This window comes from Bos javanicus, chromosome 23, assembly GCF_032452875.1.
Source record: "Bos javanicus breed banteng chromosome 23, ARS-OSU_banteng_1.0, whole genome shotgun sequence".
Lineage (NCBI taxonomy): Eukaryota > Metazoa > Chordata > Mammalia > Artiodactyla > Bovidae > Bos > Bos javanicus.
Window position 1 is genome coordinate 7,761,387 of NC_083890.1, and position 276,264 is coordinate 8,037,650.

General features: G+C 55.3%; 8 protein-coding genes, 2 long non-coding RNA genes and 1 other non-coding gene across 24 annotated transcripts; 4 read left to right on the forward strand and 7 right to left on the reverse strand.

Annotated features, from left to right (window-relative positions):
* Positions 1–13,227: 13,227 nt before the first annotated feature.
* On the reverse strand, positions 13,228–20,452 carry BAK1 (BCL2 antagonist/killer 1). Of its 3 annotated transcripts, none has more exons than XM_061397935.1 (6): positions 20,199–20,452; positions 17,388–17,467; positions 16,385–16,520; positions 15,933–16,076; positions 14,688–14,868; positions 13,228–14,568 (listed from the first exon to the last, which is right to left on the reverse strand). In XM_061397935.1, the coding sequence occupies exons 2-6, from the start codon at positions 17,455–17,457 to the stop codon at positions 14,464–14,466; spliced, it is 636 nt and encodes a 211-aa protein (XP_061253919.1). In that variant the 5' UTR covers positions 17,458–17,467; positions 20,199–20,452; the 3' UTR covers positions 13,228–14,463. The 3 variants fall into 3 exon arrangements, with proteins under 3 accessions (XP_061253919.1, XP_061253918.1, XP_061253920.1); XM_061397934.1 differs by lacking the exon at positions 20,199–20,452 and adding an exon at positions 19,364–19,640; XM_061397936.1 differs by lacking the exon at positions 20,199–20,452 and adding an exon at positions 18,129–19,318.
* A 115-nt stretch (positions 20,453–20,567) lies between these two features.
* LOC133236112 (gametogenetin-binding protein 1-like) lies at positions 20,568–25,776 on the forward strand. 3 transcript variants are annotated; one of them, XM_061397931.1, is made up of 6 exons: positions 20,568–21,146; positions 21,973–22,085; positions 22,480–22,574; positions 22,734–22,890; positions 23,850–23,989; positions 25,526–25,776. In XM_061397931.1, exons 1-6 carry the CDS (start codon positions 20,689–20,691, stop codon positions 25,574–25,576), a joined length of 1,014 nt encoding a protein of 337 aa, XP_061253915.1. In that variant the 5' UTR covers positions 20,568–20,688; the 3' UTR covers positions 25,577–25,776. The 3 variants fall into 3 exon arrangements, with proteins under 3 accessions (XP_061253915.1, XP_061253916.1, XP_061253917.1); XM_061397932.1 differs by having other exon boundaries at positions 22,746–22,890; XM_061397933.1 differs by having other exon boundaries at positions 20,568–20,759.
* A 3,707-nt stretch (positions 25,777–29,483) lies between these two features.
* LOC133236115 (uncharacterized) lies at positions 29,484–38,560 on the forward strand. 8 transcript variants are annotated; one of them, XR_009732738.1, is made up of 7 exons: positions 29,484–29,891; positions 30,102–30,217; positions 30,560–32,110; positions 33,449–33,792; positions 36,842–36,982; positions 37,479–37,654; positions 37,789–38,549. XR_009732738.1 is itself a non-coding variant. In XM_061397937.1 (6 exons), the coding sequence occupies exons 2-6, from the start codon at positions 33,743–33,745 to the stop codon at positions 37,981–37,983; spliced, it is 645 nt and encodes a 214-aa protein (XP_061253921.1). In that variant the 5' UTR covers positions 29,920–32,110; positions 33,449–33,742; the 3' UTR covers positions 37,984–38,531. The 8 variants fall into 8 exon arrangements, 2 of the variants coding, with proteins under 2 accessions (XP_061253921.1, XP_061253922.1); XR_009732741.1 differs by having other exon boundaries at positions 30,102–30,719; positions 31,260–32,110; positions 37,789–38,547; XR_009732740.1 differs by having other exon boundaries at positions 30,102–32,110; positions 33,932–36,982; positions 37,789–38,560.
* Positions 38,561–45,763: 7,203 nt separating this feature from the next.
* On the forward strand, positions 45,764–113,825 carry ITPR3 (inositol 1,4,5-trisphosphate receptor type 3). Its single transcript, XM_061397939.1, has 58 exons — positions 45,764–45,945; positions 60,354–60,424; positions 73,080–73,201; positions 75,023–75,109; positions 75,578–75,736; positions 75,922–76,020; positions 76,830–76,913; positions 77,493–77,639; positions 77,817–77,912; positions 78,480–78,530; positions 78,723–78,865; positions 79,730–79,829; positions 79,908–80,068; positions 80,703–80,844; positions 82,346–82,507; positions 84,571–84,743; positions 85,264–85,383; positions 85,771–85,953; positions 86,631–86,882; positions 86,972–87,116; positions 87,647–87,767; positions 88,424–88,623; positions 90,624–90,753; positions 91,257–91,314; positions 92,468–92,633; positions 94,025–94,189; positions 94,262–94,336; positions 94,725–94,850; positions 95,913–96,035; positions 96,115–96,315; positions 97,244–97,495; positions 97,702–97,827; positions 97,938–98,063; positions 99,333–99,453; positions 99,962–100,152; positions 100,728–100,876; positions 101,015–101,123; positions 101,326–101,416; positions 101,522–101,691; positions 102,756–102,930; positions 103,066–103,250; positions 103,572–103,772; positions 103,918–104,028; positions 104,461–104,556; positions 104,676–104,777; positions 104,855–104,941; positions 105,456–105,566; positions 105,695–105,887; positions 106,110–106,235; positions 106,624–106,796; positions 107,653–107,817; positions 108,458–108,650; positions 109,095–109,199; positions 109,285–109,412; positions 110,111–110,276; positions 110,829–110,989; positions 112,265–112,426; positions 113,052–113,825. Exons 1-58 carry the CDS (start codon positions 45,857–45,859, stop codon positions 113,118–113,120), a joined length of 7,995 nt encoding a protein of 2,664 aa, XP_061253923.1. The 5' UTR covers positions 45,764–45,856; the 3' UTR covers positions 113,121–113,825.
* Positions 113,826–114,737: 912 nt separating this feature from the next.
* LOC133236118 (ubiquinol-cytochrome c reductase complex assembly factor 2) lies at positions 114,738–140,375 on the reverse strand. Its single transcript, XM_061397941.1, has 4 exons — positions 140,195–140,375; positions 119,002–119,076; positions 118,164–118,233; positions 114,738–114,917 (listed from the first exon to the last, which is right to left on the reverse strand). Exons 1-4 carry the CDS (start codon positions 140,330–140,332, stop codon positions 114,790–114,792), a joined length of 411 nt encoding a protein of 136 aa, XP_061253925.1. The 5' UTR covers positions 140,333–140,375; the 3' UTR covers positions 114,738–114,789.
* Positions 140,376–141,765: 1,390 nt separating this feature from the next.
* TRNAC-GCA (transfer RNA cysteine (anticodon GCA)) lies at positions 141,766–141,837 on the reverse strand. Its single transcript has one exon. It is a non-coding gene; the product is annotated as a tRNA-Cys (tRNA).
* A 10,855-nt stretch (positions 141,838–152,692) lies between these two features.
* IP6K3 (inositol hexakisphosphate kinase 3) lies at positions 152,693–177,193 on the reverse strand. The gene is made up of 6 exons (XM_061397940.1): positions 177,034–177,193; positions 166,703–167,067; positions 159,786–159,993; positions 158,603–158,778; positions 157,133–157,308; positions 152,693–154,117 (listed from the first exon to the last, which is right to left on the reverse strand). The coding sequence occupies exons 2-6, from the start codon at positions 166,887–166,889 to the stop codon at positions 153,698–153,700; spliced, it is 1,167 nt and encodes a 388-aa protein (XP_061253924.1). The 5' UTR covers positions 166,890–167,067; positions 177,034–177,193; the 3' UTR covers positions 152,693–153,697.
* Positions 177,194–177,334: 141 nt separating this feature from the next.
* Positions 177,335–191,581, forward strand: LOC133236120 (uncharacterized). Of its 2 annotated transcripts, XR_009732742.1 has the most exons (5): positions 177,335–177,751; positions 183,586–183,759; positions 184,581–184,646; positions 188,588–188,635; positions 189,426–191,581. It is a non-coding gene; the product is annotated as an uncharacterized LOC133236120 (long non-coding RNA). The 2 variants fall into 2 exon arrangements; XR_009732743.1 differs by lacking the exons at positions 188,588–188,635; positions 189,426–191,581 and adding an exon at positions 185,362–186,036.
* Positions 183,652–186,892, reverse strand: LOC133236121 (uncharacterized). Its single transcript, XR_009732744.1, has 2 exons — positions 186,089–186,892; positions 183,652–183,932 (listed from the first exon to the last, which is right to left on the reverse strand). It is a non-coding gene; the product is annotated as an uncharacterized LOC133236121 (long non-coding RNA).
* A 6,805-nt stretch (positions 191,582–198,386) lies between the features above and the next one.
* On the reverse strand, positions 198,387–214,744 carry LEMD2 (LEM domain nuclear envelope protein 2). Its single transcript, XM_061397942.1, has 9 exons — positions 213,998–214,744; positions 212,321–212,361; positions 209,088–209,163; positions 206,054–206,130; positions 205,053–205,132; positions 203,269–203,414; positions 202,202–202,303; positions 202,023–202,125; positions 198,387–199,724 (listed from the first exon to the last, which is right to left on the reverse strand). The coding sequence occupies exons 1-9, from the start codon at positions 214,707–214,709 to the stop codon at positions 199,574–199,576; spliced, it is 1,488 nt and encodes a 495-aa protein (XP_061253926.1). The 5' UTR covers positions 214,710–214,744; the 3' UTR covers positions 198,387–199,573.
* Positions 214,745–220,363: 5,619 nt separating this feature from the next.
* Positions 220,364–228,937, reverse strand: MLN (motilin). Of its 2 annotated transcripts, none has more exons than XM_061397944.1 (5): positions 228,903–228,937; positions 226,352–226,475; positions 223,936–224,049; positions 222,444–222,552; positions 220,364–221,660 (listed from the first exon to the last, which is right to left on the reverse strand). In XM_061397944.1, the coding sequence occupies exons 2-5, from the start codon at positions 226,466–226,468 to the stop codon at positions 221,653–221,655; spliced, it is 348 nt and encodes a 115-aa protein (XP_061253928.1). In that variant the 5' UTR covers positions 226,469–226,475; positions 228,903–228,937; the 3' UTR covers positions 220,364–221,652. The 2 variants fall into 2 exon arrangements, with proteins under 2 accessions (XP_061253928.1, XP_061253927.1); XM_061397943.1 differs by having other exon boundaries at positions 220,364–221,663.
* Positions 228,938–276,264: the final 47,327 nt, after the last annotated feature.

Genomic DNA, 276,264 nt, shown 5'->3' on the forward strand with positions numbered 1-276,264 from the left:
TACATCAAGGCTGTATATTGTCACCCTGCTTATTTAACTTACAGGCAGAATACATCATGAGAAACGCTGGACTAGAAGAAACACAAGCTGGAATCAAGATTGCCAGGAGAAATCTCAATAACCTCAGATATGCAGATGACACCTTCCTTATGGCAGAAAGTGAAAAGGGACTAAAAAGCCTCTTGATGAAAGTGAAAGTGGAGAGTGAAAAAGTTGGCTTAAAGCTCAACATTCAGAAAATTAAGATCATGGCATCCGGTCCCATCACTTCATAGGAAATAGATGGGGAAACAGTGGAAACAGTGTCAGACTTTATTTTTTGGGCTCCAAAATCACTGCAGATGGTGACTGCAGTCATGAAATTAAAAGATGTTTACTCCTTGGAAGGAAAGTTATGACCAACCTAGATAGCATATGCAAAAGCAGAGACATTATTTTGCCAACAAAGGTCTGTCTAGTCAAGGCTATGGTTTTTCCTGTGGTCATGTATGGATGTGAAAGTTGGACTGTGAAGAAGGCTGAGCGCCAAAGAATTGATGCTTTTGGACTGTGGTGTTGGAGAAGACTCAACCAGTCCATTCTGAAGGAGATCAGCCCTAGGATTTCTTTGGAAGGAATGATGCTAAAGCTGAAACTCCAGTACTTTGGCCACGTCATGTGAAGAGTTGACTCATTTGAAAAGACTCTGATGCTGGGAGGGATTGGGGGCAGGAGGAGAAGGGGACGACAGAGGATGAGATGGCTGGATGGCATCACTGACTCGATGGACGTGAGTCTGAGTGAACTCCGGGAGTTGGTGATGGACAGGGAGGCCTGGTGTGCTGCAATTCATGGGGTCGCAAAGAGTCTTACACGACTGAGCAACTGAACTGAACTGAGACAGCATATTAAAAAGCAGAGACGTTACTTTGTCAACAAAGGTCCATCTAGTCAAAGTTATGGTTTTTCCAGTAGTCATGTATGGATGTGAGAGTTGGACCATAATGAAGGCTGAGCACCGAAGAATTGATGCTTTTGAACTGTGGTTTTGGAGAAGACTCTTGAGAACGCCTTGGACTGCAAGATCAAACCAGTCAGTCCTAAAGGAAATCAGTCCTGAATATTCATTGGAAGGACTGATGCTGAAGCTGAAGCTCCAATAATTTGGCCACCTGATGCAAAGAGCTGTCATTTGAAAAGACCCTAATGCTGGGAAGGATTGGAGGAGAAGGGGACGACAGAGGATGAGATGGTTGGATGGCATCACTGACTCAATGGTCATGAGTTTGAGCAGGCTCTGGGACTTGGTGATGGACAAGGAACGCTGCACTCCATGGGGTTGCAAAGAGTTGGACTGAACTGATCTCTTGGAATGTTTAACTTCAAGGAGGGGATGTGTTGCTTTATTCTTGTAGCCATTCACAGGTGGGCACCTGTCAGATCTGCCTCTGAACTGAACAAAGTCACTTTTAGTTTAACAGTCAGGCAGACGGGCAGGATTCCCTGAGGCAGTCCATTATATATGATTGTAATAACAAAAGCACCAAAGTGGGGGGGAGGTTAAAGAAACAGATCCACCCTGGAGTCAGAAATGGCCCTTCCCTGCAACAATTTCAGAAGTGTTCTGGACCAGTGACTTCTGTATGCCAACTATTCTTCCTTATTCTTCTTCAGAGGAGTGTCTATTGTGATTTTTCTGGCCCAGACTCACCATGGTATTTTGGGTGTGTATGAGATAAATAACTTGCCTTTTTAGATCATAGGCATTCCATTCAAGAGCTGCGTTCAGACCTGATGTAGATCACAAGATCCTGGACCTTGGGCTTAATGTCGTGATTGATGCCTCTTTATGGCTTCCTGAAGTGGGGATGAGCATACTTTGCCTGGAGGGAGAACAGAAATAATTGTTGGAGGACAGATTGGTAGGTTGATTTAATTGATGGCTCCAACTCATCACTCTTCCCTATAGCCACTTCCTTTGTCCTGTAAATTTGTGGTTTCTTGTGATAGCTTATGGTGAACGATGTTGGATTCGTAATCTTGGAAGATTTAGCTTCGGTACCAGAGAACAGGCTTGATCACTCAAGAGCTTTTGGGTAACAGAGTTTTATTAAAGTGAAAAAGGACTGAGAAAGCTTCTGACATAGACGTCAGAAGGGGGATGGAGAGTGCCCTCCTTATCAAGGCCTTATATACTTTTACCAGACCCACTCCCACAACATAGGTCTTAGGACAACAAGATTAGTCAGAAGGTTCTTGTTAAGAAGCAGAAATATGTCCTCAAGCAAGATACACTGTTATTGTATAATCATTAGCACAGAACTTAAGGAAAAACATACCCTTGAGAAAGATGAGTTTTGTTGTGTAATCATTAGCTCCGGGCTTAAAGAAAATAATGTCTTAAGTGACTAAGAGAAAGCAATGCAGAAAAGAAAGTTTGTCCTTTTCTCCTCTGAACCCCATTCAGAGGAGCGGAGGACTTCTTATCAACCTAAGAATTAACTCTCTCATTTGCATAACAGAAGCAGAGTCAATTTCCCCACCCTCTTTTTTGAAAAATATTTATTTGACTGCACCTTTATTTAAAATATGTATTTTATATAAAACATATATTGCATATTTATAAAAATATATAAAATAAATGAAAAATATTTATTTATTTGACAGGCCTTATTTGTTGCACTCAGGATCTTTGGTCTTTGCTGTGGCATGGGAGACCTTTAGTTGCAGCATGCAAGATCTAGTTCCCTGATCAGGGATCGAACCCATACCCCCTGCATGGCGAGTATGGAGTCTTAGCCAGTGGACCACGAGGGAAGTCCCTCCCCAACCTCTTGAAGAATTAGAATTTAGCCCTGTGACCTGCTGTGGCCATTGTAGTGATGTTGGCCGACTTGACGAAAGTAGAGGCTAGAACAAGTGTGATTCTGCTACTTGTCTTGGTCCTCTGTGACCGCCATGAGAACACGTGAATGTGAGGTCATGCCAAGCTTAAGCTGCGGAGGGACGACGCGTGACGGAAACTGAGCTGGCCCAGCTGAGGTTATCTTAGACAAGCCAGACGGTAGCAGACCTGCCGGGTGATGACGAAGGCATGAATGTACCCAACTAAGAACAGCTAAGCCTGGCCCAGTCAGCAGAATTGTCCACTTCAACCATAATCTGTGGGAAAAAATAAATATTTCTGTCACGCGAGTATATGTTCCTCGGTTCTTTGTCTCGTCACAACAAAGATTTGGAGTGACGGACATTAAAGTCCTCGGCGCGTCACAGCTCTCGGGTCTTGGACAAACCGTGCTACAGCTCTTAGGCAAATCAGTGTTACAGCTCCATTTTATTTAGAAGATAGCAGGAGAACCCAAGACTCGAAGAGAAGAGAATGGAGGAGTGCGTGGGGGGGGGGGGGCGGGGAGAGAGAGAGAGAGAAAGAGAGAGAGAGCGCGCGAGCGAGCCGGCGCACGCACGTGGGAGAGAGAGTCGGTGAGAGAGCTCTTTGCCTCCTCCTTTTACGTTTTTTCCCTCCACCTGGACCTGCCCTATGCAAATTGGGCTTAGCCAGGAGTGCTGTTTGTTCTGCCTGAAGTCTTCACTCTGGTCCTTGGACCTCCCTTTGACCTTCCTTGTCTTTTAGCCACCGCCATTTTGGACTCCTTTTCCCAATTCTACCTACCTAACATTTCCCACAGAACTAATAGATGATTTTTGTTTTAAGTTGCTAAGCTTTGGGATAGTTTTGTTACATAGCAATAACTACCTGATACATGGTTATTGGTTATGAATGTACATTTTTTAAAGATTAGGAAAGGACTAGATAAATGTTAAGAAAAATGAATTGTGGTGATTTTTAGTTTTTTCTTCTATTATCCCTAATAACTATGTTTCCCAGTTATAATAAAAAGAAAGCAGAATAACATAATGGTAAAGATCATAGACCTCAGAGAAATCTTAGGTTCTAATATGTTAACTAAAAAAGATGCATAACGTGAGAGCTACAAGTTAAGTTTTATTTGGTTCAAAATGAGGACTGCAGCCGACAGCACCTCAGATAGCTCTGAGAAACTGCTCCAAAGAGGTAGTGATGGAAAGGCAATATATATGATTTTGGTGAAGGGGGAGTTCAATACAATCAAGCACTTATTTTATTCATACAAAAAGTTATCTGCTAGTCATGAGGAGCTGATGTCATCATGAAGGGATTTAGTGCTTGTCCAGATACGAGGAATGTAAGAGGGTCATGAAATCAGGGCCTGAAAATGTGGTGGGTTAGTCCCTAAGTCGTGTCCAACTCTTGGACTCTTGCGACCCCACTGACTGTAGCCTGCCTAGCTCCTCTGTCTATGGGATTCTCTAGGGAAGACTACTGGAGTGTGTTGCCATTTCCTTCTTCAGGGGATCTTCCCAACCCAGGGATCAAATCTGGGTCTCCTGTATTGAAGGCAGATTCTTTACCAACTGAGCTATAAGGGAAGCCCAAATGAGGAGATGCAAGGGGAAATCAGTTCCTGAGAATATGTAACTATCTGAAGTCTTGTTTCACCAATTTCTCTGGAGCACAACGTGCCTCACTCTCCACACTGAACTCCCTTCCGAGTGTGTTGAAAGTCAGCAGCCGCAGCAGCACAGGATTCAGTCTCTGCAGAGGCAGCTGACAAATGCCCTTGTTGTTCAGTCACAGGCAAATACCCTTGGCAAGTGCTAGTTTGTAGTATGCTTGTTTTTTTCACTCAGACTCTGGGAGAGTTACTTAGTCATCCTAAACCTCAATTTCTCTATCTTCTAAATGGGTATATTTCATAAAGTTGTGAAAATTAAACAAGATAAACTATATAAAGAATATAGTATGTACATGTACATATAATGTGTATTTTGGCCCCATCACTTCATGGCAAATAGAAAGGGAAAAAGTGGAAGCTGTGACAGATTATATTTTCTTGGGCTCAAAATCACTGTGAACAGTGACTGCAGACATGAAATTAAAAGACATTTGCTCCTTGGAAGGCGCAAACCTAGGTTTGTCTATGGCAAACCTAGACAGTGTATTAAAAAGCAGAGACATCATTTTGCTGACAAGGGTCTGTATAGTCAAAGCTATGGTTTTTCCAGTAGTCATGTATGGATGTGAGAGTTGGACCATAAAGAAGGCTGAATGCCAAAGAATTGATGTTTTTGAACTGTGGTGCTGGAGAATTCTTGAGAGTCCCTTGGACTGCAAGGAAATCCAACCAGTCAATCCTAAAGGAAATCAACCCTGAATAGTCACTGAAAGGGCTGATGCTGAAGCTGAAGCTGAAGCTGAAGCTTTAATAGTCTGGCCACCTGCTGAGAAGAGCTGACTCATTGGAAAAGCCCCTGATGCTGGGAAAGATTGAAGGCAAATGGAGAAGGGGGTGGCAGAGGATAAGATGGTTGGATGGCATCACCAACTCGGTGAACATGAATTTGAGCAAACTCCAGGAGATAGTAGAGGACAGAGAAGCCTGGCATGCTGCAGTCCATGGGGTTACAAAGAGTTGGACATGACTTAGCGACTGAACAACAACAGCAATGTATCAGACACATAATAAAAACTCAGATTTTATCATTAATAATAGAATATTTTTGAAGATTACAATGAGGTCCTATTTTTTTGATTAGCAGTATTGATGAAATTCAGTAGCTTCAACTCAAAGTTTCTACCCTTAAATCATATACATGACAAGACAAATACAAATACTCAAGCTAAATTCCATTCCCTTCTGGTTTATAGAGCCTTCATGGTATTCAGTAAATGTTTGTTGAGTGAGTGAAAGAAAGCATGAATTCTTATTTTGTTTTACATTTAGAGGGACTGGCCCAAAAGCTATGTAAGAGACAGACTGAAGACTTATACCCAGGTCCCAAAACTTAAAATGAAATGCATTTCCTAACTAGTGGTTAAAAACCTAATGGTTAAAACCATTAACCTTACATAAGATCTAAAGAACTGGAGATCTATATATATCCCTTATATATCTGAGAGATACCCAAGGAAAAATGAGACTTCCTGATTTAGCTTACAATTCAGGATTAAATACCATCTTGTAAGTTTATTTAAATTTTTAAAAAATTAATTTATTTCTTTGGCTGTGTCAGGTCTTAGCTTTGGCATGCTGGAATTTCGATCTTGGTTGTGGCATGTAGGCTTTAGTTCTCTGAGCAGGGATCAAACCTGGGCCCTCTGCACTGTGGCTCAGAGTCTTGGCCACTGGATCACCAGGGAAGTCCCTAAATGCCATCTTAAAAGGGAAAGGGGAGGGCTTATATAGGCCTCTCAGGGGAGAGTAAATGACTTTTAAGGAAGATAAATGGGCCCTTAGGAGAAGAGATGGGAGATATGACAGTTTGTGACAAAGTTTGTCTGATACAACGTGGACTTCAAGTCTCCTTTTTGAAGATAAATAAGTCTTCTCTTGTTGATGAAACTCCTGGGAGGGGAATCTATGACAATTCATCTAAAGGAGGATCTGTCTTTAGACAGATGGGGGGATTCAGAGAAACCCTTTCCCTGCATTTGCTGTTTTTCAAATGCCTACAGCTCAAAATATACCGAAGTGTCATATTTTGAAGTCAAAAGTATGTCCTTCTGATGTCAAAGTATGAAGAAGCATGTTGAAACAAAGAAAGGAGGTGGGTGGGGAACAGATCCCGTGAAATGTGGATTGGGGCACAGGGAGGAAGTGGGAGGGGCTTTGAAGACCGCAGCACTGGGACCGTCAGGTAGGAGTCAGAGGAAAGGGAAGGTCTCAAATGCCTGTCTGTTCCCTCCTCTGAGAAGCCTCCTTGGCTCACCCCCAGACCTGGCTTGATGCACCTCCTCCAGGACCCCACGGCCCTGCCCTGACACTTCTCACTTGAGTCATCATCACTGCTCGGCACCTCCTCCTTTGCGTGGAAGCTCCTGAGGATAGAGAGACACTGACTTCCCAGTGCCTCCACCAGGGATCGGCAAAGAGGAGGCCAGCGTGATGAGCAGAGTGGATCCAGTGGATTTGAAGTAGGGATTCAACATGGAGAAGACAGTGTTTTGTGAAGTGTGGTGGTGGGATTGAGTGGAGTAGGACCCAAGGAAGGGCCACTAGCTAAACTTGGAACATGGAGGATACACCCCGGGCCGTGGCAGTGGGACTGGGAAGGCAGAGATGGGGCGGTGAGGAGCAGAGATGCTCCAGGTGCAGTGCTGATTCAGGGCAGCCATGGGTGCAGCGGAGCTCCCACATACGAAGCTGTGTGCCTGGAGGGCCCTGGGCAGCAGGGAAGAGGCGTCTCCCATGGACAAAATCCTTCTGGGTCTCCCCCTGACAGGCACCGAGGCCGAGACAAATCCCATAGCATCACACAGTGTGGAAACTGGCTTTCTGATATTGTGATTTGTAATAAGAAATACATCTTTGTTTTTTGTCCTTATTCCTGGCACTGAACGCCTAAAACCCTTGACATTTCCTAAGTGGTATAAGAGCGATATATTAAGGTGCATTTTTTTAAAGGTGCATTTTGTTATTCATAACAAGGCCCTTTCAGCCACATCTGAGTTTATGTTAATCAGGTGACTTTTGGGAAGCCCCTACAGATGGGGGCAGGTTGCCAGGGGAACCAACTGTGATTGGAGAGTTGGAACTTTCAGCCCCGTCCTCCCATCCTGGAGAAGGGGAGAGGGGTTGGAGGTTAAATTAGTCACTAGTAGTCGTGTAATGAAGCTTCCATAAGAATTTCTGAGCCATGAGGTTTGGGAGAGCTTCCTGGTTGGTGATCACCTGCCAGGAGGGTGGCACACCCCAAACTCCACGGGGACGGAAGCTCTTGTGCCCTGGACTTTTCCAGACCTGGCCCCAAGTATCTCTTCATCTGCTTGTTCATTTGTATCTTTTATTTTTAGATATTTACTTATTTGGCTGAGCCGGGACTTATTTGCAGGAGGCGGGATCTTCTATCTTAGTTGTGGCAAGTTAACCTTTAGTTGCAGCGTGTGGGATCTAGTTCCCTGACCAGGGACTGAAGCCAGACACCCTGCATTAGGAGTGTGGCATCTTAGCCACTGGACCACCAGCTAAGTCCCCACTTGTATCTTTTAATATCCTTTGTAATAAACTAGGAATCCATTTTTTAAAATGAATTCTTTTTTAAAAAAAGCATCATTTATTGGACTGCCCCAGGTCTTAGTTACTGCATATGGGATCTTTAGGTGAGATGTACGAATTCTTAGTTGTGGCACGTGGAATCTAGTTCCCTGACAGGGGATTGAACCTGGGCCGCCTACTTTGGGAGCCTGATGTCTTAGCCACAGGACCACCACAGAAGTCCCTAAACTAATTAATCTAGTAAGCAAGCTCTTTGCTGAACCATTCTAGCAAATGGATCAAACCAGAGAAAGGGGTTGTTGGAACTTCTGATCTATAGCTGGTCTGTCAGAAGCATCCGAACTTCTAATTGGCCTTTCAGGGACTGAGCCCTTAACCTGTGGGATGTGATGCTATCTCCAGGTTGACAAATGCCAGATTTGAGTTAAACTACAGGACACATAGCTTTGCCGGGGAAAGAGAAAACAAGGTCAGTAAGAGAAGCAGCCACGCCCCCCGAGCCTCACCTCATCAGGAGGAGGTGAGCCAGGCTGGTGGCAGCTGGTCCTGCTTTACAGTGTGCCCTCCAGCCAGAGGGCTTCATGCCATCACTCTGCCCTTGTATGGAGCTGGCATGGGAAAGCAGCCTTGTCGGTGAAGGAACACCAGGCTGCTTGGCACCGCACACAGTCTAGATTCAGGGAGCCAGCCCATTACAGGAATTGTCTGAGGATGCTGGTAACTGGATACCTCTGGCCTGTGAATATTACCAGGTTCCTAACCAGCCAAGGAGGGGAGCACAGAATACTCCGATTAGCCCCCAGTCCAGTGGTCAGCTGAACTTGGATGTGGCTCCTGTCACTGGCAGAAGGAAGGAGGGGGTTAATTCAAGCCAGTTCCATTGTTCAGGCCAGCCAAGGTCATGTGAAAATAATCTTGTCTGTTACACTACACATCACAACCAGTGGACTCTGCCACCTCACCAGGACTGGATTTGGATTTAGCCTGCACGCAGCCCTTCTCACAGGAAATGGCAACCCACTCCAGTATTCTTTCCTGGAGAATCCCAGGGACGGGGGAGCCTGGTGGGCTGCCTTCTATGGGGTCGCACAGAGTCGGACACGACTGAAGCAACTTAGCAGCAGCAGCAGCAGCCCTTCTCACACACAGCCTACTAATTGTGTTACTCAGGTTCCTGGAAATCTTCTTTTTCAGTAGACATGGGAACCCACCTCCCAGAGCCCAGCCCAGTGCTGCCTGTGCCTGGATTCACAACATCCACAGTTCAGAGATGCTGGCCATGTCAGATTCAGCTGGTGGGGTCCTCCTGGGGATTAAACAAGAAAATGTTCTCACTCTTGAGGAAGCCTAACCGTCTGCTAGAAATGATTTGGAGAAATTGCTCTCCGTAGGGTCAGAGGTCAGGTCAAACAGGGGTCAAGTCAAAATATGAGCAGGCTGGTGAGCCCAGCTTCCATGCAGCCAATCATCACAAAAGGAAGAGTTGGTTAAGTGGAGCTGAGTGGTATATTCATTTCCATGTTGATTTCAACATGGATGCCCACTCTGGTGTTACCCTGCCCCCCAGCGCAGGAGCACACTCAAATACTCAAAGGCATCCACTGGTGCCTGCTTACATTCGCTGCCAAATCCCACCCTTCCGGTGGAAAGGGATTCTCTGGCTTTCGTCTCTTCAGCTATTGACTTTTTCAGAAAAGTCCAATTTCTGCCCATCACTTGATCTTGGTCTTGTGAGGCTGCTCTTCTTTTGATTCATTTATACACTTTGCCAGGGATCTGCTTCTGGTCAGGGGCTCAACAGCCCAGACTACTTCTTTTTGTTCTTAATACCTAGTAGACTGAATCTCTCATCTTCCCCCATTTTTATACCCCAGAATGGGGGAGCCTGGTGGACTGCCGTCTATGGGGTCGAACAGAGTTGGACACGACTGAAGCGACTTAGCAGCAGCAGCAGCAGTCTGGTGTTCACCTTTCTAATGTGTTTGGCAATTGGTGATCACATCCCATAACCTGGGTTTTGCTAAATTTTTGGTCCTGGACATTTAAAAACCTCTGGCAATCTTGCATAATGCCATTCTCTCTCTCTCTCTCTCTCTTTCACACACACACACACACACACACACACAATCTGTTCCGCTTAGATTGAACTAAACAGATTTACAAGTGTCTTTGATCTGGACCTCTACATCCTTGGTGTGCACAACTGGAGCAGGATATGGTTGTTTTATTTATTTTAATTAATGAATTAATTTTAATTAATTTTAATGCCATTCAGATGGTTGGGCTTCTCCAGTGGCTCAGAGGGTAAAGAATCCTCCTGCAGTGCAGGAGACCTCAGTTCAGTCAGTTCAGTCACTCAGTCGTGTCCGACTCTGCAACCCCATGAAATACAGCACGCCAGACCTCCCTGTCCATCGCCAACTCCCGGAGTTTACCCAAACTCATGTCCATCGAGTCAGTGATGCCACCCAGCCATCTCATCCTCTGTCGTCCCCTTCTCCTCCAGCCCCCAATCCTTCCCAGCATCAGGGTCTTTTCCAATGAGTCAACTCTTCACATGAGGTGGCCAAAGTACTGGAGTTTCAGCTTCAACATCAGTCCTTCCAAAGAACACCCAGGACTGATCTCCTTTAGGATGGACTGGTTGGATCTCCTTGCAGTCCAAGGGACTCTCAAGAGTCTTCTCCAACACCACAGTTCAAAAGCATCAAATTCTTCCGCGCTCAGCTTTCTTCACAGTCTAACTCTCACATCCATACATCTATTCCTGGGTTGGGAAGATCCCCTGGAGGAGGGCATGGCAACCCACTCCAGTATTCTTGCCTGGAGAATTCCATGGACAGAGGAGCCTGGCGGGCGGCAGTCCATGGGGTTGCAAACAGTCTGACACGACTGAGCAACTAAGCGTGCGCCTCTGCGTGCACACACGCACACACACGCACACACACGCACACACACACACGCACACACACACACAGATGGTTAGGTCAAAAAAACTTGTTCAAACAACGTACCAAGTGGTTTAGGCAAAGGAAGGATTTTCTCATTTGGATGGACAGCCAGTGACCTAAAATAAACTTTATTTTTTAATAAATTTATTTATTTTAATTGGAGGCTAATTACTTTACAACATTGTAGTGGTTTTGCCATACACTGACATGAATCAGCCACTGGTGAAGGTAAACTAGCAAACTCAGGAAGGTACGCTTGGGCTGGGGGCGGGGAGGCAGGCACTGGTGCAAGGCGGGGCAGGAATTTATACGGACCCTGCACAACTGAGCGGGTGACAGTTTTTCCTTCCGCGGGCAGGCTGCACTGCCTCTTCTCAGTGGTACCACAGACCAAGGAGTCTAGACCTCTCTGGAGGAGACGAAGCAACAATTTCAGAAGAACCACAAATCTTGAGAATTTAACTTCCTTAATACCTACAATGGAGAAGGCAATGGCACCCCACTCCAGTACTCTTGCCTGGAAAATCCCATGGATGGAGGAACCTGGTAGGCTGCAGTCCATGGGGTCGCTCAGAGTCGGATACGACTGAGCGACTTCACTTTCACTTTTCACTTTCATGCATTGGAGAAAGAAATGGCAACCCACTCCAGTGTTCTTGCCTGGAGAATCCCAGGGACGGGGGAGCCTGGTGGGCTGCCGTCTATGGGGTCGCACAGAGTCGGACACGACTGAAGTGACTTGGCAGCAGCAGTAGCAATATCTACAAAGCCCATCTGCTCCCTGTACCCCCAGAGCCCCCCCTAAGAATGTATTTATATTTCTCTTTTGGCAATTTCATCTTGACAGAATACAGGGTGGCGTGGAAGCCTAGACACAGGCCAAAAGTTTTCCGGGCTGCGCCCCAGGCCTTTCAGAAGACCACGCAGCCGCCGCCACCGCCCACCCTTATTCCAACTTTCCGCCGGGATTGAGTGGTCGGTGCGCCCCGAGGCCCCGCCCATGAGAGGGCACGCTTGCGCGCCTGAGGCGGCCGCGGCCATCTTTGATCCAGGCAGTCCGCTCTCCTCCCGGCGTTCTCAGGGAGGTCGCGGTCGCGCGGTTCCCGCCTGCGCGGCGGGTAGGCGATCCCTGCTTCCCCACCTCGCCCTGTGGCTGACCTGTGCTGGAGACCAACGGCCCCGGCCCCCACCCCTCTGGGCTCCACGTGAAACCTCGAGCCAGTGTCGTGGCCAGTGCTAGCTCCCCGCCCTTTCTACCCGGTGACTCCGGGCAGGTACCTGAGTTTCCTTATCTGTAAAATGGGAGTTTAACAACCCTTCTCGCCACAGCTATACCTGCTGATTGTTGGGCACGTATGATAAATTCTCGGCATAAAGCTTCGCAGAGTGTGTTCCATAAAAACTGTCTACGAGCTTTTCCTGCAGAAAACTGCAAGGGGCCTTGTGGCCACCACCCTTCCAGCCACCACAGCTCGCAGGGGTCCCCTCTCAACGACTGCAGGCAGGACGTGGACTCTGAAGACGAAGTCGGAGGGCCCAGGGGATTGGCAAGATGCCCTCGGGGAAGTAAAAGAGAAGCCCGAGTCCTTTAGGACTTGCGTGTGACCCCTTTTGGAGAGGTGTCAGAAAACAGACCAGGGTGCCCGGGACTAGAAAGACTTCCTCGGTTTTGGAACATTTAAACGCCTCCGTGCTTGTTATTTTTATCACCCCTGGCTGCCTCCCCATAGGGACTCCCATGCAGCAGAGAACTCCTAGAATGAAAAGCCTTGTGTGTGTGCGAGCTGTGGGGGACAGGCCGAAGAGGGAGCCGGGATGCTGCGTCCCAGGTGGAGCCAAGCGTGGGTGGTGGTCCCCGGAAGGGAGAGTTCAGACCAGGCCTGTGGGGGTCCCCAGGCAAGGGCAGCTGCTCCAACAGCTCTGCAGCCAGAGCCTAGCAGTTTGGGGACCCCTGACTTCCTGTGGGAATGGGAAACTCGCCTGGAACCCCAAGAAATGAGGAAAGTTCCCAGAGAAGGGGGTAGCTAGTGGAAGGGGCCAAGGCCTTCTAGAGGGCTGGAGAAACACACCCAGCCCTCCACAGGGTTTTGGAGGCTCCAGAGGAGACCCGTCAGTAAAAACCAGGTGAAAGTCACTCATGCCCAGGTTCCCCCAGTCAGCCTGATGAAGAGAGGGGTAGTGGAGAAGACAAAAGGGATCAAGTCTGAGTGGGGGTTGCAGTTTATTTTCAGACACACTCAAGAGGGTGGGAGGTGGCCAGGCGGCTCCCTCTGCGTCCCCTCCCTGCATTTGGTTTAATCAAGAACTCCTCTCCCCTGACCTCTGAATCCCTCAGCTGTGCAAGATAGACGAGGCACTTGACCCCACCATCAGGAGGGGCTCAGGCAGGTGTGGGGTGCGGAGGGTAGAGGTTGGGGGCGGAGTTCAAGTATTCACAGTTCCCTGTGCATACCCCCGGATTACACTGTGCCCAGGCCAGAAGGGAGGGCCCCAACCCTGGGGTTTCTAGTGGTGTTTCTAGCCCTTCTCTCACTCAGAAACTTCAAGATGCGCTCCCTACCCCTCCTTTCCCTGACAATGACAAACTGCCGTCCTAAACCCTGTAGCCCAGGTGAGGTGGGGACCCGGGCAGTGCACTCAGACGAGACCCCTCCCTTCCTCACCTGGAGTAGGTGGGTGTGGTGAGCTGCGCTTGTAGTGATGGGTGGGAGCAAGTGGTAACGTGGGGGGACAGAGGCCCTCAGGAGCTCTGGCCTGCACCCCACTCCACCCCACCCCGAATCCCTGAGAGTCCACCTGCAAAGTTAGTATGGGCCGGCCGGCGGGGAAGAGGGTAGCAGGGGCTGGGGGGGAGCCGAGGAGCACCTTCCCCCGCACCTGGCCCCACCCCGCCCCAGTCCTGTTCCCGGGGAACCTGATGCTTAGGAAAGGCCAGGACTGGGCTCCAGGCCCAGCTTTCAAGCTCAACCTTCCAGAACTGCTAAATTCTGGGGAAGGGTAGAGCTACTAACCCCCACAGCCCAGCTGTCCTGGCTTTGGGCAGAGTGGTGGGAAGGAGGGGTTCCCTCCTAAGGGTATTATAAAAAGCTAAAACCGTTAACAACGACTTGGGAGAAGTGGTTCCCAGCTTCTTGCTTCCCCAAGTTATCAGTCTCCCCAGCACCGAGCAGACAGGGCTGAGGGGGTCCCAGAGAGCTAAGGGAGAGGCCACCGCCCCACTCTGAGAGGGGGTCCGTTAGCACCATGCAATGTTGGAGCACCCAGCAGTCTGATGGATGCCCCTGGGCAGGGGCGCTCCAAAGCTGGAGTGCCCACTTACTAAAGCTTCTGTGCTCTTAATGGGGGGCAGGGGGACACCCCTGTTAGAGAGGAGGTGAGAGGAGAAGCCGGGGTCAAAGTCCACAGAAGGGTCTCAGGACCCCAAAGGGCCCCTCCAGGAGTCATGACTTGAAGAATCTTCGTACCACAAACTGGCCCAACAAAACCACAGCCAGAACTATGGCTACGCTCTTGATGGGGCCGTTCCCCAAGTCCAGGGCTGCCACCTGCCAGGAGAGACAGGAGGGTCATGGGCGGAGGGTGCTGGTGGCTCCCGGGGCCAGGGTGGGGCTGGGAGGCGGGGCTCCAGTAGCAGGGAGAGGGTGACCAATGCTCAGGCACTCACCCAGCCACCCCTCTGCGCTATCCACCGGGCGATGGAGCGACGCAGCATGAAGTCGGCCACGAAGCGGGTCACCTGGCCCAGGAAGCCGGTCAGGCCGCGCTGGTAGACGTGGAGGGCCAGGCGGTAGCCAAAGCCCAGCAGAGCCACCACGCGGCCCCAGTTGATACCGCTCTCAAACAGGCTGCGGGCAGGGGAGATGCCGTTGCTGGAGACCCCTGGGGGGGGCCTTCTACTTCCTTCCCCCTCCCATCCCTTTGGACCCCCCGTCCCCATCTCCTCCCTGCTGGAAAGCAAAAATGGCTTAGCCGTGAACTGGGGGGGGCAGAGGCTGCCCCAGCCTGGCCTCGATCTGGGAAGAGCCCGTGTCCCTGTGAAAGGAGAAAGCTCAGAGGGCAGATGAGTGGGGCGCTGCTGCTGGGGCTCAAAGGTACACAGAATGTGGAGGGCAGAGCAGGTGGGTAGAGGCAGCAGGGAGATTACCTGTGGGTGCTGCTGCTGGCCTGGCAGCCCGGGACGGCAGAGAGAAAAGGACAGAAGAGGAGGTTAGGACAGTCTTGGAATCACAGCGGAGTTGGCGGTGGCCTCTAAGGACACAGGCAGGGTGTTCAGCTCTGAGCACTGATTCCATCTCCTGCTCCTGCCGTCACCCTCAGCCTCGAATCTACCCCGCGACTGACTTCCTTAATCCGCATGGTGACAACGGCTAACACCTCTAAGTGTGCACGCAATCCTAAGCGTATTCCCCCTAGTTTATGGACCAGGAGACTGAAAACTAGGATGTGTCATGAAGCCGGTAAATGGTGAAGCTAGGATTCGCCCAGGCTGCTGGTCTCTTGAGGCCAGATCTCAGCATCAGGAAGTCTTTCAGGACCCGGTGGGCTGAAGCCAGGTCCAGCAACCATTTTTGTGTGAAATGTGGCTCCCAATCAGAACAACAGCTGTGTCCCAGCAGTGCTGGGGAGCTCTGGGAACACCCCCACTGCGAGCCCCACCCCACACACACAGTCCTGATCTACCAGCTCATGTTGGTATCAGGGCTTATGAAGGCTGTGCCCTTGTGTACAAAGATGAGGAGTCTGGGCTTAGAAAGAGAAAGACGGGGGCCCAAAGCCACGCGTGAGTTAACAGCAGAGGCAGGGACAGAAAACATGTCTCCTGACACCAGCAGAGAAGCTGTCTCCCGTTTCACAGGCAGGGCCTGGCGCGGTGGGGACAGCGCCATGGAGGGGCGGTGGCCGGGGCTACCTGGACGCGATCTTGGTGAAGTACTCATAGGCGTTGTCTGCTGTTGGCTGCAGGTGCTGCAGCATGGCCTGGAACTCCGCATCATAGCGCCGGTTGATGTCGTCCCCGATGACGGCGAGCTGGCGGCCCACCTGCCCCATGGTGCTGGAGGAGCGGGAGGCGGCCAGTGAGTTGGGGCCCGGGCTGGCAGCAAACCGCTCCTGCCTGAGATGCCCTGGCCTCGGGCGCCCCTCCTGGGAAGTCCTGACCGTGTGCTCAGACATGAGGGCTGGGCCCAGGCACAAGGGGCAGGCTGTGCTGAAAAGGGTGCCGGTTCTGGGATGGGAGCGGTGACCCGAATGCAAAAGGGCAGCAGCAGGAGAAGCCCCCAGGCTTGCTCAGCTGCCAGGACCAGCACGGTGACCCTGCCTGAGTCTCCGCTTCTCTCAGCACGTCCAGGGGCCGCAGCTCACCTGCTAGGTTCTGGGTGCAAGGTGACCATCTCTGGGTCAGTAGGCGCAGCCGCCCCCTCGGCCTCCTGTTCCTGCTGATGGCGGTAAAAGACGTAGCTGCGGAAGACCTCCTCGGTGTCCCGGGCTACCTGCTCCTCTGGGGACCAAAGCCGGGAGTCAGGGAGGAAGTGCTCTGGGGAGGAGGGTTCCCTCTGCTGGGGGACACACCTGTCCCACCTCTAGCCCTCAGGTGACACCTAGGGCTGACTCTGAGTAGAGCTGTCTTCTCACAGCAGCCTCGTGGAGGCGACCGCCCCGTTTACAGATGAGGAAACTGAGGCACGGTGTTTGCATAACTTGCGTGAGGTCATGTGGCTGGAGTGAGCAGTGTGGCCAGGATAGATTCCCAGGAGTTTGGGTCTCTGGCTTTTAGTGTCCAAGGCACCTGGCCGTATGGCTTGGCTTAGGGAACGGACTGCAGCCCAGGAAAGTCACATTGGGACATAGTGAGTGGCCTGGGATGGAACCCAAAGTCCAGGAAGCAGCCTGTGCTGGGTGGCAGAGCTGCCAGCCTTCCGGTGGTCCCCTTGGAAGAGGGCACTCTCTTCCTTCCTCCCCAGAGTCTAACAGCCCAGTCTCCCTGTTGAGCAGCCCTGATCAGGTGATAAGCTGCCTCACTTCCTTATTTCTCCAGCTGGGATAAGACAGCCCCGCCCCACGCCTTCCCTCCTGCTCACCCATCCTGCCCGGCTGCCCAGGAAGGGCAGGGTGTCCTCCTCAGACTCACCGCCCCCTCCCTCGGCCTCCACATGTCCTTCCCCACGCCGCTCCTGGGGCTTGGTCTTGCCGGCACCCCCGCTGGTGAGCCAGTGGGCCGCCCACACTGGGTGGGGAGGTGCTTTTCTCCTTTGTGCAAGGCGGGTAAACTGAGTTGGGCCCCTGGGACTGTCCAGGTCTGCTCTCGCCAACCTCCCAGCTGGCCCCGGTGGTTATGGGGTGGGTGAGGGGGCAGACAGACCCTTACCCGAGGTGGAGGAGGGGTCAGGCTCGTCGCAGTCCTGCCCGGGGGGACCTGGGCCTTGTCCGGAAGCCATTCCTCAGGTCCTGGGGAGAAAAGCAGCTTCAGTCTGTGTTGGGGGCAGATAGGAAAGCAGAGATGGGACCAGGGGCTCCGGCAGTCTGTGGAGGCGGGGAGGGCCCCCTCCCGAAAGACCCACTGACCCAAGAACTTATCACTTCACTGGCGGCTCTTCAAGGAAGACTGGGGCTGAGAAAGGCCAGGCAGCCAAGACTGCCCCCGCTGGGGACCAGCGCAGGCCCCGGGGCGGGGAGGCCACAGCAGTGCCCAAGCAGCTGTCTAGTCACGTCTTACCCCGTTCCTGGGCCGGGGAGGTGAGTTTCAGAGGCAGGGTTTCCTTCCGCTGCTGCTGGGGCCCTCTGAACCCTATCCAGTCCACACTCACCGCAGACTCACTACCTTCCAGCCAGTGACCCCTGAAGGCCGTCCCTGAAGGCCCCACTTCCCCTCCGGCTAGTCAGAGCACGCCTGTTTTCCAACTCGGACCTGTGGTGTCCTCCTCACACGTGCAGGAGGAGGTGTGGGACGCGGTGGGTAGCGTGGCAGGGTAGGCACCGTCATGCCCACTGCACAGGTGGGAAAACTGAGGCTCAAGGAACGCCCCGGGCCACAGGCCTTGTCAAGGCGTCAGGGTGACTGACTTTCCACACGTGTCCATGCTCTCCTCAGCGCTCAGGTCAGACTTACTTCCCAGTTGCCGGCGTCGGTCTCTGCCTTTGCCCCGCCTGCCTAGCAGGTGGCTGAGGAAACCACGTGTAGCCCTTGCCCGCCTGTCTCCGGCCCCCGTTTCCCTCCTTTTCCGGGTTCTGGCCACAGCCCCTGGCGGCTCAGTGAACCCTGGGCAGAGCAAGTGTTTCCTGGACATAAGCTGTTTCACTTTCAGTTTGCACCCTCCTCATTTCCCCGCACCCCAAAGCTGCCTCCATCACCCAGGCAGGAAGCCCCCTCCTCTCCCCACTCCGGAGGGCCCAGCCTGGGCCCAACACACAGGCCACCCTCTCCCCCCTGGGAGGGCCTGTGTAGCCCTCCTCCCTGGGAGGGCCTGTGTACGCCCTCCTCCCTGGGAGGGCCTGTGAACCTTATACCCTACCCCGCTCAGGCCTGGGGCCATTTTCCAAAGGGCCTCAGGAGAAGGGTGGGGAGGGTCCACCTGTGTGCCCCACCTCTTCACTGCCAAGGGGGCAGGGACAGGGAGAAGGGACTCGCCCCTCCTGCAGCCCGCGGTCCCCCTCCTGCTTAAGACAGACCTTTGCCTGACACCCCGCATCCTAGAAGCTGCTTCCCAAACAAGGCGCCTTTCTCCCTCCCTTGGTACCCAAACGTGGTGCCCCCAGGACATCAGGGCTTAGGATGCTAACTGCACCTCAGCTCCCTCTCCCACTACCCCTGGGGCTCACGGCTGGGGATGAGGTGGAGCCTTGGAACCCGCCCCAGGGCCAGAGGCCTGAGCCGACCCGGGACTTCCTCTGCCCCCATCCAAGCGGCCTGACTTCCTGGTGGGGAGAGTCCGCTGTGCCCCACCTTTTGGGTTGGCCAGGCCCAGGATGCTGCTGGAGTTGGGGGGGAGGGGGCAGATCCCAACCTAGTCTTAGGACTCCTGGGGCAGCAGGAAGCACTGTGAATGGTCTCCCGCTGCCCTTGACCTTGACTCTGACCTCCACTCCCATCCCCCAGACTGCTAAAGAATCTGGCTCTTTGGCATGCAATTCTCGGGCAGCCAGGGCCAGGGCAAGAGGGCCGCCTCAGGGGCAGCCCGAGGGAGCCCCTGCTGGATAGGGCCACCATCGAGGGTTGGTGGAGCTGCCCGGGCAAGCTTCACAGCGGCATTCCTCTCCCCAGAGGGCTCCCCAGGGGCTCCCTGCCTCACCCCGGGCCTGGGGCTGCCCAGGGAAGGGGGCATGGGCAGGACTCTCCCAGCTTACCTCCCCGGACCCTGGCCCAGGCCCGGGATGGCCCAGTGGGGCGGAGGCCAGAGATCCTGAGGGGCCGGGGGCTGCTCCCAGGGTCGCGTCCCCAGTCCTGGCTTCCAGGAAGGGGAGTCAGTGGATCCCCGGTGTCTGGAGTGCAGCCTCTGCTGGTCCCAGCGCGGCCCTGGGGACCCACGGGGCTGCAGCGATCATAGAGGCGCCGGCGGCTCCCGGCTCCCATCAGCTCCCTCTAGAGGAAGTTGCTCAGTGGCCGCCGGATGCGAAGCCGCAGCCCGGTGGCCTGAGGCGGGTCTGAGCTCCGCAGGAGAAAGTGGCTTCCCCTCCTCCTCCCCCACGGCTTTTCCCCCACCCTGGTTCCCAGTCCTCATTCTTGATTTGTCCCCTGCTCCCTTCCATCAGTGCCAGCAAAACAGCCAGGATGGGGTGGTTCCTTGAGACCCACTGTGTGCCAGGCACTTTAAAAGCCCTTTGGAAAGACTTCCTTTGGTGGTCCAGTGGCTAAGACTGTCCTCCTAACGCAGGGAGGTCTGGGTTCGATCCCTGGTCAGGGAACTAGAGCCCACACATAGCAACTAAGAGTTCACGTGCTGCAACTCAGACACAGTGCAGCCAAATAAATAAATATTAAAAAAATAAATAAGAGCACTTTGGAACAACCCTGGGAAGTTGGTGCAGTGGGCCACACCCATCTTACAGGGGAACAAACTGAGACTCAGCTGATCTAAGGAACCTCTCCCAAGGTCACTGAGACGGGTTTATAATCAGGTCTCCAGGAATAATACTAAATTGAGATTCAGCGTGCAGTTAAGACTGTGCACCAGGCACCTACCTTGGTGGTCTCCACAGAGGAAATGTGACGTCCCCCTGACTGTGCCGGGCAGGTACGAAGAAAAGAGGGCACGGTGGGCCCGTGCCAGCTGGACGCTGAGAAGGGAGGGAAGGGGGAGGACAGCTGCCGGGGAATGAGTGCTTCCCAAGGACGGCAGCGGCTGCAGGGGGACAGGCGGGGAGGAGAAAGCCCTGGGCCACCACCCCATCCTCAGAGCTGGGGTTCCTCTGGACTCCTCTGCCTGCCCCCACCACTGTCTCCTGGGGCCTCCCCAACCCCCAAGCTCCCCCCACCCCAGCTGGCTCCCTAGGCCTCGTCAAAACCCCTGCACTGTCTGCCCCAACGAATCCCCCCTCCCCCCTCTGCCTTCTAGAACTCCTGGAAGTTTCCAACTGGAGGTTTTCAATTTGAAAACCCCCTTCTGTTCTTAAGCAGTTGGTCCTGTGGTGTCTGCTGCGGCCCCTCCCTCTGAGTCAGGGACCCTTTCAGGATGGAGGCCCCTGCTTCAAGCCCTCGACCCCGAATTTTGGGCCGCTCCTCCATGTTCTGCTTTTTCCGGAGGTTGGTGGGCAGCAAGCGCAGCCCGAAGAACTCAGACAGGGCCCTGCGGAGGGGCCAGTCGTGGCCCCTGAGGGGGCAGGACGCCGTCCCCTTGATGACCGACTGTCAGGGACGAGCCGGGAGGAGGGAGTCCAGGCCTCCCGCCACGCTGCCCTTCGCCCGCCCTGGGGCCCTGCCGCAGCCAAGCCCCTCAGGGCTGGAGATGGGGGACCCTGGGGCCCAGACCTCCCCTCCAGCAGAGGTCCTGAGGGTCGTGGCTCAGGGCGTAGAGGTGAAGCCAGTCCTGCCCAGAGGAAGCCAGGAGGTGCTGGGCCACTTGTCTGAGCTGGAGGAGAGGGAAGAGGCGGCCACAGGGGAGGCCTCAGGGAATACGGGGACCTCAGAAAGGTGAGGGGCTGGGCCGCGAATGGAGGAGCTAGGGGGAGCCAGGGTGTCAGGAGGGAGGGGGACGTGGGCCTGAGGTTTGACGACCAGAACTGGGGAGGGACCAGGGGCTTCCCTGGTGGCTCAGCCAGTAAAGAACCCACCTGCAAGGCAGGAGACCCCAGTCTGATTCCTGGGTTGAGAAGATCCGCTGGAGAAGGGATAGGCTACCCACTCTAGTATTCTTGGGCTTCCCTGGTGGCTCAGCCGGTAAAGAATCCACCTGCAATGCGGGAGACCTGGGTTAGATCCCTCTGTTGGGAAGATCCCCTGGAGAAGGGAACGGCTACCCACTCCGGTATTCTGGCCTGGAGAATTCCATAGACTCTAAAGTCCATGGGGTTACAAAGAGTCCGACATGACTGAGTGACTTTCACTATCAGGAACGGACTCCTTGGGTGGGCAGAGGACTGGGTGGGCATGGTCGTTCACATCAAGGGTGGAGAGGGCAGAGGGAGGCAGAGACAGGGCTCCTCCTGCAAGTGAGGGGTTGTGTAGAGGGGCACCAAAAGGACAAGGGCACAGGCCAGGGACGAGGAAGGGTGCGTGTGGGGTGAGCTGGGCCTCCCATCACTTCCCAGCTCCTTGCTGGGCCCCTCCCCTCCTCATCCCCCTCTCACCCCACTTTTGGGGGTATCATCTCCCTCTGTGAAGACCCCAGAGGGCAGAGCAGGGAGCAGGGGGGAGCAGGGGGGTGGAGGAGCTGAGCGGGGCTTCCACGGGGGTGTGGGACCTTCACCACCTCTCAGGCCCCACCTGCCACCCCCATCTGACTGTGCTCTGGGGTCAGGGGCCACTCTGCCCAGGCCTTGGCGGTGGAGCCGGGATGCGTGCGGAGGGCCGTGGGGCCACTGGAGTTCAGCCCCGAGGCCTTCACCAGGGAGGAGGAATGTCTGCTCGATGGTGAGTGCGGTGGCCACAGGCCCCGGGGGATGGCCAGGGCATCGGGCCGGGGGTGGGGGGGGCCCGGGGGACGTGGGGCAGTCTGAGCGGAGCTGGATCCCAGCTACACTCGGTGCAGGTGTGAGGGCGGCAAGTCGCTCAGTCTTTGTGCATCTCAGTTTCCCCATCTGTAGAATGGGAGTGTGATAGCACCTCTGTCAGAGGGCCTTAGCAAGGATTAAGTGAGACGTTCTATCTCCGTGAAGTGCCTAGAACTGTGCCTGGCACATAGCCGGCGTTTGCCAAAGGACACAAGGAAAGCTGACCGTAGCTCAGCCGTCCCGATGGACCCGTACTCCTCAGGCTGGGCCTCCACCCTTTGCTGTGGGCTCCCAGTGACCACTGCCCTCCACAGGTGACCCAAGGCTGGCCTCCTCCAAGGTGGGGACAGCTCCCTGGAACCGCCTCCTCGGCTTGTACAAGCGGCTGCAGAAAGGGGCCATGGCCAAGGTCCGTGGGGCCCCGGCGCGAGGGGGCGGGCGGAGGCAGGGCTGGGCCCGGGAGAGTGCGTCCGTCTTGCCGCTCCTGCTTTCTGCTCGGGGGCCGGGGTCGGGGTGGGGCCCGGGCTCAGGTGCCCCCCTCACCTGCGGGATGGCCGTCCACCCTCAGTTCCCTCTCAAGGAAGGCCTGCCCCGAGAGGAGCCCGGCGAGGAAGAGGCGGCGGCGGCGGCGGCGGAGGAAGACAGCGCCCTCAAGCTCTGCGTGCCGGGCATCGTCACTCTCCAGTCCCCGCTGCATAAGGCCTTCAGGTCAACGGACACAGTGGGTGGGTGTGCCGCCCGTACCCCCTCACCCCGCCCCAGCCCCGCTTTGATGGAGCGGCTCTCGGATGCAACACCGGTTAACACCACCAGGGGGAAGCACAGGACTTAAAATGATCGCTCAGGCCGGCTGACCTGCGGGCGCCGGTCCCCAGAAGAAGCTGGGTGTGGGCCTGGGAGGCGGGGAAGGCTTGAGGGGTGGGGGGCGGGTTACGACACGGACCGTGGCTCCTCCAGCAGCACCCTTTCCCAGTCCGGAATTCTAACTCCTTCAGTGGCTCCCCCCTGCACCCCCAGTTTTCCCCTCAGTTGTGCACTTGCTGTGGCGGTGCCCAGGGGACCCCCTCCTCCCATTGCAACCACCTCGCCACCCTGGTGGGGCGAGCAGATGGCTTAGTGGTAATGAATGACAGCCTCCAGTAAAGTCTCCATTGACATTTGCCTTACCACGAGCCAAACCCTCTCCTAAGCACTTTTCATGAAATACTGCATTCTGACTCTGAGGTCGGTCCTGTTATACCGTCTTCGCTTCCCTGTGAGATCACTGGGGCCCAGAGGGGTTAAGTAATTTGTCCATGATCACCTCGCTGGTCAGTGGCAGAGCTGGGGCTTGAACCCCTGTGGTTTGGGTTACTCCGGGTTGGTACGCTGGAATTGATGGCTGGGGGAGGCGGGGCGGGGTGAAGGAAATGTCTGCCCCTCGAATGAACACTGTCCCCCCCGGAGGCAGGTAAAGAGATTCACGCTCGGGATGGGAGCAGGGAGCCCAGTGAGCATCCTGGGACAGGCTGGGCGGTGGGGAGGTGGAGTCTGGCGGGCTCCAGGGGCCCGACTCGGGGTGACCAGGGGCCACGCAGGACAGGGAGAGGTTTGGAGAGCTGGGGCCACTTCGTCTTCCTCAGATCCCCGGCAGGCTGCAGCTGCCCGCTCCTGCTTGTCCCATGCCCTTCTCTCTGGCTCTCAGGTTTTGTGGAGGCGGAGCTAAAGAAGCTTCTGGTCGTTCAGCGGGAGTCCCGCCTCTGGAAGATGGGCGGCTATGACGGCCGGGAGCTGCTGACCCAGCCAGAGATCACCCTGGAGGAGGCGGGCGTCGTGGATGGCCAGGTACACCCACCCTCCCACCACCCCGCCCTGCTTGCCGCCCGGGAGCCTGGGGCTGGAGACCTCCCCTCTCCGTAGGCTGCGGGCCCAGGCTCCAGCCACCCACGCACCCTGCTGGGCAGGAAGGGCACAAGTCCTTCTCCATGGTGGTCTCTCTGAGAGCAGGACCCCGGCCTCCTAAGCACACACTTCTCCATCTGGCTGGCTCTCACTTAGCCCAGAGCCCGTTGCTAAGGCGTCACTGCCGTGCATTTGCTGTGTGGTTCCGGGCAAGTCCCTCGCCCTCTCTGGGACTCAGTTTCCTCATCTCCACGAAGAGGGAGTTTATCAGGCGGCTTCATGGCTTTCTTGCGCCTCTGTCATTTGCATAAGGTCGCTCTTTTTCCGTCTCCCATTCACATCCACACTTCCTCCCACAAACACACACAGGCGCAAGTGAGTTGCCAGGGGTAACAATGGGGACCACCCCCAGCCCGCCCTCTTTGACGTTGGCCTTAAAGGTTAGGTCTGTCCAGGCTTCTCTGAGTGCACACTGATAGATCTGTTGATGACAAAAATGTGTCGATTTCCTTTCTGGGTTAATTTCCATTCATTCATCAGTTCACCCTTTCCTTCAGTGGACATCTGCCCCCTGCAGACTGTGCAAATCACAAAAGGAAGAAGCAAAGTCTGTAGTCTGTGACTTTGAATATGGGCTTTGGTGTCTTCACCTGGAAAGGGGGCCATTGGAAGATGAGATGAACTGAAGAGTGTGTGGCAGTCAACTGCAAAGGGCACTCCAGTGTCAGGGATTATGACTCACCTCTCGAGGGCCATGAATACCAGGAACCCTTGCTTCCCCCTCGTCCTGAGCCTTAGGCCATGCCACAGGGTGCCCCCGGGTGCTCTGGGGAGCCTCACCCTACACCACACAAGTCCTGTCTCTGGTAGGGCTCCTGCTTTTTTGCCTTTTCCTGCTGAACGGACCTCTCCTCCCCAGCGCCCTCCAGGGCCGCCCCCTGGGCTGGCCTGCCCTGTCCCGGGCGTCCCGGGCGGCACAGTCCTAGGGTCGCCTGAGCACACAGCGGGCCATCAGGGGGTTTCTGGATGGTGGCTCAGGCGGTGCCTCACCGGGGGCGGGGCAGCCTGCTGGGGGCGTGTCGAGGGGCCTGTCCTCATCACCACCCCCTGTCTCCTGGTCTGCCCTCAGGGACACCAGGCTGAGGGGGAAGGAAGCCAAGCCCCGGCCTTTGGGGAATGCTGGGGCCCTGGGAGAGGGGCGCCGAGGCCGCAGAAGCAGCGCCCCGAGCTGGGGGTAGGGGTGCCGAGCCCCCTCGGCAGGGTGTCCAGGACAGAGGTGAGGGAGGGCTCGGGCCGGCTGGGGCTGCTCCCCCCAGGCCGCAGGGAGGCGGCTCTGGGTTGGTGGGCTGGGCCAGCTGCTGGCCCCTGGGGGCAGCTTTGGAAAGTGGTCTTGGGGTGCTCGTCTCTGGGGGTGCCGAGGAGGAAGAGGAGAGCTCAGAGACGCCAAGGCCTCCGCTTTCACCCACTTGCAACCCCCAGCACCTGCTTCTGGAGGCGATGGACGAAATGGGAAACTGGCCTCCAGAGTGAAGCCGGCGCCGCCCGGGGTCCCTGCAGGCGTGGAGGGACGGAGCCCCGCTTCTCAGGGCACCTCAAGGAGCCCCTGGGGCCAAGGAGTCTCAAGATAACCCGTGTCTGTGCATCTGCAGGGTGCGCCTGCCCGGCTGACTGCTCCCACTTGTCAAAGTCAGGCCTGTCACATTACTAATAAAACTCAGTTCGGCATTGGGCTCCTTGACTGTCTGTCTGCGGAGCCCGACCCCCGTCCTGCACAAGCCTAGTGTACCGGAGTCTCGGTCTCTCTCGTCGGGGCCCACAGGCCCCAGGCCACCCCAGCTGCAGAGCCCCGGTCCCCATCTGAGCTGGAAGACGGCAGGTCTGGTGCACCTGACCGCGGTGGGGAAGGACCTGGGGCACCAAGGCCTGCAGGCCCTGACTTCCCTTCCTCCTGAGTTCCCAGGCCCGGCGTGGGGCCTCCTGGGAGGATCCGGGAATTCTCCAGCAGGAAGTCCCTGCCCAGCCGGCACAGGGACAAAGCCAGGAAAGCAGACCGTGGGGACCTGCCCCAGGGGCCGGGCTGGGGCAGGTGAGGGGCCCCTGGGTAAGTGGAGGTATGCCACAGCGGTGCGGGGCCAGGCCCCACCCTGCTGCCCTGGTCAGGGCCCACTCTGCCAAGCGGAGTGCTGGGCACCTCTGGGGACCCTGGGTGTAGGGAGATCCAGACATCTAGAAGAAGACATTCCTCCAGCTCTACCAAATTCCAGAAGCAAAGGTGGGGGTGAGTTCCTCATGGGAGGCACACCTTCATCCCTGGCTTCGTGGGCATCCAATGAGGGGGAGGGCTAGGTGCAGTTTGGACACCAGGAGGTGCTGTTTGCCGGGAGGGCCGGCTGGTTGCCCGTGGGATGCTGGTTCATTGTCTCCCGTTGGGGTCTGGGCTCTGAGCCCCCAGCGTACATGTGAGAGCTCACACTGTCCCAACACTTATCAACACCACTGCTATTTACAGACACGTCTGGCCTTCTCCACAGGGCTCCCACTGGGTCCAGCCCAAGGCCTGTACAGAGCTGAAGATCAGTGTCAGAACACGGCCGCTGCTTGAGTAATTATTGTGATTGCAAACAGCAGCTGCCTGTCAGGTAGTGCTGGGGGCGCGGTGAGGGGCGGCCAGCAACCCGACCTCCTGCACCGCCCTGCCCCGCCCAGCCCAGCGAAGGTGAGCGCCCTGCCTCCCACCCCCAGACGGGGGCTCAGAGCCGGGCTTGGAGACAAGATGGCTAGTGATTCACAAGTGGGCCGGGGCTTCCCAGGCAGGCTGCCCACCCTCTGGAATCCTTGACTCAGGCCCTGAGCTGGGACCGGTGGAAAGGCCCATGTGGACTGTCCCCCTGAGTCAGCTGGGAGGTGGCCTTGCGATCAGATGACTCACCTGGGCGCTGATTCCTTCCTCCAGGGTGTTGGCTGGTGGGAAGCCTGGGGGCCTCGGAGGGCAGACTGTGGGCTCCCTGGTGTCTCCTGCATGGACGCAGCCCTCCTCACGGACCCCACGAAGAGGGTACTTCTCTGCCTTCCCCCTTCCTGGGAGGCCCCCAAACCTGGTGCCAGCCATGCCCAGGCTGGAGGGGGACCCCGAGGTGCAGAGCAGTCCAGATGCCACCCTGCCCCCGCCCCTGGTGTCTTTGGGCAGCAGCAGCGGCCCCTGGGCACAGGTGGGCACCATGGTGGGTCAGGGTAGGCTGGGCCCTGCGGGCAGCTCAGGCTCCTCGGCTGCTCACCTGAGCCAAGTGGCGCTAGATTTTTGGGGAGCATCTCAACCTTGGGCCCCCGCTCCCTGCTCCTCTCTTTCTGTCAAGTGAGGGTCCTGGCACCGCATGGTCCACCTCGCTCCCTGGGTTCCTGTGAACCCCAGGGAGGAAGGTCAGTGAGGCTGGGAGCAGAAACGGGCTCTGAGTCAACGCAGGCTTGAGGTCCCCTCCCTGGCCCCAGACGGTCCTTGGCCAGCTTCTGAGGATGGGCCTAGCTTGACGCTCATGAGCGGGGAAGGCAGGGATGACAAGGCCCAGGGACCTGCTGCGGGGGAAGGCCTGGGGGGCTCGTGCAGGGGGCTGGGCACAGGCCCACCCTGCAAGGGGCCAGGGGCCAGGCAGGTGTGTCCGAAAGGCTTTCGGGGAACGCTGCCGATGCATCTGTGGGTCTGACCCGAGGCCTGGGCAGCACTGAAAGCTGTCTTCCCAGGACTTACTTTGAAGTCCAGTGTTCAGGACACTGCGCTTCCACTGCAGGGGGCACAGGTTCGATCCCTGGTCTGGGGATTAAGACCCGGCCTGCCGTCCCTGGTGTGCAGACAGCGAGGGGAGGGCGGCTGCGCACCACTTGCAGGTTGGGTCCTGTACTGGGGGCTTGGCCCAGGGTGAAGGGCTCTGAGACCCCGAGAGCTGCCTTTTTCTCATATGCGCAAAGGGACCAGTCAGGGTGGCGGTGCCCTCGGCAGGTCCAAGTCGAGCTGAACGTCAGAACTTGCCAGCCGCTGCCCCTGCCCGATGTCTCTCTCCTCCACCCCTCATCTTCCGTCACCTCTCACTGTTGGTAGCTGCATATGGGCCTCTGTTTCTCTCTCTCTTACTGTGTATCTGAGGGAAACAGAGGTGAGAAACAGCCCCTGGATCCATTCTGAGGGCACATGGGGGATGGTAGGGGCTGAAAGGAAGGCAGTAGGTGGTGGTGGGGGCAGTAGGGTGGATGGAAAGGTGGGCAGGGTGAGAGGCAGGCCTGCCTGCCTGGGGAGACGGCAGGTGGGGCTCCTGGGCAGGGCCTTCGAGGAAAATGCCACCTCGAGCCCTGCGTAGAGGCAGTGGTGGTCAGGATTGCCTCTCCCCAGGCAAGGGAAGGGCAGCACCCCCTGGGTTTTTTTCCAGGTGGGAAAGCTGCTGCAGGAGCAGGGGGGAGAGGCTCTGCCAGGTGGCAGCAAAGCTCCAGCTTGACAAGCTCATGTGACTGCAGGCAGGCCCCTGACCTCCCTGAGTCTCAGTTTTCACATCCTGGAAATGGGCGAATCACAGGCTTCTCTTGCAGGCTGAGAGAAGGGCTGTTTGGCAGGGATCAAATATCAATACTGATTAAGCACCCACCACATCCTGTTCTTGGAGAAGGAAATGGTAACCCACTCCAGTACTCTTGCCTGGAAAATCCCATGAATGGAGGAGCCTGTTAGGCTACAGTCCATGGGGTCGCAAAGAATCGGACACGACTGATCGACTTCACTTCACTTCATTACATCCTGTTCTAGGCACTGGAGTAGGTGGGGGGCAAGGTGGGGGGGAGCCTTGAACAAGACGCTGATCCTCCACTATATGAGCACTTAGGATTGCTAGCAGGATGAACTGAACAGAAACTGGACCCGGGCGTGGCAGGTGCTGTGAGGAAGCTGCTGGGCAGCTGTCTCAGAGGGTGGGACAGGGAGGCCTCTCTGAGGAGGTCCTGTTAACCACAGGAAGGGAGGGCAGGGACCGCAGGGGCGTCAGGGAATGCCCCAGCCCGGGAGCAGCAGGGGCCGATGCCTTGAGGCAGGAGCAGGCCTGGAGCGTGTGAGGAACCGGAAGTAGACCTGCGTGGCCAGAGCGGGAGTGAGATCAGAAAGGAAGGAGATCACATCCTTTGTTGATTGGGTTTTGAGAGTTTGTTTTTACTTATCTTAAAAGTTTGTCTTTATTTGTCAGTGGCAGGTCTTAGCTGCAGCAGCCAGGGTCTTTAACTGCAGTTTGCAGCATCTAGTTCCCTGACCAGGGATCGAACCGCGGCCACCTGCATTGGGAGTCTTAGCCACTGGACCCACCAGGGAAGTCCCTTGAGGGGTTTAAGCTTATCAGAGCGAGTGCCCAGTGGTTAACATTTTAAAAGGCCCCCTTGGCGGCTGCATAGGGACGAGACCGTAGGGGTGAGCGGGGTGGGTTGTGGGGCGGGGGGTACCGCGCAGGAGGTTGCTGGGGTCGGGGGTGAGTTCCTCGCTGGCGGCTGCTGTAACTCGGAGGGCAGTGGGGCGGCGTTGAAATGGACCGTGAGGAGTACCGGAGCGGCTCCACCACCAGGGGGCGCCGCCGGTCCTCGGCGGTCAGCCGGGCCCTCGCCGCGCGGAATCTCTCAGCCGCATCCCGCCGCCGCCTCCGGCTGGACAGGGTCAGCCTCGGGGTGTGCAGTCGGAGGAGGGCCTGCCGGCCACCGTGGGCGACCGCGCCTCAGCAGGGCCTGTGCGCACTCAGGCCCCGCCAATGCGTCCTTGCCTCGACGGCCCCGCAATCCGATGGTGCCCCCTCCCGCGAAGGTGCGCTCCTGGGCCAGATGCCCAACGGTGGGTATTTCCATGTCCCCCTCACCCCCCACCCCCGGATCCCCGGGTCGCGGAGGGCTGGGGCTGCCTCTGCTGAAGGCAGTTCGATTTAGCCTGTCCGGAGACCAAGCAGAAACGACTGCCTCCCTGTCCTCGTGAAATCCACAGTGGGCACGTGGGGTCAGGGCAACCCTGCAGTAAAAATCAGAGCAAGATGTTGCTATAACACAGGTTTGGAAAGCAGAGGAAGGAGCTAGTGATTCCATCAGGGAGGAACCTAGAAGGCCTCAAAGAGGAGGAGGCACCGTCTGTGACTTGGGCTTGCAGGAGCAGGAGGGATTTGACAGGTGAAGTAAAGGGAAAGGGCATGCCTGCCAGGGGGACCCGCCGGGGATGGGGGGAGTGTCCAGTCGGCACCGGGGCCCCACTGTCTGCCTCTCTGATCCAGACGGAACCACCCTGGTCTCCCCTCTCCCAGGTCTCCCTTGGTGAGTCTGCCCATATGTGAACTCGGTCCTTGGCTCCCTGCCGATTGTCTCTCTGTACACGGGCAATATCGTGCCTTGGCTGGGCCCTGATCACAGCCACACTTCCCGAGCCCCTCACAGCTGCTGCCCCCAGATCGTCCCTGCTCCTTCTCACAGCCCTGCCCATCCTATACAGCTCGACTCTGGCACCTCCTCTTCTAGGGCCCTCACAGCTCCCTGGCTATGGAACTAATGGGATCCACGTGTTTCCCTGCTCCCCCCTCCCCTGGACAGACACATCGTGAAGGCAGGCTTCCGGGAGCTTTGTCCCCAGGTCTGGGTGCCCAGCACCGTGGCTGGCAAAGAGCGGGCTCAGCACAAGGTACCAGGCTGGGCAAGAGAGGGAGGGCAGCGGCACGAGGGCCTCGAGGACAGAGCCGCAGCTGTAGGGCCGGGTTACACAGGGCCGTGGCACCAACCTCAGCGGCTTGCTGTGCATCCTCAGGGCGGTGGGAGCCGTCGAGGGCCATAGAGTGGGGAGCGGCTCTGTCGTGGCATCTAGGATGAGGCGTGCGGTGGAGGAGGCAGGGGCAGTTAGGGGCTGTTACACTTGTAGGGAGAGGTGCGGGGCTGAGCTGGGACAGAGGCGGGCGGGGCGGCTGGGAGACCCTCCGGCAGTGCTTCTCACCCGGGGCTATTCCATCTGCCCAGGGACATTCGACATTTTTCATTTGTCACAGCGTGGGACGGGGTGCTGCCAGCATCTCATGGTGGAGACCTCCCTAGTATCAGTGTGTGCTCATCTTTAATGAAGATTATTGGGAAGAGTGAATGGGCTAATACATATTCATTGTTTCAAAGAGTGGCTGATATGTCTTAAGCACTAGGTAACATGGGTTACTGTTGCTTTTTCCTTTTTTAGCCACACTGTGCGGCTTGCAGAATCTTATTTCCCAGATCAGGTCAGAGATTGAACCTGGGCCCCAGCAGTGAAAGCGCTGAGTCCTAACCGCTGGACTTTCAGTGAATTCCTGAGCTACTGTTATTTTAAAACATAAACGCTTAAAAAATACTAAAAAAAAAAAAAATTAAACAGTTAAAAAAACAACTAAACAGTTAATGTTAATAATAAACAATTCCTCTGTTGAAAGCCCTACACTGCCTCTCCATCGCCCAAGTGAGAGCCAAGTCCTCCCACGGCCGCTTGCCGTCTGGGCCCTCTGTCTCCAGCCTCGCCGGCCGCCCTCCTGCTGTCTCCCGCGCTCCGGCAGGCAGGCTCTGCTATTTCCTGCCCTCTGGCCTGGCGGCCCCTGCTGTCTCCCTGTGCTGTTTCCTGCGCAGGCGCAGGCGCAGCCCGCTCCTGCCTCAAGGCCTTCGCACTTGCTGTTCCCGCTGCAACGCCGGCTTTGCTCCTAGGAATTTGCACGACTCACTTCTTTACCTACTTGACGTCTTTCCTTTGCTGTCACCTTGTTAATCACCCCGTATAAAGAAAAACCATCTCTCTCTTCCACGCCACTCCCTCTCTGAGCCCCTCCCCTGCTTCACTTATCTTCAGACCGCTTCCGTCATCTGACATATCATGTGTTTAGTTTGTTTATGCGCTGTGGCCTCTCAACTGGAGCGTGAGCTTCCCGAGGGCAGGCGCTGCGGGCGGTTTTGTTTGCTGCTCTGTCCCCAGGGTCTAGAGCCTTACCAGTACCTTCCAAGCACCCTTACACAGTGCTTAAATGAATGAACGGAGTGAACGCAAAGCCCCTCCAGGACTGAGAGGTAGGACGGGAATGGAGAGAAGGTAGGACTGTGAAGGGGAAGGGGGCGCCCGAACGCATTTCTGGAAGGGCCAAGGTCCTGGCACCGCCTGGAGCGTGGAGCCGGCGCATCCGCCCTCCCCAGACCTCCCGCCCCAGCCTGCTGGCTGGGACCCTCCTGTTGGCAGTGCCCTGCCCTACCCGCCAGGCCCCGAACATGCCACCCCCAGTCTGGGCGAGTGACCAGGCCTGAACAAAGTGTCCTTTCCCCTTTGATAAGCTGCCTCCTTCCAGGGGCACTCAGGCCAGGATACGTCCTGCTGCTCAGGAAGTGCCTGAAGGCCTGGGTGGGCCCCTGGAGTGGGCACTGGCTGCTGCAGCAGCCACCCTGCCCAGAGGCCCAGCAGAGGAGCGAGGGCAGTAGCCGGGGGAACCCCTGCCCACAGCCAGCCCCAGCACGCACCTGCGCCTTCTTCCTTCAGCGGAAGCCTCTTGAGAGCCTTTTGGGTACACAGCTGTGAGCAGGGGGCCCTGGTGGGCACCGGCGAGGGAGGGCAGAGGCTGGTGACAGGCTTTGTCACACGTGGGGTGCTGGCCTGCCTGGGCCACTTTGCCCTGGGGACTGTGGGGCAGGCGGGGTGCTGGGGGGCATTTTACTTCTTGGCTCAGGGAGGAGCTGGAGATGATGTGTTTATCTGGCTTCCCTGGCCCCCCACGCCCCCTCCCCCCGTCTCTGCAGGTCTTTCCGTGGTTGACTGTGCCACCAGGAAGCTGTCCATGGCTTCTGATGATTGTCACCCTCTTCTTGAGAGCCCTGAACCCCGAGACCCCAGGATCTGACTCCCAGCCCACAGGCTTCGTTCTCGCTCAGCCCCTCCCCCTGAAGCCCTGTCCTCCCCGTGGTGCTGCCTTGACTTCCCCGTCAGCCCTGCAGAACCCAGGTCCTCAGGGAGGGGTGGAGCACAGTTTCTTCCAGGGAGGGGACTAACCCTCCCCCCTCCAGCCGCATGCACGCATCCTCGTGGGCACACACACTCGCACTCAAACACCCCCGGGCCCGTGCACCACCACCCACACACACCTCTCCAGGTTGCTCACCCATCCTGGGGCTCAGGGCCCAAGGGCTCCTTGGCCTTCACTGTCACAGACGGGCCGGATGGAGCTGAGGCAGGTGCAGAGGCCCAGGCCCTACACTCTCAGAGCCCCAGTCTGAATCTGTAGGATGGATGCTGCCTCAAAGTCTCCTAGTGTCCCCCGGGCCTGTAACCTGTGAGATCCCAGGTAGCACAGGGAGAGGGACCTGTTCTGAGATGTCACCTGAGCTCAATCTAAAACATGGCCCCTTTGGCTCTCTTCCCAGGGAGAGGGGAACTGTGTCCTTCTCCCCTTGGTTCTGAAGGGCCATGACTGCCTCCATCATCAGGTACCGTGGGAGTGACGCTCTGTGACTGCTGAGGCTGAGTTAGAGAAGACCACCCAGGTTCCACCTCTTCCCTCTGGGATAAAGCAGCCCCCCTGTAAGAAGTCAGAAGCCACGTGGACGGGGTCCCATCTGCAGCTCAGGGGCGCTCCCCCTGCTGGCCGTGCCGGGAACAGCCGTCGTGCACCACCAGCCCACGAGCCTTGTGATGACTCCAGCCCCAGCTGGCATCTGATGGCAATCACACGGCAGACCCCCAGCAAGACCCACCTTCAGGAAGCCAGGTACTTCCCGAATCCCTGACTCACAGAACTTTGAGCAAAATGAAATGGCCGTTGTTTCACACGACCAGGTTTTGGAGAATTTGTTAGGTAGCAATAGTCATTAGAACATTGTGCCCAAATATTTCTCTTCTTCCCTTAGTCCTCTCCCCAGCTTGTCTCTCAGGCTGAACCTGCTTGGACTGGACTCAGAGCCCTCAGAGATGGCGGCCTGGGGTCTGAGAATGCAGGGGGAGCTGGGTCAGGCTACCCACCCTCCCTCCTGTACCTGATGGCAGTGATCTGCCAAGATCTGATTGTGAGCCTCCGGGCGGCACCTCCACCGGGTCCCTCCTGTTTGGCCAGGACAAGGGCTTCCCTTGTGGCTCAGATGGTAAAGAATCTGCCTGCAATGCGGGAGACATGGGTTTGATCCCTGGGTTGGGAAGATCCCCCAAAGGAGGGCATGGCAACCCACTCCAGTATTCTTGCCTGGAGAATCCCCATGGACTGAGGGGGATTCAGAGCTCCCATGGAATCTGCGGGCTACAGTCCATGGGGTCGCAAAGAGTCGGACACAACTGAGCGACTGAGCACATTCACATACACAGAGTGTTCTTGATGCCTATCTCTGTGCCCAGCTGGCTCTCAACCAGGCTCAGCCCTCAGCCTGTGGCACGCCTGTCTCCAAGGCTTGGCCTCCTGTCCCTGTCTGTTAACTGAACAAGGCAGGAGCCTTGGATGGTCCGTCAGCAGGGCTCAGAGCTACAGGAAACGGGCCTGGCATGTAGTTGGGGTTTGAGGCCAGCGGGGGTGAGAAGGGCACATCAGAGACTGACCCGGCTCCCCGAGCTCCCCAGCAGGGCTGGGCTCCACAGTGGGAGCTGGTCGACATCACCGCCATGCCTGCCTCTGTCCCTTCCCTGCCTCGCCTCTCCCGTCCTCTATTGGGGTTCACTCTGGTCACCTCTATGTATGTGTGTGCCCTTGAATCTTTGTGTCCTGGGGAACCCAAACCAAGACTGAGATGTCCAGGTGAGGCCTCACTGAACTTACAGAGTTAACATGATGGGGAGCCAATAAGAGAGCATATGAAATAAAGTCAGCAATGACAGCCTGCCTCTGTTAAGCGCCCTCTCTGTGCCAGGGACTGGTTGCAGGGCCTTATGTCTGTTACCTCACTGAACGCTCACCACCCTCCTCTGTTGTTTGGTGCTTCATCATTTCCCTTGGCAGGTAAGCAATCAGATTTAGGGATGTCATTTGTTCCAGGTAAAGAGCTAGGAAACGGCAGGTTGGCCTGGAGAGCTGGGGCTCTGATTAGCAGTGGTCCCTGTGGGCAGCCCCGCAGAGGGCAGAGGTCCTGGGCAAGAAGTGGGGCATTTAAACTTAACCTTGAAGGACGAACAGATGTTGGGAATATGGGGAATCCTGGAAGAGGCCTCGAGCCTCAGTTTCCTTGCTGTCAAGTGGACATAAGGACCATAGCTTTCTTAGGGCCATTTGAAGGCGACATGAGCTGACAGAGACAGAGGGGGACCGCAGTACGTGTTCAGTGAGTGCTCATTCTTTCTGCTGCTGTACGGGACCGGTGTTTGCTGCAGGTATGGGCCTGGCTGCAGGTCTGAACAGGTTCCGGAGGCAAGCTTCCAGCTCCCACTCCAGCACTCGGGCCCAGAGGGGAGGAAGCTGGAGGAGCCAGAGGAAGTGGATTAGTCCGGAACCCCTGAATTTGGATTCTCACTCAGGCAGCCTAGCATATTCCTCCTTTAAAGGACCCTACCTTCTCTGGTTCCCAATTCTCGAATCTCCCATTCCTTACAACCTGGAAGTCGTCTCTGCTGTCTGACCTCTTTCCCTCCTGCTGTGCATTTTGTCTGTTGGGACAAGGGGGAACTAATGAATCATGGTGGTTGGCGCTGAAATCTGCTGGAATTAGGGTAGGTGCAGCCTGTGTGTGGCCCGCAGACGGTGGTGCCCAGAGGCAACCTGGCCCTGGTGCGGAGGCCCGCCTGGCCCAGGATGGAGGGAGCCAGGCCGGGCCCCTGGAAGGTGGAGTCGGAGGAAAGAACTAGGTGGCAGCCGGAGGTGGAGGCTGGAGGCACAGGCCTTAGTGGAGTCCCTGTCCCAACTGCAAGGGTCCCCCCCTCCCCCGCCCCCGGCTACCACTGAGGAGGGGTTTGGGGCAAGGTCTGCAAGGGCAGAGAAGCCGCCCTCTGCCTGGAATCTCTGAGAACAGAGTCTTTCCAGGCTCCCTCTCTGGGGCCCTCTGCAGCCTGAAGATGGAACCGTGGGCTCCGGGGCCAGGCCAGCCTGAGTGCAAGCCCAAATTCTGTCACTTGCTAGCTGTGTGACTTTCGGTGGATCTCTTCACCTCCCTGAACTTTCTTCATCTGAAAAACGGAGACACTTTAGTGGCTGTGCAACCTTTACCAAACTCTTCAGTAACAGAATTTCCCTTCCCTGTCCATCAGCTATTTGTCTCCTTAGCTACGGTGAGCCGCAGCCTCCTCACCTATAAAAGGAGGATGGCAGGCTAAGAAGGAAATGGCAACCCACTCCAGTCTTCTTGCTTGGAGAATCCCATGGACAGAGAAGCCTGAAGGTCTACAGTTCATGGGGTCGCGGAGTCGGAATCCACCGACGGGCTAACACGCACACACAAGCTTAAGTGCGCTAGTGCACCCAGAGCGCCACCTAGGGGTGGACGCGAGGGGTCAGCAGTGGGTGGTGGTTTTTGTTTCTCTTTCTGCCCGGCGCACCCTGCCCCTGCCGCCCCTGCTCCTCCTGCTCCAAGAGCCTGGCCTTGGGGGGCCTTCCTCTCTGCGCCCCCAGCCAACCCTGGACAAGGGCTGAGGGCTGGCTGAGGTGCTGGGGACACTCCTGGGAGTGGCTACGTTTACAAAGAGGGTGTAGAACAACAACAGGGCCAGGCTGAGAGGGAGCTGCTGGGCTTGGTTCTGCCAGCCCCAGCCCTTTGTCTGCTGGGGGTCAGGGGCTGGGCGGGAGCCGGGCGCCTGGTGACCAGGCTTCTCAGGCCCTCAGGGGGCTCTCACTCTCCTGCCCTGTGCAGGGCCCTGCACGCAGCACAGATTTCATCAGTGCTTGTTGGGTCCCGGACTCAACCCTCCTCACCGGAAAGCTGCTCCGAAGGCCCGAGGCTGGGCTTATTCACTGCCAACCAGGAGACTGGCTGCCAACGCAGGAGATGCAGGTTTGACCCCTGGGTCGGGAGATTCCCCTAGAGGAGGGCGTGGCGACCCACTCCAGTATTCTTGCCTGGAGAATCCCATGCACAGAGGAGCCTGGGGGGCTACAGTCCATGGGGTCGAAAAGAGTCGGACACGATTGAGTGTGTGCGGGCACAGACCAGGAGACCCTCTTCCAGGGAGAAGCCTGCCCAGCGTCAATGGTCCAAACCCGGGGGGTTTCTGCAGCGTCGGGCCCTCAGCCTCAGGACTGCCTTTGGAGGTTCTGTATCTGGGTGGGAGTTGGGGCTGCCCTTCCTTGAGTCTCGGGCAGGCCCAGGAGCTGGATGGGGGCTGGGAGGAAGAGGCTGATGGCTGGGCCTGGAATCCCTCCTCTCCCCTGCCCCAGCCCCCGGCCGCTCTCCATCTGGCCAGCAGCTCCCCCGCTGCCCCAGGACAAGGGCCCCAGTGTCTGCACCCTTCCTGGGCAAACAGCAAGCCTTTCTCTCCCTCTCCCCCTAGAGCGGAGTGCCTCGACCATGACCTCTCCCCGCCCCCTCCAGAGGGCATGGCACGCCCCTTGCTGCGCGACCTCTTCTGAATGCTCCAGAGACAAAGGCTGGCAAGCCGGGTGCAGGAGGGGGTCCTGTCTGCCAGGTTCAGCCCTCAGCCGGCCCCCAGGCCTCCGTCCTGCCAAGGTGGGTGTGGGGCGCAGCTGGAGGCAGGGCCCAACCCAGGTGGACTTGACATCACCCCACTGTCTCCTGCCAGACAAAGGCTGCTCCTGCCTGGGGCTGGTCCCAGGAGGGTTTTCACACTGCTTTCTCTACAGGCTCACCGCGTTGACATGAGCTCACTCCTCCAGACCTGCTTACCTTGCTGGCAGGTGGAGCGTAAGGGCCTGGACAGTTTCCCCTCACACGGCAGGGCCCCCTCCCCGAGCCTGGAAAGACGCAGAACTGCCAGAGGCCTCCCTCTTCTCCCGGGCTCCTGCCAAGGTCCTGACCCGGGCACCGAAATAGGGTAACCTCAGAGGGTAACGGGGAGCTATAATCAGACAGCCTCCCCTGGAGCCTCCACCACCCTCCAGTTCTGACTCAGAATGATAGGGAGCGAGTGCAGCCCAGCCCTGCACCCCTTACTTCCTCCTTCTGGCCAGTGGCTACTCAACAGCTGATTATTCTACTGGGGAGAGGACATGGAAGTCTGCTTTGTGGATAAAATCTTCTGTCTTATAAACGTCTCTCCTCCTAAAAATTCATGTTGATATGGTGTGTGTGCGTGCTCAGTCGCTTCAGACGTGTCTGACTCTGTGTGCGACCTGTGGACTGTGGCCCGCCAGGCTCCTCTGTCCATGGGATTCTCCACGCAAGAATACTGGACTGGGTTGCTGTGCCCTCCTCCAGGGGATCTTCCTGACCCAGGGATCAAACCCACATCTATTACATCTCCTGCATTGGCAGGAGTGTTCTTCACCACTAATGCCTCCTGGGAAGCCTTAATGTATGGCAGAAACCACCGATTAAAAATAAATACATTTAAAAAAAAAGTCCCTTTTTTGGTCATCCTATTAAACAAAATTCCCCTATTAGGTTGTCATTTCTTTAGAGTTATTGGTATTTATTGAGAACCCTGAGGACTATGCCAACAAGAACAATTATAGAGATATTTGCTGCTTGAGCTAAATGTTTTACAAAGTAGTTACTTATGTTATCAACAGATACTCTCCATTCATCGCCCCGCTCTGGATCCACTGTCCGCTGTTCCGTGCTTGCTCTGTGTGCTGAGTGGCTGGCCTCTGTGGCCTGAGTTACCCAGGATCCCTTGTCCTCTGAGCCAGCGGGAGGCACTGGAAAGAGACCAGAGCACTGGAAGGGGGAGAAGGTCAATGATTGATCCATTGGCCGCTTTCCAGGCCTGGACTCTCTCCGGTCACTAGCTCCCGGGAGCTGCACCACCTCTGGCTGAGCCCTGAACCCTGCCTACACCTCTCTCTGCAAGTCCGTCCACTCACTTGCCTCTCTTTAATCACCCACTGGGGACGTGGGGCCAGTTTCCTGCCAGGATCTCAGAAACACAGCTCTCTATTTTTACTCCACACGCAGGGACACTGAAGTCCAGAGAGGCGGGCCAGCTTCTCTGCAGAGGACTGCTTGGGGCCAGGACCCCGTGGTCATGCTCCAGGACTTTTGCTTTTCACAGTTTGTCCAGGGAGGGGTCGCCTTATCTGCTTGCGACCCCTCAGGGCAGAGGAGGAGGAAAGATCAGGCCCCTTGGATTCAGGTCTTCAGAACCAGGGGCTTGGTTCTCAAGAGGCAGTTGAGCAGAAGGAGGGGATCACTCTCTCTTGTGGGACCAGGGGATGGGCAGCCACAGGCTCTTTGATCTCCGTCTTCCCCAGGCGGGGACCGCGCGTTCGGGTTAGCTGGCTGCATTCCTCTGTCCGTTTCCTCTTCAGTCCCTTGCCTGTGGTCAGTGGTCAGTAAGTGTCTGAAATGAATAGATATGACATTAAAGGCTGGGAGGTGGGGGTGGAGGATGACCAACAGAACAAGTTCTGTCTCCTTCCAGGCGCCCTGGGAGGTTCAGCGTGTGAGTGTGTGTGTGTGTGTGTGTGTGTGTGTGTGTGTGAAGTCTGGCCAGGCGGGCAGCCCTGGCTGTGGCTGAGTGGTTGTTGAAGGCTGGGGTGCCCGCCCAGGGCAGCTTATGGCATGGGGAAGGAATTCTCTGGGAACCCCGGCAGGCGTTGGGTGGGGTGCCCGGCTGACCGGGCAGGGTGGCTGCTGCACTGAGTCAGCCCTTCTGGCCCAACTCTGCCTCCCCTCCTGGCCCGGCTGCTATGTCAGGGGCGAGGGCCCGAGGAAGCCCTGCAGACGGCCTCTTATCGGCCCCAAACCCTGAGATGGCACTGCCAGCATGGGGGTGGCCATCCTGCACCTCGCAGGCCCCGTCAGGGAGGACCAGAGAAAGCTCCAAGAACAGTTGACACCAGGGGTGAAGTCTGGGAAGGTGGTGTGAACTCTGGCTACAAGAAGGAACCCGGGACTCGCAGAGGTCTGGACCCTCTGCAGAGTCACATGGCAGAGCTGGGGAGAAGCCTAGAAAGGCAGTTGTGGTGGTGGGGAGGTGGGGAGCACGCTGGTGACAGGGCCTAGGAGTCAAACATGGTGGCCCCTTCCTCAGCACAGCCCCGAGTTCCTTCTGAGTCCGGGGAAGGGTCTGAGCACCACCCCCTGGCTTCCCTCGACTCCTCAGGTCTGGATTGGATGCAGGATGGAGGTGGGTTCCTGGAGGTCTTTCTGAGGGTGCTTGGAGCTTGCAACTAAGGGGCTAAGAATTTGAGCATCTTTAGTTTTGGTTATAGGTTAAACATCCACATGGTCCAAAATTCAAAAGGTAAAAAAAGATATGCTAAGAAGGAATTCCCCATCCCCCCAGTCTAGGCCCAGCGCCTCAGTTTCCCCTCCTGGAGGCGCCTGCAGTCACTGGCTCCCTGCGAATCCTGAGTTTGGGCTTTCTGACCCGAGTGTCCCATCCTCTCTATTTTCCTTCTAGAAGAGGACTCCTTGGGAGGTGGTGCTGGAGGAACCCAGCCATGGAGGTTAGGGCCTGAACCAGGCAAACCAGTTGCCAGGAGGATGGAGGCAGCCTCCTTCCTGGGCTTAATCTTTGTCCCAGCTTCAGGTCATTCCACTGAAGCCTCTCAGGAGGGGTCAGGCCCATCAGTTCTCCTTTCCAACCACTTACAGCATCCCTGGAAGCTCCCACCTCCTGCCTGGGGATCTGGCAGTCTGATACCCTGAGCCAGGGCTCCCACAGTCTCGTATTATTTCTCAGATTTATTTATTGATTTATTTAAAAGTTTTTATTTATTCTGGCTGCACTGGGTCTTCTTTGCTGTGAGCAGGCTTTCTCTGGCTTCGGAGAGCAGGGGCTCCTCTTCCTTGCGGTGCTCGGGCTTCTCACTGCGGTGGCTTCTCTTGTTGCACAGGCTCTAGGGTGTGTGGGCTTTAATCGCTGCAGTGCATGGGCTCAGTAGCTGCAGTTCCCGGGCTCTAGAGCACAGGCTCAATAATTGTGGCACATGGGCTTCGTTGCTCCATGACATGGAGGGTCTTCCTGGACCAGGGATCAAATCTGTGTCTCCTGCAACGGCAGGCAGATTCTTTACCACTGACCCACCGGAGAAGCCCTCCTGGAATAACTTTTATACTCTCCCCATCCTCCTCCTCTTTGAGAGTTCAATTCTGCATAGATTTTGTGAACACTTGCTACATGCCAGGCCCGGTGGGGACACAAATTAATGCAGACACAGCCTCATCTATCTAGGAACTCATGGTCTAATGGGGAAGGCCAAAAGGGAGAGAGAGCATTACAATTCAAGATGGCCCCAATCTGTTCTCTGAGAGTGGGGAAACAAAAAAATTTCAGGCTAAGAAGCCTGACAACAGCAAGTGTTGGTGGGGGCATGGCTCAGCAGACATACTTCTAGTGACCCCATGCTGCTACTGCTGCTGCTGCTGCTAAGTCATGTCAGTCATGTCTGACTCTGTGCGACCCGGTAGACGGCAGCCCACCAGGCTTCCCTGTCCCTGGGATTCTCCAGGCAAGAACACTGGAGTGGGTTGCCATTTCCTTCTCCAATGCATGAAAGTGAAAAGTGAAAGTGAAGTCGCTCAGTCGTGTCCGACTCTAGCGACCCCATAGACTACAGCCTACCAGGCTCCTCCGTCCATGGGATTTTCCAGGCAAGAGTACTGGAGTGGGGTGCCATTGCCTTCTCCGAGTGACCCATGAGAAGGTGACTTAGAAAGGACTCTTTGGAATGTAATTCATCAACTCCTAGGAGATCGAACTGCATCTTCCCTGAGATCCAGCAAGTTCACCTTCTAAGTTCTCACTCCGGAGTAGAGTTTTTAAATCCCACACTGAGATCCAGAATACACATGCCACTCACGACACAGGACTTTCACCGTAATGGTGACCCCGAAGACTAGTGATGCTGGTTATTTCCTAATCAATTTTGAGTTTTAAAAAGTGCTGATCTTTATGCTTTCAGCTGGTTTCAGGACTCATGAGTATGTCTGAGTCCATAGTGTGACCCACACTGCCCTAGAGACACTCAAGCGTTTGCACAAGCAGGCAAGAATGTCCACTGCAACGTGGCTGTAGCAGCCCAAACCGAGACAGGGCTTTCGTGGCCACCGACCGATACACAGACCAATCGTGATGTGGGCAGGAAGTGGGCTGTCACTCTGCTCCATGTGCCAGAGTTTACACGCGAGGTGGGTGACACTATTTACTCAAAATGTAAAGCCCTGCGGAGAGATAGCATACATTGTTTATGGATGCATCTGTACCTTTTCAAGTGTGAAAACTGCAGGAAACAATATTCCCAAATCAGGGTTCTCTCTGGAGGGGGAAGGGAGAGCTGGGGCAGGGCCCGGGGTAGATGGGGAGGTGTATGTAGGGACAGAGGAGCCTGACGGGCCACAGTCCACAAGGTTGCAAAGAGCTGGACACAACTGAAGCAACTCAGCACGCACGCACCCATGTAAGGAACCTCAACTGAATTTTTTTTTTCATTTTTTAACGGAATTGTTTAGTTAAAAAAAATATATGTTGGAACTAAATTTTGCAAAATATGAAGATTTGACAAAGTTGGAGGATAGGTATAGGGCACTAACTCTCTTTTCAATCTATTATTTTAAATGTAATCTTATTTCTGAAAATATTTCATAATAAGACTTAAAAGATTGCTGCTCTGGGTATCAAGGAAGGAGAGTTCCTTCTGACTGTGGGAATAGAAAGCAGGGAGTGGTGGAGTGGGAGTGGATGTGGTCCTGGGGAAACGAGGTTGAACGCACTCGGTCCTTCTTAACCGGGGGTGGGTGGGGGGTGGTGGTGCTGTGCTTTATCCCACTGCCCCCAAGTGTTGGAATGGTATCCTCCCCCTTTAACGTATGGAAATGGAGGCTGGGAGACCGGCCTCTGGAAAAGTGGCAGAACTGGGCCTCGATCCCAGGCCCATGAGAACTGCCTGCGCAGTTCACAGCACCATTCTGGAGCAGCAACCTTTGTGCCTGCCAAGGGGTGGGTGAGGAGACAGGGTCTGGTGTGCTGAGCTGAGTCCTGTAGATTTGATCATGTGGGTGATGAGGAAACACAAGGGGGGCGTGAACTCACTGCAGCTATATCATCAGTTTCTTACATTTTATTATTTTTTAACCAACTGAACCTTTCTTTAAACAAACTACTTCAGTACCCAGATGCATAAAAGCGCTTCCAGTGGAGATGATTTCTAAGAGGCAGGTGATGGGGTGGGGGTGGGGGGTCTGAAGCCCAGCGGTGTCTCCTTTGGGAACACGGGATGGGTGCTGTGGTCCAGAGGAGCACCCAGAGGCAGTGTATGTGTGGCAGGAGGCTGCCGGGGCATCCCTCCCAGGGCTTCTCAGCCAGATGGCGGTTGCTCTCCCCACCTCTGAGTGCTCTTGGTTGGTGGAGGGACAGAGGATCAGAGTACTCCTGACCTGGGGGTGAAGGGGGAACCAGTGGCAGGTGCTTTGGGCAAGGTAGGCCTGACCTCCACTTGCAGGCTGTCAGACCTTGGCCGAGTTATGGAACCCTCCATTTGAATCTTAGGAGAGGAAGGACATGGACCCTCGGATGTGGCTGGGGCAAGGAAGGCACACGTCCAGAGTGAAGCCGCTGGAGCGGGTGTTTCCAGCGCACTCCTCTTCATCATCACTGTCTGGGGCAGGGGACTAGGCAACTGGCCCGGCACAAGTGGGCCCTTGACAAATGCTTGTGGAACAAATGCGTATGTTTCCGCTCTGTCTGCAGGAAATGCAGTGGAGTCCTGACTTCTGGGAGCAAGTGAAGCTGTTTCAGGGGCTGGCCCTTCCCAGCTGGGCTCCGGGGACAGACAGCTGAGGCTCCAGTGTAGCGCCAGGCCCTGGAGAGAGTACTGAGCCAGGCGGTCAGGAGCTGGGGGTCAAGGGTAGGGTTGCTGGTTCCAGTTGCCATGTACGGGGCTGTGTGACCTAGAGGTTTGTTTCTCCTTCTCCAGGATTTGCTCATCTCCTTTTGGCAGAGTGGCCAGGGTGAGGTCTTTCCAACTGCAATTTGCAACTCATTTGGTACATTTAACAGAGCAATTTAGTGGTTCACAATCAGTTTTAAAAAGCAAAATGAAACAAAACAAATAGAACAGAAAATATCAGAGTGCAATCACAGGTCATAAGGGTAAGTATTGTTTTGTGAAACTATTGTTTTGCTTATATATAGATGAAGGTGCCGACAGGTCTGAGGTAAAATTGATTTGCTATTGTGGGGTCCTGGTGAAAAGACTGGAAAATACTGAACTCAGCAGTCCTGGAGGCGTCCTCCTCTCCCACATTCTAGGGGTCTTTGTGAAAAAGCCTCAGGTCCAGGGGCTCCTCACTCTCTCCCCCTGGGTCAGCAGCTGTCTCTTGGCTCCTCGTAGTTCATCCCTCCGGGGTCTTTCTCTCCACCTCCAATCCCCAGCTTCAATCCTCAGCCCCCTCCTCCCTATCGCCCAGGGATAAGCCTCCCCCTTCCCAGGAAGTCAGGGTGGGGGTGTCGGAAGGGAGTAAACGTGATCGAATGGGTGGCACTGGGCACTCTATCCCAGAAGCTAAGATAAAAGGACTAGGAAGCAAACACCGCAGCGCCCGGGGACAGAACAGAAAGCAGGCGAGCTGGGGACGGGCGTTTGAAGGGAGGACTTCATGAACAAAATTTTGCTCAGCGGTACACCATAGCGGGTCACTCCCGGGGCGGGGGTGGCGGGGGGGCTGGCCCTGGTCTGGTCCTCGTTGGCGCTCGGGTGCGCAATTAACCAGCGAAGGTAGTTTTCACTCCTGCCCTCCTCCTTCCCCCCTTAAAAGAAAAGAAAGACAGAAGAAGCCAGGAGTTTTGGAGCCAACTCCTGGAGAGGGAGCGGCTGAACTGATTCGGAAGTTGGATCTCTTTGTACACAGGAATGCGGCGAGAAAAAAACAAAACCCACCCCATTGCTTCATTTCCCCTCCAAGCCCTAGCACTTTCTTTTGTGCAATGAAAAGGCTTTTTACGTTAAGAAAAATGAATCCCGATGTGCTCTGCGAAGGAATGAGCGCGCCTCTCCGCGCAAGACGGCTCTCAGCTGGGAGCGGAGACGGTGCGGTGGCCGCAGGGCGGCCGCAGCCAGGGCGCTCCTGGGCACGTCCTCCGGGCGCGGTTCAAGGGAGCGCGCGTGAGGCGCCCGGGCTCACCCTTTCGCGGCCGCCAGCCCAGCCCTCAGCGACTCGAGGGCCGAGTAGACGTTTCGGCGAACCTCGAGGGCTGAGAGCTCCCTCTGGGCCTCCCAGGGATGGCGGCTCCGGGAGGCTGGCCGGGGACTCGCCGGAGCTGGAAATCTGTCCCGGCAGCCGTCGGGATCGCGCGGGGCCGGCGGCCGCCTTGGCGTCCGGGAGGCTGGGCCCGGACGCGCGAGGGGCGCGGGAGGCGGGCCGCCGCACGTGGGTGCCGGCGGGCGGGCCGGGGGGGCGGGGTGTGGCTTCCCCGCCTCCCGGGCGAGATTTGCATGTGTGTGCAGCTGCCCCAGACTTCCTGCTCCTCTGCGCCGCAGGTAGGCGCGGGCCGGGCCGGGCGGGCGGGTGGCGGGTGTTCCGAGACGCGGGCACCTCCTCACCCGGACGCCACCTCCGGCTCCCCGGCCGCGCCGCGCCGCCTTCAGCTCCGGGGGCCACCAGCCCGCCCCGGCCGCGCCGAGCGCCCGGCTCCGAGGTGGGGGCGCGCCCCGCTCGGCCTCGCGGGTCGTCTCCGCTTTCCGCACCGCGCCTGGTCGCGCGCCCCTGGGCGCCTCCACCGCCCCGGCTCCCCCGAGGGCCGCAGCCATGAGCGAGATGTCCAGCTTCCTCCACATCGGGGACATCGTCTCCCTGTACGCCGAGGGCTCCGTCAATGGCTTCATCAGCACTTTGGGGTGAGCGAGCCGAGTTCGAGGGGGGCGCGGGCGGGGAGGGGGCGCGGTGGGCCCCGGTGCCGTTTGCGTGCGTTCTGCTGCCTCCTGCCGTCAGGGGACCTGGTCGTCCCCCAGCTTGAAGGAACAGGGGAGCGGCTCGCCTCCTTTTAGAGAAAGGAAGTGAAATATTTGCCTAGGTAGGAGTCGGGCGCCCCGCCTGTGTTGGCAGGAGGCGCCCCCTTCGCGAAGCCTCCACCCTTGCACGCTTGCCTTTCTTCCCCAGAGGAGGGGGCGCCTGGGACTTCCTCTGCAGGTGGTCCCTATGCGGGGAGGCAGGTGGGTGGCCGTGGCGGTAGTCGGGGACAGGCATCCGGGCCTGGACGTGGCCGACTTTGGAGCGAAGCGGAATCGTGGTGGTGGTGATGGTGAACGGGAGGGCCAGGAGCCCGGGGCCGTCTAGTTACAGACCTGCCGCTCCTTCGGAGGGTCGCACCTTTTCCTCCGAGCTCTCTCCTGCCCCGTTCCCTGTCTCTAGGAGTCTCTTCCCCGCCCTCTCCTTCCAGGCGTCCCAGGTCCCGCCAGGCGGCCCCTTCTCCCCGCCTCTCCCTGGCAATTTCCTGCGCAGCTCATCTGGCGCCCCTGGGTCCCTGGTCCCAGGATCTCTGGAGCACTTTGCAAACATTAATTAATTCTGGCCGCCACCCCACAGGGTCTGGACGAGCAAGGAATCCGTTCACGTCCCTGGAGAGGGCCAGGCCCGGAGCTGGCATAGGGCAGGGAAAGAATGAGAGGAAATGGGTTTATCTTCCGAAGGGCAGTTGAGTGAGTCGCTGGGGCGGAGGGGAGAGTGGCTCCTGCACCTCTCCAGCCCCAGGGTGGGGCCTGTTACCTGTGTCATGTTTTACAGTCTGCGGACTTGTGTTAAATGGTCTCATCTACCACACCCAGCGGTTCTTTAGGATGAACCCACCCTCTTTGCTGACCCAACTCATCTCGACGCCAACTGGCTACAAGGTGCCTTCTCCCCGGGGGTTTGGAGGACAGCCTTGGCACCCTCAGCCCAGGGCGAGCTGACCCTGAGCTCAGGAGGTGGGAGTCACCTGGCTCCCTTGGTGTCTTGTTGGGAGTTTAGCTTTAGTCGTGTGGGAAAGATCTCGAGGGCGGGAGGGCTGAGTCAGCCAAAGGGGGATGCGGACTGGGAATTCTAGCATACCTCAAGCCTTATCTCAGCACCTCCAGGCCTTCCCAGCCCCCTCTCCATTCAGATGCGGACTCCCCAGCCCTTCGACCTCTCCCCGCCAGTCTCTTCTCTTGTTCGGTTTCCCAGAGGATGGGAGTGGGTGAGGGCACGGTGAGCTGACCTCCCTCAGAGAGCAACGACTCTCGGACTGCCCCTCTAGCCAGGCTGCCCGGCTGGCACGGAGTCAACACCTCTGATAACCAAGGGAAGGAGCAGAGGGTGTGGCAGATGGTGGAAGCCTCCTTTCTGCTGTCTGGACAGGCCCAGGGCTTTGGAGAAATGACCATCTTCTCTGTTGCCCAGTGTTAGGGCTAAGCCCCCAGGAGGGCTTTTTCAGCACCTGTGACGTCTAACAGAATCAAGGGAAATTTTTGGCGGGGCCGCAGTGTCTGGCAGGTGGGATCTTAGTTTCCTGACCAGGGACCCATCCCACGCCCCCTGCAGTGGAAGCGGGGAGTCCCAGGCACTGGACCACCAGGGAAGCCCAAGGGAAACGTCTCCTCCTGCCGTTCACACGGGCCTCATCCCCTTGCCAGGGATTCCCTCTATTGCTTCCTAACAGCTCCTTCCCGCCCCAGCCCTTCCTGCCCCAGGAAGCAGCCTCCTGCTCGCCAATCTGATTCTGAGGCTGGGCCTGTGACTGCCAGAGCGCTTCTGCTCCAGGGGCTGGTTCCCAGAGCACCCAACTTGCTGCGACGCCTGCATGCCCGCCCTCCCAGACGGCACTCTAGCACCGGCATGTGCTGGCCCCAAATCAATTGTCTTTTTTTTTTTTTCACCTCCTCTTCACACCCCCGATGCACCACTTGGACTGAGATTCCTGGAACCTTGGCCTGTCTCTTTACCTTTGTTCCTGTGTTGCCCCCGCCCTTCAGCCAGTCTCCACCTGGGTAAATCTGACCCACCCTCTCAGACCTGGTGCAAAGCGCTTCCTTTGTGAGATCCAGCCCCCCACCCACCCCCCACCCCCAACCAGGGCAGAATTAACCGCTTTTCCCTTATGCTTCAAACTACTTTGTACAAGTTCCTCTCCGATGTTAACTGTATTGTTTGACGCTTTATGATTAGTTGGAGGTTTCTCTGTAGGGCCTTCTAATGCTGGGCACTCTGCCAGGACTGACTGATTAAGTATCCCATTCAGCCAGTCCGGCACTGTGCTGGGCACATGCTCAGAGCCAAACTCAAGGGAAGAATGATTTCTGAACACCGCAAAGCATGGCCACTCGAAGTGTGGTCCTTGGCCCAGCAGCATCTGCATCACGGAGAGGTTTGTTAGAAAATACATAATCTCACACCCGAGCCTGTACCACTAAATCAGAATCTGCATTTTGAGCCTAAAATTTAGACATTTGGTGTCTAAAAGAGAAGCATCACTCTCTGTGATTCTCCCTCTGCTCCATCCTCGCCGGAATCTTTCTGCCTCCATCCTCAGCTCTGGTCCCCCTTTGCCTTCACCCTGGCCATTGGGGCCCGTATCTGCGAACCCTGGAGGGTGATTTGATTGAGTTCCCAGGCGATCCCAATGCTTGGTGCCCAAGAGGTGCCCAATGAGGGCTGGAGGAAATGAATTTGGTGAAGACAAGGGCAGCCTTGGTGGCCAGTGAGGCTGCTCAGCTGGGAGGTGGGAAGTGCAGGCACTGGTGGAGGAGGGAGTCTGGGGCAGCCTTCAGATTCCAGCTGGGCTCTGTGAGCCAAGTGGAGGAGGCCAATTAGAGCCGCCTGGGTAATTAGAGCTCCTGGTGATGATTGTACATTAACTCTGGGTTGGAAGGACGGGAGGGGTCTGAGGAGTGGATCCTGGAGCAGGCTGAGACCTCGGGCAGGAAGGGAGAGCAGGCCCATGCGTGTCCTTGGCAGAAGTGCATGGCCAGGACACTGCCTCGTGCCGCCCCCCCCCCCCCACCCCAGGGTGGGAGGCAGCAGAGGTGGAGGGAGGCCACTGCCCGTGAAGGATATACTGTGGCTTCTGGCAGTGGCTGTGGGGAACTGGCCCCGAGTGCGGGATGGGCCCCTTGGGTCTCACATGCAGTTCCCTGAGGGTCTACTTTGAGTGCCCAGAGGAGGGGCCCCCAGACCCTTTCAGTAAGCTGGGGGGTGTGGGTGGACTAGGTCGTGCAGTTGAGGCCCAGAATGGGTCAGATTGCCTATGGCTGGGCCTTGGAGCACCACTTGGGGTCAGGGCCTCTGGATGTGTGTCACTCAGGGCTCGGTGATCACAGGGGCTGTGATCTGCTTTTCCAGGAGGGTGGGCCTTGGAGGTCAGGACCCAGGAAGGCGGAGGTCAATGTGGAGGAAGCCCCGGGTCTCAGGGTCAGGACCTGCTTTGTCTCTAACTGGAGGGGTGATTTTGGCAAGGCCCTGCCTCTCAGAGTGTTTCTATCTCCATGATTATCCTCTACGGTGCTCTGTTGCATCTGAGAATCCCTGTGTGTCTTAAAACCCAGTTCCAGCATCCCATGTCAGACCAACTGTATTAACGCTTGTAGGGGTGGGGTCTGAGGCCTGCTCCTTGGTCTGGAAAGCCCATCTCTTAGTTTTCATCAGACCTCACTAAGTCATTCAGCAAACATTTAATGGGCACCTACTATGTGCCAGACACAGTTCTAGTCACTGGGGAATCAGTAACCAAGACAGAGTCTGGCCTGTTCTAGTCTGTACAGTGGAGAGCCCAGAGAAATGGTCTCTAAGAGCCTGTTGAGTCTTAAGTCTCTGAGACACGGGTAATTCCAGGAGGGGGCGCTGGCCTTCCCGTGCAGACTGAATTCCATGGGCAGATGTCCGAACTGCCCTTGGCTTTCATTTAATTGTGATTTCACTGGAATGAGACGTTGGACTTACCCCTGTCCTAAGGTAGGGTCTCAGCCTCCTCTAGAGCAATCCATACAACCCATTGTTTTTGGGAAAATACATATATATTTTTTCCTTTCTTAATTAAAACTTTTTTGTTTTTGCTGTGCTCCATGGCTTTCAGGATCTTATTTCCCCTACCAGGGATAGAACCCCAGGCCCCGGCAGTGAAAGCGCCAAATCCTAACCACTGGACCACCAGGGGATTCCCATACTGTTTTTTCCTGATTAAAAAATAATATATGCTCCATGCAGAAAACTTGAAAAACTAAAATAAAAAGTTATCTGCAATACCACTGTGATTATCTTGACAGCCTCTATATGGACTTTCTAGTCTTTTATGCACCCACAAATAAACATGTACAAAATGGTCAAACTGCACGTCTGGCTTTGTATGCTGGCTTTCTGGGGAGAATACATTAAGCTGTGTTTTCCCCATGATGTACCCATGATGTGCCTCACTTATTTAAGCAACTCTAGTCTTGGGCATTTGGCTTGGCTGTACATTTCTTGCTATTCTGCACAATCTTCACTGAACATCCTAGTCCCTACATGCCAGAACACCTACTTGTCCAGTTATCCTCTTGGGACAGGTTCCCCGAAGTGGAAGTCCAGGATCAGAGGGAAGGCACACCTTTTTTTTTTTTCTGTTCTGAGTGGCGTGTGGGATCTTAGTTCCCTGACCAGGGATTGAACCTCAGGCCTTCAGCAGGGAGAGTGTGGAGTCCTTTCCTCCGGACCACCAGGGAATGCCCAGGCACATCTTTTCCCTTGCTGGCTCTCTCTAACTCTGACGGTGGAGGTGGTGATGGAGGAGGAGGAGGAAGCTGGGACCCAGTGCCCCAGGGATGCTCACTTCACATCACGAGTCTGAGAGGATTGCACTAGGGGTGTGGGGAGTAGGGCCAGTCTCTGCCCTCCAGGCTGGGCCAGGTTGGGCGTGGTGGCCATGATGGGGAGGGCTGCAGTGGAGAGGAGTCAGTGTGGGGGTGGCCCAAGGACAGAATCAGCTCCAAGGTCCAGCCTGGGGCTCCAGGGACCTAGCTGCCTGCTCCTCCTGGGCCCTAAAAGAATCCTGCCGTAGCCAGCTGCTCCTGCTCTGCCCTGCCCTACATTCCTGACCCACGTCCCCTCCCCTCCCCTCCCCTTCTTGGCCCCGTGAGGCTGTGGGTGGGTGGGGCAGAGGCTTGGGCTGGGGGTGGGGTGATATGCTGGATTTCAGGGTGGGGTCACGACAGCTTTCTGTCCTTCCTTTGTGGGGAGGCGTCTGTGTTTCGATTACTCCTGAGCAGATATCTCCTGCAATCCACCCCCAGGCCTGCTCACCACGCTTCACCCATGTGGAGCTGGAGGGCTCCTCCCTGGAAGTAGGGGCTGTGAGAGAGGAGGGAGGGAGGCCTCTGGGGGGAGGGGAGGAGAGCAGGGCCCAGATCTCCAGTAAGTTCATCACAGGCCCCAGCTCCGAGCCCCCACATGTGTCACCCTGGTCCCGCCCAGGGTGGCGGTGGTTCCCAGCATTTGTACCTGCAGCCTTCTGCGTGGCGGACCCCTGGGGAGGTGGGGGGTGACCCAGCAGGAGTCCGCCACGGCTACTGGAGAAGAGGCTGCAAGATTTTCCACACCAGGGCAGAAATGAGGCTGGGTATTGACAGCACAGTGGACCTGGGGTGTGGTGGGACCGGGGCTTGGAGAGGGGGTACACATTGCACTTGGGGAGATAAGACTGTGGGGACTCCTGGCTGGGGACTGAGCAGGGGAGTGAAATGATCACAGTGCGTGTAAAGGTGCATATTTGTTTGGCTGGCAGGTGGGCAGAGCCAGAAGAGACAGTGAACATAAATCTTAGCCCAGGGGCAGCTGCAGGTGTTTGAGGCAGACACCTGTGCATATTTGGTTCACAAATCCCTCTCCCATCACTCAGCCAGCCAGCCAGCCATCACCGCCTTCCTCCAGCCTGCAGGAGAGCCAGCTTTCCAGGATCTGAGTCTAGACATAGGGTGACGGGGGTGACAGGTCATGAGAGGGAGAACTCGGTCTGTGTTTCAGAGATGCTGCTGCTGCTGGCAATGGGTGGACTTTCCCAAGTATTTACAGCTCTGGTCTGTGCTGTCCCTTTGACCCCTTACCACCATCTGGAGGCATATATAAAATGTATAAAAGCAGGGAAAGGGACTTCCCTAGTGGTCGAGTGATTAAGACGCCACACTCCAGTGCAGGGGGCACAGGTTCGATGCCTGGTTGGGGAACTAAGGTCCCTCGTGTCTTGCAGTGCTGCAAAAAAAAAAAAAGAATTATTTAGAACACATATATCCACCACTGGACTGCAAGGAGATCCAACCAGTCCATTCTGAAGGAGATCAGCCCTGGGATTTCTTTGGAAGGAATGATGCTAAAGCTGAAACTCTAGTACTTTGGCCACCTCATGCGAAGAGTTGACTCATTGGAAAAGACTCTGATGCTGGGAGGGATTGGGGGCAGGAGGAGAAGGGGACGACAGAGGATGAGATGGTTGGATGGCATCACTGACTCCATGGACGTGAGTCTGAGTGAACTCCGGGAGTTGGTGATGGACAGGGAGGCCTGGCGTGCTGCGATTCATGATGTCGCAAAGAGTCGGACACGACTGAGTGACTGAATTCAACTGAGACCTAGTGATTGTTTACATTTTGCCATACTTACTGTGCTTATTTTTTTATTGAAGTGTTTCATGGTAAATTACACGCAGTGCATGTTTTCGCCTCTACATCCTTCATTTTACATTCCTAAGAAATAGGCTGTGTTCCTGTGTGACCGCAGTCCTGTCATCACACCAGTTAGTAATTTCCGAATAGTATCCAAGGCCGGATCCATAGGCCAAGCCACTCCATTGTTCTCAGTCTGGCCTCGACCACCGGTGTCTTTAAATTAGGATCTGATCTAGGTCCATGTGTTAATTTGATTCACAATGCCTCCGGAGTCTCCTTTAATCTGAAGCAGCGCCTGCTCCCATTTCTTTCTTCCTCACCCTGATGGGGAGGCTATAGACAGTCTCCCTTTGTGGAGTCATCAGGGCTGCCCCGCAGGGTCTGAAGCTGAGTGGCCTAGGCCTCGGGGCTCCCCTGCGAAGGCCCCTCCAGCCTCAGTTATTAGGCAGGTTGGACAGGCCCAGAGCCCATGCCCTGGATGGAGCGCAGGAGAGAGGCCTGGGGGTGGGCTGGGTGGCCCAGGGTTGCCTGTCTTCTGTGCCTTTTCTCAGCTCTCTTGTCTCTCCTGCTCCCCGTCGCTCTTCTCCTTGGCCTAATAGAGACCCCAGGACTTGCCAGAGCCTACCCACCCCTGAGAGCCAGAAATCCAGGCCTGTGGGCAGAGGCAGTGCTTTGAAAGCTTGTGCCCTGGCCAAGGGTCTTTATTTCTGTCTGGTCAGGTTTAATCACATTTGCTGCCTCTGTTCCTTGCTGGGGAGACTCTTGGGGTTCCCCAAGAGCCTGAGTATGTGGCTTGCTGTCCTTTCTAGACATAAGCTCTCTGAAAGGATGAGCCATGCTTATTTTGAAGTCCATATACTCTGGTCCCTTTGGTGGCTCCGGGTGGATCCTTGGTAAAGAAAGACGTGTAGAGGTCAGGTTTATGGGTATTTTTCTGCAAAGATGCAGAAGTGGACTGCTTTTCTCTGATGAGCCAGGGATCCCAGCCAGTGAACCTGGGTTACTTGCCCAGCATTCCTCCCCACCCACACCAGTGGATGTGACTGAGTATTTGGGGAGGGGGAATCCAAGGCCTCCATCCACCACCAGTCGATCCCAGTGTTCTGACAGTGCCTGCTTTGGGAATGGCCTACCGTGGGTCTGGCCTACATCTGTGGGGTGGTGGCCAGTGCCCTGGGCTGGGGAGTCAGGAGATCTGGGGTCTGGAACTGGCTGTTCCTTTAACCGTGCGGCCTGAGCTCCTTGGTCTCCCCCTGCACCTCTCTTTCCCAGGCTAGATCAGGGAGGGGCTGTCTAGGGACCCTTGAGGGTCTCTCCAGTCTGCAGGCCTCTTTCCTCAGCTGCTTCTCTGATAGTCACTTGCACCACTTCTAGCTCCTCCTCCTTATCTAATCTTTCCTGGCAGCACTGACCCGCCCCAGTACCTTTTCCACGGCTTCCACCTGATCTCAAAGTCCACCCTGGGCAGAATGGGGCCTATGCCCCTGGATGCATCTGCCTTTCTCTCTTCCTTCCCAAGGTCTTGGGGTGCAGGCCCTGGAGCATTTTCAGGGCAGCACCCTCCACATCCTTCTAGAGCAGAGCTGTCCACTAACTCCTGTTCAGAGGGTCCAGGGCAGGCCTGCCCACCGACTTGCTGCCGGACCCTCCCTCTCCTCTCACCCCCTCCCCTTGCCCACCCTGCTGATCCCTCCTGGGTCCTGCACGGTGCAAGCTCAGACCCATCTTGTGTCTCCCACTGTCCTCAGTTGGCGAGAGTGTAGGACGCAGCTCCTGTTCTCACAGGACTCAGCATGGTGGACAGGAGCTTCCAGAGGGTGGGGACCACACCCAGCATATCATCCCTTCACAGTAAAGTTTTGTGGGACTGATGGAGACCTAGATTGTACAAATGCCATCAGCTACCAGCTGCGTGGACCAGGTGGTTCCTTTAACTCTGTGAACCTTACTGGACTGTGGTAAGAATGGGATGAGGTACTAGGTGTAAACACGATTTATAAAGTAAACGTGTTCTGCACAGTGGAGCATCGGTTCTTCTAAAGTGATCTTGGCTGAGGGCCCCCCCCCCCACTTTAGTTGTTGGGGACGGACAGGGAACTCGCAGGAGCGGAGGTGCGGCCGGCCTTGGAGGTGGCAGGACGCGGGGGCGGGGCGGGGGGGAGCAGACAGAGATAACAGGGCTGGCTGAGCGCGGGCGGGAGTAGGCCATTCCCCAGCCCTTGGACGGGGATGGAGGCGCCCAGGCGGGGAGGGGACGGGGAAGCGAGGGGCAGCTTCTCCCAGGAGAGCCCGGCTCTGGTTACGGCGCCAGGTGCGCATCGGAAGCCGGACACCTGTGACCAGACTAGTACAGCCCATACAGATGCCCCCACCTTGAGGGAGAATGGGGGGGGGGTACGGCCGGGATGTGGGTGCCACCAGTGGGAAGGGCTCCCCCGGGGCCGCCCCTCGCGGGCTCCCTGGCTGGGGAGGAAAGCGCGGGCGCTGGCGGCTCGTCCCCACCTCTTCGCGCCCGCCTCCTGCCGCCCCCGGGCGAGCCTGGCCCGGGCCCAGCGTCCTGGCGGCGGCTTGCAGTGGGAGGCAGGCTGGGGCGAGGCCGCGCTCGCATTCCCTCCGCGACGCGGTTGGGGCGACGGCCGCACGCGGGGAGGCGAGTTTCGTTCCGCGGCGGGGGCGGGACCGGGGCTGGCCGGGAGCGCTCTGCGGCCTCCGCGAGTAGGCGGGGCCTCACCGGCCGGGGCGGGGCCTCACCGGCCGGGGCGGGACTTCAGGGGGCCTCGGTGGACCGGGGTGGGGCTTCAGGGGGCCTCTGCGGATCGGGGCGGGGCTTCAGGGGGGGCCTCGGCGGGCCGGGGCGGGGCTTCAGGGGGCCTCTGCGCGGGGCTCGGCGACCACCTCTCCGCCTCTCGCTCTACCCAGAGGCTCTAAAGTCTCGGCCGCGCTCTCTGAGGCTCCCACTCCATCGAAACTTAGCTGTCGGAAGTCCCGGCCCTCGTTCCTCCCTCTGGTCTCGGGTCTTTCTCTCCGCAGCCCGTCCGATAAGGGCTTTCCCGCTTATCTGTTAATAGCTTCATGGGACACCCCTCCCTTCCCCGCCCCCCCGATAGCACCTCAGTCCTGAGGAGGAGCTTCTGAGGGACGGAGGGGAGACTTCCGCGGGCGCGCTGCGGAGCAGTTTGGGACCTCCTAAACACCCTGCCGCTGGCTGACCTCTTTGCCTACGGGCTTGGTGGAGGGCTGCCCTCCAGATGGGAAATGAAATGATGGGGAGGGCGAGGTGCCATCCCTCAGAGGCTGCAGGGGAGGGGTGCGGAATGTTCCCAAGCTGTGCTGATTTTGCTCATCCAGGACCCGCACTTGGAGAAGGGAGGGAGTGGGATGTTGGATCCCGGAGGAAGTCCTGAAAGTCCCTGTCCGTTTTCTTGATGCCTTCCTGGAGCCCCGTGCCTTTTTAATTTCATGGCCCACATGGCTTGCTTCTCTGTTCTGGTCGCCCATACAGACCATTCCTGTCCCCTCTTGGCTGCGGATCTGGGATGTTTTCCTTTCTGACCTTGCTTGCAGCTCTGCTGGAAGCCAAGCTCCGCTCCTGACCAACCCCTCCCCTTCTCTAAGAGGCTTCAGCTTGCACTCCCCAAATGTGCTCTGCTCTCTGTAAACCACTGGGCACTGGGGAGGGGCTCAGTGGGAGACAGCAGGGCTTCAGAAGCTATGCCAGAGTGGGCGGGGACAGAAGGACATCCACATGATGACCAGGCACATTTGTGCCAGGGGGATTAGGAAAAGCACGCCAGGCATCCAAACTTGCTTGTCCTTTTTTCTGCACGTGTGACCCAGACAAAGAGTTCCCAGGAGAGGGATGGAGGGTTTCTGAGGTGAGGATGGGTTTTCCTCAGACTGGGAGTCTCTGGGGAGATGGCCTCTACAGGGCCTTATGCATTGGACAAGATGGAGGCTGTGGGGGTACCCCAGCCTCTCTCGGTTGCCCTGACTTCCATAATGCCCTCTGGCTGTCCGGTACCCCCAGCAGTGCCAGGTCCCAGGCCCGCCCCGACTTCCTCCCCTCCCCTGCCCAAACTTACCATCCTGCAACCCCTCCTCTCAGGGCTTTGCCAAGAGACAGCCAGCTAATCTGATTCACTAATGTCTTACAGGAAATTCTATGAATTATTCAAGGCTCTGCACAGCTCTTGCCTCTTCTCTCACACCTTCTCTGATTGGCCAAGCTCTGACCTCTCCCTTTCTTGGACAGAATCCACAGCTGGTACCATCAGTTGGCACCCATGCGTATTCCTTAGATCATGAACTCTTCTGAGTCTGTGACTTGTCTTCCCAGTGAGGTTTTGAACTCCCTGAGGCAGAGACCTTATCTTTTGCTTCTCGTGTGCTTCCCTCAGTAGTTAGTAAAATGATTAATTCACTCAGTGTGTATTCCGAGTGTGCCACTCCGTGCCAGACAGGTGGTCCAAGTGCTGGGGATACAGGAGGAAGCAATACAGACACATCCCTGTCCTCATGAACCTTCCATCTCAGGTCAGGGAGGAATAGGACCCCAAATAAACTCTGTAGCAGGCCAAGTGGTGATGTGGAGAACAGTGAGGCGGGCAGGGGGATGAGAAGTGTGAGAGAGAGAGCAGTCCACAGTTTTCAAAAGGGCAGGGAGGGAGCCTGGCCACAGGAACGGGTCACCTGAGCTGAGATCTGAAGGAGATGAGAAGTGTGTGAGAGAGAGCAGTCCACAGTTTTCAAAAGGGCAGGGAGGGAGCCTGGCCACAGGAACGGGTCATCTGAGCTGAGATCTGAAGGAGATGAGCGAGGGGTGGAGCTAGGAGGGTGTCTAGGGTAGAGAGTGCCAGGCAGAGGGAAGAGCTGAGATCAAGTCTCTTGGAAGGTTTGAGGAGCCTGGAGGAGGACGGTGGGCTGGAGCAGAGTGGGCCAGGGGCGGGGGTGGTGGGGTGGGGAGGAGATGAGGTGTGAGAGGTGAAGGGGTCTTGTGAGTTCTTGCCTTACCCTCTGAGATGGGTGGTTTTGGAGGTTCCCAGCAGAGCACTGCCCTCATTTGACTGACCTTTTCAAGGAATCCCTTTGCTGCTATGTGGAGGACAGGCTGTAGAGGTGAGAGGGGTGTTAGGAGACAGTGATACCGGGTGAGAGCCGCTGGGTGCCTGGACGAAGTGGTGTTGGCGTGATGAAAAGTCAGATTCTGTACATAATAAAAAAAATTTTTATTGAAGTACAATTGATTTACAGTGTTGTGTTAACTTCTGCTGTACAGCAAAGTGACTCATTTATACATATATATTATTTTCCATTGTGATTTCATCACATGATATTGAATGTAGTTCCCTGTGCTCTGCAGTAGGACCTTGTTTCTCCCCCTCCTCTGTATAATAGTTTGCATCTGCTCCTCCCAAACTCCAGTCTCTCCGTCCCTCCCTGACGTCCCCCGCCCCCTGCAGCAACCCCAAGTCTCTATGTCTGTGTCTGTTCTCTATGTCTGTGGGTCTGTTTCTGTTGCATAGATAGGTTTATTTTTGTCATATTTTAGACTCAGATTCCGTACATAGTTTAATGATAAAGCCCACAGCGTTTCCTCACAGGTTAGCTGTGAGAGGTGAGCGAGAGGACCAGGCAATTGGAAGGAGGGATTAGCTGGATGGAGAGAGGGCATCAAGAAGAGCAGGAGCTCCGCGTTGGGAACGTGCTGAATTTGCGATTCCTGTGGACATCCAAGTGGAGACGTGGAGTGGGTGGTTAGATTACGAATCTGGAGTTTGAGGGAAGAGGGACAGAGGAGGTGGAGGCGGAAGTTATCAGTAAATTTACAAGCCGTGCTTTGAACCCGTGCGTGGCCAAGATGACCAAGGGCCTGAGTGCTGGTGGAGGAGAGAGGATGGAGCTGGAGGCTGGGAATGGGGAGGGGTCTGAGGGGGTCCTCACAGCAGGCCCTTCTCTCCCCTTCCTGAGGCTGCACCTGTTGCCTTCAAAGCCCAGCTCTGCTGCTTGCTGGCTGTGTGTCCTCGGCCGGATCATTTGCCCTCTCCGTATCTCCTGCAAAATGGAGGAACTCCTGCAAAAACGGGAGACTTAGAAAATTAAATAATATATGAAAACATTAGAAGCAAAATCCTGCTTGCTGTCATTATTGTTACTGTGGACTGTGTCGTGCTGGTGATTCCTAAGGGGAAACCCCAGGCTCCTGTCCTCAGGGAACTCATGGTCTAGACACCGCGAGGAGCCCCAGAGGAGACACGGCCGCGGGAGAGGCCAGGACCCGGCGCTGTGGGAACACAGGGCTAGGTGGGTAGGGGATGCGGCAGGCGGGAGGGCACTGGCCAAGGAAGGAGGGACTGAAGATAAAGGGATGAAAGAATGGAGGGGCTTGGAGGGGAGCGGGGGCGGCTGCTGGGACCACTCTGTGGAGGTGAGAGCTCCAGGGACCTTGGGATCAACCAGAGATTTTAGCACAGCTAGGGCAGGGAGGTTGTGAGGCTGGCTAGGGAGTGGGTGGAGGTCAGATCACAAAAGGCCTTGTTGGCCAGTCCAAGGAGGGGAGGACCAGAAGGAGGCTTTGGAATTAGCTCTGTGACTTGAGACAAATTAGTGTTCAAACCCAGTTTCCTCCTCTATAAAATAGTGTTCATGACTAGCCCCCTGCGGTGAGTTGGTAAGAATTCAGAGGCGGAGGTTGTGAAGTGCTGAGATAGAGCTGGCCTCTGAGATGGTGGGTCGTCATCGTCACCATCATAGTGTTAGAGGCTTGTGTGGTGTTGAAGAATGTTAAATGTGGGCATGGATGGATGGGTGGGTGGGTGTCCTCCAGAGACTCAGGATTAACCCCGGCCAGGATAGAGGGGAGGAATTTCGGGCCCAGGGTGACCACAGCGGAGGGTGTGGAATGGGCCTGATGGAGGCTGGGAAGGTTTGTTGTCTTGTCTTTGAGACGCAGAGGCTGCCCCCTAGGCTGCTGTCTCATCAGCGTTTCTCGCTGGGTTGCTTCAGTCTCTCTGCCTGTGCTTCTTACCCTGTTTGTCTTTCTGACTCTGTCTTTTCTGTCTCTCTGTGTCTCTCCTAGGCTCTGTCTCTCGGTCCCCCTTCTCTCTCCCTCCTCCATCAGGTCTGGGTGGGGTCTGAGGGCCGTGACAGGAGTTACGTGGGCAGTGTGTGGCAGCCCAGGCCGGCCGCAGACCCCCAGGACGCAGCTCCAGCGGGTGAGGGCAGTGGCAGACTCCATGTGTCTCTGTGCTTTTTGTGGGGGCTCCCCCACCCCCACCCAGGGGACCTCGCCTTTTAACAGTGGCGCCCGGAAAGGCGGTGACTTGATGGTATGGGATCGTCAGTGATGGAGGGAGAGGTTTCTTTCTTTTGTCTAAGTATAGTTGACATACAGTGATGTGTTAGCTACTGCTGTACAGCAAGGTGATTCAGTTTGACATGCATGCATTCTGTTTTACATTCTTTTCCATTCCAGAATGTAGTTCTCCGTGCTGCTCAGTAACAGCCTGTTGCTCACCCATTCCATGTATAAAAGTTTACATCTGCTAACCCAGCCTTCCATTCTGTCCCTCGTGCGGTCTCTTTGGAGGCCTTCCTGGTGCCCTGGGCCGCCTGGGCAGGTGGGCATCTTCTTTGTGCTGACTCACTGCCTCATCCCGCAGGTTGGTGGATGACCGCTGTGTGGTGGAGCCCGCGGCTGGTGACCTGGACAACCCCCCTAAGAAGTTCCGAGGTGAGTCCTCTGAGCCCCCGCCGAGTCCTGGGCGGGTGGGTCAGGCTGGGTGCCCACAGCCCTCGTGTGGTCTGTGGAACCCCCGTTGGCCAAAGGATGCCTTCTTGTCAGGGTGGCCTCTGTCTTCACTTTTGTGGAGGCACACGGTACTTCTCAGGGGCGCACCCACTTCTGGCCATGGGGGCCTGTCGTCCCCTGACCTTCCCGCCACCCGCAAGGCTCTCTGCGTGACTGGGTGTTTCCTGAGGACCTGCTCAGCCATGAGGAGGCCCAGGCTGCAAGCCCTGCTCTGTGCCGCCTGGTGTGGGGACTGGAGCCCCCGCTGCCCTCCTCCCTCCTCCCAGCCCCGGTTGTGACTGTATCCTCGGTCCCAGGCGGCATGGGTGACTCCTGCCCGAGGGGGCTTGTGGTGTGGGCTCTGGCTCTGCTGTGTGACTCTGGGCATCCGCCTGCACGCTCTGTGTGCCCTGCAGTCTGCGGGCTCCTCCGCCTGCCCTGCGGGCCTGGGGCTGAAACCCTGCTGCCCCTGCGCCCAGCAGGGGAAGCTGTCATTGTGGTGACTCCCTGTGAGGCTGAGGCAGGCAGACGGATCCTGGGTGTGGTGGGCAGGGTGGGAGCGGGCCGCGACACGCCGGGCGGTGCCGTCTGTCTGCCCACGTGGCTGCTCCTTGGGGAGAGGTCAGCTGGGATTGTCCCGAGAGGGATGCGGTTGATGGAGGGAGCAGGATTCAAGAGGGCCCTGCGGCCTCCTGGGCTGTCTGCCGGGGGGCCTTGCCCGTCCATTGGAGTACAGAGGAGACAGAGGGGGTCCCCCCGGGCCACAGGGGACCCACATCTGCTGTTCTGCTTCCATCGCGTGCCTGAGTGGGCTCTTAGGTCGGGGCGTGCCTGGCCACGTGTTCTCTTTGTCCAGCCCTGTCTGGCCACACTCCCTCACCTTTTCCCCGACCCTGGGCCCCTCCCTGGTTCCCACCAGCACCGCCTGTGTTCCTCATCTTTATCGGCCGTGCTCTTGATAAAGGCGGAGGGTGCTTGTGCGGGCCACCTGCTTGGAGACGCCGCTCGCAGCTCGGACTGCCCTGGTCCTGAAGTGGGGGCGGGGGGCAGTTAGGGTGAGGGCAGGGGCACACCTGCACTTTCCTGGAGTCAGAAAGAGGAGAGCTTGCACTTTTCTGCTCTGGCTGAGGGCTTCGCGCAAGTTCTTAGGAAGAACTTAGGACTGGATTGCGTGGTGAGGGTCCCGAGGCTGGGCTGAGCCGGGTGGGGGTGACCGGGGCCGACAGGAGAAGAGAAGATGGCGGTGTGGCCGTGTGTGGAGTCAGCTGTGTTGCGAGGTGGGAGGTGCTGACGGACAGTGGGGTGTGGTGGACCAAGGCTTGCCCTGGAGTTCCCGGAGACAGAGTTTGGGGCCAGTTTTTGACAACAAAACCTCTACTTAGCAGAACAAGTGCTCCTTTGACTTCTTGCCCTCCTCCCGCCCCCTCCTTTCTCTTCCTCCTTATTGTCCCAAAGCCCGTGAGCAGGGCCCCCCCCCCCAGCCTTGGGGGCTGCCCCGTGATCCCCAGAGACACCCGGGGGGCTCAGCCTCCAGCTTCCTTCCTGCCCCTGCTGCCCTTGGCCTGGGTGTCGGGGTGAGGCGGGCCGAGACCCTCTGGACCCCCTGGGGCCCTGTGTGGACCTGAGAAGAAGCCCACCCTCTGAGACAGGGGTCCATGCGACACCCTGGCTGGTGGGTGTTCGCCAGAGTGAGAACCTGGGGTGAGAGACGTGGGCACAGACCTTTCCAGCTTCGAGACCAGGGTCCCCCCCAACCCTGGAGCCTGGCCTCTCGCTGTTCTGTGTTTCTCCCGCAAACAGCCCTGGAGGGAGAACCCCCCCAGGGTGTGGGGGCCTCAGCAGGCATCTAGAACTTGCCTAGAACTCTCAGGGATGGCCGGCGTGCCGTTTCCTGAGGCCTCCTGGGGGGCCTCGCCCTGGCTGGGAGTTGCGTCTTGCCCTCTCTCCCCACGCGGCGTGTTCCCCCTTCCCCTGCCACCGACCCTGGAGGTCCCCAGGCGGGGCGGCCAAGCCCGTGAAGCCCCTGCCCGGCCTCCATCGGCCTCTGGTTAGCTCCCTGCTTGTGGTCTCAGCTCCGGTACCTCCCAGGGCCGTCCCAAGCCCCGACATGCTCAGGGAATTCTTTCTGGAGCTGGCAGGGCCCCGGGAGGCCCAGCCTGCAGGCGCCCCAGTGTGTCGGGCACCATGCGCCAGCCTGGCCTCCCTGGCCTCCGCTGCAGGGGCCTCGGGTTAGGGCCTTGGGTTATGGCTCCCGTGAGTCCTGCTCTCCCGCTGGGCCGGGTCTGCGCAGGGTCCGTCCCACAGCCCTCTCCTCCTCCAGGCTGGCGCTGGAGGCCCAGTGTAGAATGACGCGCCTCTGGTCTCCCTGGGAAGCTCCGCGTTCGCATCCCTGCTAGGCAACCCCAAGAAGAGGGTAGAGGTCACCTACCCCATCCAGGGGGGGCAGGTGCTGGGGCGGGGCTAGATGAGGGGACTTCCTGTGCTTCACACTGGGTGCCCTCCGCCCCCAGCCTCAGGCCTCTGCTCTCCCTCCCTGTCTTCCAAGCCCGGTTCATTGTTACTTGTATTGTTATTAAGATCCATTTCAACTACTGAAAAGAGCGTGTGAAGACAGCGTACCCATGACTGAGCTCTCTCAAATCCTTTCTGCCCTGGTTATTTCAGGTCCTCTTCATTCTTTTTTTAATATTTAATTTTTTTTTGTTTTAAGGGAGAATGACATTGAAACATGTATAAAGTCCTCTTCATTCTTAAAGAGACGGCATCTTATGCCGAAGCCCGCTGTGTCTTCCCTGACTTCTCTCCCTTCCCGTTCCCCAGAGGCAGACACGCTCAGAAAACCTCATCCAGGGGCCTGCTTTTGCTACTAACATGTAGAGACATTTGCATGAGTTATGTAGGGTATTCTTTTCCATTTTTCCAACCCCACATATTAAAGGTAGCCTTCCGTACAGACCTTTCTGCAGTTTTTTCCTGCTGCACTGTTGTGGGGATTTATCTGTATTGATCCCTGTGGCTCTAGTTCATCTGTTCAGTTGCTGCGTAATACTCCACTGGGTGAGCCAACTGCAGTCCTTTATTCGGTTCTGTTGTGATGAACCTTTACTTCGTTCGCAGTTTTTGACAGTTGCCAACAATGCCGCTGTGGGCACCCTGTGCACACGTGTCTCCCTGAGCTCGCGGGCAAGGGTTTCTCTGGTGTGTTCCGAGGGGGGCTGACCCCGGTGGGTGGCAGCTCTTCTGTCTCACTAGGACTGGCCCCCGCTGCCTTCCTTGGGGGCTGTGCAGGCTCACCCCCACTCACCCCCGACACACTGTGGGTGCCCTTACTGCAGCCCCATCCTGGTTTTGTCCCGCTTAAATGTCTTCCAGCCAGCTGGGTGTGAAATGGCATCTCACTGTGGTTTTAATTTGCATTCCTCTGACTACTGAGACGGGAACATCTTTTCATATGTTTATGGGGTACTTAGAATTTTATTCTTCATCTTTTCTTTTTTTCCTTTTTATAAAAGGGATACAAACACAGACTTTAGGATCCAGATGAGAGCACTGGTGCCCCCCCCCCCACCTCTCCTGTCCCCATTTCCAGGGACAGCCCCACTGGAGAATCTAACTAGGTAATTTACTCATCCGGTTACACCTCAGAACACTGTGCAGGCATCCTTCAGGAACTTGCTCTCACACCCTTGCCCATCTCCATTGTTGTTCCTCTGGGGAACCACTTTCTTCAGCTTCTTCTGCGTCCTCCCCGTGGTTCTTCTTGCAAATGCAAACGTATATTTAGACTCCCCGCCTTTTTCACGCTGGGATAGCATTGTTTTTTGGGGCCATACCCACAGGGCATTGGTATCCTAGTTCCTTAGCCTGGGATCACGGGTCAAAACCGCTTCCCTTGCAGTCAAACCCTGGGCCACCAGGGAAGTCCCTGGGGTGGTATTCTATATACTCAGTTCTATATCTTTGCTCTTTTTACTTTGTGAGTCTTGCTGTGGATAGATCCTACTGGAGACCTTTCTATATTGGTACATAGAGATCTTGAACCCTCTTTCCCTTTTTTTTTTCTTTTAAAAACTCATTTGTATCCATATTCCTGGACAACTGTGAAAACTGTTCCTACAGATGATCTAATTTTAAGCATTTCAAAAATATTTATTTTTTAATTGTGGTGAATAGCTACACAAACTTTACCATCATATTCATTTTTAAGTGTATCGTGTATTGTACTGTTCAGTCACTAAGTTGTGTCTGATTCTGTGACCCCGTGGACTACAGCACACCAGACTTCCTGTCCTTCACCATCTCCTGGAGTTTGCTCAGTCTCATGTCCATTTAGTTGGTGATGGGATCAAACCATGTGAACCTCTGTCGTCCCCTTCTCCTCCTGCCTTCAATCTTTCCCAGCATCAGGGTCTTTTCCTGTGAGGCGGCTCTTCACATCAGGTGGCCATATCATTGGAGCAGTAGCTTCAGCATCAGTCCTTCCAATGAATATTCAGGGTTGATTTCCTTTAGGATTGACTGGTTTGATCTCCTTGCAGTCCAAGAGACTTTTACAAGTCTTCTCTGGCACCACAATTCGAAAGCATCAGTTCTTCGGCACTCAACCTTCCTTATGGTCCAACTCACATTTGTACGTGACTACTGAAAAGACCATAGCTTTGACTATTTGGACCTTTGTTGACAAAGTGTACAGGTCGTGGGAATTCTGTGGTAGTTCAGTGGTTAGGACTCTGTGCTTTTATTGCTGAGGGCCCCTATTCGATACTTGGTCAGGAAACTAAGATCCTGCAAGTTGCACCGCCTGGCCAAAAAAAAAAAAAATGTATGGGTGTACAGGTCAATGACATTAAGCACTCTCATCAGCTGTCACCACCGTCCATCCACAGAACTACTTTCCTTTGGTAAAATGAAGCTCTATATCCATTAAATAATAACTCCCCATTCACACCCCATTCCCCCCACCCCACCATCCGACTTCCTGTCTCTATGAATCTGATTAGTCTAAGTACTTAACATGAGTAGAATCATACAGTATTTGTTCTTTGGGGACTGGCATGTCTCACTTAGCCTAATTGCTCCACGGTTTACCCAGGTTGCAGCCTGGATTTCTGACTCTCCCCTGCCACTGCGCCACAGCTGTCCCTCACATGGCTCCATTGTAATTTATTTAACCAGTCCGCTTCAATGGGCCATGGCCTGTTTCCAGTCTTTATCATTCTCAACAGTGTTGCTGCAAGACCCTTGTCTCTCGTCACGTTTTTTAAAACTGAGGTTTGTTTATTTATTTTTGGCTGCGCTGGATCTTGTTGCTGCACACGGACTTTTCTCCAGTGGCGACACAGGGGCTCTCGTCGTGGTGGCTTCTCTTGTTGGGGAACAGAGGCTCTGGGGAGCCCAGGCTTCGGTGGTTGTGGCACACAGGCTCTGTTGCCCCACGGCATGTGGAATCTTCCCAGACCAGGGGTCGAACCCGCGTCCCCCGCGTTGGCAGGCGGATTCCTAACCTCTGGGCCACCAGGGAAGTCCTCTCGTCGCTTTGTACAGATGTGCCTGTGCTGTAGGAATGAAGGTGGTGGTGGTGGTTATTCAATGAAGGACCAGTGGTGAAATTGCTGAGTCCAAGGGAAGGGACGTCTGAGTGGGTTCTGATCCAGACTGCAAATTTGCTCCCTGCTGGGGTGGTCCCGTTCAGTGCCTCCCCCAGCAGTGGAACCAGAGAAGGCAAGCCCATTCACCCTTTGCATCATTTCTCTGCTTGCTCCCCCAGTTCACCGAATGTGCTTTATTCCAGGAGAGTTTTGCTCACTTGGCCCGTCCCTCCACTCTCTCCCCTCCCCCACCCCAGCAGCATCCTGTCGCTGGTGTAGAGTCTCCAGCGCCACCTTTATAGACCCAAGTATCGCGGTCACATCTTTATTTCTCATCCCGTCAGCTCCTTCAGTGCTCTGCCTGGTGTACACCTTCTACCAGCCACGCACCCTTTAAGTTGCACATCGTTAAGGCTGAATAAGCTTTGCATTCTCTTCTGTAACCACAGTGGAGTCTTCAATGTTCTGTAAGATGAGTCTAAATGTTAAAGATTAGAAACAGGTGTTTACATGATTTATACAGAGCTTATGCATAACTGGCTGCGTAACTTTATTCCCTGTGCTCTGTTCTCGTCTCGAATCCCCTGCTAGTGCTTTTCAACCTTGGTTGAACAGAAGAACCGCTTGGGATTGGGGGTCTGGGTGGGGTGTGCCTTTAAAAATGCATTTCTCTAGGCTTCACCCACTGCCCAGGTCTCTGGGGGACCTGAGAGTTTGTGTTTTTTTTAAATCTCCCAACTCCCCTGGATGATTCTACACAGTGGTTTTTGGAGTATTACATACCATAGTCAGGAGGAGAAGGGGACGACAGAGGACGAGATGGTTGGGTGGCATCACCAACTCAATGGACATGAGTTTGAGCAAGCTCTGGGAGATGGTGAAGGACAGGGAAGCCCGGTGTGCTGCAGTTGATGGGGTTGCAAAAAGTTGGACACGACTGAGTGACTAAACAACAGCAGTCAGTTTCTGGGAATGTCAGTTGATTTTATTTAATAAATGAATATCCTCTTGTCTGCAGCCTCACCAGCCCTGTGCCTGGCACCCCTGGTCCATGCCCAAGCACACAGTTCTTACTGTAGGAAACCCCCCGGAGCTCAACTTTTCCTTGGCCTTTGATGCTGCTGCTCCTGTGTGGGCCCAGTTCCCCCTGCCCTTACACCTTTCCTTCTCTCCTCCCTTCTGCCCTGCACTCTGGCGAAAAGGAAGGTTCTGGCTGTTCCTGGATTTGGGCAGGGCCACCTCTGGGCAAAGAGCGAAGCAGTGTGACAGCAGGGAGGTGTGCGCAGGGGTGAACCTCAAGCATGCATTTATTTATTCATTTTACTTTTGGCTGTGCAGGGTCTTCGTTGCTGTGCACGGGCTTTCTCTAGTTGTGGTCAGTGGGGGCTACTCTCTAGTTGCGAGCACAGGCTCTCGGGCACGTGGGCTTTGTTAATTGCGGCTCGAGGGCTCAGTAGTGGTGGTGCACGGGCTTAGTTGCCCCGTGGCGTATATAATCTTCCCGGACCAGGAATCGAACCTGTGTCCCCTGCATTGGCAGTCAGATTCTTAACCACTGGACCACCAGGGAAAGTGAGAGTGAAGTCGCTCAGTCGTGTCCGACTCTTTGCGACCCTGTGGACTGAAGCCTACCAGGCTCCTCCGTCCATGGGATTTTCCAGGCAAGAGTACTGGAGTGGGGTGCCATTTCCTTCTCTGGACCACCAGGGAAGTCTCCCACAAACATTTTAGTGGGCTCAAATCATTTATTCATTCAATAAGCATTTTTTTTTTACTTGCTTTTCTCCTCTGTTTTTTAAGCCATTAAAAAAATTTATGTATAGTTAGTTTACAATGTTGTGGTAGTTTCAGATGTATAACAAAGTGATTCAGTTATATATATACACACACACACATATATATGTGTATGTATGGGTTTCCCTGGTGGCTCAGACTGCAAAGAATCTGCCTACAATGCAGAAGACCTGGGTTTGACCCTGTGTGGGGAAGATCCCCTGGAGAAGGGCATGGCAACCCACTCCAGTTTTCTTGCCTGGAGAAGTCAATGGACAGAGGAGCTTGATGGGCTAAAGTCCATGGCGTCGCAGAGTCGGACACGACTGAGCGACCAACACTATACACTGTGTATGTATGTATATTCTTTTTCAGATTCTTTTCCATTATAGATTATTGCAAGCTATTGAATATAGGTCCCTGTGCTGTTACAGTAGATCCTTGTTATCTGTCTGTTTTTGGGTATAGCAGTGTGTGTGCGTTAATCCCAGTCTCCTAGTTCGTCTCTCCTCCCACCCCAGCCCTCACTACCTTCACTGACCCCTTTTGGTAACTGTAAGTTTGCTTTCTGTATCTGTGGATCTCTTCCTGTTGTATAAATAAGTTCATTTATATCACTTTTTTAGATTCTGCGTATGTGATATCATATGGTATTTGTATTTCTCTTTCAGACTTAATATGATAATCTCTAAGTCCATCCAGGTTGCTGTAAACAGCCTTCTTTCACATTGCTGACTAATACTCCATTGTGTCTATATACCACACCTTCTTTAGCCATTCATGTGCAGATGGACATTTAGGCTGATTCTGTGTCTTGGCTGTTGTAAATAATGCTGCTGTGAACGTTGGGGTGCGTATATCTTTCTGAATTAGAGTTTTCTCCTAAATATGCCCATGAGTGGGATCAACAAGCATTATGTGTTATGTATTATGGGCAAGGCTCTAAGGGAGGATCTGTGTAAGAGAAAAAGACAAATTTGACAAGTTCTAGTAGCAAGTTTCCAAGAAAGATAAAGAGGAATCGGGAGCAGGGAGGGATCACTTCGGGTATCAAGTCTCTGCTGGGATGCTCCAGGGCAGCGTGTGTTCTTCAGATCCAGGTTCTGACCCCTTGTGGGCTGTTAAGGCTGTCATGGGGTCAACCATCCTTCAAAGAATGGGATAGAATAGCATTAGGATGCATCTCTTGCTACCTCCAGTGAGTTTTAAATGTGAAGCTTTTATATGTCTAGAAATTCTATTTGGTTCTTTTTCTGCTCTGTCACATTTTATCAGTTCATTTCAGTTCAGTCGCTCAGTCGTGTCCGACTATTTGCGACCCCATGAATCGCAGCACGCCAGGCCTCCCTGTCCATCACCAACTCCCCAAGGCCACCCAAACCCATGTCCATCGAGTCAGTGATGCCATCCAATCATCTCATCCTCTGTCGTCCCCTCCTCCTCCTGCCTTCACTCTTTCCCGGCATCAGGGTCTTTTCCAATGAGTCAGCTCTTCACATCAGGCGGCCAAAGTACTGGAGTTTCAGTTTCAGCATCAGTCCTTCCAGTGAATATTCAGGACTGATCTCCTTTAGGATGGACTGGTTGGATCTCCTTGCTGTCCAAGGGACCCTCAAGAGTCTTCTACAACACCACAGTTCAAAAGCATCAATTCTTCTGGGCTCAGCTTTCTTCACAGTCCAACTCTCACATCCATACATGACCACTGGAAAAACCATAGCCTTGACTAGATGGACCTTTGTTGACAAAGTAATGTCTCTGCTTTTTAATATGCTGTCTAGGTGGGTCACATTTCATAGTTTCCTGTTTCTCTACAGAGATCCTCAAGCTTTCCTTTATTCATTTAAGCAGAGTTTTACAGACGACGGCTGTTTCTGAAGTCTCTTCGTGTCTGTTTCTAGTGTCTTGCTTTGTGGGTTTGTTTTCTCTTGTGACATCTGGCTCCCAGGAATTCCTGGTTCTCTTTGACTGTATATGGGTCATTGCATTGGAACATCTGGTCTGAGGGGTTGTGGACTAGGATGATGGTATCTTCCTCCAGAGAGGGCGTGGATATCCTGTCCCCAGATTCCTGGGGACACTGCCTGTCCAAGACGCAAGCCTGAAGCCAGGCTTGAGTTTGGGGTTCCTGGCACCATCCAAGAGACTCCGTGGGGCCCTAGTTCTGGGAAGGAGTTGTTCTCTGGGGTCAACCCATGCTGGGGTGTAGCCCTTTGAAGTTCCAGCTTTTAAAGGGAGGGTCTCCTTTTATACTTCCCACCTTCCCTGGGCCTGGGCTTGAATATCTGCCTTGTCACCAGGCAAAGCCGTCCAGATAAGAGTTCGTGTTCTCTGAACTCCACAAATGCCCAGTAAAGTCGCTTGGGTGTTTACATACCTCCTTGGTTCCCCTTTGATCTTCTGTTCTGGCTGGATGACCCCTCGCTCAGTTATTGGCGTGTGCTAAGTTGCTTCAGTCATGTCCGACTCTTTGTGACCCTGTGGACCATAGCCCGCCAGGCTGCTCTGTCCATGGGGTTCTCCGGGCAAGACTACTGGAGTGGGTTGCCATGCCCTCCTCCGGGGATCTTCCCCACCCAGGGATCGAATGTGCGTCTCTTATGTCTCCTGCATTGGCAGGCAGCTTCTTTACCACTGAGCCACCAGGGAAGTCCTCAGTTCTTTAAGAAGTCTTAAAATAATACATGTTTGAGAAATCTGGTTGCTTTTGTTGTTTTCTGGTGAGGTGGGTCCGGAATGGATTATAACCAGGGTTCTCTGCCCTGTCAGGCTTGGAGCCTACTCACCACCAGGGACAGGATGCCCCCATTTGTTTCATGAAACAGTGGCTGCACAATCTCCTGGGCGAGTCAGGTCAGGAGAGTGAGAACTCTGCCTTCAGGCACCCGGGGCAGCATTGTCTGCCCTCCTTTTCTCCTCTCTGCTTTGGGTGTGGCGGGCGTCAGCTGGGTGGGGAGGGGCGGGTTGCATCCCATCACTAGGGCCGTGGGCTTGCTGCCCTCCCTGGCTCCAGGCTCACTCAGGGCCTGGACTGCCCCCTCCTGTCTAAGTAGACCAGCCAGCCAGACGCAGAGCCTCCGTTTAATATCATAAAGTGGAATTAAAAAACAATACAGTCGATTCATATGCATATTTATGTAATGTAAAATGGGGGGCTCTAGGGCCAGGACCTGAGTGAGCCTGGAGCCTGGGGGGCGGCGTTGTTGGGGGAGGGTTTGTGGGTAGGGAACAGGGACAGTGTAATGCCCCAAGCATGACAGGAGAAAAAGAAGGACAACAGTGATAAGCAAGTAACTCACAGATTTTAGAAGGAAATCTTGGGCACAACTAGAAGACTCTTGGCAGCGGTCAGAGCCGGCCTCTGAATTGAGTACCGCGGCCACAAATGGAGGTGGTGGGTGCAGCCACGTGATACCTTCTCTGAAACAGCACAACCTCCCTGTGAGGTTTGAACAACACAAAGGACAACACAGATCCCTGTTTGTGTCGGAGTTGCATTCCTGGGAAAGGCAGTGTTTGCTAAAAGCATGCAAAAAAGACTGTTTCTGTGCACCATGCTGGGCCCAGAGCGCGCCCGCAGCGTCCACCTGTGAGCGGGTGGGACCCCTTTGTGTTAGGCGCTGGTGCCTAGAATCCCTGTCCTGCCCACTACAGGCTAGCTGTCACCTCACTGGTTGGGACAACAAAGATCACCCCCTCCCATTTCTAAAATACCCCGCCCCCAACTCCTACTGGGAACTATAATGTGGTGACCAGGGGACCAGGGGCCCTGAAAAACTCCCATTTAGCCTGGAGAAGCAGGAGGACTCGTGGAGGGGTAACCCCCCAGCTTCTTGAAGGTTGGGCAGAACCCTGTGAAGACGTACTCTGGGCAAAGAACTGAGTGTTTCCGAAGTGATGCCCTCTCATGCTGGTGGTACCAGGGTGGGCGAGCTAGGGCAGCCCTCGGTGGCTCCGTCTGCTTATGCAGTTGTCTTTTTCCCTGCGTTCAAGGAAGTTCTGTGTTCTCTCAACTTTGCCTCACTTGGTTCCCCTTCATGATGACCAGGGGCCTCTGCCTGCTGTGGGCTAGGCAGAAACCCCAGTTTTGTTTTTAGTTTCCAGGGGCTGTAGGACTAGCTTTGACCAGAGTGGGGACATGGCCTTCCCTTAGAGGCTAGAGGGACGGGCCTGACGGGGGGTCCGTCCCATCTCTGTGATCTGCCTCCCCGAGGGCCCTGTCTGGGTTCCCAGCATGACCGTCTTCCTCCTGTATTGCTGCCAACCAGGGAGGCACAGCACTGCAGCCTGAGAGGGGTCTTAGAGGCCATGAGCTCAGTCCTGTGCTTTCCTGGGATTCCCTCCTGTGACGGAGAGCTCACTGCCTCATAGCACGGCCTGTGGTATTATCAGACAGGCCCTGTCCCCGTGCCAGCGTTTCACCGCACCCCAAATCCTTCTGTCTCTTCCCACCACACTTTAGGGTTTTCCAACTCGTGCCTGCTTTCCATAGGTAGAAAAATCTGAACACTCTTTCTGGAGTTTGGGCTTATGGAAATCGTTGACGTTGTATCTATTTCCAAAATAAAAACCAGCTAATAAAGAACCTATTTCTGGAATTTTAATTGGCTCTGTCTTAGGTCGAATTTGCTAGAATCAGATCCTAAAAGGGAGAATTATGAAGAAGGGGTCCCAGGCGGAGTATCAGGGAGTCTTGCTCCTACAGGGCAGGGACGAACCGAGCAAGGACGTGGTTTCAGGGGAAGAGAGGCCTCAGGTTGATCCCATAGTGACCAACAGACAGTCTCCTCCTCCTGCCGTGGGATGGAGGCCACCTCTCTGGGGTGGGGGATGTATTGATAACTTCCTAGGGAACTGTGGGCAAGATAGTGGTGGGCCAGAGAGGGCTGCTGCTGTGAACTGTCGGCCGCCAGAGTACAAAACCTGGACCCAGACCGGGCACAGGAGGGGTCCTAAGGGCTTCTGATAAACTTCCCGCGGGGAAGAGGGCACGCGTCCACCCCCAGGTGAGGGCCTGTTCTCAGACCTGCTTCCCGGCCCCTCCATCCTACTCAGCACGATCCAGGATGCTTCAAGCTCTCCGGGGGTCTTCCAACACTGCCTCTTCACCCCGGTGGGGCCAGGGGCAGTGATGGAGGGCAGAGCAGAGGCGGGGTTTGCGGGCAGGGCTGTAGGCTGGGGTCTTCCCGGAACCTCGTGTGAGCCGATCTCCCTCCTTCTGCTCCCTCACCCCCCAGACTGCCTCTTCAAGGTGTGTCCCATGAACCGCTACTCGGCCCAGAAGCAGTACTGGAAGGCCAAGCAGACCAAGCAGGACAAGGAGAAGATCGCCGACGTAGTGCTGCTGCAGAAGTTACAGGTCTGGGCATGCGGGTGTCCACTTGGCCGTGTGTCTCATGAACCCGGGCACACGCCCAGGGCTGCCGCTCATCAGAGCCGACAGGGCCTGGTGGCCGAGTCCTGAGGTTTGACCCGTTCGGCCAGGGACTGGTGTGTGTCGCTGTGAAGGAGGTGGGGGGTCTGAGCCCGGTCAGAGGCCCACTCATTTGCCACTCTGTGCCAGATAGAGGCAGGCGTCTCCTCCTCCAGGCCGGTGCAGCCCTGTCCCAGGACCCATGGTGCAGTGAGCTGTGGACTGCCTTCAGCAGGTCTTAGCTAGGCCTTCAGCGGGACATCGTATTCAGTGAGAAACCTGGGCAACTGTACATGGAGTTACAGGGGCTTCTAGAGAAGTGGTTTCAGCGAACCTGATCTGAGAACTAGTCTTAGCCTCTCCCCTCATTCTGTACAGTTGGAGCCTGGGGCCCTTCAGGGGGACTAGGCTGTTGTGGCCATCCTATGAGTTGGCACGGGGCTTAGATGGTCCCTGGGTCTCTGGCCCACGTTGTTGCGTGGTGTGAGGGCCCGGTGGTGGCCCTCAGGCCTCTTGGTTCACATCCTGGGTAGTTCTCTCCGGACTGAGCTCAGGGCCCCCAGTCCAGTGGAAGCGAGTGGGAGGCTTAACTGGGGTCAGCAAGGTTGTAGCATACTGCTGGGACCTTCCCCTGGGCCTGGGGCCCAACCGGCTCCCACCACCAGGCCGGCCTTCCAGTATCCCCTTCCCCAGGAGGTGGGTGTGAAATGGGGAAAGAGAGGGCCCGCCCCACAGCTGTAAGCCGTGCTGGGAAGAGGGGGCTTGGTGTGGGCTGCTGAGCTCTGTTTTACCCGAGACCGTCTTCACCCCCGCTGGGGGCTGTCGCAAGCTTCTTCCCTGCTGCTGCTGCAGGCCCAGGCTGGGCTGTGGATCTGGCAGGGTGTGGGGCATTCATGCGTGTGCAGATTCTCAGCACCACACGTGCTCACCCAGCCAGGCACTGAGGTTTGTGCAAAGTCACGTGGTGCCTGGCACGCCGCCCCCGCAGCCACCCTCCCAGCAGCTTCAGGCCTGAAGCCCGGATAACGGGACTGAGGAGATGGAGGGGCAGAGGGACCGCTGCTTTAAGGAGAGCTGGTCTGATGGAGGAGACAGCGCCCCCCACCCCCAGCAGGACCCCTTCCCCCAAATCTGATGGAGGAGGCAGAGCGTATCCTTAGGCAGCTTCCAGGCTAATGGGACAGAAGAGCCTAACAAGGCGTCCTTAATGGGAGGCAAACCAAATCCTGGAGGACCGGAGCCGAATCCTTCAGTGTTGGATGTGGCCCATCAGGGAAGGCTCCCTGGAGGCGGTGGGCTGGGAGCACACGCGGTGCTGGGGAGGGAGAGTCGCAGAGGAGCGGGAGGAGGAGGAGGAGGACGTAGTGCCCAGCACACCCGTGGGGCTGGGCCAGGGATTCTGAGTCAGGGCCCCAGGACTCCGGTGTGATGGGGGAGGAGGCCCAGCCTTTGGTTATCTGCTGGGGGTGTTGGGGCTGTAGGGGGCTCAGGGGTCTGTTGGCTGCCCTCCACCAGAGTGAGGTGGTGGGAAGGGGGCAGAGAGGAAGGACCTAGGGCCCCGGGTTGCCTGCTGGGTGCCCAGGCTGCCCCTCTGCACTCTGAGCCTCATTCTCCCATAGCAGCGGGAGGAACAGGGCAGATGGCCTGGGGCGGGCGGGAGGGGGCTCACTCTGGGTGCAGTGGCACGGCCTGTGGGTGAGGGGGGGTCGTGCCCCTCCAGGAGCGGGCTCCTGGGCCTGGCCTCCACCGCGGTGTGTGTCTGTGCAGCACGCAGCCCAGATGGAGCAGAAGCAGAACGACACGGAGAACAAGAAGGTGCACGGGGACGTCGTGAAGTACGGCAGCGTCATCCAGGTGCGGGGCGCGTGGGTGTGGGCTGAGGGGCACCACCCGGCCGGCCCGTGGGACGACTGCCCGCCCGCCTCTGCATGTGCACGGTGCTTGTGAGCCGTGTCCACGGGTGTGTGTGTGTTCAGCACGGGGGTCACAGCGCAGGGCCTGGAGCCCCGGGGGCCGGGCTCATGTGGTGCTTCTGTGGCCTGGGCGAGTTGCTTCCCTTCCCTGGACCTCTCTTTTCCCCATATCGACGATCAGGCCAGCGATAGTAAATACTTTTCTCCAGCTGTTACAGGATTACGGGAGCTAATACGAGTACGGTGTTTAGAGCAGGGCTTTTTTGTGTGATCACCTGGGTGCCAGACTGGGTGTGGTGTGAGTGTGCGTGTGGTCGTGTTTATGTCCTGTGTGTCCAAGGGTCCTGTGCACCCCCTGCTCTGATGGGCCGGCCTCCTGGGGTGACCTCACCCCCGCCCTGCCCCCCAGCTCTTGCACATGAAGAGTAACAAGTACCTGACCGTCAACAAGCGGCTGCCAGCCCTGCTGGAGAAGAATGCCATGAGGGTGACGCTGGACGCCACGGGCAACGAGGGCTCCTGGCTCTTCATCCAGCCCTTCTGGAAGCTGCGGAGCAACGGGGACAACGTGAGGATGGCCTGGGGGGAGGGCCCTGCTGGAGGGCACGGGCCGCAGCTCCGGGGGGCCTTCTACAGGGTCCTTGGCGGGGGTGCTGCACGAGCCCAGCCCGTTTCTCAGGGGCCAGAGTGACCAGAGAGAAGCCTGGGGGCCCCGCCCTCCGCACCCTCACCCGGCTCCGTCGGTCCCCGTAGGTGGTTGTGGGGGACAAGGTGATCCTGAATCCCGTCAACGCCGGGCAGCCTCTGCACGCCAGCAATTACGAGCTCAGCGACAACGCCGGCTGCAAGGAGGTGAGCGGGGCGGGGGAGAGAGAGGTGGGCTGAAGTAGGCTGGGACCTGGGTCGCGTTGCAGGAGGGCCTGCACCTGGCCAAACGTCTCTCGAGCAACAAAATCCAAAGAAAGTATGAGACTGAGCGTAACAGCATGCATTCACAGTGGGGCAGTTAGGAACAGTAGGATACAAAAAGGCCAAAATCCAGCTGCTATTTCTGAGATACTGGGAGCGAAAGCCAGGTACTGGGCGTGATTGCTGCACGGGGCACCAGCGAGGGGGCGGGAGGCTGCCTAAGCCACGCCTCTGGCCCGGCCCATGGATCCACCCCACTCTCACCCTTTATAAGACGAGCTAGCAGGGTACCTGGGACTTGCTTTTGCTCTCTAGGGCTGCAGCATGAATCCCGCTAAAGCCTTGTCTGAACTGGTTGTCTGGCTTCTTACTAATTTCTGTAGATTAAAGAGTCCGGGGACCCTAGTTGGTAGTCTCGTTGGGCTGGCCCTGCAGTGGAGGAGTGTCTACACACCCGCTCCCCGCAGGGTTGCTCCCTCTGGTCCTGTCCACCGCTGGAGGGGCTGGGTGGGCCTTCCCGACCCTCTTCCTGTCTCCCAGCGTCTGCCCACATTCTCCAGCCCACAGGGTGGCTGCCCCAGGGCAGGTGGGCTGGGGCCTGGGGGCCCTGGTTGGGGGCAGACACCCCCTCCCTGTGCTCATTCATGGGCGCTGGGCTGGTCTCCCCTCACCCGCTCAGGGCCTTCAGCCCCGCCCACTCCCCAGGGGCTGGGGGCCTGCCCAGCCTCACGGGTCTCTCCGTGCTTCCCCAGGTCAACTCTGTGAACTGCAACACCAGCTGGAAGATCAACCTGTTCATGCAGTTCCGAGACCACCTGGAGGAGGTGCTGAAAGGGGTAAGGACTGGGGACACCCCTTCCCCTGCCACCCCACCCACTCCTGGTCCCCCTGCCAGCCTATGCCCACCTGCCGGGCACCCGGCTCTGCTCCCTGTCCCGTCCGTGCTCCACGCACCTCCTTCTCTGGCTCCATACCCCCTGCAGCCCCCCCCACCCCGCAGGGCCGTTCCCAGCCGCCCCAGCTGGCCTCTTCTCTGTCTCTGGCCTTGAAACCCCTGCTCCATCCGCTCCCAGTCCTGGCTGAGCTCACTTTGTTTTCTGGGAAGGGGCCGTGGGCACAGATCCTCTGAGCACTCTCTCCCCTCACCCACGCCTCTCCACAGTTCCAAGCCAAGCCCCCTACCCTCTGCCCCATGCCCTCTCCGTCAAAGATGCCAGGCTGCCTGGTCAGGGCCTGTGCCTGCCAGGGTGGGCAATCGAACACGCGGGGTTTCCCCTACCCGTGGCCGCCCTCTGTGGGGGTGGGCTGGGGCTCTGTGTACCTGCTGGCTCTGGAAGGTGTCTAAGACGGGGCAGGGCGGGGGCTCCCCTGCTGGGAGGGTCCCCAGCCGCCCTGAGCCCACAGCCCGCCTGCAGGGAGACGTGGTGCGGCTGTTCCACGCGGAGCAGGAGAAGTTCCTGACGTGCGACGAGTACAGGGGCAAGCTGCAGGTGTTCCTGCGCACCACGCTGCGCCAGTCCGCCACATCGGCTACCAGCTCCAACGCCCTCTGGGAGGTGGAGGTCAGAGCCCCGCCCCTGCTGGGTGGGAGGTCACCCCCCCCAACACACGCACACTCAGCGTCCGTCTCCTCTGAGCCCCTCCGCAGCCAAGGGGCCAGAGAGGATCGCAGAGCCACCCTCCCAGAGCCCTCTGGGCCTGCAGTGTTCCTCCCATGCATTTCTTCCTGCCTCGCCCAGGTAGTCCACCACGACCCGTGCCGTGGAGGAGCTGGCCACTGGAACGGCCTCTACCGCTTCAAGCACCTGGCCACTGGCAACTACCTGGCTGCTGAGGTGGGTGGGGAGGCAGAGGGCATCCTGGGAGCCCCAGCCCCACATCCTGGGGGTGTGTAGACACTCCCAACAGGTTGATCTTCCACACATGCATGGGCGTGTGTGCCTGGCACACGCCTGCACGCAGACTCACATGTCTGTTGACTCTGTTTATTTGTGCTTATTTATCTATCTAACCGGTATTCGTAGTCATGCTCGGTGATGATAAGTCTCACGGGTATGATGATGCTCCTGCTCTGTGCTAGCAGCTGTTCTGGGCCCTGGGGCTACAGCACTGAGCTCGACTCCCAGCCCTGTTGCAGCTTAACATTCCGCATCCGTCTTTGTCCATGACACACAGGCTTGTGTGTATCAGGACGTGTGTGTGTGTGTGTGTGTGTGTCTGTCCGTCCATCCAACTGTGGGTTTGTGGAGGGCAGTGATCTTGTGGGTGTGTCCTCCAGGGCTGGCATGAATCCTGGGGCCGGGCTGGGCACCCCTGGGAGGGTAGGGGCTGCCTGCCCCAACCCAGGCTCGTTTTGGAGCGGGGATCATGTGGATAGCTCCCCATCTTGAATCTCTGAGCAGGAGAACCCCAGCTACAAGGGTGATGCCTCTGATCCCAAGGCAGCAGGCACGGTGAGGACCGGGGAGGGTTTGGGGGCCGGGGAAGGGTGACTGTGCGTGGCTCTGGGGTTGGGGGGTGGGGAGGCCATGAGACTCTGGGAAGCGGGCTGGAGGGAGAAGGCCTCTCGGGTGGGATCCTGAGAGGTTTCAGGGGGCCTGAGAGGAGGGTCGGGCTCCTGCCTGAGTCAGGGTGCCTGCCCCCAGGGTGCGCAGGGTCGCACAGGTCGCCGGAACGCTGGGGAGAAGATCAAGTACCGCCTGGTGGCTGTGCCCCACGGCAACGACATCGCTTCCCTCTTCGAGCTGGACCCCACCACGCTGCAGAAGACCGACTCCTTCGTGCCCCGGTGGGTGGGCACTGTGGGCCTGGGGTTGGCGGGGGTTGCCTGGGCTAGTATCCGGACCCCCAGTACCCCCTGCTCCTCTGTCCTTCCTTGCATGACCCATCCCTCTGGAGATGCAGATCCGAGGCAGCTGTAGCGAGCTCACCGCCGCCGAACTTGGCATGTGCTGGGCCACGGGCCCTGCACCCTGGGTGCCGCCTTCTCTCCAGTGTTCTTTACAGCCAGTTGGCCTGGGGCTCAGGACACATTGGGTGCGGGGGACGGACTCCTTAATCTTTAAGGTCTTCCAACCTAGAGATTTTAGGATGGAACATCAGGAAGCTTCCTGGGTGTCAATCAGGCTTTAACATTGACCTCAGGCAGCTGACTTGGCCACTTGGCCCAGACATCCTCACCTGTGTAGTGGGATTATCGAGTTACCCATCAAAGGGCTGATGGGAGGATTACCCAATCCCTTATCTGCATCTTGAGGCCAGATGTACTTGGAGGTTCAGATTGTTTTTCATTTCTGAAAGGTAATTGTGTTTCACAATCAAAGACATGACTATTTCTGACGTGAGACGCAGGCATGTTGACACTGAAAGGGATAAATAGTGTAAATAACCTCATTTGTCCAAAGAATTTGGGTCCCGAGCTTGCATGCACGCCTGGGCTCTTGGAGTGCGTGGGTCTGGGGAGAGCGGGCGAGGTGTGAGGGCCTGGGGTTTCTCTCCTCTGGCTCCTCACCTGGGGGGGACGGGCGCCCCTGGCCCACGGCCGCTGGCTGTGGAGGCAGGAGGAGGATGCAGGGCCGCGGGGGTTAGAGCCGGCAGATGGCCGGGAGGCGCTGCGACGCGCTCCCTGCGCCCGGCCCTGACCCGCCTGCAGGAACTCCTACGTCCGGCTGCGGCACCTGTGCACCAACACTTGGATCCAGAGCACCAACGTGCCCATCGATGTCGAGGAGGAGCGGCCCATCCGACTCATGGTGCGGGCCCTGAGGGCTGGGGGCCGGGCTGGGGTCCAGGTTGGTCCCGGGAGGCCCTGCTGACCTGTGTCCCTGCAGCTGGGCACCTGCCCCACCAAGGAGGACAAGGAGGCCTTCGCCATCGTGTCGGTTCCCGTGTCCGAGATCCGAGACCTGGACTTCGCCAACGACGCCAGCTCCATGCTGGCCAGCGCCGTGGAGAAGCTGCACGAGGGCTTCATCAGCCAGAATGACCGCAGGTGGGCTGCAGGGGCAGGGTTCCAGGGGCTCCCCAAGAGCCTTTGTCCTCCTGGGGTCGGCGTCTCATGGACGAAGGCGTCAAAGCAGAAGCCGGACGGGCTGGTGGGGTGATAGGCGGGGACTAGGCCCTGCCGGGCCCTGGCTGACTTGGGGCCCTGCCGGGCCCTGGCTGACTTGGGGCCCCAGGCTCACCGCTCACATACTCCAAGAACCAGCTCTGTGATGGAGTCATCATTACCCCTGTTTCACTCATGATGGATTGAGGCACAGAGAGGTTCAGAGACTTGTCCGTGGTCACACAGCTAGTAAGTGGCAGTCAGGATGGAAATGAAGAGCCCTTCACACCAGACACCCCACGTGTGCCCTACTGGTTTTTCTCCAGATCGGAGTATCCTGGGATTCTCTGTCTAGAGGGCACTTTGGAATCCAGGGTGGATGGGGGCAGGGGTGTGCGTGGAGGGCAGCTCAGGGTGAGGCTGGGAGAGAAGTGGAAGTCAGGTGTCAGGCTGTGTGCTATGACGGCAGGGCTGGCTGTGGGGAAGGGGTGGTTGCCCCTGGGGGCACGTGAGGGGGTCCTCAGGGTGCCCAGGGTCAGCCCTTCACACTCCTCTTGCCTGGTGTCCCTTTGTGAAGGTTTGTTATCCAGCTGCTGGAGGACCTGGTGTTTTTCGTCAGTGATGTCCCCAACAATGGGCAGAACGTGCTGGACATCATGGTCACCAAGCCCAACCGTGAGCGGCAGAAGCTGATGCGAGAGCAGAACATCCTCAAACAGGTAGCCGCGCACACCTGGGGCTGGGCGGACCCGTGGCCAAGCGAGCAGGACGTCTTCTATTTTTTTTTTTAATGTATATGTATTCTCTTTATTTTTGGCTGTGCTGGGTCTTCGTTGCTGCGCATGGGCTGTCTCTGGCTTCTCCTTGGGGTGGCTTCCCTTGTTGCGGAGCGCGGGCTCTGGGGCGTGCGGGCTGCCGTAGTCGTGGCTCCCGGCGTCTAGAGCACAGGCTCAGTAGGTGTGGCTTAGTTGGGCTTAGTTGCTCCATGGCATGTGGGGTCTTCCCAAATCGGGATCGAACCCGTGTCTCCTGCATTGGCAGACGGATTATTTATCACTGAGCCACCAGGGAAAGCTCATCTTTTTGACATAAGCCTGCCTTTTCACCTCTCCAGCTGAGCTGTGGTCTCCCTGCTATTTTCTCATCACTTCTTTAAACATTTTTTTAAAATTATTTTTTAAAAAATCTGAGGTGCGGTTGGTCTCATCACCTCTTCCTGCACTGTTACCATGTACCACCTCTGCCCTTAGTGCCCGTCACCTCGTTTAATCCTCCCGACCCAGGGGAAGTCTTCTTAATTATTATCCCCATTTCACCCTCGAGGCACGCAGAGGTTGGAGTCACTTGACCGAGGCCACAGCTTGGAAGCAGTAGGGCCAGGATTTTCATGCAGATGTCAGCTTGAGAACTTGTGCTTTAAACACTTTTTTTTTCCCAAATTTTTATTATGAAAAATCTCAAATGTTGAGCAAGTATTGAAAGAACAGTACAGTGAACACGCATTCATTACCACTTTGCCAGTCTGGCTTTCTATAACTCCATCTCCACACCGCCCCTGTGTCCACGCATCTCAAGGGAGGGTGCACCTCACCTCTACACGTTTCAGTGTGCCTCTCCTAAGGGTAAAAGCATCGTTCTCTATAAGCAGAGTCTCACGACCACACCTAAGGAAACGAGCGACAATACCTGATCCGGACCAGCCTTCTGGGCCTTTCCCCAAACGCCTGTGTAAAGCTCGTTTTTTGGGGGGGCAATCAGGTTCCAACTAAGGTTTTCTCATTCTGAGGATTCTGGCTCTTTGGTTGCTGTTCTATAACAGTTCTTCACCCACACCCAGTCCCCGAGTTAAACTTGTGTTTGAACAAGGCAGGCCTGCATCTGATCCCTTAAGCTCTGGCCACCCGCTTTGGCTTGCCTTTTCTCTTAGCCTCAGACCCCTGAGCTGCAGCCACCCTCAGCCCTCCCTGCAGAGGCTGAGGCAGGCCCGGGACCTGAGTTGAGACTAGGACTCGCGGTGGGGAGGGGCTGGCCGAGGCCAGTGTCCTGGGGACTCCAGCCAGGAGAGGGGAGCGGGTGAGGGGTGGGCTGGGGCCATGTCCAGCTTAGAACCAGCTGGGGGTTAATGTCAGGGTGGCCTCCGGGCAGGGTCAGCGTGAGGCTGAGGGTAATGAGGGGTGCGGGCAGATGCGGGGCTTCTTTCTGACTCTCCGTGCTCCCTAGATCTTCGGCATTCTGAAGGCCCCGTTCCGTGACAAGGGGGGCGAGGGCCCCCTGGTGCGGCTGGAGGAGCTGTCGGACCAGAAGAACGCGCCCTACCAGCACATGTTCCGCCTGTGTTACCGCGTGCTGCGCCATTCCCAGGAGGACTACCGCAAGAACCAGGTGGGCCTCCGCCGCCCACTGCCCCCTGCCCGCCGGCTCCTGGCTCCGCTTTCTTTCACCCCGCACGTGCTCCCCAAGGCGCACCCCGCTGTGCCAGGCGCTGTCTCAAGGGGATCGGACTGTAGGCCGGTCCTCACGGCACACAGCCTGGCTCCGTCCTTTGAGGGACCTCACACTGGGTTTAACGTTCCACGGTGGCTGTCTTGAAATTCTTAATTTTTGAATAAGAATCCTGCTGTTTCTTTTCTTAAAAAAAAAAAAAAAATTACCTCTAGTTGAATTCATTGAAGTATAGTTGATTTATAATGTTTTTAATTACTGTCATACGTCTGTGTTTCAGTTATATTTATGTTCCTTTTTTTAATATTCTTTTCCACTATGCTTTGTCATAGGATACTGAACAGAGTTCTCTGTGCTGTCCATTAGGATCTTACTGTTCATGCATTCTATATATGCAAACTAACCCCAACATCCCCCCTCCCTCCCCCAGCCCCTCCTCTCCCCCCACACCCACCAGTCTGTTCTCTGTGAGCCTGTTTGTTTCATGGGTGAGTTCATTTGTATCATATTCTAGATTCCACATACAAGTAATACCATATGGCATTTGTCTTTCTCTTAATTTCCCTTAGTATGATAATTTCTAGTTGCATTCGTGTTGCTGTGAATGGTGTTCTTTTGTTCTTTTTTATGGCTGAGTAGTATTCCACTGTGGGGTTTCCCTGGTGGCTCAGTGGTAAAGACTCTGCCTGCCAATGCAGGAGACATGGGTTTGATCCTTGGGTTTGGAGAAGGAGATGGCAACCCACTCCAGTGTTCTTGCCTGGAGAATCCCAGGGACGGGGGAGCCTGGTGGGCTGCCGTCTATGGGGTCGCACAGAGTCGGACACGACTGAAGTGACTTGGCGGCGGCAGCAACGTGTCTTGGTTATTGTAAGTAGTGCTGCTGTGAACACAGGGGTGAATGTATCTTTTTTAGTTATAGTTTTGTCTGAATATGTGCCCAGGAGTAGGATTCCTGGGTCATATGGTAATTCTATTTTAGTTTTCCGAGGAACCTCTGTACCATTTTCCATAGTGGCTGCACCAACTTACATTCCCACTTACAGTGTGGCAGAGTTCCCTTTCCTCCATACCCTCTCCAGCATCTGTTGTTTGCAGACTTTTTAATGATGGCCATTCTGACTGTGTGAGGAGGTACCTCATTGTATTAATAGTTTTAATTTGCATTTCTCTAACGATTAGTGTTATTGAGCATCTTTTCATGTGCCTATTGGTCATTTGTATTTCTTTAGAGAATTGTCTATTTAGGTGGGTCTGTCCATTTTTTGATTGGCTTCGTTTTTTGGTGTTGAGTTGTGTAAGCTATTTGTATATTTTGGAAGTTAAGCCCTTGTCAGGCACATCCTTTGCAAATATTTTCTCCCATTCTGTAGGTTGTCTTTTTGTTTTGTTTATGATTTCCTTTGCTGTGCAAAAGTTTGTAAGTTTGATTAGGTCCCATTTGTTTATTTTGGTTTTTATTTCTCTTGCCTCTGGAGACTGACTTAAGAAAACACTGGTACAGTTTGTCAGAGAATGTTTTGCCTGTGATCTCTTCTAGGAATTTTATGGTGTTGTGTCTTATATTAAAGTCTTTAAGCCATTTTGAGCTGATTTTTGGTGAGATGGTGTGTTCTAAGGTCATTGATTTACATACGGCTGTCCAGCTTTCCCAATGACGCTTGATGAAGAGACTTTCTGTTGTATATTCTGCCTCCTTTGTTGAAGATTAATTGACCATAGGTGTGTGGGTTCATTTCTGGGAAGAGTCTGCTATCTCATTTTCACCGGGCCCCACCAATCATGTAGCTGGTCTGCTAACAAACAGGGTCCCTCCGTGATGGGGGTTTCACTCTGGCACGGAGCTAGGTGGGAGCTAAATACCTATGTTACATAAACTCACCCTCGGCCTGGGGCTGGTGTCCTCTCCTGGACCCTTTTAACTTCCTAGGGTCTGGGGGCCTGGGAGGCAGTGTCCTGGAGCAGAGCGGGCTCCCTGTGACCCTTAGCCTGGCTGTCCCTAGGAGCACATCGCCAAGCAGTTCGGGATGATGCAGTCCCAGATTGGCTATGACATCCTGGCCGAAGACACCATCACCGCCCTGCTGCACAACAACCGCAAGCTCCTGGAGAAGCACATCACCAAAACAGAGGTGGAGACCTTTGTCAGCCTGGTGCGGAAGAACCGGGAGCCCAGGTGGGCCCCCCTCGCCGGTCCCAGCCCACCACCCCTCCCCACTCCCAGCGCTGCCTGGGGAAGAGAGCCGCTGACGCTGGCTGTTAAATCTTGAAATCCTTCTGCACTTGTTGGTAAACTGCCCCCTCTCTGAGGCCCTGGTCCCCCCAGCCCCTCCCTGAGTCCCCCCAAATTTGGCCCAATTTAGCAGTAAGAGTGTCGACTCTGGTGCAGCAGGAGGCCCCCGGAACCTTTTTCAACAGGCGAGTCAGTGCCCGCAGTGAAGCAGTTAAATATTTTGAATATCATTCCTCCCCTGGGCGTCCTTTTCTCTGCCCCTAGGCAGTTAGCCCCAGGGTGATGCCCGTGGGTTGTCCCTCTCCCGGGGGAGTCTGCAGCCCCAGCTCTGAGCTCTGGAAGGGAGGAGGAGCAGTAAACTGCAGGCGCCGGGGAGCTGGAGCTGCCAGCTGGGGAGGCGGGCGGGCCTTTGCCCCCTCCAGGGGGCCACCTCTGAGCTCTTCCCTGCTGTCACCTCCCCCAGGTTCCTGGACTACCTGTCCGATCTGTGTGTGTCCAATCACATCGCCATCCCCGTCACCCAGGAGCTCATCTGCAAGTGTGTGCTGGACCCCAAGAACAGCGACATTCTCATCCAGACCGAGTGAGCTGGCTGCACTCTCCCACCCGCGGTTCAGTCTTCCCAGGGCACCCCCTGCCCGGCTCCCCGGCCGCCTTAGAGCTGGGGCACTGGCCGGCTTCAGGCTGGAACAGGCTCCCTGCTCTCCACAGACACCCAGAGCCTGCTGTGTGCCCAGCTCAGTGCCTGGCACGGTGTGGGGGAGGGCAGGGTCACAGAGGAGAGGGAGCCAAGGCCCCGGCCTTCCCGAAGCTCGTGGTCTGTCTGGGGTCCTGAGCTGGAGGTCGTTCCCGCAGGGGAGGCCGCCTGGGAGCCGGCTGGCCCTCAGCCCAGCTCTGGGAGAGGTGGCTGCGGTGCTTGGCGGGGAGGGCTCTGGGCGCCGCTCCGATCGATGGTGCCACGCATCCACAGGCTTCGGCCCGTGAAGGAGATGGCGCAGTCCCACGAGTACCTGAGCATCGAGTACTCAGAAGAGGAAGTGTGGCTCACGTGGACCGACAAGAACAACGAGCACCACGAGAAGAGCGTCCGGCAGCTGGCTCAGGAGGCGCGGGCCGGCAATGCCCACGACGAGAACGTGCTCAGCTATTACAGGTGCCCGGGGCCCCCAGCCGGCCTCGGCCAGGCCCTGCCCTGGGACGAGCCCCAGCGGCTTCTGCGGGTGCTCCTGCCTCCTCTTTCACCCGCGAGGCCAAGTCAGCGTGACTGGGCGGCCCGAGGAGCACTTGTTGGCCTGAGGACAGGCTCGGCGCAGTGGCCTGAAAGAGACCCACACCCCTTTCCCAACATCCATATTTTAAAAATAAGAACACTAGGTAACACTCATCAGATGCTCACCCTGTCCCCAGCACTGGTCAAAACACTTCACCCGATCACTCAGTTCAGCCTCACAACAACCCTGAGAGGCAGGGCCTGTCATTACCCACATTATAAAGTTGGGGAGACAGGCGTGCACGCGTGCTAAGTCACTTTGAGTTGTGTCCGACTCTGTGACCCTATAGCCTATAGCCCACCAGGCCCGTCTGTCCATGGGATTTTCCAGGCAAGAGTACTGGAGTGGGTTGCCATGTCCTTCTCCAGGGGGTCTTCCCGACCCAGGGACTGAACCCTCGTCCCTTTATAACTCTTGCATTGGCAAATGGGTTCTTTACTCTTAGTGCCACCTGGGTAGCACGCGTGCAGCACGCACCGGTCTTCAGCAGGCCCAGGCGTGTGCTAGAAGCCCTTGAGAGCCCACCTGCCACGTCCTCACCGGCCTCCTTGCCCCGCAGGTACCAGCTGAAGCTCTTCGCCCGCATGTGCCTGGACCGGCAGTACCTGGCCATCGACGAGATCTCCCAGCAGCTGGGCGTCGACCTCATCTTCCTGTGCATGGCGGACGAGATGCTGCCCTTTGACCTGCGCGCCTCCTTCTGCCACCTGATGCTCCACGTGCACGTGGACCGCGACCCCCAGGAGCTGGTCACGCCCGTCAAGTTCGCCCGCCTCTGGACCGAGATCCCCACGGCCATCACCATCAAGGAGTGAGCTGGGTGGAGGAGGGCGGGCAGGGCCCGGCTGGAGTGGGCGGACCCCGGGGACCCTCACGCCTGGCCACCTCCACCTCTTCCAGCTACGATTCCAACCTCAACGCCTCCCGAGACGACAAGAAGAACAAGTTCGCCAGCACCATGGAGTTCGTGGAGGACTACCTCAACAATGTGGTCAGCGAGGCCGTGCCCTTCGCCAACGAGGAGAAGAACAAGCTCACCTTTGAGGTGGGCTAGGGCTCGGCGGGATGTTGGCGTGGTCCCTCCCCTGGTCTCAGTCCCCCCTGGGGTGGGCGGTGCGATCCTTAACCTAACTTCCCTCAGCGTCCCTGTCAGGGCGGGGAGACCATGTAGACCACTGGGACTCCCCAGGAGGGAGGCTTCTCTCCTGACTCCCTGGAGAGGGCTGCCTCCTCCTGGTCCATGCACCCCATCAGTGCAGGGCTGGGTCGCAGGCAGGAGCCCCCAGCCCCTACTTCCTGCATTTCTGCCCTGTCCTCCCCACAGTAGACTCCTCTGCAGGCAGGTCTTCCTCCGTAACTCTCTGGGGTCGGGCGGCGCTGATCTGGGACCCTTGGCTCCGTGTCCACGCAGCCCTGACATCCTAGCGATGGGACCCTCGATTATACCGGCTGAGCCCTGCTTGCACGAGCGGGCCCTGCCCCGCCTCGCCTTCCCAGAAGACCACGCCTCTTGTGAGGTCCCACCCATCACTGCTTTGGGCTCACGCTGGCCTCTGTCCCGCCCCCTCTCCGCAGGTGGTCAGCCTGGCGCACAACCTCATCTACTTTGGCTTCTACAGCTTCAGCGAGCTGCTGCGGCTCACGCGCACTCTGCTGGGCATCATCGACTGCGTGCAGGCCTACGAGGACCCAGGCGGTGAGGCCTCGCTCCCTAGCGCTCAGCGGCTTCCCCTTAGCAACGGAAGTCCTCTCCCATTCACCTTCCTGGGCATCCTGCCTCCTGGCTCTGCTGCCAGGGGGCGTCTTGGGTCCCTGTCTCCTCCAGCCTTGGCTGGACCGGAGAGACCCCTTCTCTGAGCAAGAGCTGTGGAGACCCTGGGATCTGGGCGAGTTGCCTTCCAACATCCGGGTCTTGAGGAAGATAATGAGGCCCTGCCTGTGGAGCTCCGGGTCAGATGGGGAGATGCACCCTGTTATCCAGGAACAGCCATCTGAGAGGAGACACAGCCTTGCTGTCAGGGGGGCATAAACTCATCTAAACAAAAAGTGCACGGAGACTGAGCCCAGGCTTTAGCGCTGTCCACACATTGTCCCTTGATCCCTCGTGCTCGGTAACAGCTCTTGTGATTTTCCACCGGAGGATTCTCACTGATCTCCCCACACGGTTCACCTCTGCCCACCCCTCCCTCCTCTTTGCAGATTTGGGATAGCTCCCCTCCCCCAGGAAGTCTTCCTAGGTTAGCCCTGCCCCTGCCTTAGGGTGGCTTTGCCCTGCAGATGACAGAGACACAGGTAGACCAGGTGCCCCGTCATACACCCTCCGTGACCCCCTTCCTGCTCCCCACCCCACAGGCAAGAATGTGCGGCGGTCCATCCAGGGCGTGGGGCACATGATGTCCACCATGGTGCTGAACCGCAAGCAGTCTGTCTTTGGTGGCCCCAGCTTGCCTGCTGGCGCCGGTGCCCCTGAGCCGCTGGACAGGAGCAAGTTTGAGGAGAATGAAGACATTGTGGTGATGGAGACCAAGCTGAAGATCCTGGAAATACTGCAGGTGGCGGGGCCAGGAGTGTGGCGGGGCGTGTTGGGAAGAGGCCGGGGGGCGGGGAGCAGGGCCGGGTGGGTTGGTGAGGTGAGCACCTCAGAGCAAAGCATCTCATTCTGGGAGGCTCCACACGGAGCCGTTTAGCCCAGTGATTCTCAAAAGTGTGGTTCGCTGGCCGGCAGCATCAGCCTCACCTGGGGACTTAGAAATGCAGGTTCTTGGGCCCTGTCCAAGATTTATGGATGAGAGATGCCGTAGGTGGGGCCTGCAGTCTGTGTGGTGAGAGGCCCTCCCGGTGGTCCTCGTATGCACTGAGGTCTGGCTGTGTCCCCTCGTCATACAGGCAAGGAAAGGGAAGTGGGGAAGGAACTTTCCTGCAGTCACACAGACTTTGAGGCAGAGCTAGAGGTTTGAGAGCCCATTTCCTGGTGGAGTGGACACAGTCAGCCTTCTTCTTCGTCTGAGGCCCCCAGCAGCACTTGGGGAGGGGCTGACGGGTCCTGAGGAGGGAGAAGGACCCTTGCTTTTGCGGTGCTGCCACCAGGGGGTGGGAAGGGTGATGTGACCTTCCTGGGGATCCCACCTGGGCAGGGTCTGCTTAGGAGAGTCAGAAAAGGGGGCTTCTGACTCATTCCCGGGGCTGGGGGCTATCAGATCTGAGTCCTGGGAATGGCTGGAGGCTCTGTTCCCCTGACATAGAGGACCGAGGCATCAAAGGAGCCTGAAACTCATGTCCTCAGCCCGCCCCGCAGTGGCCTCCCCTGCTCCCCCACATTCCTTGCTTCCTGGGAAGCCCAGGGTCTGTCTGACACAGTGGGATGGGAGGACCACAGTCCTCTGGATCTGGGGAGCTTCCTGCCTATCCCTGTCCACATCCAGCCTGGGAAGGAGCGACTGAGTGGGCCGGGACGGGGGGTGTCTACCTTGTTCTGAGAGGAGGTACCACCCCCACCAGTGGGGCAGGAGCCAGGGACAGGCGCCCTGGACTTCCCTGGGAGGAGGAGTCTTTCTTTATATGTTTTATTAAAGTATAGTTGATTTATAATGTTATTAATTTCTGCTGTGCAGCAAAATGATTCAGTTATATGTACATATATACATTCTTTTTATGTATTTTTCTGTTATGGCTTATCACAAGATAGTAAATGTAGTTCCCTATGTAATACAGTAGGACCTTGTGGTTCGTCCATTCTACATATAATAGTTTGCCATGTATTATATGCATATATAATATATTATCTGTATCTACTATATTGTAATACATGTAATATACATGTATTACATGCATTATAATACATATAATATATAATATACATGTAACATAATGTATTATATAACATAATATTATATTGCATATATATAACTCCCACTCCCTCCCTCCCCCACTTCCCCTCCCCCTGGCAACCGCAAGTCTGTTCTGTCTGTGAGTCTGCTTCTGTCTCATAGGTAGGTTCCTTTGTGTTTTTTAGCTTCCACAGTCAAGTGGTATTATATGCTATTTGTCTGTTTGAGTTTCTTCATTTAGTATGGTGATCTCTGTCTACATCCATCCATGTTGCTGCAAATGGCGTCGTTTCATTCTTTTTTATGGCTGAGTAGTACTCCATCTCTCTCTCTCTCACACCCACACCCACACCTTCTCTATCCATCCCTCTGTTGACGGGCCTTCAGGTTGCCCCCTTGTCTTGGCTGCTGTGAACACAGAGGCGCGTGCATCTTTCTGAATTGCAGTTTTGTCCGGGTGCATCCCCAGGAGTGGGATTGCTGGATCATGTGGCAGCTCTGTTTGTAGCCTTCTGAGGACCCTCCAGACAGTCCTCCATGCGCCTGCACCAGCTTGCATTCCCAGGGGAGAGGGGTCTCACTGCTTTGGTTGTGATGGCCCACGGAGTCCTGCGCTTCCGTGCGGGGCCTCCCAGCCCCAGGGCTCGTCCGGGGTGGCACCTCACTCCTCCTGCTGCAAGCTTGGCCTCAGACCTGTCCTCACCCCATCCTCCCACCTTCTCCAGTTCATCCTCAACGTCCGCCTGGATTACCGCATCTCCTACCTGCTGTCCGTCTTCAAGAAGGAGTTCGTGGAGGTGTTTCCCATGCAGGACAGCGGGGCCGATGGCACGGCCCCTGCCTTCGACTCCACCAGTGAGCCCCTGCCCCTCCCTTCACCCCAACTGCAGGCTGAGGCTGCGTGACTTGATGCATCACAAGGGGCTGCGGTCTGGGGCCACCTCTGGCCAGCACCCCTGCCCTGCCCTCGTTTCCCAGGCTGCAAGGGCCTTTCCTCCCCGTTGTCCCACTTACTTGTCCCAGAGAGGGAGCAGGGCAGGGGTCATCCCCTCCAGTTCCTAAATGGGGAAACAGGCCCTCGGGAGGCAGGGGCTTGCCCATGACCATCGTCAGTGAGAGGCTGAGCCAGGCCAGCTCCCCCAGCCAGGACCCCGCTGGCACCTGCAGGTCTGTGGGCTGCCCCACGGGTCCCTGCTCTGGGCGGTTCTGCCTCCACCCCAGGAGAGGCAGGCAGAGGGGGGGCCGCCCAGCCAGTGTGGGGGCGAGGGTGGTCTCAGTGTCACCCTGCTCCCTCTCCCTGTGCTCCCTGTTGTCCTGCGTGCACACAGCCTCCATCTGCCCCCTCTTACTCCCTGCAGCCGCCAACATGAACTTGGACCGCATTGGGGAGCAGGCGGAGGCCATGTTTGGAGTGGGGTGAGGCCAGGGGTGAGGGGGGTGGTGTGGGTAGGGTTGGTGGGTGATGAGGATACAGGCTGGAGACCCTTCACTCCTCGGGTTAATCTTCCTGCAGACCCTTACCTGGCCCTGGGGTAGAGGTCCCCCAGCTTTGTGCTCTGACTCTCCCTTGCCTGCCTAAACCCAGTGATACCGGGGCTCCTTGGGCCCCAGTGTCGTTCTGGCCATCCCCCTGCCTCCACTCAGGGCAGTTTGTGACTGTTTATTTGTCAGGACCTGGGCCAGGTAGCTGGAGGTGCATCCCTGTGTCCACAGCAGGGAGGCCAGGCTGCTCTTCAGAGGGGGTGGGCGTCACTCCAGGAGCTGCTTCTGTGCCGTACCCTCGGCGTCTGGTGAAGCCTTTGGCTCCCTTCCTATGATGGAGTTTTTATTTTTTTTAATTTCTGGCACGATGCACAGCTTACAGGATCTTAGTTCTGCCGCCAGTGATTGAACTCAGGCCCTCTGCAGTGAAAGCACGGAGTCCTAACCACTGGGCCACCAGGGAATTCCTAGAGTAGCATTTTAAAATTCAGAATGTAACACGCATAGGATTGTTATTGCAAAGGAAATCAGTGGCATTGGGATGCAGTTATCAAAATATTGGAGAAAACAAATTTGAAGTGACAGTTATATACGTGCTTCTTTATTGACACATGAAATAACAATCCGCACCGGAGGTGTAATTAGTACCATTCCTTTGAAGTCCTGATGAAGGTAAATGATATTTTGCAATTTCTGTAACAACTCTGAAGTGATGGGAAAGCATCTGTGATTTTTTTTATTGGTGACAAAGTCACAGGTATTGCTCATTTTTCTCACCAAAGGAAACACTACATTTTGGTGAGAGGTTGGTGAAAAGAGAGATCAGCTTTCCCCTCGCCTCTGTTTGTGGCCTGAGTCTCTTTTCATGAATCCCTTGGGGGGGGTCTGTGGGTCCCCTGTGAGGAGTCCTGGCCTTAGCTGCGTCCCCGCGGGGCATCGTGTGGCCCTCAGGGGACACGGGGATCCCAAAGGTGCTCACACTGGTGGCTCTTTGCAAAGTCAGCAGGGGGACATGGTGCCCTGGCTGTCTGGAGGGTGGCAGGGAGCCTGCGTATCCCCTGACCGTCACACCCTCCCCTCCCCTCAGGAAGACCAGCAGCATGCTGGAGGTGGATGACGAGGGTGGCCGCATGCTGCTGCGCGTGCTTATCCACCTCACCATGCACGACTACGCCCCGCTGGTCTCGGGGGCCCTGCAGCTGCTCTTCAAGCACTTCAGCCAGCGCCAGGAGGTCATGCACACCTTCAAGCAGGTGCACCCCCCTCCCCCGATGGAGCACCCAGCCTTCAGGAGGTGCTCCCCCTTCCCTGATGGAGCACCCAGCCCTCGGGGAGGTGCTCCCCCCCACCCCGATGGAGCACCCAGCCCTCGGGGAGGTGCTCCCCCCTCCCCTGATGGAGCACCCAGCCCTCAGGGAGGTGCTCCCCCCAACCCTGATGGAGCACCCAGCCCTCGGGGAAGTGCTCCCTCCTCCCCCGATGGAGCACCCAGCCCTCAGGGAGGTACTCCCCCCTCCCCCGATGGAGCACCCAGCCCTCGGGGAGGTGCTCCCCCCTCCCCCGATGGAGCACCCAGCCCTCGGGGAGGTGCTCCCCCCTTCCCCAATGAGCACCCAGCCCTCGGGGAGGTGCTCCCCCCCACCCTGATGGAGCACCCAGCCCTCAGGGAGGTACTCCCCTCTTCCCCAGTGGAGCACCCAGCCCTTGGGGAGGAAGGCCTGAGAGGTCTTCCTGGGGGCCAGAGGGTCACCTGGTCCTGGCCACACACTGAGCACTGGGTGGGGGGAAACAAGGATGGGGCAGCTTGAGATGCATCCCTGGGGTTTGGCCTTGCTGAGCTCCTTGCAGGTGACACCACCTTGAGTCTTGGCAACTTTGATCTCCTCTCAGCCTGACTCCAGGCCTTATGTCATGTCTTATGAGGCAAACAGCATATTATAGGTTGCGAACTCTACCATGGGCACCTTTGCTATTTCGCATCACGCCTGGCACAAAGTCATCTCTTACCAAGGGGACTGGCTTTGTCGCTGTGATGTCACGCAGTCTTGACAGCTCCCGGTGAGAGGGCACTGGTGTTTAACAGGTGCGCTAGGCACCAGGTGCTGAGCGCTAGGCACCAGGTGCTGAGCACTGGGCTTGCATTCGTGGAATTCTCCAAGCAGCCTGACAGCGGGGTTTCGACTCTCATTCCTGCTTTACAGATGCGGGCAATTGAGGCCCGGGGGAGCTTTCCTCCCTTACCCACTGACCCAGAGCAAGTGAGGTGGTGACGGAGTCAGGGTTCAGGTCCCAGCACTCGGTGATGTCAGTATGCTTTGCTCTGCCCTGTTCTGTTCTGTGTGAACAGGTGACAGGCCACAGCAGCATGTGACATGAGCCAGTGAGTAACTGAAGCCAGGTGATGAGATAGCTCATGACCAGGGATGCAGGGAAGTCTGTGGCCAATCAGGGAAAGCTTCCTGGAGGCGGTGGACTTAGAGCAGAGCCATAAACACCAAGTCGGATCTGGCTCGGTGGAGAGGAGCAGGGGTGGAGAGGAGAGGCCAGGAGCAGAGGCCTGGACAGGGCAGGTGCTGGGCGTCTCTACGAGGCCGTGGACTTGGGGGTGCCCATCTCACCAGGCACGCTCGCGGTCGACCTTCAGGTGCAGCTGCTGATCTCAGCCCAGGACGTGGAGAACTACAAGGTGATCAAGTCCGAGCTGGACCGACTGCGGACCATGGTGGAGAAGTCGGAGCTGTGGGTGGACAAGAAGGGCGCCAGCAAGGGCGAGGAGGGGGAGGCCGGCCCTGCTAAAGACAAGAAGGAGGTGCGTGGGGTGTGGGGCAGGGCAGGGCCCTGGGGGCCGGGCCTGGCTGACCCCGCTCCCCCGTTCCCCCAGCGGCCCACAGATGAGGAGGGCTTTCTGCATCCGCCTGGAGAGAAGAGCAGCGAGAACTACCAGATCGTCAAGGGCGTGAGTGGCCGGGTCCTGGGGGTGGGTCTGCGGGCCCCCTGCCCCGGAGGCCCCATGCCGCCTCTCCCGCCTCAACTCCAGCTGGCTTGCAGGAAATCCTCCAGCATTCCCCGAGTGTTAAACACAGCCCTGCCAAGGTCCAGATGGAAGTATTTTAAAGCTGAAGGAGTTTAGTGAAATTCCACTTCACAGAAAGTTGTTCTGTTGACTTTTGCGAGTGGAATCAGCTTTTCGTGCTCGCGGCCTTGTTGCGACGATCGGGTTCTGTGGCTGCGGCCCCTTTCCCTCTTCCTGGCCCCGTGGGAGCCGCGGCTCTGCTGTGGTTGGCCCTGGGGAAGCCTGAGGAAGTGGGCAGGGGCTCTGAGTTCACCCTGTCCCCACCCCACAGATCCTGGAGCGGCTGAACAAGATGTGTGGTGTGGGGGAGCAGATGAGGAAGAAACAGCAGCGGCTGCTCAAGAACATGGACGCCCACAAGGTCATGCTGGACCTGCTGCAGATCCCCTACGACAAGGTGAGCTCGACCTCTGACTCCCCAGGGCAGCTGCACCCTGAACCCGGACCCAACCCAAACCACACACTGAGCCCTGATGCCGACCTGACCTGCCTCACCCTGACCTTTTGCTTTGGCCTGCCCCACATACCGAGACCCTTGAACCCAGTCTTATTCTTGACCTTTGACCTTCCACCCCTCATCCTGATCCACTTGGACCTTGAATTGACTCCAGCCTCACCCTGGTTCATGGCCTTGACCCTAGCGTCTATTTCCCTCTCTGTACTAATCCTCATACTCCAGCTTCATTTACAAACAATTTTTAAAAAAAATTTGGCTGTGCTGGGTCTTCATTGCTGCGTGGGCTTTTCTCTGGTTGCCATGAGTGGGGGCTACTCTCTAGCAGTGCTGCTCGGGCTTCTCGTTGCTTGGCTTCTCTAGTTGAGGAGCGTGGGCTCCAGGGTGCTCTGACTTCAGTAGCTGCAGCACTGGGTTTCAGTGGTTGTGGCTCCCGCGCGCTAGAGCACAGGCTCAGTAGTTGTGGAGCACAGGCTTAGTTGCTCCTTGGCATGTGGTTATCTTCCTGATCAGGGATCCAACCCATGTCTCCTGCATGGGCAGGTCGATTCCTTACCACTGAGTCACCAGGGAAGCCCACCCTCGGCTTCATTTAACCTTTGACCTTCAGCTTCATTACCCTGACCTATGTTGACCCCAGCCTTTCCTTGACCCCCGACTTTGAGTTTTCACCCTAGCCTTACCCTGGTTGTCCCCAAGCCCACCCTGGCCCCTGACTCCAAACATAGCTTCATCTCAACCATAGACCCCTTCCTATGACTCATCGTGATCTTGATCCACCCCCAGGTTCACCCCAGGGCTCTGACACCCCCTCAGTGTTCACCTGACTTGACCCCTTAGCCTTGCTCCCCGACTCCATCCTCATCTCAGGCTCTGACCCTCAGTTCCTCCCACATCTCCGTCTCCTGACCCACCTTGGCCACCTTGGGGTCCCAGGGCTGAGCCCTGACCCACCCCCACACTGGGCCTGGCCTGGGCACCCTCTCCCCTGCTCTCCGCATGTAGGGCGATGCCAAGATGATGGAGATCCTGCGCTACACACACCAGTTCCTGCAGAAGTTCTGCGCGGGGAACCCCGGCAACCAGGCCCTGCTACACAAGCACCTGCACCTCTTCCTGACGCCAGGGGTGAGGGCACGGGGTCGGGTGGCGGGCGGGGGGCGAGCGCCAGACCTCCCTCTCTGACGGCCGCCCCGCCCGCCCGCAGCTGCTGGAGGCGGAGACCATGCAGCACATCTTCCTGAACAACTACCAGCTCTGCTCCGAGATCGGGGAGCCCGTCCTGCAGCACTTCGTGCACCTGCTGGCCACGCACGGGCGCCACGTGCAGTACCTGGACTTCCTGCACACCGTCATCAAGGCCGAGGGCAAGTACGTCAAGAAGTGCCAGGACATGATCATGACCGAGGTGAGGGCGCGCGGGGGCGCCGGGCTGCCGGGGGGACACGGGGACAGGACTGAGACGCTGGTGGAGCAGAACTCAGGCTGCGGCCAAACAGAGCTGGGCCTGTGGGAGCTCAGGTGCCTGGTAGAATTCAGGTCTGAGGCCTGAGAGCGCAGACGCTCATTCTTCATGTGTTATGCATCGTTGTTGACTTACAAATCATGGTGCACCTGCTGCGTGCCAGGCGCCGTGTACCCCTGGGGGAGACCACTCCAGGATGAGCTCCGCGGGCAGGAGCCGTAGCAGGGCCGGGGCACAGCCTTTGTGCGTGTTGCCAGGGCCCCGGTGTCTGGCGCATAGTAGGTGCTCAGTAAAGAAGAATGTGGGGCTGAGCCTAAATCTGGAACAGACATGATCTCTGCCCCAGAGCATCTTACGGCCTGGGGAGGGGCAGGGAGAGAAAGGAGCAAATGCCAGAGGGAGATGGGGAACTCAGTGAGCCGTGGGTCCAGGAGTGCCATGCGGGGTTCATTCCCAACTGCGATTGTTATATTAACTGTGAAGAGCAGAATTGCTGACATGAGAGGGACGCAGCTTCTGGAGGGTTTAAATTACAGCGGTGGAAGCACAGGAGAGGACAGCATGAGTTGGGCTTACGACAGGCTTCCTGGTGGAGGTGCCTCTGAGACAAGCCCAAGTGGGATTTCTTTCCTTAGGAGAGGAAGGAGGTCCTTCCTGGGTCTGGGGTTCGACGTCCCAGCTCATGGCAGAGGGTCTGTGATACCAGCCAAGGGCCAAGAAACCCCAGACACTCAGGCCGGGGAGGGTTTTCCTGCGTGTTGGGTACAGGCCGGGCTCAGAGCCCTAGTCCTTCCCGGGGGAGGGCAGGTGAGGGCTGGGGCCCTGGGCCTGCTGGACCGAGGGGCCCGACATGCCCTCTTCCTGCCCACAGCTGACCAACGCAGGCGACGACGTGGTCGTGTTCTACAACGACAAGGCCTCGCTGGCCCACCTGCTGGACATGATGAAGGCTGCCCGTGACGGCGTGGAGGACCACAGCCCCCTCATGTACCACATCTCCCTGGTGGACCTGCTGGCTGCCTGCGCCGAGGGCAAGAATGTATACACCGAGATCAAGTGCACGTCCCTGCTGCCCCTGGAGGATGTGGTGTCTGTGGTGACACACGAGGACTGCATCACCGAGGTGGGGACGCAAGCGTGGGGGAGCCGGGCCGGGGCAGCCCCTCGGTCCTGCTCAGGGAGGGGAGGGACGGGGCTGGGAGGCGGGGAGGCGGAGGAGAGGCTGGCAGAGGAGCCGGGGGAGGTCGGGCGGAAGCACGAGAGGGAGAGCCTGGCTGGGGCTGGGGCTGGGTGCTACTGAGCCCTGACCTCCAAGTCCTGCCTGCGCAGGTGAAAATGGCCTATGTGAATTTCGTGAACCACTGCTACGTGGACACGGAGGTGGAGATGAAGGAGATCTACACCAGCAACCACATCTGGACCCTCTTTGAGAACTTCACCCTGGACATGGCTCGGGTGTGTGCCTGTGGGAGCGTGGGCCCGAGCTGGCCCCTGGAGGGGGACCCGGCCACCTCCATCGTGGGGCGAGTAGAAAGGTCCCCAGGCATCGGTCTCTCCTACCTCAGGTTTGCAGCAAGCGTGAGAAGCGCCTGGCTGACCCCGCCCTGGAGAAGTACGTGCTGACCGTCGTGCTGGACACCATCAGTGCCTTCTTCAGCTCCCCGTTCTCTGAGAACAGCACCTCCCTGCAGGTGAGCGCCAGCTGCTGGCGGCTTCGGAGTGGGGAGAGCCAGAATGTGCGTAGTCACGTTTTCTTGTAGTGCGTGAAGATGTAGCAGCCGGGTATGCGCGTGCATTAGTTATCAATGCTGTGTAACAAATTACCCCCAAACCACAAATATGCCTTATCTCGCGGTTTCTGTGGGTCGGTAATTACAGTGGGAACTGCCACAGATCAGGAATTCCTAGACTTGCTTGGGTCCTGGGGTGGCCAGGGACATCCGGCAGCCGTTATGCACCAAAGACAAGCTGTGATGCTTACCACAGTGGCTGGCGGAGCCGAAGCAGGGGAGTCGGCTGCGAAGAGTCTTCCAAGTTGGCCTTGCTCCTCTGCAGAAGGGCTCTAGGCTATGAACAGGTGTTGTACTTGGAGCTCTGAGAGTCACAGCCCCCCAGTCAATCCTCAGACTCGAGCCGGGTCACAGCCCCAGAGCCCCTTGAGGAAGGAGCCTGGTACCTAATTCATAAACACTGGAAGGACATGCAGGAAACCAGTCAGAGTGCTGCCTGTAGGTAGAGGGGCTGAGGGTGGAGCAGGAATAGTGTGTCTTAGAGTGGCAAGAAAGCGCTGGGTCCCGCTCTCCCAGCCAGGATGGGCTTGTTTGACACATGGGTTTGGTCCCTCAGACCCCTCTGGGACTTAAGTGATATGTATCAATTTTCCCTGTCTCTTATCAGCTACAGGCCAGAGAATGGGGAGAGTGGGGTGAGAGGTTCACAGGTTGGGGCAAGACTCCCTGAAGTATTCCTTTTAAATTTTTATTTCATTATTTATTTTGGTTGTGCCATGTGACTTGAGTGATCTTAGTTCCCCAATCAGCGATCAAACCCTGGACTTGAGCAGTGAAAGCAAGGAGTCCTAACCACTGGACTGCCAGGGAATTCCCGAAGTGTTCCTTTTTATAACCTTTTTGTTTAGAACCATGTAAATATTTCCCCTTTCCACAGCATTTAATTTATTGGAAATTTTTTTAAAGGAAGAAAAGGGTCAGCAATAGTTATAAGCCTCAGGCCCGGACCGTGGGGAGTTCTCACAGGGCTGCCATGTACAGCTGGGCAGGTTGTGCACTGCTGAGAGGAAAGGGGTGATTTTTTCCAACTGGCACAAAGGCCCATGGTAGCTATTGGTGGTCCTGTCCCTCTCCCCACACCCAGACTCTGTGGGCCTGGGCCCGGGATGTGGGGCTGCCCAGGGAGGAGGGCGGGCCAGGGTGTAGCATCAGGCACGTTGCCTCTTGCAGACGCACCAGACGATCGTGGTACAGCTGCTGCAGTCCACCATGCGGCTGCTCGAGTGTCCGTGGCTGCAGCAGCAGCACAAGGGCTCCATGGAGGCCTGCATCCGGACCCTCGCCATGGTGGGTGAGTGTCCCGGGGCGCTGGGCAGCCCCCACCACCCCTGCCCTCCCCTGCCTCCACCTCAGGGACGCCTGCCCTCCCAGTAAATACCTGATCCCCAAGTTCGTCTGTCAGCTGCTCCTGGGTGGTGCTCAGTAAGCCCTTCCTGGTGTCTGACTGGCATCTGGCAATCCAGAGAAGCTGTTTTCTGCTCTGAGTCAGTTCCCCAGAGGAGAGTGCTAGGGGATATCCCCAAGCACAGTTTTGTGGGCTTACAAATGGTCTCAGGCAGGAGGGAGGCTGTAGGTTGTTAGAGAGGTGGGTAGAGTGGAGGGGAGGGGTCCGCGTGGAGCCAGGGTGGAAACAAAGAGGCAGGAACTCCCTCTTTTTATCCCCCAAAGGGAAGAGGGCACCTCAGTCCAAGTGGGGACCAGTGTGGGGGCCCCAGCATCCTCAGCCCTGCCCCCCTGAGCCTGGCCCTTTTGGCTGAGCCCCCGCCAGCCCTCCAGCGCCCCGACCCCTCTCCTCTCAGCCAAGGGCCGGGCCATCTCGCTGCCCATGGACTTGGATGCCCACATCAGCTCGCTGCTCAGCAGTGGCGCCAGCTGTGTGGCTGCCGCCCAGCGGAATGCCTCCAACTACAAGACGGCCACGCGGGCCTTCCCCCGTGTCATGCCCACTGCCAACCAGTGGGACTACAAGAACATCATCGAGAAGCTGCAGGTGGGCGGGCGCTGCGGCGGGGCTGCTTCTGGACGGGCCTGTGCTCGGGCTGCGTCCTGTGCTCCTCCCGTCCTTTCTGGACTGTCCACTCCCCTTTCTGGACTGTCCACTTCCCGGAGGGAGCTGGCTAGCTTGTCCCATCCTGGGGGCCGCCAGGAGCAGGGGCTCCATTCCAGGGATGGCGCTCACCAAGAGGGCTGGGACACCTCTTGCTCGAGATAGCACCTTCATGTTTCTGTCTCACCCTGTACATTCTTACTGGCTTCCAGACGGGGCGTGGTGGGTTACTGTCCTCCTGTGGCAGAAGACTGAGGCCCAGAGAGGGCAAGGGGCTTGCCCAGGTCCGCACGGAGCTAGAGGAGGGGCTGGGGGAAACGCCAGGGTGTGACGGGGGCTCCGAGCAACCAGGCGTCCCGCTCTGTGCCCGGCGGCTCTGTGGGCCCAGGGCCTTCAGATGAGGGCGGTCAGTCTGCGGGGCCCTTTGGTGCTGGGGAATGGTGGTCACGCCCTGGTTATCTCTTGGGCCTGGGCGGCCTGCAGCTCACCCAGCGGTGACCCCGCCTTGCCCACCGCAGGACATCATCACTGCCCTGGAGGAGCGGCTGAGGCCCCTGGTGCAGGCCGAGCTGTCCGTGCTGGTGGATGTCCTGCACTGGCCCGAGCTGCTCTTCCTGGAGGGCAGTGACGCCTACCAGCGCTGCGAGAGCGGGGGCTTCCTGTCCAAGTGAGTGCGATGCTGACCCAGGGCCCGGAGGCACAGGGGCACAGCAGCCCGGGGTGGGGAAGGCCTGGGGGGTTGGGGGCGGTGGCCGCGCGGGTGGTAAGGGGCTGCCCCGAGCACGGCCCCCTCTGCTGCGGCCAGGCTGATCCAGCACACCAAGGACCTCATGGAGTCGGAGGAGAAGCTGTGCGTCAAGGTGCTAAGGACGCTGCAGCAGATGCTGCTGAAGAAGACCAAGTACGGGGACCGGGTGAGTGCCCGGGGGGCTGGGCGCCGGGCGGGCCTGGCCACGGGGGCTCAGGGCCAGGACCGCCGGGCTGGATGGTAAAGGGTGAGTGCCCGGGGGGCTGGGTGCCGGGCGGGCCTGGCCACGGGGGCTCAGGGCCAGGACTGCCGGGCTGGATGGTAAAGGGTGAGATGGGTTGCCATTGGCCTCGCTCCCTTCCCTGCAGGGCAACCAGCTGCGCAAGATGCTGCTACAAAACTACCTCCAGAACCGGAAGTCCAGCTCGAGGGGGGACCTCCCGGACCCCATGGGCACCGGTCAGTCCTGCTTCCCCCCAGCTAGGCCTCTGGGGAGCCAGTTCACCCCAGGCCCTTCCTTACCCTCCCTCCACGCTCCTCCCTAAGCGAGTTCCCCGCCTCCAGGCCTGGACCAAGACTGGTCGGCAATCGCAGCCACTCAGTGCCGGCTGGACAAGGAGGGGGCCACCAAGCTGGTGTGTGACCTCATCACCAGCACCAAGAATGAGAAGATCTTCCAGGAGAGCATCGGCCTGGCCATCCGCCTGCTGGACGGCGGCAACACCGAGATTCAGGTGTGCCAGTCGCTGAGGCCCTGTGGGCGGGCATCCAGCCCCAGGGGGCAGTGCCCCCAACTACTCGGTGGCTCTGCCTCCCGTGTCTGCTCCATGTCACGTGGCCCTTTTCCATCCTACACCCCTGCCCTGCTCCATCCCCGCCTGGGCCTGTTGCCCACATCTCTGCCCCAATTATGTCCACCGTTCTTGCCTCTCAGCCTCTGCTCAGGCCTCCTTCCCTGCCCTCCCACATGCTCCTTAGCCTTTGGTATCCAACTAAAAGCCTGCTTTCTCCAAAAGCCCTCTGTGATGGTCTTATCTCTGTTCACTTATTTGTTCATTCATTCTGATAAGTCTCTGTTGAGTGAGTGCCTTCTGTGTGCCTGGCAGTGTTCTCGGCTCTAGGACAAAAGAGCCAGAACCTATGTTCCCTTAGTACGTATCCTAGTGGGGACAGGAGACCCTACCTGCAGTCCCCATGTGATACTGAGAGCATGCTGGATGGCGATAATGCAGGAAGGGGCTTTGGGAGTGCCGGGCCAGGGGAGTCTTAGGAGGAGTCATCCGGAAGGCCCCTGGGAGGGGAACGTTGGAATGAGGACCTGGAAGTGAGCACGTGGAGAAGTGGGGCAGGGGGCAGGGGGCAGAGCAGGCTGCGGAAGCTGTGAAGGGGAAGTGGCTCCTGTGGCCAGAGGGGGTGGGGGAGGGGTGGTAGGCGCTGGGGTCAGGGGGGTGGCAGGTCATCACATGGCCTCGTGGCCCCCTTGGGCCTGGGCCTGCCTCTGGGGAGACGGGGTAGCTGCAGGGTTTTGAGCAGAGAAGGGACGTGACTTGGACTTCAGAATGACCCCTCTGGCTGCTGTGTGGGGAACTGATGGGGAGCCAGAGCAGGTGCCAGTGGGCAGGAAGCTCGTACAGGCCTCCCACATGGCGGTCGCTAGCCCTCCCCCTCTACCTTTTCTGGTCTCGACTGTCCCCACCCTGGCCTTAGGCACAGGGCACTGGGAGGTCTCTGTCTCCCCCGACTGCACCCAGGCCCAGTGCTGAGGCGCCCTGCCCCTCCATCTCCCCGTTCACCCCAGAAATCCTTCTACAACCTGATGACGAGCGACAAGAAGTCAGAGCGCTTCTTCAAGGTGCTGCACGACCGCATGAAGCGAGCCCAGCAGGAGACCAAGTCCACGGTGGCCGTCAACATGAGCGACCTGGGCAGCCAGCCACGTGAGGACCGTGAGCAGGCAGACCCCACCTCCAAAGGTCAGGCTCAGGGGGCCCCAGGGATGTGGGCTGGGGCGGGAGACAAGGGCCGAGTTGTGAGCGTGGGAATGGAGGGTGAGGGTGAGGGTATGAGCGCTCCCAGCAGCCCCAGCCTCACCAGGCCTCACCCCGCAGGCCGCGTGGCCTCCTTCTCGATGCCCAGCTCCTCATCCCGCTATGCGTTGGGCCCCAGCCTGCGCCGGGGGCACGAGGTGGGCGAACGCGTGCAGAGCAACGAGATGGGCACGTCCGTGCTCATCATGCAGCCCATACTGCGCTTTCTGCAGCTGCTGTGTGAGAACCACAACCGGGACCTGCAGGTGTGGCCCCGCCCCGCCCCGCCACTCCCTGCCCCAGGCCCCGCCCTTCCCCGAGCCCCACCTCCCTGCGCCCCGCTCCGCCCCCGCTCCGCCCCCGGTCCCCATCCCCTCCCCTCCCTGCTCCCTGCCCTTCCCTGTACCCTGCCCCTCCTCCCGAAACATGCCCATACTCTGCGCCTGGTGTCAGGCCTGGCTACCACGGCGTGTGGCTCCAAGGCCGGCGAGGCCCCCATCCCTGCCGCCGGCGTGATCGTGGTCCCCAGGCAGGCCTTCCCTCCGTGCTGCAGCGGCGCCATGCACGTCCCTCTCCATGCTCTGCAGAACTTCCTGCGCTGCCAGAACAATAAGACAAACTACAACCTGGTGTGCGAGACGCTGCAGTTCCTGGACATCATGTGCGGCAGCACTACGGGCGGCCTGGGGCTGCTGGGGCTCTACATCAATGAGGACAACGTGGGCCTCGTCATCCAGACCCTGGAGACCCTCACCGAGTACTGTCAGGGTCCCTGCCACGAGAACCAGGTGAGCCATGGGAGCCGCGTGTGGTTGCGCGGACCTGGGGGAGGACGGAGCAGGCCGGGCAGGAGGCAGGCCCAAGCCCTTGGGGCTGCCACGGGTTCTGAAAGGCCTAGGGCCCCGTGTCATCCCCACCCCTGCCTCCCACCAGACCTGCATCGTGACGCACGAGTCCAACGGCATAGACATCATCACCGCGCTGATTCTCAATGACATCAGCCCCCTATGCAAGTACCGTATGGACCTGGTGCTGCAACTCAAGGTGGGGCCCGGGGCAGCCCATGTGAGCACGAGTAGGTGTGCGTGCTGGTGTGTGTGATGTTAGCTTTCTGTATGTGTGCCGTGTGGACATCATGTGTGTAAGCATGGGTGACGTGCAGGTGTGTGATGTATGCATGTTTATTGTGCACACGAGTGCACGTGTGAGCAGATGTGCTGGATGTACACTTGCTCTAGAAGCGGACATGCTCTGGGTTTATCCGAGGGCCTCCGTATCCATGTCTGCTGTATGGGCGTGGGTGTGCTTGCCACAGAGTGGGGGAAGGTGGACTGGATACACAGCACCCTTCTCAGCAAGCCCTGGGAGTCAGTGGGGTACAAGAAGGCCATGAGACTTGTGGGCAAAGAGACTGTTATAGAATAGTCAGTGAAGGGGTTGGGGGCCCTCAAACTGTGGCCTGTCTTCCCACCCCAGGACAATGCCTCCAAGCTGCTCCTGGCTCTGATGGAGAGCCGGCACGACAGTGAAAACGCCGAGCGCATCCTCATCAGCCTGCGGCCCCAGGAGCTGGTGAGGCTGGGCTGGCGGTCAGGTGGGGCGGTGGCCCAGGTGGGTGCTGGGCTGGCTGTCAGGGCCCAGCCCTCCCTGCGCCCCAAGAAGAGGGCACTCAGCAGGCTCTGCCCCGCCAGGTGGACGTCATCAAGAAGGCCTACCTGCAGGAAGAGGAGCGTGAGAACTCAGACGTGAGCCCCCGTGAAGTGGGGCACAACATCTACATCCTGGCGCTGCAGGTACCAGCCCCACCCCACGACCCCTGGCAGCTGGACCCACCCCTCGACCACTCCCCATGACTCTGCTGCCCTCCCAGCTCTCCAGGCACAACAAGCAGCTGCAGCACCTCCTGAAGCCTGTGAAGCGCATCCAGGAGGAGGAGGCCGAGGGCATCTCTTCCATGGTGGGGGCCCAGAGGACAGGGCTGGGCGGGGGCGTGGCTAATGCTGAGCCTGGGCAGGACTTATATTTAGGGGCGGGGTTAGGCGGGAGATTGGATGGGATAGTATCCCATCCAATGGTGAGGCTAGGAATTGAGGGCGGGGCTATGACGTAGGGGCGGGGCTGAGGGCAGAGCCAGACCTCAGAACCTGGCTAGAATCTGGGATGGGGGCTGGGCGGGGTGGGGGAGGTGCTGGCTGAGAACTGGGAGCAGCCCTGGTGATCCCGACGTAACCGGAACAGCGGAGTGGGGACAAGGCTGCGGCCTGGTTCTGGGGCGGGTCTGGAAGCCTAGAGCAGGACCTCAGGGTGCACCTGGGCAGGGTTGTGGAGGGCCCTGACTGTCCCGCAGGACTGTCTCCCCTTTGGGCTGGGTCAGGTCTAGCTGGGGGGTCACTCACTGCGGTGTAGCTCAGGGCAGGGCTCAGTCCCGGAGGCGGGGGCTGCCAGGCCTGACCCGGGCACCCCTACCCCAGCTCAGCCTCAACAACAAGCAGCTGACGCAGATGCTCAAGTCCTCAGCCCCGGTGCAGGAGCAGGAAGAGGACCCGCTGGCCTACTATGAGAACCACACCTCCCAGATAGAGGTAGGGCCCGAGGGCCCGGGGGCGTGATGGGGGCGGGGCCGTCGGTGAGGGTGGGGCCTCAGTGGGGGCGGGGCCACAGCGAGGGCGGGGCCGAAGCTCGGGGCTGACCAGGCTCCCTGTCCATCCAGATCGTGCGGCAGGACCGCAGCATGGAGCAGATCGTGTTCCCCGTGCCCGGCATCTGCCAGTTCCTGACGGAGGAGACCAAGCACCGGCTCTTCACCACCACCGAGCAGGATGAGCAGGGCAGCAAAGTGAGCGACTTCTTCGACCAGTCCTCCTTCCTGCACAACGAGATGGAGTGGCAGCGCAAGCTCCGCAGTGAGGACCCGCGGGTGGGCGGGTGGGATGAACTGGGCTGGAGCTGCTCACTGATGCCCCTGACGCCTCGCTCACCTCCTGGTGAGGGCCCCGCCGCCACCCCAAGGAGGGAGCCAATCATGTTTTGCTCCTGAGTTGTGGCTTGAGGCTGGTGGCCCCCCGCATGGGGTGGGCAGATGATATTAACCAAGGACCCCCCTTACCCACCCCCGCCTCTCCCAGGCATGCCACTCATCTACTGGTTCTCCCGCCGCATGACTCTCTGGGGCAGCATCTCCTTCAACCTGGCAGTCTTTATCAACATCATCATTGCCTTCTTCTATCCCTACGTGGAGGGCGCGTCCACAGGTGAGGGCACCTCAGGGCAGGCGGAGGGCCCTGAGCCTTCCATGCCCCCTCCTCTGATGTGAGCAGGGCCCTGGGGCCGGCCAGGCCCCGAGGGGACTGGGTGCAGCGTGGGGAGCAGTGCCCTCTGGGTTATGCACCTTATCACCGGGGCAGACAGGGCCTGTGCCCTCTGGAGACACTGCATACACATGCATAAGGCAGAGACCAGTTTGGTAGCAGCAGCTGGAGGTGGTAGCAACACCTCCTCCAGATGCAGGGGTGATGGCAGAGCCCTGTAGCCAGGTGACCAACTTACAGGGAAGGCTCCCGGGAAGGGGGAGGGCTTCTTGGGGTCTGTGGGGTGGGTGGGTGTGAGTGAGCCACCCTGTCTCTGCTCCCGGGCCCCCAGGCGTGCTGGGCTCCCCGCTCATCTCACTGCTCTTCTGGATCCTCATCTGCTTCTCCATCGCGGCCCTGTTCACCAAGCGCTACAGCATCCGCCCCCTCATCGTGGCGCTCATCCTGCGTTCCATCTACTACCTGGGCATTGGGCCCACGCTCAACATCCTGGGTGCCCTCAACGTGAGTGCCAAAGGACCCCAGCCCCCACCCCTCAGGGTTCATCATGTAGTCGGACCTGAAGCGGGCCCGTTGCCTCCGACTGGCCACTGCTCTCCCCATCCCTCGGTCCCTGAGCCGGAATCATTACAGACCCGAGGTTGGGACCACTCTGTCTTCTCCATCCTCCTGGACAACTCAGGGCAGCAGACAGTTGGAGTCAGCCAGCCAGGAGCCACTTTGGGGCACCGGCTTCAGGGCTGCCGGGTACCCGGAGTTAGTTGTGCACTGCCTGAAGGCACACTGAGGATATCAAAGATTTATGTGTTATGACACTTTCCTGACAGATAGAAATAAAGCGCCTCAAGCAAGTGGGGGTACCTTTTCGTAACTTAATCATCAAAGGCCAAGGGTGTTCTTCTCTGACCTGTTCTTTTCTTGCATCTTACTTTCTTTCTGGTGGCTCAAACGGTGAAGAATCTGCCTGCAATGCAGGAGACCTGGGTTCGATCCCTGGGTCAGGAAACTCCCCTGGAGAAGGGAATGGCAACCCACTCCAGTGTTCTTGCCTGGAGAATCCCATGGACAGAGGAGCTGGTGGTGGTCTACAGTCTGTGGGGTTGCAGAGAGTCGGACACGACTGAGTGACTAACACTTTTCACTTCTTCCTGAAGCTCGGGTCTCCCAGGGGTCTTCCTCTGTTCTAGTCCCAGAAGCATTTCAGGGAGCATTTTCATTAATGCCATGTCTGCCATGCTGAGCAAGACCAGCTCAGACCCACTCTCCTGAAGACCTGGCCTCTGCTCTGGCCTGGCCCCAGGAGTGGGGGTTCAGGGTGGGAGGTAGGGCACCAACCCCCATGCCCTGCACTTGCCCACAGCTGACCAACAAGATCGTGTTCGTGGTGAGCTTTGTGGGCAACCGTGGCACCTTCATCCGGGGCTATAAGGCCATGGTCATGGACATGGAGTTCCTGTACCACGTGGGCTACATCCTAACGAGTGTCTTGGGCCTCTTCGCCCACGAGCTCTTCTACAGCATCCTGGTGAGGCCCTGGTGGGGATGGGGCTGGGCAGGGAGGAGGGGCGGCTGGGGCTTCCTGCCTGTTGCTGGCAATTCCCCAGCACCAGGCCTGTTGCTGCTGGGCTGGGAGGAGAGGATTTGCAGTGTCCTCGTCTGCTGGACCCAGCCTGGCCTTCAAAATCCTGATGGCTCCTCATGGTCCCATCTCCCCTGCACAGTGGAGGTTCAAGCTGGAGCCAGACTATCGGGGTTTGCATCCCAGTGTGGCCCCTCCTAGCTGTGTAACGTTGGGCAGGTTTCTTATCTGCCCGTGCCTCAGTTTCCCCTTCTGTATAATGGATCATTAACAGCACCTGTCCTCCAGAATAGCTGTGAGGATGAAGTGAGCTGCTGCACGACAGTCTTGCAGAGCGTCCTTGCAGGTAGCAAGCGCGCCGTCAGCAGCCAGCTCCGGCCACACTTGGTGCTCATTCCGCCCTCATGCTTTCCCCGGGGCCCCCCCTTCTTGGGCTTTAGGACTCTGGGTTCCTCGGAAATGTCGCCCACAATGGGCCCGTGGGCCTGGTTCCACCCGCCTAAGCGCAGACCTCTTTGGGGGGGATGTGGGACCCAGTGGGAAGCAGGCAGCCTGTGGGTCCAGCCATGTTTTTTCTGCCACGCAGCTCTTTGACCTCATCTACCGCGAAGAGACGCTGTTCAACGTCATCAAGAGCGTGACCCGCAACGGCCGCTCCATCCTGCTGACCGCCCTGCTGGCCCTCATCCTGGTCTACCTCTTCTCCATCGTCGGCTTCCTCTTCCTCAAGGACGACTTCATCCTTGAGGTGGACCGGCTGCCCGGCAACCACTCCAGAGGTCTGCGGCGCCTCTCCTGGGTGGGGGGTGGGGATGAGAGGCCTGCACAAGCAGAGTGCTTATCCCGCCAGGCCCCCCTGTTTCTCTTCTTGGGTTCCGGGTGGAGTCTTAACTCACACCAACCTGCCTCCCTCTTCCCTGGGACAGACTGTTGGGGGTGGTAGAGGCTTGAGTCACTCTGGTTTGCAGACCCTGTGGTTCAGGTTAAACTTGGTACTTGTGGGAGCTGCCCCTGTGCCAGGGCTGGGGGTGCAGAGCCCCTCCCCTGCCCTTGGAGCGCAGCCCGGGAGGGGCAGGTACACGTAGACCCTTCACTGTAGCCTGACAGTGGGGAGCTGGTAGCATCAGGGCAGGCTTCCTGGAGGAGGTGATGCTGGGGTCAGAACTAGGGACATGATGAAGCCAAGTCCTTGGACCTCCTGACCTTGACCCTGTCCCCTCCAGCCAACCCCCTGGGGATGCCACATGGAGCTGCCACATTTGTGAACACGTGCAGTGGGGACAACGTGGACTGTGTCTCAGGAGTCTCTGTGCCTGAGGTCCTGGCAGGTGAGGGCAGTGTGTCTCAGGAGTGGGGTGCAGTGAGGGTGGAAGCAGACTCCTGGCCGGGTCTGAGCACGTGCTCCACTTGTAGAGGACGAGGAGCCGGACAGCACGGAGCGGGCCTGTGACACCCTGCTCATGTGCATCGTCACTGTCATGAACCACGGGCTGCGCAACGGCGGTGGCGTGGGGGACATCCTCCGCAAGCCCTCCAAAGACGTGAGTGCCTCGGCCCCGCCCCCAGGTCCTGGCCAGCAGGGCAGCTCGGTCTCCCCCATGTTCAGGGGAGCGAGTCCCCCCACTTCACGTCCCCACCCCGCGGTGTGCCCTCTGATCCCAGGCAGTTATGGGGTAGCTGTGCTACCTTCCGGCCCTGTCAGCCCAGACGAGCCCTCTAGCTCACAGTGGGTGCCCTCTAGCTCGTGGTGGGTGCTCTGAGGGAAGACCTTGGCACCCAGCTTTCTCAGGCTGGGAAAGCCGTGAGTCAGACAGCGGGCCCCGGGCCCCGGCCTGCAGCCAGGGTGGCCGGGTGGGGAAGAGGCCTCGGGGCTTGGCGCAGCGTGTGCAGGCAGCCACGCGTTCCCGGGATCAGTCTGTCCCCAGTGGCACGAGGGTAAGAAGCTGCTCCTTGGCCAGGGGTCCCTTAGAATGAGTGAGATCACGTGTCCTGAGGGCAGCAGAGGAGTTCAGAGCCACTCGTCCCCTCCCCAGCGGTCAGGGGTGGGCACAGCCGAGGCCTGGCCCCCCATGCCAGACTCCTCCTCGAGGGCCTCTTCCCAGCCGCTGAGTCCCCGTCCCCGCACGTGCTCTGGCGGTGATTCTGACTCTGTAGTGAGGCGGGTCCTCTCCACCGTCTTCGGGGCCTTCACGCCCTTCTGGGAGCTGCTGGGCCCAGCTTCCCTGTCTCCCTCCTGCAGGAGTCTCTCTTCCCCGCCCGAGTGGTCTACGACCTCCTGTTCTTCTTCATCGTCATCATCATCGTGCTGAACCTCATCTTTGGGGTGATCATTGACACCTTTGCCGACTTGCGCAGCGAGAAGCAGAAGAAGGAAGAGATTCTCAAGACCACGTGCTTTATCTGCGGTGAGGCTGGGCCCCTGCCGGGAGGCCGTGGCCATCAGCAGCCTCAGTCCGCCCTTCCTCGGTCCTGTGGCCCCAGGGAGCCCTGCCCTGGGCTGGCGGCTTGGTGACTGTTCGCTTATCCCAGAAATGGGGAGAACAGCCCTGTCCCAGTGCAGAGTCATTGAGGGAGCAGAGAGGGGTCGCGAAACCCTTCCTTTAAATTCTGGGTCTCAGCTGAGGAAACCAGCCTGGCCTTTCTACCCCCACCAACCCGTTCTCTCCCGGCCCGTGTGGGTGAAGGAGCAGGGTCCCCTGTGGGAACAGGCCCCTCGTCAAGCCCTTCCCACACCCCCCAGCCCTGGGCTCCTGGCGTCTGTAGGGTCCCCACGGCACCGTGGCAGGGCAGGGGCTGCTGCTTTAAATGGAAGTGACCTCAGTAGCTCATCAGCACTTGCAGCCTGAGAACTGTGCCCCCGCGGCATCAGGAGGCCCTGCCCGCCCACTGGGGCTCTTGGACAGGGTGTCTCTCGGACGCGGGGAGCCCTCCTTCACTGCCACCCCCCGCCTCCCCAGGTCTGGAGAGGGACAAGTTTGACAACAAGACCGTGTCGTTTGAGGAGCACATCAAGTTTGAGCACAACATGTGGAACTATCTGTACTTCATCGTGCTGGTCCGCGTGAAGAACAAGACGGACTACACGGGGCCGGAGAGCTACGTGGCCCAGATGATCAAGGTGAGGGCCTGGGGGGCGACGGGCGGGGGGGACGGCTGTGGACCCTTGTTCAGAGGCAGCAGGGGCCGGGAGCTGGAGCTGGATCCTCTGGAGCCCCCCACCCAACTGTGCTGCAGAGGGGGCCTCTGGAAAAAGCCTCCAGAGGATGCCGGTGGTGTCTGGGGCCCATGGATGCCCGGTGTCGGGCGACCCTGATTGTGGGGACTGCTCTGTGGCCCTTTCTGAGGGGCCTTTTCTGTTGGAGGTGAGAGGGAGGGCGGCTTCCTGAAGCCTGGGTGGTCGCAGGCTGAGAGGGTGCCCGGATGAGCTTCATACTGTCAGACTCAGGACTCAGGAGACATCCACCATCACTGCCGTCCAGTGTAGTAGCGAGTGAGTGAAGGAGAGGTCTGGAGGGTAAAGGGCGTCCACCGGGCCGTCAGAGGCGGGGCCTCCGCAGATTGCTGCACAGCGGTGTGTCTGCAGTCGCTTCAGTCGTGTCCGAGTCTTTGTGACCCCATGGACTGCAGCCCCCCAGGCTCCTCTGTCCATGGGATTCTCCAGTCAAGAATACTGGAGTGGGTTGCCATGCCCTCCTCCAGGGGATCCCAACCCAGGGATCAAACCCACGTCTCTTAATGTCTCCTACGTTGGCAGGTGGGTTCTTTACCACTGGTGCCACCTGGGGTTGCAGCTTCTAAAAGGAGAGAAAACAACTCGGAAGGGGGTTCTGTGGGTGTTTTGAGTCTGTATTTGGACTGGTCTTGAGTGCAGGTGTGTCTGTTGGCCTGAGAATTCAGCTTGCAACAGGTGCCCCCTCGCCCCCCACCCCGCCTGTATCTTGGGAAGCGTAGCTTCGCCTGAGTGTCAGATGCCACTGCCCCCTGGCAGAGCCCGCCCCCTCAACGTGCCATCTGCCTGACTTGCGCCTTCCTGGGGTGTGGGGCCCGCTGTCAGGGCGGGGCGGGAGGAAGGAAGGAAGGAGAGACTGGTCTGAGGGCACAGGCCCGTCCTCCGCCTTGCAGGGTGTGAGGAGTAAACGTGATCCCAGCGCCACAGCAGCAGGAGACACGGGCTGGAGGAAGTCAGCCTGTCTCCGCGCCGTGCTCCCCGCCCGCACAGGGTCACTCCGGCCCCGCGGGCAGGACCCTGGTCAATTCAGATTTTCCCATGACACGTCCCTGGGAAGTAATTTGGCCATGGGTGTGGCAGCAGGCTTCCCCCACATGACTGCTTTTCTAGAGGCCTTCCTGGGCTGGGCCCGAGCGCGTTCACCCCACGGGGGATGTTTTTCAGAACAAGAACCTGGACTGGTTCCCCCGGATGCGGGCCATGTCCCTGGTGAGCAGCGAGGGGGAAGGGGAGCAGAACGAGATCCGCATCCTCCAGGACAAGCTCAGCACCACCATGAAGCTGGTGTCCCACCTCACCGCCCAGCTCAGCGAGCTCAAGGAGCAGGTGCGCCCCCCACATCCTGGCCCCCGCTGGCAGCCCCGGCTGTGGCTGAGGTCCCAGCCTGCCTGCCTGGGGGCGGGGAGGGTGGTGGGGCCTTTCTGCTTCCTCTGCCCCCTTCCTGCTGGTCCTCCTCTTGGGTCTGGGGTGGAAGACGGGTCCCTTGGAGAGCTGGATGGAGGAGAGACGAGGCGGCCCCTACCCCATGCCCCTGAAGGGCAGACGGGCAGGGCTGAGTGCGACCTCGTGCAGGTGTGGGGCCTCCCTCGCGCGCCCCCTCACCTCCACCCTGCAGCTGCTAGACTCTGGCCCAGGCGCTGACGGGTTAGGGTGATGGGGAAGTTAGGGCCTCCTTCCGCTTCTCAACACGCGCTCTTGCCCAGAGTGTCCTCTGCGCCATCTGGCAGTGACTAAATACGGTCAGCAGCCTCTCTTTTAGGTGGGGCGCTCTCCCAGCTGCACCAAATCAGTGGTTTGCGACACGCTAATTGAGGACCAGGGTTTGGGGCTGACGGCCCTGCTGCACCCTGGGGGTCCTTGGCCAGCTGCCAGGGCCGAACGGCAGTGGGGGCAGCAGGGAGGGTGGGCTCTGGGCGGCCTGACCCGACCGCTGGCATCTGTTTAAACCCAGATGACGGAGCAGAGGAAACGCAGGCAGCGCCTGGGCTTTGTGGATGTGCAGAACTGCATGAGCCGCTGAGCCGCCGTGGCAGGCCCACTGGCCACAGGGACGCTGGAGTGCTGAGGCTGGGGAGACTGGCCACCCCTTCAGGCTGGGCGCCCGCCCAACCACCAGAACCCACTCGGCCAGACCCCCCAGGCCAGGCTGGAGGAGAAGCTACAGAGCGGACAGCCCTGCCCAGACCAAGCCCCTAGAAGACTCAGACGCTTGCCGGGACTCGCTCACCCTAGTGCCTTAAAGGAAGTCCATCCTCTCACAGGACTGTTGCTTGGTCCCTTAAAGCAGTAACTGACGTTGCTTCGTATTCCTCCTGGTGGGTGACCAGGAGTGGGGTCTCTTCTGTACTCCAAGCACTACATTTTGGTCGCTGCCACCTCTGGCGGGGCGCAGTTGCTAGTGATTTTAGGGCTTTGTTATTTAACTTATTCATGGTGCCTGCTCGGCCCTTCCCAGGGCTGCGCCCCTCCCCCGGGCCCCAGACCTGCTGTAGATCCCGTGGACCTCAGTGTCCGAGGCCGGGCCAGCCTCGCGGGCACAGCCCCGGGAGGACAGGAGACCGCAGGGTGGAGGGGACGGGCACACGCCCAGGGGACTGGGCTGGGGCGTGTCAGGAGGGGCTGGTTTTCACTGCCTGTTTTCTCCTTTAGGTGTAATGTTTTACAAATCCTTTGGCCCGAGAACTAATATGTTAATTGCCTTAAATAAATCTAGTCCATTAGAAAAGGATGCTGGCTCCTTGGGGGCTGGAGCTGGTGGGAACACGCTGCTGGCAGAGGGGTCTGAGCCCTGCCTGCTGGCCTGGCCTCAGCGTGCACTCTTGGGAGATGCTGAGAGCCGTCCTGTCTCAGCGCTTGCGGGACAGAGTGCACTGCAGTGTAACTGGTTTCTGCCATTATTCTATGTATTTATTTTATGCAAAACACAGTGAGGAGTCCAGGTACAGAGGAGGCTGACAACCCACTTCCACTTCCCAACAAGGGGTGCTGTCGGCCCTGCCAGCCCCTGCTCTCAGCTCTGTTGTTGACAGGAAAGCTCAGGTGGGGTCGTGGCGGTCCATGGGTGGGCACTAAGGCTCTGGGGAGTCACGCGGTGACCCTGCGGTGTCCCTGCTGGGTCCTGCCGTGTGGCCGCCCCCAGAACCTGCCGCCAGCCTTGGGCCGACTCGAGCCAAGGCCCCAGCCGGCCCGCCGGGCACTCTGCCCTGCCCCTCGGGCCGACCTGGGACGCGGCTGCTCCACGAGGTCGGGGCGGAGCGCCGAGCAGGCTTTCCGCAGCCCTCTGCCACGCAGCACTGCCGCTTTCTGTTGGCGGCGGGACAGGATGGCTTCTTCGGCGCTTGCCGCTGTGTTTGGCTCTCCCCCAGGAGCGCCTACAACAAAAGGGAGCCCGAGACCTTGCCAGGAGCCAGGCAGACCCCCAGCTGGCAGGTGGGGGCCCCGTGGCCGCGCAGGAAGCACCTTGCCCAGAGGTCCTGTCACCTTCCCCTCTCAGACCCGCGCTTCCTCTCCCAGGGACGCCGAGCCGACCGGCGGGTGGGCGGGTGCTCAACCTGCATCCCTTCTCAGGCCGCAGCTTTCTTTAGAGAAACAAAGGCTTCCTTTCTGTGAAGGCCAGACGAGACTCCCGAGCCATGAGGATGGGGAAATCAGGGTGTTTTATTGACGGTGGCAACATACAGACCCCACGCTTAGGTGCGCGGGCGTGGCAGGGCCCACGCCCAGGCTGTGTGCTTCCCCTCGGGGCTCCCAGGGGCGAACTTCTCCTGCAGCTTCTTCCACGTGCCTTTATTCATCTCCTTAAATTCATCCAACGTATCTGCAAAAGGAGAAGACGACAAAAAAAAGTGAAGCGTAAAATATTACACAGGCTGGCGTCAAGGGCTTTCGCCATACAGGCATGCCTCTTTTCACAGAAAAAAGGATGTGCACAGCCCCAACTTCTGAGAAGCGAACCAAGCACGGTAACAGACAAATACCGCGAGTGTGGACGAGCACTGGTGTGCCGAGACCGCGCCCTGACAGCGGCCTCTGCTCACATGGTCCCCATGCAGCATCCAAGCAGGGCCCACTCTGCCCCACCTGAGCCAGGACACAGCACTGCTGTTGTCAGCTTCGCAACCCATGCACCCTGAGGCTTGTCACAAAACTCGACTTGAGCCACAGGGACTGTCTCCGTTGTACAGCTGTGGGGACTTGAGGCAGAGTGGGTAAGGGAACCTGAGCAGGCTCCACGGCAGGAAGCGGCAGAGCCGGGGTCTGAACCCAGGCACTTAACGTTCACCCACACCACGGAGATGAGCGGACACCCTCGACTCCAGGAGGGCGCTGGGCCTGGGCCCCCGTCCCCACCCACCATTTCCACACTGGGTCCCCTCAAGCAATCAGGTTCCTCATCTGTGAAGTGGAGACATAAACAGCTTCCTCAAAAGTTGGGAGCTGTCTTTTGTAATAATTTTATTGATTTCTGACTGTGCTGGGGCTTCACTGCCGTGCAGCCTTTTCTCTAGTTGCAGTCGGCAGGCTTCCCATTGCGGGGCTTCTCTTGTAGCAGAGCACTGGCTCTCAGGCTCACTGGCTCTGGAGCACAGGCTCAATAGTTGTGGCTCACGGGCTTACTTGCTCTGAGGCACGGAGCATTTTCCAAGATCAGGGATTGAACCCGTGTCTCCTGCATTGCTTCTGCATTGACAGGAGGATTCTTTACCATTGAGCTACCAGTGAAAGTGAAAAGTTGCTCAGTTGGGTCCGACTCTTTGTGACCCCACATACAGTCCGTGGAATTCTCCAGGCCAGAATACTGGAGTGGGTAGCCGTTCCCTTCTCCAGGGGATCCTCTCAACCCAGGGATCGAACCCAGGTCTCCTGCATTGCAGGCGGATTCTTTACCAGCTGAGCCACCAGGGAAGCCCCAAAGGTTGTGACCTTTAAAGGAAATAATGGAGGTGATGTACTTGGCACCTGGCCCACATTCAAGGAAAGGTAGCCATCTTCACAGACGTGAAGGCAGCAAGAGCCAGTGGGGCCTTCACTTAAAAACACATCCACCTCTCCTCCGCACCCCTAAGCAACCAGGGCAGGGTTTCTGTCTTAGCACCAGCAAGGTTTAGGGCCAGGTGGCTCTTTGTTGCAGGGCAGACCTGGCACTGTGGCAGCATCTCAGCCTTGACCCACCGGATGGCAGTAGCAAACTGCCCCTTCCTGCCAAGCCTGACAACTAACATGGTCTCCAGACGCTACCAGAGTTTCCCTGCAAGGCAAAATCACGTCCTAGTCGAGAACCACTGGTCTAAAGTCCCTCCAGGGCTAAAGTTCTATGATACCTAATTTTACTTATATTTTAAATTTAGATTTTCACATTAATTTTCATAGCCTGGATTTCCATCTCTTAATGAAACTTATGGAGAAAAAAGAATAGCTGTTCTGAACAAAAAGGTAACTTGCTGTTGCTGCTGCTGCTAAGTCACTTCAGTCGTATCCGACTCTGTGCGACCCCATAGACGGCCGCCCACCAGGCTCCCCCGTCCCTGGGATTCTCAAGGCAAGAACACTTAACATGATTACAATTATTGTCAGTGGACTCTCGACTAAATTAGGACCTGCACCAGCATCCTACCCCGACTTTTCCAGAAGTCCAGGCTGCCTCGTGGGGCACAAAACGGGATGCCGTGGGCTCCCTGTTCCAACAACCCCTGATGCTCCTTCAGAGACTCCGGGACCCCACACCAGGTTGGGCACACTCGGGACCGACATGGCGGCCACATTTCAGCGCTGCCAGACCCTCAGACCCTCACTACAGACAGCGCAAGGCGCTCTCCTGCCCTGCCAGAGGAGACAGTCCGTAACCTGATTCCAGAGTCGCAACAAAAACATGAGGCTTGCTTGCTGTGAGAGCTCATCATCAGCCGGTTTCCTACGGCTGAGCTCCCCGCCGTCCAGGACAAGCTGCAGCACAGCCAGCTGGGGAGGTCTCGCGTCTCCCCTTCTTGGCATCCCCGTTTCCCCAACCCAGCGTCCCGAGGGCTAACAAAGGGCAGAGGCTGAGCCTCTAGAGCTCCTTTCTGTTCTGATTTCAAGTTCAAACTTTGCTTAAACTCTTTAGGGTCCTCACAATAACACTGTGCATCGAAGCTTGTAATTACATGGGCCTGGAGACATGGGGGTATATTCACTTGGATATACATAAAATTGCCAATAAAGTAATTCTGCCTGGCCAAAGTATCTTTACCCCAGTTTTTCAGAGAGTACTGTAATAAAAATAGGATCAGGGTCAACACACAATGGCAGATGACACCACCAGGTTTTAATCTGTTCAGAAGGCTAAGAGTTTTCTGGAAGCCTAAATCCTCAAACCTTAGTGGCTGAAGGATACCAGAGAAATAGGAAACAGAAATTTCTAGAGTACCAGAAGGCAAATGCTTCAGGGCCATGCCCTCCCAGAGAAGGTTAGCCTATTTTTATATGCGGCGTCCTTGGCAATAAAAATAGTAATTTTCCAGAACCTGCCTGTTTCAACCCAGGCTCCCCCTGCCACCACCCGCCACGTGCCCCTCCGGTGACAATGGAGACGGGGAAGAAGGAGGGGCTGGGCGAGGCAGGGTATTTCCTTTCTTGTTAATCAGGGTCTGTCAAGGACTCCAAAACAAACCTAGTTAAACCCGTATCTAACCCGCAGCCCATGTCCCCATACACGTCCACTGAATGGCTTTTTGTTTTAATTAAAACCCTCATTGTTTATAAAGCCCTCTTAGGACCATAAAAATAAAATTTTCCTTCCATCCTGATTTCAACTACTTCCATTTGGCAAACACATATTCCCCTGTTCCCTGCTGCCCAGTCTTGAATTTAAAAGCTCTGAAGATAAATTTGCTTCTTTTAAATAACGCCTTTGACCTTCTCCATATTCTATGACCAAAAAACATGAGTCCTGTAGCTTCAGAACTTCTGTGGGCTATTCCACAAGACTCTCCATCAAGCGCAGCTGTCTTATTAGATGATTCCCCGTGGCCACTCAAAAACCCATTTGCAAACCAACCAGAAACAGCAGCAGCTGCGCTTCCCATACCTGTGGACAGGATCAGCTTGTACTCTTCCAGGGACAGGCCGCTGAAGCTTGTTTCTCTGGGGCGAGGGTACTGGTCACAGGGGCAGAGAGGAAGGGGGAAGAGATTAGTTCCATGGCACACCCAGGGCCCACATCGTGGAGAGAGGCAAGCTCTCAAGGGCAGTTCACAGGCCTTGGGTGTCCAGAGGCCAGAGAGAGGGGAGCAGCGCCACCTGGAGGCCACAGCAGCACCGTCCAGAGCGGCGGCTCTGAGGCCAGCAGGCGCCTGAGCCTCTGGAGACCCAGGCTGGGTTGGGAGGGGCTGGGCCCCTGTCTCTAACCAGCCCCCGGGCAGTGCCATGCTGCTGCTCCCAGACCGTACTTCGGGTCACGAGGATTTAGGAGAAATCCCCTTTTCATGCAGACTAGGCCATGTGTATTTGTGGAGTTAGCACAGTTTTCAAGACTGGGGAAGAAACACAGTGGAATTTGACAGCAGACACGTTGGGGCTGAGGAGAGGCCCAGCGTTTTCTGACAGGACTTCCCGGTCACCTCAACTTTGTCACCAGTGTGGCAGGAGGTGGGCAAATCTGTGTGAGACCCAACAGCTGTCAGACACGCCCAGAAGCACCCCCTGGCATACAAAACGTGGCTTTTCTTAAAAATTACAAACAGCTTTCGTTTAGGTGACCTAAAAGCCTCTAACAAGTGCCTTAGTTGGCTTGGTTGAAATTACCGGTTACATTCGAAAGTAGCAAAACCACAATTCTACACAAAACATCATGTAATCAGATTTCCCTCACCCTTACTGGCTGTCTCCTCCGAGGGCTGGGGACAGAGAAGCCTGTGGCCACTCACCTTGTGTTTGTAGTAGTTTGAATGGAGCCGTGCCAAGCTCTCGTACATCTCATCACAGGCCTCAGGCTCTGCAACCTGAAACACAAAGAAGCCCGAGAGAGTGAGCAAACGGGCCCTGCCCGCACCCCGGCCTGCACCCGGTACCTTGAGGAAGGACCCCACCTAAGTCAGGCCTTCCCAGGAAGCAGGCCTGCAGCTGTGCGCTGGCTTCTCTGCCACAGGTCCTGCTGTTAGAAATCTCCCTTTTGGAATAATGATTCCACCTCAGCAACCCCCCAACCTGCCGAAAAACTCAATCGGCAAATCAACATTTGTGGGGCACCCGTGATGCCTGAATCAGCAAGCCACCGAGGTGGGAGGCACTGCAGTAAAATCCCACGTGGGCAGGAGCGCAGAGGGCAGTGCGGGCCGCAAGAAGGCAGAGGAGGCGAGTTCCCGCGTGCCCCAGTGGTCAGCAGGTGGCGGACGTGGGGCTAAGCAGGGTTCTGCAGAAGGCACAGGCGCTGGGGAGGGTGGAGCGGGCCTTCCCGGTGGAGGGGCGCTGTGCACAGGCAGGAGGCAGGGGCAGCCTGTGCCTCAGAGCGGGCCACCTCAGAGCGGGCTGCCTGGCCGTGGGTCTGAGCGTGCACGGGAACGAAAAAGAGAGCTTTGTGAGTTAAGCCTTCACAATACAGATCCTCTTATGAAAGGCCAAAAAAAAAAAAAAAAAAAATCATCTGAACTTTCATCTGTGGTGAGGAGGGAGCTGCTGAATTTGTTTTAGGATGAGACAGGTAAACTGAGGAGAACCGAGAGTGAGAGTCAATCAGCTGCTGTGAGGAAGGGCAGGGCCCCGCTCGCAGGACGCCTTGCAGACGGAGGAGGACAGCGGCCCCCCGGGAATTCCAGGGAAGAAGGGCGACACACGGAGGAGACGCGGGTTTTCCCCTTGCACGCCTCTTCCTAGTTTTCCCTTCCTTCTGCCTTTGCCAGTATTTAGCTACAGTTCCTCATATTATTCTGCCAAGAATTCTGAAAGCTCCCCAGAATGAAACTTTCTCTTCAATGTTTTCTCCCAGAATTCAAATGATGGATTTTTCCAACTTAAATCCTTTCTCGAAGAAGAAAGAACATGAATAAGTCAGCAGTTAAGTGTTTTAGAAAGGCGGCTCTGCTTCTGCCTCCGTGTGCGCGTCAGGTAACGTCCCCACTTTACAGCAGACAGAAAAGACAATCTGCCACCGAGTTCTGCTCGCTCCATTCCCTGGTTCAGGCCACCTATCAGCGCAACGCCCAGGCAGCCACATCAGAAGAGGTGAGGGGCTGAGGAGGCAGCCAGTGTTTGCTGAATACTAACCAAAGGCACTGTTTGAATGGATCGGGGTTAAAGGGCTGAAAAGAAAGAACGGCTGGAAAAACAGGAGGCCGGTGACTGAGTTCTGATTCCCCGAAGCAGCGCTTTCAGAGAAAGTCCAGCTGGAAAAGAATCTGCAGCGTGCACTTTGCGGGAAGAGCATTTTGAACGTTCTGTCTTTGGCAGGGCGTGCAACACTAAGAGCTAACCAGACGCCAGATGAACAGAAGGCGCAAAAGGCAAAAGGGTAACAGCAGCCAGACTTCCAGCGACGACTGTGTAGACTGTCACAAGGCAACTGGATGGATGTGTTCACTTCTAAACTGACGAGAACTCCGGTGTGCCTGGCCCAGGCTGGAGCAGGCGGCCGTGGCTGTGGGCAGCAGCGGGTCAAACCACTGTGTCTGGATCCGGTCCTTAGGAGCTCTGGGGTATTGGGCAAATCCTCTCTCTCCTGACACTTAATTTCCTGAGAATGACGACATTCTCTCATATAACCACAGATCCATGAGCAAATTCAGGACATTCAACACCGACACAACACTTCCATCTATCCCAGCGTCCATATTCCAACTCTGTCAACTGCCTCAGTAAAAATCCTTGTAGGAAAAAGTACTTTAGGCCCAGGCTCGCCTCCAGCACTACCTGCCACATTTCCTTCTCTTGCAGCCAGGACACCTCAGCCTTTCTCTGTCTTTCCTGTATTGACATTTTTGAAGCATACTGGCCAAATTAACCTTTCTTTTAGAAGAAAAGATAACGATATTCCCTATTCCTGAGGGTGACGTGAGGATAAGTGAGGTAACGCGTGGACTGCTCTGAATTCAGGGCCTGGGACGCTAACGAAGGTGGTTTCTATTAGCAGTCAACAGTTACAGCAGACACAGGCCTTCGCTGCACTACCTACCAGGTGAAAGAGAAACCTTCAGGATGAGCCCCGCGACAGCGGAGTGAGGGCGTGTGGAGGGCACCCCGACACCACTAGCGGAGCCAGGAAGACCCACCTAGGACCCCGGCGGGGGCAGGCAGTAGTCCCCACAGGACGGCTGCTCCCCAGGCACGGGGCCGGGTCGTGCCCACGCTGAGGGGACAGCAGTGGATCAGTGCTGCTGGTGTGACTGCGGGGTGTGGCTGGAGGCGGAAGTGACTACCGAAGCTTCACTCCGGCCCTAGTCGATCCTCCAGTCCTGACCCTGATGGCTCTCAGTGGGCCCCAAGTGCTCCACGGTCACCCCCGCGGAGATCACACACCGAACCTGTGTCTGCCAGGCGAGTGGCCGCCTGCAGCACCTGCCCCCCACCTGCAGGCCCCGCGTCCTGACCTTTCGCTCCTGCACCACTGACCACTGTCCCAACCCAGCTCTCACAGTGTGACTCTGGCCAGCACCCCGCCTGGCTCCCGGCCGCGCAAAGACCGCCGGCGTGCTGCGTCCTCCCCAGTCTGAGCTCCCACCAGACCCTCGCCCTCAGGGTCCCGCCAGGAGTCCCCGCCTGCCCCTCCTCTGAGTGCGATGGTGTCGGGGGCTGGAGGCCTGCTCAGCCACCTCCTCTGTACCCTGGGGGGAGGGCAGGGGGTCCCCTTGCTGCCCAGCGCTTCCCACCTCTGGCAGAGCAGGAGAGCAGAGGGGAGGGACAGAGAGAGGAAGGGGTCACCCTGCAGTGCGCCGCTCAAACAGCAAGGCGACCCTCTGGGTTCCTTCAACCTTTCAAAAGCCTTTAAGTATTAAAGAGAGAGTCTCCCAGACACTTTCCATAACGTCTGGAGCTCACTGAATAATCTGACAATCACCTCTAAATGACCAACCACCAAAAAATGAACTTGTCACTCCATTTCGCATTTGAGGTCAGAAGGTGTCTATACAAGGCCGTAAAGGTAGCTCAGTGGAGGTGATGGGAGCTGAGGTATGGCAGTTTCTGGCCAGTTATTACCGCCTAAGCAGAGATGGAACCACGGCCAATTCTGGGGTTCTAGTCACACCCAACCCAAGCTCAGCAATTACAAAATAAGTCTTATTTACTACTTAAAAGTACATCAGTAGAAACAATCCTCTAATTCCAGAAGCCTTGCCACATACCTACATCCTACACTTTATTCACAGATTCCAGCACAAACACTGAATTCTAAAACAGTTTTCCCTGATGAAGTGTACTGTGCACTTTAAGAAACATTCTCATATACAAGCTTTAAATTACCTGATTTTGCATTTACACCTAATGAGATTACGGACATTTTAGGACTAATAGCAGCACTGGGTTTGAAAAAGGCAGCAAGGGATATTGTGAAAAATTCAGCTCTGCTCCCTAAATGTGAATAAAATAGATGTTCAACTGACAAAGTGTCCTTTATGGCTCTATTTTCGCTCCTTTTGCATTTCCCCTGCTCAGTTGTCAGTAAATTTCTCTTTACCATATTAAACTTTTATACATACAAATCAACATCGTTGCCGCAGGCACTGATTTCGATTTTCAAATTGAGTTTTGGGTGGTGACAGCAGTTGGTACAGCGGCCCCTATGCTCGTCACACAAAGGGACGCATAAGCACTTTTGGGAAAGGGCGCTGCAGATTGCTTTGCTAATTAAGGTAGGGCTGGATTCGGTCCAGGAGGATCTATGAAAAAAGGTTTCCATGACTTGGTAATGAACTTCTGAAATGAGTTCATTCTGTTATGGGAGTCTTTTCCCTTGAGTTCAAGTAAAAATCTCTCTTGAGCACCTACTATGTAGAGTGCTCTGCTAGGCGGCTGCCAGGGGACATAAAGACCCAGCCTCAGCTCCAGAGAAGCTGACAATCAAGCTGAGACAAGATACACACACAATAAAAATAAAAAATGACCAGGACAGAGTGTAACTGAGTGCCAGAGTTATGGCAGAAGCTAGTGACGAGGCCTGGTTCCCACGGCAGGTGTGGCAGGGAAGGTCTGGGTTTCACTGCAGTGACAGCTCAGAGTGATACAGAGTCAGAGGCGCTCACTTTGAAGAGTAGACTTCAGAGCTGGACTCGGTGGAATGGGGATCAGGGGGACTGGGAGGAAGAGGCTTGAAAAACCAGGGGGACAAGGATGGTCCAGGGGCTTAAGTGGCTCCAAGGCCTGGGAAGCCACCAGATTCCTAACAAGCCCTGTGTCTGCGCTTTCATCCACAGGGCACTAGGTTCTCAAAGGTTAAGAACCACTGAGGAGGCTTCTCTGGTGGCTCTTTCACCTGCCAATGCAAGAGACACAGGTTAGATCTCTGATCTGGGACGATCCCACATGCCAGAGAGAGACTGAGCCTGTTCGCCACACTGGTGAGCCTGTGCTCCACAGCCTGAGAGTCGCAACCCCTAAGCCCACATGCCAGAACCCCCGAAGATCAAGCGCCACAACCCACGAGCCCATGCACCACAACCCCGAGCCCACGCGCCACAACCCCCGAGCCCACGTGCCACAACCCCAGAGTCCACGTGCCACAACCCCCGAAAAGACCACGTACAACCCACGAGCCCACACGCCACAACCCCCAAAAAGACCACGCGCAACCCATGAGCCCACGCACAACCCATGAGCCCACGCGCCACCCACAAGCCCACGCGCCACAACCCCGAGTCCACGCGCCACAACCCCCGAAAAGACCAAGCGCAACCCACGAGCCCACATGCCACAACCCCGAGCCCATGCGCCACAACCCTTGAAGACCACGCACAACACCTGAAGACCACACGCCATAACCCCCGAGCCAATGCACCACAAATCCTGAAGACCACGTGCCACACCCCCCAAGCCCACACGCCACAACCCCACATGCCCTAGAGCCCATGCTCAGTGCAAAGAGAAGACACTGCAACGAGGAGGCCGTGCACTGCAACTAGAGACAATCCTGAGTGGCAACAAAGACTGAGCACAGGCAAAAAAAATACCCACTGAGGGCAGAGATCAAGATGGCGGAATAGAAGGATGTTGAGCTCATCTCCTCCCACAAATACATCAAAAATATCTCCATGTGGAACAAGTTCACAGAATACCCACTGAACACTGGCAGAAGATCTCGTATAACCAAAGCTGTAAGAACAATCACCACATAACTGAATAGGATGAAAAAATAAAAATAAAAGGAATCAGGACAGGAGGAAGCTTTCATTTCAAAGCAAAAAGGTTCCCTCATCCTGGGAAGCCCCTTCACTGACTGGGAGGCCCACTGGAAGACAGAGAGCCTCAGAGGAGAGTGCAGCACCGGCCTGTGGAAGGCAGGAAGAGGGAGACAAGCAAGACAGCACGGGCGCCCTTGCTGCACTTCCCAGCCACCCGGACACACGCCTCCTGGCATGGAGAATGGCTGGGGCTGGCACTGGGCCTTCAGAGGGCTCGCCTGGGCTGTGCAGAGGCAGCCCAAAGGGCCTGCAGTGTGGTCTGAGCTGCAGTTGCGGGGCGGGGGCTGCACGTCAGGATAGAGCCTAGGTCTGCCACAGAAGCCACCCCTTCAACGTGGGGGCAGGGGGATGGCACGAGCCCGCCACAGCAACCTTGTTCTCAGGGTGTCACAGTGGGCACGGCTCTGCCACTCTGAGCTCTGGGAGTGTGCAAGTGCCAGTGGATTGCCCACACGTGGAGGCGGGGCTGAAATCTGAGCCGATTCCTGGAGGCTGAACGACCAGCAAATTTATGCCGGCAGCAGCATCCAGGGGACATCTGAGCTGATTACCGGCGCTCCCCTAGCTGGGGCAGGTCTGGTGCCAGCAATAACAAACGCTGTGGGCACACATACAGGGAAGCGGGGCTGAAATCTGAGCTGATTACTGGTATTCCCACAGCAGAGGTGGGGCCAAGGGCAGTGCCAACAACAGTGTACTTTGAGAGCACGCACAACAGGTGGCAGGAAATGTCACAGAACACGTGTCCAGGGAGACAACTCCTGGGGAGGAGCACACAGCAGCTCCTTTGCCAGTGGGAGCACGCCAGTCCCACCGACCTCACACCACAGCCTGCAACTGGATTTGGGGCTTCTACTGCAACAATTGGGGGTTAGACCCTGCCCCTAACAGGGCTGTGACAAGCACAAAGCAAAGAGGAGGCCCTGCCCAGCATCCAGGGCAGGCTGTGGTCACCATATCAGCCACACTGCCATCAGGGGCCAGCACACTGCGAGTGGACACGGCAGGCATCTGTAACAAAAACAGCCCTCACACCAAACATACTTGACTCACACAGGCTACACAGGGGTGTTCCCATTCAAAAACAGCTGTTCATGATCACAGTAGATAACCATTTTCCCTAGATTCAGAGTCACAGTAATATAAGTAAAATAAAAAAGCAGAGGAACCTTTCTCAGCAATAGGAACAAGAGAAATCCCCTAAAAGAACAAACAATGAAACACACCTCTCCAGTCTACCAGATCCTGGGTTCAAAAGAAAGGTAAAGAAACGGTGAAGGAATTAAGAAAGGCGATCGACAGAAATGCAGGTGACTGTAACAAGGAACTCACCTCAGATAAAATGGCAACCCACTCCGGTATTCCTGCCTGGAGAACCACTTGGACAGAGGAGCCTGGCACACTACGGTCCATGGGGTCACAAAGAATCAGACACGACTGAGCGACTAACACACGGTGTTAGATGAGCAGGTGATACCACTCCAATGGCAGAAAGTGAAGAGGAACTAAAAAGCCTCGTGATGAGGGGGAAAGAGGAGAGTGAAAAGGCTGGCTTAAAACTCAACATTCAAAAACTAAGATTATGGTGTCCAGTCTTCATGGCAAACAGGTGGGGGAAAGGCAGAACTGTTAGGGAAAGCGCACTGACTCAAACTGCCCGCCCTGGCCAGGCACCACAGTTTTACGACACGAGGCCCTGGTAAGGAGCACGGAACTAATGAGCCACCATCAACAGGGAAAGTTCGGGAAAGGTCAAGAAGGGACACCTGCGCCCAACCGCCTCCCAGAATCCTTCTCGCTGGCATCCATCTTGGCTGAACAAGGCGTGCACCACCAGGAAGGACTCTGAGTCAGAATGATTGGCTAAAGACAACCCGGAAACGAATCCCATCACATAAAACCAGAGGCTGTGAGCCACATGGCAGAGCTGTTCCCCTGGGTCCCCTCACCCCACTGCTCTCACCCGGGTGCCCCTTCCCAATAAAGTCTCTTGCTTTGTCAGCTCGTGTGTCTCCTCGGACAATTCATTTCTGAGTGTCAGACAAGAGCCCACTTGGGGCCCTGGAAGTGGTCCCCCTTCCTGCAACAGAGACAGTGACAGATTTTATTCCCTTGGGCTCCAAAATCACTGTGGACGGGGCCTGCAGCCACAAAATTAAAAGACACTTGCTCCTTGGAAGAGAAGCTACGACAAACCTTGACAGCACATTAAAAAGCAGAGACGTCACTTTGCCGACAAAGGTCCATCTAATCAAAGCCATGGTTTTTCCAGTAGTCAGGTACGGATGTTAGAGTTGGACTATGAAGAAAGTTGAGTGCCGAAGAATTGATGCTTTTAAACTGTGGTGCTGGAGAAGACTCTTGAGAGTCCCATGGACAGCAAGGAGATCAAACCAGTCAGTCCTAAAGGAAATCAACCCTGAATATTTATTGGAAGGATTTATGCTGAAACTGAAGTTGCAATACTCTGGCCACCTGATGCGAAGAGCCGAGTCACTGGAAAAAACCCTGATGCTGGGAAAGATTAAAGGAAGGCGGAGAAGGGGGAAACAGGATGAGATGGTTGGATGGTATCACTGACTCAATGGACATGAGTTTGAGCAAGCTCTGGGAGATGGTGAAGGACAGGGAGGCCTGGCTGCTGCAGCTTACGGGGTCACAAAGAGTCAGACACGACTGAGGGACTGAACAGAAACAAACATAAAGAAGAAGCGCTCAAAATCAGAGAGCTCAACTGCCGATGAAAACTAAGCTAAAGGCAATAAACAGCAAACCAAGTAATGCAGAAGAATGAATAAGTGATCTGGAAGACTGTCAACTACAAACTGGCATTTGCCAAGAGCATTTGCTAGCAACTCTGTGGAGGCGGAACCCCGTGCTGCTGCAGCCGCTGGCCTTCCACACGCCCTGAGGGGAGTTCAGGGTGGAGAGGGGGGCACTCTGTGCTCCAGGGCAACTGGTGGAGCAGGTCTCTAGACAGTAAGGTGTTTGCAGGAACTGATTTCACAATCCCAACCCTTGTATCTCTTCATATCTAGAAAAGCACTAACTCCCTTCATGGTGACATTAGCTCCTCCTGACCAGCAGAAAACCTTTTGTAAAGTAAGCACTTAATTGCACTGAACCCCCTCTTCACCAAAATCTTATATACTGACCTTCCCCACCGCCTCTTTGCAGCAGTCTCTTGGAGCTCTCCGAGGCGCCGTCCCCTGGCAGTCCTCATTTTGCCCCAAATGAAACACAACTGGCAACTCTCACGTCATACATCTTTTTAGTTAACAAGGCAAAATAACAGAAATCAGTTAGAATGGCAGAGAGAAAGACAAATGGAAAAAAAAAATGAAAGCAACATATAAAGCTTATGGGATACAAAGCGTGCCAATCTATGCATAAGGATTTCAGAAGAAGAACGTTAAAGAAATTATGGCTGAAAACTTGCCAAACCTGAAGAAGGAAACAGATATTGAAGTACAGGAAGAACAGAGGGTTCCAAACAGGATGGACCCGAACAGACCTACACCAAGAAGGACCATGATTAAAATGGCAAAAGTTAAAGATAAAAACAGAACTCTTTAAGGCAGCAAGAGAAAAACAAAAAAGTTACAAGGGAACACCCATAAGTATCAGCTGATTTCTCTGTAGAAACTCTGCAGGCCAGAGGGAGCAGCAAGATATAGTCAAAGTCCTGAAAGGCAGAAACCTGCAACCTAGGGTACTCTACCCAGCAAGATCATTATTTAAAATAGAAGGAGAGAGAATGGATCTCTCAGACAAGCAAAAACTAAAAGAATACAGCAATACTTAGACCTATCCTGAAAAGAGTATTGAAAGGTCTTCTCTGAATAGAAGAGAAGCAAGAACCTAGAGGAAAGGGAAAATCACAATAGAAGCAGCAAATATATGAAAGGATTGTAGATCACTTAAATAAACCAAAACATACATTAAAAAAAACAGAAAAAAAATTTGTGAAAGCAATTATTACCACAATGAACAACAAAAGGATAAACATGAAAACATAAAACACATTAAAATCACATCATTCTTACTTGGGAGAGTGGAATACGAAAGTGTGGATTTTTTGTTTTTAATGCGTTTGAGCTCATAAGACTACTGGTCTAAAGCAAACAGGTACCATCAAACCATAAAAGGAAAAACAAAAAGAAAGGAACAAAGAAAGGAAAACGAGATTTAGAATGGCAATAAGCACATACCTATCGATAATTACCTTAAATGTCAATGGACTAAATGCTCTGATCAAAAGACACAGAATGGCAGATTGGATAATAAAACAAGAGCCTACAACATGCTAAACACCCACTGTAGGGCGAAGGATCACCACAGACTGTCCCACTCTGTCCATGGGATTTTCCAGGCAAGAGTACTGGAGTGGGGTGCCACTGCCTTCTCTGACTTAGTAATATATATGAACCCAATACAGGAGCACCTAAATAAATAAAACACATTCTATCAGACATAAAGGGAGAAACTGATGGGAATACAATACTAACAAGAGATTTTAACACCCCTCTGACATCAACCAGTAATGCTGAAGAAACTGAAGTTGAACGGATCTATTAGACCTACAAGACCTTCTAGAACTAACACCCAAAAATGATGTCCTTTTCATTATAGGGGACTGGAATGCAAAAGTAGGAAGTCAAGAGATACCTGGAGTAACAGGCAAATTTGGCCTTGGAGTACAAAACGAAGCAGGGCAAAGGCTAACACAGTTTTGCCAAAAGAACGCACTGGTCATAGTAAACCCTCACAAGAAAAGACTCTACACATGGACATCACCAGATGGTCAATACTGAAGTCAGACTGATTATATTCTTTGCAGCCAAAGATGGAGAAGCTCTACACAGTCAGCAAAAACAAGGCCAGGCGCTAACTGCGGCTCAGATCATGAACTTCTTATTGCAAAATTCAGACTTAAATTGAAGAAAGTAGGGAAAACCACTAGACCATTCAGGTATGACCTAAATCAAATCCCTTATGATTATACAGTAGAAGTGAGAAATAGATTCAATGGATTAGATCTGATAGACAAGGTGCCTGAAGAACTATGGACAGAGGTTTGTGACATTGTACAGGAGGCAGTGATCAAGACCATTCTCAAGAAAAAGAAATGCAGAAAGGCAAAATGGCTGTCTGAGGAGGCCTTATAAACAGCTGAGAAAAGGAGAGAAGTGAAAGGCAAAGGAGAAAAGGAAAGATATACCCATTTGAATGCAGAGTTCCAAAGAATAGCAAGAAGAGATAAGAAAGCCTTCCTCAGTGATCAATGCAAAGAAATAGAGGAAAACAACAGAATGGGAAAGACTAGAGATCTCTTCAAGAAAATTAGAGATACCAAGGGAACATTTCATGCAAAGATGGGTACAATAAAGGACAGAAATGGTATGGATCTAACAGAAGCAGAAGATATTAAGAAGAGGTGGCAAGAATACACAGAAGAACTGCACAAAAAGATCTTCACGACCCATATAATCACGATGGTGTGATCATTCACCCGGAGCCAGACATCCTGGAATGTGAAGTCAAGTGGGCCTTAGGAAGCATCACTATGAACAAAGCTAGTGGAGATGATGGAATTCTAGTTGAGCTCTTTCAAATCCTAAAGATGATGCTGTGAAAGTGCTGCATTCAATATGCCAGCAAATTTGGAAAACTCAGCAGTGGCCACAGGACTGGAAAAGGTCAGTTTTCATTCCAATCCCAAAGAAAGGCAATGCCAAAGAAGGTTCAAACTACTGCACAATTGCACTCATCTCACACACTAGCAAAGTAATGCTCAAAATTCTTCAAGTCAGGCTTCAACAGTACATGAACTGTAAACTTCCAGATGTTCAAGCTGGATTTAGAAAAGGCAGAGGAACCACAGATCAAATTGCCAACATCTGCTGGATCATCGAAAGAGCAAGAGTGTTTCAGAAAAAATCTACTTCAGCCTTATTGGCTACACCAAAGCCTTTGACTGTGTGGATCACAACAAACTGTAGAAAATTCTTCAACAGATGGGAATACCAGACCACCTGACCTGCCTCCTGAGAAATCTGTATGCAGGTCAAGAAGCAACAGTTAGAACTGGACATGGAACAACAGACTGGTTCCAAATTGGGAAAGGAGTACATCAAGGCTGATATTGTCACCATGCTTATTTAACTTACATGCAGAGTATATTATTCGATATGCTGGGCTGGATGAAGCAGAAGCTGGAATCAAGATTGCTGGGAGAAATCTCAATAACCTCAGATATGCAGATGACACCACCCTTGTGCCAGAAGGTGAAGAACTAAAGAGCCTCTTGATGAAAGCGAAACAAGAGAGTGAAAAAGTTGTTTTAAAACTCAACATTCAGAAAATGAAGATCATGGCATCTGGTCCCATCAATTCATGGCAAATAGATGAGGAAATAATGGAAACAGTGAGAGACTTTATGTTTTTGGGCTCCCAAATCACTTCAAATGGTAACTGAAGCCATAAAATTAAAAGATGCTTGCTCCTTGGAAGAAAAGCTATGATCAACCTAGACAGCGTATTAAAAAGCAGAGACATTACTCTGCCAAAAAAGGTCCATCTAGTCAAAGCTACTGCTTTGACTATGGTTTTTCCAGTAGTCATGCATGGATGTGAGAGTTGGACTATAAAGAAAGCTGAGCACCGAAGAACTAATGCTTTTGAACTGTGGTGTTGGAGGAGACTTTGAAAGTCCCTTGGAAATCCAACCAGTCAATCCTAAAGGAAATCAACCCTGAATACTCATTGGAAGCTGAAGCTGAAGCTCCAATACTTTGGTCACCAGATGCGAAGAACTGACTCTCTGGAAAAGACCCCAATGCTGGGAAGGATTGAGGGCAGGAGGAGAAGAGGACGACAGAGGATGAGATGGCTGGATGGCATCACTAACTCAATGCACATGAGTTTGAGCAAGCTCCGTGAGTTGGTGATGGACAGGGAGGCCTGGCGTCCATGGAGTTGCAAAGAGTCGGACACTACTGAGCCACTGAGCTAACTGACATCAACGGACAGATCTCCCAAACAGAAAATCAATAAGGCAACAGAGATCCTAAATGAGACAAGAGAACACTCAGACTTAATTGATATTTTCGGGACAGTACATCCGAAAAATCAGAATACACATTCAAGTGCACGTGGAACATTTTTTAGGATCAATGACTTACTAGGACATAAAACAACCTCAACAAATTTAGGAGGACAGAAATTATTCCAAGCATCTTTTCTGACAGTATCAGCATGAAACAAGAAATCAACCATAGAAAGAGAAACGGGAGGAAAAAAAAAAAGATTACATGGAGACTAAACAACAGGGTACTGAACAATCAAGGGGCCAATGACAAAGTCAAAGAGGAAATTAAAACATACCTTAAGACAAACGACAATGAAAATGCAACCAGACAAAGCCTATGGGACACGGCAAAAGCAATTCTTGGTGGAAAGTTCACAGTGATGAAGGCATTCCTCAAAAAAACAAGAAAAATATCAAATAATCCAACACACCAGTTAAAAGAATTAGAAGAAGGAGAACAAGCAAACCGAAAGTCAGAAGAAAAGAGACTGAAAACCTCTGGCTAGGCTCACCAAGAAGAAAAGAGAGGGGACCCAAACAAAGAAAATAAGAAATGAAAGAGGATAAATAACTGACATCATAAAGATATAAGAAGCTGTGAGAGGATACTATGAACAATTATCTGCCAACAAATTGGATAATCTAGAAGAAATGGATGTTTCTAGAAACATACAGCCCACCAAAACTGCATCAAGAAACAGGTCATTTGTTTTGTTTTCTGGTTGTGCCGTGTGGCTTCTGGAATCTTAGTTCCCAGACCAGGGATTGGACCTGGGTCATGGCAGTGAAAGCTCCGAGTCCTAACCACTGGACCACCAGGGAGTTCCCAAGAGGAAACAGATAATTTGAACAGACTGATCACTAGAAGTGAAATGGAAGCTGTAATATAAAAAAACTCCCTGCAAACAAACGTCCAGGGCCAGATGGCTTCACTAGGGAATACTACCAAACATACACAGAAGAACTTATACTGCTCCTTCTCAAATCCTTCTTCCAAGAGACCGAAGAGGAGGGAACACTCCCAGAGTCATTCTATGAAGCCACCATCACCCTGATACTAAAACCAAAGACACCACCAAAAGAGAAAACTACAGGCCAACATCTTTGATAAATATAGATGTAAAAATTCTCAACAGAAGCCCAGCAGGACTTCCCTGATGGTCTCGTGGTTGAGAATTTGCCTGCCAGTGCAGGGGACACAGGTTCAATCCCTGGTCTGGGAAGATCCCACACGCTGTGGGACGACTAACCTTATGCGCCACGCCTACTGAAGCCGCATGCTTTAGAGTCTGTGTACCGTGACGACTGAGCCCACGTGCCGCAAATGTGCAACCTCATGTGCTCTAGAGCCTGTGCTTCACAAGAACAGCCACCGCAGTGAGAAGCCCACACGCTACAACCAGAGAGCACTCCCTCCTCACCAAAACCAGAGAAAGCCCATGCACAGCAACGAAGACCCGGCGCAGCCAAAAACAAATTAATAGTTAATTAAAAAAAAAATACTAGCAAACCATATCCAGTAACACATAAAAGGGATCGTACACCATCATCAGGTTGTATTCATCCAAAGTTAATAAGAATGGCTCAACATACGTAAATCAGTGTGATACACCCTATAAACAAAAGATAAAAATCACATGATCATCTCAATAGGTGCAGAAAAAGCATGTGATAAAATTCAGTGTCCACTCATGATCAAAAACTCCTATCAAAGAAGGTATAGAGGGAACATATCTCAATATAATCAAAGTTTACTTATGACAAACCCACAACCAATACTCAACAGTGAAAAGCTGAAAGCGTTCCCACTAAAACCTGGAACAAGACAAGGATGCCCAGTCCCACCACTTCTATTCAACATGATATTGGAAGTCCTAGTCACAGCAATCAGACAAGAAAATAAAAGGTATCCAAATTAGAAGGAAGAGGTAAAACTGTCACTGTATGAAGATTATATGATCCCCCAAACAGAAAACCATAAGATTCAACCCAACAACTTTTAGAGCAAATAGATGAAATTAGCAAGGTAGGGCTTCCCAGGCAGCTCAGTGCTAAAGAATCCGTCTGCCAATGCAGGAGCTGTGGGTTTCATCCTTGGGTTGGGAAGATCCCCTGAAGAAGGAAATGGCAACCCATTCCATTATTTTTGCCTGGGAAATCCCATGGAAGGGTAGCCTGGCAGGCTAGTCCATGGGGTTGTAAAAGAGTCAGACATGACTCAGTGACTGACAACAACAAAGCAGGATACAAGATTTAATGTACAGAAATCAACTGTGTTTCTCTACACTCGCAACGAAACATCAGAAAGTAAAAAAAAAAAAAAAAATCCTTTTAAAATACCATCAGAAAAACAAAAAACATCCTAGGAATAAACCTGACCAAGGAAGTGAAAGACTTATACGCTGAGAACTATAAAACACTGTTAGAGGAAACCGAAGATGATTCAAAGAAATGGAAATATATCCCATGCTCTTGCATTGGAAGAATTAAAATGGTTAAAATGGCCATATTATCCAAAGCAATCTACAGATTTAATACAATCCCCATCGAATTACTCATGATATTTTCCACAAAACTGGAATAATCCTAAAATTTAATCTTTAACCATAAAAGGCCCAGAATTGCCAAAGCAATCCTGGGGAAAAAGAACAAAGCTGGAGGCATAACCCTCCCTGCCTTCAGATAATAATACCACAAAGCTACAGTAATCAAAATAGTATGGTATTGGCACAAAATCTGACATATACATCAGTGGAACAAAGTAGAGAGCCCAGAAGTAAGCCCACACACAGGTCAGTTAGTCTTCTACACAGGAGGCAACGATACAGAATGGAGAACAGACAGTCTCTCTTTAGCAAGTGGTGTTGGGGAAGCTGCACAGCCTCCTGTAAATCAATGACGTTCCATTACTTCCCCATACCACACACAACGAGAAACTCAAAACGGCTTGAAGTTAAACCTAAGACATGATACTATAAAATTAAAAAGTTAAACCTAAGACATGATACTATAAAATTCCTAGAACAGACATAGGCAAAAGAAAAAATAAACAGGACCTAATCAAACTTACAAGCTTTTGCAAAGCAAAGGAAACTGTAACAAAATGAAAAGTCAACCTATGGACTGGGAGAAAATATGTTCAAACAATGCAACTGACAAGGCTTAATTTCTAAAATATACAGAACAGCTCATACAACTCAACAACAAAAACACACACAATCCAACTGAAAAATGGGCGGAAGACTAAACGGACATTTCTCCAAAGAAGTAATACAGATAGCCAACAGGCACATGAAAAGATGCTCAACATCGTTAATTATTAAGAGAAATGCAAATCAAAACTGAAATAAGGGATTACCTCACACGAGTCAGAATGGCAATCATCAAAAACCCTACAAACAACAAATGCCGGAGAGGGTGGAGAAAAGGGAGCCCTCCTTCCTGCTGGTGGGAAGGCAAACTGGTTCAGCCACTATGGTGAACAGTACAGAGTTTCTAAAAAACTAAAGAGTTGTCATACGATTCAGCAATCCCACTCCCAGGCATATATCTGGAAAAGACTAGAACTCTAATTAGAAAAGGTACACGCACCCCATGTTCACAGCAGCCAAGACATGGAAGCAGCCTAATTGCATCAACAGAGGAATGGGTAGAGAAGATGCAGTACGTACATGCAATGCGATACTATAAAAAAGAATGAAATACTGCCGTGTGCAGCACCATGGATGGACTGAGAGATTACCGCCCTAAGTGAAGTCAGTCACAGAAAGGCAAATAGCACTTATCTGTGGGATCTAAAAATGATACAAACGAACTTATTTACACAACAGACTCATCCACACAGAAAACAATTTTATGCTTACCAAAGGGGAAGGAGGGAAGGGACAAATTAGATTGGGATTAACAGATACACAGTACTATACCTAAAACAGATGAACAAGGACGACTACACAGCACAGGGAACCATATTCAGTATCTTGTAATAACTCATAAGGGAGAGGAATCTGAAAAGGAACATCCATACGTATAACCGAATCACTCTGCTATATACCTGAAACAAACAGCACTGCAAATCAACTATACTTGACAAAAAGCACTGACTACATTACGGCCAGTTTAGGGGGCAGTGGGGAGAGGCCCTCGCTGGGCCGGAGCAGGTGCTGGGGTCCGGTGCCGGGGGGACACAGGCGATCAGAGAAGAGTGAAAGCCTCACCAAGCTGCACTAGTCCAGGAGGCAGCAGGCAGGCCCTCAGATCTCTAGGGGGGACCCACTGACAGCGGCGGACAGTCTAGATCGCCAGTGGGCGCACCTACATCTCTGAACACGCCTAGAAAACCGCCATGCCTTGGTCTAAACGCTACCTTAACTCCCCCCAGCTCCATCCAGAACTAGGGGAGAAAAAGAGACGGAGATACCTGCATTCCCTCAAGCCTGATTCTCTTCACAACGGCTGCTTTGCAGTGGGCTCAACATTACAACTAAAAAATAGCACAATCCGCCCTCAGGTCATGCCTCAGTCACTACAGAGGAGCCACACGGTGGGCGACGCTGGATGGCGGCACGTGCCAGCAGACGCCACGCTGAGCCACAGACCCAGGCCTTGACTGGATGACTGAGAAAACAGGAGAGAAAACCTTTTCAGTTCCCCCGCTGAGGAGCTGGACGTACTTCCTACAGTACTGCCACCCCCCAAAAGTTCAACTCCTTTCAAACGGGGCTGCTATTATTTCAATTTGGGTATTTAATAGAAGAACTCCCTGGTGGGTGAGCCCCTTCCTGGGTGGCTCCTCCGAGTTGAGCCCCATTCTAGTTAAGTGGGCGCTGCCAGGAAGCCGCCTGTGCACCTAATGAACTCATTAGAAGGGCTGGCGCCTTCCCCTGTACTTAAGTCAACAATTACTGTTGTTTTGCCACCTTCTCCCGTGTTGTGATTCTTTTATTAATCTCTTGGTGCTACAGGGAACATGCACTATCTTAAGGAAACTGGATTGAAAGGAGGCAAAATCCATAAACATTAACTCTAAAAAACTGCACAATAGAACGGAGGATGAAAGAGGTGTTAAGCAGTGTTCTCTCTTCCCACCAACCCCTCCCTCTTGGTGGGCTGAGGGTGGAGTGGACCATGAGATTCCCCAGAGGGCAAGCTGCAGGGGGATAAGTGGAGGCAGCTATTTTTGTGCTCTGGCTTGGGGTCTGAAGGATTAATTTGCTTTCTAGGGGCTCTGGCTTTTCTGTGCTCCTGTCCCACCTGAGGATGGTCTTTCCCCATGTACACTGGGGAGGCAGGGGTTGGGCCAAAGAAAAGCAGGTGGGTAAACTGAGAGGTGTTTCATTTTTTGCCCAAACTGTCCATGGGCCAAAGAGGTTTTGAGCAGGAAACGAGGGGAAGGGAGGGCTTGAAGTTCAGGGAACAAGACTCCTTTCTAACAAGAAGAAATAACTTGGGAGGAATGGGAGCTAAGGGAAGATCAGGCACAAAGGAGACCACGCTCCCTGTCCCGCCGCTTAACTCCCAGGGAACTCCAAATAGGTCACTTTTCTGATTTCATTTGTTTGCAAAGTGAGAATAGCAGTGGTGACCTCACCTCAGCCGCACTAAGGATTAGACTAAATGAGCTCATGCACAAGTGTGCCATGCACACGTTCCGCGTTACCATTCAGGTGCAGGGAGCCTCGAGGCCGAGAGCAGGACTGCCTGTCCCTCCCCTCTATGGAAACATACATGCTGCAGAGGAGAGCCTCCCCCTCCGCTCCTGTCTTTCCAGCAATCGGCAAAACCAAGGGGGAGATCCACAACGATCAGCTGACTGGGTCAAATGCCTGCCCCTGGCTGCCAGTTTAATGAACGACCTTTCTTTCTCAAGGTCTTTATAAATGATTCGGGGGTGTCAGTGGGAGTGACTCAATGCTGTTCTCAATTCCAGCAAGGGACTGCTCCTTCTTAAAATTACCGCAAAGATTTATTAAGCCTGGGAGCATTCTCAGGCGACAGAAGGATGAGGGACCACGACAGTGGTCCTGAGTAATGTGCCTGCTGCCACCGTGATGCACCGGTTCACTCTACCAGGGACGCATTCATCAGCAGCTCGGGAACCATCAACTGAGCCATGAGTCCATCTGCAGCCATGACTCAAATCTGTGTGGGCCTTCTACTCTTCAGAACCGTCTCCCTAAGTGATGACAAGGGATGACAACTCCAAAAGAGAAAGCTCAATCCTCCTTTTCTGGCTCTTCTTAAACAGTCAAGTAGGTGAATCTCACCTTCCCAGGGTCCAACCTCTGGCAGCTTCTCTGCTGGCTGGTTTCACCACTCGAATTTCATCAGAGTTAAGTCAGGTGCCTGCCCAACTGTAACCTCCCTGGTGGTAAGGACCAGGTTCTGTCCCTCTTCTGCCATTCCTGCAGTTCCCCACAGAGTGAGCTCTCAAATTAATTCTCACCTCTCAGGACACAGAAATACTCCCATCTCACTCTTCACTACTTCTCTCCATCTAGATCTGCTACGTCTGCAGCTACATTCAAATGATTTTTGTCTCATGAGCCATAATCATAATTTATTTACCCATTCATTCATTTACTGAGTGTCTTTTATGTGCCAGGAACTATGCTAGACGCTCTGGGGAGAAAGATAAAAATAGCACCAGCTCTATTCTCGGGAAGCTCACACTGAAAACACACAGGGTGCAGAGCCCTAGAAAGACCATGGGAGTCGCAGAGCTGGGAACAGTTATGACTCCTGCCTTCAAGATCTTTATACTCTGGGCCAGTGAAGACCACTGTAGGAAGTGTGAAGGCCCTCATTTTTGTGGGACCCTCACCCCATTCCCGAAGCCCTGAACCAGACATCCCATCCACGCCCACCACCCGGTCAGCACTTGGTTCCTGTCATGCCCCTGGGCATGTTGTTCCTGTTCCATCAGGGAGGCTGGCTTGGCTTTGGGCTGGGCTAAGTTCAAAAAAGGCAATGTTCCTGCTTTGACAGGTTGTGGCCAAATTTCAAAAAAGTCATTTCTTCAGAATGTGTGTGTACATACCTATCACATCTCATGTATCTGACCTCTTGCCTGAGCCCCAGGCTCAAATATCCCACTGTCAACTTGACATTTGCACTTGGAAGTAAATCCACTTCAGATCTCAAGTTAAACATGTCGAACACCAAATTCAGGATGCTCTTCCCACACCCCACCTGCTCCTTATCTTGCTTCTTCCTCAGCTCAATAAATAGCACCACCCTGCACCCAAGTAGCTCAGGCCAAAACATTCTATCCTTGGTTCCTCTTCCCCTTTACCCTACATGTAATACATCAAAAAGCCCTGCTGATACAACCTTCACATTGCAACCCCAATCTGGCCACTTCCATCTCCTGTGCTGTCATCTTATATCCAAGCCACCACCATTTCCTGTCTGGGCTACTAGAGGAGCCTCCTCTCCAGCTGTTCCTATTCTTGCCTCCCTATAAACCATTCACTGATACAACCAGAGTGGTCTTAAAAAAAAAAAAAAAAAAGAGTACATTAGGTTACATCAGTCGGCTGACTAAGCCTCCAGAATAGCTTCTCTCTGGTATTTATGATTAAATCCAACTCCTAACCAGAGCCTGCCTAGAACACCCTATGATGCCTGGCTCTTGTCTTCTTCTGACTCACACGTCTTAGCAAATGCCATTTCACTCACTACCCTTCAGCCACTTGGGCTTTCTTTTCTGCTTCCTGCCTCAGGACCTTTGCACGGCCTGAAAGAACACCAGGCGTCTTCACTATTGGCTCATCGTCTTCCCTTAGGCCTCATCTGTCTCACCTCCTCAGTAAGGCTTTATCTATCATACCCAAAATTACCCTTTCACCATGGTACTCTGTCTCATACCCATCAGAGAACTCATCTAGACTGTCCTAGGTATGTCTACTTGCTTACTGAGTCCTGAACTAGGACGTGAACAAATTTCAAGTGGGTGGGACCTCATCTAATTAACTGCTGTCTCCCCAGCACCTGGCAGTTCCTGGCACATAACTGGTGCTCCATAAGCACGTGCTATGTGAATGAACAAATCCCAGAGCCGCAGCACTGACCTGGAGGACAGCAAGAACACAGGTCCACTACTCACACACAGGGGCAGAGCGTGAGGGCTCAAACGTGCTGCACGGGTTAGGGGGGCCCAGGAGACACACCAAGACTTAGCGGGCGTCCTGCGGAGGTCCTTGGACAACAGCTCAGTCACTGAACAACACTCAGAGGTACTGGGATTGTCTCAGGGGAGCAACAAGCCTATGATTGTCATCACCCTAAGGCTGGTGCCGTGGGACAACCTGGCTGCACCCTGAGTCATCGAGAGTGTTTAAAAACAGAAGCCCTAGAGATTTTGATTCAGTAAGGTCGAACGGTCCCAGGCTACAGGATTTTAAAAAGCTTCTTTATGAGCCTGCAAAGTGCAGCCGGGTGAAAGCGCCCAACAGAAGACAGGATGCCCGCTCTCCGCGGGGCCTCTGGGCGTTAGGGGGCTCCCGCGCACGTGCGCCCGGGCAGCAAAGGCGCGCGCATGCGCAGGCCCGCCGCCGGCCCGCTCGTGGGCCCGCCCCGCCTCGTCCTCCTCTCCCCTCGCCCCGACCGCCTCCCCGCTGCAGGCGGGCCCCACAGCCTGGTCACCTGGGTGTTCTCTCCCTCCCGAAAGGCCTGCGCTACCCGCTGCCGCAGATAAGCGCCCAAGTCCCGGCCCCGTTTGGTCTCGTCCACTGGCCATTCCTCACACAGCTTAAGAAACCGCCGGTAGCGGCTGGCCGCCATGTTAGGCCCCGCTTGACTCCGCCCCTGAGGGAGGAGTCGGCGCGCACAGACGGCGCTTGCGCACTAGGCGTCGCTAGCTGTCGAAGAGGCGGGCCGGGAGGGACGAGCGAGCATGCGCCGCTGGGCGGCGCGCTTGCCACTCTGAGGGGAGGGCCGCCGCTCGCTTGCCTTTGCAAGTTAATTCAGTGTTCCTCCTCCAGGAGCTAGCCCAGCTCCCAGGGGCAAATCAGGCGTGGAGTATTCTAGGGACAGCTTTGCTCTTCTTTTGCAATGACTGCACAAGCTCCAGACTAAAATAACCTTCCTCTGAGACCTCTGCTAATTTGCGTAACTGATTATTTTTGCATGTAAATACAGGTTCGAAGAAGATGTGTTTGAACTTAACCACGTGGCATGCACAGGTGGCTCGAAGCCCGCACATCACTCCCCCTCCCTGCCCTTCTCGCTCCCCCTGTACTTGTCGCTACCACGTGGTTCTCTGCCACGACTCTGAGTGCTCCTCAGCCCTCGTCCCTTTCCCCCCAGCTCCTATTGGTATCCTTCCGATGGTCCCCTCCCCAAGTCTGCCACTTTTCCCTGCTTGAGCAATATCTGCTGGGTTGATTCAATTCGAAAAATTTGTTTTACCAAGCCGTCTCCTTTACATCTCCAGATGCATGTAATGTCCAGATTTTTTTTTTTTTTCCCTAAAGATACCTCCCCTCTTCCAGATTTTCCTTAAGGAAAACTGAACCTTCTTTTGCGTTTTTACTGTCCTGAATATGGACTTTCCCAGGTGGCTCAGTGATAAAGAATATATGCCTGCCAATTAAGGGGTTGCTGAAGAGGTGAGTTCAATCCCTGGGTGGAGAGGATCCCCAGGAAGAGGAAATGGCCACCCGCTCCAGTATTCTTACCTGGAAAATCTCATGGACAGAGGAGCCTGGCGGGCTACAGTCCATGGGGTCGCAGAAGAGTTAGGCACGACTGAGTGACTGAGCATGCACGCATGTGCATATGACACTTGGCTTTCCCTAAATCTCTTCCTTCTCACCTTGCCTAATTTTAGAGGAGACTCCTACCCTGAGTCAGGAAGTGAATGCATAACCAAAGTGAGTGAAGTCACTCAGTTGTGTCCGACTCTTTGCGACTCCATGGACTGTCGCTTACCAGGCTCCTCAGGCGACAGTCTATGGAGATTTCAGGCAAGAGTACTGGAGTGGGTTGCAATTTCCTTCTCCAGGGGATCTTCCTGACCCAGAGATTGAACCTGGGTCTCCCACATTGCAGGCAGACGCTTTACTATCCGAGCCACAGGGAAGCCCAAGTGAAGTCACTCAGTCGTGTCTGACTCTTTGTGACCCCATGGACTGAGGAGCCTGGTAGGCTACAGTCCATGGAATTTTCCAGGCAAGAGTAATGGAGTGGGTTGCCATTTCCTTCTCCAGGGGATCTTCCCAACCCAGGGATCGAACCCGGGTCTCCTGCACTGCAGGCAGACGCTTTACCATCTGAGCCACCAGGGAAGCCCCACATAACCAAAACACAAAATTAAAAACGACAAGGACTTTAATTGAAGTGTTAGAGAATGTTAGGAGTTTGTAGAAAGAAATGGTATTTCTAGTTGTTCAGCAGACTAGTGGGAGAAAGATCAAGCATTGATTCTGAAGGATATAGCGTTTGGACTGGGCCTTGAGGGTGGTTAGGATTTGGATATGTGGGAATGGAGGGACATTCCCTCCATAGCAAGAGCCAGGCCTGGGGCAGGGATGGGCGAGAAATGAAGAGGGAGAAGGAAAGAGCAGTGGGTGGTTTTAACAGGGAACATCTCTGAGCTGTCTGAAGTCATTAGGGGTAAAAGACCTGTGAATGAGAACCTTTGGGGACGCGGGGTGTGTGATGCCTGCTTGAGATGAGTTCAGTGGGAGTGGAAGACGAGGCATCAGAGGCACTCCCAACACATTTCCAGCCCACCATTACCTCCTGGCTCATCCTCACCATCAGCTGTATTTGTAATGAAGTGAAGTGAAGTGAAGTCGCTCAGTCGTGTCCGACTCTTTGCGACCCCATGGACTGTAGCCTACAGGCTCCTCCGTCCATGGGAGGGAAGAACAAATCTGACTCCATACTGAATCTATTTCTGTTACTTTAACCTTTGTAGCTACAGTAGGTCTCCTACAGATGAACGCATTCCATTCTGAGAGTGCATTCATAAGTCCAAGAAAATAGCCTAGGTACCCACCTAACACAGTAAGCTATGTAGCACTGTACTATAATAGGTTTATAATATTTTTCACACAAATAATATGTTAAAAAACACAAAGAAAGCATTTTAAATCTTACAGTACAGTACCTTGAAAAGTACAGTAGTACAGTACAACAGCTGGCATACGGGGCTGGCAGGAAGAGTTACTGAGTCCCCTTCTCCTCCCGCCATCAGTCTTGCCCAGCATCAGTTTTTTTCCAATGAGTCAGCTTTTCTCATCATGTGGCCAAAATATTGGCGCTTCAGCTTCAGCATCAGTCCTTCCAATGAGCATTCAGGGTTGATTTCCTTTAGGATTAACTGGTTTGATCTCCTTGCTGTCCAGGGGACTCTCAAGAGTCTTTTCCAACACCACAGTTTGAAAGCATCAATTCTTCGGTGCTCAGCCTTCTTTATGGTCCAACTCTCACATCCATACATGACTACTGGAAAAACCATAACTTTGACTATATGGACTCTTGTCAGCAGAGTAACGTCTCTGCTTTTTAATCCACTGTCTAGGTTTGTTATAGCTTTTCTTCCAAGGAGCAAGCGTCTTTTAGTTTCATGGAAGGGCAAGCTGCAGTTTCAGTCACTCACATCCTGGGCTTGAAATAAAGATCCTGTACTACTGTAGTCTGTATACTGCTGTACTATAAGGTTCACAAAAACACAAGCACTTGTAGAAGATGCACGCATGTGACGATGTGTGCCAGACAAATGAAATCACTTACGTGATGGGACATGTGAACAGGTATTCATAACTTGAACATTCCTATGTAGGGGACTTACCATATTATTTTTGCTACAAGTTGAGTATTGCCTGTAGCCTGAAATATATAGGGTAGTCCATTATCAAAGCTATCTTTAAAGGGTGTAACACTTTTTCATTCATATAGAGATTAAAAAGTTGCAGAACAGAGAATAACATTTGTTTTGTTGGAGGAGGTTTCTAGGAACATTGTGACAAGACCTATGTGGACAACTGCAAGAACAAAGGATTCTGGCACCAAGAAGTTTGCAGCAACCAACCACATCCCATCCCATTGTAGTATAAAGAAGCCTGAATTCTAACTCGGGCAAGATGATTCTTTGGGACACTAGTTCACCATCTTCTTGGTCTGCTGGTTTTCCAAATAAAGTTACTGTTCCTTCCCCCAACAACTCGTCTCTCAATTTGTTGGCTCATTGTGCAGTGAGCTTGGACAAATGTAACATAACCACATAGTTTTGATAGCTGCCCCGAGGTTCAAAGAGTGGGGTTATATCTATTTACTATCAGTATCAAGCTCCAGGAACCTAGGGCCGTGTTGGGTGCCCCGAGACCTTGTTATTCTGCTTGAGGCCCTACATGGCTGTGGCTTTTGAAGAACACTTGGCCAGCCAACAGCTGTCCTGGGAGGCAGGGACTGAGTTCCCTCTGAAAGACTAACATGGTTTTCACCCAACTTGAGGCACTAACATCATGGCATCCAGTCCCATCACTTCATGGCATATAGATGGGGAAACAGTGGAAACACAGAGTTTAAATTTTTGGGCCCCAAAATCACTGCAGATGGTGACTGCAGCCATGAAATTAAAAGACACTTGCTCCTTGGAAGAAAAGCTATGACCAACCTAGACAGCATATTAAAAACCAGAGACATTACTCTGCCAACAAAGATCCGTTGAGTCAAAGCTATGGTTTTTCCGGTAGTCATGTATGGATGTGAGAGTTGGACTATAAAGAAAGCTGAGTGCCAAAGAATTGATGCTTTTGAACTGTGGTGTTGAAGAAGACTCTTGAGAGTCTCTTGAACTGCAAGGAGATCCAACCAGTCCATCCTAAAGGAGATCAGTCCTGAATATTCATTGGAAGGACTGGTGCTGAAGCTGAAACTCCAATACTTTGGCCACCTGATGTGAAGAACTGACTCATTGGAAAAGACCCTGATGCTGGGAAAGATTGAAGGCAGGAGGAGAAGGGGATGGCAGAGGATGAGATGGTTGGATGGTATCACTGACTCAATGGACATGAGTTTGAGCAACAATTCCAGGAGTTGGTGATCGACAGGGAGGCCTGGTGTGCTGCAGTCCATGGGGTCGCAGAGAGTCAGACATGACTGAGCAACTGAACTGAACTGACAATGAGAGGTTTAGAAGGACAAGTGGAGTAGGAGAAACCTGAATCAGTGGCTCCTTCTAAGGATCTCCCTTCCCCAGCATAGCATCTTCTGGATCAGCTTGTGTTTGTCCTGGGTCAGTACCCACCTCTCTTCCCCAAACCCCTGCAGGCTTGTGTGTCTTGAGGTTCAGTGGTGAGGCTGTGGAGGCTGACAGATATGGGTTGGAATGTGGACTATCTCATTCATTCATTTGTTCATCTAGGACTATGAGTACAATTTTCGGGGGGGGGTCCAATGAAAATGAAAATGTTATTAAAAAATTATGATGAATTTCAAGACAGTAACAGCAGAGCATTAACCCAAGTGTGGGGCACGTCAGATCACACACTCACAAAACCAGCCCTGAGCGCCTCTCCTGTGGTGGACAAAGATAGATGATGGCCCAGATCCTGGAATAGAGCAGGACCCTATGGTCCATGACCCCCATGTCCTCTGCTTGCATTTTGTCTGTGGAAAAGCTTTAGCCAGAGAAAAAGTTTAACCAGAGAAGCGAGAAAAGGCAGAAACAAAGGAAAACAAAGAAGACCAAATAATGATAATGTGTGTGCCTCATTATCAGTCATGTCTGACTCTTTGTGACCCCATGGACTGCAGCCAGCCAGGCTCCTCTGTCCATGGGATTCTCCAGGCCAACAATTCTGGAGTGGGTTACCATGCCCTTCTCCAGGGGATCTTGTTGATCCCAGGATCAAATCTGCATCTCCTGTGTCTCCTGCATTGGCAGGCGGATTCTTTACCACTAGCGCCACCTGAGAAGCCAATAATAATGTAGTCATTAAGCAAAGTCAAGGACCTTTAGCTCCTCTTCAAGAGCAATAGATCATATTTTGAGCTATATCCTATGAACTGACTTAGAGACACTGAAGCCCCTACCAGGTGGAGGTAGTTAACTACACGATAACCACACTGTAGCCATGACTTCAGTGGCCATAATTCTGAGAACTGGCCTCAAGGAACTGGGAACAAGCCGACCATGGAACTGAAGATTCATTGCACTCAATCAGGATGACACTGATCAGACCACTGATGACCAGTTTCCAGATGACTTTCAGAACTGACTGTATGTTTCTACACATAGTCCCCTCCCTCAGCGTATCAACACTCTTGCCCACTGGCTGTCAGCTGGGGATGGGGTGGAGTTGGTCTTTGGACAGGCATCTGCCCTCACCCTCCCCGACCCCTGATGCTGGCATCCAAAATAGAGCAAACTTTCCACCAACCTGGCCTCTTTAATGGCTACTGAGTGGTGAGCAGCTGGACCCCACTTTCAGTTACAGTCCCATGGGTTTTACAGTTAAGTGGAGGAAACAGACAACAACCAAGCAGACATACAGTAACTACAGTAATAAAACAAATAGTGTTTCTTCTGTATTCAGTCCTTTCGTAAATGAACAAGATAATTTCAGATGTGATAAATGCTAGGGAAGGGAAGGGTCAAGTCAGGGTGCTAGGTCCGCAGTGACTGGGGCAGAGGTGGGGTCTGGCTGGCCTGGAGGGGCTTGTGTTTCAGAGACTGAGTCATACAAGGAGCAGAACGACTTCCAGGTAGAGGGCAGCAAAGGCGAGGGCCTTCCTTCGGAGCAGCCAACCTTGGGTGGCTGTTTAATCACTCTGAGCTTCAGCTCTTCATCTTAAAACGGGAATTAGCATGATATATCGACACGAACTGAGTATTTTCTGTGTGCTTGGCCTGTTCTAAAGGCCTTCCTACTGACTCATGTAGTCCTCACGGTGGGGTCCACTGTTATCCCCATTTTACAGAACTGGAAACCGAGGCACAGAAAGGACAAGGACTTGTCAAGGTCACCAGGTGGGGGCGTGGCAGAGCCTGGACGTGAGCCCCAGCTGGCTGACCCTGGAGTCTGTGCCCTTGCTCGTCCATCAGGTGCCTCTTCAGGCCTCTGTGTGGTGTCACTGCCATGAACTGTGCACAGCGTGTGCTTCTGTACGTTCTGTGGTTTCCCAGGGGGATCTGGGGGCCTCTCTGGCCTTGTTTTACCTCGCCACCCCCACCCCCCATGCCTATCGGTGTTTGGAGCCAGAGTCCGGGCTCACTGCCCTGTCAGTCAGCGGGCACCATTCTGGGCACATTAATAGGCACTGCCTGGAATGTGGCTTGGCAGTGCCAGCCCCTCAGGGAGTTGATGACCATTTCAACACCCACCTGCTGGTTGTCACTCATTCCACACTGAATGCAGCCTCCCCTGGCTCCTTGAAAACCCCCAGCAGGGCTGCACCTCCCTATCCATTTAGAACATGTATTTGGGCCTCGTGGAGCCCTGCCAGCTCTTTATAGAAAGGAGGCACGATCAGGGGGAGGAGAGAGGCGGGAGGGAGCTCTGCGTCAGGTTTTCAAGTCATAATGATCCCAGTCATTGAGACATCGAATCTCACACTGAAATCGGTTGAAAGTAAAATATCGTTTTGTAATACTGCTGTTAATAATGTAAACATTAAAAGCACATTAAATACTTAGCTGTATTGTGGGGCACAATTGCCTGATTTTTCTTCTTTCAGCTTCTTCAACTGGAGGAAATGATTGGCTGCAATACCCAGATACGTTAGCCTAAAGAGTTGATCTGGGCTTGCACTGGGGGACCTCGTCATTTGATGCCCCTGGAAGTTACACTGGCAGCAGATTGCTCCCTTTTTCTGGAGATGAGTTTATATTTTTTCAAGCTATGTAGGTACTGGAGGTGTTCTGGGAGTGGGGAGAGTCTTAAGTTGCAGGTGAATATCCAGACCCCTTGGCTCTGTTGAGGTCCCTGGCCACCTGCCCCAGGGACCTGCCTCCTGGCTTCACTCTGCTGCCTAGTCAGCGCCACCTCAGAGAGGCCCTCCTTGGTCTCCAGCCAAAGTAGCAACACCCTCACTTTTGCTCCCCTTTGGCCTCCACGGGGCAAAACTCACTATTGCACAACAGGCCCTGGTGAGCAGTCATCTCTTACCAAAGGAATCTGAGGAGAAAGGACATTAGAAGAGACGCAGGTCTCCCAGCCCATTGGTCCCCACCCTCTCTTTAGAGGTTTTAAGGAAACAGGTGAGGGGCGAATCAGACCAGGGAGATGCGTGACTTTTGTTCTTGGATGAGCTCTCAAGCCTCCTGTCCCATCTTGGGGCAGCTTGGTGACAGAAGGGATGGTTCTGAGTGAGGTCTGGTGGGAAGGACCCAGCCCCGGTGCAAGTCAGTCTGCCTGGCCAGCTCCTGACGGGGTAGCTTCCAAGAGCTGCTTGTCTTCCTCCCTTCCTCTCGAATTCTTGGCACCCACGCTTTCATATTTGTTCTTTCCCTCATCTTCTGTTTTATGTTTTTGGCCACAGAGGATGCAGATTTAAATCAAAAGTCCGAAGTTCAGATCATTCCTCCCCTTGCCGTGTGTTTTATTAGAGCGCCTCCTGCCCTCTCCAGCATCGTCTGAAAGGCGCTGAGCAGCTGGGAAGAGTAATGGGGCTGCCAGGGCGCTGCCCAGAGGCCCGGGCCTTCCTGATGACATTGCATTATGGAAAAGCTGTAATAACACTCTGCTTGTGAGCTTCCTCTTCCATCACTCAGGGGACATCGGCGGGATGGAGGTGGGGCTGGCTGAGTGTGGCCTGGGCTGTCCTTGTGCCTGCCACCCCGGCTGGCTGGGGCGGGGCGGTCAGGAGTGGGTGCTTTTCCACATCATCTGTCCTGAGGACCAAGTCAGAGGCCCCGTGTGGCAGATGAGGAAACCGAGGTCACGGAGACACTACGCCCATCTGCCAGCGCTCTGGCAGACTCGCTATGTGAGGAGGCTGGGGAAAGGAGCTGGATCGGAATCCGCAGTCCTGACGCTGCCAGTCCCCTGCTGTCCCCACATGGCCCCCACTTGCTGTGTATATCTCTTGTTTCTCCCTCCATAAGTCAGGTGTCAATTTGATGGGAGGATCACAGAGAAAGAGGTTACAGTAGAGACTGGCTAGGGGCTCATCAAATCCACTTGCTCATCCTACGCATACAATTGAATGACTCTCTGCCCGCCCCCTGCCTCCCCGCACCCTGGGCATCTGGGAGGTGGGTGTGCCTTCTCTGTGCTGTCCGTCTGGCTTTCAGGCCTGTGGTTGAAGTGGGGCCAAAGAATGGAAGCAGCCTGGGTCCGGCGATGACCGTGTGGAGCAGAGGCTGTCTGCTGACTTGAGTGGATTGGAACATGAAGCGCTGATATTTGAGCATTGTTTGTAAATAGCCTCCCTTGACTAATACCTCTGTGTTTCTCAGTTCAAAAAGAAGAGCATGGGACTTCCCTGGTGGTCCAGGGGCTAAGACTCCCAGCTTCTAATGCAGGAGCCCCAGGTTCGTTTCCTGGTCAGGGAACTAGATTCCACATGCCGCGACTGAGTTCACATGCTGCAACTAGAGAACCCACATGTGAAACTAAGACCCAAGACCCAGCACAGACAAATAATAAATATTAAAAAAAAGAAGAAGAAAAAGAGAACACAGTTAGTGGTTAAGAACCTGCCTTGCGATGCAAGGGACATGCTTTCGATCCCTGGTAGGGGAACTAAGATCCCACGTGCCGCAGAGCAGCTAAACCCTCGAGGGGCAACAACTGAGCCCATGCCTGGCACTGAAAAATCCTGCATGATGCAACAAAGATCCTGCAAGCCATAACTAAGACCCAACAAAATCAAGAAAGTAAAATATTTTTTTAATAAAAGGAGAGCTCCTCAGTCTGTGTAAGAGAGGCTCTTACGGTGACCTAGGCGAGATCCAGCAGAAAGGCAGAAGGTTCAAAGGCCCTTTCTAGCACTCACGTTCTGGGGTTACTTCATTTCCCTCTTAATCTCCCCTGGTGCCCATCTTAACCTCCTATGGCTGGCACAGGGCTGTGCCCTGAGCAGAACGCTCGATTCCCCCTTCCTGCGGTTGTCGCTCCTTTTCCTGGAACACTCGCCCTTCTTTCTCATCCTTCAGTCCTGCCTCTCTTCCAAGGCACAGCTCCAACGCCACCTCCGTGGTCATCCCACGTGGCAGGGAGTCCTCACTGCCTCTCCTCTCCTGTGTAACCCTCTGTGCAGCTGAGCAGAGGGCCCCCACTCCCCACTGAAGCACCACTGATATTTTCATATGAGGATCTTCAGTCTCTCATTAAATCAAAAGGTTCTTATGAATAGCATCACCATCGCTACAGTTCCTGGTTTCCTACAAGGCCCTAGCACCATGTGGATGGTACCAGGCACTTGGAAAATATCTGTTGGATGAATGAATGGAAGGAGAGAAGGACAGATGAATGACCTCATAAACAAATGAATGAGCTACTCAGCCAGATCTCCAAGGGTCTCCACCCTCTGGGCTCACTCCATCTCTCTACTTCATCTCTACTCCCAGCCACAAACCCCACTCAGAATGGGCTGGTCTGTCCACAGACTCACAGCCCACTGGACCTTCCCCTCCCTCTACTCCGCACCCCCACCAGTGCCCCAGCCCCTTCCCACTCCTGTCCCCCTTCAGGGCCTAGAGGAAGTCCCACCTCCTCCAAAGGTTTCCGTGACAACTCAGCTCTCCGCAAATGGTTCAACATTATTATACGATTGATCATCTGTACCATGCGGGTTAATCCACTGTATTATTGGGTATGTCCTACGTGGTTTGTGGTCAGTGCATTTGTGTTTTTCTTGCCTCCTCAACTAGAATCTAGCTCCCAAGAGCTGAATCATCCACAGCACTTAGCAAAGAGATCAGCAGGGCACAGCCGAGCAGGACAGGCATGCGCTTGCAGATTGCTGGATACCTGGGGCTCCCTCACCCTTTTGCCCTTTTTCAGTAAACGCAGACTGGAGAGCATACATGCATGCGCTCCTCCTTCTCCTCTTCGTATCTTTCTGTTCTCCCTCTTCCCAGATTTGCATACTTGCGTGGACTCATCCACCTGAGTTGCTGAATCTGCAAAGCCTGGCACAAGCTTCAGACCACAGTTGCCCCTCTGAGTCCAGGAGTCTAGGAAGAACAATCTAGAATGGTAGCCAACTTAGCCCCTTGCAGCAAACTGCACTTTTCTCGGTGACATGTTCAGGAGGAGGAGGGAATCATTTGGGCTGGACCTCGGAAGGGCTGCAAAGGAGGAAGAAGGCCACCGTGAAAGGGACCGTGGGATAAAGAGGTGGCAGGACATCACATTGGCAGGAAGATGGAGCCACCATGGAGACCAGCTGCAGCGTAGGTGGCCACGTGGGTGGCCAGCCCTAAAAGACGTAGATTCCAGAGACTTTCTTGGTGGTCCAGTGGTTAAGAATCCATCTTGCAATGCAGGGGGCACGGGTTGGATCCCTGGTTGGGGAACTAAGATCTCGCATGCAGAGGAGCAACTAACCCCACGTGCAACAAAAATTCTGGGTGCTGTGACTAAGACCTGACGCAGCAAATAAATAAATATTGAAAAGAAAAAAAAGACTCAGATTCCAGCTGACATTCCCACCTCACCCTCAGGCAGCTTCTACAGCACCCAAGGCTGAGAATGGGAACAGGAATCAGAAGCTCAGCCAGGGAGTTTTGATGGTTGATGCAGTACTAGGTTCTCAAGCAAGGAAGTGGCCCAGAAAAAGCGGTAGTTTGGGCTCCCTTTCATCATTAGGAAATAACTTCGTTGTCAGCTGACTTCTTTTTGCCACTCAGTATTTGCTGTTCAGTCGCTCAGTCGTGTCTGACTCTTTGCAACCCCATGGACTGCAGCACACCAGGCCTCCCTGCCCATCACCAACACCCGGAGTTTACTCAAACTCATGTCCATTGAGTCGGCGATGCCATCCAACCATCTCATCCTCTGTCGCTCCCTTCTCCTCTTGCCCTCAATCTTTCCCAGCATCAGGATCTTTTCCAATGAATCAGCTCTTCGCATCAGGTGGCCAAAATATTGGAGCTTTAGCTTCAGCCTTCCAATGAATATTCAGGGTTGATTTCCTTTAGGATTGCAGGTTTGATCTTACTGTCCAAGGGACTCTCAAGAGTCTTCTCCAGCACCACAGTCTGAAAGCATCAGTTCTTCGGTGCTCAGCCTTCTTAATGGTCCAACTCTCACATGTATACATGTCTACTGGAAAAGCCATAACTTTGACTATATGGATCTTTGCAGGCAAAGTAATGTCTCTGCTTTTTAATATGCTGTCTAGGTTTGTCATAGCTTTTCTTCCAAGGAGCAAGCATCTTTTAATTTCATGGTTACAGTCCTCATCCACAGTGATTTTGAAGCCCAAGAAAACCAAATCTGTCACTGTGGTTTGACTCAATTTTCTCACCAAGGACGCAGGGCATGAACCTCAGTCACAACTTTAGGAGGCCAAAGATAATCAGGTGTTACCTTGCTTGGAAATCCATACAATGTAAGCTAAAATGTAAAGAAGTTTTTATTATCCAGGCATTCTTTCTTTCTGCTGGTGTGGATTTTTTTTTTTTTTTCTTTGCGAGAGGGGTGGAGAGGCTGTGTGGATTTTTGAAAGCTGATTGGCTATGAGAATACAAAAATTGCTTCCTTTTGCATTGTGTAAGGTTCACATGAAGAGACCACTTACTTCTCAGGTCTGATGCCTGCCTTGTGATACACGCACATTATTTTATTAGCCACCGTTTCTCACCCAGGTTCCCTGAAGGACTGCAGGAAATCGCTGAACGGCTCTTGCAGTGGTATACTCTAGTCATCCATAAATTGGAGATACCATACAGTGTGATGATCAGAATCAACAACAGAAAGGGCAATGAAAGTGAAAAAAGTCGCTCAGTCGTGTCCGATTCTTTGCGACTCCACGGACTGTAGTCCATGGAATTCTCCAGGCCAGAACACTGGAGTGGGTAGCTGTTCCCTTCTCCAGGGGACCTTCCCAACGCAGGGATTGAACCCAGGTCTCCCGCATTGCAGGAGGAAACCAGTGAACTGTTCTTGTGGCGTATACTCTAGTCACCCATAAATTGAAAATACCATACAGCATGATGATCAGAATCAACAACAGAAGGGCTAATAAGGCACACCAAATAATCACTGGTGACCTCAGCAATTTTATTAACAAATTTATTTCCCTAATTGGGTAACGTATCTCAGTGCTTGACTCGAGTGCATTGTAATAGGTTTCTACACTGCAGGAGAAGGAATTAATTAGAACCATTTGCTCTCGGTTCTGCATTTACACTGTCCACCCATCTTGTAAACATTGAACCTGGTTTCCTGGGTCCTCCAGGGGCCTCTCTTCTAACTCCCCCACCCTACCCACCCCACCCCCAATAAATAAATAGAAAGCAAAGAGTGTAAGTTCACATCTTCCTTCTGTGCGGTCCACCCCCACCGGAAGCTGCACTTCATGGTCAGAATCTGGCAGAATCATCACTTCCCATAGAACCTGCCCTTCCATGGGCAAAAATGGGGAGGCTGGAGTCTCCGTTTGCCAGTGCTGTGTCTGGGATTTTCCTTGTCCATTTGGAACCTGGGGTCAGAGCTGGTGAGATGGAAGCTCTGTCTCACATCTCCCTGCCCCACCTACCGCTTTGAGGAAGGTAAGAGACATTACTAGCCTCTTTCTGCCCCAGGAGCCAGCAGCCCATGCGAGCAGAAAAACCATAAACTCGGGAACATATTCTTCTAGGCTTCTTTAAGTAAGATTTTTTTTTTCCCTCACAGTTTGTGAAAGTGCAGCATGACAACAAGAAAGCGTCCTTCAGTGCAAGTGCTGCAGAATCTCGCTGTGACGCTGGCCCCTAACTCCTCTGCAGCTTTCCTTACTCCAGAAAAGCACCATTTCATACTCACATGCAGCCTGTAAGGGCCAGCATGAGCACAAGATGCCAGGGTACATGCATTACCTCCAGAGTTGGTGTCCTTAGCAGCTGTTAGTATAGCCTGTCATGTGGAGAGATGGCTTTTGAACATAGATATAATTATTACAGACCCATCTCAGGGGGGTCTAGACTACCAATAGGTCCCCTTGGAGGGCTCTTCTCCGGAAAAGTCCGGATGGGCCCAACAAGTCTCACTGTCCCTCATGAATACGTTGCAGGATCTGGATGAGGTTTTCCAGGCCAAAGATATAGCCTGGATCTGGTCCATCGTAGGTAGTGTGTTCATTCCAGGAGCCTTTGTATGTTGTGTGAGCAAAGTCGATCATCCGGACGTCGACTTTGATGACACTGCTGCCGTGGGGCGTCTGTGGAGTCTCCTGCCCATCGTAGATGATGAGGAGAGAGCTAGAGTAGAACCGGTATGAACTCTGGCTCCTAATGACCGAGAGGAGGGCCTGGAGCTGGTGCTGGATGGGCTCCAGCAGCTCCATCCGGAAGCGGGTCCCATCGTGCAGGAACTGGTAAAGCGCTTGCCTGAAGCCCTCCACTGAGAGCTTTCTTCCGTAGTACTTGTCTTTGCAGAGAAAGTGCTTCTTATCGGTTTGATAAACCTTACATTAAAAAGAAGATAGAAAATGTTAAGAATTGCAAACTTAAAAAAAATAGAAATCACATCTGCTACAGAGGCAGCATCTGAAGAAAACTTAATACAGAAACACATTTCTAGAGATGCCGAGCAGGAATGGCTGCAGTGACTGGCAAGACAATCTTTCACCAAGCACCAGTGTTAATTTTACACTTAAAAATGTTTTCTGTGCAAGGCGTTAATAGAAATCCAAGGTCCAAAGATCCTTCATCCTACAGAGGTGACCCTCTGCCCATGAGGAAAAGGTTTGGATCTCCTTTCTTGTGAATTTCCAATGTCAACCGCCAAATCATGATTTAAGTCCTGGCTTCTGGCCCTCTTCAAACATTAGCAAACCCAAGGCAGAAAGCTTTAGTGGGAATCTGAAATCACAGCCAATAGCCTTGGGAAGCCAAGTAAATTAAAATTTCCCCCAACAAAGTTTATGAAGTCCTTTCTCTGCAGAGTCTGAGGAAGCTGTAATGGCTCCAGGGGTGGAGCAGGGTGAATTGTTTGAAGATGGAAAGACAGGCTAGATCAGGTGTGCCTGGAGTTTTCAGGCGGCGGGTGATGTTGAGGGGAGCCTGGATGGAGCAGGCTCTGCGGCTGGTGGCGCCTCTCCTTGGCACCAGCTCCTCCCCAGTCCCCTGTCACGTCTTGGCCACCAGAACGAAGCAGATGGAGGAGAGACGCTGATGGGGGGAACAGTGGCAGCCGCTCCCATTTCATTCAGATGGCAGAGGCTGAATGGAGGCCAGCGGCTGGCACAGCCAGAGGGTGGACTTGGCACCCCTCCGCCTGGCACACCTGGGAAGGGCTGCCTGTACCTGGCCATGGCAGTTTCTCAGGTCTTCCCTGCCTTCAGATTACATGGCATCTTTACAGAAAACACGAGTGGAAAAAAAAAAAAAATCAGAAAGATACGACAGACTTGGTGTTGCCTTTGGAGGGCTGAAGATCAGCTGCTAAACTGGCCCGTCCTAAACACAGGATAGGCCTCACTTTCCAAATAAATCAGATCAATTTCAGAAGGTTTGAGGTCCAGAAAGAAATTCCATTTACACCACAGCGCATCACACTCCATCCTCTCGAGAACTACATTCCAAGCTTTCCTAGGGACATCTGTGCCTCAAATTTATAGATTCGACTTCCAGTTTCAAGGGGTGGCAGTTTCAATTAAGGAAAGCGATAGTGTTTACCATCAAATCCAGGTCTGGTTTTGCTTTGAGTAGATAGATTCTAAGAGGGAACCAGTAGAGAAAGTTTATTTCCTCCTGTTCTCCTGCAGCCCCAGCCACAAGCCACAAGAGACCAGCAAAAATGAAGCGTGGACTCTGGGCAATAAGAAGTCAGCCATTCCTTTGCTGAGCTTTGCTGCTTACGACTTTACCATTGCTAACCAGAACAGGTAATAATAAGCAGTAGAAAAGGCAGAGTAAGAAGAGAGAATGGCTGATATGGACTTGAAAAGCTGACTGCCTCCCAACATCTGAGGAGGAGAGGGTTCAGCCTCATCATTCAAGAGAATGAGGACCCCACGGAGCACACGGGGAAGCATTCCCTCAGTTCTCTCCCAGCCCTGCTCACACACTGGCATCAAAGGTCTGCGCTCAACATGGGCAGGACTCACGTGGCCAGGGCAGAAAGTTCCAGCAACCAGAGACCCTGAGATGAGTTTAAAACTGGTGGTTTTTAAAATTTTTTTTAAATTAAATATGTAAAAATTTTTAAAATTAAAAAATTTTTTATTTAAAAATTTATTGATCTACAATGTTGTGCTGACTTCTTCTGTTTAGCTAAGCGATTCAGTTATATATATAGATTCTTTTTCCTATTCCTTTCCATTGTGGTTTATCACCGGATATTGAATATAGTTCCCTGTGCTCTACAATAGGTCCTTGCTGCTTATCATTCTATATATAACACTTTGCATCTGCCAATCCCAATCCTTTCTTTTCCCACCCCTCCCCACCTTGGGAATCACAAGTCTGTTCTCTGTGTGAGTCCATTTCTGTTTCCTAAACGTTCATTTGTGTCGTATTTTAGATTCCCCATATAAGTGATATTACATAATATTTGTCTTTCTCTTTCTGACTTACTTTGCCTAGTATGATAACCTCTAGGTCCACCCATACATCTGCAAGTGGCATTATTTCACTCTTTTTTATGGCAGAGAAGTATTGCATTGGGGTCACACAGAGTCGGACACGACTGAAGTGACTTAGCAGCAGCAGCAGTATTGCATTGTGGAGAAGGCAATGGCACCCCACTCCAGTACTGTTGCCTGGAAAATCCCATGGACCGAGGAGCCTGGAAGTCTGCAGTCCATGGGGTAGCTGAGGGTCGGACACAACTGAGCGACTTCACTTTCACTTTTCACTTTCATACACAGGAGAAGGACATGGCAACCCACTCCAGTGTTCTTGCCTGGAAAATCCCAGGGACGGGGGAGCCTGGTGGGCTGCTGTCTATGGGGTCGCACAGAGTCGGACACGACTGAAGCGACTTAGCAGCAGCAGCAGCAGTATTGCGTTGTATGTATGTTCCACATCTTCTTTATCCATTTATCTGTCAGTGGACATTTAGGTTGCTTTCATATTCTGGCTGTTGTAAATAGTGCTGCTATGAACACAGCGATGCATACATCTTTTCGAATTACAGATTTGTCTGGGTGCATCCCCAGGAGTGGGATTGCTGGATCATATGGCAGCTCTATTTTTAGTTTTTGAGGAACCTCTGTACCATTTTCCATCGTGGTTACTCCAATTTACATTCCTCCCCAAATGGTGAGATTTTGACACCACTGTCCTGAAAGGTGCTCTTAAAAAAAACCCCAGCATGTCCTGGATCAGGATATGTGTTTCCTTGGGGAAAGGGGTGCTTGGCCACTGCCTCTGTTGCTCCCACAAAGTGAAGGCAACGGTGTCTGGTTGGGGGACACCCTTGCCTCCAGCGGACCTCCCGGGATGCCCAGTCCCGAGGTTGCCCCACCCCCACCTACCTGCATGCCACAGATGCGCATGCCCAGATGGGCCGAGGTGCTCTGCGCACACTTCCTCATGTGGCGGGCCTTCTTCTCCTCCGAGGCATCGTCCCCATGCTGCCGGGTCCCCATCTTCAGGTCTAAGATGCAGGGATGCTTGTACTGTGACACGACGTTTTCCAGCAACAGGAACCCTGGTCGCGCAGCATTAAGGAAGGCTTCCTGGGACACAGAGGCCACTTTCCTGCAGGAGGTGGTCAGCGGGCCTCTGAAGCCAGCTGGAGACCCCCCCACCTGCTGAACCCTAGCCCTTCAACCCTGTTTCTTTCACTACAGACCAGCCTGTTGTCTCTATGAAGAATTCAAGGCATTGACTTTGCAGGCTGCTCTCATAAGTCCATTTTTTTTAGGGAGAGTTTATTAGGATGTGAGCTTCTGTTCCTTTCCCTTTTTGCTCTGAGGTTGAAATTTAAATGCAGGCATGAAATCCCTGGCAGGCCATGCCCAATTTACATTTTATGGCAGAAAATATGAAGGCTAAAACCTCCAGTCACTGAATGGGCCAGTACCTTTTGGGAGAAGTGTCTTGATATTAGCTTCAGAGATGAGTTGCAGGAATATTAATTTCAGCCGAATAATTATCCTGCAAAAAGCTTCTTAGGGATGCAGATTGCTGATGTCTTAGTAAGTACCTCAAAACCAGGCACCAGTTTGTGGGAAGGAGCCTAGTGGTGACAAAGGGGGCCTTCCAAGCCTGAATATGCTCCCTGAGTGTGTGGCAAGCAGAGGGGGACAGGGGAGTACCTCTCCTAAGGGTCCACTCCGCAGGTCCCTCCCTAAGAGAGGGGCCATGCTACATTCTCACCCATCAGCTCCGTGATGGCTGTGGGGAGGATTGCGAGCGTAAAAAGGAGGTTGAGGTATGGGAACCCACCCACTCACTGAGTCCCCCTGGCCCTGCTTCAGTGCAGCAATCATGTTTCCTAACTGCCCACAGAGACCCCAGCCCTGCCCATCCTCACCGCCCAGGTGGCAGAGACATGACCAGTGACCCAACAGAGGCACTCAGTTCACCCCCCACCCCACCCCCCATCTGCCTTCCCCAGCCTCTGACTTCTCTTTGCTTTCCTGGTGGCTCAGGAGGTCAAGAATCTGCCTGCAATGCAGGAGACACAGGAGATGCAGGTTTGATCCCTGGGTCAGGAAGATACTCCGGAGGAGGATATACTCGTGCCTGAAAAATCCCCTGGACGGCGGAGTCTGGTGGGCTTAGAACCCAAAGGGTCATGAAGAGCCGGTCACGACTGAGCAACCGAGCACAGCACAGCTCTCCTCCAGGGGCCAACTTGGAGGGCTGTGCGTCCCACTCTCCCTGACATCCCTGTCTCTCCCCGGCCCTGCCTCAGCACGGTTGTCTCGGTCACCCCCCCTTGCCCCTGCCTCCCCCACAGCAGCGTGCATGGTGGGCGGGCGGGCGGGCGGGGATACGGTGCCGCTTGTTCTCCGGGTACTCGGCACACAGGCGACTCAGGTGGGCCTGGTGGCAGTGGAGACCCCACGGGTTAAAGCTTCCCTTCTCCGTCAGGTTCCCATTCGCGTCTTCCACCAGCGAGGGGACTTGGGCCTTGAGGTGGAGCTCGGACCTCAGGAGCGCCGTGGCCGGGCTGTGGGTGAGGGGAGCACATGGCAGTCAGGACCTCGGTGGCTGGCAGGGGCCGTGGACTGCCCCTGACTACCCTCCAGGATGCCCCCCAGGACCTTGGTGCCTCCCTGTCCCGCTCAGGCCCCAGGCCCCAGGCCAGGCTAGGCTGCCGGCCTTGCTGGGTCTCTCTAAAGTCCAGAATAAGTCACACAGCATAGTGGGGGCAACCCTGCCTGGGATCAGAAGGCTGGGGGTTAGGCTGTTCCTGTGGCCTCATCGGGGGTGAGAACCACAGATCCACGGTCCACCCTCCTGCCCTCTACATTTCAGCTCCCCGGGTCTGTAGCAGGGAGATAATACACACCACTTCCTGACGCCAAGCCAGGAGGCTTAATTAGAATCTGCTGCGCTCCCTGGGGAAGGGAGGTACTTTCGTTGTATTAGCTCCCTTTTGTTTCCCATAAATGTTTAAAATTCCCCAGGGATGCCTTTCTTCTGAGAAAGGTCAGCTAACACCATCAGAGGTTTCGGAGACCTCTCCAAGGACCTCAGGTGCCCTGAGCCGCCTGCGTCTCCAGGGCCCCACTGGCCCCTCTCTCCTCACCTCGACTCGACCGCTAAGGAAAAGGATTTCCGAGAGGCATTAGCCACACTTTTTCCTTTATGTCAACTATTCTGGGGCTTCTGCTCTGCACATCTCCCCCCTCCAGACACATTCCATGGTCTCAGTGAAATAGATATTTAATTAAACAAATACACATTGAATGCCTTCTCTGTACAGGACTCGGCACGCTCACCCACTTTCGAGAAGAAATGCATTGAAATCCTCCCTCTGGAAGTGGCACCAAAGAAAATGCATTCCTTTCTTTGGTCACAGGGGTTCTGCTAGACAGAGCCCTCGTCTGAATTTGTCATTTTCTCGACTCTGGCCCCAAAGGGGAGCCGTTGGCCTTGGCACGGGCGTGAACGGTGCTGGTCCCCGCTAGGGACGCGCAGCCTGGCTTCCGGCATCCTGCCACGTGGCCTCACCTCTCCTTGAGCGAGTGTGCCCGCTGGGGGTGCTGCCACTGGGCGAGGGGGAGGGCGCTACCGCCAGTGGTCTGCTGGAGGGTCTGCCATATGGCCACCGCTGCCGACTCCGTGGAGACCGTGAAGGGCCCCCGGTTCTCAGTCAGGGGGTTGGCAACCAGGCTGAGACGGCCGCGGCTGTCCTTCTGGAGGTGCACGGTGATGGTGCCTGCAGAGGAGGAGGGGTGGACATGGTGCGATGTCCTTTCGAACCACAGTTTAATGGCAGTGGTCAACCTGCCCCCTTCCCCAGCTCCTCTCTCTAGAAAGCGCTCTGGGGACTGGCCTGACACAGATCCTACTCTGGAACGAGCCAGAGCCCATGGAGCCTGCCAGAAATGGCCGTGGGCTGACGCTTGCACAGCCCCTGCTTCGTGGCCTCTCCCTGCCCCTTCACGCTTGAAACAGAGCAGCTGCGTGCATTTATTTCATCCTCGCATTCCTGCTCCTTTGGGCACAGCCCACATCACCCAGGCACCCCGTGGCACCCCATTCGGGTCCAGCCTTGGGGCATCTGAGCTGGTCCTCTGCAGAGAAGAGCCCCACCTGTGAGTGGCAGTGAGGGAAGTCGGGGTGGGGGGGCGCATCTCTTTCTGTCTCCTTCATCACCCTTGCCTTCTCCTCCATGTAATCATGATCTGAGCAGCTTCTTCCAGGAAGCCTTCCTCTAACAGCCTCCTGCCGCCCGGGCTGCCCTTCACCATCCTTCCTGTATCCTTGGCTTTCACACTGAGACACGTGATACACACCCCATGAGGATTATGGACAGAATGTGGTTCTTTGGTAGAAAATAGAAGGAAAGTGAGACTTTTCCAACGGTACCTTCTAACCATCCGTGTTTGTGTTTGTTTATTTTGGCCATGTCACAAGGCTTGTGGGACCTCAGCCCCCCAACCAAGGATTGAACCTGCAGTTCTAACTACTGGACTGCCACGGAACTCCCTAACCCCTGGTGTTTGTAATCCAAGCGTGACCTCCTCCTCTGGACGCTGGCTGTGACAGCAAAGGACATGCGGACCCCCCAGGAACCCGTGCACTAGCGGGGCTTCTCCTCTGGGACGTTGGCCAGGCCAGGTCCTAGGCTCTGGCTGCACATTCACGGCTCTGTGGTCATCCCCCATGGACTTCTTGCTCTGATGGCAGGGTCCACGCCTCCCTCCGTGGGGCCTGGCATCCAGTGGGTGCCCAGCCTTGCCAGAGTCCCGGTGAAGCCGGAAGGTACAATTGATCACAGCCCAGGAGACTGCCACACTAGTGGTTTTATGAAAACTGGCTCTCTGTAAAGTCCTTGATGCCCCCTCTCCCTGCAGCTGGCGCAGTGAGGACTCCTCGTGGCTCTCTCACCTAACACCCGGCTCTCCATCTCTCTCCACCCTGCTTTGTGCCCGAGGGGCTGACTCTAGCGTGTACCTGTGGCTTCCTCGCCTGCCAGTTGGGCCAGTGAGGGTCACCGGTGATAGACAGCGGGGAGGAGGAGAAAGGCTGGGGGCTGCGTCCCCCGGCTTCCCTCCCTGCTGCCCCATGGCTCTGCGCTGTTTCGCTGCGGCCCCCTTCTCGCCAGGTCAGCTCCACCATGCCCTCACTTGGCTTTTCCAGCCCAGGGGTGGCTGTAGCTTTCCCGTCCCGCTGGTCCCTGGCTGCCTCGCCATCCCTAGCTGTTTCCTCTCACCTCTTTTTGTTGGCCACGTGACATGAGGGATCTTATTTCCCCAGCCAGGAGCTGAACCTGCGCCCCTTGCAGTGGAAGCACACTCTTAACAACTGGGCCGTCAGGAAAGTGCCCCCAGTTGCTCCCTTCATCCTGTGTGCAGTTCTGCCGATAGACCCTTAAAGAATAGTCTTTATTTAACCCCCTGGCACGTACCACTCATTTTCTGCTGGGACCCTGGCGGATGGGAGAGTGCCTGCGATCGCATCCTCCCAGGCGTTTATTACCTCCCCCAGGCACTGGGTCACCTTCCCGGCCTCTAAGTGGTCATTTCTGCTGAGCCAGCCGCCGGGGCGGCTGCTTTCCCCACGCGAGGTCCTGCCGGGCCCTCCTGGGCTGCTCAGCGCAGACACTCCTTTGCAGGGCTGCCCTGTCATTCGCTCTTCAGGCCCATCTACGCCTAGCTCAGCGGTCTCCCTGGGCCAGGCCTGTCATCTCGGGTTCTCAGAGCCCTGATTCTGCGGCCTGACGGTGACCTTCGTTTCCCTCCAGTTCCTTAAAAATTCTGCTCTTCCTTAGCTCATCCCAGACCCTAGTATCCCGTGGAGCAATCGTGATGCTAACGTTCACAGCGCCCTTGAGCGCAGCATGCTGTCCTTCACCTGGACGGCCGCCTGCCTCTCTAGATGGAGCCCACCCGTGCTGTTCTTGCTGGTGAGAGCAGGGGGCTGGTGGCGGCTGGAGACACAGCACAGGAGTGATAACCGCTGCCTGCTCTTTTACACCTACTGTGTGCCAGCATTATGTGAGTTTTGTTTACTGCTAAGTTAGTGTCTATAGCTAAGCCTGCAAGGCGTTGACTGTGGTCCCCGAGGCTCAGAGAGATTGAATAACTTGCCCCAGGTCACACGGTCGGTAAGGGTGACGGCTGTGCCAGCCGTGACTGTGGGAGAAGGAACAGGCTGCCACACGAAGCCCAGGATCTCTCGGGAGAGTCGGGGTTGTCACGCTGTGTTTCCCCGAGTGTGGCTGATGAGGACATTCCTGCTGTGTCCCCAGTCACATGTGGCTGGTCATTCTGTTCCGCGGGAGCAAACAGCGAGGCCACGGAGCCACCACCTCATGAGAGGCGATCAGTGTCAAGAAGCCCAGGACATGGTGCTTCGTTTCCAGCCTTGACCTTGCGGTGCTCATCCCGGGAAGGAGCCCCCCCCAGCCCAGGCTCCAGAGCCCACTCTCCAGGTGCCAGGAGAGGGGGAGCCCCACGGCCTCTGTGCTGGTTCTTGGGGAGCTTGGAGCCTCCTGCTCGCTCGGAGAGGCAGGAGGGTGTGCCAGCCAAAGGCAAGACCCTTTTGGATCTCACAAAGTTCAAGTTACTGTCCGGTGGCCCCCCGGCCTTTCCCATTTGTGAGGCTAAGGTGACGGGCCTGCCAGAAATCAAGTTCCTGGGGAGCCCTGGGCCCAGGGGGCCTCCCTGGAGGGACAAGAAATGTGACCTTCACCTGCTTCTCCAGGCTCCAGCTCTGGTCTGATCTCATCTGGTCTGAGTGTCAAAACAGATGGAGGTGAGCAGAGGAGCAAATAATGCCAAACCAGTAAAATTCAAAAGTCATTTCTATTTGTCGTGTCGTCAGCGCGACCCAGCCAGACTCCTGTCTCTGCCTTCTCGCTCCATCTCCCTGCACGCCTCTGCATGGCTCCGTGTCTCTCTCTTCCTTCCCTCTCTCAGCTCAGCCCAGCCCTTCCCTCTGAAACCTGGAACCATTGCACAGAGTGTTGTACTAGTCGCTCAGTCGTGTCCAACTCTGTGCGACCCCATGGGCTGTAGCCCGCCAGGCTCCTCTGTCCATGGGATTTCCCAGGCCAGAATACTGGAGTGGGTTGCCATACCCTTCTCCAGGGGGTCTTTCCAACCCAGGGATTGAACCCAGGTCTGCTGCACTGCAGGCGGATTCTTTACCATTTGAGCCACCAGGGGAGCCCCATAGCTCACAGCGACCTTGCAGTCTCGAGTTGCCTGTCCTTGACAAGAGCAGCCACTCAGTGGGATTCAGACTCCCTGAGGTTTGGATTGTTTCTTTGTCAAGAGCCTTGTTGGCCCCAGCCTGGCCTCCAGCTCGCCTTGGCTGTCTCAGACGCCCACGGGCTTCCAATACACTGCTGCCCCTGCCCAGCCAGGCGGGTGGGAGATCCCAGCCCCATCTGCTTACTCACCAGCCCCCCAAGCACCTCAACTGTGTCAGCTGGGCAGACGGGAGCGCTCCCTGACACACCCAGAGCATCTCAGCAATTCCGATTTGGCCGATCAGCTTCCGTGAATATTCTGTCATGTATTTATTTTTAAGCTCATGAGGACATTAATTCGCCGACGTCTGTAATATGAACCTGGCTCATCCATTATCCAGCTGGACCTAGGAGCGTGTCCTCGCTCGCCCGAAGCTGAGGGGAGGAGGGACAGTTTCAAGATGCTGTCAGGCCATGCTCTCATGCCCAAGGAGTCCAGGCGCTCTCCGGGTCCAGGGAGGCTGCCCCGGGGAACGCAGTGCCTGCCCAACACCCCAAAGCCATCAGCGTGCAGGCGTGAGACGGAAGAGGGTGGGCTCCGGGGCATGCGGCGGCCACATCAGCAACGGCCCCTCTTTCCGGGCTGGTCCCATCAGGATGGAAAGGGAGACCCCTGCAGCGGCCTTGTGGGCACTTGACTCACTAGCTAAGTGACCCTGGGCAAGTCACTTCCCCTCCCTTGCTGGGCTGAATGGCTCCAAGCACTGGCGTCTGGGGAGTCGTCTCTGCAGGGATGGTTGTTGGAGGAGCGGGGCTGGGGGCCGAGAGGCCACACTTGGGAGCCAGACTTGAATCCTGGCTCCATTCTACTGCTGTGTGGCCTGAGGCAAGTTGGGTGACCTTTCTGGGCCTGTTTCTTCCCCCATGAAGTGGGGACAACAGGAGTGTCTTTCTTAGAGTGTTGTCAGGGTTAAACAAGTCAATCACAGAAACAACTTCTAGGGTGTTCGGCACTGACACTAAAGGTTGATCAATAGGACTTTTCTTGATTTTTTTGGGGGGGGAGCTGCATTGAGCCATATTTGGGATCTTAGTCCCCAACTAGGGGTCGAATCTGTGCCCCCTTGCGTGGAGGTGCGGCGTCTTAACCACTGGACTGCCAGGGAAGACTTGGCATTACTTTTCTTAACCGGGGAAGGAAGAAGCCTGCACAGCCCAAGGCCCTTCAAGGAGGGACCCTTTCCCATCCCCAGACCCGACCTTCTTCCCTCCTGCCCCAGGGGTCTGAGGGCACGCAGGCCTCACTTCTGGGCCTTTTTCTAGTGTCTCCTCACATGTGTGTTTCCTCGGGTGGCGCCTGCACCCTGACACCGGACAGCCCGTGGTATGGCAGATGAGGGGATCAGCGTTCCTCATCGTCCAAGCCTTGTGTTTGGGTGTCAGGCCATCCCGTGGGCTCCACCTCACCCTCACCCACAGCCGGGCTGCATGGTCTCCCCTGATGGACATCCTGGGCCTCCCTGATCTGGCCTCTCCTGACTTGTTTGCAATCATAGTCTCCAAGTGAGGACTCAAATTAATCTACGGAGTTAATGGGGCTCCAAGGCGGGGTGGGGGGTGGGTACCAGGATGGGCCCAAGCTGAGAGGGAAACAAGGCAGAGGAGTAGTCTGGACAGCTGACCAGTGCCCGAGGCTCCCCAGGGCAGGGGAGACAGTGCAGGCAGATGGGGAGCAGGGAGGGCCCTGGGGTGTGGTTCTGAGACCATCAGCTCTTCCACTTCCACGGTCTGCCTGGGGTGGCCCTGGGAGCCAGTCTCAGCTCCAGTGCTGCGTGGGACCAGCGGGGAATGCTGCGGGCAGGAGGGCCCCCCTCCAGAGATCCGGCCGCCCCTCTGCTGGCTTGAGTTCACTTGTGAAGGAACAGCTGTTAACTCCAGCAGATGTTCTGACAAGGTGGGTGGTGACCCACAGCTGATGGGCAGCACCGGTCAGTGTGCACCAGCTGCCACCCCATCTCTCGTGTGTCTTGTGTCAGACTCTTGAGGGGTCCTGGCTGCCCACGACTGAAGCAGTGCCCAGGGCTCACGGCCTTGGGCCCCTCTCAGTGGGTCTGAATCTGGACGCTGAATACAGATTCTGGGCTCTGACCCAGGGATTACGATTCACAGGTCAGGAATGGGGCTTGGGAGCCTGCATTTACACATGCACACACACACACATATCCACATACATACATCAGTGATTCTGGTAAACTTGTTTGACCCCAGATCGTTCTTATGGGAAACACCAATATGTATTAGGTTGCCCAAAATATTCGTAAGATGATATGGAAAAACCAGAATGACTTTTTTGGCAAACCAATAGACGGATCCCGTCCTTCCCAGTTTTCTCCATCTTTGAAATGCAGGTGTTTTTAAGTGACTTGTCTGAATGTTATCATCGCTTTCACTACAGATATTTGCACAACGAGGGCAGAAGCTTAAGGTCACAGGTCTAAAATCCTTTAAAGGAGGTCTCCTCTCTGAGCATTCCTCACTTTGTGGGGCTGGCGGCTGGCAGAGTCATGTCCTGAGCCCTGAAAGCCACTTTTACCAAAGGCTGGGGGTGGACACAACAGCCTGCCTCGTGGATGCCAGCAGCCGCCCAGAGTGCACGCCCCCCGCCACCGGAGGCCGGCAAACAGCAGTCCTCCCCACGCAGCCTTCTCTCCCCAGACCTTGTGCTCAGATCTGGAACACATGCTGGGGGAGCAGGCTGCACGCCGGCTTTGCCCCTGGATGACAGTGGGAATTCTGGCTTCCCAAACACACTGTGAACCGGCTCCTCCATAACCTGTCCTAGATCCAAGGCTCCCGCCATCCGCCTGGGTCACACAAGGAAGGTCTCCACCCGTCCTGTGTCTACCAACCACGGTTGCCGGACCCGGGCACGGCGCACCTAAGGCACAGAGCAGAATGCCCCAAGGTGGGGTGGGGCTGGGGGTCACCTTATCCCGTTCTCAATCCCTCGAAGACTGGTGGCTTGAGCTAATTTACAGGGGATGCCAAATGGCATTACACTCCAGGCCTGGGGGCTGGAAGAGTTCAGAGTACCTGGGGCGGTGAAGGCCAGTGCCTGTGCAGAGGGGCAGGTCTCCATGGCAACCCTTCAACACACCACGGTGCTTGAGGAGGTGGTGGGGGCGTGCGGAGAGGCCAGCCCCTTGGGGGCTGCCTGGACACTCACCTTTGTACTGCGGGGTGAAGCGCTTCATGGCCAGTGGCAGGGACTCATAGAACCTCTGTTCCCGGGAGATGAGGGGCTTGCACACCGTGTGCTCATCATACCTCATCACGCTCAGGTGCCCCCCGACCTGGTGCAGGAAGGGCTCCAGCGGCACGCCGGGGGCGTCCACGCTGTCCTGCACCACCATGCTCCAGCGTGGGAGGGCGGGGTGGCTCCCTGCAGTCCACAAGAGGCTTCGGGGTCTGGGACTGAGGTCGCAGCTTCCGGACAGAAGGTGGGCTGTTAGTAGTCCTCAACTTTCCTTTCTCAGCCTTGGCTAGAGCACAAGAGTCTTCCTGGCTGAGGGCTCTCGGCAGTGGGGGTCCCTGGAAAACAGAGGAGAAAGGGAAGGGATGTGAGGGAGACCGTTTGGAGGGGATGAGGGCACCTGAAGTTCCCAGCCACCCCCCAGGTGTTAGATAAGACCGTAAACAGGCATTGATTTCTTCTGGAATCGTCTGTTACAAGCAACTAATAACAGTTTCTGCCTCGGGGGAGCAGGGCTGAGAGGGAGACTTCGCTAAATACTATTTACAAGCGCCTTTTGAGTTTAAATATTAAAACATTCAAAAAACAAACAAAAAATCCAAAAGACGGTCCCTAAGATTACAAGCTTGAAGAGTGTAGCGAGCATGTCTGAACTGCTCACGTCCCATGGCTGGTCTTCCCCTTTGGAAATTTTGGTCCCAGCCCCAATGAGAAGAGAGTCCCTGCTGGTGGGGACTCACCATCCTGCAGGGGCTGGAGGGGTGCAGGAATGTTTCATTTTGATATAGCATATACATAAGCTGGGCACCATTTGGGCCCCACAACATCATTGCTGTGTGACCCAGGGAAGTTATTAAACCTCTCTGGGCCTCAGTTTCCCCATCTATAGAACAAGATAACAATGATACCCACTTCACAGAGTTAGGGGCAGAATTGAGATATAAAGGCTATGAAAATGTTAGCCCAGTGCCTGGAGCTAAGTGCTTGATAAATGTGATCTATCATGATTATTTCTAGCATTATTGCCCTGGGGATCAGATTTTCTTACCAGTCCTGAGAGGGCCAGCTTTATCACGGATGCTTGCAAATGAGGAAAGTGAAGCCTGCAATGGCTTGCTGGGGCCCACCTCAGGCCAGGAACAGAGGCAGAAGCTAGGCAGGGGCTCCTGATTGGGTCCCCCACCGTCCGCTTGCCCTTCACCCTTTGTGAGGTCTGGCTTGCCAGACCTTAGGCAAACGCTGGAAACTCTGGCTGGAAACTTGGCCCCTAAAGACATCCTGACTTTGGGACTTTGCTGGTGGTCTAGCGGTTAGGACTCTGAGCTTGCAGTGCAAGGGGCCCCGGGTTCGACCCCTGGTCAGGGAACTAGATCCCACATGCCGCAACAGAGTTCACGTGCTGGAACTGAAGACCCCACGTGCTGCAACTAAGACACCCAGCACAGCCAAATAAATATGTTTTTAAAATATAAAGATGTCCTGACTTTGTCTCAGGAGAGAGCCAAGGAGACACTGCAAGGGGAGGCTCTTGTGGCCACATTCGTCATGTTCGAGAGGACAGTCCTGCGGTGGTGCCGTCACCATGGAGTTATTAATACTCTCGCCTGCTGGACTCCCGGCTGAGGATGCAACCAGGCCGTGCAGTGCTGGGCATGATCAACTCTCTAACTGACCTTCAGTCCAGACCATGGGCATGGCCGGCTGCCTCCACACGCAGCAGTGCCTGTCACTTTGTCCAGGCCCCCAGCTCACAGAAGTCCCACCATCCACTTGGATCTCCAGCGCCAGGAGGCATTGAAAGCCTCAGCCTGGCCCGTTCACGGCCCTCCACCCCGTTTCCCTTCCGAGGGGAGCTCTGTGGCCTGCCGAGCAGTAACCAATTCAGGGGTGTCTTCTGCCTGTTCTGTGCAATTGCTATGCCGGATGCATGACTAAAGCGCGACTAGGGAGTCTGGGGGTGCTGGGCAAGGCCTTGGGGTGGGAAGGACTGGGGCCTGTTGGGGAGGGCTTTTCCCAGCCCTGCTCTGAGAGCCCCCTGCCCACCACCACCCGAGGTGAGTCGTCCTTGGGATGTGCCCCAGGAGCTGAGAGAAGAAGTTGGGAGGCATGTAAATGTGAGGAGAATCAGGGATGGGTTGATACTTTCGGTCTGGTTATCAGATAAGACATTGCAGTTGCTTGGCAAACCTAATCCTCCCTGCAAACTCCTGCCGAGGCAGGAAGGAGGAAGGAAGAGAAAAACCAAGGCGGCCCGACGCCTCTTCTCTCACTGGGCTCAGTTGGGTGCCAGCCTTTGCCAGCTGACCTGTCCCCAGGTCAGGGAGGCAGAGGGACAGCCTGCTTGTGAAGTTCATTTATAGCCACTCCTGGAAGGAGCCAAGGCCCTGGCCTGCACAGTCTCCCTGGGGGTCAGAGCTGGCCAGACCCACACTCACCTCCTCAAGCCCAGCTCTGCCCGGGAACCCAGGTGGCGTCCCCAGCAGACCCTTGTGCAGCCACCCAGGGCGGCCCCTCACGCTTCTCTCCCCTCACCAGGTCTCCCAGAGGAGCCCTAAGGACATAGATGTTACCTTGCAGTGTGGTGTGGGAGGAGATGGTAACAATAAATGGGAACAATAATGGGAACAGTAAATGGTAAAAAACACAACACAGGCAATGTCCCCGGTGTTTACCTACATTCACCCATGTGAGCCTCACCGCTGCCTGATGAGGGAATTAGTGTCATCAGCCTTTTATAGGTGAGGAAAATGAGGCACAGAGAGGTTCAGTAACTTGCCTGTGTGCACCCAGCTACTCAGGGGAGACCAGGGATTTGAACCCAGGCACACTAGCCCAGAGCACAATCACGGGTCGTCCTGCGGAAATGCCGGGGGCTGCTGTTTCTCTACTTCGAGAGTCAGGAAATAGAGCCCCAAGGAGGCTGGGACTTGGCCAAAGTCACTCACAAGTCACTGGCTGTGATGACACAGGCACTTGGGTTTTCTTGTCCCCAGGCCTGGTTTCTCCTATCCTGATACCCTTTGGCCAGCCCTCCCCCCACCTGCTACAGTGAGTGCATGTCCCAGTGGTGGCTGGGGTCCACGTGTCTGCAGAAATCAGCACGAGGGGTCAGGTGAGGCCCCCTGGAGCTGGGCCTTGGTACTGGCCTGCATGGGGCTTTCAGCTGAGGGGGTGTCAGCTGGATCTGAGAGGCACTGTCCGTTCCCAGAGCCTCCCCATCCCGTCACCTGCCACCCTCACGGTCAGACGTTCTCAGGGGCCCTGGCCGAACCTCCTCAGGGAGCCAGGATCAGCCAGAAGTTCCTCCAAGATGGCCCCTACACAGCAATGCAAACCCTCCCGCCCCCAGGCTTGGCAGCAGCTTTTTTAAAATGCTGGACTTGAAGCTGGGGAAAACTGAGGCCCTTCCGCTTAAGGGTCACCTTAGGGTATGGCCTGGGGCAAGATTGAGGGTCCTCGGGCTCCTGATGCAGATTGTGGGAAAGGGGCGCAGGGAGGACGGACGGGCGCGGGGGTGGGAGATAGAGGGGCGCGGGGAGAGGCACGGAGGGGCGCACGGGGGGAGGACGGACGGGCGGGGAGGGGACGGAGGGGCGCGCGTTGGGGGGTACGGAGGGACGCGCGGGGGAGGACAGAGGGCGCGCGGGGGAGGACGGAGGGCGCGCGGGGGGGACAGACGGGAGCACGAGGAGGACAGACGGGCGCGCAGGGGAGGACGAAGGGGCGAGCGGGGAGGACAGATGAGGGGCGCGCGGCGGTGGGGGACGGAGGGGCGCGCGGCGGGGGGAGGACGGAGGGGCGCGCAGGGGGGGACGGAGGGGCGCGCTGGGGGGTGGGGATAGACGGGCGCGCGGGATGGAGGGGCAGTGGCTTAGTCCCCTGGCTTCCTGCCTGAGCCGGGCAAGTGGGTTTGCTGCTGCTCAAGGAGCCGCTCTGTGGCTTCCCCCAAGCGCTGACGCTGACCTTGGATTCCCAAGGAGGCTGAAGTTCCCATCGGTCGCTGTGGGACCGAGCTAGAGAAGGCCTCCCTTTCCCCCATCCCTCCTGCCGAGTCCTAAATGAATAATTCAGGCTGACAGAGCTTTCTCAGCCGACCTGCCTTTCACCACTGGACAGGCACTTCAGTCAGTGGCCAGAGCCTCAGCCCTGAGCAGTGCCTCTGGGCCCAGGAGTTCTGGGCAGGAGTGTTTGGTGCCTGGCTCTGCTCCAGGCCCCCCACCAGGTAGCTGAGACCCCTGGGGTGAACCAAGCCTTGGTTTACCGCCACTGCCACCGCCTTCGCAGGAGCTTCACAGCCCCCTTTGGAGAGCCCCTTTCCCCGGCATCCTCAGCGCTGGGGCTTTGTCACTGCATGGGCGGTGCCCAGGACCGACTCCTGTGGCTCGGCCTGGGTGCTGGGAGGGCGGGCGAGGCGCTCGCCGAGGCAGGACCTCACAGCCCCTCTGACACGCTGAGGGGCTCCCTTTAGTGCTTTGTGGGGACACACAGGGCCCTCTACCCAGCCCAGGCCTCCTCTCGCAGACCACAGCCCAGACCTCCGGCTCAGAGTCCGTCCTGAGTGCTCTCTGGGGAGGAAGTGGCTGAGGGAAGATGGAGAAGGGGAGAGGGAGGGCGAGGCACCTCAGCCTGCGGAGTTAGAGCCCCCGCCCTGGGAGGAACGGACAAACAGCCCCAGATCCCTGTGTCCTCCTGCCCCGTCGCTGGGTCATGTCCTGAATGAAATGACTCCAGGAGGACTCAAGGGGCGAATTTCTCTAGTGGGGCCCAGCCATGGAGCTGGGTGTCAAAGGAGGCCCTGGACCAGCTGGTTCACTGCAGGGGTCTGAGTGACGGCCAGCCTGGTCTGAAAGGAGGGTCACGGACAGCAGGGCCTGCCGGTGTATTTGGCTCCCTGGGTGGGGACAGATGACAGCAGCGGTGAAGCCAGGAGCAGGGACAGAGGCCACCCATCGAGCTGAGGTGGAAGAGGGCATCGTGGCTCAGGGCTCGTCACCACAGGCCAGCACATGTTAGTTCCTCTTCCTGGGAGACTTCGTTGTATATCTGACTTTCCCTCGAGGCTTCCCAGGTGGCGCCAGTGATAAAGAACCCGCCTGCCAAGGCAGGAGACAGGAGTTTGATACCTGAGTTGGGAAGATCCCCTGGAGGAGGGCATGGCAGTCCCCTCCAGGATTCTTGCCTGGAGAATCTCATGGACAGAGGAGCCTGGCGGGCTACAGTCCACGGGGTCGCAAAGCGTCAGACACAGCTGAAGAGACTGAGCACGCACACACGCATGCAACCTCTCCCCACAGGCTAAACTGGAGTTCATTAAAAATTTCAGAAGGAACACCTCGTTTAGAACTTGTCTCTCCCTTTTTAGGGAAGATGGCAGGTGAAACCACAAACTAAACTTGTAAGGGTTCAACGTGGACTAAATGAGTCACAAACTCTATCTTATCAGAGGCTGTCAGCTCCTTGTATCTGGAAACTAGTTGGTTGACTGTGGTTATTGTCAAAACTGTTCACAAATATTCTGTTTTTTTTTTTTTCCCCTGCAGGAACGTGGTATGACTGCACTTCCCTTGTCCTCTGAAGGTACGTTGGCCAAAACATGATGTGCTTTGGCTAACATCACGTGGAATGGAGTGACGGATGCCACTTCCGGGAGGAGCATTTAGAGCAAGCAGTGCCCCGCATACTCTTTGCCTGGCCAGGATGATTTGGGAAGCACAGTCACTTCCTCAGTGACGGTCATGACAGAGAAAGCAATCCAGGTTATATTAGGCACTGAGGTTTGGGGGTGTTTTTGTCACACAGCACAACCTAGTCCGTCCTGACTAACTCACCAGCTGACAGCCAGATACCCAGTATGGAGCAGCCCCAGGCTTGAATACATCCTCTGTGTTGTAGCCACTCCTGTGAGGCATCCACGGCGGGCCACTGGCCTTACAACGTCCCCCTCTGTTTCTCAGAATAATTTTCAGATGGAGACAAGTGGAAGAGCTTTCTCAGGGTCCAGAGAGTGAGCACCAGTGCTGAAATTCAGCCACAGTGAATCTGTCTCCTTCCAAAGCTGATGCCACTCTGCCCTACCATGGGGTCCCCTTCTAAGAGGGTGGGGCACTCTGGGTGCCTCTGAGAGTCCTGAGACCTGAGTGGGGCCCAGGCTCCTATCTGAGACCCTCTCTGTGCTGTGAGCCTCAGCTGCCCACATCAGCAGCAGGAGCCCACTGGGAGCTCACACTTGGCAGGGCGGTCGGTGGGGGTGCCATCCCTGGGGGCAGGGTTCCACGAGGAGCCGGGCAGTATGGATTCACGGTGCCACGGGTGGAAGACTCCCTTCCATGGGCCACTCAAGCCCTGACCCAAAGCCACACCAGCAGCACCAGCAGCATTATCTGCAGACTAGAAAAGCAATATCCACAGCTTGCGATCATTTCTCAAATGTATCTAAATGCTTCGGTGTTTACCAAAATACAAATTCATTTAAAGGCATTATTAAGTTCCTAGTAGTTTTTATCATCATCTATTTTCTCAATCAACAGATACTAAAAGTCTAATGAATATCGCAGAGGGACTCCTAGGGAACAAATTAGGTTGAAAAATGCGTCCTAGTTAGAAAGGTTAGAAGAGATATTGCTGAGGGACTGGGGCAGGGGTATGAGATGGGGGAGATGGAGGCTGGGCCTGGGGGAGCTTGAGGAAGGCCTATTTCAGGGTGCATGTGTGCAGGGAGCACAGTGAGGAAGGGAAGGACAGGCAGGGAGATGGGACCAGAGGGAGGGCTGAGTGGGGAGGCAGAGGTGGGTACTGCTGGGGTCCAGGCAGAGGAGGTCTTACCCCTCCATCAGTCTAGGCAGGAGGGGGTTGCCTGAGAACACCGAGGTATGAACGCTTTCTGGACTGTGTCTCAGTAGATCGAAGGGGGAGAGGTGCGCTCTGGGGAGGAGATAATTAAGAAACAGCTTGCAGCAAAAGAAGACTGCAAAATAAAATGCGTCGGGCAGCAGACTCAGAAGCAGCATGGTTTATGGCCTGCCCTCTCGCCTCTGAAGCTCTAAGGTACATTTCGCAGGCCACTCAGAGCCAGAGGTTTGGTACAAGTACCACTCAATGTCTCTGTGATGCCCAAGGGAGCATTTTTTAATCTATTAGAGATGAGAGGACCCGAAAACCATTTAAAACCACTTAGGTTGGAATGGGCAGGAGCATTTTGGAGTTGCTCACATGGCAGAGTGCTGTGTATCATCTGAGACCATCTAGGCTTGGAAGGCACAAGATTATTTTCTGGGGAGAAAAAAAAATCAAGTTTTTAAATCCATCCTAGAAATGACTCAAGGGCTGTGGGACGGCGAGCCCCACGGTCCGCACGGTCCCAGTCCAGTGGGATCAATACTGAATGCTGGGGACGTCACACATCACCTTCTCAGTTGTGGCTGAAAGATGTGGCTTTGGAGAGCATCTATTTCCCGGGGAAGGCTTGATTTCCAGAGTCACAGAGCAATACTTCATCTTCCTGACTTATTTCTGAGCTGATGTTATCCTTTGAGGGAAGATATTCTTCCCCGTCTCCTTTTCTCTTAACATTTAAAATCTCCCAACGTTCCTCCAGCTTGAGGACCTAATGCGATTTTAATACAGCTATTATTAGTTTAGAAGCCCTTCAGCCCCTGACAAATGTCCGTAGCAGCAGCGACGATGTTCTGATTTTGCTGTCAGGGCGGGAGACGCATGGGGCAAAGATGACTCAAGAGCCCAGCGCTCCTGGAAGGGCTGCTGGGGCCAGCGAGGATGGGGTGGGGTGGGGTGGGGTAGGGCAGGGAGGGCTTCTGTCTTCCCAACCCCAATGGAGCCGGACCTCATGATAGCACCTTGGGACCTCGGCCGCGCCATCCCCCGGGCACGCTGGGCACCTCGCCTACCGCCCCTCCCAGGCAGGCTTGTCTCCTGGAAACTGCTGCCCCTGGAAGCTTGGATACTGGAGAAGCTTGATGGGGCCTTGGACCCTCCTCCCAGGGTCTGGATATCACTAGACGTCCAGACCACATTTTCCAGCCTCTGACACCCTTCCCCACACCTTTCTCTAAGTCACATGACCAGCCACCCGCCAAGCCAGAGATAGACGGTCTTGTCGGTGGTTACTATGGAATCTTTAGGACTCTAACAAGAGATAGGTTTTTGAAGGTCAAAACACAACAGTGAGGGGTGGAACAAGCCTACATGTGTGCGCGCAGTCACCGTCCTTCGGGCCGTGGAGCTGAGCTGGGCAAGTGTGAAGCGTGAGGCTTTGCCCAGCAGAGGGCAGCAGCAGACGGGCCGGAACCACCTAGAGAGGAAGCACTTGGACCGGCACCACCTTGGCCCAGCGACTAGGGGCCCTTCTCCAACAGCCCTGACTTTGCTCGGCCTGTCCTCAGAGAGCTGGGACAGCAGCTGAAGGGCCGGTGAGGAGCACTGCTGAGGATCCGGGAGCCAGGCTCAACTCACAGGGGAAGGACCTCAAAACCAGAGACAGGGGCCAGCCGAGGAGGTGGCTGAGCAGAGTGGAAGCGTCTTCAGCATCTACACCCCACTGGCTCCTTCCCCCGGGATGGGCGGACCCCATGCCCCCTTCATCTGCCATCCGGGCCGGCCTCCCCTACCAGCTCCCTGAACAAGCTGGTGCTTGATTCTCATAAAGTTGACTCCTCTTCCCCAGTGGCTGCTGATGAACGAGACAGCAACCACACGGGAAGGACGTCTTAGGCGCTGTGCTTGGAGCTGGAGGACGCAGGAGCAGGCTGTCGACCACGAGGGGGTGGGGGGCCTCAGCCTGGCCTGCTGCCCCCAGGGTGTCCTGGGGCAGAGCACTGGGAGGACCCCTGGGAGCCGCAGCCCCGTTGCAGAAGAGGGGTTTCTCAGATCCCTGATAAGAAGCTGACTTTGTAGGGGCACGAGGGGGCGAGGGTGCCTGGACGCCACGCAGTGGGGCCCGGAACCCTGGGTCTGCCTAGACTCCTGACCCCTTCCCCTCCAGGCCTCAGTCTCCCTCTCCGGAATAAGCTGCTGAGCCAGCCCAGTTCTCACCCTCCTGTGGGGCAGCTGGCCATTCAGTTCAGCTGGTCACTGTCGGGGGCGGGGTGGGAAACGGGGGTGGGGAGGGTGAGGGTTGGCTGAGATGCTACCAGACTGAAAGCGGGGGTCCTCCCCCCGCCCCATTGGATCCTCGTCTAAACAAAGCATTGAACACCATTTAGGAACAACTGGGGAAATTGGAACGTGGCCTGGACGTAGCCATCCTTGGGGAGCCAATAATATCGTCAGTGGGGTAAAGCACTAGGGTTACATAAGGACCTGAACTGAGGTGCTTTGAGGGGAAATGCTGTGACGTCCATAGGTTACTTCAAAATACCTTAGCCTTAGAGAATACAATGAAGCAAATGCGGCAAAACTCAGACACACTGTGTAAATCCAGCCGCAGAATATGCAAATGTTCATTGTGTCATTCCTTCTATTTTTTTCTTGTAGGCTTAAAGTTTTTCATAGTAAAAAGGCTAAAAAAATAAACCAGCAGCTCTTAAAAACCGTAGAAGCCTGACTCTTGCCTGGTGGGATCCAAATCTCCTGGGAGGGACCCACCCTGGATGTTTTCAAGGCCCCCAGAGAGCCTGAGGACGGTGGCAGGCTCAGGTTCAAGTCTCAAGTTCCCTGGGGGTGGCCCCAGGAGAGCCCATGGGAAAGGGGACCCTAAAGACTGCCCCTGCCCAGGGCAGGGGGTGCCCTGGCGGTGACACACCTCCGTGGCCGTGTCCACGCCCGCCCCCGCTCCACCGAGGTGCCCGCACCCCGGCCCCGGCCCCGGCCCCGGCCCCGGCCCCGAAGGTGCTGATGTCATCCGGTCCCGGGGCCCCTCCCGGCTGCTGGAACGAGATGTGCCGTTCCCGGGGCCCTTGCTGCCCAAAGCTCCTGGGACAGCTGCCCAGCGTGAAGGGTTAAACCCAGCAAGGGCTCCAGCCCCTGAACCTGCCCTCACAGCGTCCCTGAAGCCCAGCCCTGCCACCTTCACACAGGAGCCCAGATTCCAGAACAACATAGGAGGGGGCCGGAGGGGGTGACTCCTGGGGGAGGGGAGGGCAAACGGAGAGGAGCCAGGGACAGAATTTCTATGCTGCTGAGCTGTGCCAACAGCCCCCATGCCCCCAACACAGACGCACACGGACACACTGGGGCCCCTCTAGTCGGGGGGTCCACCCCTGAGTCCCACAGCGTGAACAGGCCTCGCCCTGGCCCTGGCACCATCGGGGCCCTCCCTGCCCACGCTTATTCCCCATGGCAGCACTTACCGGAGCTGCACCCCGGGCGGGGCCACGGGGCTGTGCAGGAGACAGGGGTCCAGCGGAGAGCGGTCTTCCCAGTCAGTGACCGCCGGCTGGCGTGTTGGGCAAAGGCCCTTCCCAGTGCCCCAGTGTGGAGAAGTCAGCGTCCATAATAGCACTGGCAGAGCAGGCTGCCCAGACTCAGGTCAGCCCACAGGGCTGGACTGCAGAGGCCCGGGGCGGGGGGGTCACCTGACCCTCTGGGAGGGCCAGCAGGGGCTGGCTGGCGTGGGCAGCTGTCAGCTGGTGTCGGGCTGCCCTGGGGCAGGGCCAGAGGGCCTGGGAGGGAGAGGGAGGAAGGGGAGGAAGGGAGGAGGGGTCTGGAGGGATGTCAGGCCCTGGGCACCAAGGGCCAAGTGCCTCAGGCCCCTGGTTAGCTTTTGATTCCCTGTTTATGGGGTAAGGCTGGCGTGGGGGTCGTGTTCTCCCTTCTCCTCGTCTCCCGCCTCCACCCCAGTCCCGACAACGTCACTGCCAGTTTGCCCCTAGCAGCGGCTGCCAGAGGACAGTCTTGGGCGAGACATTCAATCAACAGTCAGCGTGAGGACAGTCAGTGCGTCAGGTGTTTTCAAGGCCCTCGTGGGTACAGATACTCGGCTAGGCTGAGCCAGGAACCTGCCGGAACAGGGCCTGTTGTCAGGGGGTTACAGTCAGGGCCTCCGGCAAGTCACAGGGCAGCTCCAGGGTAAGTGGTGAGAGGATGGGGCGTGGTGTGCGTGTGTGTTCAGGGGGCGTGGTGTGCATGAGTGTTGGTGGGGGGGGCATGGTGTGCATGTGTGTTCAGGGGGCGTGGTGTGCGTGAGTGTTGGTGGGGGGGTGTGGTGTGCATGTGTGTTCGGGGGGCATGGCGTACGTATGTGTTGGTGGCCTGGGGGGGCGGTGGGGGGGCGTGGTGTGCGTGTGTGTTGGTGGGAGAGTGTGATGTGCATGTGTGTTCGGGGGGCGTGGTGTGCGTGTGTGTTGGTGTGCGGGCGTGGTGTGCGTGTGTGTTGGTGGGGGGTCATGGTGTGCGTGTGTGTTAGTGGGGGGGCAGTGTGTGTGTGTTGGGGGTGTGTGTGTGTGTTGGTGGGGGGGTGTGATGTGCATGTGTGTTGGTGGCCTGGGGGGGCAGTGGGGGGCAGTGTGTGTGTGTTGGTGGGGGGGCGGTGTGTGTGTGTTGGGGGGTGCATGTGTGTTAGTGGGGGGGCGTGGTGTGTGTGTGTGCATGTGTGTTGGTGGCGGGGGACGGTGTGTGTGCTGTCACCAGGCTGGGGGAAGCAGGGAAGGTATCCTGGAGGAGGTGACCTACAGAAGGAGACCTGAAGGAGGGGGCGGCTCATCGGATTTGGTGTGGGGGAGCGTGGTGAGGGGAGAGCTCAGAGGGGCAGGTGTGGGGGTGGGCAGGGATGCCTTACAGCCCTCTGTCCTCAGCTTCTCAGGAGGTTCCCAAGGGCTTCCTACCAGAGAGAGCGGGGCTCCACTGTGTGCAGAGGGCTCACTCTGGCCTGCTTTGGGGAGAGGGTTTGAGGATACCAGGCAGATGGGCAGGTGCTGAGCCGCAGCTGCTGTCCTCCAGGTGCGCCCTGGCCTGGCAGGGAGAGCAGGCGCAGGGTGGAAGCCACAGGCAGTTTCCTTAGATGTTGAGGAGGCAGGCTGGACAAGGTCTGGGGGCGGTGAGCAAAGGACAGGGACTCAGCAAGGGGCAGACTTCAGGTCCGAGTGACGCTGGACCAGGTATCAGGAAGGCCTGAAGTCCGCCCTTCAGGTCCCCGCGGCCAGCCTGCACTCCTGGCCATGGTGCCTCTGGGTGCTGAGCGGCCCACTCGCACTGACCCGCCCATGCCTTCTCTGTGTGTGAGCGCTTGGTCCCCTGAGGCTCTGCCCAGTCCCCTCTGCCAGCTTCTCTCTTGGCGGGTCCTGCCCCTGTCTCACTCTGGGCCACGTCCCCCATGTCCTGGTTCCCCAGGGCCCCCTCCCCCGCCTCCTGGTCTGACAAGCCCCCTCCCGCCGCCCCTCGCAGAGCTGTTGCTGCAGCACCAGGTGCCTGGCTTTCCCCACGCCCCTCCTGCGTTTCCCTGTGTCCATGGAGCCCCTCTCCCAGTCTCCCTCACTGCTCACTCACAGCAGGGGAGCCAGGGCCAGAACCCCGGTCTCCTGACCCTCCTCCCAGAGGCTTCCTCGGTCCCTGTCCACGCAGTGCCTGCCGCACCCACTCTGGGGCCTGGCACAGCACGTGCTGCTGGACAGATGTGTTATTGGCAGAAAGAGGGGGCTGGGGCCCCCACCTACCAACCCAGCCCAGCTGCCCTTCCTGCCGATGAACTCTTTTCCAGGTTCCCCCCGCAGGTCCTCCCCTTCCCTGGACAGGGATTCCTGGGGCACCCTGAGGCCTGGTTTAAAGCAGAGTGAGGATCCCAGACACCCTCGCCCTTTGTTCCCCAGCCCAGACTGGCGAATTCCATTTCAGCAGGGAAAGCAGGTCCAGCTAAAAGGCTGGGGTCTGATTGCCTGGCCATTACCTTCCTTCCCCACCACCCTCCCTCATTCCCCTTTCCTTCCTGGCTGGGCTCAGATCCCTGTTTGGGAACCTCACAGCAACACAGGCCGAGCAGGGGGGCCCCTAGAAGGGCAGAGGGGAGGGCTCACCATGGCCCCGAGGGGCGGAGTCTAGGGGAACTCAGGGCCTCAGGAGGGTTAGTTCATCTTCCAGTGGTTTCTATTTTTGCTCTGTTGTTGCAAAGAGCAAGATGCCACACTGACTCCTCATTCACTCATTAATTGAACAACGTTTCTGAGCACCTAGGATGTGATCTGAGACACAGCAGTGAGCAAAAGCACCCATGATGTGGGCCTTTCTGTTGCGCAATCAGAGGGCGCTCTATTTCTGTTTCCGGCTGCTGCCGAGTTCTCTCCGTGGTCACTTTCCCGAAGCTTGGCCTCGCCTGCAAGATGCCTGGTCCCTGCCTCTTTCCCCAGCCACATCCGGGACCCTGTGACGCTGGGCCTGGTTCCTGTCTCTCCTCCAGGAAATCAGCCCTGACCAGCACCTGGCTCTTCTGTGCACCGAACATTCCAGACTAGCTCTTAGCGCCCACCATTTGGAGGTAGAACGTGCCTGGGCTCATAAGCATGCTCTGGGCTTCCTGGTGGCTCAGATGGTAAAAAGTCTCCCTGCAGTGCAGGAAGCCTGGGTTCAATCCCTGGGTTGTGAAGGTCCTCTGGAGAAGGGAAATACTCCAGTATTCTCGCCTGGAGAATCCCATGGACAGAGGAGCTTGGCGGGCTACAGTCCCTGGGATGGCGAAGAGTCGGACACAACTGAACGACTAACACTGCTACCATGGGCGCACTGCAACCATCTGGGGCCCATCCTCAAGTCAAAGGAGTGGGCCGGTCCCTCCCTGGCTTGCTCCCCCTTCGCCCATCTGCCCACAGCTTCCCCTGACCTTTTCAGGACGCCCCTCTCCCGGCCCTTCCCTGCTGCCCTCCCAGCAGTTCATCCAGCTCCAGGTCTTGTGGATTTCACGTCCCAGGCTGGTCCCCTCTGCTCCATTTCCACGGCCACCTCCCTGCCGTCTCCCGCATGATGGTGCTATAGCTCCTCGTGCTGTCCTCCCAACAGCCATCCTCCCCAGACTGACGATTTAGAACGATTTGGGTCACGTCATTTACCTGCTTAATACTCTTCCATGACTCCCGGTCCTAAGAAAAAAAAGTCCAAATGCCTCCCCGGGGCCCAGCTCCCCAGCCCCAGTTCAACTCTGTGGGCCAGTGACACCTTGCATGGGGCCTTGGCACCAGCTGTTCCTTCTGCCTGGGATGCCCTTCTTTCATCCCTCTGCCTAGTTTTCACCCTTCAGAGGCCAGCGAAGCATCACCTCCACCAAGAAGCCGTCCCTGAGCTCTCTGATGTGGGCCACCAACCAGTACCTTTCGTACTTGCGTGATTATTTGCTCCGGCATGTTCTCCTTCCTCGAGAATGGTGACTTGGCTCATTTCGTTTGACAGTATGTGCCCAGCATGTGGCTCAGCGCCAGTCTCCTGGTGTACATGTTTGATGAACGAGTGAAGGGGTGAGCTCGTTCTGGGTCTCTGGCTCCCCCTCCCAGCCTCTTCCTCTCCCAGCTCTGGCTCTCACAGCTGGGGGTGTGTACAGTCAAGAGCCTTCAGGGATCTCCTCTCCTTTCCCTGGCCCGGGGCGTGGGGTCCTCAGCCTAGTCACTGTGATAGTTTTCCTTAGCAGCTCCCCCTGTGACCCAGTTTCCTTGCTCTGGAGACAACGACCCTCGGCGTTCCAGGACGTGTCATCACCCCTCCCACGGGGTAGACATCACAGTGCCATGGGTCCTGCCAACTCGCCCAGTTTCCAGAAAAAAAGCCCCTCCACTCCACTGCATGGGCCCCAGCTGGGCATCCCACCCTCTCCTTCCTTCCCTGCCCCCTCCCTGGTGGTGTAGTGTCCTCCAGGACAAGTGTGCAGACCGCTTCCTCCACCACGCCCCCGCTGCGTGAGGAGCCCCACTTTACAGGCAGGAGCGTCGAGGCTCAGGGAGGAAGTACACGTGGTCCTGTGAGCTTCTCCACGGTCTCTTTCTGTCTCCCTCTTTCTCTTCCTGTCAGTTGGGGCCTGGGCTGTCTTAGCTTTTTATTCACTCACTCATTTTTTTTTTTTTTCTTTTCTTTGCTGTGCTGTGGGCTTGCAGGGTCTTAGTTCCCCAACCAGGGATTGAACCTGGGCCCTGCAGTGAGAGGGTGGAGTCCTAGCCACTGGACCACGAGGGAATCCCTAGTCTTAGCTCTTTCTGTCTCAGGTTTTCCCTTTTCCGTCACATTCTCCTGCTCCCTTTTCTGTTTCTGCTGATACTTCTTGTTCTCATTCTGCTGTGTTCAGGCCATATGTGAGTTTACATGTGTGTGTGTGTGCACGTATCTGTGTGTATGTGTGACTGCAAGTGTGTGAACGTGCATGTTGATGGGAGCAGGTGTGATCCAGATGTGGGTGTGCAAGCAAGTTGAGTCGGGGACAGTCTGGGCTCAACAGGAACGTCCTGATTAGCAGGCCTAATCAGGTTCTCTGCAGAGGGCAGGGGAATGGATTTTGCCCAGAGACTTGGGCCCTGAGGGACCCCACAGAGGCCCCGGGAGCCCCAAAGGGAACCAGAGAGGAAGGTCCTGGGCACGGAGGCCCTGGGCTTCCTTCGAGGCTGGCGTGTGGCTCTAGCTTGCCTGCCCCCCCAAGTCTCCCAGACTCTCCCCAAGCCGCCCAAGCCCTCTGGTATTTGGCCACCTTGTCCATCAGCTGCTGCCCCCAAAGACGGTGCTGGTCGCTGGCAGCTTATCACGGTCTTGGGAAGCTGGGCGGCTGGCAACTGCCCCCGAATTGGGCCTGTACTGGCCTGACTGCTTTGCCTCCCACCCTGACCCCACCTGGGAGGGAACTTGTATCCTGGATCCCATCCCAGACTCGGCATCACGGGAGGCCTGGGCTTCGCTGGGATCCCAAACGGCTGACGAACTATGACCTCCGGGGCTGCAGGGGCCACGACTGACCTTCCTCAGCCTCCACCCCCCAGGGAACTTGAAACTTTGAGGCAACTGCACCCAGCAGGGCAGGCACCAAATCCTCTGTCAGTCGGCTGGGCTCCACTGACAAGGTCACCCAGGGATGCCACCCGGCAGTCCCAGGAGGAACGTCAGGGGAGGCGAGAGCCTGGGGTCAGGGGTGGGGGAGTGCTAGGGAGCCCCCAGTGTGGCCACCCCCAGCAGCAAGCTGTCGGGGGCACCTGCTCTTCACATGCACACATTTTCTCATCTCACCCTCACATCCAGGGCGGGGCTGGGGCCATTATACCCTCGGTCACAGCTGAGAAACAGTGGCCCAGAGAGGCCGCGTGAGTGGTACAGCTGGGGTTTGCACACAGGGCCCGCTCTCAGCCACTAGCTTATTCATCAATCAGCCCCACGGTCACACCCGCTAAGGCAAGGATACCCCTCCATCAAGGAGAGGCCAGATGCCCGAGTGAGCCCCCACTCCCCCAGGCCAGTCTGGGGCTGGGTCTGGGCTGGGGAGGAGGCAGGAGGGAGGTGTGGCTGGGTCCCCATGCGGGGACACAGGCAGGGCATGCGGCACGGGGCTGGTTACGTCCCCAGCTAGCTTTTGGCGAGGGCTCAGCGAGGACTGCTTCCCCAGACAGCACTCAGGAGGGTGGATGCTCATGGGCTGTTAATCCAAGAAAGAGCCAGTGTGTGACGAGGATCGAGATTCCAGTTACATGTCAGGACTCTGGGGTCTGACTCCTCTGGCCTTAACTTGCATGAGGTCTCCCTGGAGGCCGACATCAAAGGCCACCAGAGGAAGGCGCCTGCCGTGCCCTGAGCCCCAGAGATTCTGCCGCTGTTCCTAGAGTGGAGGGCGGCCCTCCTGGAGGGCACAGGCTGCCGCCGGCTGTCTGGGCATGAGAGGAGTGGCGCGGGGAGGGGCTGCCCCAGAGCAGCCCCCCAGAGGGTGACCCCACCGTTTGTGCCTTTAATTTTCACAGCTTCGTTGGTTCTGCTGGTCAGAGCAACGCTTTCCGGACAGAAGTGAAATCTCAGAACATCCGAGCTGGAGGGGCCCTCAGAGGCCACCAGCTATCATCTTTTCATTTTACAGCGGAGGAGAGACAAAGCAAGGCTGCAAAGAGATGAAAGGTCTTGCCCAGAGTCACATAACGGTCAGTGGAAGAGCCAGACTTGAACCTGCGGCCTGTGCTGCAGGGGATGGAGGGCTGGTGAGGAGCGTGGATAGTGAGGTGCACACACCTGGGTTCCAGTCTCAGCTCTGCCATTTCCTGGTGATGTGACCTGGGACGAGCATCTCAACCTCACCAAGCCTCAGTTTTTGCATCTGTGAAGTGGGCATAATTTTCTTAGGGCTATGTTTTGATGACGTTGTACAAATAAAAAACATTTAGCACAGTGTTTGACACAAGGTACCCCAGATGTTGGCTGTTATTATTATAAATTCCAGTAAGGCCTTACATGAATGGGCCTCTGTTGGGGAGGGGAACCACAGTGACTACATTTTCCAACTCTGAGTTCAGCTTCATGCCCTGAAATGGTTATATGGGGACAGCAGCCCAGAATATTTGAATTTGAGCCTGCCCCCCCAATGCAGGACATGTGGGTACCACTGGGGCATGTGTGAAGTGCTGGGGAGCGTAAGGAGGGCGAGGTTAATCAGCTTGCCATGGGGTGAGCTTCAAGGCATCCAAGCCGGACCCTGAAGGGCACATAGGAGTCCTGGGCAGAGAAGAGAATGGAGGCAACAGCAAGGTGAAGAGCACCCATGAAAGTCCAGAGAGTGTGGAGAGCATGGAGTTTCCAGAAACCTTCAGAGTGGCTGGAGTGGCGGGGGTGGGGGGACAGTGGAGAGAGGACCCCTCATCTCTCCCCCCACTTTGAGAGGTGCTGCATTTTGACTATGAAGCTAGGACCACAGTTCCAGGCAAGGGCCACCCTTCAGAGCTAACATAATTTTTCTGTCATTTCACAGGTGAGGAACAGGAGACCCGCAGAGGGGATGGCCTCCTGGGGACCCCAGCTGCGCGGGTAGAAGCAGGTAATGGCCCACTCTCAGGCCAGCTGTGGGTGGTGGGAGCAGGGGAGGGCTGACTTGGGGAACCGGGGCTCCCGGGTGATGACTGGTGCTGGCAGGAAGGGCCGCCTGGGCCTGTAAGAGTGATGGGCAGGGGTGACGGCCAGGGGCAGCTGATGCACATTATTTATGGCTGCTTCTCCACGAGTCCTTCAGGGCCGTGAAGGTAATTGAATAAGTGAGCGTGAGCAAACGTGGGCGATCGTTTAATTGTGGCAGAAAATGAAGTTGGTTGCAGCTGGGGGCCGCCAGCCCATTACCGTCGGCCGTGGTTTCTGCTGAGCTGAGCACATGGGGCTGGGCGGCCATCCATCCTTGGCCCACCCCCGCCCCAGCCCTGGGTGGCCCACCCCAGGCCAGCAGGGCCCCGGCAGGCTGGTGATCGGGGAGTCTGTTCTTCGGGCAGCTGCTCCCCAGAACACTTTCTCTGCCCTAGGAAGGCCCTGGAGGCTGCTACAGTTGGCGAGGGGCCTGGGACGACCCGGGAGGGCAGGCGCGAGGCCTCGGCCTGGTGGCAAGAACGGGGTGGGGGGTTCAAATCATGACATTTGGCACAGAATGTCAACAGACACAGATAAAGCCCTTGTCAAGCGCCGGGCACTGTTCTAACTACTAGTTGTTATCAACTTGGATTAATCCTCTGATCACCCTGTGAGGGAAGTGCTCTTCTTATGCCCAGATTTCACAGATAAGGAAGCTCTGGCTGCTGACTCCTTGCCCTGGATTGAGAAGCTCTGAGATTCCGGAGCGGGGGGGTCCTGATGAGTGAGGGCTGCTGCGGCAGCGATAAAGGGAAATGCAGTCAGGACCTGATCATGATGGTCCCACGGGCCTCTCGGGCGTTCTCTTCCTCACCACTTGCCCTGTTTCAGCGTGACTGGCCACCCGCTGCCTGCCCCTCTGAGCAAGACCAGCGCAGAAGCCTGGACCCCAAGTTCCGAGGCAGGGGGAGGCCCTCGAAGGCCTGGCTAGCTCACCTCCAGAGCTCTGGCCCTCTGGCCTTTGCTGCTCTGGTGACCTTTCCAGCCCTCCTAAGGGAGCAGAGAAAATTAGGCTTGGGGACTTCCCTGGTGGTTCAGTGGCCAAGACTCCACGCTCCCCATGCAGGAGCCCTGGGTTCAATCCCTGGCCAGGGAACTAGATCCCACATGCTACAAGATGCGGCAAAGCCAAATAAATAAATAAAAATAAATATTAAAGAAGAAATAAAATTAGGCCTGAGATGTGAGTAGCCAGTTCACCCTCCCCAGCAGAGGGGCAGCCACATGGCCCCAGGGTGATCCATGCCAGGAAGGCAGTCCAGCTGCCTGGGGGGCCAGGGCAGGGCTGGGGGCTGGGTCTAGACCTCGGGGGGCCCTGGGCTTCCTGCGTTTTATCTGACACTCCCACTCTGGCACCAGGCTCACCTCTCATGTGGGGGGCACCCCATCTTCTCCGTGCACCCAGGCTGCGGTGGGGCCCTGCGTGGGGCAGGGCCGGATCGTCAGCCTTGAGTTGGACCTCCTGGCTGCCCTGCCTGTGCCTGGAGCTTGGCTGCCCGGATGGCCTTGGGTGGCCACTCCCTCCAGGCTCTTGTCACGGCGTCTCTGTCCTCTCCGCTGGGGTGGGTGACGTACTCGCGGCGGCCGCCCCGAATTTCCATGGCCTGTCGGCTGCACGGCCGCTTGCACAATCAGCCCCACTCTGAGCGCTGAGGCACGGATCTATCGACTTCCTCCTCCCTCCAACCTGCATCCTCCGCCCAGCTGTGCTGTGAGGTTTTTGAGGGCAGAGGACCCTGTCCTTTTGCCTTTCACTCATTCGTTTATCCAGGCGGCACCTGCCATGTACCAGTGTTGTGCTGGGTTTTGGGACTTTACAAAAATGAGTCAATAATGCCCTTGCAGTTGATCCACACAGTGGAGTGAACACTGGGTCCTCAATCCCCCCTAAATGATGGCAAAGGGGGCAAAAAGAGGCGCTTCGAGGACAGAGGATGAGCCAGGGGAGGACTGCACGGGAGACTCAGCTTTGGGAGATGCAACTAACATCTAGCTATCCTCACTTTGGGGAAGGCCTGCCGTTGAAGGGATTGAACAAGGAAGATGGGATTCAACAAGGAAAAAGTTGGGAGGCCTCTGAAATGAGGCAGCTTGTCCTCCTGATGCAGGAGGCCGGGCTGAAAACTCGAGTCACCAGGCTCTGGGGGCTGGCGACACCCTGCTTCTAGACCCAGGCACTGCCCGCAGGTTGGGGCTCCCACAGTCAGAACAAGAGGGAGTGCCGGGAGGCCCAGTCTCAAGGCCAAGTCTGGAAGAGGTGATCTTAAAGGATGACTTCCGACAAAGTGAGGATAGAAATCAAGAAAGAAAGCAACCCCGGACCCGGCAAGCAGGGGTCCAGTGTTGGAAGGTGGTGCAGGGGAGGCCTAGGACCCCAAGGTTCTGTTGGGAGGGTCCCGCAGGACTGGTCAGATTACCAGAGGGATATGACCACCTCAAGAGGAGGGTTTTTTGTTGTTGCTGCTGTTTTTGCTGTGCCGCTCAGTTTGCAAGATCTTAGTTCTCTGACCAGGGATTGAACCCAGGCCCCGGCAGTGAAAGCGCTGAGTCCTAACCACTGAACCTTCAGGGAATTTCCCTGAGAGAAGGTTTAAAGTCTGGTCAGAGGCTCTGGCATAGATTGATGACGGGAACACAGAAATTTGAAGGAACAAATAAAAAGCCTCAAAAGGCAACTTGATTAACTTTAGGAAACAAAGAGTTTTCTAGGAGAGAAAATCTAATCCTGAGACACTGCATGATTCAGATTCAATCATATCGACATGCTGTAGCAGGAATGTACGCCTGAGATGCTGATTTCATGGAAATGATAGTAGACATTTAGAGGTTGGGAGGGGGAGGGGGAAATGGGCGATGGAGTACTTGAATCTTAATGGGAAATAAAATTCTAATCGACAGTAAGAAATCAATAGATACAATCCAAAATAGAAAAATCACGAATTTGTAGTATCTGCACATCAGGTAGAAGAGAGACACCCAGGAGCAGAAGAAAACGACCAACGGAGGTGAAAGTTGGCCTGGAGGCGGGCAGGGGCGGGTTTCTTTATCAGCTGTGAAATACTGTTTGATTCTTAAAATTATGACCACATGTGACTATAAACGTTAAACTTACTTAAAAAGGAGAGGAGGATGTTTTGCCACAATTTAAAAAGAGGAAAGGGAAGGAAGAGGCCCCCAGCATAAAGATCTAATGCACCAAGGCGGCCCCCCACTCCCACCCCCACCCCCACCCCCCACCTCGGGCTCAGCTGAAGCCAGCGGGTGGACCCGGGCAGGTGGGCGGCTGTGGAAGCACAGAGCCAGCTCACGGGAGGTCCCAGGCAGATGTCAGTGTGAGAAGCTAATCCTCGCTAATGGGTTAATTGCTCCACCTCTCAGATGTCACAAGGGCCCTTCAGCAGCTTCCGGCAGATTCTCCAAAGATTCACTGCCTGGAAGCAGTGACCCTAAATCAGAAAAGCAACTCCTGGGGGGCGCAGCTCCGGACACGATCCTGGGGAGGTATGGGGGGGCGCTGGAGGCCCAGAGTCTTCCCTTTTCTGGATTCCATGTCACGTGCAGGAGCCGGAGAGTGAGTGCGGTGGTGTGTGTGTGTTGGGGAGGGACATGTGTGCACGAAGCACGCACAGGTGTGTGCACAGAAGTGCACACGAGCCCGCGGGTGTGCGTGCACGCACATGTGTGCATGGCGTCTGCTTGGAGGGCTGTGGTCTGTTCCGTCCAGTCTCACGCCCCGAACCCAGGGGCCGCCCTGGGAGACTCGCCTCCCTCCCCTGCAGGTGTCTGGGAGCTGGGGAAGGAAATCCCGGAAACCCGCTTCCACTTGGCTCTCTTCCTCAGTCTCCTCACATGTTTCTTCTCCAGGACTTGAAGCATTCTCTCTCTTCCTTCCTTGGACACACCTACTCGGAGGTGAGGCTCTGATGGGCTTTTATGTTTAAAAAGGACAAAGTGTTAAGCTAAAGGAATGAATTTTTAATGGTGGGATTTCAGGCCTTTTTCTCTCAGGAGAAGTTCTGTTTGTTTTGGCTTCAGTTTGGTTTTGTCAGAGAAGTTTCCCCACGTCCCTGGAGCCACTCTGAAGCCCCAGGCTCCCTCCTGGATGCTGTCAGCCAGGGCCCTCTCCCAACTGGTGCCAGAGCGCTTCCTGGGGTGGGCGTGTGGGGGGTCATCATCTTCCTCTGGCTCCAGAATGGGCCCCAGGCAGGGAGGGTTAGGGTTAGGGTGGGCGCACGGACCCTCTGCTCTGCCTTCAGCCCGCCCAGCCCTGGCGCACCGTCCCCAGAGGGAGGCAGGGGGCATCCCAGGGGGCCAGGAGTGACCTGCCCCCCCTCCCAAGCAGTGGGGGCCAGGCAGAGGGCAGCATGACCACCCCAGGTCTGGCCGACAACGGTGACACCCAGGCCGGCTCCCCTTGCTCCGTCGGGGGCGGCAAGCACCCTCTCTGTGGGGGAGGCCTCAGAGGGGGCCAGGGGAGGGATGAACCCCTCGCCCACCCTCAGCCCCCAGGGGCCCACCCAGGGGCTCTGTGTGCCCCCTCAGGCTGCAGCGGCTGTATCGGGCCCCCACCCGGTACTGACTCTCAGCGCAGCACAATCACCTGCCCTCTTGTCAGTCCTGGAGGACGGGAAGGGGGAAGGACCACCTCTGGGGATATCGCTGAGTCCCTGCCCCTCCCTGGACTTGCTCTCCTTCTCCTCAGGCTCCTGGCCCCGGGAGGCCCCCAGCGGAGCTGGAGAAGGGCCCAGCACCAGGGGTGGGTGAGATGCCAGCAACCCCTTGGAGATCAGAACTGCTAGTCGGGCCAGCTGACCCCATCTCTGGCCACCTGAGTGACCCTCCTGGGGGACTGGACCTGGAGCTTGGGGTCCTCAGGTGCCAGCGTCACTGCTCTGGTCTCCCCAGTCTGCCCAGAGCCCCCTAAAGCCCACCGTGTGCTCAGCCATGGGACTCCTCATCCGAAGCCTCCGAGCCCTCCTTTTCCCATTCCTCCACCACCCGGCCCGCTGGTACCAGAACTGCCCTGCAGGACAAGCCTCAGCCTGGGCCACAGGCAAGGCCGCTTGACTCAGCAGTCCCTGCTGTCCCCACAGCCGGCGCGGAGGTTGCAGGTGCCTCCCCTCCCTGCCCAGGCATCAAGTCACAGGGCTTGAATACTTCCCAGGACAGGGAGCTCATCAGCCCCAGGCAGCAGCCGGCTCCAGGCAGAAACGCTTCGACTTCTGAGACAAGTCCTTTGTGATGAACTGACACCTGAACACCGGTTAATTCCATCTGTTTACACATTTTCGTCATCCGCATCATTATTAATACTGTCTACATACCAGCACATTGCAGTGTGTCAGCGAATCCTTCACCACTTGTGGAGCTGGTGCCTGTCTTCTCCATCATGTACTGGTAGATGGGAAACCTGAGGTCCAGAGGAAGTGTGTCACCTAAGTGTGTCTCACGGCCAGGAAGTCACAGAACGTGGGCTCAGATCCAGAGCCCAGGCCCTTGCCAGCCAGGGGTGTGCCCATCCAGGTTCCACCATCTGCTTAGCTCCCCTCTCCAGCATGTTCTTACTTCTCTGCCAGGGGCCACTACCCCACAAAGCTCACACCTTCTCCCCCAGACCCTGCAGATGGATCAACTCCTCCAGGAAGTCCTCCTGAGACAGCCAAGGGGTATGGAAGGAACCCTCTTCCCCAGGTATCTTCTAATAGAGGAAGGGAGGGGTTAAGGGGTGGGAGACAGGTGTCTTATTCAGGGTTCTCATGGGTCAAAAATCTTGGTTAAACTTTAACCAAGAGCTTGCCTAAAACAAACAAACAAAACAAAATGAAGAAAGAAAAAAAAAAAACTAAAAAAAAAGAGCTCGCCTAGTGTCATGCCATCTCAGTAAAGGGCAAGACCTTCAAACTCATCTAGTTCCATCCATCTATTCCATGCTAGCATATCTGTTGTGTGCCCATGTAGCCTCTGCTTACGTACCTCCAGTGATGGGGGGCTCATTATCTACCAAGGCAGTTCAAGGCTCAAAATACCTTCTCCTACAGAGCCAAGGTTTCTCTCCTTGAGGTTTCTGTTTCATAGGTCCAGCCCTGCCCTTCATGGGTCATCAGAACTAGCCTAACCCTTCCCTTATGATGTTTGGAGCAAGGGACCATATTCCTGCTGAACCTTCTCTCAGCAAAACCCAAGAGAGGGGGCCAGTAAGAGATCCCTCAGAGAAAATGAGAGGTGCCCCCCAGACAAGAGTGCAACATCCCACTCCCAGTCCTCAGCTGAGCTGCCAGAACTGTGAGCTGGACTGTGTTAGCTTCGGGGTGGAGGGCGGAGAGAGTTCTTGGAGTAATCCTCCCATGTCTGCACCCCCTCACCACTTTGGGAAGTCCCAGGCCTGACTCTTGCTGGGATGTGTTTAAAGGGAGAGGCTGCCTGGGGGTGCCCTGGCCCCAGGAAAGGAGAGATGGGCATGGGGACCTGATACCAGGGGGACAGAGAAGAGGGCGATCAGGCTTGAGCTGCCTATAAGGTACCTGCCCAACAGGACAGCCTGACCAAACCAGGCTTCAGACTCACGTGCTCTGACTCCCAGTCCCGCTAACTTCAAACCTGGGTGGTATACCTTTACTGATGCACCCACGATCGACTTCTCCATTGCTTCCCATAGTCCTGACCATCAGCCCGTGGTTCCAAAGCCCTGCTGGAACTTGGGTCCGGCGCCCTCTGCATCCCCAGTTCTGTGCAGTGAGGCCTGTGGCCCCAAATGCTGGCATCTCATTGCCTTTCTCCTGTGAGTTGCTATTCCTTGCCCATTCCTCCGCACATGAAGGCAGGGCACAAATAAATCAATAAAACAAAAATAAACACGTTTGTCCCTGTTAAGTTTCATCTTGTTAGATCCACCCCATCGCTCCGGCCTGTCAACTTTCTTTTAGAGCCCAGCTCTGTTATCTGGCATATTTGCCATCATCCCCCCAACAGTGTGGCATCTGCAAATTTGATAAAGTACATGGAGCGTGTGTGTCTCAGATGAAACCCCCTCCCCCAACGGGATGGCTGGAGCACAGTCATGCATAAGCGCGTGTCCATACACATACATCCACACACATACTCTTCCCTCTGTCTGGGCCCCATCAACCACCTTCAAGATCCTGGGCCGGGGGGAGCCCCGGGTACCTGTGCCCCCACAGAGGACTTGGTACTCAGCAGATGTTGCTGTGCATGTGGGGGGTTGGGACACTCTGGGGACCTGGGCACCTTCTCACCTCCCCTGGCCATTGTTCCGTCAATCTCTGACCTACCTGCGCCCTGCCAGCCTCTTCCACCGAGGTCTTGGGTCTCCTGGATGGCTGTGCGGCCCTCCCTGCCTCCCCTGCTAAACATGCAGTGCCCCCCACCCCCGCAGGTTGTGATGGCGGCTGCCGGCGTGGAGCCAGCCTGACTGCCTGGAGTGAGGACTCCTTCTCCCCCACACCTGCTGAGCACCAGCCCTCTGATCCTTCTCTTCAGGGGACCCCAGACTTCATCTTTGCAGTAATTGCATACCAGGGGTAGCCAAGTCAGAAAGATCCAGGTCCTCACTGCAGAGGCCTGCCAGACACCGCTTTGGCAGAATGAAAAATAAAACCCAAGGCCTAGACTGATCTTCCAGAATCTTCTGGTCCATTCCCAGCCTCCAAGCACTGGATGTTGGATTGGCGGGGTAGAGGGATCAGACAGTTTCCTCCTCCTCCCTTCCTGTGACACGAGCTTCTTGTTCTTCCCTCCAGAAAGGTGGCAAAAGTTAGTTACATGTATTCTTCAGCTGATGCTAGGAATAAACACCGCCCAATTCCTGGTGGCTGACGCCAACATACAGTGATTTCTTACACTATCGCACCGTGGGTCCGCCCGAGATCCAGCCTAGGCTGTTGCTTCTCCAGGACTCAGGGTTCGGCAGCACCACTGAACCACAGCCGAGGAAGTAGGGCAGACCCGCGCCAGCTCTCGAAGCCTCTGCCTCCCAGCCCCACTGTTGCTTCAGGTCACCAGCTAACGCAAGTTATGGAAAGTGACAGTCGCTCAGTCCTGTCCGACTCTCTGTGACCCCACGGACTATACAGTCCCTGGAACTCTCCAGGCCAGAATACTGGAGTGGGTAGCCGTTCCCTTCTCCAGGGGATCTTCCCAACCCAGGTATCGAACCCAGGTCTCCTGTGCTGCAGGCAGATTCTTTACCAGCTGAGCCACAAGGGAAGCCCACGGTCAGGCCCAATTTTCAAAGAGAGTAGGGAAGTGTGATCTTTTCTTGTGGCGGGAACTTTGGCAAATGGCCTTGGTGATTCTTCTGCCCGCTAGCCGATCCTGTCCCTCAGAGGGGCCCGAGTTCCCACCATCCACTTGGATGCTGGCTCTTGAGTCCAGCGTGGGCTGCTCTTCCCCTTTCCTCCCTACCGCCTGTGTGCCCAGGACGCGGCCCTCGTCTCTCGAATTTCTGCTCCACGGTGCACGTCTTGTCTTTTCTCTTCCCGTCTCGGTGTGCCATCCCTTCCTCTGAGAGGCCCTCCTCCCACTTCCTGCTTGGAGAATCCCGAGGACAGAGGAGACTGGCTACAGGCTACAGTTCACAGGGTCTCAAAGAGTCAGACACCTCCCGCCTCCTATCTCCAGTGCTGCTCGTGGGAGGCCTGGGGCTCCATCCCCAGTGGCTGGCCAGGAGGTGGGCCCCACTCCCGTCCATCTGAGCCCTTCCCATCTCTCCCTCCCTCCGATGTCCCAGAGCAGCAGCAGCCAGGTGGGGGAGCCCTCTGAGAATGTGTGGCCGCAGTCAGGCCCTGGTGCCCCCCCCACCCCCCGAGCCTGGATGGAGCTCGGAGGCCCCCTCACGCTTGCCTCTCCAGGGATTGGCTTCTGTGAGCACATGCGCACACCTGGTGCCCAGATTTGTCTGAGCTTGTTTTTGTCACTTCGAGCTATGACACACACTCATGGGGAACTTGTCCGAACCTGTGTCTGTTCTATCACAAGCAACAGACCACCCAAAATGTAGTTGTGATAACATTTCATAGAAACACACACACACAGCATGTCAGAGTGGTTAGACCTAAATAAGGTCTGTGCCTGGGTGAATAGTTACTCTCTCAAGGTCGGTTTCCTAGTTTGGACAGGGTACACAATTCTGTGGGGTCGCTGGAGGAGCTGGGTTGAAGGGTACAGGAGAAATTGCAGTACTGGTTTTGTATCTCTTTATGAGCCAAACGATTTCAAATGAAGAAGTTATAATAATAACACAAGGACTTCCCTGCTCGTCCAGGGGTTGAGACTCCACCCTTCTGCTGTAGGGGGCGCAGATTTGATCTTTGGTTGGGAACTAAGCTCCCCGTTATGCTACATGGCGCAGCCAAAAAATTCAAAAAGCGAAAACAACAGACTTAGTAGCTTAAAACAACACCAGGCATTTACTCCTGATCCTGCGATTTGGGCGCTGCTGGAGAGGGACGGCTGATCTCTGCTCACCTGGGACTGGGGCCCCAGCTGGGATGCTGCGCCAGCTGGGGTTGGCAGGCATCTGTCTCCCCACAAGGTCCTTCAGCAAGGCAGCTGCGCCTCGTTACGTGGTGGCTCCAGGCCCAAGAGGGTGAAAGCAGGAGTGACAAGGCCCCCAACGCCTCCGGCCAAAATTAGCCAGTGTCCCTCTGGCCACATTCCACTGGTCAAAGCTGACCCAGGGCCAACCCAGATTCAAGGAAGAAGAAATACCACTTGGATGCGTGTTTTCTGGGTCCAGCGTGGAATGGTCTTCCATGAGACGGAGGAAGTGGCAGAGAACGTGCGGCATCTTTAACTCACGGCCATCACTGATGTGATGGACAGGGAGGCCTGGCGTGCTGCGATTCATGGGGTCGCAAAGAGTCAGACACGACTGAGCGACTGATCTGATCTGATCACTGATGTATCAGAAGCTTCTGAATTTGCCCCAGGGTGTCTGGTCCAGCCTCCTCACTGGGGATGTGGGGATGGAGGCTGGAGAGCCGGCGGGGGTGGGGGGGTGGTCAGCCACGCAGAGGGGCGTGGGTTGAGGAGCAGAGCTGGACTGCTGACCCAGGGCTCACGCTACATCACCCGGGGACGCCCAGTCCCACACAGGGCAGCTTCGCCAGCCTGGCATCACCGCTTGGGATTCTGTTTTGCACGTGCTGGTGTTTGCAATCAAAAAGTTCAGCGGCCCTTCCAGTGTGCTTAAATTAGTCCCCACGAAAACCAAATCATTTCATTTGCAGAGAAGGGCTTAATTGCAAGGGGAACGAGGCAAAGGGAATTCTGTTGCCTGTTTTCATTGAAGAAAATTACTGTACTTTCCCCTGTCTTCTTTACTAAACAGAAGCAGCTTAGAAATTGGGCTGTAATCACCAGTGATACCTCTCCTACCCTTTCTTTTCAGAGCCTGCTCAGCATTCCCGGCTCCTGAGACCCTGCTCTGGGCCATTCTTGCCCACCCACCTGGCAGGGCAGCCTGATCCCAAGTCCTGGTGCTGGGCAGCATCTCCCCGGTTTGGCTGGAGTCTCACCTCGCCCCTGCGATGTTGAGAGGATTGCCTGAGATGTTACTGGGGCCTCAGCCAGGGACTGGCCCACGCTCTTGGCAGGAAGAAACACCTCATCCCTTTCTTCAGAAAACACATGAAGTGGACTTCTCTGGTGGTCCAGTGGTTAAGATTCCATGTTTCCAATGCAGGAGATGTGAGTTCGATCCCTGGTCGGGGAATTAAGATCCCATACGCCACAGTGGGGGAAAAAGAAAAAAAAAGAAAACACATGAAATCTGCTCCAAGCCCCTACTCACCAGGGCTGCAGAGAAGTTCCATTTTGAACGAAGAGCATCCCCATTAGCATCTTATGCAAATCCTAGGGCTGGTCATGTATGGATGTGAGAGTTGGACTGTAAAGAAAGCTGAGCGCCGAAGAATGGATGCTTTTGAACTGTGGTGTTGGAGAAGACTCTTGAGAGTCTGCTGGACTGCAAGGAGATCCAACTAGTCCATCCTAAAGAAAATCAGTCCTGAATATTCATCAGAAGGACTGATGCTGAAGCTGAAACTCCAATACTTTGGCCACCTGATGTCAAGAACTGACTCATTTGAAAAGACCCTGATGCTGGGAAAAGATTGAAGGCAGGAGGAGAAGGGGACGACAGAGGATGAGATAATTGCATGGCATCACCGACTCAATGGACATGAGTTTGAGTAAGCTCGGGGAGTTGGTGATGGACAGGGAGGCCTGGTGTGCTGCAGTCCATGGGGTCGCAAAGAGTCGGACACAATTGAGCAACTGAACTGAACTGAGGGCTGGTGTGCTTTAGTGCCTGGCAGAAGGTAGGGAGCCTGGGCCGTCTGCACCTTCTGTCCTTTGATGCTGTGGGCTGGCAAGTCCTTGGGGCTCGGTCCCATAGGAGGTGCATGAGGAAGCGAAATTTGTAGCACTTCCTGTGTTGAGAGAAATGAAGGAGGGCTGGGCCTAGAGAGTGTGCAGGGTGGGGTGCAGCCAGTTCCCCATGGGGATAGCGGTCCGGAGGAGATCAGGGTTGGGAGAGGCAAGCACAGAGGCTCAGAGGCAGCAGTGGGCCTGGGGAGGGCCACAAGGCGTGTGGCCTGAGTGGAGGGAGGAGCAGGGGCCGCGGGAGCCTCCAGGGTCTCTGTGAGGTCCTGGTTGTTTGTCTGGAACGAGGTGGTTCCATTCTGTTCCGGCAAACCCTCAGCAACTCAACAGATTCCCCTTCTTTGGAGAAGAAAAGAGAGGCAGGCCGTCTAGGGTCACACCCTGGCTCCATTACCTTCCTGACCTCTCCGAGCCTGTCCCCCCCAGGAGCGGGTAACAACAGCACCCGCCCCCTGGGGGCGTCATGAGCGCGAAGCTATCATATGTTGACTAATTTTATCATGTCTTTTAAAAGAACTTCCTCTGCTACAGGGATACGCTGATTAGCCCCAGTTGGTCCTGAGAAGGCTGGGTCTCCACCTCCACCCCCTGGAAACACAGCACCCGGCGGAATGCTGCCCCTCACTCACCAGCCCCTCCTTTTCAGAGGACCCTCTGTCCAGATCCTTTTCTCTCAAGCTTGCTCAGGGATGGGAGTGCAGAGCTGACCCGGCTGCCCAAGAGGTGCTGCTCCCTGAGTAACTGCTCCCCTTATCCCCCCCTTTGGGGGAGGCCGACAGGATAATGGATTTGAGTCCACACACCTGTCTCAACAAAAGGGTTTTTTTTTTTGAGGCTCAAAGTCAATGGTGTATTAATTAAGGGGGAACAGCTGCTAACTACTGCAGTTCTTATGATAAGTCAGTGACAAACGGCTGTGTTTACCTTTTTCCCAAGCAGAGACTCTGGAAGGTGGCCTGGAGGTCCTGGGTGGATGTCCACAGGCGAGATTTGTGGGGTGCACCTCCCGCTTCCTCAGCCATCAAGTTTCTTTACTGGTGACCCCCAAGCCCGAGAGGGCCGTTCGTCCCCGAGGAGGACAGGGCTGTGGCCTGGGGAGCCGGGGAAGGGACCAGCGGAAACTTCTCAACAGTGGGCCCCCCCCAAAGATGCCCTCAGACCCCTTCCTCACGCAAATCCCACTGCCTCGTGCTGTTCCTAGGGAAATGAGAGCTGCTGAAAGGGGGGGCTTGGCCCTTCAAAGCTGAGAAAGGCTGCAGAGCTGAGTGGAGCTGCCTGCAGGACTGAGGATGTTGCTTGCCCGCCTGGGGCCTTTGTGCCAGGTGCTCTCCACCATAAAGGAAGGGGCTGGGCGGCGGGGGCCTTTTGTTATTTCCTTTATTTTGATCTTGCTCCTGCTCTCCAAACAGCTTCACAGAAATAGAACCTGGCGTTAGCTCCCTTCTCAACTTAAGACAAAACACGGCAGCGGGGAAAATCTTGCACTGAAAATCAGAAATGGGAAGATGGGTTTGTTTTTTCCAGGGTTGTGTTTCTGGGTCCTTGACTATCAATTTACCCACCATGTTTCCAGCTGATGGGAGGATGGCAGGATGGTGCTAACCTGCCAATCGCACCCATGTGGCCGGGCAGTGGAGTGGCCTTCATCCCAGGCTGACCCAGGAAGGCCCACTGCACATGGCGCTGACCCCCACTGCTAGCAGCTCACCCGCTGTGCCCCCAGGGTACAGGCAATGCTGGTAGAGAGCAGTAGGACCCTCAAAGCCCTCCCAGCAACCCTCTGACTCCACTGGAGGGACTCCCACACATCCCGAGCTGTGTTCTCCCTAGTGGCCAGCCCCGAAGAGACAAGTTTGCCATCAATGTCCACTTCCTGCTTCCCTGGGAGTCACCATCAGTGGCCGAGACACCCCGTCCAACTTCACCCGGCTCTTTCTCTCCTTCCTACGGCAGGTGCTCAGCACCTCTGGGAGCCTCTGTGGCCTTGAGGGAGGCAGAAATGGGGCAAGAGAAAGTGGCCCCCGCTTCTTACTACCCAGAGCCCAGGCATACATCTTTTGAGTTCAACCTGCAGGGCAGCATCATCACACCGTGTTATAAAGTGGAAACTGAGGGTCCAAGGTATGTGGTTTGCCTGAGGCCGCTCCAGCCTTCTCTCGCAGAATAAGTCTCCCTGGCCAGCGCTTAATAACTCTGCACGTTGCCTCTCCTTACATATTGCTTTGAGGGGAGAGGGAAAGAACCACGGACGAGAACCACATCCATTTTTAATAAGCATTTATTTATCCAAGAGTTTCAGCCCTGATAGTGAAGCCTGTTGCAGTTTCTTCTGGCTGGAGCCTGCTTATGAGACCTGCTTTGCCACGGGGCAGGCGCTGGGATTCCAGGCCCGCCCATCACCCCAGACATCAGAAAAAATGAGAGAGTATTGCTCAAATGAGGGAGACTGGCGCTTTATTAAGGAAACAAAAAATACCAGTAAGACCAGAGAGGTGCTTAAAGCCTTTTGGAGGCAGCTGTTCCGTCTCCTCGGCTCGTCCCCTCCCCCGCCCGCCGCGGACCAGAGCCCGCGGGGATGTGGCTCACCCGGAGGGGCCCCAGCCCTGAGCTCATCAGGCCCCCGCGAGGGTTTGGGGGCGCTCCGCCGGCGGGGAGGGCGGGGCGCTTAGGGCTAGAGCCCGGGGGCGGCAGTGGGAGCCCTCACTCCCGCCTGGAGCCCAGCAGCCGATGTTCCGGCAAATCGCCCCGGGGCGGGGAGGCCACCGTCAACCCAGCGATCCTCACCCACCGGGAGTTCCAGGCTCCGCGGGGCCGCCCAGCTGGTGGCAGCCCGACTCGCCTCTCCGCGGGGTTCCTTCCGAGAGGTCACCCCAGCTGCTCAGGCCCCCCAGCCAGAGCCCTCGCGCGGCCAGACCATGTCTAAACAGTTCTCCTAGGGTACTTAACTTCCAGCCCCTTCCCCTCGGGATCACAGGCCCCACCCAGCTCGAGGAGGCTTTCTCCCTCACTCCTGGGCTCCCCAGGAACACCCCGCGAAGGCACATGACCGAGCTGCTCCCCAGGCCCTGCTGCCCCAGCCCGCCACCCCAAACCACCTCCCGCGGGCGCGGTGGGCTCACCGGGCGCACACTTGCTCTGCAAGGGCTCATGGCCCCTGCGCTTTTATTTCTTCGTGAAAAACCAACCCCTCTCCTCTTTGTGCCAGCAACACTGGGTAGACAGGATGGCCAGATGCAGAGGCAGCTGTCCCCTGGCTCCTCCCCTTGCCCTCTGAGGACGCTCACGTTTTCCCACGGAGCCCAGTCTCACACCTTTGGAACCAAGGTCAGGAGGCGGGCGAGTCAAGGCAAGTGTGAATTCAGCACCGGCAGGGCGTAGCCCTCTCGTGTCCGTCCCAGAGGCGACTGGCCTGGGACAGGCTGATTAGGTACCGCCCCCGCCCAGGGTTTATCGCTCTGAGTCAGAGAAGGAAGAGGGCTTAGTCCATCTCCACACCAGCATATCTTCCCCGGCCACGCGGTGGGACTCCGTCTGGATCCGGGATTCGTTGGAGGCCAGGAACTCCACCGCCCGGTCCCACACTCGCTTCATGCGCCTCCTGCAGAGAGGGGGAGGGGAAGCTCAGGAGGCCAGACGGCCCAGGGCTGCCAAGGGAGGTGGGCTGTGGATGCCCTCTGTACCAAAGCAGGGAGCTCACCCAGAATTTATCTATCTGCGGGAAGAGTGGTCAGGTGCTAACAGGGCTCTTGCAGAGGAGAGAAATTTCGTGAGCCCAGAGAAAGGCTTCCTCAACCTTCTCTGCTCCAAAAGCTTTCAGTTAAAGGGAGCTGAAAGGAGCTGCAGCTCCCCGCCCCCCACCCCAGGTGTCCAAGTGGGAAGACTCTTGCTAGGACTTGATACTGCAGCAGGCCCGCCGCCCCCCTCCAGTGAGGGCTGCATTTTAATGTCTCATGTGGGCCAATTAGACAGTGACCACTGGGCTGTTGAGTCCAGACTCCACAGCACTTCAGGGGATGGGGCTGAACTAAGCCTCCAGCGGGGGAGGCCTGGACGCTGGAGTTGCCTGTGGAAACAGAGCCACTAGGTCGGGCAGTCTTTGCAGTGATCAGAGCTCTTTGGGGTCCCCGGGGCCCTGCACCCCCTCAGACAGCCTCCTAGTTTCTCTTTGCTCCTCTAGACCAGACAGGAAGATCCCAGGGCGGTGGGGGAGGGCTGCTCTGATGTCTACCCTTTGGTGAGACCCAGCCTCATGTCTGACTGCAGACCACTCCCCAGCACCCCAAGCATGCAATGAATGTTGGGGGGTGTGTGGAGCAGGGGGTTCAGCGGGGAGCGCGGATGGAGGGAAGCTCCGGAGGTGGCTCCTGACTCAGGAGGCAGAGTGGGGTCTCGGGGCTTTCTTCCCGGGGAGGTCAGGTCCAAACCCCAGGGCTGTTCAGCAGTCCTCACTTGGCTGGTCTGGCCCTGGCTCCGGGGACCGAGACCTTCACAGCGGCTCCTGAGCGGGGAGGGCCTCACTCGGTCCCTTCCCGGGCCGCCCATTATCAGGTGATGAGCAAGCTGGCCCGCGTGCCTCCCCAAACCAGCTCTTCAGAGCTCCCTCACCGCCCACAAGCAGGCCCTCCCCGCAGGGCAGCGTGTGCACGCAGGGCTGACTGATCGCCTGTGTCCCCATGAGCCAAGGGCTCGGCTGCCCTGACTGAGCGCCCACCAGCGGCCTCCCCGAGAGCTGGAGGGCTGCGGTGGCCTCGTGCGGGGGCCCACTGGTCATCCTACACCCTGTCAGTCTGCTTGAAGTTCCCTGCCTGTCGCCATCCTGGGGCTGGGGTGGACGTGAGTGCGCCTCAGCATCTTCACATCTTCCAGCTCCTCCTGGACTGACAACCAGAGAGCCCGGCACTGGGAACATAGAAAGGGCGCCAGCCCACGGTCTCCGAGCAGCTTCCTCACCGTCCTTGTGCCTCAGTGTCCTCATCTGTAAAGTGGGGTCCTCGCTGTTCCCCCCACCCCCCAGGACCATGCTGAAGGTGGAGTGAGAGAGCGCGGCACCTGGCCGGAGAACTCGGTAGAGTGTGAGCCCACACTGCAGTGGGCCCTCCCTGCTGGCCACCTCCTGGGACTCTGGCCCCCGATTCTACCCCACCCCTGGGTTTGTCAGGGATCCATCCAGCATCTGCAGCCCACAGGGACAGAGGTCCCGAAGTCGTGCATGACAATGGCCGGCCAACTCCTTCCATGAGTCGTGAGCCCATTCACTGCTGTGAAACGCTGTTTCCAAGTACAGGTGTGTACACTCGTGTATGGGAGCTGGACTGTGTTATCTCAGGTAAGACGTGTTTCTGACTGTGCATCGTGGCTAATGACGTGTGAAAAACAACCTCCTCTTCCTTGCCAGTGACTGATTCAAGGAGAGATGAGTCACTGGCCAGTGGAACCTCAGAGGTGTGTCCCCGGAGGCTCCTGGAGATGCTTTTCCCGCTCAGGAGAGCGGCAGGGGGCCCACCTCCCCTCCACCGGCTACACGGCCAGTGCTGCTCTGCCTGTCGGCCGCCACTCTGTGCCCACACAGACCGCCCGCCTGCTGACAGCATCCGCAGAGGGCAGGAGCAGGAGAGCCCCAGAGCGGTGGGACCAGAGACCTGACCGTGCTGTCCCTGACCTCCATTCATGGAACCCGTCAGGTCCTTCCCTGCAGAGCCACTCAGGAGGAAAGGAGACCGAGGACTCACTGTCCAGAGCACCCATCAGTATCAGCACCAACAGTGCGGCGTCTCCAGAGCAGTGGCAGCAGCAGGGCAGAGGCAGGGATGGAGCCTCAGGCTGGGACCTGGGGCTGAACCGCCCCCGCATGCACGACTGGCCCGGGGCCCTCAGCGAGGTCCGAGCGGGGACTCACCGGCTCTGCGGAGGGATCAGGGTGTCGCGCACGTGCAGGATGCCCACGTATGGGTAGCGCTCCATGTCCTGCTCCCAGTCCACGTAGTGGTCCTGGACCACGTCTGCGGGACAGAGGGCGCTGTTCAGGGTGAGGCCCCGCGGTGGGGGGCCAGCAGCCCTCCCCCCGGGGCCACGCACCTATGATCTTCTTCACCATTTCATACATGGCCTGCTCCTCCTCTTCCAACTTCCGCCACCGGTACTTCAGGAGGATCAGGAGCCCCCACAGGAAGGCCAAGCCTGGGAGGGGACAAAGCGCGGTTAATCCCGCCCGCCACTTTCCCTGGCCAGGAGCCCACTGGCTCTCACGGGGCAGGGGGCTGTGCTGGAGGCTGAGGGGGTGGCGTCCCAACTGTGTGAGACCCGGGCTAGCAAGCAGGAGGCGGAGGATGGGACATGCGGGGTGGGGGAGACAAGCTGTTCAGTGGTCATCTTCCTCCCGCCCGCTGTCACCAGAGCGGCGTCCCTAGTCCTCCTCCCAGCCTCGTTCCCGGGCTTTCATCTTCTCCCTTGTGAACCAGAACTCGCGATTCATACATATACACATGCCAAGCCCTTTGTATTCGAGATGCTGCTGCCGATAATGATGTCTGTGCCTGCCCGCGTTGGGAAGGGAGCCGTGCGCACGCCCAGACGGCCTGTGATTTGTAAGCCGGCTCTCTGCAGAGTCAGGCAGCTTCTGTGACACGGCCTTTCGCCTTCACAGACGCCCCAAGGTCTCCGCTCAAAGGCAGCCCCTGATGTCGGGAGACTCCCCTTTGCTGCTCAGCACCCCGGGCCTGGCTCGCTTTTGTCAGGCATCTGCAGCTCCTCAGCAGGTGCTCACATTGTTCAGGGAGTAAAATCAGGCCAAGCTCCGGCTGCGTCTTCCCTGCTGTGAGGCCTGCACTCTGGAGCCCGGGGAAGGACGGTGCCCAACTGTAGCCCAGGCCAGGTGCCCCTTCGGGATACTGATGGCCCCCACCCCAAACCAAGAGTTTCTAGTTAATCTTTGTGCGCCGGCTGCCGGGCCTCTGGAGGAAAGCTGACCAGGGCGGTGGCGGACCACGTCACCTCCGTTTCACTGGACAGACCTCAGGTCACTGGGCAGAATGAACTCCGCCGGCCTGGGTTCTAGACCTTGTCTCCTGTGTTCCAAGTGCTGCTGAGCTGGGCTGCCGGGAGGCGCTGCGGGCGGGGCAGGGGGGCAGGGCGGCAGGACTTACACCAGAAGAAGATGAGCAGGTTGGTGACAGCTGTGAGCAGGGCGCGGCTCAGGCGGCAGCCAACACCCATGCGGGGCCGCGAGGACTCCAGGCAGACCACCTTGTCCACCGTGGTCACCAGCTCAGACGGGTCCTCCCCTTTCAACCTGAGACAGGACACAGGGCTGTAAACAGGTTCAAAAGCCCTGAGGAACCGCTGTAGAAGCCTCACTTTGAGCAGAAAGAGGAGGAAGGAGGGGCTGGGAAGCCTCCACTTGCTGATAAAATAGACTTGTACCCTGGCTGCACTCTTTCCAGAAATTTCCCACGTTGGCTACTTAGAAAGGATAAAGCTTTAAAGATGGCAGCAGGCTTGAACCCCTGCCGCTAAAGTGACGCCCCCCTCTGTTGGGTCGTTGACAACCCCTCTCAGCGTGTGGAAGATTAAACTGTAAATTGCATTCCCACCTCCCAGCACAGAGAAATGGAGATGTTTACGGAATCGCTGGCTTTGCGAGGCATGGCGAGGGATTGAAACAGTCTGGGAGGGGGTGCTTCTCCTTGGCGACGAGGAGGCATGTCGGCTGTTTAAGTGCAGAGGCCACGGGGCCGCGCAGCACAAACAGGCCCGGCTCCCAGAGGCCAGACCCCAGCCCGAGCGAGGGGGGCATCAGGACGCTGGGAGACGCCACCGACCCCCGTCCTTCTAGGAGGTGACAAGCCCCTGCTCTGGACCGCACGGTGAATGGCTGGTGCTTGAACTGTTGGGATTTCTCATGACCGACTTCTTTAAAAAATTTTTTTTCACATTGAAGCATAGTTGATTTACAATGTCGCGTCAATTACTCTGTACAGCAAAGTCCCGCGACCTACTTCTAATGCTGGTCGTGGGGGCTGGGCTCAAGCCAAGCTGCCCCCTCCAACGGGAAAAGGCGGTGTCATCATTCCTGTGTTGGCTGCTTCGGCGTGTGCTGCCGAGGATAAAAATCCGTGTTCTTTGCCTTTTCTAACACTCGGGAAAATCGCTCAGCCACTCAGGGAAGGTTTATTATGATTTTTTTTAAAGCCAACGAATTCTAATCGTGCCATGCATCCAGTTATCAAGCTTCAGGCTCAGCTGCCCGAGGGGCTTCCGCTGGCTGCACTGCTGATGGAATTAGTAATTTGAGTGGATTAGAGAGGAAGAGAACAAAACCCCAGAGTGTGCTTTAGTATCAGCAGCTGTAGCCTGAACAGACACCTGAACCCTGAGGGGTGGGGGGTGACGAGGCCGGGTCTCCCCAGCAGGGGACTCCCGCATCTGCAAGTGGCTGGTGCCCCCACCGCTGGGCTGAGGAGCCAGTCGGGGGCCTTTCAGGAGGGTGAGTGCGCTGTTTCTGCGAACCATGCTCACCAGGGACAGGAACAGGCCAAACCGCCCAGCTGGAATAAAACCCGGTCTCTCCATTTACAGTTTCCATACTGAGTGAAACCAACATACAGAATCGCCTCATCTACAAATGAAAATTAGCACCAAGGCAAGGCAGCACAGAAAAGTGCCTTCGCCAGCAAAGCTTGGGGGCCAGCGACAGGAAGGGGCATGGCCTGAGTTACTTCAAACAGGTGTAGCTGGACTGCCAGGCAGTCACCCTGACGCTTGGATTTTTGCATCCCATCCTAAACTGCTCCTCCCGTGGCATCGCTGACCCTTCTCCCTCCACCGCCCAGCTTCAGGCCTGGCCCTTCACGACTCAGCTGGGAGACCTGGTCTCTACCTCCGGGCCCCAGACGCCAGAGCTGCTGGGCGAGGACAGGGCCTTACTCACCAGATGCCCACATCCTTGTTACTGCTCAGTATCCAAGTCAGCGCGGCTTCAAACTTGGTGGAGGAGCTGCTGGTCACATTCTGTGGGAGGGGGCGGGGGAGATTAGTGCTCCGTCTGGGCAGAGCAGCTGGGTCGTGGAAGCCCCCTTTGTCCTCCGTGTGCCCCCAAGCCCCGCTCCACTAAACGCATAGCAAACTGGTGGGATGGCGATCTGGGGCAGATGATCCCGGAGAAGAGGCTGTAACTGGAGGAGGTGATGCGGAAGCGCACGTGGGAAAACGGGGCAGGTCTGCGGCAGCTGGAGGAATGCAGTTTCCTCAAGGGCCGCATTGCCAGGCCAGAGAGCTGGCGGCTCATCTGGATGGACGTGGAAGACGACGTGGGGGCAGGGGCCCTCCCTGCGGCCAGAGCCGGCCGTGTGGCCTTGTGCAAAGACCCTCCCCTCTCCGGGCCCCAGGTGCCTCATCGGTGAAACGAAAACTGGATGAGGTGACCCCTTGGGTCTCTCTCTGCTGGCTCTAAAACCTGTAATTCTGTCCACCTGAGGCCACATCGAAAATCAAAAGGACCCGGAGCAACCTGGATGGTAATCCTAAGGGGGAAGTGAAATGGCAGGTGAAATATCTTAAATAAGCTGCTGAGAAGGGGAAAATGAGCCAGAAGAGGAGCAAGTCACAGGACTGCTCTGGGAAGGGGCAAGGCAGTGGCCCGGTCAGCTGGCTGGGGGGCAATGGGTCACGGGCGAGCTGCCTGCAGGCCGGGCCCTGGCTCTCAGCTCACCCTGGGCCCAGTCACCCCACTGCTGCCTTAACTTCAGGGAGCCGAGCACTCAACTGTGTTAAAAAAAAAAAAAACTTTTTTTTTTAAAGGGAAAGCAAACAAGCCAAAAAGCAAACACAAAACAAGGGAAAAAAACAAAACAAAACAAAACACAGGGCTTGAAAGATCAATACAGAACACCAGGGCCTCCGGGGAATGGACGCACACGGCAGCCTACTTACTGCTATATATTCCTGGGCTTCCATGACAGGAATGCATTTGCTCTTTAGCTTCTCTGGATTTCCACATTCAAAATTACCTAGGAGGGGAAAAAACACACATTCAAACACAAAGAGGTAAAAAAATTTACCTGGCAACCGACTGAACACGGCAGCAAGAATCAAGCCATCAGCTCTGACGGGGAGCGTGCGGCCCGCCGGCCCTGACCGCTGTGGGGCATCTTCACTGTGCAGCAAGATCAAAAGCCACTTAGCTTGGATCGAGGCCAGATCATTAAAACCTGACCTGCAAAGCAGTGCAGCAATTTGCATTAAATGACTAAAAAGCTGCCCAATACCAAGGTCTGTTTGCAATTGATCCCTAAAAGGATCAGACAGACAGCTCTGGAAGGTACTGGGATGGGACTATAAATAAACGCAGCCTGGGAAAAAGAAAGGCAGGGAGGCCGCTGCACTGCAGGGTTTCTGACTGGTCACAGGCTGGTGACCTAGAATGCCAGGTTTTGAGGGGCCCTGGGGAGTGATGGCCAAGGAAGAAGGGGTGTCTGTGTGCTGGGACCTCGGCACGGTGCCCCAAAGCCCTCTGCTGAGCACCCTGTACAGCCGGCTCCCACTTAGGGTAGCCGGGAGCCTCGCCCTTCGTCCGGCCCAGGCTTCTAGGCCCGGCCCACGGACCAGCCCCTCTGAAAAGGCCCCAGCCATGGGGACCTCGTTTAGCCAGATCAGCTGGCCTTGGGGCCCCGCCACAGCCCTTAGCTCCCGATCACCCGCTGTGGCTCACTTGCCAGCAGCTGCTTTACCAGGAGACCCCATGGGAGCAGGGACTGTGTGAGGCTGGGCCTTAACCCCTCACCGGCCTGACTGCCCTCAGCCTGGCACAGCCTGGGCTCTGGATGGCCAGTCTGTATGTGTCTGTGTGCTGGGGAGAGAGTGGCTGAAGATAATATCACAAAAATCCTGAGAATGAACTGAAGCCTGCTCCTCACCCCCAGCAACCAGATCTTCCTACTTCAAAGCTGGCCTTGTCCTTCTGGGCCCCCTGAGACTCAGCTGGCTTCTCCCATGCTCCTGCCCGACCCCAGACTGCCCTACCCTGCTCAGGCTGCTGGGACCACTGCCTAGGTCTTCTGGTTTCCTTCTCTCCCCTTTCTCATCCATGTTTGGTCAACAAAGCTCTAAAATGATCCTGCTTAGACGACACTCTTCCACTCAAAGCGCTGCCTTCCCGCACCTGGCTCTCTGTCACTCCCCTGCTCCAAGCCTTCCTGCCTGCAGCATGGAGCTGCAACGGCCTGGCAACCATGGCTGACCAGGTGAGACTCACTCATGCTCCCTGTTTCTCCTTCCTCATGCAGCTGCTTCCAACCCCGACTCGGTAATTTCCTGCCTCTTTGGCCCTGCCTTTGCCCAACAAATACGTATCTAATCCCACCTGGGCTTGAAGGCCTGGCACAGAGACCCCTTCCCCTGTGACACTTTCCTGACAGCTCCAGCCAAAAGGCACTGTGCCTCCCAGAACTTCTAGCCTCGTGGTTCCCATCTATCAGCATTTTATATCACCCCGTGGTCAGGGGGGTGGGTGGGCTGTCTCTTCTACTGGACCACAGGCAGTCTGTGGACAGGATCCTTGAGTCACCTTGTATCCTGCAAAGGCCAGCTCAGTGCCCCGTCCATAGCTGACCTCCAACAGGAGGAAGGGGACAGAGTATGGCCAGAGAGCCTGCACTCCTCTGCAGCCTGTCTCAGTGAGAGGCAAACCCTCAGAAGACAGCGGGTACCAGGCCCCCTGATAACAAGAGCCAGGACCGCGTATGGAGGGTGGGAGGGGGAGAACTGCCTACTGGGATCCATAGTTTAAGAGTGGAGCTCCTCAACGTCACCTCCTGGGGGCCTCGGTAAACCTCAGACTTTGATGCAATAGATTTGAGATGAGCCTGAGATGCTGTATTTCCAATAAGCTCCTGGGGGACACTGATGCTGCTGTGCCTGGACCACAACCGAGTCACAAAGGTTTCAAATACGCCCTCTGGCCAGAATTTATATGCCAAACACCTGGGCCGAAACTGACTGTGATGCTGTGAGCCCCGACCCTGCCTCTCCTCCAGGGAGCTCACAGAGGCCCCTGTGACCAGCCGGGTCCCCTCGCAGTCAGGAGGGAGGAGGTGCAGAGCTGAGGCTCACAGGCTTGGCCCCGAGGGCTGAGGGCCGAGTCCAAGTCCACTCAACCTTGACCTCCCGGCGACAACCTTCGACAAGGGCTGGCCTGTAGGTGAGCGGCACCCCTTGAACCTCCTGCAGACTGATGTCTGGTTTTTGTGATGAAGACCCTTAGCACAGGCACACGCCCTGAGCAGTCACCACGTCATCAGTGGTTCTGAGAGCCTCCTGGATACCAGGAGAGGACAGAGTATGACGGTGCCACCTCGGGCCTCAAGGAACACGTTTACCAATGGAAACAGCGGTAGAGATTCCACACAGAGGCGTTTCCAGGGGGCGTCCTGGGAGGGGGTTGAGAAGGCCCTCTTCTAAAGAACGGCACTTGGCTTTCATTTAGTTAAGAAAAGACAGACTAAGATCACTCGGTGAAATGGGGAGACTGAGGCCCTGAGATGTCAGGGACTGGTCCAGCGTCCCACGGGGGACACTGGGGTCCGTGGCACCAGGGCCCCGGAGGGCGGGATGGGCCTGATGGTGCTCGGCCCACCACCCAGACCACTTGCTGCCTGCAGAAGCCTCTGCACCTGACCGGGCTGACCTGGTACAGGGAGGCCCTCCAGGTTGGGAGTCCTAGACTCTGAGACGGCCTGAGGCCTGGTCCCTTCCAACGCCACAGGGACCCCCAGAACATTAGGTGGAGGGCGCCCCAGAGAATGGGGTGCACCTGCTGAAAGGGATATATGTTCTGCTCAGATGCAAGGCTTACACGGGATGTGCCTGTGGGGGACGTGGGGAAGGTGAGGCGTGGCTTCTGGGAGACAACCGCAGCACCTCGGCCTCGGCCCGCTGAGGCAGCTCAGGCCTCGGGACGCCTACTCACCCGCCTGGATGGCCAGGAAGTTGTACAGCTCGTGCAGCAGCTCCAGCAAGGCCGCCTTCTGCTTGGCCTGACAGAACTGGAAGGGCACAGGACAAGCGGTCAGCAAGGCGGCGTGGGTGAGGGGCCTGGCTGCCTGCTTTCATCTCCTCAGCCACTCTGTCAAGAGCTAGGCCGCAAGGACAGCCTCACACCTTAAAACAACGACAGCAGCAAATTCTGCCAAGAGGCGGGCCCAGGGCTAGGGTCGATAAACACCAGGTCGACTGACTGAAAAGAACACCGAGAAAACAGAGGCAGACTGACAACAGATGCGGTAACCACCAAGGGCCGACATTCCAGAGGCTCCCAGGCCCCGGCCCCTGGGTTCCCGCCGGGAAAAGGCCACCAGCCGTGCAGCGCGGGGGGGCAACCGTGGGCAACGCGGCACTTGGGCTCCTCAGAGGGCAAAGCCACTGCCGCACGACGCGGTCTGGTCTCCCCCTGGGCCACTCGCGTCAAGTTTTTGGAGAGGCAAGTACCTACAGTCTGCCTGTGGATTGTCTACTTTGTGCATTATCTGCTGCAAACGTTTAATCTTAGATTCTTCTAGAAATGGAAAATGTAGAGGAATCTGAACTGTGGGGAGGAAAATGTCACCTGTGTGAGGAGAGGCACGCCTGCATGCCCACTCCTGCAGCGCCCGTGACAGCAGGGGCACCATTCAGCTGGACTCGCCGCATTTGGAACGTTCAAAACAGGCTGCTTTTCTTTGAGGGTGGATGGGAGGTTGGGTGCTGTGCTGAGTGGTCTGTATGTGAACCCTGAAGCCTTACCACATCCCTCACTGTACCCCAATTTCTCAGGTGAGTGGCCCAAGGTTTAGAGAGCAGAGGTGGCCACTAAGATCCCACAGCTTGTAGGTGGTGGAGCCGCACGGAGTGTGGCCAGTGGACTCCAAGCACACTCCCCCGCTCCAGACAGCTTCCAGGTTGTCACCAGGCACAGCCCTGGACCGGAAGTCGGAGGTCTGGGTTCTAGATCTGGCTCTGCAGCTAGAGAAGAAACCAAGATCGTTTTCCTTCTCGGGGCTCACGTGCTGCCCGATCTAACTTGGTTCTGAATACTCTCAGCGGCCGAGCTTTGTCCCCTCATGTGGCCTAAAGGCCCTGATGCCTTAACAAGGTACCAAATGATGTAACCAAGACTTATGCACAAGACTATAAATGTCCAAAACAACTCACATGCCTACCAGCAGAGTCAGAAACCCCAACTACTTTTTAAAGACTATTTAACGATATCGGCAAAGCTGGTAATTGTCAAATATAACTAAATATACAGAGATCCCAATTCTATAAACACATACATACACAGAGAGTGAAGGGAGGAAGAGAAGCTCCCCAAACATTAACGGTGATTATCTCTAGGTGGCAGAACCAAGGGTGGTTATTGTCCCATTTTTCGAACTTGCTAAACATCTATCATTGTCACAATCAGGAAAAAAAAGCAGAAGCAATTAATACTGTTCCGAACTCACAGACATTTAGGCAAAGCAAGGCTGAAAGGCTCAAAGGACAGAAGGTACCAGACAATGCGACAGCCTGATTAAGATAACACACCCACTGCCAGCCCCTCCCCAGGGTTTCCGCAGGACAAAAGCAGGAAGAATGACGAGCCTGGTAGAGAGCTGAGATGGGGGAAAAAACATCTGTCTCTCAAACCCAAATGCCCCTCTGGGTTTTGGGTGAGCTTGAGCCACAGAAAGCGTGAGGCTTTCAACAAGACACTCACTCAAGCTGAGAAATACCCCGAGCTGCCTGCTCCCATGCGCATCCTCCCCGAAGGCGGAGCGTGCCCCACGGAAGCTCAGTGCAGCAGAACCCAGCACCCAGCCTGCGATGTCTGGTCTGGGACGCGCCTGGCCAGGCTGGGCACGTCTTCAGCGAGGAGTTGGATGGTGCGTGATGGCTCACGCGGTGGGGATGAGCGCATCCCCCACTGAGGATGACCCCAGAGGGAATCTGCCCTCCGTCGTGGGTCTGACATACTCACAGCTGTGCAGGACCAAGAAACAGAAACCAGGGAGCCCGTTTCTAAATAGAAGACAAATGACTAGTATCGCCAGAGAAGTCTCACAGAAAAGAAAATTTTGTTCCCGTTTTTGTTTTCTGTCTTCAAAACTCTAGTTTCCCCTTCTGGCCATGTTTCTGGGCCACTTCCTTTAATCATCAACTGTAGTTTTTACGATAGAAGGCAGATTATACTTATTATGAGTCTGTTTTTATAAAACAGTAGGGAAGCAAAGATATCTGGTGGATGAAAGCAATAAATACGTGTAATAAAAACACCCCCAAATATGACACAGCAGAAGCTCAAGAGAAATAAAACCACTTGTCTGCATCAGGATGCCACTTCATTAATGTGGGCAACGTGGGCCTACGGATGAGTGTGTGCGGTTCCTCTCCCGGCCGCTCCCCCGTCCCCAACTGCCGGAGATGTGCCCTGAGGGCTGGGGGAGGCCTGGGGTTGCACACTTAATAATTAGACTACTAAGTCATGCCCTCTGGCAGCACAAGGCTCTGCCTGGCAGGATTTATGACCAGAAAATTTACAGCCTCTATCTTCCCTAGACTACTACCTTACCGGTGGTGTCCCAGCTCCTTGCTAATGCCGTTTTCATGACTCGTAAATGGACGGGGCGGCTCACCTTCCCCAAGTATTATTTGTAGGGAACATTAAAGTGTCACAAAACCAATCTATATACTAAGAGAACTAACTCCACTTCAGATGTGTTTAAACAACCCCTTGATGACATTTCAAATCAGAACAGCATTTTCAGAGCCAGAGAGGGACGACCTGAGCATGTGGAATTGAGAACCTGGCCTCCTGGTGCTTAAAAAGCAGCCCACCCTTCCTCCTGAGGCCAGGGAGCTTGAGAGGTCCCTCAACCACCACCCACTCCACCCCCCAGATAGACTCAGGCAGAAGATCAAAGCCCTCGACGCTGCGGTTGATGGGTGAGCTCCTGTAACAAGTCAGGGGTTGGATCTTGGGAGCTCAAATTCTGTTTCAAGTACTCCTTCACGGCCACAATTGAGTCTGACACGTACATCACAGAACACGATGTGATTCTGGTACGTTACAGGACGCACTCCTGAAAATGATCCTTTTATGATCTTTTCCTGGGCAAGTCTACCTCCCGATGGAGGCTAACATCCTTGAGAGGAATAGCGAAAGCTAGAAAAACTCAAACTCACCTCATCTGTTTTTGTCTCACAGTCCACTGGCAGTAATTTCACTGAGACCAAGAAAAGAAACAGAGGAAATTAAAAGTGTGGGTTTTGGAAAAGGGTACAAAAAGGGATCATCCTCAAAATTCAGAGGAAGTAAAACATTACCAACAAAAAGGGGGGATTAGAAAGATATCATCTAAATGAAGCATTTTTAAAATGTAGGCAGTAAAATGTAAAGGGGTTCTCAGTTCTGGATTAAGAATTAGGACACCTGTTTTCTAATCTCAGGGAAAAATGATTAGCCACAGGTTATTGGGTAACTACTCACTTAACCACTCTGAATCTCTGGTTTCTTCATCATAACATGGGATCACTAAAGCCTTCCTAGCTTAATTTAGACTCATTGTCAAAGAAGACAAGATATATGGTGGTTCTGTAAACTGTAAACAGTGTTATGTTAAACATGTTTAATACCATCATGGGAGGGGAATTCCAGGTAAATTTCCAGTATTTATCCAAGAGCTGTTGTCTTAAAGCATCTCAGCAATGAGTATGGCAGTATACTGTTTTTTGACATCACCAATGTAGTTACAGTTAGAACCAGTACAGTTCCATGACACTCCTGGGTCTGTTTAATTTCTCTAGCAAGTGGATAACCTGCTCTCATAGTCAAGAGATTATCTGAGTGTGTGCCTAAGTCTGGGATCCCCGCGCCCACAGACTTCCTCATACACCCAAATATCCATCTGCTCCAACAGCTAAGACATAATTTAGCTTTCCCCTGCATTTTGGCTGTTCGTGCTAGGCATGGAAAAATGTGGCTGGGAATAGTACTAATCACATTTATTTTTGTAAAGAATATTAAAAGCTGGTGAACTAAAGGGTCACTTTATACTTAAATTTATAAAGAAATGGTCACTCTGCTGTTTCCTATTAGTCTGGAGAATTCTGGAAGCAAATTTCCCTTTTAGAAAACACACAGATCCTTAACTATTCGTTAACATACTGTATCTGGCAGATCTCATTCTGCCATGTCTCATCACAGAACTAACTGTGGACAGAGGCATGGCTGGGAATATCCTTGAGTCACAGGACCCTCTCTTAACACATTCCATGAAGGTGCTGCAAACAGTGATAAATGCCACCATTTACATCAGTTTAAACTCTTTAAAGGCTCTTGCACGCCTGTCTGAGGCAGGACTAGTATAATCTCCTCTTGACATACAGGGGGTCCCCTGGGCCAAAGAAGAGGATGTGCCTTTTCGGTGCTGCAAAGCTGGGACCCCAATCAGAACATATCTCTGCGCGGGTGCCCTGGGGCACTAGCAAGAAATCAAAGGGGAGGGCAGAACTCAAAAGGAGTGGGGGTGGGCCTTCAGAGGGTTGTGTTAGAGGGCTTTCTCTAGAGAGGGAAAAGTAAAAGTGACTACGGATAGAGTGCTTCCAGCACGTGCTGGAAAGGGAAGTTAAGTAGGGAGGGCTAGGGCCGAAAATAAAAATAGGAGGAAGTGAAGACAGAAATGATTGCAGATGCAGGAATCCCACAGCTAGAGGAAGGAAAGTTTTTAAATCTGGAGGGAAGAAAGTGGCCTGAGGTATCTAGCAGGCCCGGGACGTGCGGCCTGGCGCTGAGAGGCCCGGGGGTCGTTCCGGGGACACCCGCGTGCCCAGCGCCCTCCCCTGCGCCGGCCCGGGACGTACTGTTGTCCTCCGCCTCCTGCGGCGCCGAGGGCTTGCCCATCTTCACCCAGAGGATGCCCAGGAAGACGAGCAGCAGCCCCAGGCTGGCCCAGAGCAAGAGCCGGGACAGGCAGCGCTCCAGCCGCCGCCCCGCCTCGGGCCGGGCGCGCGCCGAGGCCGCCGGGCCGGCTCTCGTCGCCCGCAGGCCCGGGCGCGGGTCGGGGCCGAGGAGGGCGGAGGGCGGCCGCGCCGAGGCCGGAGACGCGGCCCACCAGCGCCGGAGCCCGGGGCTGGCGCCCGGCGCGGTCCTGCCGAACGGCCGGCCGTCCTCGTCCTCCTCGGAGCTGCCCCGGGCCGAGGCGCGGCGTCTGAGCGGCGCGGGGCGGGCGAGGCCGCGGCTCCCGGACCAGGAGGCCGCGGGGGCTCCGATGTCACCGTAGGCCCCGGGCGTCGCATAGACCGGGCCCGAAGCCGCCGGGGAGAGCCAGGGCTCCGCCCGCGGGAAAGCCGCGGCGGGCCGGGCGCGCAGCGGCGCCTCCTCGCGCAGCCGGGCCTCCTCGCCCTGCGCCCGGGCCGCCTCCCGCGGCCGCTCCTCGCCGCGCAGCCGGGCCTCGCCGCGCAGGCGGCGTAGCTTGTTGCGGTAGACGTCCCGGGTGGTGTCGGTGATGGGGCCCGGCTGGAAGCCCAGGGCCTGCAGCTCCCGCCGCAACTCCAGGTCCGACAGGCCGGCCATGGCCAGGACACCGCCCCCGGCGCGCGCCGCACCCGGAACTGCTCCCGCCCGCGGCCGCGGCGGAGCGGGCGGGGCTCCGCGCCATGACGGGAAGGTCAGTGGTGGCCGCCATATTGGGAGGTCTGTGACGTTCGACGTGTGGCCATGATGGTGAGGTCAGACTCGGCCTGCCAGGGCCACCATGTTGGTGAGGTCTGAAGGCGTTTTTGGGGGGTTTTGTTTTTGGTTTCCTTTTCTCTTTCCCATCTTGCTCACTCCTTCTCCCTGTAAGACCAAGTGTTCTTTCTCTCTGAATCCTCCACCCTTTCGTTGGGTGGAGGCATGGTGGTGGTAGTTTAGTAGCTAAGTCGTGTCCAACTCTTGCAAGCCCATGGACTGTAGCTTCCCAGACTCCTCTGTCCATGGGATTCTCCAGGCAAAAATACTGAAGTGGATTGCCATTTGCTTCTCCAGGGGATCTTCCTGACCCAGGGATCGAACCGAGGTCTCCTGTGTTGCAGGCAGATTCTTTACCGACTGAACTAAGAGGGAAGCCTTAGGAGGGAGGCATGGTAGGCACTCAGTAAAGTCATACTGAATTGCTCAATGGTGCAATCAGCAAACGAAGGATCTAGCCACCACCTTACAGCCACCCGCATTGGTGAGCCCTGAGGCAACGCAGGGTGGAAACAAGGAATGCCCACCATCTAGCAGTCATCAAGCTGCAGCCACCCTCAAGGTGCAGCTTGAGGAAACGTTGGATGAGAAAACACAGGATACTAGCTCCAGATAACTGAGGCGCATATCAAAGGAATAATTTCAGTGAGCTCAGTTTCTTGTATCTTCCCAAACATAAAAAAAGTGCTAAATCTCTTAATTTGAGATATCTGGTTTTCTTTTATTGACAGTAATCTTTTGTCATGACTACCTGGTATTGTTGCAAAAACTCATCTCATGGCTTCCCCTCTTCCTCTTCTGAACAGTTTTCTCAGGGTTATCTGAGAGGCTGTCTCCTGGGCTTACAGTCCTAAGAACGTCCACCAAATAAAATAGAATTTTCAACTTTTAGGTTATACATTTTTTTTAAGTCAACAATGGTGAAAGAGAAGCCCTGCCAAGAGTGGGGAGACAGAATCCTCTGCCTCTCTCTCTGCTTGGGGAGGGCTTTGTTTGGGTCGTGAAGTAGATCCCAGGCATGTTCTGGGACCCAGTACAACCTAAGGTCACGGTTGGCTGGCCTCTGTGTTTTCCTGACTTTTCACTCACTGACATAGAGCCTCAAGGGGGTGCAGGCTCTGCTCTTGGCCAGATGTTAGCTCAAAAGGTGCTCCTTCCATCCCATCATGACACCGCATCCCATCATGAGGGCAGAAGAGGCACATGCCCCTGGGCTCTGAGGGGCAGTTCAGGCCAGCGGGAGGAGGCTGTGTGGTCAGATGGTGCGATTTTTATAAGAAGTGATGGGGAGGGGAAGGGGCTTCCCTGGTGATTCCGATGGTAGAGAATCTGCCTGCAATGCAGGAAACCTGGGTTCGATCCGTGGGTCGGGAAGATCCCCTGGAGAAGGGAATGGCTACCCACTCCAGTATTCTTGCCTGGATAATTCCATGGAGAGAGTCCATGGGGTCCCAAAGAGTTGGATATGACTGAGCGACTAACACTGTAACTTGGGTGGGGAAGGCTCCAGAGATGTAGTCTCATGTCGCCCGTGGATTTAGGTAGGGGGTTCTCAAGTCCCAACTCCATCACTGGACGTGCGATCATATCCAATCAACATTTCTAGCCTGTTGTAAACTTCATAGGGTTACTATGAGGACTGTGTGCATGCTAAGTCACTGTGAGGATTAGAAGAGGCAATTTGTATAAGGTACTCAGGACACTGGGCTTCCCAGGTGGCTCTAGTGGTAAAGAACTAGGCTGCCAATGCGGGAGACCTAAGAGACGAGGGTTCCATCCCGAGGTTGGGAAGGTCCCCTGGAGGAGGGCATGACAACCCCCCCACCCCCCAGTATTCTTGCCTAGAGAATCTCATGGACAGAGGAGGCTGATGGGCTCAGTCCATGGGGTCACAAAGAGTTGGACACGACTGAAGCGACTTAGCATGCACACTCAGGCACGTGTGTCATAGTGTTTGTACATAACCCATTTGTCTACAGCATCAGTGCTGTGTGGAAACTCCCACCTGGCAAGCTGTTTGATTATATGAAGCTCTTAGCAGAGAAACCCCGAAGGGAAGCACAGGGAGTAGCGACCAATGGAAGTAACACTGTGGTTCGTGGTCTTCTTTGAGCCTCCCTCTCCCTCTTTGTATTCCTTCCATACGGATCATCAGCTACCTTTTCCTACCGCTTATCGCCAGCCTCATAAGTTCGTTCCCCTTTCTATGCCTCCTGTTCCGTTCTCCCCTTCCCCCGTCTCCCCTCCTCTGCGACAGTCCCACTGCCCACCCCCACCTCGGCCCCACCCTGGGCCCCAGTGTTTGCGTTCCCACCACTCGCTCTATCATGGGCATTTATCACTGGTCACACTAGGGGGGAATGGCAGCCTCCACTTGGTCAGGCTGCTGAGATAGCCTCGCCATCTCCCCTGCTTAGCTGCTCCCATGTGGTGTGATTTCTCTCACCAAGTGTTGTTTTCCTTTCCTCTGCCTGTGTTTGCACGGAATGCCATGAATTTGATATAGTGATTGCCTAACACACATACCACATAATAGTATTTTCTTTCTTTCTGAAGCACTGTTTGCATGACAAATGAGTTGGTAACATTTGTGCCTCTCCTTGCAGCTGTGCAGTTCAATATGTAAAGAATGAGCCTTTCAGCATCAATACTGGCCCTGTGTATTCTAAGAGGGCTTGAAACTGATGCTTAAACAAACTTAACGTTACAGCGTTTTGCAGAGTTACAGTCTATTTCCACACAGTGGATCTTGGGGAGATTTAAAAAGATACTGAAATGCAGCTGTCCCCAGGGGTGGTCCCCAGTATGGGCTCTGTCATCCGTCCTTGTGTTCGGGGTCCTGGCTGCTGCTGCATACACCCAGGGCCAAGTGGCCCACAGCCCTCCTCCAGCCCCACCCCAGCCCTGTCTTCCCTCCAGCCTAGAACCCAGCATGTTTGCAGCAGGTCCCCCCTCCCACCCCACACTGGCCCACCTCTGCCCCCCTGGGTCTAGCAGGACTTTGGGGTCATGTGCTACCACTGACAGCATATTTGCTGATCATGCTTCCCTCCCTCCCACCCCCAAGAAGAAGCCTCAGAATCTGAATAAAAAATTCAATCAGGAAAAAAAAACCTCGTGAAAAGAGAAGAAAAAAACCTTAAGAGTCAATGTTCCTCCAGGTCTTGGGCCCCTGCGTTCTCCTCCTGAACTCCCCACTCCAGTCGGCCCCCTCCCTCGATTGATAACCCTTCAGGGTCCTCCATCAACATTCTCCACCCTCAACACGCTGTACCGGCTTCAGTGAAGTCAGTCTGGTCTGCTTTCCTCCCAGTGGCCGTCCCCCTGCTTGCGTCTCTTGGTCTCAGTGCTCCTTGGGCACCACTGCCCCGGTCGTGTCTCGAGCCGCACTTGAGGCCCCTCCAGGCCTTCTTGGATCCGACTTTCTGTGTCTCTCCGGTTCTGCTGCTGGGCCTGTATGGGAACACACATTTCCAAGAACAGGGCAATACTGCAAAGTCAAGGGCTGTCCTGCGTGCCCTCCTTTCTCATCACTTTGTTGTGGGTTTTTTTAAATAAGGCGAGCAGCTCGAGCAGCTCAGGCTGTGGTCCGTCTTCCTGATTTATTAAAGGCAAAAGTGGGAAAACAAGCTCCAATGTCTAAATCTACTTTGTAACCACATCCACACATTTAGTGGAGATGAGGGGCCGCTCTGAGGATGCTCTGAATTCCCGGGGGGCTGCCACACTGCTTGCCGTTCCGCTGACCTCTCTCTGCCTTGGCAGAGCCTTGTACTAATAACAGCCATAAATCTTTTAGTGGGTTCCTTTCTCCTTCTCCTCCTGCAAAAAGCCCTACACACATTTATCAGGTCCTTAAAGATGCACTGGGACCACGGACTTGCCCTTGATCCCTCTTGGCTATTCTGGGCTTCCTCTGGACCACAGCATGGGTGGCGTCATACTGGGGTGGGGCCCCTGGGAGAGTACAGCTGGAAACAGAGGATGTGGGTGTGATTTTTGGCTCAGATTTGGACTGGGATGGCCCCTGGTCCGTCCAACACCTTGCTACCTTATCTCAGTATCCTAACCTAGGTCAACGAAGGGGCAAATAGAGTCAGAGACGTGTCAGAAAGGGATTAGTGAGCAATTATGTCAACTGCTTTTCAACATCAGCTGAAAATTAAACAAAACTCTCAATCTTCTGGCCACTTTTACACTTTGATATCTGTGAGTTAGAGTTCCTTTAGCAGCATGAAATACATTCTCCGATGTCAATAATGAATTGTGTATGAAGAAAAATGTAATGCTTTCAGAACATTTTCTTTTGGGCTTTGTCCATGATTAGATTATACTAAATTATAGAGTACAGATATCAAGCAATTACTCTTTGCTTTTAACTATTCAATTTCGTGGCAGATCCACATAGTGCAGTAATTATAAAATCATACCGATGTGGTTACTGAGAAAATGCCTCATCATCTCTGTCTTGTGAATCTAGGCTCAGGTCGCCCTATGAATTACCCGTGGTCCTAAGTGTAAAAGTCCATTTCAGATGAAAACGGGTAATCTGTAACTCTCTGTAATTGCCAGGTATCTTGCAGGTTTTGCTGGATAAGCCTCACCAGGATGTGGGCAGAAGGGCCATCTTTGCCCTCCTAGTTCCTCTGGGCACGTCCCCTGTCTGATGCTGCTAGGTCCTGCTCAAGGCATCCTCTGGCTTTAACCAGGAGTGTGTCTCTCTTTACTTCTGTTTTGTGAAAACATGATCCTTTTGTCCTTGGCTCAGCTCAGAACCTCCCCAAGCTACCCCTCTATCCAGCTGTAATTCCTTCCAAGACTGTGTCTGTCCTGTAAGCAATTGAGTCCGATCTCCTGGAAATGGAGGCGCTTATTTAAAAAAAAAAAAAAAAAAAAGAATTATTTCAGCCGATGGTGAGAAATCGAACACTGGCAGGAGGAGGAAAACCGAAGAAGAAAGGCGCCGACACTTCTAAAGAGGCGGCCAGGGCGCCGTGCATACAGAAGCAGGTGGTGGCTGAGTCCCCATTCTGGCTCATTACCGGGAAGCACAGCACAGGCCGCTGGGGGAGGCTGGGGGACAAGCGGCGCAGAGCTTCCAGCGGGGCTGTCCAGCAGAACGGACAGGACCGTTGCGCTTCCCAGGTGCTGTGCTTGCTGCAGCAATTCCCACTGAAAAAGATGCAGACCGGGACTTCCCTGGCCGTCGCAGGGTGGGGGGTTAAGACTTCACGCCCCCAATGCAGGGGGCGCGGGGCTCCAGCCCGGGCGGTGAAATTAAATCCCGCATGCCCCGCTGCAAAAAAAAAAAGGGGGGGGGGATGGAGGCCATCTGGGGTGAAATCTCCCAGGAGTCTCATTTCCCTCCGTGGCATACGTTTCAATACTGCTGTGCAACCCTCAGGAGCTTCGAGAAAATCCCCCAGAGGGTGCGGGGACCCTGGCCCCAGAAATGGCGCCCCCTGCTGGTGACAGGGCAAGATGGGCTCACTGTCGGGGCGGACCCCAGCAGAGGGCGAGGGGAAGGCGCGAAACAGGATGAGGAGAAAGCGAGCCTTTTGTTTTTCTGCTTCTCGGAGTGTGTTACTGACAAGCGGAGGAATTTAAGGGAGCTGGGAAGGGCGAGGAGGGGTCCTGGATCCGGTTCCTGCAGTCCCACGCTTTAGAACGAGATTCCTGTGTCTTTTCCTCCACACCCTCCGACGTGCCCTTCTGCAGCCCTCTCTCCCCATTTTTTAGCGGCTGTCTTGGCAGTGTTCCCCGGGATCTCGCAGCTGTGCTTGGGTTGATCAGTACGTGCTCACTGTGTGAGCATGCACAGTGCAGGCCCTGGGTCCTCTGTAAGGCTGGGGGAGAGCGTGCAGAGCACCCCAAACGAGGGTCCTTTTTAGGGCTGGAGTCGTGTCTTCTTTCGACTACTAATCCAGGGCTAAGCCCTTAAAGTGGTTGGAGCGGGTGGAAATTCGGTGTGGGCACTGTTTAATTGCTGGTAACCTATGGATGGAAGGAGCTGTGCTTCCTATATGGCCCCAGTTTATAAATAAATGAACATCCATTAACGTAAAATTAAATTACAGTGAAATTTCCCATACAGTTTTGTTTAGAAGGCAGAAATAAGTGGGTTGGCTGTGTAATTCTGCCGCAGATGCTGGAGCGTGTAGCCACACGGTGATAATAATAATAGTAATTTGCTTTTTGCTGGTGTCCCCGTCCCCCAGATCTCAAGGCAGATATTACCACCTTGCTTTCGAAAAGGCTCATTGAGGTTAAAGGGCTGGCTAGAAGTTACCCAGCAAGGGGTTGAGTGCAGAGGCCTTAAAACGCTTTGGTCCATTAGACCTCAAGTCAGTAAACAGAAAATGGACCAGTATGCAGGAGACCTGAGTTCCAGTGCTGTTCTGCCACTGGCTCAGCATGTGGGCAAAAAATGCTATTTCTCTGGCCTCACTTTCCTCATGTAGAACAGAAGAGCCCATGCAAATCTTATTCCATGGGTCTCAATATTTGATCATAGGCACACGCTTTGCTAATATATGCACCATTTATGGCCAAACCCTCTCTGAGCGTTATTTCCCCCTTTATGGCACGACCAGAATCTGACCTTTGTAAATTAAAATAGTAAATAAAAGAGTAATTTCTGTATATTTCATGATTTATTTGCTGGAGGGGGATTTGTTTGGGAGAGGGTGTTTTCCTTCCAAATCCAGTGGATGAGCCGCGCACATTTCTGGGGCCTCTCTGGGTGGGGGGATCCAAGTTCTGTCCACCTTCTCCCCTGAGTGGCCTGTCACTGGGCTGCTGGAGAAAAGCAAAGGAGGTTTGCAGTTCAGAAGGGTCAGCAGATCCGTTTATGAAACTACCTTGTGAATCTGTCTGCAGGTCTGAGGAAGGAGGGGAGGTCTGGCCAGGCCTGCCTCCAGCTTTCTGTGTTGCCTAGGGCTAGGAATTTAACCTCCCTGCCCCCAAACAACACTTCCTCCCCCGTCTCCTCTCCTCCTGGGGACTAGGATTTGTCAGATAAGACCTAGCTTTGTACCAGTGACTCAGGCTGACCTTGACTCAGGCAATGCCAAATGGGGCTGAGGACTTCCTTGGCAGAATGAAGGGTGGGGTGGAGTGCAGTGGGGTGGAAATTGCAGGCTTTTGTGGCTACTCTGCCCCAGGGTTTCCTTCAAAGTCACCATCAGCCCCGGGGGCGCCTGGGGAGGGAAGGAATGGATCTCTGCAGGAGGAGGCTTGGGGTCTTTGTCACTTGTAATGCCCTGCCAGGCAGACGTTTGGGGAAGGGGTCTGGGGCCTGGAGATGCTGTTGGCTGGGGAATGAGGCTCCCCACCTGCGACCGCTGTCTGAGCCCCGCCTCCACGTACACCACCGCCCCTTTCCCGCGCCGCCCCCCCAACCCCCGGTGATTAGACTCCGCTCGGAGATGGGGTGGGGTGGGGTGGGGGTGCTTGCAGAAGACAGCTTCTGGTTCTCAAGGGCAAAGCAGAAAACAAATGACAGCCCCTCGAAATCTTACTGGGCTGCGCTGCAGGAGGTGAACCCGGAGGTGCCCTCCCACCCCCGTACCACCATACCGTTCCGGGAGGGTGGCAGCACCTCGCGCAGCAGCCCTTCCAGGGTGGCCTGGTACTTTTCCAGCTGCCTGGAGTTCATCCTCATTCCAATTTCCACAGGAGCAGTCAGCTGTGAAATAAGGCAGCGTTAACAAGAAGGGAGAGCAAGCCGTTAATCCCTGCGTGCCTACAGGTGGCCGGCTGGACTGCGAGGACCACCGCCCCCCACTCCTCTCCATCCTGGGGCGGGGGATGGAAGGGGTCTGCTGGGAATTCTGGCCCCTCCCCTCAATCTCACCTGGGGCCAGAGCCTGAAACCTGCCAGGAGGGAGGAGGGTCACCTCCCCTCCCCTGGTGGGGAGTCTGAGGAAGCAAATACCCTTCCCCTTCCCCTGAATTATAGCTAACACGTGGGAGTCTTACTAGGTGCCAGGTGTCCTTTTAAGTCCTGTTAAGCCACTCAATAATCCTATGAGGTAGAGACTATTAGAGCTCCCATTTCGCAGATGAGGAAACTGAGAACAAACAGCAGCTGAGTCACTTGCTCAAGGTCACACAAGGTTCCAAGTAGCTGAGGGAGAAGGGCACCCAGGGGGCCTGGCTCCAGGGTCCATGGAGGGACCCACAGGCTACCTTTGGGTGGAGGAGCTGTCTGGAGGCTATCCACCCGGGGGGGTGCAGAGCCAGGGGGAGCCAGCTGATCTCACCAGCAGCCCCAGAGCTTCCCGGTTCTGTGGTCTTGCTGCACAAGCCAGCGGGCAGACTCGGAGACCCCCTGACCCTGGAGAGCCGTGGTGGAGGAGTCCCAGGCCCACTCCCCCTCCTCCTACCCAGTTCACTGGGGGCGGGAAATGGGTTCAGGAGGCCTGAGGACAGCCTTAGGGGCGGCTCTGTGGACTCAGGCTGCCTGGCCCCTTGCTATGGGAACCGTCTTTTCTTACTTTAAAACGAAGAGGCTGGACTGGACGACCCAGAATGGATCTCATGGCTCTGGGGGAAGGAGAGGGGCAAGAGGTACCCATCCCAGCTTGGAACCCTCAGCAGCCTCCTAGGCATCTTGCCGGGCCTCCCAGGCCCTGCTGGCCTCTTTGCCCCGCCCCGCCTCAGACCCTCCTGGGCCTCTAGGGCCTCAGAGCGGGGCCTCTGCACTGGCTCTTCTTTCTTCTGGGATGTTCTTGCTCTAGCTGTTTGCATGGGTGGCCCCTTCTTACCCTCCAAGTTTCAAATCAAATGCCACCTCCTCTCCCTGGGGAGAGAATGGGGGAGAGGCCTTCCTTCCCCTCCCCCGCCAGCCCCACTGTCTATCCTGCCTCCTTATTTGGTGCCTGAAACGATTTCTTGTCTCATCCTTCGTGTCTGTCTCTCCCTCCTAGGATGGAGCTCGTCACCTGAGTGTCTAGTTCGCAGCACATTCTGTGATGCCTGGGGGACCATCCCCCCGTTGGGTTTCTCTGCACTCCCCCCCACCTTCCCGATCCTGTGCCCCACTCCCCCACCCGGGTCTTCTGCTCACCTTGATAACTTCCTGTTTTTCTTCCCAGGGCTCCGTGGGGTCCACAGGGCCCACCTCCTCTGACCTCTGCTGTACACTCAGGGATTTCTTTTGCCCCTTGTACCTCTCCTTTTCCTAGGGGCCGGGCACAAAATCGTGTAAAACTCACCTTCTCTTAGCCACTCGTGGCCCTTTGGGGTTTCTATTCGGAGTGCTAAGGGGCCTGACCCCCCCAACCCCCAACAGGCCAAAAGAACCCCCTTTCCCAGGCGCCTCTCTCCCAGGGCATCTCAGACAACTTCACATCGTCCTCGGATTTGCCCACCACCAAGTCAACCCAAAGAGGAATCCTTCCTTTGTAGTTCAAGCATCACACCCAGGTTGTTACTGTTAATTAAGTTAAGATGCTAAAAATAATGGCTGCCCTTCCTGCATATTAAGTATGAAAATGTGTTTTTCATTGCAAAGAGCCTATAAAGAAAAGACGGCAAGACGGCCCAGCCTGTGAGGGCGCCATGGGGTGGCCCAGAAACTGGAGTCCCTGGGAGGTGATTTATAAGAGGCAAGACAAGGAGATGAATTATGGAGAAAGGAGGCTGCAGCTTCTTCATAAAAATCCCGGTGCCTGGCAATTACGAGGAGGAAACCACAGAGCAGGTAAATGCCAAGCACCCTCTCGCTGCCATTTTGCCAGTTCGTGTAGCACCAAGTTTGGCTGTTTCTGTCCAGCCTCTCATCTTGCCGGGCATCCTGCTTGCCAGGCCCCCCGGCACCGGGCACCGAGGTCAGACCCGCCCGTTTCTTCGGTTTCTCTGAGGACGTTCTGGGGGTTCGGCTCCGGGCCTGCCCCGAGCAGCGGTGACGCTGGGACGGTGGGTCGTCGTTTCCGCGGTGGTAGGTGGGAGGAGGTGGGTCTAGGGGATCTGCTGCATCTCCTCGCAGCCCACTGTGTCTTCTCCTCCCCTGAAGGGGAGCTGGGTCCAGCCTGGCCCCTGTAAAGGACGCTGTTCTCTGTGTCCACGGCAACCTGCCCTGGACAGAGTGTGTTGATGCAGAGGCTGCACCTCAGGGCCGTTGACCCCTCAGAGCACTGACTTGTGTATGGGTCCCTGTTGGAGCCTCAGTCTCAGACACACAGGACACAAAAGACCCATTCCTTCATCTCACTGAAAAAGAACCTGGGAGGGTGGGCGGGTGGGGACTTCTCTGGTGGTCCAGGGGATAAACTTCGCCTTCCAATGCAGGGGCTGCGGGTTCGATTGACCCCTGGTCAGGAAGCTAAGATCCCACATGGCTTGTGGCCCCAAACCAAAACATAAAACAGGGTGTTGTGACAAATTCAATAAAGACTTTAAAAATGGTCCACATTAAAAATATGAACAGAAACAGGGAATTTTCTCTGGGGGTCCAGTGGTTAGGACTCTGCCCTGTCGTTGCTGAGGGCCTAGGTTCAATCCCTGGTCAGGGAACTAAGAGCCCACAAGCTGTGCTGCTGCTGCTAAGTCGCTTCAGTCGTGTCCGACTCTGTGCGACCCCATAGCCCACCAGGCTCCCCTGTCCCTGAGATTCTCCAGGCAAGAACACCGGAGTGGGTTGCCATTTCCTTTTCCAACACAAGCTGTGCAGCACGGCCAAAAAAAAAAAAAAAGAAAAGAGATCGAGAGACGAAGGTGGAAAGGTACTCAGAACTCCATGACATCTAAGGTAAAAGGCCCAGGGAGGCGGGTCCAGCAGGCCAGTTTTCCACAGGCCCCACCACCTAGGTTCCACTAAGCCTGCCCTGCTGTCTTCTGGGTTCTAAGGAGAAGGAGGCCTTGGCCGCCACTCCCTGGAAAGGCACCTGTAAACGTTTGTGCCCACCTGTCCCTGCATCCTTCTCTCTCGGGGCCCCCAGGGCAGGTTCCCCTCTTCTCCACCAGCCTACCGTGTTTCTGCTCCTCTGAACTCAGCGCCTACACTCAGCATCACTTCCGGACAGTTAATCACGTCCTGTCTTGTGACATCTCCCCGCTTTGGTTTCTATCATGAGTGAATTTGTCATGTTGGTGCCTTGGCTCCCGAGTCAGCTCCTTGAGGATGGGAGGTTCTGAGATTTCCTTGTGTGTGTGACCTCTCACCCGGGGTGGCCCTCTGTGCTGCAGAGATGCTCTGCAAATATTTATTGGCTTGTTAATTGGAAACTTCCCCCGGAAGGATGGGCAGGGGTAGGAGAAGATGTCACCTGGGAGCCACTGACACCTTTGTGGTATTGGTGAAGGAGCGAAGGTGGCTGGGCGGATGGCTGGAGCCTGGGGTTATCTGGAATCCTTCAGGCTCACCTCAGTGTCTCTGGCATATCTGATTAAATGTCGGTTTACTGAAGGGATGCTTGTCGTTGAGCAGGCTTGTGGGTCACCTTGGCCACACTGGGGAGGCGGGCAGCCTGGGAATATCTTACCTGCATCCTCTGGACTTCGCCGTAGGTGAAGATGGGAACAAAGGCTTCCGTCTGGGAGGCCAGCATGGCGGCTGCGTGCACTGCCAGCAGGACGGCCGTGGCCTTGCGGGACAGCATTCTGGAGCTGGACAACGACAGGGAGCCCCTGTCACCCAGTGTGGGGCTCAGGGACAAACCACTGCATTGGAGGCAGGCGCCCTCAGCTCTGGTCCATGCCCCACCTGGGGCTGTGTGATCTTGGGCAAGCTGCTTGCCCTCTCTGGATTTGGGCCTGGTGTGGGGCTGTACCAGAGGAGCTCAGAGCCCCTTCTCTGCCCCAAGCCCCTGAGAGAGGCGGCCCTGCCCCTTGTCCACACCGGAAAAGTATCATGCCACTTGTTGGCCCTTCCCTTTGTTACTGGAGAGGTCTTCTGGCGTCAGCTGAGCTAATGAAGCAGGAGCACCCCCATATTACAGATATGCAATAAACTCTTAGATTATCATCAGAAGCAAGCCCCAAGATCCAGAGATCCCTGCCTGCTCCCTGAGCCAATTAGCAGGATAAGAGGGATGGATCCAGGCCCATCCAGTCCTGCCTGGTGGTACCAGGCCAAGACCCCAGGTCTAGAGAGGAAGGGGTTGAGACCCTCTGCCCAGGTGCAGCAGAGCCGGATGGAAAACTTCAGCTTGGAGCAGCACAGAAGAGCAGGGCAGGATCCCTGCCCCTCCGGGCCGGCACTGGCTCTCACGAGCGCCTCCCAGCTCCAGCAAGTCTAGCTGCCTGCTGGCCGCCATCCAGAAACAACCTCCTTCCTGTAACCCCCGGCCCCCTCCATACCCAGTGTCACCAGTGCTGGCAAGGTGCCAGCATAAGAGCGTGCGGCCCGTCCACATCCCATAAGTGGGTGTGTCGGGAATGCCTGGCGGGACCTAGACCGCCAGGGAACAGGTGGGCGTGGGGACCACCGGAGTGCAGAACTGAGAAAGGGGCGGGGTCAGATAGGGACTGGGGCCAGGGGCGTGGCCTGCGGGGCGCCCGCCTGGCTGATTCCTCACATTTGCACAGCGGGTCCCATTCCAAGCCGTCTCCCACACACTCCTCACACCCGCCTGGGAGCAGGTGTGATCCGGGGAAGTGGGGAGACCTGCGGAGGTGAAGGGACCCATCTGAAGGTAGTAGGGGCTAGAGGCCGGCCCTTCTGAGGCCTGGTGCACTGGGCCTCTGCCCACAGAAGAGGGAGATGGGCACCGCAGGGGGCAGAACCCCCGAGCTGGCAGGGGAGGCCGGGGGCGGCCTCTGCTGCAGCAGGGGTGGGGGATTACAGGATTCAGATAAGGAGCTTCTGGGAGTCAGCTCTGGGTTCCCACAGCCCTTGGGCAGGGGATTCCATTGGGAAGAGAGGGTCCTACCCCAGACTGGCCCCCGAGCTTCCCTTTGAGTCCGACTTCGACCCTCCCTTTGGAGAGAATCTTCCGAGGCTGCGGACTTGCTCCTTGCCTCGCCACCAGGACCCGTCTCCTCGGTCATCTGAAGGCCTCCTTGCCTTCTTGCCCTCTTGCTGCCCGACCCTACGTGGTCTCCCCGTGTTGCTGAACTCCAAGAGTAAGAACAGGAGGGCTCAGCCAGCCAACACCTGCCATTCTAGGAGGGTGGGCAGGACCAGCCACAAGCTGAAGACCGCCTCTCAGAAGCCGAGGCCCCACCTCTGTTAAGGGGACAGGGCGCGGGTGAGGAGGGGGGCTTCGAGTTGCAGACCCCCTCCCCTTGCTGCAGTCTCTGGGCCCCGCCCCCTCGCGGAGGAGCCCACTGTATCACACGGCTCATGCTTCATTTCCTTCGTGGAGAGGCTACAGATCCCTTTCCATTCCGGTGTTCACATTTAATTCACCCCATAAGAATCAATAAAAACGTTAAATAGAAGGCGAACATCCAATTGCTGCTCACTTTCGTGATCCAACTGGCAGCCGGCATGTCAACTACCTTCGTTTGCGCGTTCTGGGCGCTCAGGGTGGGAGCGAGAGCTTTTTGACTGTTGGATGAGCTGCTGACTTTGCCTTTTACCATCCTTGCGGCTGGGGCTCAAGCGCTTTGGCCAAGGGGGCGGCGGCCTCTTCTTCCCGCTGGTCTTGTCTAGCTTCTCTCTCTCTCTCTCTCTCTCTCTCTCTCTCTCTCTCTCTCTCTCTCGGGCCGCCCCCCCCCACCCCCCCACCCCCGGCTCTTTTGTTAACTTCCCGGAGCCCAGGCCCCACGCCCTGGACGGCCCTCGGTACTGCCAGGCCCTGGGTTGGGTTCCCGGCCTGCAGTTGATGACCAGGTCTCCGGGCAGCTTCTCTTTTGCCAGGATTCGTACCCCATGCTCAGTCTCCAGCCCTGAGCGCTGTGTGCGGCTTTATCCCGCGCTCTGGAAACCAGCTTGGGGCGCTCGGTCTAAAGCCCAGGAAGGTGCTGAAAGGTGACAGAGCACCGCAGGAACAGTGGGCTCACCCAGAGAGCTCTGGGCTCAGCGGGCTCACTCACACACCATCTCTGGGCTCAGGCTGACCACCCCCACCCACTTCTCGGGCTACTCACAGTGCACTTGCGGTCTGAGTGGGCGGGGTGCAGCTCTCTCCGCTTGTCTTCTGGGGTCCGGCTGGTCCGACGGGCCCTTATATACCTCCTGCCCTCCCTTTCGAGTCCATTAACCTTTGGCCAGACCTTTGGGTGCCCTGAGTGAGGAGTCTGGATTCCTGGGGCTCGTAGAAACAGCGGGCAGGGCTTGGGCATGTAGGCCTTTCCCGGAAGGCCTTTTCCTCCGGGGGCAGTCAGGGTGTGGTGCAGGCCAGGCCCCACCCGGATGGCACCCTCCTGTCCACTTAGAACTCACCTGCTGCTCAGAGGATCATTTTAATGAAAGCGCTTTCTTTTTTTCATTACTTAAATATATAATGTTGCTGAGAGTCTCCAGGCGACTCCAGTGATCAAATTCTTTGTTGGCCTGTCAGAGTGCTATACTAAGGAGATAACTTGTCTTCAGCTTTTCCCCTGAAGCCCCACGTGAAAGAAAAGATGCCAGAGTGTGTGGTAGCATTTCAGCAGATTTGTAAAAAGAAAATGACAGTCCGGACCCAGGGCCGTGGAGGCCCAGAGTGTCCGTGGAGGGCCAGGGAGGGCGTAATGCATACACAAGGTTTGTGGCCTAAATAGGGGTGGGGGGTAGGGGCACCTATGCAGGAAACCTTTTGTGGTAATTGTGTCATCAAAGTATGTTTCGTGTTGGTCGCTCAGTCCTGTCCGACTCTTTGCAACTGCATGGACTGTAGCCCGCCAGGCTCCTCTGACTTCTCCAGGCAAGAACACTGGAGTGGGTAGCCATTCCGTTCTCCAGGAAGTCTTCCTGGTCCATAGATTGAACCAGGGTCCCCTGCATTTGCAGGCAGATTCTTTCCGGTCTGAGCTACCAAGGAAGCCCATGTGTTATCAAGTGGCAACATTAAAGACTCAAAGAGGGAAGAGGGGAACGCACTCTGGAGTCAGACAAGGCTGCCCACGCCAGTTCCTGAACACGGTGGCACCTCTGGCAGCCCTCAGGGAACGCTTGGTGCCTGTGTTCTAATCAAACCCCAGCAACACCATGAGGTTGGTGCTCTTGTTAACAAAACATGGTCTTGTTTGAGGTTGGTGCTCGTGTGGTTGCTGTTTAGTTGCTCAGTTGTTGCTCCAATTCTTTCTTGACCCTATGGACTGAAGCCCACCAGGCTCCTCTGTCCTTGGGATTTCCCAAGCAAGAATACTGGACTGAGTTGCCATTTCCTTCTTCAGGGGATCTTTCTGACGCAGGGATCGAAGCTGTGTCTCCTGCATTCACGGAGGATTCTTTACCACTGAGCCACCAGGGAAGCCCTTACACCGTGTTACAGATAAGGAAACTGAGGACAATTAAATCTCTCTTCTGCAACTCTAAGGCAGGATTTCTTCATACAAAGGTCAAGGCTGTATGTGGCCAGGTGTGGCAGAAGGGGGGAGTGGGGGTTCGGGGGATGCAGGGTGCACAGGTGCAGAGGATGGCAGGATGGGGGTGTCTCAGAAGGTCCGCTGTGTGGTTGGAAGAGGGTCAGGCCAGGACCTGAGGATGGGGCCTTCGGAACCAACAGAAGGATTTCGATTTGATGGGGAGGAAATTGGGGGCCCCTTGTTGTCTTGGAGGGCAGATGACAAGCGTGTGGTGGTTGAGGAGCACTCAGTGTTGGGGTGTAGGCGCTGGAGCGGGGAGAGGCAGGACTGGGAGGCCAGTGGCGAGGTGGCTGGGCAGACAGGGTTGAGGTCCCAAGAGTCTGGGGGGCAGAGGCCATTCCCTAGGTGAACCTTGTTGGTCATTAGTGACTTCCAGAGAGGCTGCCCCAAACATCTGGGAGGGGGACTGCTTCCCAACCAGGAGCCCCTACCTGCCATTCTTCAGTCAGCTCTGGCTTTTGCCCTCCAGAAAAAACAGATGTTTGCAGTGCTTCGAACCCAACCAAGATATCCTCTAAACTCCCCATTCAGCAGGGCTTCCCACCAGCTGGGTCTCTGTGTTCTATTCCTGATGCAAGGTTAGACCTCCTCTAGCATGCTGTGTTGGTGACTCACTTGTGCACTGGGTCTCTGGAGTCCAAGATTTATCTCAGAGGAATTAGGGCACAGAATGCCAGGGCTTGGAACTGAACTGCCATTTCTTAACCTTGGCCTGATCAGAGTCTCACTGCCCCTGTTTCAAGAGGGACTTAAAAAATAATTATTTATTTTTAATTGAAGGATAATTGCTTTACAATATTGTGTTGGTTTCTGCCATACATCAGTATGAATCAGCTATAGGTATACATATGTCCCCTCCCTCTTGAACCTCTGTCCCACCTCCCACCCCATCCCACGCCTCTAGGTTGTCACAGAGCCCTGGTTTGAGTTCCTGGAGTCATACAGCCAATTCCCACTGGCTATCTATTTTACATATGGTAATGAACTATAAAGAAAGCTGAGCTCAAAAGGATTGATGCTTTTGAACTGTGATGTTGGAGAAGACTCTTGAGAATCCTTTGGACTGCAAGGAGATCCAACCAGTCCATCCTAAAGGAGATCAGTCCTGAAAATTCATTGGAAGGACTGATGTTGAAGCTGAAATTCCAATACTGTGGCCACCTGATGCGAAGAGCTGACTCATTTGAAAAGACCCTGATGATGGGAAAGATTGAAGGCAGGAGGAGAAGGGGATGACAGAGGATGAGATGGCTGGATGGCATCACCAACTCAATGGACATGAGTTTGGCTGGACTCCAGGAGTTGGTGATGGACAGGGAGGCCTGGTGTGCTGCGGTTCACGGGGTTGCAGAGTCGGACATGACTGAGCAGCTGAACTGCTCTGAACTGAAGGTACCTGTTTCTGGTACCTGTTTCTGGTACCTCTCTCTGTCTGTCCCGGCCTCTTCTGCCCATCCCCCACCGCCGTGTCCACAGGGCTGGTCTGTCTGCATCTCCACTGCTGTCCTTCAAACAGGTTCATCAGCACCATCTTTCTAGAGTCCATATATATGTGTTAATATACGATATTTGTTTTTCTCTTTCTGACTTACTTCGCGCTGTATAATAGGCTCTAGGTTCATCCACTCAAGAGGTACTTTTAAGGCAATGTCAGAGACCATGGCGGGCGCAAAGTGACCTGAGGGCTGTGAAGGAACCCTTCCCTGGGTTCCCTTCCCGGGCTTCTGTGTGAGACATGTCAGCATCTGCATCTCCAGCGCCTCGACCAGGGACCAGCCAATATTGGTCAAATCCAACGTGCCCTCTAATTTTATATAACCTGTAAGCTAAGAGTAGTTTTTACATTTTTAATAATTTAAAAAATCAAAAGAAGAATAATATTTAGTGGCAGGTGAATTGATAGTAAATTCACTTTTTTGTGTCTATAAATAAAGTTTTATTGGAACACAGCCGTACTCCTTCTCTGTTTATAGTCTATGGCTGCTTTGGAGCTGCTTTGCTGCAGGGTTGAATAGGTGTGACAGAGACATTGTCACCCACAAGGCCAAAAATAGTTATTATCTGGACCTTACAGGAAAAGTTTGCTGACCCCTGACCTTAACAGTGTCTGGAGTGTGAAAGATGTTTGTTACGTAATAAATATCAGCCAGACACCACATGTGTTAGTTTTTAGATGGTCTCACAGCTCTATGAAGCTGGTATGGCTATTATCCCACTGAGGTTAAACAGCTGGCCCAACATTATGCAGCTATTGAAACAGCAGGACCAGGATTCAAACTCAGGAGCCTGGCTTCAGAATCCACTGTGCTTTTTCACCTCTCAGTGTTTGGTGAGCACGTGAATGTTTACAGTTGGGGCAGGCCAAAACAGAGGCCAGGTACAAATTCTCCAAACCTGTGGCTCTCCCTAACCCATCTCTCTGGCAAGTCATCTGACCATGATGCAGTCCCAGCCGACTGACGGCGACACGCATATGTGGTTCTCTTGTGTTCTGAGGTTTGGGGAGGCCAGATCTGGACCCCAGAAGGACTGCAGCTGGGATGGTAGGGGGAGCCAAGCCTGTCTGCCAAGCACGGGGGGGAATGTGAAGCTGTTTCCCCCCACCCCTTCACACTCTGCTGGGCCAGTCTGGGCTCCGGTCCAGAGACACCTTCAAGACACTCTGTCTGAGAAATGATTAGGAGTCTGGGAACCGGAGACAGGCCTGCAGTGAGAGATGGGGAGAAGGGAAGTGCTGGAAACAGTAAATAACCCGGGATCAATTTTCTGGGCGTAAATAGCATTATCCTGAATCGCTCCTGTGATTCAATGCTTCTGATCCAAGCAATTTGCAGGGTTACGCTGTGATATCTGCAGTTTGGTGTGGAAGGAAGACAAGTGGGGTTTCATAAAGGGCTGCTCCTTGTAATGCAGAGGTGGGGGAGACTAGTGGGAAGGGGGCGTGGGAGGGGGCTTACGGTCTGCAAGGGGGTCACGAACAAGGTTAGCGCCCACGTCCGCAAGGACGAAGGGGCCTCTTGTCCAGGCTGCAGATCCTGAGGGTCAGCCCTGTAGGAACCAACTCAGCGGGAACGCCTGGGCTCCCCTTGCTGTCAGCTGCCCTGACCTCAGTGTGTATTGCCCCTGTCATGGTTATGCTTCAAGGATGGAGAGGTGGCTGGCTAACAAGCCTGATAACGACTCCTTTGTCTTTATCGTGTGTACCGTCTCTCCCTCCAAAGGTGCAATTAGTGGCTGTTTCTCCTGCTAGAAACTGGCCAAAAATAAAACGAAGGCATAATCTGATGTTCTTCATTCTCCAAATGGGAATTGCCCCGGATGTGCAGTGGGCCAGGCTGAGGGGAGGCGTGAAAACCTAACCCGAGTCCGAGAAAGGAAGTGCCCAAAACCCAGAGGAAATGACTCAAACCGTATGTGGGCACTTGACTGCCTCATTCCCCCATGTTGGGCAGAGGTATTAGCAGCATAGCGTTCCCTTCTCATGACCTTGAAAATATTGTTTGCCGGCTACTTGCCATAACATCTTCATTAATGGCCTGGAACAGGGAGGCAACAGCATGTTAATTAAATCTGCAGCTGAGACTAAATTGGGAGATGGAGCAAACATCAGTCGCACGGAGACCTAATGCAAGGAGACGTCGGGAGGTTAGAACTATGAGCTGGAAACGGGCAGGTGAACTGCTGGACGTGTGTCATCGAGGCCCCGGGGACACACACAGAAGATGTGGGTGGCAGGGAGGGGCTGGCAGAGGAGGAAATCTGCACCCGGGGGCCCATCGGGGGAGGCGTGGAGGCTCAAACAATGCCCTCAAAGAGGCAGAGGATGCCTTGTAGAGGATGACGGAGTTCTGGTGAGCAGAAATAGCCCGGGATTGATGAGAGTGCCAAAGCTTACGGCATCAAAATGTAAAATGAAAGGTTTCCTAAGGTCAGATGCCCAGGACAGTGGTAAGAATTAAACGTGCCCTGCTTCAGCCAAGGCCAAGGAGAGGCAAAGAACACAGCTTCTCAAGTGTAGGAGCTGTGATTGAGGGGAAGGATAGCTGCTGCTACCCCTTCGGTTCTAAGCCCTTGATGTCCCCCCACGGAGCTGTGTGACTGGGCTCATGGGCAAAAATCCTAGCTGATGGGCATGGCATTTAAAACTAGGGCAGGCAAAGCACCAAGAGATGTATTTTAGGCAATGATTGTGCCTTGGCCCAGGAGACACAGGCTTTGGTGACCCGTGGGGGTATTTTTATGCTTTTCCTTCTATGGCTCAGGGTCCTTTTTCAGAACACCCAAATTATTCATTGAGAAATGGTATAGAGCAGACGTCACCGTAGACCAAGAACCCCTGGTAGAGAAATAGCGCCGGTGGAGAGGAAAACACGAACATGCAGAGGGGAGACCCTGAATTAACTTCTGATTTGTCGAGTTTCTTGTTTGTGTGTTACATCTGCTACTTGAATGAACATTCCCATATCTCTGGTCTCCCCTGGAGTCCACAGGATGCCCACAACTTGGACCCAAAACAATCCGATAAGATGCTATTCTGTTCAGTTCAGCCTCATGGACTATTGACTGTGCACAGAACCTGGGGACTCGGCTGAGTTTTACAACAGCATTCCTGCCGACTTCCTGGTCAATACATCCCCAGGTGGTTAATATACTCCTAGAAATGTTGCAGTCACCAACTTGCTTCTGGGTTCCCTTTCTATTTATGGGGGTTTATCACGAAAGCTGCTGCTGTAAAACTCTAAGAAGAGGTCACATAACTTTTCTTCCAGGGACCGTACAGGTTTAGCTGAGAGCTGGGTCTGTGACCTGGGCAGCCATGGAGTCTGTGCCTTCTGTGAAGTGAGCCTGGTGACACTGGGCCATGTTTTTACTGAATTTTAACTATATGTATTTATATTTTCATGGGGATGATGGATGTGTGTGAAGAGAAAGCAGATGACTTTGCAAGTGACAAATTCATTTTAAGGAAAGACTGGCCTCGCGTAAGCTGAAGCATGTCCTTTCTCTTCAACCCCTTCCAGGCAGGCAGCTCCCAGCTCCCTGATCCCAGGGCACGAAGAGCTAGAACAAGGAGGCAAGGACAGCTGACACATTTTCATAAATGATTAGGGAAGCCGGTGGTTGAGGAAAGTTCGTGCTCTCATGTTTAAGAAGAAGTCTTGGTATAGGTTTTATGCCGTGTGGAAGGGAGCCAAAGTCATTTCAAATGCCAGCCTAATTCAGGGTAGATTCAGGTAAAAGGCGCTAGCTGTCCAAACTTCTCTTCCATTGCATCAGTGACCCTCAGTCATTGACTCCCCCACATCTGCTGGGCTGATGCTCTTTGGATTTGGGGGGCTGCCAACGGCTGCTAACGGGAGGGGCGGGCCACAGGCAGCCTCTGCCATTGGCAGTTGTGGCCGTCAGGCAGGCTCCTTCTTATCAGCCCGCTCTGCAATGGCAGGGAAAGGAGGGGGTGGAATTCTGCTTCCTTTGTTGTCCAGTACTCGGGCTGGGTGGCCAGTGGGGTCTGGGCAAGTGTATAGGAGGGTGAATTCACTCAGGAATTCAGGGGGCATTGTTCACTGCTAGAGGACTCTGTATTCACAGCTCCAGCCTCTTCATGGATGTCTGGCTGAGCAGAGACCTGGTCTCCCCTGACGGTGAGCATGGTCTCAGGTCCTGAACCCTTGAAGTCTATGGTGCACCACATCAAAGTGAAGGACGTGCCAATGGGCAGGTCCTAAAATCCCAGTCGGGATAACAGGGCGAGACCGAGGCATGCTTGGGTTCAAACCACAGGGTTCAGGACATGGGCAAGAAAATGAATTTGGAGAGAGCAGTTCAGATACTGGCAAGCCTTAACTTCTCCTGTTGTCCTTGTTTAGTTGCTCAGTCATGCTGACTCTTGCAACCCCATGGACTGTAGCCCCCCAGGCTCCTCTGTCCATGGGATTTCCCAGACAAGAATACCAGAGTGGGTTGCCATTTCCTTCTCCAGGGGATATTCCTGACCCAGGGACCGAGCCCACGTCTCCTGCACTGGCACGTGGAGCCTTTACCCCCGAGCCACCAGGGAAGCCCTTAGCGACTCTTTGTTGTTGCTGTTTAGCAGTTGTGTCCGACTCCTCTGTCCATGGGGTTTCTTGGGAAGCCCTAGCTACTCTTATCTAGACCTAAAACAAGAACAAACTGCCCAGAACAGCCTGAAGACAGGGCTGTTAGAGCTCACCCTCATCCCCCCCATGGCAGCATTCATCTCTCTTTTCCTTTTCCACTCCCTGGAATATTATTTTTCTTGAAAGAGCAACAAAGTTATTGGGAAACTGCAGCCTAAAATACTGCAGGACTTTGAAGGAATACCCCCAGGTCTCAGACAAGACCCAGTCACAGAGATAATCCATTTAATCATTATTTACTCAGGGCCTGTCTTGTGAATGTTTGACTGTCAGAACTGAATTCCACCCCAAAGGAAAGCCATCTTCAGAGAAGATTTGCAGTTGTCCTTTGTAAAAAGGAGAGAAAAAAGAGGGAATTTATTTAAAATAGACACGAGTTAGCTCCCAAGGGACAGGAGGCATAAATTGCAAGAACAGCTCCTATCAGACTCGAATCCTCCTGGTTTAGGATTTTACTAAGGAGGAGGGAAAATGAAAGGAGCCAAGTATCCCCACTCACTTCCAAGTCACATCAAGGCAGTCAGCTTGTGACAGGAAGATTACCTGCAGGAGGGCTTTATTTGATGTGAAAAGGGTTAACGTCATCTTAGTAGATTGGAAATTCTCTGGGTCTCTTTGGAGTGAAGAGCAAACTCAGAGCTTTTACATGAAGGGATGTGCACGGACCCTTTTAAGTTACTGAAAACAAAAAGGGGAAATGGCCAGACTCGCTTTGTGTTTTAACACACAGGCTCGCGAGGATTCTGGTCTTTCTTATTCTCAGTGTAGGGATGGACTTGCTGGGAGGGGATGGGGGAGCAAGACTGTGGACTGATGATGTAATTACAGTCCATTCCCACGGAAGCACATGCTCTGGCTGAGAAGGAGCACACATGGCCAGGAATCAAAGCTGAACTCCATGAGAGGGGAGTAGGCCAGAGGACTCCAGGGGAGGGGACTTCCTTCAGGCCAGTCATCAGGGAGGGCTTCCCAGGCAGGGCGGGATGGGAGTGGGGTGAGTAGGCTCTGGCTACTTGGGGGAGAGGCATGTGAGGCTCAGCAACCTTCTCCGTTCCCACGCCACCGTTTTCTCCCTTTCCAACTCTTTTCTCTCATCACCACAGCTCTCTGTCCTCCACACCTCCCCACACACCACCTCCACCCTCCCCAGAGACTGAGGACACATTTCAGGCCAGCCGTGTTATTGGATTTTAAATGATGCTATGGCTTTTTAATTCTTGTTTTAATTGCCTTTCCATGCAGGGCACTGAAAATGGTTGATTACCAGGCATCTGGGCCCCGGCGGTGACATTCCTTATCCGATGTCCCCTCAAGCGGTGGTGAAAAGGACAAACTCCCAGGGCCTCAGGAATGGGGTTTTCTTAGGCCCAGCATCACTGGCTGCCCGTCCTCCAACCTGTGGTGGTGGCGCCAGGCTGGGCGCTGTCCGTGGTACTGAAGGCCCAGGCAGCTTCAGTTAACCAGGCTCCCTGGCCACTCCTGCTTTGGAAGGGCAGCTTTGGAACTTAGAGGGCTGAATAGTTTAAACGAATGGACTTGGACATATTTTCCTTTTCCCCTAAGGGCAGGAAAACATTACCTGCTGCGTCTCTGGAATGATTACCCCTCATTCAAGGGCACTCAGCAGCAAAGTGAGGTTGAATGGCCCTGACAGTAGCTGGGAGAACAAGAGATTCGGAACAGCAACCTTCCTGTTGTGGGTAGGGTCCAAGGAGAGGGGCCCTGAAAAGAAGAGCCGGCCTGGCAGCCACGCCTGGCTCCTTCCCCCAGGCTCTGGCCTGGTCAGGCCCATGCCGGAGGTTCAGTTTGTCCCTTCATCATTTTCCCTCAATGCTCATCACAGCAGGCTCTGCACGGTGCCAAAGAGAATGCTCCCACTCGGTCCTAAATGACTCTCAGCTGCTTAGTGAGGCCAGGCTCCCACAGAACTACATGGGCAGATGCTGTGTGGGGATGAGACGGCTCATTAGAGGTTTAAACATTCTGGGTGTGGTGGTAACTGCGTGGTGTGGGCAGCAGGCCCTTCCCTCCATCTCATAAGCTGCCACCCAGAGGTCCTGCATGACGGCTCCAGGCCTGGGCCCAGCTTGGGTTCTATGGAGGGGTACCCTGAAGGTACCCAGGGGGCAGTACTGCCCCACCTCTCTGGCTGCTGCTCTGCATTTCTGCCCCCTTCCCCAGGGGTTCTCTGCTTCCTCCCCCACACCTCATCTCACAGCCTAGCAGTGAGTAGCTCCATCAGATGGGTCCCTCTCCAGAGATGTCACACATCTCTTTCTCCACTTTTTTTCCCCTGAGAACTTAACCCACTTGAAATCCTCCTGTGTCCAGTAGATCCATGGTCATAGTCAATGACTAGAGGACTATGGGTTCAGGGCCTTGGAAACAGGAATGCAGTTCACTTCCCAGAGGGCCAAACTCTCCCTAGGACAGAGAAGGACAGGAGGGCCACTTCCCATCCACACGGTCTTGAAAGGAGTGATTTATAAAAAGCCAAGGAGGCCACAATCTCTTGCTGAGTCCACCTCAGCACCACCTGTATTTTTTCCAACACCAGAAAACGATTCTGTGTCTAAGGATATGGATGAACAACCGGATAAAGACACACAACACAGGGTGGGGTCTGGGAGCTTCTGTCGCCGTGGAATGGGGTGTACCACTCTCGGTGTGTCTTGCGTTCACCAACCCAGAAGCTCTCCAAATCCTGTCCTTTTGATTTTTTTTATGAAGGCTTCATTACACAGGTATGATTGATTAAATCATTGGCCCTGGCGATTGAACTCCATCTCCAGCCCCTCTTGCCTCCCTGGAGTGGGGGCAGGGAGGGGCAGAAAGTGCCAACCCTCAAATCACGCAGTTGGTTCCCCTGGCAACCAGCCCCCATGCTTAAGGGTTTCCAAAAGTCACTTCATTAACATAAACTCAGGTTGGTTGAAAGCGACTTGTTATGAATAACAAGACTCTTCACCTTTCTGGCTCAGGCAGGGGGCTGTTCAGGAACAGAGGACAAAAGACCAAACATTATAAAAAAAAACAATGCCCCCCTTGAGTTGGGGGGTGGGGGAGGCAAAGGTGTGTTTCTTATTATAAATCCATATCACACCACCACTAGGGAGCACTCTCCTAAATGATGAGGGGTGTAGGGGACTTAAACAGGATGCGGTGGTGGGGAGGGGCTGACAACCTGTTCTGTGAGTTGGAGGGGCTGACAAGAGGGAGAGCCATGGGGGAGGAAGCTCAGGAGACTGCAGAATGGGGCACTGACGTCAAGCCCCCCAGCCAGCCCTGCCGGCATCCCCCACCATCTCCACACTGTCGCTGCAGGCGCGGGTGTGACAGGCTCCACCCCGCAGTTCCACTTCCATCTCCGGCATGTCAATTCGCTGATTTAACATTTCCCCAGAATGCAGGGCTGAGTTTCTTCCCCCACTTGATTTCCTAGGGTTTGTCTCTTTCATTGTTTTTCTTCTTAAAAGAATAAAACCAAAGACAAGCACCTGTCTCTTATGCTCTCCGGCTCTGAGATCCTGCAGCTGTTGGTGGTGAAGAGGTGGGGGGAGGCAGGGGGAGGAGGGAGGGGCATCTGGGGAGAAGGGACTGGAGGGACTGGGTGCCCATGCCCACTGGGGATGGGCTTCGCCTCTGGGAGAAGATGCTGGGCCTAGAGGAGGCTTCGGCAGGCACCCAAGGGTGCTCCCTTTCAGAGGGGAGGCCCTAAGCGGCCCTGGCAACACTGACTCAGAAAAAACGTGCTGCCCCCGAGGCTGGATGAGGGTCACACCACAACGGACTGGAGCACGGCCTGGGCACCTGCTGGACATAGGATGAGCTCCTTCACCCCTCCAGCAGGGGAACTGGGAGATGCAGGGCAGCTGGGGTCACAAGTCACCATTCCTCTGTGAGGGGCAGCCCTGAAAGGGAACACAGAGAGAAGGAGGAGCTTGACTATGTTCTAGAAACTGACAGGTCAGCATGGTGTGGAGTGAACCCCAGGGGGCGGTGGTGAGGGGTGGATAAGCTGGGGATGAGGAAGAAGCGGAAGCTGGATCATGTAGTGCCTGAAGGCCACCTGTGGGTCTCTATCATGCTTTGTCTGCCCAGCATTCACCCACTCTTTTTTTGTGGGGGGGGGCGGGGGCAGGGGTGGGCTGAGCAACAAAAGGCAGATAGCTAGATTCTTTCTCTCTTGACTAGGTTATGGCACTTGAGTGGGTTTGGCTGACACCTCCCTCCTGCTTTAGACTTTGAGTCTCAAGTAGCCAAAGCTGGGAGGAAAGTCAGACTCCCTCTGGGCAGTGATGGGGGATGTGGTGCCCAGCAGACTTGGGCATGTTCTGACCTGGCTGTGCTACCAAAAGTGGCTTTGTGCCCGTTTTCCAAACCTAGAATCTCCTGTCGTCAATTCTGAGGGCCCAGGTCTCTTCCAGCAGAGCGTTTTTTTTTTTTTTTTTCTTATGCTTTTGCCAGGAAGAGATGATGTTATATATGAATGGACACATCCTGATTGAGCCTGGACAGGAGTCTGGATTCAAATGAGGTCCACTGAGAAGTTTTAGGCAGGGGGCTGGGGGACAGGATCTGAGTTTGGTTTCTAAAAGCCCATTCAGAGAGTAGATGGTGAAAGGAAAGAAAAGAAACGTGGACACCACTTTGGAGGCTCCAGGCCAGGTGAGAGGCAATGACGTTGATGGAAACCAAGGGTTTAGGATACATACTTTGCAAAAGGACTTGGTAATAAGTTGGATGTATGGACAAAAGAAACAAGGAGGGTGTTCAGCTTTCTGACTCGAGTGCTGTGCTGTGTGGACAGTGGAGGTATTTATAGAGCTGGATAAGACTGAGGAAGGAAGAGATGAATGTCTGGGAGGTGGAATTAATGGTTCCACGTTGAACATTTGGTGGCTCATTCGGTAAAGAAACTGCCTGCAATGCACAAGACTGCCTGCAGGAGACATGGGTTAGATCCCTGGGTCTGGAAGATCCCCTGGAGAAGGAAATGGCAGCCCACTCCAGTATTCTTGCATAGAGAATTCCATGGGCAGAGGAGCCTGGCAGGCTATAGTCCATAGGGTCACAAGGGGTCAGACACAACTGAGTAACTAACTCCCATACACCTTGAACGTTTTAAGTGTAAGGTGCTGTGCAAGTTGTGGTCCAGGTAAAAAAAAAAAAAAAAAAAAAAAGAACTTTGGCCAGGTAGTTTCAATAGAGGAAACAGAATATGCAAAACCAGTTACAGAGGTGCTGGTAGAGCTAAAACAGGAGATGGGGAAACAGCCCAGAGATTGCCGATCGCAGGAATCTGCCCCAGCCTAGGAGCAGGGACAAGGGAAAGAGGTGACGGTACCAGCCTAGGATCTGGGGGGATCAGGTGGGAGCTGGGAATGTAGGGAAGGGGCTGCCCAAGGCTGGAACTGGAACTGTGAAGGGGACAAACTGGGGAAGCTGAGGCCACAGCAGAGATGGGGCCACATCAGCAGCCACAGGCTGAGACCACAATCAGAGAGAGGGGTGCTCCTCACCTCCGCCCACCAGTCTCCAGCCAGAGGCTTTCATTGGCCGAACCTGACAGGAAGCCAGCAGACGAGGAGCCTGGGAAATGTAGTTTTCTGGGAGTAGCTGCTGGGATAGAGCTGAGCAGGCGACGGCAGGCAGGGATCAGGGCAGGTGTCTACTGGAAATCACGGGCAGTTTAACTAGTCTGCCTGCAGAAACATTTATGTTCATAACATGCCCTTTTCAAAGGGCTAAATCTCTAAGGAGGGGCATCAGGGCATCAGGGACAGGTGAGTTGGGGGCCACGGCGTCATGGGGATCTCTACTAGTTTCCCTGCTGAGACTGGATGTGATTTTCTGTTCCATCTTGGACAGGCCCACCTTGGAAGTCACAGCCGGCCTTATCATATTCTAAGAAAGCCACCCCACACCCCCGCACCCCCAGCCTCCCTCTCCAACGTCCTTCTGCCAGACTTGTCAGGAGCCTGCCCCCAGGATAAAGAGAAGGAGGACAAATGCGATTAGGAGGACCGTGAAGTGGTGATGACAGCAGCTGCTTAATATGGAAAAAGGGGATCCTAATTATTGCTTGGACAAGCAGGGAAGTAAAAAGTCAATCAGAGCTGATGCGGAAGGCAGACACGTGTCAGGGCAGGCTGCCCCCCTGCTAAGAACCTGGGATCCCTTCACTGGTGGAGGAGCCTCTGATTGAGAGGCAAGGAGATAGGGACCCAAGGGAACTTGGCCAGCCACTCACTTGGCCCAGAGTGGGAGCCGATTTCAATGAGGAATGGGGAGTGCTGAGCCAGCAGAGCTGCCTTCTTATTTCATCTCTTTATTTCAGGGGGAGCAGGGGCTTTGGGGAGCCTAGCAGGAACCAGACTCTCACTCTTATGGGGAACCTGCAGGGACTGGGCTCCCTTCTATGCCCACATGATGCTCTGAGCTCCTTCCCCTGTGCTCAGGAAGCCCAGCCCTCCCCAGAACCCTCTCCAAAGTGTCCTGCAACCCATGGTGGCAGGTCCCCCACCAATTAACCGAATGGTGCCCGCTCCTGGGCTCTACCCGCCACCTCCCCACTGTGGACATTTTCAGGCCAATTCCCTCCTCCCCAAACCCCACCCCTCCAAGCTCCAACAGGATCCTAATTTCCATAATTTGCAAAGCCTGGCTAAGACTAAGCTGCAGAGTTTAAGCAAGATTTCCTTGGGGGCTTAGCTAGCAGTAAAGTAAAATGGGTGAGCAGGTGCCCTGATTCCGGGGTCTGAAGGCCCTGTGACTCTGTGGACATCTCCCCAAGCCCTTCCGCTCTGGGCGGCTCTCACTTTAGTTGGACTTGATGCCCTGAGGCCTGCTCATACCCTTAACGAGAGTGTCTTTGGCCACAGCCCTGTGATCCAGGGCCCAGGCCCTGACCTCGGCTGGCCTGGTGGGAAGAGAGGGGGCGGGGGAAGGGACACAGAGAGAAAGGGGGACAGAGAGAGGGACAACGGGGAGGGAGACGGGGCGGGGCGGGGTGGCGGGGGAGAGGAGGGATAGGGGAAGGAGAGAGAGGCGGAGAGGAACGCCATTCTGCTTCCAGAATCGGGTGCTTCTCAGCTCCATCTTCTCGTCAAGAAGAGCAGTTTGGCTGCACTTTTACACCAAAACCTGCTAAATTATTTTCCCACAGAGCAAATGAGCTCTCTTTCCATAACATGGATCAGAGCATTGCTGACAGCTTTGACACATTAGTCTGTTCCCAATTCTGGCCATTGAGATTGCAGAAATACTGGGGCTCAGCTTGGATAAAAACGCCTTTTCATGTGAACCATGGGGATCCTAGGGTCAGCCTTGCTGGGGCTGTGTGAGTGTTAATTAGACGCTGGGGGCAGGGAATCTGGTGTATGTGGAAGGTGTTCAGTAAAGGCTGAGGCGTGTCCCTGTTTTGACTCGGTTACTTCAACTGTAACACAAGGAGTTGGGGGAAAAGAAGGCCAAAGAGCAGGGTTTTGGACGCCCCTCCCACCTCTCTGACCCCAAAGACAGGAGGGAGGAAGGCTTTCCCCTGTGACTATGGGCAGGACTGCGCCCAGCTGGTCTGTGGGGCCAGGTCTCTGGTCAGTGGGGCGGTCCCTGCAGGCCGGCTGTGCGGGGCGTGGACGGCTGGGTTTCCATCTAGGCGCTCTCCGTCCTTGAGTTGCTGTGTGCCCCTTGGGCAAGGCACACCCTCTCTGTATCTTCCTTTCACCCATCAACAGCTAGACCTGTTAACCCCATCGAACCCTGCTCTATTCCTGCGTCAGTCTGAGGTTTAACGAGATGTGGATGTGAAAATGTTTTTGCAATTTAATAGTCATCTCTGCCAAGGGCAGGCCTGAGTGTCTGACTTTTGAGTTGCAAATGCCTGGGTATGTGGCACATCCAGTCCTCGTGGGGAATCTTGAGTCTCCAAACACGTGGAGGGCTTGGAGAAGCTGCAGGCAGTCATGCCGACCAAGGTGTGACACTGTCCTCTGCCCTGCACCTCGCTGACCTTGCCGCCTCCTCTCTCTAAGACCTGAGGGTCTGGCCCTGCCCTGGGCACACAGTGGCACTTAATTACAGCTTGTGAAATGAACAGATTTGTGGCTGAGAAGCCTGGTTTAAAAAGCGAGAAAATGGCCAAGGGGTGGAGAGAATAAGTAAGGGTGGGATGGAGAAGAAACATGTCAGGGTGGAAAGAGGCTGCTCCTCGTTCAGCTGCGAGTAGTTACTGAGAGCTTGCAGTGGGGGAGGTGGGAGAGACAAGGCACAGCCCCCATCCTTCAGGAGCTCGCAGTGAGTGATCCACAGTAAAGAGTGGGCCGGTCTGGAGGACGAGAGGTCAAAGGCTGCTGGGCTTTTAATGGTAGGTGGGCTCCTGGAGGGCTCCCTGGAGGAGGTGGCCTTTAGATGCCGAGTAGAGAGTAGGGTACTTTGGAATAGCTTCTCACAGGGCCCGGGGGAGTTGGGGAGAGTTTAAGTGGGTGAGCCCTGCCCCCACCCCGCAGGAGAGTGGCTGGGGATGCAACCCTATTCTGGACAGCAAGGGGGAAACGGACTCTGTCCCCGACCCCATGTCTGGACCTGGGTCCTTTCCTGGTGGGCCTGCTGCTGCTCAGAGGCGGGCTGCCCTCTGCTCATCACTGTCTCCCTGAGCTGTGTTCCAGCGCAGAAGTCCAGTTCAGGGCAACTGAACACGTGTTTAAGGAGTGTCCACTGTGGGCCCCTCAGCGCTGGTCCTGACCCGCTCCCCTCTGTGGGTTTGGGGAGAGAGGAGGATTTTGACCTGGTTTCTGGCCTCAGCTTGTTGGAGGAGGGGAGCGATGGAGACCAAGGCCCAGTTACAGCCCAGTGATAGGAAGACATGAAGGCCGTGGCTGCCTGACTTTTCAAGGATAAGGATCCATGTCTGACATAGAACACTTCCGACAGTTTCGAACACGGACTGGGATATGAGAGAATTACCGTCAAGTGCAGCATTATGATTTTGTTTACAAGTGAAGGGTCCTCATCTTCTAGAGATCTACACTGAAATGCTGACAGATGGAATGATGCCATGGCTGGGATTCCCTTCACAATAAAAGGGGAGGGGGCATGGCTGGGGCGTGGATGCAAAGATTGAGTTGATCTGGAGAAAGGGCACCTGGGCTTTCATTAGATCCTTTGCACTTTTGTGTATTTAAAAAATTCTCCATGATACAAAAGTTTGAAAAGAGAAAAATAAGCAGCACCACTTTGTTTGAAAACAAAAACTTTCAACTGTGTTTCTGGTTACCCAGTCACCGTGTAGGAAATTCATGAGGATGAAACCCACCACGGATTAAGGTACGCTTTGGATCCTTTTGGAATTTATTCACCACAATAGCATCAGCATGGTAGCACAAGCATGCAGAACATTAGGTTCCCTGTAGGCTGTGCTTGGCTGGCCTGCGATGCAGGGAACCTCTGATGGAATTTGACAGCTTCCTGGGGGCTGGGGTTCTTGGGTTGAGGATGGGTCTTGGGGGACTGACGGGGGTGAGGGTGACATGACCCAAGGTTCCCCAGGAGACTGGAAACTCAGGGGCTCAGGGCTGCTTGGAGGTGTGGTGGGAGGGGCACTGGGCATACCCTGCTAAGGACCTGCCGCATGTGGCTACCTGTGTGGTGCGGGTGGTGGGCCGCCTTTGCCCTTGTGACCTGATTCCACCTGCTGTGTCGCGTTAGGCAGGCCAGACGAGACTCTTCCAGGTTCAAGAAAGAAGGTGGATTGCCCAGGTCCCGCCCCCACCAGGATGTGGCTCTGGGCGCTGGCTCGCTTGCTCTTGCGACTGAGAGTTGAGGTCAGTCCAGCTCTCTCTCTGCCCACCCGAATCCTCCCTGTGGGCTGTGCCAACAGCTCTTAGCTCTCCGGCTTCTGCTTTCTCCATCCTGTCTCTTCTTGTTGCTGCAATTCACGAAACGGGGCCCAAAGGGGTCAGTGGGAGGCCCTGCCCCCCAACACTGAGGATGGGGGTGTTCTGCGCCTGTCCACCTGTGCTGTGTTTTCACTGTCCTCCTGCCAGGGCCTGCCCTGCCAAGGTCTCTTTCTGTCATCAAAGGCAATGGCTGATATTCCCTGAGAACTTCCCCAGGGGTGTTCAAAAAGAGGACAGAGGAGGAGGGTGAGGGTTAACCCACAGGAATAACCTCCAGGGAGGAGGAGGGAGGGGGAGGCAAGCGGGGAGAGACAGGCAGGAGGGAGAGGGAGAAAGAAGGCCAAACCCGGGTGTGACGGGGTGGGGGGGCTTAGGCAGCGTTGATGGGAGAAAGAGGGATGGGGGTGTGGTTGGGGAGAGAAGGGTTTGGTACAGTTGGCGGCAGTGTTACCTGCTGCCGCCCAGCCTGACGGGTCACCAGGGTGGGGTTCATCCCCATTTGGGGGGGACTGATCCGCATCCTACTGCACGCCTGCCTCCACCGGACGCCGACAGATCGATCCTCAGGTCTGGGTGCGGGTGCCTGTCACGCTGTTGCTTCCACTCAGGCACCCGCTGCCGGGGAGATGGGGAGAGGTCTTGGTTCCAGGCCAGCGGGGCCCCACTCCCCTTCACCCACCACCTGGCAGCTTGTGGCTGATACTCTGGACAGAGGGCTCGGAGGACCCCCAGGCCAGGTGGGTGGTAGCTAGAATGAGGGCTAGGAAGGCCTGGGGCTGAGGTTCCTGAGGTCTCCTGACCCCCTCGCCCCAGCCCCAGCGTCCTCTCCCGGCCTCAAGGGGCCTGCAGCTGAAGCTGGAAGGGCGTCTGGGGGGCCTTGCATCAGGTCAGCTGAGCCTCCCAGCTCCGGGGCCCGAGTCAGCGTTCCCGGGGCTGTCCTGGTGACCCACGTGGGCTGAGAGGTTTGGCCTGATCACCTCCACAGGGGAAAGAGGCCTGGATTTGAGGCCCTGCAGGGCCGCTAACTGGAAGTTTGACCTGAGGCCAACGGCTGCTCCCTCAGCTCCTTTCTGTTGCTGCAGGGAGGCCGGACTCTGCCAGAACTGCCCTCTGAGAGCACCGGCCCGGGGGCAAAGGGGTGGGGCGGCCGGAGCCCCTCTACAGGGGCAGGACGAACCTGGGGCCCTCTCCTGAGAGGGCTGGAGGGGGACGGGAGTAAGGACCTGCCTGGCCCCCTGCTCCTGCCATGGCTCTGCCCTTCCCTCTGCCCATCTGAAACCAACTCCCTCCTCCAGGAAGCCCTCCCTGATAGCACCAGCCCTTTCTGCCCTCCTTTTCAGTGAATACCATGCTGAGGGCCCAGTCCTGTGCTGGGACCAGGAGGGGGAGAGTATCAAGGCTGAGCCCTTAATTATACATATTTTGCAAAGGAATATTCTGGAGCAGGTCTCCATCCCCGCCCAGGTGCCCCTCCCCCCACCAGCTGGATCCCGGGCCTGGACGTGGACCAGTTGGCTCTGGGGAGGTAGGGCGGGGTCACAGGACACACGTGGAGCCACTGTAGCCCCGTGTCCAGGATGGAACCTCAGAGCGGGTCTGCTCCTCCCTGCTGTCTCTTCCCCAGGCCAGGTATCCACGAGGCCCCTTCTCCGTGTCCACACGCTCACTGTCCCCCAGCCCAGAACCCCATCACCCCTCTCTGGTTTCCAGTGTCTCTTTTCTGCCTCCTTCCCACTCGACCCGCCTACCTCTGAGATGTCCTTCTGAAATAGCTGAGGGACTCACCTTTCTACTTCAGCTGGAGGGCTCTCTGCAGTCACAGCCACTTGGCTCCATAGACGGGGACTCCTGCACTCACCTACTCCACCAGTTTTTTTCCACCTCGCCTCCAGTGGCTTCTGCCCACCATCCTGGAGGCCTCCTGGCACCTCAGGCGTTTGGTCCAGTTCCCTAAACACCCAAGTACCTTTTTTCAGGCTCTGTTCAAGAAGGTCCCCTTGGCTGGGTCCTTCAAGGCTGGGCAAAATGCCACCTTCCCTCTGGCAGTGTTCCTGCCGCCTCGGGTGGGATTCATTGCCACCTGTGCTCCCATTGTGCTTGCCAAGAGCTCCAGTGAGGACCCTCCTTCTTAGGAGTGTTCTGTCTGTCTCATTCTTCATCTGACTCTTCTCTGTCCAGCCAGTGGGATTCTGGGTCTTATTCTTTAAGATTTTGCCCTGCACACAGTAGGGGCATAATTAATGTTTGTTAGGTTGAATAGATAATTGCCATCTGCACCATGCACGGATCACTTGTCTTTCCTTAAAAACTTTAAAAATCATCCCTATGGGCTTTTAAATATCCCTCACCATACCGAAACGGATAAATAAAAAGAAATCCCTTGTTCCCTTCTCCCTCCATATCAACATCCCCAGTGGGAGCCTGCGAAGGGCGGGGAGCACTCTTGCCAAGATGGAAGTTCTAAGAGAGGGTGCCCCTTCCAGCCACATGGGCTTGTGGGAGGTGTTCTCTTGTCTGCAGGAGAGAACAGCTAGAGTCCCAGCTTGAGAGACAGCTGCAGGGGTGCTGGGGCCCCTGGTCCCGGCAGGAGTGGGGGGGCCAAGTGCAGCCTCCCTTGCAGGAGTCTGGAGCAAGACCCCAGGTGAGCTAAGGGCCTGTCTTTTGCCTCCTCAGCCTCAGTGGGCTGTGGAGGAGAGTTGGTGGCCTGATGACCAGCGTCCTCCCCCCAGCCCCAGGGGGTCCAGGCTGGGGTTGGGGGCAGGGCTCTGCCTGGGCCACTAACTTGCTGTGTGACACTTGGCAAATCGCCACACTCCCCTCATCTCAAAAAGGCAGTTGCTCTCTACATGCTGTCCAAACATGCCCTGCTGCTGCTGCTGCTGCTAAGTCGCTTCAGTCGTGTCCGACTCTGTGCGACCCCATAGGCGGCAGCCCACCAGGCTCTGCCGTCCCTGGGATTCTCCAGGCAAGAACACTGGAGTGGGTTGCCATTTCCTTCTCCAATGCATGAAAGTGAAAAGTGAAAGTGAAGTCGCTCAATCGTGTCCGATCTTAGAGACCCCATGGACTGCAGCCTACCAGGCTCCTCCATCCATGGGATTTTCCATCCCCTGGATTTTCCAGGCAAGAGTACTGGAGTGGGTTGCCATTGCCTTCTCCGAGCAAATATTAATATATGAACTGCAACAATAGAAATCTGTGCTCTGAGCTCTCTTGAGGGCTTGCAGTCCAGACACAGGAAATTTTATGGGGGAAATGCCACCAGTTTTTAGATTTTCAAGAGAAAGGGCAAGACCCGAAAGTGCCATAAGAGGGCTCACCCCTTCCCTGCGCGATCCCACACACTGCCCGCCATGGCTCACGTCCCCGCATCTGTGAATCGAGGCAAAGAAGGACCTGGGCCCGTAAACTCAACTCTTTGGAGAGAATGGGACATAACAACCATTTCTTTAGCACCTATTATGTGCCAGGTACTATTCCAGATAGGCTATGGATAGAGCCATAAAGAAATTGGGCAAAAACAGCTGTCCTGATGGGAGTTTACATTCTAGTCTAGAGAAGCAGATAATAAGCAAAGAACTGTGCAGACAGAGTTTCGGGGAGAAGGGCTGTGGAGAGGAAGAGAACAGGCAAGGGCGTGGGATGGGAGCGTCTCTCGGAGCACAGAGCCAGGGGGCCAGGGGACCCTCCTGCCATGCTTGAGCCAGGGTGAGTGCCAGGCTCTGCCCTGAAGGGGCTTCTGATGTATTTGGAGAAACACAGTGGACCGTGCTGCTCAGGGCCCCGTGGGATTTCTTCCCTGGACAGGATTCCCCTCACAAGCTGGCTTCAGACAGGTTGGGAAGGTGGGAGTCGGCAGGCTGGAGGCTTCAAGGTGGGCTTCCTGAAGGAGGTGGCATTCTGGGCTGGACCTTGAAGGGTGAGGAAACTCACAATTGCACGGGAGGGAGAGGGCACCCCAGGCCAAGGTACAGTGTGAGCTGAGGTGCAGCAGAGGCTGTTCCCCTCACCCCGCCCCCATGCATGGGGTACGGGTGGGCCCAGCCCCCAACCTGAGCTCGGCAGGGGCTGCGGGCACACAGCCCTCCCTGAAGCCTGTGCAAACGCTGCGCCCTCCCTGCCTTGGCCCCTTTTAGAGGACTGTGGTGCCAACCTCTACCCTCGGCAGGACGCTGACGTCATTCCTTTGTCTCCTTTCTCTCCCCACTGCTAGCCTTACCCAACACAGCTGTTTCCAGCACAGATCCAAAGAGAGCATTTCCGTCTGGGGGTTGGACCCCAGGAAGGCACAGATATCATTCCCCTCTCTTCAAGGAGACCCCCAAACGGTCATCCCCTGATCTCAAGGACAGCTCTGGTCCCCTCAGTGCCCTGAGTGGACTGGGAAAGCTAGAGCAAGGCACAGGCCTGGAGGTCCAGAAAGGGGTTCGGGAACAGTCTTGAGCTGGTGCCCTTCTTGGAGTCGTGTTATGGAACTGGGGTGGGATGGTCCAGGCCTCCCGAGCTCTGGGTCGAGCATCAGAAGCGCCTGGCTTGTGGGTGAGAGGAGGTGGGGGTTTTACATCCGTCATGCAGCTCATTAGGGGCTTACAGGCAAGTCTGGCCTGCAGGGCCCTGGGGTGAAATCTGGCCCGGGGAACAGGAGGCTGGTGGACAGCTGAGCCTGATGAAGGCAGCCAGGCTATTACTTAACCATCTTGATGGGCTTTACGCTCCCAGTGGTGACATTTTTGCTGCGTTGCTTAAAAAAACAGTAGCGGCGCCTCCCCCGGTCATTTTCCTACTTTTTCCTCATAAATGAAAAGGCAGATGTTTCCCAGAAGAGTTGCAGCTAGAATCTCATTTCTCCCCAGCGCCTGAGAGCTTAGGACAAGATGAGAGAGACCGCGGGCCCCTTAGTGCTGTCGCTTCCCGCCCCAGCCCACCTGTCTTACACCCACATCCACCACCCCCTTGCCGCAGGCCATCACTTCCCTCCTCATTCTTGTTTTCTCAGCGAGACCCCTTTGTCTTCAAAGTCCCTTAACTGCTGCCCCCTTTTGCTCTGCCCTCCCCTCTTTCCTTGTCCATCCTTCCCCTCCCCTCCTCCCTGTCCCCTCCTCTCCCCTCTTCCCTCAACCTTTTCTTCTCTCTCCCACTTGCTAGGTCTCCCCTGGTTTTGCCGATGAGCAAACAGAGACAGAAGGAACTTGCCCAAGGTCACACAGCTCATCCCCTTGGGTGGTTGGTGACACTGCAGGTGCTCAGGCCTGGGGCTCCTGTCTGAGTCTGCAGCACGGGGCCGGGGTGGGCGATGGGCCCTTGGGACGGGGTGTCGGGGTTGCAGTGTCCATCTAGGAAGCCACGGGTCTGGCTCGACCAGACCCTGGCTCTGTGGACCAGCAGCAGTGGGGGCACCTGGGAGCTGGTTAGAAAGGCGGAGTCTCACAACATGCCCCCCACCTCCACCCCGCTCTCCTGCAGCCTGGGACCTTCTGTACTAGTTTCAGCATTTTAACAATATTGCCCAGGAGAGTCATGGTACATGAGAGTTTGTGCCTGAGTGTTTTCAGGGAAGGGTCTACATTCCACCAGGCTTGGAAATATAGACCCCTCAGTCACCCCAGGTGCCCTCACAGCCTCTGTATCACCCCCTACCCCTTTCCCCCCAATCCCCACTCCCTGTCCCTCTTCATCACCAGGGAAAGCATATCAGAGTTCCCACCAGAGTCCAGAGCGGGCAGCACTGGGCAGCAGGTTGGCAGGCAGCCTCAGGGTCTCTGGAGGCTCAATTATCTGGAGGGTAAGATAACTGGGATGTCATGGTGTCCTCCATCCAGAGGTAAGGGGCCCAGCCCCCAAATCCTGGAGTCTCCCTGACTTTCTCTGCTGATCAATGATGGCTCAATGTTCCTCCTGCCACTGAAAGATGAAGGAGGCATCTAATCTCCCTCCCCTGAGTCAGGGCTGGGTCTGGTGACTCACTTCACCAAAAGAGACCGTGGAATTACTTTCTGGGACTTGATCCTTGATCACAAGGCACCTCCTCCTTGGTCTCCTTGCTACCCCGCTATTGTGTTATAAGAAGCCCTGAAAGAGGGCGGTGTGAAGAGGAACCAAGGCCTGGGGCCAGCAGCCCAGGCGAAGCTCGCAGCCACGTCCACACACACTTGCCGAGACTGGCTCACCTTGGCAGCAGTGGCGCCCGCACCTCCCGTCAGGCCGGCGTGGCCGTTGTCACAGGCAGCGGACAAGTCTTCCTTGTTGAGCCCTGCCAAACTGCAGACTCATGAGCAAAATAAATGACTGCAGTGGTTTGAAGTTACCAAGTATTGGGGGTGGTTTGTTATGTAGCAATAGGAAACTGGAACACCCCTGAATCCAGTCTGTCAGCAAATCTTGTCAGCTCTGCCTTCTAAATATACCCAAATCCAACCTCCATCATTCTTGCTTGGAAGTTTGCAAGAGACTCTTAGTGGATCTCCATTGCCTCCAGAGCCCCTTGGCCCCTACAGTCTCTTCTCCTGCTAAAGCGAGAGTCAGATCCCACTCTTCTGTTTAACGCTCTACAGGTTCGCCACGTCACTCACAGTGAGAGCCAGAGTCCTTCCCATGGCCCAGAAAGCCTTGCCCAGAAAGTCTCTGATGCTACCTCTCCCTACCCTGGCCGCCTCCTCCTCTCTCCTCAACTCCCTCCACTCTGGCCACCAGTCTTCCTAGAGTTCTTGACCATCCCAACTTCGCTCCGGCCCCAGGGCCTTTGCACCTACGGCTTGTTGAACCTGAAGCACACTGCTTGCAGATACCCTCCTGGCTACTCCCTCATTTCCTGAGGACTGTAGTCAAATCTTTTCAGAGGGGCTTCCCTGCTCACACTACAGAAAGCTGCACTCCTTTCCCAGGCCAACCCTGTTTTCTTCCTTCACGGCACTTAGCACTGGCATTCTATATGCTTATTTTATCATGTTTCTCCCGGCTAGAGATAACATTTCTAACATAGACTTCTTGAGAGTGTGGACTTTCGCCTGTTTGCTTGAATCCCCAGCACTCAGTGTCTGGCCTGCGGTGGGTGCTCAGTACATGTTGGTGGAGTGAACGAAAGCTTGCGGTCTGGCCTGGGCTAGGGAGCCAGGCAGGGTTGGGTACTGCCAGACTGCTCTTTCTCCTGGGAACTACACTTCCCAGGGCTCCTTGCGAGGGGCTTCCGGCCTGGGTCAGAGGGCAAGAAGGAAGCAAGCACATACTGCCCGGCGGTGCTCCAGCCTCCTCAGCGCCTGGCGTCTCCCTTTGGGTCTGGCTCACCTCTGTCCCACCCCCACCCCTTCCTGCAGTCTCTGCTGCTTGTTGAAATCTCACCTGGCTGTCAAGGTTTGGACACCACTGTACCCATCTGCCACCTCCTTCTCCAGGGGTCTACTCAGATGGCTATCTGGGAGTTTACCAAGTCTCCCCCAGGGAGTCTGCCTCTGGGGCCTCCTGGCTGCAGGGGCCCAGGAGAGGTCCAGAATGCCAGTCTCTGCCCTAAGTTATCCCCGCCCCGGCCACCCACCCCCCTCCCCCCGTCCTCCCCCCTCCTCGTGGCATTCTCTTTCTTGGTTCCCAGGATTTTAACATCTGGCTCCCCGCAGGGTTGATTTTACCTGGAGACACTGCCAGGCCTGTCACCACTTTAAAAGGCCTGGATTTAAAAAGAGAGCCCCAAGCCCTCTTCCCCAGAATGTCTGCACCCACATTTACATCTCTGACATCCTCCCAGCTGCGAGGCAGCAGAACCTGCTTCCAGCTACTTTTATTTAGGCTTCAGAAGGAGGCTTGTGGCCGTCGGCAGATGAGGTCTGTGGGGCCCTGGAAGCAAATCTCAGCCCCGAATCTCTAAAAATAATTTTCTATTTGGCTCCGGAACCTGGTTTTGCTCTTCATCTGCCTGCAGGAGGCCTTGAGAGGGCCTAGATCCTGATGTTGTGCCCTGAAAAGCTGTTGCAGGAGGTGCCGAGAGGTGGCCTGGCTCCAGTCCCCTCCCCTCCCCCATCTCCAGTAGCGATGGGACATTGCCTCTCAGCTGCATCAAACCTAAGATACTGTTCAGTGAAAATGTAACCATTATGTTAGGTACCACGAATGGGGAAAAAAATTGCTGCTGATTAAACCCGGGTAAGGCATCCACTGTTAAACATATCCCAGTTTTGGTGTTACTAAAGCGTGAAAACAAACGTGTGTCTTAGATGAAATACAGTCCTAGCCTGGGTGGAGTCTGGGTGTCTCCCCTTCCTCTCCGCACTTGACCCTGTCTGGCTCACGTCCTCCCTGGAAAGGAAGGGGTGGAAGGTTTGTCTTGGATCCAGAGGCTTTCGGCTCCCACTCTTGCTGGGGCTGCGTGTGTGAGAAGAGACTGGGAAGTGCAGAAGGGGGTCCTGTCAGCCAAAAGCGGGAAACAATTTTCCTCCCACAGAGCCTGCTGAATAATAAAGGCACAAGCCCACGCTGCTGCCTCGTGAGCCCACTGCAAAAAAACGGGTGGCCCCAGCCTGGGTCCCACTGATCTGAGTCACCGGGACTAGCATGTGGGAGGGGCCTGTCCTCAGCCCTGCCGGATTCCTCAGCCCTCTGTACTCCGAGGGGTTCTTGGCCCCGCCAGAGGAGGGCGCTGGAGGGAGCCTTGTCCCTTGCTTCCTGAGAAGCCTGCAACCTGGAGCTGTCAACACCAGTCCAGGGAGATGGGATGATGTAGGAGGGACAGACAAGGGAGCCGGGCCCAGAAAAACTCCCGAGAGGAGCAGCCAACTGCAGCAGGAGAGACTGGAGGGAGGCTGCAGTAGTGATGGAGCGGATGTCTCATCCTCTGCAGACGATGGAGGACATCACCGTGCTCCCCACACCCCCAAGGCCCCCAGTGCCTGTTCTCCAGCTGGGGAGCGTGGGCAGCTGCCTGCTCCAAGGTGAGCCTCTTTTCCTTGTGTTCTTAGCTGAAGGGAACCTCCTCCCTCAAGGTTACCTTAGTTTCTGGAGGCAGCCCACATCCAGTGACTAGTAAAAGCTTAGGATGCTCGGCCTAAAACCGAGTGGGACCACCTGCAAGGCCAGCCCTGCTCCACAGCTCCCAGGGGGTGGCTGAGACCTTGGCCATGACTGTGTCACAACCCAGCTTCTCACTCTGCCTAGTCCTGCCTCCCTCGCTTCCTGGGGGTGAGGTGACCACCAGGAAATCTACTTATGAATCTCCATCTCTGAGTCTGTTTCACAGGCCCCTGACCTGTCACAGAGACCTTGGGTAAATGAGAGGGAATTTGCGAGTTCCACTGTGAGCCCCTCCTACCCTGTGGGTCCTCTAGGCCATGGGTGGTGCTAGGGGACTCCCTAAGAGTCTCTCTCCTCCAGGTCAGTCTCAGCTCCCTGCCCGTCCACCAACCCAGAGGAGAGGCTGCAGATGCACGGACCATGGCAGGGGCCCAGGGATGCAGACGGAGCCCAGGCAGGGGGGCTCAGGGACGTCTGGCAGATGATCTAGCTGCTGGGGGACCCCAAGTGTGGCTTGGGGTAGTGCAGACCCCCCACCTGTGTGCCCAACACAGCACATCTGAGCTTGTACAAAGCTAGGGGTTGGCCCGTGTGTCGGTCTATATATGATCACATGTATAGTTATGTGTACATAAATGCATGTGGGCATATCCGTGTATACACATGGAGACAGGAGAAAGCTCCTGTGTGTTTACACCTGGCACGCAAGCATGTGTTTATAAGTGTACATGGAGGAGTCTGTGTAAGTAGGCGTCAGTGTGTGCAAACAGGCCTGTGTGTTTATCAGTGTGCCTATGTGTGGGTACAGACAACTCACAGAGGCAGCTCACTGCGTGTGTCATCTCCCTCACCAGCTCCAGCCTCTCTCTTGCCTCAGATTTTCTGTCTAAGCTGTCTTGAGATCAGCTTCTTTTTTTTCCCCCCATTTTTATTGGAGTACAGTTATGAGAGACAAGCCTTTTCTCTTTATGGCTCAGCCTCCTCCTAGAAGCCTTCCATGCTGAAGCCAACAGAAATTCCAGCCTACGCTGTCTTGTCATGGGGTATTTTTACTGAAACGATATATTTGTAGGCTTGGCTGTCTGCATTTGACTGTGTCGCCATCAGACTGGGCGCTTCCTGAGGTCAGAGTTGTGCCTCCATCATCAGACTGATGTTCCCAACCATGGGAACTGCCTCTCTCATCAGGCCAGGATCTCCCCAAAGATGGAACCTAACTATCTCCCAGATTGAGCTCAATAAGCCCCACGGATAATGCCCCGAGAGAAGACAGAGAGCTGGGGACCACAGTCCGCGTATCAAGCCCAGTCCCTTTCCTGGTGACCTGTGCAGGTGTCCCAACAGAATGAGCTGTGGGTTGGGTGTCTGGACACCTGAGTTCCAATCTTGACTCAGTGTGACTCAGGAAAACGTTTGCTTTCTGGGGTTCAGGTACCCAATCTCTAATGTGAGTCGGCCCCAGGGCACCCCACGGCCCTGCCCTCGGCCATCACATCTCCGGGGACGTCCATCTCCAGGGTCCTGTGTGGCCCCTGTCATTTCTCCTGACTCTGGACCATCCACCCATCCCCACTTTAAGCTTGTTAATTGACCGGCTGCCAGCTGCATCCTCCCCCGTCAGCCACGTGGAGGGAATGAGGAGGGTCAGTGGGCCACATGTCCTGGGTTATTACATTGAATAAGCTGACAAAAGCCATCAGAAGATATATTGTTTAACAGGAGATTAAAAACCAATGAGAGCGGCTGGGGCTCTGACCCCGAGTCTCTGCGTTTTTAATTTAATTTCTTTTGCTGCTCAAATCACCACATTCTAAAATGATAAAAGTAGCTGTGTTTGCTCAAGGGTTTTATCATTAATTGATTTGGCTGAAGTTTTCCCATAAGACACATCTACTGGAACATGCTTCTCATTTTAAGCTGCCAGATTCAGTGAGAAGGGAAAGGTCAAGATTCATGGAGTCAGGGGCCGGGGTCCAGGGTCACCTTGGCAAGAATCTCCCTATAGGTCAGCAGGCCCAGGTGCTATGCAGAACCCCTGGCCCTTGGAGCAGGCTTCTCCCTACCCTTCAAGCTAAAGGCCAGAGTCTGCATGGTCTTCTCCCACCTTAGGTGGGTCAGAGCCTGGGCCACCCCAGGCTCCAGGGGCAGGTTTCTGGTCAGGCCTCATCTGCTAAATCCTTGCCATTCAGTGGAGATCAGACCCACTCGGGCCCCCACTTCCCTAACAGACCTTCCCCTCTGTCTGTCCCTCCCTTCCCCATCTCCACTGGGGCCCCTTCCTGGGCCGGGGCCTCCACGCACTCCAAGACAGGCCTCAGCAGATGATGGCAGCTGGTCCCGGCTCTTGGTTGCGGGATCAGAAAACCTTCATGGAAGACAGATGTTTGTGCCTCACCTTGAAAGATAAGGAAGATTAAACAATGACAATGTGTTAAATTTCTGATGACATATAGTACAGGTGTAACTATCGTATTAACAGAACACTTGAAAATTTCAGACAAGTCTTACGTGTGAGCATGAACCCTCCCGGGTGCACATGCAGGGCCACTGATTGGAGCCTGTACCCCCAGGGCAGGAGGCGGGGGTCCCGGTAGCGACCAGAGGGCTGAAGCATGTTAGACATGCCTGGCGGACCCTACTCCACCCTTACTCAGCAGGCGGCTCTCTTGGTCTCAGCCTCCTTGTCTCGGTGAGGCTGGACCTCACACTCTCAAATTTCGGGGTTGATGTAGGGGTGGGTTGCTCTCCCCCAGCTCCAGTTACGGAAATCCCAGGGAAGGGCTCTGATTGGTCTGATTTGGGTCACAGTGCCCAAGTCTGGGCCAATCACAGGGCAGGATCTGGGAAGAGGCTGGCGGCTCCCATTGGTCCATGTGGTGCCAGCTGGTGGGAGGGTGAAGACACCGGGTTGGGCAGGGTGGTGTTTCCTAAAGTAGGGGGATGGCAGACAGGGACATTCCCTCAGATTGAGTGTCCAACCACTGTTAACACTGGGGTGTAGTTCATGCTGATATACTTTTCATTCAAAAGGCAAACGCAGGTAAAGGGATTTAACAGAAGAGGAACTGAAATAGACGCACGTGGAACGATGATGGACAGCCCCGTAAACAGGGAAGGCTCATGAAAATCACCGTGAGGTACAATTTCCTCTGGATTGACAAAAATGAAAATGGTTCTCCGTCAGGGATGTGGGAACGGGAACTCTTCACTCGATCTTGGTACTGCCACTCAGCGGCACCCTGTACAGATGAAGATGAGCCCCCTGCCACCCTCTTCTGCACGTACATCCCTGGAGACAATCTCACGTGTGCGCAAAGAGACCTGGAGAGTGGCAGCATTTTATAGGAAAAAAATGTTGTCAAAAATCTCGGCACTTATTAACCAGAGAAAGAATAAATACAGCATGGGATACTCAGAAATAGAATTCTTGCCAGCAATTAAAATTAATGTTACACATTATCAAGATGGATTAGTGCACCAACGTATTATTCTTTGGGTAAAAAAGCAGGTTGCAGAGAGTCTCATACTATTTATTAACATGTAAGAACATGTACAAATATTATGTATTACTTAGGATACATTCCTGGGTAGTAACTGTTTAAAATCATGCATCGGAATGATACCAACTTTGAGTGACAGAGGGAAGGGGTTTATATAAGGAACTGGGGAGAAGTACACACAGGATTTCAGCTGCATGAGTAATCTTTACCTCTTAAAATGATCTAAAGCAAAATAAAAATGAAATGGGGATCCTTCTGTTTATATGTATAAATATATAAATGTATGTATATGTGTGTTTTGTGTCTCTCTATATTCTTTTAATGTCCTGCTGTTCACCTACCATTTTATAATGAGCATGAACACATGATTTTTAATAGCTGCATAATATCCCTCCTTAGGGATGTGTCATAATTTATGAAGCCATATCCTGTGGTTACCTATGTAGGTTTTTTCCTCCCTATTTTTTCATGTGGCAGTGAGGGTCCTTATTCAGATTGTTTCCTTAGGGAAGAAAACTGGGTCAAAGATCTGAGCTATGTTTTAAGGCTCTGGATAGTTGTTGGGTGGAATGTTAGCCAGAACTCTCTGGGTTGCAAGGGGACAGACCAGTTCAAATGGGCTTAAGTAGGGACACTCATTGGCTTGTGTTGCTGAAAAGGCCAAGGAAAGAGGCTGCCTTCAGGGATGACCCACAGTTCTCAGGGACTAGTCCTCCTCTCTCCGTCTTCGCCTCTGCTTTCCTCTGACTCGGGGTCATCACATGGCCCAGGTTGGCCTCCAGCATCTCGGGGCTCACAGCCTAGCTTCCTAGGGCCTCTGTAACAAATGACAACAAACACGGTGGGTTCAGATAGCAGAAATGCAAACTTTTGCAGTTTGGGAGGTCAGAAGTCCAAAATCAAGGCCTGCAGGGCTGTGCTCCCTCCCTCCGGAGGCTCTGGGAAAGAATCCATTCCTTGTCTCCTCGACTTCTGTGGGCTGTTGGTATTTCTTGGCTTGTGGCCGCATCTTGGCTAGGTTTGCATATCATCTTCTCCTTTCTCTGTTTAATCTCTCCTCTGTATGTGTCTAATTTCTCTTATAAGGATACTTGTGATGGCAGTTAAGGCCCACCTGGATAATCTAAGATAAGCTTTTCTTCTTAAGACCCTTAACTTAATCATTCCCTTTGGTATTTTTAGGTAACAGTCACCCTTTTGGCATATAAGGGTAAGGTTTACAGGCTTTGGGTATTAGAAAGTAAATATATCTTTGGAAGGGAGGCTTTTGAAAATTTATTTGGCCTTGTGGGGTCTTAGCTGTGGCACATGGGATCTACATTTGAGGCACGTGGGATCCAGTTCCCCAACCATGGGTGGAACCTGGGCCCCCTGCATTGGGAGCATGGAGTCTGAGCCCCTGGAGCACCAGGGAAGTCCCGAAGGAAGACTTTTTCAGCCTACCACACCATCCCTACAGCCCAGGATCCCAGAGCATCTCAGGGGAGGACTCTAATTGGCCAGAAAGATTCACACGCCCATTCCTAAACTGATCACTGTGGCCAGAGCACGGAGGACCTCCAGTTGGTCAGGCCTCAGTAACACTCCTGACCTTGCAGCTGGAGAGTAGGGCCAGCCAGCCCCACCTAACGACACAGACACAGTGGTGTCACTCTGGGAGGGAGGAAGGGCAGGTCCTCCAAGACTGGGGTGCTGGGCAAGCAAACTGCATGTCCCTCAAGGACGGGAGGGGCTTTGATGAGTATTCTCCATAGAGATACAGCCTGAGCAAAGGCTCAGAACTGGGAGATTCAAGGCATGAGAATGATAATAACCATCCACTTCTGCTGAGTCCTTTTATGCTCCAGGTACTGTTCTCAGCATTTTGCACGTACTAACTCATTTATGACTTATGTCTCCGCATGACATAGATGTGCTGTTGTTACTGCCATTTTCCCAGATGAGGAAACTGAGGCACAAAGAGACCAAGTGGCTTCCCAAGTTCTCACAGCTAAGTGTGGAGGCAGGATTTGAACCCAGGAGGTAAGTGCCCAAGTTTTAACCACTATTCTAGAATTGATGCTTTTGAACTGTGGTGCTGGAGAAGACTCTTGAGAGTTCCTTGGACAGCAAGGAGATCCAACCAGTCCATCCTAAAAGGAAATCTGTCCTGAATATTCACTGGAAGGACTGATGCTGAAGGTGAAACTCCAATACTTTGGCTCCCTGATGCAAAGAGCCAACTCAGTGGAAAAGACCCTGATGCTGGGAAAGATTGAAGGCGGGAGGAGAAAGGGACAACAGAGGGTGAGACGATTGGATGGCATCACCGACTCAATGGACATGAGTTTGAGCAAACCCTGGGAAATAGTGAGGGGAGGGAAGCCTGGTGTACTGCAGTCCATGGGGTCACAAAGAATCAGACACAACTGAGTGACTGAACAATAACGAGAAGTAAGGAAGTGATCCTGTTTGGCAAGAAGGTAGAGGCTGTGTGGGAGATGGCCTGAGAACAGGTTTGTTGAGGGTGGGCTGTAGACAGCCTGAGGTCAGGCTGCGGTACTGGGGCCCTGTTTAGAAACTACGGGGCCCCAGGGATGTCAGAACAGGGGAGTCAGGGGACCCAGATGGGGCTTTAAGGGGGATGGGAGAGAGGGGGCTGATGGGGGGTGGGCCATGTGGCTCGTGTGAGGATGAGGGCAGAGGAGAGGAGGGCCCGGGGCAGGGGGGTGGGGGAGGAGAGGAGGGGCCATGTCTGGAGGACACCCCAGGGGACAGAGGCGCAGGCCTCAGAGACTGGAGACCAGGGGCCCCCCATGGTACCAACCGGGCAGTTGGGAGGAGGAGATAGGAGGAAGCAGCTTAGGTGGGTGGGAGGGCTGTTACATCTGGGACACCCGAGCCGCTCCTCTGGGAGGCCCCGGACCGGGGGCTGGCGGAGGTGAGCGGGAGCCCACCGGGAGGGGAGGAGGCCTCAGGCAAGTGGCCCTCCGGGATGGCCCAGCCCTCCCCACCAGCAGCCTGGGGTGGGTCCTCTCTCCTCCAGAGCTGCGGCCCCTTCATCTTCGCAGGGAGCAGTGAGCCATGGTAGCCAAACTACTCCCTAAGCGCCGGGCAGAGAGCCGCTCCACCCAGGGCTTCGGCAGAGGAGGCCGCGGACGCCAGGCCTCATGGCTCCTGGATTTGGCATCTGTTGCCTGCCAGGGTCGGGGCTCTGCAGAGAGCCGGCCACTGTCACCGTGCAGCCCCCGTGCTGGTGTGCCCCATCCCAGCAAAGGCTCCCCCTCTGGGAACTGAGAGCGTTTGTATCACAACTGTATTTGGAAGAAAGGGACCCTCTCCATGGCATGGTTTTTGAATTGGAGATGCTGAGTCCCCCGACCAAATACAGGTCAGGGAGAGATAAAGACTTTGGCTTACAATGATTCAGGAGGGCTGGAGGGAGACCCTGGAATTCCTGAGATTCCCCCCCTGCCTCTGACTTTGCCACCCAATTTTAACTGTCCTGGTTGCTCCAGTTATCTGAGGCCCCATGAGAATGTGGGCGGAGCCGAGGTCCATCTCCTGCCTCTAAATGCCCCCTGCTCCTCTTCCCCAGATAGGTGTGTGCGTGTGTGTGTGAATACACACACATACACACTCATAGACATGGATCTCGCTCTTCAGTCCTCTGCCCTCCGTGGACAGATAAACCCTTCTGTGTTTACACAGCTTCTTCAGGAGCCAGGCCTCAACCAAGGGCAGTCAGCCCCCACTGGCTGTAGAAGGTGGGTCAAGTCAGCCTTTGGGGGCTCTGCGGAATCTAGGATTAGGCTCTGAGATCCGTGCTTGGATGCGATGGGTATTCTATTCCTTCTGGTGCTGCGGAGGCTACAAAGCTCAAGACAGACTGTTTCCCAGACTCCTGTGCACCTAAGGTTTTGGCTCATGAGTCAGGTCCTGCTAAATGGATGCACCTGTATGAGGCTTGGAAGGCGGACGTGAAATGCAACCAGCCTCCTGGTCTTTGGCTGCTCGCTAACGGCATATTTCCTTCAGCTGCAGTCCTGTGTCCAGTCACCAGCTCTGTGGGAACCCAGACACAGGCAGGACGCTGATGGCAGCTTCTAAACCCTGGGATGGCAGCTGCAGCCCTCTGCATTCCTCACCTTCCTGATGGGCCAGTTCAGCAGTGTTGTTCTGCCACTCCTGGATGCCCAGCCGGGAGCCGACTTCTACAGCACTTCCCCTGGCTTTGCAAGCACCTGATTCCCTGCACTAATTCCCTCTTTGCTTAAAACCCCAACCCTGCTTCTGTTCCCTGCCCTGGACCCTGATCGAAACAGACACAAATGCACTTTCTCTAACAGTTGGGACTTTTAGCATGAAGCTAGCAGGTCACCAGGGGCCCCAAGGTCACAGGAACTAGGAAAGGCCAAGAAAAAGTGAATCGAGGGTAGAATCTGCAGAAATGCCCACCCCAACCCCCACACCACATACGCCCTCCCCCCACCCCCCCACCCCCGGAAGGAGGCACAAAGGAGGCACTTTCCCCCTTCCTGATGCTTCAGTGTTTGGGGTCCTTGGCCACATGTGGCCTCGCGTGGCAGGATGACTTGTCAAAACGTTCATTTGTATTCTGTGGTAACCCCCATCCTGACCTTGGCTGTCTCCCATTCAGTAGCTGGCAGGACAGCTGTTGTCTCAGGGAAGGGATGACTCAGCACAAAGAGAGAAACAAGCACTCCTGGCCCTACTTGTGAGTTTCGAAATCGCAGCCCTCATAGGGAACCTGAAATGACTCATGTGGTTGACAGCTCAGGAGCTGGGGGGCAGGTGGATGGCACACAGCATGATTCGCACCCCTCCTCCGCCCCACCACACAGTTTTCTGGACTAAGGACTTGGTGGGGGGAAGGCAGAGGCTTGGGTCCCTCAGAAAGAAGAGTCCTGAGGTCATGCGTGGCCATTCAGCTCGGCTCACTCTGCTGTCCGATTGGGCTGCTTAGAGTCCCAATCCCAAATTCCTCCAATCTGATTGGCTTAGCTGATCTTTTCCAGCCAGGCTCCAAGTCAAGGTCAGTGATCAGGTTATGAGAAGACAGCCTGTGGGTCTGGTGACCACCTCTGGTCTAAGCAGCTATGGTCAGGTGCTGAGCCACATGGATGGAGGCATGGGTAGCGCACCTCAGAGGCTTGGAAGGGGCTGCAGGTGGGGGCCCAGCAGACACACCTGGTCCCGAACACACTGCTTCCTTCACAGACAGTCAGTCTTTTAAGGCGGGGTCTGAGCACCATGCGGCTTCTGTGTCTCCTTCACCTCACTGGTCCATAATGGAGTCACTGCGGTGTCCCTGCCAGGATCTAGGATTTTGGCCAGATGCAATGTTTATTTGCTTTTGAATGTTTTCATGTGGCAGAACATGACTGCTTTGTTTAAGCATTCCGGGTATCCCAGCAGCAGATTTTCAGCCCCAGTTTCTGCTGATATCGAGCTTTGAGGCTGTAAGTTTGAGGCTGTAACCTGAGTGTGCCATGCCTCAGTTTCCCCATGGGTAAATGTAGCCACCTCTGGGGAGACTGATGTCCCCTTCACCAGCATAAACATACTGCAGAGAAGCCCAGAGCAGACCCTGTAAATGTAACCCTCTGGGGAATGGGGATCCCAGTTCTTTTCCCTGTCTCTCCCCGCAACCCAGCCCCCAGCCCAGGGCCTCCCACACTGTCCTCCTATACCCAAGGTGGAGAGAGGAGGCGCCTCCTATGCTCCAGGCAGCACAGAGAGGGCCAGGCTGGGGCAGTGAGGTGCTGACGGAGCCTTTCCCCCATGATGGATGGCCCGCCGGCTGCAGCCGCAGTTCCAATTTGCTCCCCATTTGGACAGACGCTTTACCCACAATTCAACTTGTCAGGGCCACAAATCACTCTGTGCAATCGGACCAAGGAGGCGAGGGGGTGGGGAGACAGGAGGCGGGCACAGTGGCTCCCAGAGGAACCTGGGCTGGGGAGAGGGCCCACAGGGTTGGGGTGCTGATGGTGGGAGGTTTGGCTGCATCCTGGGCCCTTTTCCCTCCAAGCCTGCCTCCTGCAAGCTCAGCCACCCCACAGCTCCAGATGACCTGCTCCATATTCAGTCCTAACCTTGCCCCCCTTCCCTGTTCTCCGCCCAGGTGTCCCCTCCTCCTCCTGAAATAAGTACAGTGAACACCGTGCTTGTTGTCATCCTGTCCCAAACTGGCCCTTGCCCAGCTCAACCATACTGGCTCCGTTATGCTTAGACATCTCTGGGGGCTTCTGCTGCCTTCCACCCCAGCACAGGCCGGGCCAACTCCACCTTCAGGCCACCATGAGACTTAGGGCTATTCGTTCACTCCTTCATCCATTCTGAAAACACTAACTGAGCATTCACTATGGCACAATGATGAGCCAAACTGTGAGCCCATAGTCCATGGATGGCGGACGTTAATTGAACAATTACAGAGGTGTATACAACCTCAAACTGAGACAGCGGCTGAGAAGGACATAGAGGTGGTGGGTCTGCCAGGTGTCAGTCTCTCTCCACACTCTTCCTTTAAAGCTCTGCGTAGGCTCACCTCCTCCAGGAAGCCTTCCCTGATTGCCCATCCACGCTGCTGCTGCTGCTGCTAAGTCGCTTCAGTTGTGTCCGACTCTGTGCGATCCTGTAGACGGCAGCCTACCAGGCTCCCCCATCCCTGGGATTCTGCAGGCAAGAATACTGGAGTGGGTTGCCATTTCCTCAGCACCACATGATGAGTCTCTGGGTTAAAGACTTCTGGTGGTGTCTTGTCTTTCTGTAAAGCCTCCAAGGGTGAAGACTTCCTTAGTTAGGGGTCTGCCTACTTAAGCAGGGTTTGGATATCAGGACTCAGTTCTGATGCCTCCTCTTCCAGGAAGCCTTCCTCAGCAACCGTCTTGGGCCTTGAGCCCCTCTTGTGACACCAGCCACACCCTGGACTCAAAGGCTTTGGAGCTGCCCCTCTCACCTCCACTGGGTACCTCTGGGGCATCCAGCTTTACTCTGTAAATCCAAAGATCTCTCCTCCAGCTCTGCTCCTGCCACCCCCTCGCCACCCCCTCACCCCTAGCCTCCTCCTACCTCTGCCCACTGCTAATGATGATGTAGAGGCAGAGAGGGCAGGCTTTGATCTACAGCCGCTGCCTCCCTCCATGATGGATTTCCCAGCCTCACATATCACTTTCCCAGCTTGGTCACAGTGTTCCTGGCTTCATCTTGTTGAAAGAGTCTGGCGCTGCTGTGCTTGGAATAAACCGGAAAGGTGACTCTCCCCGTGTCCCCGGCCAGCCAGGTCCTGAGAGGCAGCAGGTGGTGAGGGAGTCAGGCCCCGCTGATGGCAGGGCTGGGTGCCTGGCAGGCCTGAGGGGTGTCTCAGTGCTGACTCATCAGTTTACCTCTCTGCAGAATGGGGAGAGGCACTTCTTCTCGAGGGACTAAGACTTGCAGGGGTGAAGCAGAGAGAGAGATGTGTGAGTGCTGGCCAGCTTCCCCGAACCCGGGGGTCTGGGAGGCAGAGGGGGTCGTCACCCTTCTCGGTGGGGCTAGAACGTCCCAGGGGTGAAAATCGTATAGAGCCGACCCACTTTCAGCCGCTGCAATGTCTGAGCATCTGCTTTCAGACAAAAACCGAACAGGGGACAACTGTTCTCGGTGGAGAGGAACTCACTCCAGGATCCTCTGCGATGCGTTTTCCTGTTGAATTTCAACGAGGGTTTTTCCGCCTGGCATTGATTTATGCTCCCAACCTTTCAGGCACTCGTGGCTTGTATAGAGGGAGGACGCTGCACATCAGAGGCGGGTCTGCTGAGCTGATCTCAGCCGAGATCCGTCCGCCCACCGGATACGCGGGGCAGGAGCCGGCGGGGTGGGGAGGGGGCTGAGCTGAGCGCGTCCCTCAGCAGCCCCCTCTCCTACGCGCTCAGGTATCTGCCTCCTAGAGTGTGCTGTTCTGATACAGAGATCGGGGTTTGGATCCTGGCAACAAGCCAGTGCTTCTAGGAGGGGGAGAGCCAAGCTGCTTCCACCCGCCCGGCCTCTCTCTTCTGTTCGTTTCAAGGCCCTGCGTTTTGTTGGGGCGGGGTTTTCATCTCCGGTCTGGTTTCTCCGCTTCCCACAGGCTTCTCTCAATACTCCCTCCGCTGTGCAGGCTGGCTGGTCCACCCCTCAGCCCCGCGCTTCACCCTCTTCATGTGCCCAGTGCTGTGCGCACCAGCGGGCAGGAGCTCAAAGAGCAAGAGGACTGTAATAGGGAGGGGCGTTGGTAGCGGACAGCCCCAGGCCTTGAGAGCTCCTGCTACGCCCGCCCTCTCCAGGGCGTCTGAGGCGCTCTTCCCCTCTGCCTCTTCTGGTCTAGGGGTGGTCACCGCTCCCCACTGCCGCCAGCGCCCAGGCGTGCACCCGCTTGCTGGTTTCTGAGCCCGGTGTGCCCCCTCGCCGATCACCGCGTTTGAGGGACTGTTGGCTTCCTGCCTGGTCCTCCCGTCTTTCTTCGGTCCGCTTCCCTTCCTCTTCTTTTCTCTTTTTCCCCTTGTGGGTCTCATTCCTGCTGGGAAGAGGCTGGTGGTCCAGTGGGACCCGGAGTCCTGGCCAGGCATCGTGAGGCCCTTCAGTCACTTGAAAGATTCCGAAATTCAGTTATAACTGATACATCCAACCCGCGTAAGCCCCGGGGGGGATTGGCTTCAGGTTAATCAAACCCTTAGAAAGCAGATTTAGAAAACAGACTCCTTCCCTCAATGTTTCTAACTCAGGGTCACATACCCAGTGGGATGAACATTTCCAATTATTTGTCCAGGACACGCCCTTCAAGGGGGATCCCAGGGTGGAGAGGAGAAATTTGATCCTTGCATCGTTTTCCAGAAAACATTAATCTCATGAAATGCCTTTTGCAAAAGGAGGTTCCATGATCAAATTTGTTAGAAAAACTCCACATTCTATAAATTTCCCCTATGTCTCCTTCTAGCAGAGGCTCTGCAGTGCCCTGAAGTAAAGAGTAGCTTGTTCAATGTATGTTTGGCCCACTGTCCCCAAAGTTGGATCAGGAAACGAAAATCCTTTTTTCTTTCTTTTTTGCCCCAGTGACTCATTTCCTGAGCCCTAGGTTCTACAGAACACTCTTTGGGAAACCTTGATCTCAGGCCCAGCATGCGTGGCTCTGTGCTATAGAGCGTTTCTTATTTAGAGCAGACTTTGAGCCTTAGAAAAGACAGAGGAACCAGACATCAAATTGCCAACATCCGTTGGATCATAAAAAAAGCAAGAGAGTTCCAGAAAAACATCTAATTCTGCTTTATTGACTACGCCAAAGCCTTTGACTCTGTGGATCACAACAAACTGGAAAATTCTTAGAGAGATGGGAATACCAGACCATCTTACCTGCCTCCTGAGAAATCTGTATGCAGGTCAAGAAGGAACAGTTAGAACTGGACATGGAACAACAGACTGTTTCCAAAACGGGAAAGCTATATATTGTCATCCTGTTTATTTAACTTATATGCAGAGTATATTATTCGAAATGCCGGGCTGGATGAAACACAAGCTGGAATCAAGACTGCTGGGAGAAATATCAATAACCTCAGATATGCAGATGACACCACCCTTATGGCAGAAAGTGAAGAAGAACTAAAGAGCCTCTTGATGAAAGTGAAAGAGGAGAGTGAAAAGTTGGCTTAAAGCTCAACATTCAGAAAACTAAGATCATGGCATCCGGTGCCATCACTTCATGGCAAATAGATGGGGAAACAATGGAAACAGTGAGAGAATTTATTTTTTGGCTCCCAAATCACTGCAGATGGTGACTGCAGCCATGAAATTAAAAGACGCTTGCTCCTTGAAAGAAAAGCTAAACCTAGGCAGCATATTAAAAAGCAGAGACATTACTTTGCCAACAAAGGTCTGTCTAGTCAAAGTTATGGTTTTTCCAGTAGTCATGTATGGATGTGAGAGTTGGACTATAAAGAAAGCTGAGTGCCGAAGAATTGATGCTGTTGAACTGTGGTCTTGGAGAAGACTCTTGAGAGTCCCTTGGACTGCAAGGAGATCTAACCAGTCCATCCTAAAGGAAATCAGTCCTGAATATTCATTGGAAGGACTGATGCTGAAGCTGAAACTCCAATACTTTGGACACCTGATTCGAAGAACTGACTCATTGGAAAAGACCCTGATGCTGGGAAAGATTGAAGGCCGGAGGAGAAGGGGATGACAGAGGATAAGATGGTTGGATGGCATCACCTGCTCGATGAATTGATTAGCGTTTGCGCAAGCTTCGGGAGTTGGTGAAGGACAGGAAGCCTGATGTGCTGCAGTCCAGGGGGTCACAAAGAGTTGGAGACGACTGAGCAACTGAACTGAACTTGAGCTGTATAGATGAGGCTAGAGTCCTGGCTCTGGTTTTTTAGTGGCAGCCAGGTTTTGGAAAAAGCACTTAAATGCCATCTTTCAAGTCTCAGTTTCTTCATTTCTAAAAAAGGAAGAATCCAGAGCTCTGAGGAGGATTCAGGGTGATAATCATCTGTAGGTTGCAAGACATGAATCACGTTAAACAGAAAGGGGGACTTATTGGAAAGATGCTGAGTGTCTTCTGGGTTCCCCCAGGGGGGAGTGCAGCAGGAGGGTCGAGACCCAGGAGGTGAGTGGTGACCTTGGCGGTGTGCACACTCCACCCTTCATCCCTGTCTGCACATCCGCTTCCTCTGCCTTCCTCTGCAGACCGTGTTGATGGCTTCCAGGGAGGTAGGGCTGACTGTGCCCACTGGCAGCTCTCATGGCAGTCTCAGCTCCTGTCATCTCTTCCTTGCAGGGGTCTGGACTAGAGGACTGCCCCTGAGACAAATTCTCTTCCTGGAGAGACAGCGTCAGAGGCTCAGCCTGGTAAGTGTCCTCTCCCGTCCAATCATCTGTGGCCAGGGTGCTGGGGTCACCCTGGGGCTACACTCCATGGCCCTTCTGTCTCAGGAGTGGTTCTTAGCACACGTGGTACAGCAGATGTTGTGTGTCCCACGACACATAAAGTGCTTGAGCGCTGCCTTTGAGCCACCATGAGTGACATGCCTGCCCTGGGCGGCCGGGCCGGGGTTGTGGGTCCTGGGGAAGACATCAGGGGCCCTGCAGTCTCTGCTTATTTCTTGTGCCTTTCCTGTGAGTCCGAGTGCCACTTCTGGCGGGACCTGTGAGATGTGCAGGTTCCTTTGACGTGGCGTGGGTAGCCATCTGCGGGGAGGGGAGATGAGAAACCGGCTGTGGCCTTGAACAGTTAAGGTGCACTCCATTGGAACTGGCTCCCGGTCTTGGGCTTCATGAGCTTATTAACTTTTGATAAGGTGTATTCGCGGACTACCTTAAATCTGCCATTTAAGTTCAGGTGCTTACTTGGGTATGCCGCAGACAGTGTGAACAGCTCACAGTAACAAGGTTTTTTGCCACAGGGCACAACATAGGCACCTAGATGCAGGATCACTCCAAAATAAAAAGAATAATAAAAATAAAAAATAAAGTGCTTGAAAGCAGGGTAAATACTCAGTAAGTGAAGCTGGCATGATTAAGCAAATTCTTAATCTCAGTCTCTGGCTGAGGAAGGAAGTGGAGGTTAGCAATAACAAGGGCAGTCATCCATCTAGGAGACTTCCACTCACACACCTCACATTTCCATGTGTATAAAATCACAGGATACAAGAAATGGAACCCTCCCCCTGCAAAAAAAGAAAAAAAACTCCAAGGATAATTTGGATTATATTCAAATGAAAAACTCTGTTCATCAAAACATATCATTTTTCTTGATTCCACATATATGGGTTAATATATGATATTTGTTTTTCTCTTTCTGACAACTTCACTCTGCGTGACAGACTCTAGGTCCATCCACATCTGTGCAAATGACCCACTTTCGTTCCTTTTTATGGCTAAATAATATTCCACTGTGTATATATAGCGCAGATGGGTGGGATGAGGACGGTTGGATGGAAGTCCAAGAGGGAGGGGATATATGTATACAGATAGCCGATTAGTTCTGTTGTACAACAGAAACTAATGCAATGCGGTAAAGCAATTATACCTCAATTAACAAAAATAGATATTATTAACAGTAGAAAGGCAAGAAGCCAAGCTGAGGAGATATTTACAATACACATCTCCAACAAAGGACTGGAATTCCAAATATATGTAGAACTCCTATAAACTGATAAGGAAAAGACAGACAATCTGATTAAAAAATAGGCACAAGATCTGCACAGGCACTTCGCAAAAGAGGATGCTTAAATGGCCAATAAACAGAAGAGAATGTGCTCAACATCATTAGTCATCAGGGAAGTGCGAGTGGAAGCATAAAACGAGCCCACTACACACCCACCAGAATGGCTCAAATGAAGAGAGACGCGTACCAACCGTTGGGGAGGATGTGATGAACTGAACCTCCCAGACAGGCGGGTGGGGTCTAACTCGGTACAGCTCCTTTGGAAAATCATTTGAGGTATCTGTTGCACGTGCTCACAAGCAAACTCCAGGATGCAGCATTCTACTCGTAGATGCGTTCCCTTTGGAAATGCATACAAATGTCCACAGAGATACACGCAGTAGAATTTTCATAGCAATCCTCTTTTACTATCCTGAAGTTAGGAAACAATGATGCCCACCACCAGCAGAACGCAGAAAAACTATGGTATAATCATAGGCTGGAACGCTACTTGGCAGTGAGAGGAAATAAACCACCAGTGCACGTAACAGTTTCAGCGAGCCTCTCAAACAGTGTCGGGCCGGAAAAGCAGACCCAAGTGTATGCAGAATTGCGTACATGTGAGCACATGAAGTTCAAAAGCAGGCAAGACTGGTCTAAGCTGTTAAAAGTCAGGGTAGCGGCACTCTCTGGGGAGGTTGGTGGGAAGGGGGCAGGAGGGGGTTTCTTTTTTTTTTTTTTTTTGGCTGCACCACGTGGTATCCGGGATCTTAGTTCCCTGGCCAGGGATCAAACTCTGCCCCCTTGCATTGGAAGTGCAAAGCCTTAGTCACTGGCCTGCCAGGGAAGTCCCAGGAGGGGGTTTCTGTGGGGCTACTGGTGTTGTTTCTTGATCTTGGGTAGATTAAACAGGTGTGCAATTCGTGAGAATGCGTGGAGTAATTCACTTATGGCTTGTATGCTTTTCTGTATTTATGTACCCGCTAACAACATTTATGAAAAAAAAAAAAAACCCTGCGGGGTTTATGTTAAAGCTCTGATTCCCTGCCCCATTTCCAGAGAGTCTGATTCATCGGGTCCCGGGAGGGACCTAGGAGTCTGCATTTTGACCAGCTCCCTGGGTGAGTCTGGGCAGCAGGCTCTACACTTGGCCCTGGCCAGTGCTGGGAGGGTCGGTGGAGTTTGGCTGTTCTCGGGTACCTGCCCTGTTGGCCCAAGGTGCTGGGGGAACGCTTCTGGTGTGAGCAGGAGATGGGGAGGTGGGAGAGGGCAGGAAGCACCTGTGCACCTGAGGGAGCGGCTGCTCTCAGTAGAGAAGACAATGAGTGGACTCCCGGGCATGACCCTGGGAGGGCCAGCCTGTCTCAGGATGGAACGTGGGTACCGGGAGGGCTCTGTTCAGTGTCCTCTGAGCCTCAGTTTGCCGTGAGCGACATGAACAGGCAAACTCTTTACAGCCTCCGTGGTGGGTTCTAGCTTGAGTTTCGGTTCTGATCTTGCCCTGGAGTCGCTATGTGACCTTGGGCCAGTTGCCTGCCCTCTCTGGGCCTTAGGTTGTTCACCTGTAAAAGAAAGGGTGGGACCATGTGTTCACCTGGCCACCTGTGAGGCTTGCTGAGACCCCTCCCTGGATACCTCTCGGAGGGTGCTGCTGCTGGCAGCCCTGGTCAAGCATGGTCTGGAGTGGGTCAGTTTCATATCTGTTTACTCTGCAGCCCCACTCCTCTGGCGGGCCTTGAGCTCCTGGAAGGTAGGGCTGGACTCCATCTTTGTTTCCAGTACCTCACACCTTATCGGACACAGGGAATGTTGCAGTGAAACCTCTTGGGGCCTCCCTGCTGGGGCTGACGTGCTGGGCCTGACGTGCTGGGGCTCTGGTTCTTTCCTTTCTGGAAGTCATACCAGGACACCCAGGTCCCAGGGATAAGAGGAAGATCCACCACACCATCTCACCTCCAGCTGGCCTATGAGGTGACCTGTTGACTCCTGGTGGCAAGGGGGATCCAAAGAGGCATGCCCACCTCTCCCTCGTGCCTGGAGGCAGGCAGGCAGACAGGCAGACAGGCTGGGTACTTCTGACTGGCTCTGCTGAGTTCACTTAGAGGCTGAGTTATTAACTCCTGGCTTGGGCAGAGCAGCCTGGGCCCTGGGTGCCCCTTGGAGCTGACAGGGGCAGGCCTGTGCTAATTGAAGGCTTAATTAATTTTCCCAGTGGAGGCTGCAGCCGGCGCCTTCTCTCTGCCATCTGGCCATTTGTCTTCTGGTGGGAACCCCCTCTGCCTGTCTGGGGACCACTGTCTGCTCCCTGCTCTGGGCCCTGAGCACGGCGGGCTCCCAGCTGGGGTCTCCGCTCTAGGGGGCTTCTTCCTTGGCTCCTCTGCCAGGTCCTGTGCCCCCGGTCCTCCTCTTTCTTTCGCTTTCAGGCTTACCCCGAGCTTTGGGCATTTCTACCCAGGCCCTGGGGCCTTGCCGGCCGCATCTGCATAGCCCACTGGAATGTTCCAGAGGCGGGCAGGCTGACCCTCTGCCTCTGGGTCATCCTTGAAGACGAACAGTGTCCATCTTCACCACCCACCACTGTTTACATCAACAAGGCACCCCCTCAGGCCAGACTCAAGAAGTCAGTGGGTGACCCGGTGGGGTTTACTGGCTACAGAGGCAGGTGGGGGAGAGAAGCGTTGCCCAGAGGTGACTCCCCAGAGATGCGGTGGAGACAGAGGTAGGAACTAAGGCCTGGGAGCTCCTACAACAAGCCAAGCATGAACCGGTCTTCTTCCAGTCCTAATGCTCAGCATCTTGGGGTACCTGTAGGTCCCATTGTACAGGTGGGGACACAGGGGTTCAGGCTGTTAGCTCTTTTGGTAAACATGGGGTCTCCAGGGCTGGCTGCTCCGGAGATTGGCCCCCTTAAATGACACCCCTAAAGGACAGAAGTTTGTCCTCACGAGATTCTTTGTCTCCGTGGCTGAGCCCTGAGGCTGGAAAGAGGGAACCGCAGCTCCCTCTAAATATTGTGAGGAGGAGTGTGGGAGACGCCCCTCAACCACCCCCACCGGCTCCCTGCTCCCCCGGGCCCTTCCAGGGCCACAGAGACCCTTCTGATCACAGCAGTGAGAGCTGTTGAAAGGGAACTTACTGGCATCTGACTCAGATTTTGTGGCTCGAACCCAGAAGTGCTCAGTGGACAACCCCCACCTTTCCAGCCCCTCTACTGGAGCAGCTTCCAGCCACAGTGCCTCGGACCCCCAACGTGAGGGAGAGGCCTCCCGTTCCCCATCCCCAGCCCTTGACAGTGAACAGCAAGGCGTGTTACTCAGAGGCTCGCTGAGCTGTGTCAGAGCCTGTCAGCCTCTTAAAGCCACTCTTGGGGGCAGGCAACCCTGGGGCGCTACCCACAGAGCCATGAAGAGGCAGAGGGCCTTTCTCTCTGGCCTTGCGTCCGAGGTCTGGGGTGTATCAGGCCTACCCCCCAACCCCTCAGGCCCCCTTCTACACAGGGTGCAGACTTGCCTGTCTCCTGTTGGGGACAGATGATGGGGCACATGTGCAAAGGAGCCTCCCCTCCCTTTGTCTGCAAGCTCCTGAATTGATTGCATCCTCTGGGGGAGTTTTGACATTGTCACTCAGGGTGGCAGCTCTAAGGGTCCACTCCCTGGGGCCCAGCCCTCTCCCCACTCCAGCCAAGAGGCCCTGCTGTGGCCCTGGAACGGACTGTGTGCTCCCTCAGACAAGTGGGCCTCCCCAAACCCACGAAGCCCACCCGGCCTGTGGCCTGTGGACGGGAGGTGGCTGGGGCAGGGCTGGAGCTGGTCCTGGAGGAGTGAGCAAGCCCGGCAGCATCAGGCCCCGCGGAGGGAGTATTCGCTCTGCTGGGGATGCAGAGCTCAGCGTCGTTTGTCCTTGTCGCCTCAGCTTTCGAGTCTGTGATGACGACGGGTCCCTGAGATCTGGCCTGAGAAACAGAAGGCAGAGAATGGGAAGGATCTGGCGGAGGAGGGGAGAGGGTGGTTCAGGGGATGGTTCGGGGATCGGGGCTCGGGTTGGTAAGCGGGCAGCATGAGGCCCACATGGGGGTGCAGGAGGGTCAGGGACGTCCTCTGCTCTCCTCACCACTGTTGGGGTCTTGCATCCTTTTGCCCAGAAGCCGAGTGGCTGGGAGCCCCCGGGCTGTGCCCTGGGCAGGCACGAGAGGGCGCTGGTCTCTTTGGACACCTGGCTGAGTTTACACTCTGGGAAGGGGTGGATGGGAGAGGGCTGTGTTTGGGCAGGGGAGGGGGCCAGGGGCGATGAGCTAGGCTGAGCAAGGGGAGGCCAGTGGCCGGTTCCAGAGCCTGCTGCCTGCCGTGATGACGCCGGAGTATCTGGATAGAGTTCTCAGCACCCCGTGACATCTTGACCCTGCTGCCATATCTGCAGCAGGCGTGGGCTCTTCCGAGCTCTACTTCACACCAGCGGTTGACCTCGAGGTTCCTCAGTCTCTCTGAGCCCCGGTGACCACGGTCAAGTGCCTTGCCGGCTCTGGCCCCAGCAGTGAGGGCCTCCCCACCTAGCCTTCATTTCCAGTGGTGGAAGAGACGATGGCTCAGGGTAAGTCCTCCCCACCCCAGAGGACACCAGGGTGCAGATGCCTCCCTGAGGGTGCCCGCCCGGACAGAGATGAGCCCAGGCCTCGCCCCGGCCCTCTGCCTTGGAGCCGTTGATGGCTGGGTGCCCGGAGCCCACTAAGGCCAGCTGCCAAGAGCTCTGGCACCGGGGTGGCCCAGGGAACCCCCGAGAGTCCTTGCAGCCTCCGTACTCAGCACTTTGCTGGCTCCAGGGTCTTTGGGCATCTGGCTTGAGCCCCTCTCCCTGTGGGATTCCCTCCTCTCCGTCCAAGACAGGGCCTGATGGTCCAGTTGGCTTGTTCTCGCCTGGAAGGTACTGCCAAGCCTCCCACATGGAAACTCCAAACCCAGGCGGTCGTCTGTGTGGTGTGTCTGCTGGACCAGGGGCTGGCTGGGGGTCTTAGAGCTGGGGGCTTCAGGGCCTCAGCTTCCCCCATTTGTAAAATGGAAAGAGTAAGAAACCCAGCCTCTAGGGTTGTTGTAAGGACTCTAGGTGATAACATGGGCCAGGTGGAGGGCCAGGCACAGTCAAGTGACTGGTACATTTTTAAAATTTTAAATTGTATTTTTTTTATTTTTTTAAAGTATGCATATACTTATCTACTTGGCTGTGTCAGCGTCAGTTGCA

What these genes read in the sequence shown, in the direction of transcription:
- BAK1 (XM_061397935.1), bottom strand. Translation starts at nt 17,457, where the DNA reads ATGGCTTCCGGACAAGGCCCAGGTCCCCCCGGGCAGGACTGCGACGAG. An exon ending in TGACCCCTCCTCCACCTCGG is followed by an intron (nt 16,521 to 17,387) that starts GTAAGGGTCTGT and finishes TTTGGTCCCCAG; the next exon opens with AGGAGCAGGTAGCCCGGGAC. An exon ending in TTCACCAAGATCGCGTCCAG is followed by an intron (nt 14,869 to 15,932) that starts GTAGCCCCGGCC and finishes CCCTGCCCGCAG; the next exon opens with CCTGTTTGAGAGCGGTATCA.
- LOC133236112 (XM_061397931.1), top strand. Translation starts at nt 20,689, where the DNA reads ATGGAGGCCCCTGCTTCAAGCCCTCGACCCCGAATTTTGGGCCGCTCC. An exon ending in CAGGTCAACGGACACAGTGG is followed by an intron (nt 22,891 to 23,849) that starts GTGGGTGTGCCG and finishes TCTGGCTCTCAG; the next exon opens with GTTTTGTGGAGGCGGAGCTA. An exon ending in CGGGCGTCGTGGATGGCCAG is followed by an intron (nt 23,990 to 25,525) that starts GTACACCCACCC and finishes TGCAACCCCCAG; the next exon opens with CACCTGCTTCTGGAGGCGAT.
- LOC133236115 (XM_061397937.1), top strand. Translation starts at nt 33,743, where the DNA reads ATGGCAATCACACGGCAGACCCCCAGCAAGACCCACCTTCAGGAAGCC. An exon ending in ACCCACCTTCAGGAAGCCAG is followed by an intron (nt 33,793 to 36,841) that starts GTACTTCCCGAA and finishes TGCCCTGTGCAG; the next exon opens with GGCCCTGCACGCAGCACAGA. An exon ending in CCTCAGGACTGCCTTTGGAG is followed by an intron (nt 37,240 to 37,478) that starts GTTCTGTATCTG and finishes CTCTCCCCCTAG; the next exon opens with AGCGGAGTGCCTCGACCATG.
- ITPR3 (XM_061397939.1), top strand. Translation starts at nt 45,857, where the DNA reads ATGAGCGAGATGTCCAGCTTCCTCCACATCGGGGACATCGTCTCCCTG. An exon ending in GACATTCTCATCCAGACCGA is followed by an intron (nt 85,384 to 85,770) that starts GTGAGCTGGCTG and finishes ACGCATCCACAG; the next exon opens with GCTTCGGCCCGTGAAGGAGA. An exon ending in TCTACATCCTGGCGCTGCAG is followed by an intron (nt 104,778 to 104,854) that starts GTACCAGCCCCA and finishes CTGCCCTCCCAG; the next exon opens with CTCTCCAGGCACAACAAGCA.
- LOC133236118 (XM_061397941.1), bottom strand. Translation starts at nt 140,332, where the DNA reads ATGGCGGCCAGCCGCTACCGGCGGTTTCTTAAGCTGTGTGAGGAATGG. An exon ending in GGGAGGGAGAGAACACCCAG is followed by an intron (nt 119,077 to 140,194) that starts GTGACCAGGCTG and finishes TTTGTGTTTCAG; the next exon opens with GTTGCAGAGCCTGAGGCCTG. An exon ending in CAAGCTGATCCTGTCCACAG is followed by an intron (nt 114,918 to 118,163) that starts GTATGGGAAGCG and finishes CTCCTTTTGCAG; the next exon opens with ATACGTTGGATGAATTTAAG.
- IP6K3 (XM_061397940.1), bottom strand. Translation starts at nt 166,889, where the DNA reads ATGGTGGTGCAGGACAGCGTGGACGCCCCCGGCGTGCCGCTGGAGCCC. An exon ending in CTTCACCCCGCAGTACAAAG is followed by an intron (nt 159,994 to 166,702) that starts GTGAGTGTCCAG and finishes CCTCCTCTGCAG; the next exon opens with GCACCATCACCGTGCACCTC. An exon ending in CCCGGAGAACAAGCGGCACC is followed by an intron (nt 157,309 to 158,602) that starts GTATCCCCGCCC and finishes CTGCGCGACCAG; the next exon opens with GGTTCCTGTTGCTGGAAAAC.
- LEMD2 (XM_061397942.1), bottom strand. Translation starts at nt 214,709, where the DNA reads ATGGCCGGCCTGTCGGACCTGGAGTTGCGGCGGGAGCTGCAGGCCCTG. An exon ending in CTTCCTGGCCATCCAGGCGG is followed by an intron (nt 206,131 to 209,087) that starts GTGAGTAGGCGT and finishes TTCCCCTCCTAG; the next exon opens with GTAATTTTGAATGTGGAAAT. An exon ending in AATGGTGAAGAAGATCATAG is followed by an intron (nt 202,126 to 202,201) that starts GTGCGTGGCCCC and finishes TCTGTCCCGCAG; the next exon opens with ACGTGGTCCAGGACCACTAC.
- MLN (XM_061397943.1), bottom strand. Translation starts at nt 226,468, where the DNA reads ATGCTGTCCCGCAAGGCCACGGCCGTCCTGCTGGCAGTGCACGCAGCC. An exon ending in GCGAAGTCCAGAGGATGCAG is followed by an intron (nt 224,050 to 226,351) that starts GTAAGATATTCC and finishes CCCGGCCCCTAG; the next exon opens with GAAAAGGAGAGGTACAAGGG. An exon ending in AAAAACAGGAAGTTATCAAG is followed by an intron (nt 222,553 to 223,935) that starts GTGAGCAGAAGA and finishes CTTATTTCACAG; the next exon opens with CTGACTGCTCCTGTGGAAAT.